Genomic DNA, 233,194 nt, shown 5'->3' on the forward strand with positions numbered 1-233,194 from the left:
TTTCCAGGAAGGATTCCAAACCGATTAATGTCCGCTGTATAAGAACCGGTTCTTGTCCATACTGAAAAATCATGTATTGTATTATAGAATTCATTCAATAATAATAAAATCAATACTAATTTAGCTGGCTAGGGCTTCGGCCCTTCGGGGCTATCTAAACGGAATTAATCTTACATTTTTTATATTATTATCCACAGAAAGCTGTCTATAATACGATATGATACTTAATTGCAACTAGAATTTTTCTGTCAGTTATATAAGACTATGTGTCACGATAAGTATAATCATAATTCAATAGGTTTGTTAGACACGATTTGAATGCATGTAAAGCTGATTATCGAAGTCAGTCCTTTTTTAATTGCTATTGCTTTTACCCTTCTAGGTAATTGTCCCCTCCCTTCCTGCCTTTCATGAGTGTTGTCATCTTTGCATTTGTTAATTTGTAGCACCATATTAATTTGAGATAAAAAAGGTTAAATAGAATCCTTGTACAAATTGTTTGATTTTTTCATTTCCCTCTTTCCATAGCCCAGATGTCTATGATAATATTAATATCTAATAATTTATTGATTTGAAATTAATAACAGAATAGGCTAAATTAGAAAATTCATTTGAATAATTTTTCCTTTTCAATTTCTTTCTATTTTTTCTTTTTCTTTTTAGTAGCGAAGCTACTCAATATTTTATTTTGTCTGTACGTTCGTATGTAACGCTAAGTGAAAAATATGTAAAGTACAATAAAGTTTGTAAAGTAAAGCTGCCGAGCATTGTATGGATAGTATAGCTGCTGAGCCCTGTATGCAAAGTATAACTGCCGAGCATTGTATATGTATAGTACAGCTGTATGTATAGCATATCTGCCAAGCTCTGTATGTATAGTATAGCTGCCGAGCCCTGTATGCATGGTATAGCTTCCGAGCCCTGTATGCAGAGTATAGCTGCCGAGCCCTGTTTGCAAAGTATAACTTCCGAGTCCTGTATGTAAAGTATAGCTGCCGAGCTCTGTATGTATAGTATATCTGCCAAGCTCTGTAAGCATAGTATATCTGACAAGCTCTGTATGTAAAGTATAGCTGCCGAGCTCTGTATGTATAGCATATCTGCCGAGCTCTGTTTATATAGTATGACTGCCGAGCAATGTATTTATTGTAAAGCTGCTGAGCACTGTATGTATAGTATGGTATAGATCAGGCCTGTATGTAAAGTATAGCTGCCGAGCCCCTAATGTATGTATAGAATACTTCCTTGAAAATTCGTGCTTTTCTTATCCTAATTGTTTTGTAATTAAATTTTACGACTTAATTTCTAGGTATCTTTTTCCTCTTTAGTCACGAATATCTATATATCTATCTATCTATCTACCTTACTATCTATCTACCTATCTATCTATCTATCTATCTATCTATCTATCTATCTATCTATCTATCTATCTATCTATCTATCTATCTATCTATCTATCTATCTATCTATCTATCTATCTATCTATCTATCTATCTATCTATCTATCTATCTATCTATCTATTTATCTATCTATCTATCTATCTATCTACCTATCCATTTATTTGTAATCTATCTATATTATCATATATTGGTTTATGGGTTAGACTTAATTTCCTCATACAATCCCAAACACAATTGAGGATCGCAAACATCTTTGGTTGTTTATAAGGTGGAAGAATTGTTAAGGATCAAAAAAAAAACCTCAAGACTTATGAATTTTGATACAATTGTTGTTGCAATTAATGGTTTTTCATAATGAGAGTAAAGAAAATGTGGCGGTAGTGTGGGATAGTAACAACATCGCGGTTCTGATGACTAGATAATGTGCGGAAGTGAAGATTCACTGGTTTATGATGCTCGGTGCATCGCACACCACAATTCAACACATATGTCATAAATGTTCACAGATAAAGTATTATAACTTAGATTTAGAACACTTAGACATATTTTAATGATAAAAAAACAATAAAAAATTCGCAATGAGATTCAAAGTTTCCATTTAATATTAAACTTAAAAATGTAATGAAATTATTGTAAATTATAGATACCATTTTTTTTGTTAGGGGGGGGGGGGCATTTTAGTATAGGATCCTACCTTAAAATATAGCTTCAAACCAGGACCAGAGCGTATATTCACTGAGAAGGTCAACGGTCAACCTTCTCGGTTCAGTGGTTACTAAAATCTTAAGATTCAGGCGGAAAGACTACGAATAAAGATGGACAGAAGCATTATACTACTTTGCATAATGCATAATGAAAAAAATAATGCCATTTTTAACATTAATGTTTCCTATAGCATCCATTAATATTTTTGTTGTAGTAGTACCACGGATCGGGCAAGATAAGACAATAGATGATAAAATAAATTACCCCTTTTTTAGTTGAATTGTTGGATAAACTTTTTTAACCAACAATCGATATATATTTACTTGGATGTTGCACTAGATTTTCATGTTCTCTGATAAAGTTACAAGGCATATGGTTAAAATAATGAAACCTTACATACACCCCCTTTAACCCATACCCTTCCCTCCCATTGGATGAACAAACTGACCAATAAATTATAAATATAAGTTGGCGACAAATTTTCGCCGGACAATATATCCACGTATATCCTATATCCATTGCCTTTCCATAGAAATCCTATGGTATATCCGCTCTATGCTACTAGTCTGTCTCTGCTCTGCTGTGTCCTTCAAAGTTGGACGCGCAAGTAAATTTTGTGGCCGAGGCAAATAATCCATTGACTTTGATCTTGAAATCCTTACACCGTCAGTTCAAAGTTGACGCTCAACCAACAAACACATAAAGGCACGGTGCAGCCGCCATTCAATTAATTCTATACCATTTTATATTTTAGCTGTAAAGATTAAATTTAGTAAAAAGGTTGATTTTATAAAACGTACTTTTTAAAATTTAGTAAATTAAATATTTTTTTCATATTAATTTTAATTAGTGATATTTGTCTGTTAATTGAATTTATTTGAAATTTTTGATATTCATTTAAATTCTAATGAAATCAATTATAAATGTTTACAAATAATTAAAATCTTGATTTTTAATCATTTTTAAGTCATCTTAAGAAAGCTTTCTAAATCTAAATAGTTTTAATAGGATATAATTGTATTGAGCTTAATAAATTATTATAGGTATACCTATCTAGCAAGGAAGGTAATAGTTATTTATCGCATCGTATCATAAACAGCTTTCTGCGGGCATTAGAAGTTTTAAGATTAAAAACTGGCTCTTTGGGTCTAACAAAACTAGTATTAATCTTATTATTTTTATATTCGTTGAAAATTGTCTGCAATACGATGATATACATGATTTTTCAGTATAGCTGAGATCCGTTTCTAATCCAGCGGATATTAATCGGATTCGAAGATATACTGAAAACATAAATTTTACACTTCCAGCTTTAAACAAAAATACAATTTAAAAATATATATATTTTCTTTCTAGCAATTAAGAGAATAATAAAAATTAATTAGTAATCAATTAATGTAAAAATGGGGGAAATTATTTTTTATTTCTGTTTGTTAATTAATAATGTGCATGTTAATTAAAAACTTTTTTACATTTTTTTTGGGAAAATAAGTTTCAAATTCATTAACTTTAGGACTTTTGTAGGCCAGAAATGAATCAACCTTTGATATCTAAACAACATGAAAAATTATTTGCTTGATTTATTAAAATTTAAAAACTTATAATTGAATGGCAAATATTAAAACTAGATGAAAACCTTCCCTGCAATTGTCGCCTTCGGCCTTGTATGCCTCTCCACTCAGGTATTTGTTGCCATTGGACTTTCCTATCCTGTTTTCCTTTATCATATCTCACTCTCTCTACCGATGTATTATCTTTAATGATAAAAAGATTTATCATCTATCCTATCCTATAAAGATGTAAGCTTATCTTTGAAGCTAAATATCTCAAAAATGGCTGGCTACATTCGTCGCAGCCGCTTGTAATACAAAGTTGCAAGTTATTGTAATTTTACATTTGAAGCTAAACATCTGATTTTTCTTGTATGATATACTTTCTGATTATGTTTGAATCATTTTGGGAAATATATTCTTATAGACTACTTTGTCCCTATGTTTCTCTGCAAGAGGTTAGGGGCTAAGCTGATGGTTTGTATGTTTGCAGTTAGCTGTCCATATGCCTTTAAATAAAAATTACAATGAATTATTTTATTTGTGAAGGTTATGTCTGGACCTCTGATGCCCGCCTACGTTGATGCCGAGACCGGCGAGGCCTTTATCCGTGTGCCCGGGCCAGTTGACCGCGTGCGTCGTCAGGTTGACCAGTACCCTGATGCCGACACCTCCTATGGAGCACCCGCACCTGTACCTGTAAGTATTGATTTGATTTTATTTTTCATGCCACTGTCTGTTTCTTTAAAAAAAATAAGAACTGGTAATTGAAACTCCCTGTTCCAAAAGAAAAATAAAGGAGGGGGGGAGGAAGGGGGGTAGTTACTATGCCTACATTCCTAAAGTTTTATACTTGCATTGCCGAGCCTAAACCTATCTAACCAAACGTAAAGTAGTAAATAAACAAAGAAAAAACTCTTCCTTACCCCTAAATTTTAATTTTCTTCAGCAGGGGAAGGGGTGTACTATCCTCGACTAGGCTCTTTGAGGGGAACTTTAAAACATTTTATTTATTATTTTTGCATTTTCAAAAATTGTGTATGTTTAAAAGGGTAATTTTGTTTGGTTAAATACGGAAATAAGGAAAAACCACAAAAAGATATGTGAAAAGATAAATAAAATATAATATTAAGTTTGTAAAACTAAGATCAAATAAGAAATAATAACAAATATTTTTTATTTAAAGTTGATTTGCTTTATGTAAAACACACTTAATTATAAAACTTATTTATTGGAACTTTTCGACTAATCTTTTGCTATAACACATCAGGCAATGGACGGTGAATTGATAAAAACACTCACAATTAAGATAAACTAAACTACCCCTCGTGTAAAATTAATTAATTGGTGTAAAACATTAGACACTGCCAGATTGTACAACCCAAACAAGATTTAGAAAAGTCCCCAAAAATTGTTAAAAGAATGAGTTAACATGTTTTAACAACTTTGGGAACTAGTAAAAATTGCAATGCAATGGCCCTTTCCCTGCTATACACACACACACACATACACACACACACACACACACACACACAAACATACAAACACACATCTCTAAATTATTGTTGTTTTGCCCTTGACTTTGAAAGGAAATGGTTACTAACTAAAATTACAATTTTAGGGTTTAGGTGTAAAACTATCATTATCTATCTATCTATATATTTGTTTGAGAATATCTATCATTAAATCTAATCAAAATAAAAAACACTTTAATAGATATATAATGCATCGTATTATAGACTGTTTTCCGCAGATAGGAAAATTATAAGATTGTTTCTAGTTCCAGGCCAACTAAACTGATATTGAATCTATGATTTTTTTTATTATTCGTAGAAAATTGTCATATCATACGTTACGATACATGATTTTTCAGTATGGCTCAAAACTATTTTTAATCAAGCAGGTATTAATTGGTTTCGAAGCCATACTGGAATAAACTTTAAATGATTGAAAACAATTAAAATATCAGATTTTATATCCCTACCCAAGTTCAGGGTCAAGTCAACCCCTCCTAATGATTCTTCCTAATAACCAAATCCTTATTGCTCAAACTCACGGATTTTTGGCATCAGGGGTTTCCCAAAAAAATGTTGCTATGCTGTTTTTTCACCCTGCTTCAAAAATCATTATCGAAAAGTTGTACAGAATATGAAAATTTGAAATTAAAACAAAATATTTTGTCTTATCCCTTGGTTTCCCTGAGAAAACCCTAATAACCAAACACTAATTGTTACCAGCCCACAAGGGGCCAAGGGCAAAAAGGCATTTGGTAAATTTTATAGGGCCTTTTTTGTGTTGCTTTTAAATGGAAAATTGTGGGCCATTAAATACACTAGATTTATTATTCGGAAGTTTTGAATTTCCCTCTGGGGTTTTTAAATTGTAGGAAGTTAGAATTGCCTTTATAGAATTTAAAAGGAAAGAAATGATATATAGTATCGTTTTTCTGAGTAAAATACTCTTTAAAGTAGTTTCTGAGTAAAATACCCTTTAAATTAGATTTCTTTTACATACAATTTGTTTGTATTCCATATGGATATTTAAACTTATTTTGAAATTCTGCATTTAAATTGAGCTTTTTTTATATTCTATTTATTTGAGACCCCTTTCTTTTTTTTGTATCCTTTCCTATTTTGCCAATAACTTTAATAACATAAACAATTCTATCACACATATATAATAGACTATAAAAGTTGGAAAGATTTTTAATCAATATAATAGATTTGAAATCTGCATAAAATTTTAAGGGTTTTTTATAAAATTCGTTTTTTATATGATTCTTTATTTAAAGGCGCAAATACGATTTAAGTTAATAAATTTTGACCAATAGGATAGCTGGATTGGAAACTACCTACGCTCTAATTGGTTGAATGATGTCCGTCACTTAAGCTTTTCCAATCAGAGCGCAGATAGTTTTCAATCCACCAATCACAGATCTCAAAATTATTTAACTTAATTTGTATTTGCGCCTTTAAATAAAGAATTATGTAAAAAACTAATTTTATAAAAAATCCTTAAAATTTTATGCAGATTTCAAATCTATTATATTGATTAAAAATCTTTCCAACTTTTATAGTCTAATATATAATTACAATAAATAGGACTTAAATTATGGCAATCAATTTGTTATCCTAATAATCTCCTTGCCTAGGTTGGTAGAGTAAAGATTCAGGCCTACCGTGGTCCCTCCAAGGGGGAATATGACTTTGCTCCTTGGGGCTACTACAACACCCAGCCCGAGGATGCTGGTGTCTACCATTAAGCCTTAATTTTCTCCCCTACTTTTATCTTCTTTCTTCCTTGTTTTAAGGTCTGGTTTTATTTTATAGCACCCCTAGAATGTAGAATTAGCACAATTACACTGTAATAAAATCACCCTCTATTAAAAGCACCCACAAAACACAATATCATTATAATCTAAATTCATACATCAATGCATCTATGACACAAAGTAGAATAATGTCTCCATGTTCAGATGAAGTTTAGAATCTTATAATGCACTGGGCCAATTGAGCTTTGCTATCCAGGGAATATTTTTACTTGTCATGCCAGGGTTTTTGGGGTTAAATTACCCCTTTTTATACATAAAACTAACCCTTCCCACTAAAAAACTGCCCATTTTTAAGAGCTATGCCCCTAAAGGCTAATGACCAAGCCACTAGAAGTGTTTCAAGTAAAGAATTATAGCATGAAATATTTTTTTTTCATTAACACTAAATAAAAACACTAAAAATTAATGTTTGGTTTACACAATAGCACAAATTGTTCAAGTTTCTTAAAAAATCTGTCAAATTACATTTCAAAATATTTTTTTCTCTCATAAACTATTCTACCTTCACTATTTATTAACAAAGCTTTTCTTGTTAGTAGTTTAGCTAATCTATAAGTTTAAATGAACCTCTGTTCCATAGATACTGAATGAAGGAAATTTATTTTCTCAACTATTTTTCAAGTTAGACAGTTGAAATTCTTATTCTCATATCCTTTGCTTCTGAAATTATTTCAATTGATTCATCTGATTCAATAGCAACCATACTTACTTTGGTTTTGTTTAGCATCTTTTATTATTTTTATGATTTGCTACTTATGGATGATCTCATCTTTGTTTTTGTTTGTATTTTTTGTTTTGCAAACACAATTTTGGTAAAAGTAAACAAAGTTAGACAAGGATTAGAAAAAATGGTCTAAATTAATCCTTTAGGAAAAGGAAAATATTACTTTTTTTTCAAGGAATATACATTATTATTGTTTCATTTAAAAAAGAGTTTTTAATGTTTATTAAGAACTAAATCCAAGGCTAATCTAGAAGTGAGGTTTTCATTAGCATTTGAATTTAAAATTAGGAATAAGTAAGACTCTTGGAATGGAAACTCTAACCCTAGGGCTAGCCTAAGAAAATTTAAAGATTTAGCCTAATGTCCCTTTTAGTTAATATGTATAAAAAATCTTTTGCTTCCAGGAAAAGAAGTAAAACTGATTCCTAATGATATCAATAATACACAATAATAAGATGTTTTACAGAATTTACTTTATCTAATATTCATGACATGTCAAACTTTCTTCTTGACTTCTTTCACATTATTTATTCACAAAATATTCTAAATATCTTTTTTTGTGTGTTCACACAATTTAGCTCAATGAATTGTAGCTAAAATGAAATTAATTTTTTTATCATTTTAAGAAAAAAAGAATAAAAGTATGCGTAAATTTTTTTAACTTGAGAGTATAATTTTTTATATTCCAATTCAAGCTAATTTTGATTAATGCAATTTATTTAGTTTTATTGTTTGAAGTTAATATTACCACGAATCCATTTAATCTTATTGGAAATTCTAAAGAATCAAAAATGGAAAACCATTTTGGATATTAACCAGATCAGTCTTGCCTTTCACAAAATTTAATAAAGATTTTTCAAATTTGAGTCTTATGAAAATTTAATGAATAATTAAAAACTCCAGAATTATTAAATTATTCATTTGTCGCGAATTAGAAATACATTATGATTTTTGAAAAATCTTTATGCTCTTTTGAACCTAACAATTTAATTGTATTTACATTTATAAAAGATTCAAAAACTTTTTTACTAATTACTTCTTTTATAACTAAACTTTTTTTCATTAAACCTATTTGGATACAGATCAAAGAGTACTTATCTTACAAACAAACAAATATGTATTAGGGTTCTAGATGTATATGATATACTGATTGTAATCATATATTTTTATTAAATTGATATTATTAGTACTAGATATTAGTAAATGTTATTGAATTTCATTATCGAGAAAAATTAATTTTTGCACCAAAATTCACCTGTATTTGGTCATTAGATCAAGCTAGTGATTGTACTCTTATGCTCTATCTTATTTCTGGCTCAAAATTTAAAAACATCTTTTTATTTCAGCTTGGAAGAGTGAAGATCCAGGTGTACAGAGGTCCCAGCAAGGTATTTATTTTTCATATTATTTTGACACATGAGAAAAATTAAGATTTACAGAACATACTTTGCAGGTTAAACAAATTCATACAATTAAAATTATGGTTTATAAGCTTTTTTTTGACAGTGTACATATTTTCTTAATATCGCAAGATATGGCTAAATATTGTATCAAAGTTAAAAAGTTATTTTCCTATTATATATCACAAATTTAAACTAAAATTATCTTAATAAAAAAACATAAAAAAGATATTTCATCCAAAGAAAAACTGTTTTTTCTTGCAGTCAAAATCTTTCTTTAAGCAAATAACTATATTAAACTAATATTTACTTTTTTTCAGGGAGAAGGTTATGACACTTTCGCCCCCTGGGGTTACTACAACACCCAGCCCGCTGATGCTGGCCATGGCTATGGCCACCATTAACCTAACCTAACCAAAAATTATTCCTCCTGAAAACATACTTTTTACTTTAATTTGTCCGATTTAAAACACCAAATACATGATGACTGAATTTTATAAAATCAAATCTTTAAAAATGAATGTCAATTAAAAGTATGTTTTACCACGTCAATAACAGCAATCTCATATGTTTCCTGTAATTATATTGTTATTTGTTATACCTTAATGGTATTTGTTATACCTTCATGGTATTGTTATATCCTTGTTATCTGTTATGCCTTTTGGTAATTGTTATATCCTTGTAAAAGTACAAAAATAAGAAAATTTATTTATTAATAAATTTATCTGTGATAAAGGTGTTATTTTACTTTTTGATGTTTTTTCCATGCTTTTAAACCATCCATTTGAGGGTGGGTCGATTTTGGAATTTCACATTAGTAGACATTGGCAAGGGTTACTGGGCCAATATAAAACCCTGTGAAACTTGAAAGAGGTTTTTTTAATCCAAAAACAACGGGCGCGCGGGGGGTATAATATTTGCCCGCCCCCTTATAAAACCAAAAATTGAAATTCCTTCAAACACAGCCATAAGAGCCAAGTCACTTTTGAAACTTGAATGGGGCTTATATACATATATGACGTCCGCAACTTATAATAACAGTAAAATCTAAAAAAAGGGTAAAATGGACCCACCCTAATCCATTTAAATTGGCTGACTTAATATCGATATTAACGCCGACGTTATGATTGAGTAAATTTTACATATATCGGCTGCTAGCGGAAACGCCTATAGCACCTAGGGGCTTTATATTCATAGGGACAGAAAGGGGCAAAAATATAGCTTAAAACCATCCCAAGGCTTAAATATAAAAATACTATAGCCTGAAACCATCTTAGGGTCTAAAGAAGCTGATACTTACTTACTTTTGAAAATACTATCTTGAAATTCACGACCAAGGCATTATTTAGATTTCTTCCCTATTTGCTCTTAATATACTCAGTTATTATACGGTCAAACATTCACCTTTTTTTTATATAATTGATGTCATCATTTTAACGTCTTTGGTATGACGCCAGTACCTTTTATGACACACATTTGTGTCACGAATATGTTTTTCAAGAAATTTTAGTTCATGTATTTTCTGTCTAAATAAATACTAAAGTAAATAAATAGAAATTGAAATATCCAGAGAGGGAGGGAGCGGACATTGGAATTGAAATTGTACCGGTACCCAATTATATCCTTTTTACTTTGTTGACTTTAAAACTTTGGAGACTCCTATTAAAAATTGAATGATTAATACAAACTAGCAGCGTCCAAATTTTTCAACCAATAATTTTAACGAATGGTTTATTTTATTTTCATTGTTGGGAATGAATATAATTTATCGTCCATTGTCTTATCCGTTAAGATCCCTAAAATATTGGTATTTCAAAGGATAAGATTTAGATCTATCTCTCTCTCTCCCTCTCCCTCTCTTTTTCTTTTTCCCTCTCCCCCCCCCCCTTTTCTCTCTCTCTCTCTCTCTCTCTCTCTCTCTCTCTCTCTCTCTCTCTCTCTCTCTCTCTCTCTCTCTCTCATTCTCTCTCTCTCTCTCAATTCAACTCTCTAATTTTCACTATATCTCTCTTTCTCTCTCTTCCTAGCTCTCTCTCTCTCCCTTTCTCTACTAAAAATATTCTCTGCACTGATATGGGACGTAATCGTTCTTGGTTAAAAGATTCATCTCTCTCTTTAAATATTGGAAATTCGTGCGAAGAGGAAATATAAAATAGAAAACAACAAGGACATTAACATTTTACCAGTTTGTAAGAAGCGAAGCTTATTATTTTTGTTTCTTTGGAATTTACAAGTGAAGTACGTTAATATGTTTAACACATTGATACTGAGAGATAAGACAATGGGAGTTTAACCCGATTTTAAGTCCCACAATAACCTTTGCACTTGGTTGACAAATTCTGTCGCAATATTTTTAGCATACAATCACACAACCTTTCCTGAGATACCCTTAGGTTGATGAGGGGAAGATTTATTGGAGAATTTTATAATAAAGCTTTCCCTCGTCCATGCTTGTCATTTAAATAAGAGCGCTGTTAGCCTAATTTAGTTGGGTCGCTTAATATGGAAAAACTTCCAAAATTCAATGCCTGGGTGATTTAAAAATTATGTAGCTTCCAGGAGAACTGCTGGTCAGCTGGTAATGTAACACATAATACACACAGCTAGTTGCGAAGCTTTGAAATCTAATAATAATATAAAATTTATTCTCGTATTCATTCGAATCCGGTGGATAGGAACCGGTTCTCATCCATACGAAAAAACTAGGTCTAGCATCGTATTATATCCAGCTTTCTAAACAAAATCGGAGAGGTAGTGCAGAAATGTGGTACACTTGGCAAATAATGCACCATTTTTATAAAAGTTAATGTACCTAAAATATAAAATTTTTATCTATAAAACAAAGTATCTTAATGTCTGTCTGTCCGTCCCTTAAAATCTCGGTAACCACTGAACCGGTCGGATTTTACTCTTCAGAGAATATACCTTCTAGTCCTGTGGTGGTTTTAAGCTATTTTCTTGGGGGGTGGGACACCCCCAACCCACCCAAAAATATAAAATCCCTCTCCCCAATTTATTTTTCAATTACCTATAAAAAGTACTCAAAAAGCATAAAATGATTTAAAATATATATTCTATTTACTTATTTTGACAATATTACAAGTAAAGTTGATACAAAATTTACGAGTTTTGAACAAACTTCATAAAAAATGCATTAAAAAGGTTGAAAATGAACATTTTTTAGTATTTTCCCGCGTTTACAAACTAAAGCACTCTTTTCACCTATTTTTTTTTAATTTTGCATTTTTTGCAGGGATCTAAAGTGATAAGTCAATGGCTTATAAATTCATGTACATCCCAAATGATGATACTAAAAATAACCCCATCTTAAGATTACAAATAGTGGTTGAAAAGTTTGAACTCTCAACTTTATGAACCAACCAATCAAAATTCAATAAAAGTCCCGTAAGTTGCAAAGCCAACGAATAAGAAACTACTGTCATAAAACATAAATGATATAAAAAAAACTTAGTATAAACAAAATCGCAGCTACGGCGCACAGCCGGACAAGGTGAGTTAATGCAGATGATGTGTGGTTTAAAACTAAAAACATTAAGAAAAATTGAGGTGCTTCACTTGCTAAAATAAGGATTTTCAACAAATGACATCAACTTTACATTTAAACTACTTACAAAAAATACTTAAGTTGGAAGTGGTGTAGAAAGAAAATTGTATCTAAAATATTTATAAAGAAGTTGTATCAACTTTTTTGCTTTTTATTTAAGATAGCTAGCCGGTTCTTTCAGTAAGTAGTAGATGTAAAATTTTTCATAGAATTCAGATATGCAATCGGTTTTTTTGTAGACCTCTTATTTTTTAAGTAATTTAAGTTTTTTAAAAAAATAATTAAGTCGGTTTTAAGGTATTAAAACGCAACAAAATAAAAGAAGAAAATAGCCAGTATGAACAAAAATAGTAAGATCTTTAATTTGACACCTTACTTTTAAAATTCTGTTGAGTAATTGTTGAAAAAATCTATTTTTTTTAACCCTGGTTTAATCAAAACATCAAACCTAAATATTTTCTCATACAGACATAAAAAATATGGGTTCATATATACCATTAGAATGAGAAAAATAATATGAATCCATTCTAAGCAAAATTGAAAAAGTTTTAAAAAATTGTAATAAAAAATAGAAAAAATAAAAAGTTTATTTTAAGAATTGTACCTACTAAACTAGCCAATCACAAATCGCAAAAATTGACGAATCGGGAAGCTTAATCTATAAAATTAACCTATAGAATTGCCAGAAAAAAAGGAGAACCTTCATACAATATATACAATAGATACTACAATAAATATAGTGATATTAAAGAACATGTAAAGAATGAAAAATTATGAACAAATATGCATCAGTCTGTTTATAAACTTCAAAACAATGCAGTTAAAAATACATTATTGTTTCTTGTGTTTAAAAAATATCTGCTACATTGCATTGTCTTTTGTTTAGGTTTAGTTCAGGTTTGGTTCAAGCTAACCCTTTAAAGCCGGAAATTATGATTCTTAAAATAAACTTATTTTTTGTAATAGTTTTATAAAACTTTTTCAATTTTGCTTAGAATAGATGCGTAATATTTTTCTGATTCTAAAGGTATATATGAACCCATGTTTTTTATGTCTGTTTGAGAAAATATTTAGGTCTAAAGTTTTCATTAAACCGAGGTTAAAAAAATAGATTTTTTCAACAATTACTCAACAGAATTTTAAAAGTAAGGTGTCAAATTAAAGATCTTACTATTTTTGTTCATACTGGCCATTTTCTTCTTTTATTTTGTTGCGTTTTAATACCTTAAAACCGACTTAATTATTTTTTTAAAAAACTTAAATTACTTTAAAAATAAGAGGTCTACAAAAAAACCGATTGCATATCTGAATTCTATGAAAAATTTTACATCTACTACTTACTGAAAGAACCGGCTAGCTATCTTAAATAAAAAGCAAAAAAGTTGATACAACTTCTTTTGGCTACTCAATATCTTGAGTATATCCGTAAGTTTGAGAGATGATCAATGCGCAAAAGTTATTTAAGTCAGGTTTACTTAATTGTGACCTTTTAATAGCGAAGCTTTTCTATAATTAGGGTCGGTCCGTCCGTCCGAGATAGTTAGCTTTTATTCGTTAATTTAGGCATGTAAGAATTGTCCTATCGATTTCAAACTTTGCACGGTGATTCCTGTAGTAGTTAGGTACGATTTAGAAAGCGTAGCAACTCTGTAATCGTTACCAAAATGTCCGTACGTCCATTTTAAACATGTTGATTTTTTTACTTTTTTAATACCAATTTTTTATGTGATAAAATCATTCGATTGATCTGATTTTTTGATTACTGATTCATATTACAATAAGGTACAATATTATGAGCAAAGCATCTCTATAATCAAGTATTAAAATGTCAGTATGTCCTTAAACAGAATTCTGTATTTAAGAAGTTTTGCAACAAATTTACGTATAATTTTGTCAATTCTTATATTTTCATATTTTGTATATTCAGTTCTGACACTCAACAAAAGTTAATGTTCGTCTGTCATATCGTTTCAGAGCTTCGCTTTTATGGATGTTGTCATCCTTTTTTCACTATATTTGATGTTTAGTTTATGTTCTTCAGCATAATTGTCCTTGTTTTAAATAGCTAACCTACTCTAATATTAAAAATGTCCGTTTGTTTGATGATTTTCTCGGCTCTTATTAGAGATAGACGGTGGTAATTTGGTGTAAAGATTCACTATGTACCAATCAGGGATAAGGGATGGGAAACGTAAGAAAATATTATTCCAGGCCTATTTTCCAACTAGGCCTAAAAAACTAGTTTCGGGATGACGCAGTAGTTAGATTTGAAAACTATGAACAATGATGAAATAGCTATTATATGAATGCAAAGAAAAAAAGTATAGAATAGAATTCAGGTAGTTGATTATACCTATCATAAAATATAATAAAAACTTTTCAAAGAACCAATATGTTAGTGGCTTTAAGTAGAATCCCGTTATTACTTCGCCAACCCCCCCCCCCCCCCCCATTTAAAAAAAAGTTTTTTTTGAGATGGTTAAATCTGATTTATTTTCAAACATTTTAAGGGAAGATCTACTTCACCCCAAAATTTGTATATAGAAATAAACACCGCTTTAGCTCCCCAGCTTTAATAAATAAATTAAGTAGAATTGAATAAGTACAGGGGTAACATTCTATCAACTAATTGTTCCATAGCAAACATATAAATTAAGAATTTAAAAAAAAAAAATTTATTTTACGTTAAATATTAAGAGAAAAGTACAATTAAGTGTGCAATAATTTTTACAAAAAATAATGAAATTTTTTTTTTAACAAAACACAGTACACTTTTATTTACATATTGAACTAGTTTTGTATTTGTGATCATTTAGATTGGTTATCAATTCCACATGAAATGTAACTTTTAAATTGTCTAAAGACATGAGTTTTTCACATTGTTCTAAAGTATAAAATGTTGAATCCTACTCAGTCTTCAAAAAACGATCTCTCAATTTATGTTTTGCTATATGGACATTTATTAATGTGTAAATTTAATAATAAGTTGATGTGATTGAACGTCATATATATTGTTGTCATTCTAATAGCAGAAAGTTTCCATTGTTGTCTTTCTAATAGCAGAAATTTATGTTTGCTTGAATTAATTTAGCCAATAATGAACTGGGGGACGCGTTTGTTATTAATTAATTGGTTAATGCTAAAAGCAAGTTTCAGGCTATTGGATATTGGCCTACAGCCAATGAGGAACTGGGGGAAATGAGTTGATTTTATAGGCAAAAAAGAAAAGTTGCCCCATCACTTTTAAAAGGAGGCTGAGACCTAATTTTCGGTCAGGTTTCCCATCCCTTATCCCTGTGTACCAATGAGCATCTTTTATATAATTTACTTGCTCCGTTGATCAGTCAGTCATAACATAAAAAAACAAAATATTTAAAAGGTTCGGGAATTTATATCTTTGTTTTTAAATAATTTATTTCAAGTTAAACATGAAACAAACTATAAATTATGTATTTTTAAATGTTTATAATAGACAAATTACGACGCGAATTAAGGAATATAAATCATGTACATTTAAAGTATGAGATATTATTTTTTTTGTGAATCTATATCTATTTTTAAAAGCGAAGCTTTTCTATAATTAGGGCCGGTCGGTCCGTCCGTACGTCCGTCCGAGATAGATAGCTTTTATTCGTTAATTTAGGCATATTAGAATTGTCCTATCAATTTCAAACTTTGCATGATGATTCATGTAGTAGTTGGGTACGATTTAATAAGCGTAGCAACTCTATAATAATAACCAGAATGTCCGTACGTCCATTTTAAACATGTTGATTTTTTACTTTTTTAACAACAAATTTTTATGTGATCTAATTATCCGTTTGATCTGATTTTTGGTATATTGATTCCTGGGACAACAAAGAACAACATTATAAGCGAAGCAACTCTATAATCCAGTCCTAAAAATGTAAGTATGTCCATAAACATTATCCTATATCAAGCAGTTTTTTCAACAAATTTACTTACAATTTTGCTTCGGCTCTTTATACTTTTATATTCTGATTATTCAGTTCTGACACTATACAAGTGTTCATGTCCGTTTGTCCTACCGTTTCAGTGCTTCGCTTTTATGGATGTTGTCATCCTTGTTTATTTATGAATACTGAGCATTTACTCATTAAATCACTATGTGCATATGCATATGTCCATCCATGATTTATTTGTGCTTCGTTACTTATGGATATTGACATCCTTGTTTAATTAAATAATTGTCAAATTGTTTAATAAGCTTTTTCCAAAGTTTTATCCAAGAACTTTCTTTTGGCAAAACACAGCCACCACTTACTCGGCTCTCCATTCTAAATACAATGGATATATTATTACTTGAATGTTAAATCAGATTTTCATGTACTCTAACAAGGTGATCGCATCTAGCTAGCTAAAATAAAGAAAGAGAGGGGGAAATGGGCTATTTATTGCACTAGTCCCCAAAGTTTTATAATAGCGCTAATTCTTATTCGGTGACTTAACAACTTTGGGGACTTTAATGAATTTTGATTGGTTGGCTCATTAAGTTGAGTATTACTATTTAAACGTTTCAAACACTAATTTTAATCTACAGAAGAGGTAAATTTGGGAATCATCATTTAGGATGTAATTCAATTTATCGGCCATTGTCTTTTCCCTTTAGATCCCTAGCTAAAATAACTATATCAGGTTCTATTTCAATCCTTAGAAAATAATAAATATATATGATTGTGTGTTTATATCTGTATGCCCATTAAGACCTCATAAACTGCTGGACTGACCATTCAACAGTTTTTTGTTAAAGCAGGTTTTAAGCAATTTATCGTAAAAAAGGTAAATTCAAGGATTTATTGGACAATGAAAAATTTGTGTGTGTGTGTGTGGGGGGGGGTGGGAGTGGAAACTTATGAAAAAGTTATTTTCAGGTCTTCAGGTGCTAGATCCCTACCAATGTTAAATTGCTACGGGGCGTTGGTTATTAGATATGTTGTAAGTTGTCCATAACGCAGCTTCTCTTTACCATCCCCAATGATGATAAACAAAATTACCTCTTCTAAGGGATGGATACTCAACTAAATGTACCAACCTATCAAAATTTAATAAAAGTCCCCAAGGTTGTTAGGCCAACGAATATAAAATGTTATTAACAGACTTTGGGGACTAGTGTAATAAACAGCCCAATGTCCACTCTCTCCATGCATAAACTGACAAATACAGATAAACATCTTGCCCATTTAAAATAAACAAATATCTTAAAACTCCAATCTATAATACAAAGTAGAATGATGTCTGTCTGTCTGTCTGTCTATCCGTCTGTCCCTTATAATCTCGGTAACCATTGAACCGATCGTATTCTACTCTTCAGGGTTTATACCTATTGGTCATGTGGTGGTTTTAAGCTATTTTCTTGAAGGGTGGGACACCCCCAAACCCCCCAAAAATAAAAATTATTTCCTCATAGGGCAGAGCCCCTAGAGGCTAGGGGCGAAGCTGCTAGTTACTTACAAATAACTAATTTTAAAAAGTGAAGTTTGAATTAGAGGAACATTTTATTTCATTTTGGATATGTAATTTTTAAGAATTATTAGTAAGATTTGGCATTAGGTACTTATGGAAATAATTATCCTTGGATGTATCATTAATAACTCAACAGGAAGTAGATATTAGTTTCGCTAATTCATTATTTATTTATACTATCTAAATGTTTGTCTGTTCATCTATCACAGGATTTTATTATCTATCTTTCTCTTTAATCTATCTATTATAAATATTTAGTAGCAAAGCTACTCTATAATTCGCTTTATATGTAGGTCGATTAGTCAGTTAGTACGCCGGTCTTTTTATCTGTAAGCCCGTAATGCTATGGGAAAAATCTGATTTTCTTGGTTGTTATTTAAGTTAGGTTGGTGATTTTTTGTGAAGATTTGCCTTTCCCTTGCCCAGCTAGTATATAACTCACTTGGTCTGTCAGTCTGTCATGTCTATCATTCTCTATTGGATTTCAATAGGGAAAATCTAATATACTAAACTGTTATCTGAGATATACGGCTGATAATTCTCTTAATCCTTCGGCCTATCTGTTATACTCTGAATTAATCTATCTATTTATCTTTCTATCAACCTATTTACTATCTATCTATCTTAATAGCTTTCTTTCTATCATTCTATCCACCTTTCTAAATATATATCTCTATATATCTATTTACTATATATCTGTATATCTAATTGTATTTGTAATGGCTGCTTGCTTGCACTAATTTATAAAATTGATCATCATATTAAGTTTTTACAAAACAGTAAAAAAAATACTTTATCCTAAAAACAAATACATATGTAAAACCAAAAATATGTTGAAATAAACATTTTTAAATTCAATTTTGATAATAGGCCGGTTTTTTTAACTAGTTTAAAAACAAGGATGACAACATCCATAAGTAGCGAAGGTCAAAAATTATGAATGGATATCGAGAAAAAAATTACTATAGAGCAATGTCATACAATAAACATTAAAGTTAATGAAATAGGAAAATCTTTAAAACTTTAAACTTTAAAATCAAGCAACCTTTAACATCACGAAAAAGTAAAAAATTTACGAATTGATCTAGCACCGCAATTAATAGCCAAATCTTAATGAAACTTAATGGAAATATGTAGAATATGAGCATATTGAATCCTTGATGATTTCAGTCGTTAATCCTGAATAGGAATAGAGAAAACCTAAAACTCTGCGAATCGATCTAGCACCCCAATTAATTTCAGCCCTCTATCTTTAAAAGGAGTTTAAAAAATTACGAAAACTTAAAAATTTAGGAATCGATCTAGCACACCAAATAACAGACAGATGGACAAAATAATGTATAGATTAGATGGACATATGTAATATGAATCTACACTAAAAATTTCTATCTTGAACAGGAGCTGAGAAAATCACGTTTCCTCTATAGCGTTACGGACGGACAGACAAAGTCAATTATAGAGTAGCTTCGCTACTAAAAGGGGGGGGGGGGTATTTAAAGTGCTATGTAGAAATTTGGAAGTATTGTGAAAACGATTTAAAATGATCATTTGAAATCGGTCATGTATTGCAAAGGTCTAGGACTAAGTGGTGGCTACAATAATCACCATCATTTGTCCTATCTATCTGGTTTTATATGTCTACTATTTATCTATAATTTACATTCATGTTTTTCTTGTAGTCTCATAATAAATATATAATACTAGCGACTTCGCCCTAAAATGCCTTTTGGGGGAAGGGTATTTGGTTAATTTCTACCTCAACGTTCAATTTTAGATATATAATGAAAAAAGTAAAAAAAAATGGGAGAGAAGGGCATTATTTCTTTATTTCTTTACACTTTCCCCGAATAGTTAAAAATTTCTTTGGCCTACAAAAAGCTTCTTTGTAAAGAAAAACCATATCTGCACGTTAACTAGTAAGATCTTAAGCTTAAGCTACAGACAGAAAGACTTTCTGTTAATATTAGGGATATAGATGGAAAAATAAATTTTACCTTTGCTATTTTTGAATCATAAACTCTGTGCACGAGTCTCTCTCCAACTTCATGGCGAAGCTAAAAAAAGAATGACAACATCCATTTAAGCGAAACTTTAAAATCAGACGATAGAACAAACGAACATTAACACTTTTAGAGTATCGGGTTAATATCCTCTTAGAATTTTTTTTTCAATTTTGAAAATTTGAGCGTTTTAATAAGTAAGGGATTCCAGGGATCTAAAAGTATACGGCAATGACCGATAAATTGATGTACAACCAGAAGGATGATACACAAATAACCCCTTTTATAGATTACAATAGTGGTTAAAACGTTTGAATACTCAGCGTAATGAATCAACCAATCAAAATTCAAAATTTTCCCAAAGTTTATGAGCCAACAAATAAGGAAACATCATTATAAAACTTTTGGGACTAGCATAATTAACAGCCCTATGTCCCCTCCCTCTCTGAAAGTATTATCTTCTCTTGCAAGAAGTGCAGATCCTCTACAATTTATTACTTCTGACCTTCAGACTGACTGTTGACTCGACAACAATAAATTAAAGTGACTAGGTTTCGAGATTGTTTACAGCTTTACTTATTTCTACTATCTATCATGTTAGTTGTACTAGTTTCCATAAATGGCCTAAAACCTGCCCAGAACACTGCATAATAATAATCAATAAATCCAACCGTTTGCGAGATATTACTGAACATACGACCTCACTTTGCAGTTTAGGAGAATATCAAAGACATTTAAGTTTAATATAAGTTTTGCAGAAGCACTAACAAGCCATGCTTTCCGCGGATATTAAAATTTATGATTAAAACCAGTTTTGTTACCCAAGAGGGGCCGATGGCTTGGGGTAACCAAACTGGTATTAATACTCTGATTTTTGTTTTGATATTCGTGGAAAGTTGTCTGAAATACTATGCTATAAATTAATGAAAAAGAACCGGTTCTAATCCAGTGGATAGCAATCGGTTTAAGAAATCAGATAAGGCCATACTAGAAATTATTATAAAATTGGCATAATAGAAGCATCTCCTCGATTTTTCAAGAAATAGTTTATGTAAGTAAATATGCAAAATTAACATAACATTTTCTAACGAAATATTTATATTCTTTAATTCTTGATAAGACGTTTTACGTATTTACAATAATCACTTATTCTTAAAATCACAAATGTGTTTCATATTTTGATAATTTAACTTTAAAAATATTTAAGCACAGGCAATCAAAGAAAAAAATACCCTATTATAAAATGTATTTTTTGTGTCTGCAACTTTAGATTTTGATAACTAATAAACCAATTGATTTCTCTATTTTAGGAAAGCTTTACATAGGTCACCAGATGGTTTTAGTCCTTTTTCTTCTCCCTCCGTATATGAATACACACCTCTAGATGCAAGGTGCGCAACCGCTAGTGTTATGTATAGTAAGTAGCACCTTTCCTATTCAAGCAACATTTTCTGCTTTTTTAGTTTCACACATTTCTTTACTTTTACTTATCTTTTAATATTTAAGTTAAATTAATTCATAATTCTTACTGATAATAAGTACTAATTTTGAAACATCTCTCTTTCAAATCCAAATTATTTCAAAGTCCTCAGGTTTTATACAGCTAAATTTTAAAAATCTCTCTACCATATAAAAATTACATCAAAGATCTTACTGAGTATTAGATTTGAAAAATCTCTCTATCAAATCCAAATTATTCTGAAGTCCTAACTAATATTGAGTATTATTTGAAAATCTCTCTAGAGTATCAAAATTACTTCAAAGACCTTACTGATAATAAGTATTAAATTTTAAATATCTCTCTATAAAATCCAAATTTTAAAGTCCTTACTAATAATAAGTTGTAGATTTGAAAATCTCTCTATAATATCAAAATTACTTCAAAAACCTTACTAATAATAAGTTGTAAATTTGAAAAATCTCTCTATAATATCAAAATTACTTCAAAGACCTTACTGATAATAAGTATTAAATTTGAAACATCTCTTTATAGAATCAAAATTATTTCAAAGTCCACACTGATATACAGCTAGATTTTAAAAATCTCTCTATTATATTCAAATCATTTGATAATCCTTACTGATAATTAGTATTAGATTTGAAGAAAAAATCTCTTTATAATTTCCAAACTATTTCAAATTCCTTACCGATGATTAGTATTATATTTAAAAAATCTCTCTCAAGTTCCTCACTGATAATGAGTTAGGATTTGAATAATCTTATAAGTATGGCTTTGAAACCGATTATTAACCGCTGGTTTATAACTTATTCTAAGCCATACTAAGAAATCATGTATAGCATTGTATTACAGACAATTTTCTACGACTAATAAAATAATAATCATAAATAACTATTCTATTACATCCAAATTATTCCAAGTTCCTTTCTGATCCAGAGGATTAGAGTCGGAAAAACATATTTTTCATCTTGCTATATCAAGAAAAGGGAAAAATATTAACAAATATAAAAAAGATAAGAAGAAAGATTATGAAACTATTATAATTTAGGTAGATTTTTACAAATTGCCTGTTAAACACAACCCCCCCCCCCCTCAAGTACTTAATATAACCTAACCTAAGTCTAACCTCTTGCGAAGGGTCCTATACTTAGAGTGCACTGCAGGGCTAACCAGTACCCTATATAACCTAACCTAAGTCTAACCTCTTGCGAAGGGTCCTATACTTAGAGTGCACTGCAGGGCTACCCAGTACCCAATATAACCTAACCTAACCAGGCGGGCCTTAACAAATAAACAAACTTATTTTCAATCTTATTTTAAAAATAAGGGGGGGGGGAGGTTAACACTTACTCAACAAAGCACTTTGAGAGTTTACACTCTTTACATCCATGTTTCAATCATTAAACTGATTATCAATCCTCAACGATATAAAAAGTTGATGAAAGACAAAAGGTTAAATGTAGCATAGATACTACAAATATAGGTTAAATAATTAAATACATCACCCTATTTGTTTTTTTTAGAATAACTAGATAAATCTTTGCTCTATCTGGTAGATATAAGATTATTTAGTACATTTTTCATAGAGTAGTGGACTACATAGAACCTCTTTTCCCCTTCTTTTATTTTTCATAAAAAAAAGTAGGGCCCTTAAAATGTTGGACATTACAGAAATAGGTAAATAAATTGTGAATTTTTTACCCTAACAGCCCCTTTGGATGTAATAGGGGGGTGTAGACCCTTGTATAAGGGTGTTGTAGTAGGGAGGACATGTAGAGGGTTGTACCCCCCTAAACCCTACTTCTGCACGCCTCTGTTTGTGAACCAAACTTAAAATTAACTTAAAAAGCAGGCTCTAAGATTTGGTAATTGAAATCTTAAAGTCTGTATATTTTATTGGGATAAAAATAAGGGTAAACTAGGTTTTGGTATGTAGTCATAAGAAGAGAGGGTTTTTGATTGATAAAATTTTTATTTTAACGTTTTCTTATTTGTTTGCTTAACAAATTTGTGGACTTTTATTGAATTTTTATTGTTTGGTTCATTAAATTAAGTGTCCAATCGTTTCCATGAAATGTAATCTAAAGGGGTATTTTTGTGTATTATCTTTGGGGATATCCATCCTTTTTTTGGCCATTTTCTTATCCCTGTAGATCATCGGAATCCATTGTCCATTCAAACATGAAGATTTTTCTATGGGAAGTTGTGGTTTAACTATCAAATAAGGGATTTGACCAGATATTTTATAAGATGATAATAAAATAGAACAAAAATATGTCTTACAACAGTAGTACATTTATTCTCTAACTATCTCTCTCTCTCTCTCTCTCTCTCTTAAGGAAAAATTTATATAAAAAGATATCTTTAACACGAACGATTGCGTGCATTGTTGGTTAGATGAATTTGGATAGCGATCACTTTGGCTTGCTTAGGGGTGTTCAATTAAAGGATAGTAAGATATGAAATGTAAATATGTTATATTCTCAAAGAATGTTTGTCTGTTTGTCTATACTAAAGGATCCGCTGGACCGATATGGTTCTTCATTGAATTAAATCTTGATAAAGGTCCTAGAAAGGTTTAGCACTATTTTGGGGAAGGGTAACTAAACCCTCCGAAGAGAAATCGCAACTTTCCCTCTTAACACTGAAATTGAAAGTGGAGGGTCGACTCCCCCCCCCCCCCTACCCCTTTCCTCAAATGCCCCTAGAGAAAGGAAAAGGTGTTGTGGTAATTATTTGTTGATCTGCATCTGTGCGCATGCGACAAGCAACGTATCATAGTAAAATTCTCAGGGCTCGGCAACCGGGCGCCAGCCGCGACTAAAACTCAAGTTTAAACCCGTTTGGATGATAAAACTTTTTTTGAAGAGGATTTGACATATTTGAGCCAGGTTTAGACTTCCAGCTGATTTTTGAAACTGTAAAAGGTTGTATTCTTTGAGTCTTACAGACGGATGACGCGCGGCTGCCGAGCCACTTTATTCAGATAAAGAAAAATGTTAAAAAACATATTATAGTATACATAGATGTATAAACAGATAACTACCTGCCCAACTTTTTCAAGAACCTTTTTCGTCTGCTACTTGGCTGTGTCAATATTCCTGACACTATTGGTTGATTTTCAAAGACCTAATTGATAGTCGGTACAAGGTCCTTGGAATGGAGACATACAGTTATTTAAACCCTACCCCCTCTAGTGTTTTACGCTAGGGAAAATAGGGGAAAGGAAAGGGAAAATTATATTTAAGAGCAATTAAACAAAATAACGTTACGGTCCAACAGACTGACGGACAAAATATATTGTAGAGTAGCCATGTTACATAAAAAAATAATTACCAAAGTAATATAATTTCTCAAATCATCGATTTCATTCCTGTAAAAAATAAAATACATTAATTTTAATTTGATGAAAAACTTTCCAGCTATATTAGAACCTAATTACAGAAAAATATCCCTTTTTAAAAATGGCATAAATCCGCCAAAAATTATTTTTTTTAAACTTTATTTTCTAGCTGTCTACTTACAGCCATTATTAAGTCCCAGGATAGATAAAAGCCAATTTTAAATCTTTTGAATGTCCCGATTTTCGTCAAAAGATCCCACTGTGGGGGATATTAAAATCGATGTGCTGAAAATGGATTGCCTATTTCTTTAATAATTTCCAAATGTGTACAGCAGATAACCCAATTATTGCAAACGCCATTTTCAGCTACTCCGGTCAAAAGGAAAAGCAATATAATGTATAAACGATTTATACATAATACATTCAAAATTTAATAATTCAAATTTTGATTTTTTGGGGGGGAAGTTTGAAGCTTTTTTAGCTAGTAGCAAATATTGGGATAGGACGCGGATGCTAAGTACACTTTCGGAAACTAAAATTCAGTACATCTTAAAATCAACTCGTTTTGATATTCATTGACTCGAGACTTTGAGGGTTATGGTAATATTTTGATTGGCCCATACATAATAATAGTGTCTAAACTTTTTTTTTTAATTATTTCAATTTACATAAGGGGTAGAATTATGCTTATCATAAATTGAGTGTGAATGTTTGTTTATTTATTACCCATTAACATTATAAAATTATGAAAAACCATTGTGTAAAAAAGCTTTATAAAAGGAAATTTGATATAAAATATATATCCTAGTTAAATTTTGAAAACGGATATGATTTGAAATTTTAATTTTAATATTTTTTTATTGTATATTATGTTTTCAGTACTATATATTTGAGGTATATGTAGAAGGAAAATCCAGTTTAAGTTTTTTCTAGTATCGATCGAAACCGATAAATATCCACTAGATTATAACCGGTTCTAAGCCATAATGAAAAATCATGTATCATATCGTTTTATAGAAAATTTTATACGAATAACAAAATGAAAAATCATAATTTTAATACCAGTTTTGTTACACCTGGCATTCGTACACTTGAGGCTAAAACAACTTTTTAAAAATCTTATAATTTTTTATTTTAATATCCGCCATAAATAACTTTTATTGACTACCACGAAAAAAAAAATACTTACTTTTGAGGTTTAGGATAGAACACATTCAGTGGGAAACCAGCCTCTCCTAAATTAAAATAATTTGGGGATCATGTCTGTTAATACGTGCCTAGGAATTTGTCATGGGGATGTGATTCAACAAAGAAGAGGATAAAAAAGGGGAAAGACAAAGGGACCTAAAGGGATAATACAATAGCCGATAAATTGATGCACATCCCCAATTATGAAACACAAAATTACCCCTTCTGTTTATTACAATTAAGGGTTGAAACGTTTGTACATTCAGATTAATATACAAACCAATTTAAATCAAAAGAAGCCCCTAAAGTTCTTTAGCCAACAATAAGAAAACATTAATATAAAACTTTAGGAACTAGTGTAATAATGTCCCCTCCTTTCCTGGAAAAGAGAGGTTCTTCTTTTAATACTTTTGTAAATGAGGGTGTTGTTGCAAAAAAAATTTGGGTGGTTTTAAGCCTGTTTTTTGTTGAACTATTACAATGTTAAATTTAATAAAGAAAACAAACAAATTTTGAAAATGATATTTATTTTACAAGATTAAGAAAACATAGCAATATTAACTAATATTAAAATACTGTGGTGGAATAAATCAGTTGCGGTTTAGCTGCTCTCAAAACAAAAGGTTGAAAAACTTAATTGGGCTATCCCAACTAACTGAAAAAAAAGTGTCCAGAGAAAATAAAAATTGATGGCAAAGTTGCCATTCTGTCTGGATCTCTTCTATGAAATTTTATCTAAATTATCCAACAAAATTAGTGTTAAAATACTAAATCAATCAACAATTGATGATAAATTTAATATTTTGTATACAATTTCATTAAATTTAGATATACTCAAAACTATGCTCATAGTATAAGGTAAAGCAAAGAAATCGCCATTATATACTATGTTTTTTAAAGCAATATTAAGAGCATAAAGAAATTCAATTATCAACTAATATTTTTTATGAAACATCTCAATATTTCATAAAAATATCAGCCAATACCTAAAAATATTAATAAAACATTTATCAAATTTTCCACGGATTTTTATATGTGTTTTTTAACGATAAACGTTTCTTTTTTAACAGTAAACAGGTTTAATGCTTAACGGTTTTTAAACGATAAACGGGTTTACTACTTAACGGTTTTTTAAAACGATAAACGGGTTTACTGCTTAACGGTTTTTAAAACGATAAACAGTTTTTTGTTGATCAACGTTTTTTTTATCGATCAAAGGTTTTTTAAAAAGATAAACGGTTTTACGAACAGTTTAAACGAACGTTTTTTAACAAATGGTGTTAACGAACGGTTTTAGCGAACGGTTTTAACAAACGGTTTTATGAACGGTTTTAACAAACGATTTTAACAAACGGTTTTAACGATCAATGGTTTCAACAATCAAAAGTTACAGCGCTTTAACGAAATCACGATGTAACAATTAAAAGTATGAAATGAAATAAAAGGATTTAATGTTATAAGGACACACCGTTTAAAAATTATAGCGCTTTAACAAAATCACGATATAATGCTTAAAAGTATGAAGTTATAATGATTTAAGGTATAACAATTTAAGCTATAACGCTATAACATTTATAAGCTATAACGATATAACAAATATTAATTTATACACTCTTTTAAATTCACTTTTATGGTAGAAGAAATCTTTATACAAGGCCGAAATTTAGCTAACAATACGCTAAAAAAATATGACCTTTTGATTCCAAGGATTTCAATCGACTACAAATAATGTCCGATAATTAGACACCAATTTGACCCACTTTGTTGTGATAAAGAACCAGTTTTATAAAACTTTACTATATTTGTAAAAATTATTGAAAAAAATGAACAAAAAATAAAACAACGTAACTTACGCTATTTACCCTATTTTTTTTATATTTAAAAATAATACTTTTTTGTACTCATAAAGAAAAAAAATACCCTTTACAGACGACAGACATTTATCGTCAAATGGGTTATTAAAATTTCTCAACAAAATTTGCTCATGTCATTTTTTTTACACAACACTGGGCCACCACAAGATGAGCAAATTTTGTGTGGTTTTTTTACTGGTTGATTATGAACCAAAATAAAAACCTAGATATCTTGGCTAATTTCAAATAAGTTAGCTTTTTTTTTTGGATTTCTCAAAAATAAAAAAAATGAGTTAATTTTGTTTGTTTGTTTAAATACTACGAACATGAATTATGACTTTTTTTTTCAAAACCAACAATAAATTTTTGTTTAAAGTGAAACAATCCTTTTCAATGTTTAACTTAATTGCAAATTGATAAACATTAAATTTTTCAATCCATTTTATCTCTTATTAATGATCTCGGGTAATTTTGCAACATCTCAGAAATTGATCGGATTTTTCTCTCCTGTTCAAGTGTAAATGTTTTGAATCAAGATTCTTTTTTGATCGGGATTAGAAAAGTGCAGGGCTTTTTGAGACACATTAAAAATTAATTTAAATAGATCATATTTCCTTTTATCAATTCAATTTCATGATATGCTGAAATTGGTTTACAAATATAGTATGAAATTATTAACTATACAATCTTATTCATCAACAATATTATTGCCTTTTTTTTACTAGTTGCACAAATAACTAGTTTTTTTTCTCAATTTTTTCAATTATCCGATCATGAATAAAAACACAATAAGCATCATGATCAAACACAATTTTTTTTTTGCTGGATCATAACAAGCACAATAAGAACCATGATCAAACACAATTTTTTTTTCTCAAACATTCAGGTTTGATTTTTTTTAGGCTTTTTTTTCAAATTTTTTTTTTTTTTTTGTTGATGATTTTTTTTCATATACAATTTTACACAACAAGTGTGAAGACACAACAAGGGTGTGAATACTCAAATACAAATATGGTACAATTATATTACTTCAAAAGGGAATATGATTTATATTGAAGTGTTTTTTTTTCTGCACATTTAAAATTATATGCAATATAAACTCAGTAACTTAGAATCAGAATGAAAAGAACTTGATTTAAATAAAACATTTGAGTTATTTTTCTTTTTGATCAAAGAATGTGATCTGGGGTTAATAAAATTTAATTTCTCAAAAAATTTTTGAGATAAATTCAAATTAAAAAAAAATATTTGACTTTAAACAAATATTTTAAATTCAATATCATGCTCAAAGTAGCAATGATTATTTTGAAATAACAATTGACATAACTCAGATATTGTCAATTCGTAGGGAAATTTCAATTGGAGAGTAATTTAAACTTTGAATAAATAGAAATAAAAACAATTACTTATTGAACTGTTTTAATTTAAACAAATAATTATCAATTTTGAATCTTAATAAATGAGATTCATTGTTTTATTAACAAAATTAGATCTTTTAACCATGTTTAATCTGTCATGGTTTTTTTAAATATCAATAACTAGAATCAAAATAATGATACTTTTGATTCACACAAAATAATTTAAAAGCTAAATTGTAACTCATTTTTACAATCTCTTTTTGTAAACAATTTTATAGTCAACTATCATGACTAAAATAATAAATATTTGTTTAAGGAAAGTAATGGCTTCCTTTTTTAATTTTCTTTTGTTGTTACTCAACTAACAAAAAATAAGAAATTGCACAAAAAAAAAACTTCAAGCAATAATATAATAATAATTTTACTGTATCACAGTAAGAACTGTAAAATTTGATTCTTTAATAATTTGAATCTTACATCAAAACTAATATAATTTATTTCCATGTCCATTTGCATTAGCCAAATTTGATATCCACGTTTAAATCCAGTTTTTTTTTATGAGTAATCAAACTTTAAACTCAAATAGGAGGTGGGGTATCAGTGGGCTCTGGCCTAGACAACTTAACAATTTTAGAATCATCAGTTGATTCAAAATGTTTTGAAGACAAACTTTTAAAATCAGAATTGATAGAGTAGTCTTTACCATTTACCTGATAATAACTGAAGTAGTAACAGTACTCTTCTTCTGACATACCATCTGAGCTAACATCACTGGCACAATCTTGCGCAGGCTCTTGTTGCTCAGTATCATCATGAGCTTCATTTTCAACTTCAGAATCACTTGATGCCTTTTTATCAAGCAAGTCTGATTCAACTTTCTCAGTATCAATTTGAGAATCATTATTATTATTAGAATTACTTGATTCCTTGCAATCAGGTTCAATACTATCAAGTAATTCATTGTTTTCTACTTGAGAATCATCTATGTCAAAATTCTCATCATTTGATTCATTAGAATGATTTTCATAATCCTCTTCAGCGTTATAAAAAACACTATTCAAACTTTTAAGATCAAAATTTTCTTTTGAATTATTAAAAGAAATATCTTCATCAATGCTATGTTCATCTTTTTTGTCAGTTTCATTAGATTGACTTACATAATCAGGACTTTTATTTGATGAAATATCTTTTTTGCCTGAAAAATCATTACATTCTTGATTTTCAAAAGTATCAAGAAGATTCAAGTATAATTTTTTTAGACTGGAGAAACCCAAATCTAAATTGGAAACTGTTTGATCAATATGATCATCATATTCACCAAATATTTCATCTAAAACTTTTTGAAAATTTGAAATTTGATATAAAATTGAATAAATTTCTTGCTTATAACAATCAATAAGAATTTTAGATGTAATTTCTTTTGTATCATAATGATTCAATTTGTTATGATACTTTTTCTTTTGAAAATTTACAAACCTGAAAAATGTTTCAGTATTTGTTTTAAATTTTGCTCTTAAATCTTCAATTGAGAATTCATGAATGCTATTAAATTTGCATGGCTTATCATTTGCCATATTCAATTCATGTTAAAAACAAATTAGAATTGAATAAATTCAATTTGATTCTTTATTGTAATAACATCAAATAATTCAACAAACAGATTTTTGGGATCATTCTTTTAAGTTTTTCAATGTTGCAAAAAAAATTTGGGTGGTTTTAAGCCTGTTTTTTGTTGAACTATTACAATGTTAAATTTAATAAAGAAAACAAACAAATTTTGAAAATGATATTTATTTTACAAGATTAAGAAAACATAGCAATATTAACTAATATTAAAATACTGTGGTGGAATAAATCAGTTGCGGTTTAGCTGCTCTCAAAACAAAAGGTTGAAAAACTTAATTGGGCTATCCCAACTAACTGAAAAAAAAGTGTCCAGAGAAAATAAAAATTGATGGCAAAGTTGCCATTCTGTCTGGATCTCTTCTATGAAATTTTATCTAAATTATCCAACAAAATTAGTGTTAAAATACTAAATCAATCAACAATTGATGATAAATTTAATATTTTGTATACAATTTCATTAAATTTAGATATACTCAAAACTATGCTCATAGTATAAGGTAAAGCAAAGAAATCGCCATTATATACTATGTTTTTTAAAGCAATATTAAGAGCATAAAGAAATTCAATTATCAACTAATATTTTTTATGAAACATCTCAATATTTCATAAAAATATCAGCCAATACCTAAAAATATTAATAAAACATTTATCAAATTTTCCACGGATTTTTATATGTGTTTTTTAACGATAAACGTTTCTTTTTTAACAGTAAACAGGTTTAATGCTTAACGGTTTTTAAACGATAAACGGGTTTACTACTTAACGGTTTTTTAAAACGATAAACGGGTTTACTGCTTAACGGTTTTTAAAACGATAAACAGTTTTTTGTTGATCAACGTTTTTTTTATCGATCAAAGGTTTTTTAAAAAGATAAACGGTTTTACGAACAGTTTAAACGAACGTTTTTTAACAAATGGTGTTAACGAACGGTTTTAGCGAACGGTTTTAACAAACGGTTTTATGAACGGTTTTAACAAACGATTTTAACAAACGGTTTTAACGATCAATGGTTTCAACAATCAAAAGTTACAGCGCTTTAACGAAATCACGATGTAACAATTAAAAGTATGAAATGAAATAAAAGGATTTAATGTTATAAGGACACACCGTTTAAAAATTATAGCGCTTTAACAAAATCACGATATAATGCTTAAAAGTATGAAGTTATAATGATTTAAGGTATAACAATTTAAGCTATAACGCTATAACATTTATAAGCTATAACGATATAACAAATATTAATTTATACACTCTTTTAAATTCACTTTTATGGTAGAAGAAATCTTTATACAAGGCCGAAATTTAGCTAACAATACGCTAAAAAAATATGACCTTTTGATTCCAAGGATTTCAATCGACTACAAATAATGTCCGATAATTAGACACCAATTTGACCCACTTTGTTGTGATAAAGAACCAGTTTTATAAAACTTTACTATATTTGTAAAAATTATTGAAAAAAATGAACAAAAAATAAAACAACGTAACTTACGCTATTTACCCTATTTTTTTTATATTTAAAAATAATACTTTTTTGTACTCATAAAGAAAAAAAATACCCTTTACAGACGACAGACATTTATCATCAAATGGGTTATTAAAATTTCTCAACAAAATTTGCTCATGTCATTTTTTTTACACAACAGGTGTCCAGGAAGAATACCACCCTCCCTCCCAACACCCCCCCCCCCCCCACAAAAAAAAATATTTTTTAGGGTACTATGGCAAAGGTTTGTAAAAATCTTGTTTTTTTTGGGGGTGGGTTATCGCCCCTTTCCTCCACCTTTTTACATCCTTTTACAGATGTTGTCATCCTTGTTTCTATTTATTTCTTCACACGAAAAATATATATAAATAAAAATTTTATTAGGACATTTTATAACCATTTTGTATTCATTGTAAATTCTCTGACAAAAAATCTCAAGAATTTTGATAACATTATCAAATTTTAAAGAAATTTCTAAATTGTTCCAAAAATAATAAAAATTGTTGCGCATTTAAAGTTTTTTTTTAAAAAGTTATAAAGTACACAACTTTGATTTTTTTGAACTTTGATTCTTTTAAACCCCCATCCCTTCTACCCCTTCCCTTTACACCAAAACCAGCGGTTAAATTGCTCAGTTTCAAACAAACCTTTGAACAGTAAAGAACTATGATAAAGAAGGGATAATCAAATTCATTACAATACATTTAACTTTTTGTTTTTATTTTCGAGCACTTTTTCATTATTTTGTTGTTTCTTCACTTTTTAAAATAACCTATATTTGTTCAAAAATATTTATCTGATATTACTATAAATATATGAAATATGGTTAATTTTGTGCAGGTTGACAAGGATTAGATGTGATTTAATCGAAATATATTCCTACAAATTGAGCTGTGTGTTTTTCCATGGATAGTCTCTTTAAACAACGTTGCTGTGTATTATTCCATTTATAATCATACAATTGATAGGTACTATATACTATACTAGCGGCTACGCCCCTAGAGCTCTAGGGGCACTTAAGGTAGGAGGGGGAAAAGTGGACCTCATCCCATTTTAAATTTGAGTTTCAAAAGAGTAAACAAAAATATTTTTTTGGGGGGTGGGAGGGGGTGAAGACACGCTCCTCAAAAATAGTTTAAAACCTTCCCAGGACCTATAAGAAGCTTCACTGTAAAGGAGAACAATATCGGTTCAGCGGTTAGCGAGATCCTTCAGGACAGACAAACAGGACACTTGATGGAAGGGAATGGGGGGTGGAAGTCGACTCTAAGCTTTCAATTTTAGTTTCAATTTAATTTTGGTTGTCAAAAAAAACTTTCCTTGACGAGGAGCTTTACTGTAAAGGAGACCATTTCAGTGGTGATGCTCTATTTCAATGGGGGGCCCTTAAACTGTAACATTATGACCAAAACTAACCTAACTCTAAGTTAAAATACAAAGAAATAGAAATTACTTCCCGAATATTTGAATATATTTAAAAAAAAGGAGGGGGTGGGGGACGTGGGTGGTTAACACTGAACCCTGTTCTAACCTGGCAAAGAGAAGGGTCTCATGGCATAGGTTGTCAGCTCTGTTGATCCACTCTCCTGGAAAACAAGAACAATTTTATACATGACAAAAAATGAAAAAAAATTGCAACTGCACTAAAATACATAAGATCAAGTCAAGGAGGGGCTTCTCTACTGGTGGTTGTTTTCATTTTTCTTGTAGATAATTTCAAGATTTATTAACAAAATCTTAAACTTACCAATTTTCTATCAAATTTAAATAACAACACTGTGGGCTACAATTGAATCAAGACAAAAGTAAGTGCCGAGCCCTGGGACCTATGTAGGGTGAAAATATACATAAATACTTGATGATTCCAGGTGGAGACAAAATATTTTAGCGGGGTCTTTTGGTTTTTTTTCAATTTAAAGTTCTGAAAAAAAAATTGAAAAAAATATGAAAATCTTTAATAAAAAACAAACAAAAATAATTTTTAATATTTTTTTTTATTTAAAGGTACAAACAACTTATATAAATACTATAAGCTTTAAAAAAATCACAATTTTCAAATTTAGACTTTCAATATAAAGATTTGTAGAAAAAACCTAACAACAAATTCTACAATATTTCTGATCAACATAGCAATAAAACGTCTTTTGCAAAATCTTTATCATCAAAAATAAATAGCACTTACTAAAGACTTTTTTTCATTTAAACTTATACTTTTCACATTATTTAACCTTAAAGATTGATTTTTTTAAAAGAAAGGTTGCGTGATTTTTTTATTCATAATTAATTGCCTAATTTTGAGATTCAGATAAAAAACTTTACTACTTTATATTAATGGATAATCTTCTAGCAGCGGCTACGCCTCTAGAGGCATATGAGGCCCTTGGGTTGGGGGGGAAGTCGAACCCCCCCTTACAATTACAGTTTTTTTTAATGAATAAGTCAAAAATATTTATTTTGGAGAGTTAATTCTCTTGGGATAGTAGTGGCACCCTTTCCTAAAATGGTTACAAACCTTACCAGGACATATGGAAAGCTACCATGTAAAGGAGAACCATAGTTCACAAAGACTCACATAGAACCTGTTACTTTATTATAAAGATACATATATACACAGAAACTCTACAATTAGAGTATGTCTGTTTGTTCATCCGTCTGTATAAAAACAATACAGAAAATATTTATTTTGCTATATTCAATTCAACAACTATATTTTTATTTTAGGCTTAAAAAGAAAAAGTTTTTTTTGTGTGTTGTGGTCCTTTTTTAAGGGGTGATTTCTCTTCTCTTTCTCAAAAAAAGTTATAAACTTTCCAAGGACCAATGAGAAGCTACATAGTAAAGTAAAAAAAGAACCATATCAGTTCTTAAGCATCAGAAAGATGGACAAACAGACATCAATCTATTTTGTATCATAAATAGTGCTTTAAAGCAGGGAGAGAAATATCATCTGTAAAAAAAAAAAATTCCTATCGTTTAAAAGTTATATCCCTGTATAAAAAAGATAGGATGTCCGTGTGTTTTTTCTGTCTGTGCCTAAAGTTCTTGCTAACCGCTGGACCAATTTGGTTCTTCTTTATTGACCTATCTTTTAGACTGATAATAAGATCAACATATCAAGGAGTAGTTTAGTGTCTATTAATCCTTATATAAAAGTAACAGTTTCTGTGTCTGTCTGTTTGTGTGTGTGTGTGTGAGGGTGTCTGTCGGTACCGAAGATTCTTTGTAACCGCTTAACTGATATAGTTCTTCTTGGTTCAAGTTTTTCATGGTCCTGAGAAGTTTTGAGTTTAGAAAAAATTAGTTCCTACCCAACATTTAAAAAAAACTTTTTCTTTTACATACTAAAACTGAAAGTAGGGGAGGGGTCAACTTCCCCCCACTTATCAAGGGCCCCTAGATGCCTCTAGGGGCAAAACCGCTAGTGATAAAATAATTTTTATCTTGAATTATGATTAAATTGTTCTTTTTCCATTCAATAAAATATAATTGTAATTATCAACCTCAAAGAATATCCAGAATTAGGTAATTGGATTAAACAAGGGAAAAAGACAACATCCATAATTAGTGAAGCTCTTAAGTTTAAAAGAATACAAATAAAGAAAATAGCAAGTGTAACATACAGATACAAAAATATATTAATCAGAGCGAGATGGGACAATGGGCTAGTCCCCATAGTTTAATATAGGAATTTGTTATTCGTTGGCTTAACTACTTAGGAGACCTGTTGCGATTTTTGTTTGGTTGGATTAACATTTCAACCATTAACTGAAACATACAGAAGGGTTATCCATGTATCATATTTGGGAATGTAAATCAATTTAGCGGTCATTGTCTTATCCCTTTAGATCCCTGAATAGTAATTAACAATGATCAATGGTTCTTTTTTTTCTATGTAGCTTCTCATTGGTTCTTGGAAGGTTTATAACTTATTTTGGGAGGGTACCTCCACCATCCTAGGAGAAATCAACCCCTAAAAAAGGACCCCATTTCACACACAAAAATAAAATTTTCTTTTTAAGTCTAAACTAAAAATCTAGTTGTAGAATTCAACCACTACTTCCCCTCTCAAGTGCCCCTAAAGGCCTCTAGGGGCATAGCCGCTAGTATCAAATAAATATATTCTGTAATGTTTTTATACAGACGGATGAACAAACAGACATACTCTGATTGTAGAGTTTCTGTGTATATATGTATCTTTATAATAAAGTAACACGTTCTATGTGAGTCTTTGTGCACCAAGGGATCTCACTAACCACTGAACCAATATGGTTCTCCTTTACATGGTAGCTTCTTATATGTCCTGGTAAGGTTTATTACTATTTTGGGGAAGGTAACCATCACTATCCCAAGAGAATCAACTCTCCAAAATAAATGTTTTTAACTTTTCCATTAAAAAAAACTGTAATTGTAAGGGGGGGTTCGTCTTCCCTCCCAACCTAAGGGTCCCTATATGCCTCTAGAGGCGTAGCCGCTGCTAGTAGAGTATCCAATGATATAAAGCAGTAAGGTTTTTTATCTGAATCTCAAAATTAGGCAATTAATTATGAATAAAAAAATCACGCAACCTTTCTTTTTAAAAAAATCTATCTTTAAAGTTAATTAATGTGAAAAGTATAAGTTTAAATGAAAAAAAGTCTTTAGTAAGTTCTATTTATTTTTGATGATAAAGATTTTGCAAAAGACGTTTTATTGCTATGTTGATCAGAAATATGTTAGAATTTGTTGTTAGGTTTTTTCTACAAATCTTTATATTGAAAGTCTAAATATGAAAATTGTGATTTTTTTAAAGCTTATAGTATTTATATAGGTTGTTTGTATCTTTAAATAAAAAAAAATATTAAAAATTATTTTTTGTTTGTTTTTTATTAAAGATTTTCATATTTTTTTCAATTTTTTTTTCAGAACTTTAAATTGAAAAAAAACAAAAAGACCCCGCTAAAATATTTTGTCTCCACCTGGAATCATCAAGTATTTATGTATATTTTCACCCTACATAGGTCCCAGGGCTCGGCACTTACTTTTGTCTTGATTCAATTGTAGCCCACAGTGACAAGGAGCTCGATAAGCATATCAATAACTATTTATACCTAGGGAGGACGGGAGCATTAAGCTGTTAAGCATGCTAATTTTGATTGGTTGGTTAATTAAGTTGATTGTCAATGTTCAAACGTTTTAATCACTAATTGTAATCTTCAGAAGGAGAAATCAAAAGAATGTTTCATCTTTGGGGATGTGCATCAATTTATCGGCCATTGTCTTATCCCTTTAGATCCCTGATTTATATACCTGGGTTGGACATTTTTGAAGCTTTTTCAGACAATCCACAATATACAGAGTCAGATAGATTTGAACCCTGTCCTCATTGCTCTCGATCTCAAAACTTTTGAAGAAAATATTCGCCTGAAAAAAAACATCCTGTTATAAAAGTCACAGAGTGTCTGTCTGTAACAAAGGATTTCACTAACCGCTGAACCAATATGGCTCCCCTTTAATATTTTTATATATTGCTTCTTCCGGGATGGTTTACAACTGTTTGTAAAATATGTTTTTATTTCTTCGTTCTAAAATTAAAATTGAAAATGGACGGGGGTCGACTTCTCCTTCCGCTCCCCCCCCCCCCCGTATATAAGCAGTAAGGATTTTATTGTATTTTTTTAGATAAGCTTTCAGGATGAATTTGGGCTATTTTATTTGTAAATTTAAGTCTTAAGGTTACCAAATACCAATCTACATTAGATGCTAATAAAATCTATGATAATTCCATATTATCTTAATATTGAAATTTTCTATTTGCTGATTGTTTAGTATTTTAACCAAAACAATTCTATCAAATCATGTTAGGGAGGCAGGGGACATTGAGCTTTTTTTACCTAAGTTCCCAAAATTGTATAACATAGTTTTCTTATTTGTTAGTTTAAGACTATGCGCACTTTTATAAAATTATATTTGTAGATGCATTAAGTATGGTGTCCTAACGATTCAACTACTAATTGTAATCCACAAAAGTGGTGAGTTTTTTATCGGCCATTGTCTTATCCCTTTAGATCCGTGAATAAAATTGAAACAATTATGTTTAGAACTCCATTATTGTTAGGTTAACCAAAAATTCCTCTTTAGAAGATTTTCTAGTTTAAACTGGAAGCTATTTTTCTTTTGCAGGGAGGGGGAGGATAATAGACTATAGATTACACTGGAAACCAAAGTTTTATAACCACGTTATCTTATTCGTTAGCTTCAAAACTTCTATTTCATTTCTATTTGTTAGTATTGTCCAACATTTTCAACCAAAAATTTTAACCTACACAACAGGTCACATGTTTATCATCATTGGGAATGTTTATCAATTTATCGTCCATTGTCTTATCCCTTAAAGTCTCTCATCTTGTGGCAACTTGGAGGAGTAGATTAACCGTTCACTAAAAGGTAGATATGTGTAACATTTTTGTTACATATGGCAGTGTTTTACTATTGAGTTCATATATGTTCTAACTATTTAAAAGACATTTCGTAACGCCATCTATCTTTAATAGAGGCCGAGAAAATAATACAGTATGACCCTCGAAAAAGTATTTTTAAGCATCTGCAGCCCTTATTTCTCAATGAATTATTAAAAAATGCATATGTCCTTGTTCTCCATAGTATTCCACGTAAGTAGATATAAAAATATTTTTTTTACCTCCATTAACACCGGAGATTTTTAGTGCTAAAGTTTTGAAAAAGTGACTGAGGAAAAAGTAACTTTTAACATGAAACGACTTTTTTAGCAAAATTAAGCTAGAAATCCTTTTATTTTTGTTACTAGCAGAAACTTTATACAAAAATGAAATAAAAAATTTTGTTTTTGAGTAAAAAGCATTTTTTTACACATATTTTTTGAGTCTTTTTAGTTTAATGATATTTTGAAAAACTTACTTATTAGGCAAAATTGTTTAAGATTAAAAAACCAAATAAATCTCTATGAATATAGCAGGAAAATTGTTTTTGTTTCACAATCCTAACTTTAATAACAAAAAAGTTATAAAGAAAATAAATATAAAACATAATGATTTTTTAGTCTAAAAAGCTTAATTTACCCCCTATTAAATAATTGAGATGTCAGAAAAGTAGGCGGAGCAACTGTCATAATTAATCCTTTTCTATAAATAAGGGTTAATAAATAACCTAAAATTTGCAATTAATCAATTCATTCAGTAGTATTTTTTGCCATTAAAAATTTATATTTTTTGGTGGAATAAAAAAGAAATATTTAGTTAACTTGTTTTTCTTTGTGTCTCATTATTCAGTTGCCAGAAAAACATAATATAACAATCCAAAAAATAAGAGAAACAAAAAAAATTCTTTTTCTCAGTCACTTTTTCAAAACTTTAGCTCTAAAAATCTCCGGTGTTAATGGAGGTAAAAAAAATATTTTTATATCTACTTACGTGGAATACTATGGAGAACAAGGACATATGCATTTTTTAATAATTCATTGAGAAATAAGGGCTGCAGATGCTTAAAAATACTTTTTCGAGGGTCATACTGTAGAGTAAAACACTAGAGGGAGAAAGGGTTAGATAACTGTATCTCCCCATCGCAACCGCCTTGTGCAACCTTTCTATTGGGTCATTGAAAATCAACCAAAGGAGTAACTTATATTAACACACCCAAGTAGCAGAAAATAAATTAGAAGCAGACGAAAATGTTCATTGAAAAAGAGAGGGAGGTAGTTGTCTGCATATACATACATCTATATTATAGATCTGTTGTGTGTACTAAAGTTTTAATGAAAATATTAGGTTTCCGTACGTCATTTATTAGCAAGTAATTAGTTACAATATTGTAATTAAAACAAGGATAAAAACATTAATAAGTAGCGAAGCACTTTAAATTTTGAATCTGAGACTGAGTTATTGAGCAGTTATTAAGTGGCCATAACAAAGAAAAAGATAGAATATATGATTATTTAGCCATAGAAAATCATGTAACCTTTTAAACAAACGTCTTTTGCTGCATGACCGACAGACTGACGTACAAAGTAAGTTGTATGCTGGCTGACTCTTAAGTTAAATAGCAGTCTATCTAAATAGCAGCGCAGAAAATCATATTTCCTTATAAAAAAGACCGATAATATTAATTAAAAAGTAGCTTCGCTAACAATAAAGAAAACACACTGATATTTATTGAAAATGTAAGCCATTCATCAGCCACTCTACATATAATAAAGAATTATCTATCTAAACTGAAACGACAAATTTTCCAGGGAGTAAGGGATTAATGGGCAATTAATTCAATTAAAGAGTTTTCGCTAAAGGGCCATGAAATCCAGATCTTTCCAGAAAATTTGAAGAAAATTGTAAAGGGTGTGTTTATAAAATTTAGAAAACTATAAAATAAGAAAAAAGTTATAAGAAAAAAAACAACCATTTGAAAATTAGAGTACCAGTACATCAGACTGATGTAACCATTCTGTAATTAATTACTAGAAAAGTCGTCCTGGAACTCGTTCACCCCATATTCTTAATTTTAAAATGCCACTATATACAAGAATTAAATTTAGGGGTTCTTAGATTCTCTATTACACAAATTTCACAATAAAGATTTTATCCATGAAATGATATGTTTTGGAGAAAAAAAATTGTTAAACCAAGCCATCTCATAACAAATTTTTCCGTCTGCTATATTCAAAACTATCTCAGTGAGTTAGCTGCAATGATGCACTAGTACCCAAAGTCAGATAGAACCTGCTAAATTCTTGCACATTCCCTTTAAGCCAGTACCCAAAGTGTGAGACAACTAAAAATTGAATATTCAATCCATTTCCCCTTCCCTTAGTCCATGCAAAGTTTCTCCTGTCAATATATCCACATATTATATATCCATAAGCCTTTCAAACAGGGAGGGAGGAGACAATGAACTTTTTATTACACTAGTCCCCAAAGTTTTTATTAACGTTTTCTTATTTTTTGGCTTAACATTTTGAGGACTTTATTTTGATTGGTTAATTCATTAGATTTAGTATCCAAACGTTTCTACCACTAATTACAACTTACAGGTGGAGTAATTTTGTTTATCATTATCGGGGATTTACAATTGTCGTATCTCTTTAGATCCCTGCTAAAAACATAGTAATTAACCAATAAAACTATACCTTAAACAAATCAAGAGTTTCATCGACAATATCAACGTCAGTTGTGACCGGGGCCACAGAATTACCACCAAACTAGAACAAATGAAGAAGCTCTACAAAGTGTCAAAAAAATTAGCCGTGTGACGTCTTACAAAAGGGGGAATGAAAGAAGAAGTGGGAAAGGAAATCCCTTAAAAAGAGATGGATCTATTGACGTAACACGGCTTTTTTTGACACTTTGTAGAGCTTCCAAATAAATTATGATAATCCATTCCGTATTAGTTTTAGATTACAAACAATGATAATATTTGGGTTAAATATCTCAAAATCAAGAAGAAAAAAAATATCTTTACTTTTCGCAGCAAAGTCACTGTAAATGTTTGATCGGTCGGTTTATGTTCTCTTACTCTCTCTATTTCTTAAGAGACAAGACAATGGACGATAAATTACTGTTTGACCACTTTTTAGATTACAACTGTTGGTTGAATCTTTTGATACGACCAATCAAATTTTATTAGTTGTACCCAAAGTTTTACAAGAAAACATCTGGTACTAGTGTAATTAACAGTCTAAGGTTTAAAAACCTATTATTTTGAACAATTAGCCTACCCTATGAAATAATCTTCCTAATTTTTAAGATTAGAACTAATGGATCTATTAATATATGTACTTTAAAATTGTTTAAGGTGTATTGGGAAAGGTTTTCAATAATGCTTTTAGCTAAACTTTTTCTTATATATTTCAGAGAATTTTTCTTATATATAACTCTACATATAGCAGCTAAGTTGTTACACCTACAATTTTAGATTAAAAGTTATTACAAAACCAGAATTGTTCTTTTATTATGTCTGTAGTGGGCTGTAGTGGCACGTCAGCCGCGACATAGATTCAAATGTAAAACAGTTTGGATGCTTTGTAAATTTTTTTATAAGAGGAATTGCCATATTTGGGTAAGGTTTAGACTTCAAGCTGATTATTAAAATTTCTATTTTTATTCTCTAACTTGCCTTACAGCAGGGCTCGGCAGTCGTGCGTCAGCCGCCTGTAAGCCGCAGAGAAATAAACCGTTGCCAATCAAAATCAGCTGAAAGTTTAAACCTGACCATAATATGGCAAAACCCTTTTCAAAAAGTTTTAATGGGTTTTATTTAGAGGCTTTTTCGCGGCTGATGCGGGGCTGTTAAGCCGTCTTACAGAGAGGCGGACAATCTATATATTGCCTTTTAAAAATCTAGATATACTAACCTTTGAAGTTCTTCTCAATGGTTGTATTGCCCAGTTGGCAATACTCTTCTCGCTTGGCATTACTCTCGCTCTGGCAACTGGCATTTTAAAACTAATATATTAATCTAAAATGTCTACATTGAAGATAATATATAAGTTTTCTTGTCGGGTGCATTTCAGTGGTCGTAATTAGAGTAAAACACCAGAGTAGAAAGGGGTTAAATAACTGTATCTTCCCATCCCAATGGCTTTGTGCTGACTCTCAATTGGGTCTTTGAAAATCAACCAATGGTGTCGGAACATTAACAAAGCCAAGTAGCAGAAAACAATTTGCTAGCAGACGAAAAAGGTCATTTGAAAAGACCGGGATGTAGTTATCTGTATAAACATCTATTGTAAATATCTGTTGGTCGGTCTGTACGAGACAATAGTTTTTATCAGGGATCTCAGGGGATAAGACAATAGGGGATAAGATAAATTAAATACATCAAAATGATGATGAACAAAATTAATCTATTGTATATTAAAATAAAAGGTTGAAACGGTTGGGCACTACTAGTTTGTTTCCAACCAATCAAAATTCTAGCCCTGATCGTTATTATTATGCATGTTTAAATTGTTCTATAAATTTCAAACTTTGCATGAAAATTCCTGCAACAGTATGAAACTCTAGAATAATAATACCAACCTTAATTTTGGGATAAAATTTTGCGATGCTCTGTTCATTTTTACTTTTATGGATGTTGCCATCCTTGTTATTTCCAATATTTGTGTCATGGACACCCAGAGCTTTGTCTCAGGTGGGAGGGGACATTAAGTCCCCAAAGTTTTATAATAACGTTTTCTTATTCAATGGTCTAACAACTTTGGAGACTTTTATTGAATTTTTATGAAGTTGATAAGTTGAGTGTCCAAACGTTTCAACCACTAATTGTAATCTAATGAAGGAATAATTCTGTGTTTAATTATTAGGAATTTACATTGATTTATCGACCATTGTCTTATCCTTTTAGATCACTGACTTTGTCTGCTTTCAGAGGATTAAACTCTTTAAAAACTTTAGTATAAAAGAAAATACTCTTAATAGAAAAATGGAATCAACTGCAGTTCACGGTAAAATATTCCTGGAAACGAATATTTCTAAAAATCTATGAATTTTAAAGGCTGCTAGCTGCCAAACGGCTGAATGTACAGATCATAACCGCACACCATTTTAAGCGGCATAAGAATGCCTACAAATAATCTGGAATAGCCAAGATCCAATGATGCACAGGGAAAGCTTCACTGAAGAAAAAACGCGTAAAATAGATCTTTTTCGCGCATTTCTCTGCACTGCGATATATTTATGCATTATTGATTTATGGCTATTCCAGATGATTTGTAGTCGTTCTTATGCCGCTTAAAATGGTGTGCGGGCATGATCTGTATGTTCAGCCGTTTGGCAGCTAACAGCCTTTAAAATTCATTGATTTTTGGAAATATTCATTACCAGGAATATTTTACCGTGAACTGCAGTTCATCCGAAAAATGTAAAAGGATACAAATTTTCAGGGCTCGGCAGCTGCGCGTTTAAACCCGTTTAGATGCTATGAATTTTTTTTCTAAATGGGGTATTGTCATATTTGGGTCGGGTTTAGACCTACAGCTTATTTTTGTAAAAGGTTGATTTCCCTGAGGCTTACAGGCGGCTGCCAAGCCCTGCATATTTTTCAACAATAGAATTTAAAGAAAACTTTTGAATAAAATCCTGTTCTATTTATGCTATGACGCCTTTATATTCTATTATTGAAATCAAAGTATTTTTTAAACTAACCATTGGGATATCAAATTATCGTCCATTTTCATATCACTGAAAATCTGCTATCAAATATAGTAAATAAATTTAATATAAACACTTGAAATAGAAAAAATATAAAATTACTAACTATTTTATTTTATTTTGAAACCACAACAAAATTTATTTGATAAGAATAAAGTGTTTAAACAATACTAGTAATTTTAAAAGCGAAGCTTTTCTATAATTAGGGTCGGTCCGTTCATCGGTAATGATTAGTGCTTTTCGTTAATTTAGACATTTTAGAATTGTCCTATCGATTTCAAACTTTGCATGATGATTCTTAAAACAGTTAGATATGGTTGAGAAATCCCAGCAACTCTATAATCCTTACTAGAATGTAAAGTATGTCCTTAAACAGTGCCATGTATTGAAGCAGTTTTGCAACAAATTTACTTACAATTTAATTTGGACTTATACATTAATATTCTGCTTATTCAGTTCTGGCACTCTACAAGTGTTATTGTTCGTTTGTCCTACCATTTTAGAGCTTCGCTTTTATGGATGTTGACATCCTTATTCCTTTATATATTTAAGGCTATAGTTGGCAAAGAGAGTTTATTTGAAGTAATGTGTAATAAATAGTAAATGATGGGAAGAAACGAAAAATATGGGGAATAAAAGTAGAATTTAAAATAAGTGAAGTAATGGAGTGGAGGTAAGTGAAATGTGTACTGCTTAACATAAATATCCGTTACCCCCTAACGTAAGACGTATCTCTTTCCCTGTTTAATTACTTTGATGTATTAATATTGGCAAAATATTTTATAAAAATTAAAGATTGTCTTAAAATATTAGAAAAAAAACACATGCTGGTAAAGCGCAGCAACAAATGTTCTCAATAAAAAAGAACAGCTGACTGAAATACATAGATAACATATCATATTCCCGTTAATTAAATTGCATAGTTTTAGGCAGGTGTTGACAGCCGCGTATTTAGGGGCAGCTGAGAGTGTTTGATTTATTCTCCCAGCCGTTCAGCTGACTGGAAGCAAATTTTACAAAAAAAATGTCCTTTGTTCATAAAGTTTTGACATCTTTATAATCCTTCCTTAACTTCATCATACAATAAGCTATATAAGTTGGAATGAATTTTAATGTATATAATAGATTTGAAATCTGCAAAAAAAATTTATAAAATTCGTTTTTTGTATAATTCTTTATCTAAAAGCGCAAATACAATTTAAGTTAATTAATTTTGACATTTGTGATTGGTGGATTGAAAACTATCTGCATGCATCATTCAACCAATTAGAGCTCAGGTAGTTTCCAATCCACCTATCCTATTGGTCAAAATTAATTAACTTAAATTGTATTTGCGCTTTTAAATAAAGAATTATATAAAACGAATTTTATAAAAAAAAAATTATGCAGATTTCAAATCTATTATATACATTAAAATTCTTTCCAACTTATATAGCTTATTTTACAATACAGATCTACTTTTTGCAACAATTAGTGAGTAACTTTGCTACTAAAATTAATTTTCAATTTTCAGAACTGATCAATATCCGCTTAGAATCGTTTCTCAGTCATACTGAAAAATCATTCATAACATCGTATAACAGAAAATTTTTTGTGATTATTAAAAAAGAAATAATAAAGTAAATACAAGTTTTGTTAGCCCGGGCCCTTGTCCCCTGGGGTCTTATAAAACTGGTTATAATCTTATAATTTTAATATCCGCGGAAAGTTGTTTATAATACAATGCTAGAAATAACTATTATTGATTCGACAGAATAAACTTGTGAAATCACGAAAATGATAAAAGCTGAACTAGAATTGAAATTGAAGTCTTATCAAACAATTCAATAGGAAAAACTCCTTCTCAAAGTACTTTCAATCAAATAGTTTTTTTTCAGCATGGCTACGAATCTGCTGGATTAAAACCAGTTCTTCTTTCTGTTTTTCTCGATTCTTTTACTTGGGAATCTAAAGGGATAAGACAATAGACCCAAAGTTAAAAAGAATATCTTGGTTAAAAACTTTGGGTACCAATGTAATATTCCCTTCCTCCGTGATTTTACTTTAAAATATTTCACTATTTCACTTTTGAATGATATATTCCTCTTTCTAGTACAGCAAATATTTTTAAAATATATTTAAACATTTATTTTAATATTTATTGGAACAAGTAATAATGATATTAAATATGACAATTTTATTGAAAATTTTGAACAATTTCTCCCGGATTTTAGAAGGGACATTACACAATTATATTTAATACCTATATTAGCAGCAACTTTTTCTATATTTTTGAAAGTTTTTTTTAGTTAGGTATGTAATCTATAATACAAAGTAGAATGATGTCTGTCCGTCCGTCTGTTTGTCTGTCTGTCTGTCCGTCTGTCCGTCCCTCCCGATCGGATTCTACTCTTCAGGGAATATACCTACTGGTCCTGTGGTGGTTTTAGGCTATTTTCTTGGGGGTTCTTGGGGGGTGGGACACCCTCAACATCCCCAAAAATTAAAAAATCCCCCCTCAATTTTTGTTTTTTTAAATCATTAATATTTGTGGGGGCATCTCCAGAGGTAATTATTTTTTTTTCTTTAATTACTTCTTGGGGCAAAGCAAAAATAAGGATTTTAGATGTATGATTAGGATTATATTTTAAAAAAACTGCTTTTAATTTGAAGCTTATAATTTTTATACTGTATAAGCTTGTATTTCAGTTTGGCTTCGAAACCGATAATAATTGCTGGATTAGAGCCAGTTTTCCACGATAAATAGGATAAAAAAACAAATTTTATAACTTAGAATAAAAACTTTATTTAATAACAAATGAATATAGAATTTGTGTATATTGTTAGATATTTTTGCATACACTAATAAAATGATTTTCACAGCAAATCACTAATATATTTTTATTATATTTCAAATCATATTTCACTAAATATAATTTTACAAGATTTTGATTTGTTAGTATTATAATTACAAATTTTTTTTGGAAAATTTAAGGTTAATTTAACATAACATTTATGATATACTTGAAATTTTTCAACTTTGCAAGATTTCGAACAATGAACATCAAAGTACACTAATTAAAACTTGATTGTTGATATATGTTTAATTGCAAAATGGAAAATTACATCAGACATACTTTCTGTCAAGCCTAATTTGAGCAGCAAATTAAATTTAATTTATGATTAAGATGAAGACACAGCCTAAAAAAACAATACTTAAAAGCATAGACTTAGGACGCATAAATCAAGTACAATTATCCCTGCCCTCCCTGATAAAACAAGTAACCATCTCCAATCATCATTTTTTAAAGCAAAGCTTTTCTATAATTATTGTTGGTCCGAACGTCAGTTTGTAACGGAACGAATAGCTTTCTTCATTAATCTAGGCATGTTAGAATTGTTCTATCCATTTCAAACTTTGAATGTTGATTCCTGTAGTAGTTAGGAACGATTTAGAAAGCTGTCAACTCTAAAATCGTTACCAGAATGTCCGTACGTCGATTTTAAACATGTTTTTAAAATAAACTTTATTAACAACAAACTTTTATGTGATATAATTATCCGATTGATCTGATTTATGGAATACTAATTAAGAATTCAAAGTACAGATTTATAAGCAAAGCATCTCTATAATCAATTTGAAGCAGTTTTCCAACAAATTTACTTAAAATTTCAATTTCAACTTTTATACATTTATATTTTGATTATTCAGTTCTGACACTAAACAAAAGTTCATGAGCGTTTGTCCTTCAGTTTCAGAGCCTTTCTTATATGGATGTTCTTATCCTTGTTTTTATACGTTTTCTTCTTTACGTCCTTTCCATAGCTCCAGGATAGAAAGCAAGGTGTCAACTGAAATACGAAATAAACATTAAAATCTAATGCTAATACTATAATTGAAAAGTTAAATTTAGTAATTTTAAGATGATACCATAAAAATTTATCTTGTGGTTTACTGTATATTTTATTATACTAGCGGCTACGCCCCTACAGGCCTCTAGTGGCACTTTAAATGTTTTTTTTTTGTAAAAATAATAACATGTCTATGTTGCGTTCAAGTTTTCTCTTGGGAAGGTGGTGGTATCCTCCCCCAAAATAAAGATTAACCTTCTCGGGACCAATGAGAAGCTACCCTGTTAAGGAAACCCCGATTGGTTGAGCCGTTTGCGAGATCCTTTGGTACAGATTCTATTTGATTTGAATTTAATAGAAAGTGAACATTCTTGCTAACAAATCTCTTTAAAATATAAATCATATTAACTATTTAATATTTACCAAATAATATACAACCCTGGATGATAGCCAAACTGCCCATTGCTAGTCCTTGATGATAATTAATATTTTTCTATAAAAAAAAAAACAATGTTATATATCAAAGTAATTTGATTTCTGTCTGTCTATTCGTCCATCTGGATGAAGCTGAACAAATACCAAATAAGCTTTGCTTGTCATGAAGTATTCCTGCCTGTTAAACAATGGTTTATACTATTTATGTGGGCTGTTGAGTAAGTGCAGTCAATACATTTTATTAAAGATAGTTAGATAATAGTTCATAATTTAAAAGTTATTTTATTTTATTGAATTGATAGCATATACACTTTTTTCATCTTTTGTTCCCCAAATAAGAAAGCATAATACAACTTTTGAAGGAAAGCATTATCCTTTACGTCTGATATTTCTATAAACAATGAAATAAAATATAAAATAACCGGGAGTGTAGCAGATGTGTTGGACTGAATGGCATATGATCCACAAATGATGTAGCAAAATAATCCAACCAAGTTGAACAGTATCAACTAAAACAAAAGTTTATTTTATTCATGTTGCAATAGGAAACCAAATAAGTACTTAATGTGCCATTTAATTTATTAAAAGAAAAATTTAAATGGGGCCAACAAGGATTTAACTTAAAATAAAAAAAAAATACTTTTCTATTATCCTGAAATTTGCAGGTCATTTAATTGTTTATTATGTTAAACAAGGTTTATTATTGAACTTACTGAAATCTTTGCTTTGTCTCCCATGATCATACCAACCATCAGTATTGAAGTTATGAGCAAATAAGCTAAAAAAAGATAAGATAAGATAAGATAAGATAATCAAATATCATTAATAAAAAAAAACACATAAAAATATGTAGTTTTTACAGTTAAGGTAAATTTTTACATAAACAATTAAGGGTGAATTTACTAAATACTTTAAAGGAAATATAGTAATTTAAATGCTATAAAAGACTACCACAAGCAGAACCAATACCCAGACTTGATAACAAAATAAAAAAAAATTACACCAGCTAGAAGCAAAATTATAAGCTTATTTTAGGCACATAGTCAAAAATTAAATCTCTCAAACTAAAACAATTATCACATAAGTTAAACTATTTTTTTGAGAGATTCTTACTGTTAAAAGTGGTGTTTTTATTGAAACATGGATGACAACATCCATAAGGAGCGAAGCACAAAAAATCGTGGATGGGAATACGTACAAGTAGATTTGAAGTGTATTTTTTAAAATCAAGAATAAATTTATTGAAGGAAATAAACACAAAACCGAAAAATATAAAAAGATATGGGGAAATATGTAAAACATATAAAATAGCCAAAAACCTGCTACGGCAATATGACCGCCATTGCTTCTTTTCTTAAAACGCCAGGAAATTTAATTTTAATATTTACAACTGATTGTTTTTGAAAGTCGAACCATAAACACCAAAGATATAGGGAAAAAGGAGAAAAATATAAAAATAGCCTAAAACCTGCTAAAAAGCAGTCCGACCACCATTGATGTTTTATAATTAATTGTACTCTTTAATGATGGGAATATTGACAAGAAGTTTCAGCCTTCTGCTTTTTATAGGGGCCGAGATAATCACGTTTCCCCCAAAGCGTTTCAGACATACGAACAGACGGACATTTTTAATTATAGAGTAGCTTCTCTACTAAAATGTAATAAGTTACTGGCATTCTAACTTTGTGCCCAAATTAGGCTTATAATATAGCTTCTAGCTGGGTTAATTTAATATTATATTTTCTGATATGAAGGATGCGAAAATTTTTAGGATTTTCAACTCCATAAAATGCCACCTCAAGAGCCCCTACAGGCCTCTAGTGGAACGTTCAAGATAACACAAAAAATTTACCTATGCAAGTAAAGATGCCAAGGTCCATTTTATCAGTATTATTTCCCCAAACACCCACCAATTTTGTATGTACTATTCCATTTCCGATGTCCGGTGTTTGTTCATTTCCGATGTACTGATATGGACCACACGCATACAAACACACCACTATGATCGCCAACATCTTAACAAATGATTAAATTTCAAGTATGTTTTCTATGTTTTTTTGTGGGGGGGGGGTGGTAGTACCACATCCCAATGCCTAAAGCATCCGCAAGTTGAGGGTAAATTTGTGTACGTACGGGTTATAAATGTGAACGATGTCTGTCTGAAGCTTAAGATCTCAGTAACAACTGAACAGATTGGGATCTACTCTTTAGGGAATATACCTTCTGGTTCTGTGATGGTTTTAAGCTATTTTCTTGGGGTTGGGACACCCCAAACCTTCCCTCAAAAATGAAAAATCCCCCCCTCCAATTTTTTTTCTTTTTAAAACTAAAATTAAAAAAGGGTTGTCGACTAACCCCCCCCCCCCTCCTTTCTTTTGAAATCTAAATAACACAAAAATAGATTGACCAAACCTAATGGGGCAAAGCCCCTAGAGGCGGAGCGCTAGTAATTTATAAATTTCTAGCGGCTACGCCCCTAGAGGCCTCTAGTGGCACTTTAAATGTTTTTGTTTGTTAAAGTCTACGATAATTCTTTATGTTACGGATACCTCTTAATGTTACGTTGAAGTCTCCCAGATTTTAAGAAAATTTTAAATTTTTTTGTCATTTCTTTTGGGAGGGTGGTAGTACCCTTCCCCAAAATAGTTAAAAACCTTCCCAGGACATATGAGAATCTACCCTGTTAAGGAGAACCCTATCGGTTCAGCGGTTAGCGAGATCCTTCGGTACAGACACACAGACAGACAAACATCCTGTTACTTTAGTATAAGAACTAGCGGCTTCGCCCCTAGCCTCTAGGGGCTGTGCCCCAAGAGGTTTGATCAACCTTATTTTTCGTATTTTAGATTTAAAAAGAAAAAGTAAAAAAAAAAAATTTTTTTTTTTGGGGGGGGTATTTTTCATTTTTTTGGGGGGTTGGGGGTGTCCAACCCCCCAAGAAAATAGCTTAAAACCATCACAGGACCAGTAGGTATATTTCCTGAAGAGTAGGACCCAATCGGTTCAGTGGTTACTGAGATCTTAAGCTTCAGACGGACAGACAGACGGACAGACGGACAGACAGACAGACAGACATCGTTCTACTTTGTATTATAGATAATGCTTGTTTGTTTGTCTTGCTTTCTGATTTCTTATTCTTAACTTTGAAGGATGTTGTCATCCTTGTTACATTTAAATTCTATCATGGCGCATAAACAACTATGCATGAACAACTATGCATGAACAACTATGCATGAACAATTATGCAAGAATTACCGCTTCAAACACTTTTAGGATGAACAAGGGGCTCGCCAGGTTTTTTACTTTGAAGCCCATTTTAGATTCTTTTTGACTTTCTGAAAATATTTATTTGTTTATCAGATTGTTTAAATATGTGTAGTCTGAGACAAAGGAAAGACATAACTATAAGAATCTCTGTTAAGTAAGAAAAAGCCAAACCCAAATTTTGGCAGAATTTTCGAGATTCCTACTCATTACATAACACTGTATTACATAACAGCTTGTATTTTAACATTTTTGAGGCAAAAAAAGTTAATTTATTATATGTTTCTTTATCTAAATAACTTTTAACACTGGAATTGGTTGGAATTTTGCAAGAAAAATCATCTCAGGGATATAAATGGATAAGACAATGGCCGATCAATTGTTGTACATCCCGAATGATGATAAACCAAATTATCCTTCTGTAGATCCAAATTAGTGGTTGAAACGTTTCTTCACTAAACTTAATAAACCAACTAATTAAAATTCACTAAAGTCCCCAAAGTTGTTAAGCCAATGAATAAGAAAACGTTATCATAAAACTTTGGTGACTATTGTAATAAACAGCCCAATGTCCACTCCCTCCCTGGATTTACGCGCATAGTACAAACTTTATGATCTGAACCAGGGGTACAGGGACAATCCAAAACACGATTAAATAAACTTTAAATTGAATTTGCCAGCTTACTAGCTTCTTCGCCCCTAGCCTCAAGAGCGGAAAGTTAAGGAATATATTTTCTCGTATTCATTCGAATCCGGTGGATAGGAACCGGTTCTCATCCATACGAAAAAACTATGTCTAGCATCGTATTATATCCAGTTTTCTACGAATATAGAAATGTACAATCATAAGATTAAAACTAGTTTTTTAGCCGGTGCCTTCGGCACCACGGGGCTAAAAAAAAAACTAGTTTTAATCTTATAATTGTACATTCTATATCCGCGGAAAGCCGTTTATAATACGATATGAGAAATAACTATTCTCGTATTCATTCGAATCTGGTGGATAGGAACCGGTTCTCATCCATACGAAAAAACTATGTCTAGCATCGTATTATATCCAGCTTTCTACGAATATAAAAATGTACAATCATAACATTAAAACCAGTTTTTTTAGCCGGTGCCTTCGGCACCTCGGGGCTAAAAATAACTAGTTTTAATCTCATAATTGTACATTCTATATCCGCGGAAAGCCGATTATAATACGATGCGAGAAATAACTATTAAGATATTATACATATTCCCTGAAAAGTACAACCAGAAATTTCCGCAATTCTGTAGCTTCAGACTTATAAAGCTTTTTTTAGGGACAATTTATCCTAAAATAGTAACGTACCTTTCCATGACCTAAAGAAGCTACACTCTAAAGGAAAACCAGTCCGTCGGTTAGCGAGATCCTTCAGTGCAAACAGACAGATATACATCCTGTTACTTTTTTAATAAATAAAAAGATGGAGATAATAGAATGTATGGCAATTTACTTAAATATTTATAATTTTAGTCACTATCCCGCTCAATTACGTATTACTTAAGAATTGGGCCCACACAAAAATATTTGATTATATAATACTTTTTTGCAATGGTGCCTTTTTAAACGCGAAGCTTCTCTATAATTATGGTCGGTCCGTCCGTCCGTACGTCTGGAACGGATAGCTTTTTTCGTTAATTTAGGCATGTTAAAAATGTCCTAAAATGGTCATTCCTGTAGTAGTTAGGTACAATTTAGAAAGCGTAGCAACTTTATAACCAATACCAGAATGTCCGTACGTCCATTTTAAACTTGATGATTTAAACTTTTTTAACAACAAATTTTTATCAGATAAAATTATCCGACTGATCTGATTTTTTAACACTGATTACTAGGACAACAAAGTACAATGTTATACGAGAAGCATCTCTATAATCAAGTCCTAAAAACGTAAGTATGTCCTTAAACAGTATCCTGTTTTTAAGTAGTTTTTCAACTAATTTACTTACAATTTTGTATAAATATATGCATTAATATTCAGTTTATTCAGTTCTGACACTCTACATATGTTTGTACTTCCATTTCAGAGCTTTGCTTTTATGGATGTTGCCATCCTTGTTACTCAAAAATGGAGGCCATAAAAAAATTTGACTGCATACCTTTTATATCCTAGGGCCTTTTTAGCAGGAATAAGTGACATCGTCCCTAGTTATTAAGGGCTAAGGTTCACTTACAAGAGGTTTTGATGTAGCCTAAAACTGCCCTAACAATAAGTCCAGCCGTTTATAAGATCTTACTGGACATAAACAGACAGATAGACTCAAGACATCCTGTTACTTTTATATCTGGATAGGATTAGTTATTGGAGAGAAGAGAAAGTACATTAATTTTAAACAAAACAAGGATGACAACATCCATAAAAGCGAAGACTTGAAATGGTAGGAAAAACAAACATTAACACTTGTACAGTGTGAAAACTGCATATTTATATAAATGTATAAAAGTCGAAACAAAATAGTAAGTAAAGTTGTTGAAAACTGCTTTAATAATGTAAGGACATATTTACATTTTTAGGACTTGATTATAGAGATACTTCGCTTATAACATTGTACTCTGTTGTCTTAGGAATCAGCATTCCAAAAATCAGAACAATCAGAAAATTATATCACATAAAAATTTGTTGTTAAAAAGTTGAAGAACAACATGTTTAAAATGAAATTACGGATATTCTGGTAACGATTAAAGATTTCTAAATCGTACCTAACTACTGCAGGAATCACCATGCAAAGTTTGAAATCGATAGAACAATTCTAACATTTCTAAATCAACCAAATAATCTATCCGTTCCGGACAGACCGACCGACACTAATTATAGAAAAGCTTGGAATTTAAAGATAATTATGGTTCCTCTCATTACGCAATTTAAACTTATTATCCAAGAATGGGGCCCATACAAAAATATTTGATTAGATCACTTTGTACTATGGAACCGTTTGCTTGATTATAAGTGACTTCGTCCCTAGTCCTAAAAAGAGCTAACACATAGCTTAAAACAGGATTAACGATAGGTTTAGCCGTTTACGAGATCTTACAGAACTTACAATCAGAAAGAAAACACCCTGGTACTTTATTATATAGAAATAGCGGCTGTGCCCCTGAAGGCCTTTAAGGGCACTTTAAAAAGAGGGGGATAAGGTAAACCCACCAACCTAAGTTATGTTTTAAAACAATGCGTCTTACGTCATATTGGAAGGGTGACACAAATTTCAGACCCCAGCCTTCGCTATTTGATTTACTAATTTTCTCTATAAGATAAAAGCGATGCTTGCTAGATTATCTAATTTGCTATAATATAAAGATAAATTTGTCTCAAATCGCCAAATGTGGGGTCTGAAATTTGCGTCACCCTTCTAACCTGACGCACGACGGCGTGAGACCGGGAGATATTGCATTATTTTGTCCGCTATCGATATTGAGAGGAAGGGATGGCAACATATTTATAAAACTTTGGGGGTCAGTTAATATATTTACAATGTTTCTGGCTTTTCTGCAAACGGCTATGCTATCATACTATAAAACTCTCGACCTGGAGGAACAAGACAGACGGCCTACTATGCCATTTTGTAATTTAGAGCCGCCAAATTAGCGGCAGATAGCAGTCGGATTTTTTTACCAAAAATAAACTTTTTGTGCTAAAGTACACAATTGTTATTATTTTATTTATTTTGCGCTAATTATTTCAATTAAAACGAAGCGAAGCTTTTCTACATTTAAATCAGTTTTAGCGTCCGAAACTGATAGCTTTGATTTTAAATTTAGGGATGTTATAATCGTCCTGGCGATTTCAAACTTAGCATAATAAATCTCGCAACAATAGGATGTAGATTAAAAAGCTTAGCAACTGTATAATCATAAACAAAACTAAAAGTCTGTACTTCCATTTTAACATGTTGACACCAACTACTTGCATATAATTAATCAAATTTTAGAAATGGAGATTCATAGGACAATTAGTAAGAATATTATATTTGCAGCATCCCTATAATATCAATTATAAATATACTTGCGATGCTGCTACGACTCTAGATGACTCTGGAGGTCAATGGGTCGGGGGGTGGGGAAGTCCCCCTCCAACTTTCAATTCTAGTTTTAAAAAGAAAAGGTTTGTACGAAGGGAAGCCCAGGTAGTCATACAGTGGCGGCCTCTAGCAGTGCTTAAATTTTTTTGGTATTTCTTTTCAATGTACGATTTCTCTTGGGAGGGTGGTGGTCCCACAAAACAGTTGTAAACCTTCCCAGTACCTAAGAGAAGCTAAATTGTAAAGGAGAACCATAACGCTTCTAGTGGTTATCGAGATCATTCGGTACAAACAGACTCACACACAGATACTGTTACTTTTAAAGGTTATGAATATATTGTCCATAGTATGAGCATCCTGTATTTAAATTTATTTTTACTTGATATTTACATCAATTTTGTCCAAAGGTACTTATGGATGATTGATGAGACTATATTTGCTATTGTTCGTTTTTCCTACTATCTTATTTGCTGAGCTTCACTTTTATGGATGTTGTTACGTTATGTGTCGTGCACTAATTTGAAATTTTTAAAGCGAACTTTTTATTAGGGCCTGGACGTCCGTCCGTACGTCGGGGTTAGCTCTTTTCGTTAACTGAGGCATGCTATAGATGTCCTATCGATTTCAAACTTTGTATGATTTCTTCTGTAACAATATAAGTTACTCTATAATCGTTACTAAAAGTCCGTAGACCCATCTAAAATATGCCGATTTTAAAAATTTTTACAACATTTTTTTGTATGATGTACATAATACTCCTATTCATCTTATTTTGGGAACAGTAATTCCTGGGACAACAAAAAACAATATCTTAATCAAAGCATTTTTGCAACAAGTTTACATTAAATTTTTTGTTTATATCTTTAAATTAATATTCTGCTTATTAAGTTTTGGCATTATAAGGTGTTCATGTTAGTTGTTGTACCGTTTGGTTATAGAGGTTTGCTAATATAAATGTTGTCATCCTTGTTTCAGTTGAAAATATGTCGATATTAATGACGCAACAGTAATTAAGAATCATTTTTGCAGATAGAGGAGACAATTAAAAATACAATTCTATAATGTTTCATTATAGGTCTTCATTTATATTGTAATAATGAGCAGCTACCAATAGCAGAGTTTTCAAATAACAAGAATGACAACATCCACAAAAGCAAGCCTCTGAAATGGAAGAACAAACGAACATTAAAACTTTTAGAGGTTCAGAACTAAATAAGCAGAATATTAATGCATAAGTCTAAAGAAAATCGCAAGTAAATTTGTTGCAAAACTGGTTAAATACATGATACTGTTTAAAGAAATACTTACATTTTTACATATAAAAATTTGTTGTCAACAAGTAAAAAATTAGCATGTTTTAAATGAACGTACGTACTATCTGGTAACGATTATAGAGTTGCTGCGCTGTTTAAGTCGTTCCCAACTGTTATTGGAATCATCATGCAAAGTTTAAAATCGATAAGAGCTAACCATTACGGACGGACGGAAGGACTCTAGTTATAGAAAAGCTTCGCTTTTGAAACAGTGGTGAAAAGGAATATATTATCTTCCATTGATATATCCTACTATTTAATACCTATATTTGAGACAACTTTTATTTAATGAAATCTTCCAATTTTTAACATGTATAAAACGGCCTGCTTTATTGCATCAAGATCCATGACAGATCTATATAGGAAATAAACGTCTATAATCAAGCTCGAGTCTTCCAACCATTTAGTGTTAAAAACTCATAGTGCTTCAATAATCCCTATTAAACTCTCACTGACCAGAACGTTAATACCCATTATTCTACTTTTTGCATCATAAATTCAGTTTTTTTAATTCATGTTGCTATTCAAATAACATTAAAGTATTTGATTTCTATTCTTAAAGCAGAAAACTTAAATTTTAAAAATAGTATATCTTAGAAAACTTAGTTTTAAAATGAATTGATTCGTGCGACACTCCCGTAAATGTGTTCAGATATTGAACTAAATGTTTTAACCCTTTCCCGACGAAAATTTGAAATGAAAAATATTAGGATTTTAATCTTTAATAAATGATTTTAAAAAAGGAAGCAAAACGTTAAATCGTTTATTTTTAAATTGGGTGAAAATATAAACTAATTACTGAATACTCAGTTAAACAAATATTCTAACGTAAGACATTAAAAAGTCGTAGTAACGAGACAGAGAGAGGGGGGAGAGAAAGAGAACGGGGGGGGGGGAGAGAGAGATAAGGAGAGAGAGGGGGTAGAGAGAGAAATATAATGAGGGGGGGGGGGGAGAGAGAGAGAGAGAAAGATTAACGAGGGTGACAAAATCCGTAAAGAACTACTAAATACTAAAGAACATTAAGAAATATAGAGTAACTGCACTTAAAAGAGAAAATATTTATATTGCAGCAAAAATTTGAGTAAATATGTCATTTAATACCTTAAATACAAGTTATTTTATTTGGACATACTAACGTCATGGTGATGGGGAAACTATGTAAAGCAATGGTAAAAATTTACTTTGACTTCATTGCAGGACAGTTTCATGAATTTTATTGTCAAGTTTTAATTCAATAGAACAATACTAATATGCCTAAATTAACAATCAGAACTTTCTTTTAGGGACGTACGGATGGACAGAACAACTGTAGAAATAGATCATTAACATTATACAACCCTTCTACCCCATTTCCTTCCCTCTTACTGGATGAACGAACTGACCAATAAATGAGGTCCACACTGACAAGCTATGTAGGGAATATTTACACAATTTTTCAGGCATTGAATTGAAAAATTGAAGAGAGAAAATCACATTTCCCCCTAATCCTAGCCATCAGACGAACGGACGGACATTTTGAATTATAAATAAGCTTCGCTACTAAATAACAGCGGAATTTGCAAATGTTCCATTATAATCTTGATTAAAAATTTAAGCCATTTAATTTTGATAGCAGCTGAGAAAACAAATATTTTAGCTATTAAGATATGATGTCTCCAAAAGACTAATGGACCATATGAATTTAGAGGAAGAAGGATAGTTTCAATACCAAAATTTTTTTTCCTCAGGGAAGGAGGGAACATTTGACTGTAAATTACACTGTTAACCAAAGTTTAGTAACCACGTTGACTAAAAAAACTTAATCAGTGTTTCATCAGTTCTATACATACTAGAAGTGTCCAAACTTAAATCAACAGAAGGCTTACCTTTGTTTATCATCATTTGGGATGTAAAATAAATATAGAACATTATCTCCTAAGATCCCTAAGTTTAAAAATCATCAACAATGATGATAATATCCATAAGTAGCAAAGTTCCTAATAGTAAAAGTAAAAACACAAAAGTTAAAAGTTAAAAGAAGAAAACGCGGTATAAGCGACAGACAGACGAACGATCATCAGTGCAGTGGTCATACAAATCTTCACACAAATTAGTCTTTGATATCAGAAAATAAAATTATGTTTATGTGCAGTACTGATTGATCGAAGGATAGGCGGACAGAAGTACATTGGTCTAAAAAAAATTCAACCTTCTATATTAAATAGCAGAAGGGAAAATAAACATTTCCCTTACAGTAATTTTATTTATTTCGAAGCACTATAGACAGAATAACAGACTAAGTGAGGAATAAAATTATTTAACTTAATATAAATTGACTTTGCTACTAAAATTTAACAGGTAGATAAGGATGACAACATCCATAACCATAGAAGCTCTTGAATTTAAAAAAAAAATAAAAGGCAAAGCAAACGAAAGCAAAAAGGGTGCACAACAGACAGACATAGTAAGTACACAAAAAAATATCTTCGATAAAAGCTGGGAAATTATTTAAGAGCATTACCAATAGACCGACAGACAATATTATTCTTAGAGTAGACGTGCATTGGTCAGTAAACATAAAATAAGTCTTCTGTCTTAACCCTGAAAGATCGGGCCCTCTACAAATTCTTAACTGATCGGATTTTATACCTTAATAATTGCATTAGCCTTCTACCTTTCCAGTACGGATATTTAATATTCTCAAGAGCATTACAGACCAGCGAACAACGTGAGCTGTAGGCTAGTAGATTATATGAGCAGAACTATATAAGATAATTTAATTACCAACAAAAATAGGAATTTATATGAAAGGAAAAAATTAGGTTATACCATGTGTCTGTTAGCAAGTACAATATGGGATACATTAGTTCTTGTATAAGGGTGATAGGATGTGCGTGTGTGAATGTTTGTAGCGAAGGATCTCGCTAACAGCTAAACCGATATGATTCTGCTTTACAATAAAGCTCCAGGGAAGGATGATAAAGTTTTAGAAATTTTCGAACATGTTAATTTTTGTTGTTAAACAAGGATCAGAGATGGGTTCTTAAAAGATAATGCCGCGTTTTTTCGACATTTTTTACGCTATGAATAACAAGCTAGGCATTCGCGAAATCTAAACAGAGTATACAACTATTTAAATAATTATTTCGCTTTTGTTGGTACAGCCTTATAAAAGAAAAACAAATTATCTTAAATCCATTTTTGCTGCATATTAATTAATATATCTTTTTAGAGCTATACTAGACATTATACAAATAGCTAAAATAATAATTTTAAAATTATGAATTCTTAAGTTGTATACTCTGTTTAGATTTCGCGAATGCCGCGCTTATATAGCGTAAAAAATGTCGAAAAACGCGGCATTATCTTTTAAGAACCCATCTCAGGGTTAAGTTAGTTTAGAAAATTAAGGACTTTAAGATTTATCTGCCATTGGTCTATAATATCATCCCCGCGAATAGAAAGGAATCGCTTTACAATGGATGTAGAATATACGTGGATTTTGTGACAGGGGAAAAAACTGTCGTCAATTTGGGCTGCTAATTTGGTCCTCAATTATTGGTCAATTCGTCCCTCCAGTAGGAGGGGATGGGGTCAAAAGGGTTGATAGGGGGAGGTGTTTTTAAAATGGAAGTAGCATATTATCAGAGTATGCGAGAATCCCGCACACTATCTACGTATTCTACATCCATTTTTACAGAGAATAAAATCAAAATGTAAAATCAGCTTCTTTCTTCTTCAAATAACAAAATGTTAACATTTATTGATTAGGATTAATTTACATTTTTTTTACAATTTTATCAAAAGCAATAAAATTGTACAGAAAGAACAAAATAAATAAATAAGATAAAACTACGACTAGAAACACATAACTAAAATATATTTATATTTAACAATAAAAATTTAACAAATATTGAGATTCATTCACTATAATTCTATAAAAATGGATAATGAATTTTAAATTTCTAAAGACTAGAAAAATATCAGGGGTGTGTAAATTACCCTAACCCACCCAATAAGAATAACAAAAAATTCAAAAACCCTTAAAAATCCCCCATTGCCAAGCCAAAGCACACCCCTGATAGATATTGGCACAATTTTCAAAGAAAATCAAATTTAAATGAAAAGAATTATATTAAAAACGATTAAGTTTAATATTTAAATTAAATCTTTGGATTGGATTAAAAAGCTGCCATTTAATCAAAATATTATTAATTTATATTTTAATTTTTTTAAGTTAAAATTTTAAAATCATTGAAAATTGAATTAGATTTTTTAACTATGGTTTTAGACAAGAATTATTACGTAAATTATTAATAACTTTCTTGGCAGAACATAACAATAAAATTTTTGAAACTTAATTGTTACCATACCATATTTTTTATCATAATTGTTTAAATACTTTAGAAATAACATAACTAATGAAGATTGCAAATATTATCACTGAAATGAAACCTTTGTCTGAAGGTCCTTAATCCATTTTCACAAATTTATATTTTTTGTAAGCAAGCAAAGCAAATTGTCTTAATATTGAACTAAAATTGTCAAAAGTTTTTATGATTGTGTGGCCTGTATTTCCGACCATAATGACTTGACTAGAGAGTTTATTTTGCCTCCAGCTTTGCCGCCAGTCTGTTCCAGTATTTCCAGTTTTTGTGTGAGGCCAGTGTCCAGTGTTCTTAGCAGTCCCATGGGCTCATTTGGAGTTGCTGACATCTAAAATAAACAAGATAAATATCTTTTATCTATAATACAAAGTAGAACGATGTCTGTCTGTCTGTTTGTTTGTAGCGAAAGATCTCGCTAACCGCTGAACCGATCGGGTTCCCCTTTACAGGGTAGCTTCTCATAGATCCCCAGAAGGTTTATAACTATTTTTCTGGGAGGTGGGACACCCCCAACCCCCCCAAAAGATGAAAAATACCCCCCCAAGAATTTTTTTTTTCTTTTTAAAACTAAATTTGAAATATTTGGGTCGACTACCCCCTCCCCAAAAAAAAAAAAAAATTACCCCCTCCCAAAGAAATTTTTTTTAAAATCTAAAATACGAAAAATTGGTTTGATCAAACCTCTTGGGGCACAGCCCCTAGAGGCTAGGGGCGAAGCCGCTAGTACACATTAAAGACTTTGAAATTTTTCAAAAATTTCCATGAATACTAGAGGCGTGCAGAAGTGGGTGTATCTACCCCTGACAAAAAGAAGATGAAGGAAACGACGTCCTATATGTGGAACGGGTGGGTATCGTTATTTTAGCCAGCTGGAAGTTTTACTTTATTAAAGTACATGAAAATCTGGTGCCCCATCCAAGTATCTATTTGTATAGTTCAACATCAAATCGACCTGGATATAAAAAAAATTTCTTTGTACCTTCATATAAAAAAAAGTAAAAGTTCATAAAGTGCATTTTTAATCAAATTTTTGCACATCCTATTAAAAATATTTGTTTTCTTTTCCATCCTACTTAGTAAGGGATGGTTAATCCGAGAAAAATTTGATTCAAACTTTACTAATCACTAAACTTTATTGACTACATCATCGAAAAAAATGTCGAACAACAGTATTTTTAAAAGATAATTTTAGATTTAAGGCTTCATAAAGTTTAAGTATTCCATAAGTTGACGATAAAGATTAATTTCCTCCTCTTATAAAACTAATCTAAATACATTTTCATCAAGAATAGGACATCTAAAATTAAAAAAGGTGGCTGAGTTTCTGATGTTTAACCTAAACTAAGATGTTTCTGATTTACAAAAGAATGTACTAATAATATATTCTAGTCGAGAGCGAGCAGCTAGAAAAATCGCGCGTAAAATCAGACTTTATTTTAATTGCACACTCCATATGTTATTAGTAATAAATATCGATTTTAATTGTCCACAGATGGGAAAATAATAGATGAAAGGATAAACTTCAATATAATAAAAGAGGATTCTACTTGTAAAGAAAGTATAAATTGTCCTCACTTTTCAAGGATGTTCAAGTACAATTTAAAATTCTTAACGGTTTGCATAATGTTTAATCCAATTACTTGTTCTACTAATCTTTTAATGGTTCCTTTATTTTACTTGTCATAACCGTTTTGACGTCAAGTATTTAATTAGATTTAGACAAATTATTCAACTAAAAATCACTCTATTGTATAAATCTGTATTTAAATGTTCTATAATTTTGACTTTAGATATTTTTCGTTTTTCAGTCGCTATACAATTTATCGGCTGTGACATGGAAAGAGCATTTAGTTAGAGAATATTTAGACTTTAAAATGGAATAAAAACTAAGGTAACTAAACTACAAAACAAGATCGAATACTATTACTAAACTCAATTTTTTGTCTTGTGAGACATATGTCTGTAAAGAGTTTAAGACCAAAACGAATAAATTGGAGGAAAAAAGAGCGTTGGAAATAAATAGCAAAAGAGTAAGAAACATAATTTGATAATGCATAATTCGACGACGGACCAATAAATAATGTTTTAGAGTAGCAGCGCTAGTAAAATAAAATCAAACCTGTCCGTATACTACGTCGTCACTTCCTTTATCTAAAAATTATCATACTGTTATTCTTAATTTATAAAGTTTGAACAATTTAATGGATGAATAGATATTAGTATTAAGCAATTCATTTTAATCTAACTGCAACAAATTTTGCTCACAAGTCCCAGTGCTGAAATAATAAAAGAAATTATATTTTTACCTTTCTTTACATTATGTGATGGTTTATTATTTGCATTCTTAGGAGCCTCATTCTGAAATTTAGAAATTACATATATTTTAAAATCCTTTTAACCTAATTATTGATAAATTAGGAATATACTATCCATGATATTGATTACATGTACGATAAGGTAAATAAGTAAGAATAATGAACTAATAGTTGTAGCCATAGAAAGCTAAACGTTCACTTGTTTTATTTGATGAGGTTTGTTTTTAGTAGCAAAGCTTCTCTATAATTCACTTTGTCTATCCGTCTGTCAGTCAGTCAGGTAAATTGTAACGATAGGAAAATTGTTATTTTCTTAGCTTCTATTTCAGAAAGATAGCTGATATTTTCAGAAAATATTTCCATGACCTATGCGAATCTTATTTATACTTTATTTTGTTCTTCTGTCTGTGTTTCAAAATACGTATCAACCGGTTTTTTATAAAGGTTTTAATTTTTTGTATTTTCTCTTTAATTTATTTTATCAAAAACGAATTTCTGCTCGATAACTAACTTTGTCTTTTTGTCCAAACTAGGCTTTTTTGTGTGCTTCACTTCTTTTGAATGTTGTCATCCTTGTTATTTATGTCGCTGATAAGCATGCTTAAACTTGGAAACAAATATTCTTCAGCTGATGGTTAAACTTTTACCTGTTTGTTATGATCCTCTTGTTGCTGACTGCCTCCATAAGACAGAGAACTTCCAACACTTAAAGACATTTAGGTTAGGTTAAGTAGATAATTTAGTTAGGAGGTTGAAACAGTGTATATAGAATACGTGGATATTGTGATACATTCTCGCATACCCTGATAAAATGTTTCTCCCCGCTGGCTAATACAATGATTCTATATAGATATTTGAAACATATTTTATTGTTTGACTTTATCATAGCAGTTGATTGAAAAATGAATGTTTTGTGAGAAAAAATACCACGTGATTTTATCATCTTATGTGATGGGAAAATGGTTGTAAATTATTGGGGGTGGCATGGGGGAAGGAGGATTATTAATAATTCGCCAACAATTTTGACAAAATAAAATGATTTTCACTTAATGTGATTTAGATAATTTACAGAGTGTAAGCTTTAATCTGACCAAAAAATTTTTTTAATTCTGCTTTTCATAAAAACGTAAATTTTTGTATTATCTGACAATTGGCTATAACATATGATGAATATTTATTGGTGAAGATAGACTATAGTACACATACCTGAGTAGCAATGGTTCGTTGTCATTCATTCCCGCGGGAATCAGGATTTCTTGAACGTTCTTGATCTAAAATATAAAGAAAAAATTAAGATTCTTTCATCAAAGTGCCTGGCCAACACTGTAACCCTTCCCCCTTATTATGAAAAAATATATATTCTTGAAAGTAGGGAAGAATGATTTTTCTTGTGCCTAATCCCTGAAGGAAGACTTAACACCGAGTAACCTTAACCCTGCGGGGTTACCCTGTACCCAATATGACATCTATAATACAAAGTAGTACGATGTCTGTCTGTCTGAAGCTTAAGATCTCAGTAACTACTGAACCAATGGGCTCTACTTTTCATGGAATATACCTACTGGTCCTGTGATGGTTTTAAGCTATTTTCTGGGGAGGTGGGAAACCCCAAACCTCCACAAAAAATGAAACCCCCCCCGTTTTTTTCTTTTTAAAACTAAAACTAAAAAAGGGGGGTCGACTACCCCCCCCCCCCCTAACAAAAATTTCCAACCCACACAAAATTTTCTTTTATTTTTCTTTTTAAAAAATAACACAAAAATAGGTTGATCGAAGCCGCTAGTAACAAATAAAGTAATATACTCAAAAGACAAAATTACAAAGGAAACTTTAATAAAGGGTTAACATGTTATGTAGCCTCTGGACGGACGACTGAACGTATAAATGGTATTATAGAGTAACTTACCTCCTAAAATATATAATTTATAAATATATAGGTTACTTAGACTAATAGACATGTTACATAATTATAAATGTTATTCAACACGCTATTTCCAAGGAAATAAATAAAACAATTTATCTAAAAACATTCTGGTTTATCATGCAAAGTTGACCAAAAAAGTACAGAAAATTACCAGAGCAAGAAGTAATACAATAATGATTTTTCATTTATGACTCTAGAAAAGTATTTAAGAAAATCATTTTCCCTGACAACAACTTTAATAGTATATCGGGAAGACGAAGAAAGTCCCTCAAAAAATCACCCATGTGACGTCATAAAAAAGAGTGATTATCCATATCTTTTTAAAAAGTTTTCTTTCCCACTCCTCCTCTCCTAATCCCTCATTTTTATGACGTCAGAATTTTTTTAAAAAGACTTTCTTCGTATTTCGGACAGGCAGACTAATAAAAAAAATTTAGTGGATGCGGATAAGTCACAGAAATCGGTACACCGAAACCTCCTAAACCTAATAATGCGACAAACCTCCTAAACTTCATAATGCGACAAACGTCCTAATGCGGCATCTCTTTAGTAAAACGTCCTAAAATTTTTCAAAAATTATGAAATAAAAAAGATCTTCCAAATTTAAGGACAAAATCCTCTAATTGTAAAAATAAATTCAAAATGGCGATAAAACACAGGGAACAATTTTTAACTAAAATTTATTTATTGAATAACTTTAACCATAGGCTAAATTTGAAAAATCTGTCCGACAGTTTTCTTAAAGTCTGTGTTGGCTATCAAACGGAATGGTTTCGTCGAACCCGATACAACCGTGCATTTCAAAAATAGACCTTTAATTTTTTTAATTAATTTTTAATATAATTTATTTTTTAAATTTTAGAACAGTTTAAAATCAAATTTGGAAGATTTAATTTTTAAAAAAATTTTAGGAGGTTTTACTTAAGAAATGTCGCATTAGGACGTTTGTCGTTTAGGAGGTTGGTCGCATTAGGACCTTTGTCGCAGTAGGACGTTTGTCGGTGTACCACAGAAATCTTCACAAAAAATGAAGAGCATTATCACTTTACTTTATAGGAGATTTAAATAATATTTTATCATGCATAATCTTATTCAAATTCTTTTAAATTTGCGCAATTCAATTTGAATACTTCATCAAACTTTATATCATATCTATCTTAAGACAGAGATAGATTTTTTTGTTGGGGGGGAGGGGGGGGGGGGAGGAGGAGAAAATTTATAGTTTTTAATGTTAGTGTTACTTAAGATCTCAATAACGGATAAATAGACTGTAGTGTTTATCTTATTAATTACCCTCATGGAAAGTATGTTTTTGGGTGCTTTACCTATCCTATTATATAAAGTAGTAAGGTTTTTTTTGTATGTAGCTTAAGATTCAAATAATAACTAAACTGATTGAGTTCTTCTTTTATGGGAACCTTCAGAAAGGTTCTCAAATAGTTTTATAATTTCTTCCTTTTATATTTAAGCCTAGGATGGTTTTAGGCTTTGAATGCAAAATCCCTAGATGCCAGGGACGCTGCTGATAGTTAATATACAAGGACCACCAAAAATCCCTCCTAAATCATTAATTTTGAAGAAATAAAAAAAGCAAGTTCTAGATCTTGTGTGCAGAAAGGGGAGTAGACGCTTTGGGTATAGTCCCTTTCGTAACATCGCACCATATGGGGCGATTCTTCGTATTTTTCACAGTAGCTTTTCTCCTATTTCTAGCCCCATCGGGGGGCTTTAAGCCTGCAGGGCCAATTACCTAACCCCGTAGGGCAATCACCTAACGCAATATAACCTAACCAACCTAAAATAACCTATAAAAAGCAATTTTAAAAATAAGACGAATCGCCCCATATGGGGCGATGTTACGAAAGGGACTATACCCAAAGCGTCTACTCCCCTTTCTGCACTATTTTATTGAGTAAAGCCCTATGGGGCTCATCTACCCTTATTTAACCTAACCAGCATAATATAAGCATCAAAAAAAGAAATTAAATAGAGGTGGGGGATAATCCCCATTACTACACATAGATAGTTCATAGTACTTTTAATGTAATATTAAGAATTGAACAAATTATATTATTGCAAAAATTTCAATTCTAATATAATTATAATTTCAAATCATGAAGGTTTCTAATCTTTAAATTTTATTCATAATTTTGATTTATAGAATTTATAGGATTAATAACATTCCTAAACTCTCACGTGGATCATACTGCTTTTTTATTACGTAATCATAGTTTCGATAATGTGTCATATTTATTTTACCAAAGTCTCCATCAAATTGTCGTAATTGTTTCTCATCTATTCAAAATTACACTTTATTTTTTGTAATATTGCAAAGAAACATTTAATCGACCATTAAACTTAGTTCATCTCTAAAAAAAACTTAAAACAAGTTAAATTTTTTTCTGTAAATTCAAAATTGCCGCTGTGTTTAATATTTATCCTTATACTAAAGTAACAGGATGTTTGTCTGTTTGTGTGTCTGTGTGTACCGAAGGATCTCGCTAACCGCTGAACCGATCGGGTTCTCCTCAACAGGGTAGCTTCTCATAGGTCCCGGGAAGGTTTATAACTATTTTCTTGAGGGGTGGGACACCCCCAACCCCCCAAAAATGAAAAATCCCCCCCCCTAAATTTTTTTTAACTTTTTCTTTTAAAATCTAAAATAAGAAATTGGGTTATCAAATTCGACTCCCCCCTCTTCAAGTGCCCCTAGAGGCCTCTAGGGGGTGTAGCCACTAGTATTATAGATTTAACTTAATTTCTTCAATACGTGCGGCCAAGTCCCCGGGTGCAAAAAGGGACAAACCTTCCAAGGACTGTCATGAAAAGCTTCACTTTGCTTTGCTAAATACTTCGTTACACACAGAAAGACACACAGACATACATCCTGTAACTTTTATATAAGAAATAAGATATAAAAAGGTTTTGATATTTGTGTTTATTTTACTTCAAAAGAAATTTGAACACAAACAAACTTATGAAAATTAGGTTAGGTATTGTTTATAGACTAGCCCCACGAACTAAAGCAGAGGCTAGACAATCTATTTACTAAACAAACAGACAACGTAAAGTGTAGAATAAAACCGCTCTGCACATAAATTTAGGTTACATAAGTCTTCATTAGGAGTACAGATAAAAATGATATATAACTTTTCTTTTCCCGAATATAGGTATATTTAGTATCAAAGAAGAAAAACAAAATTATATTTTTCTATATCGTTCTCCTAACCAGGGAAACATGACATATTACCCAGCAAGATATTTCGCCATAGAGTCGCCTTCGAGCTCGTGCAATGTATGCTACCTCGAAACCCATTCGCCATGAATTAACACCTAATTTTTTGGCGATACAGGAAATAAGAGTTGAAAGGCTTTTTATACTTTAGAAAGAACCGAATAGAGAGCAGCATTATGCTACTCTGCTACGATATCGATGGCGAACTCGCATGCTACCTTTTGCTTTAAAGGCCGATTTTCCAACGTTTATCGCCAAAAAATTAGGTGGTAATTCATAAGCTACCATTTGAGATATCGAACAACGTAGCATGCTACCTTTTTTTTAAAGTTTCGCTCGGTACAAGCATTAACGGACAAACATACAACGGACAGACGGACCGCTCCTAGATATAGAATAGCTTGCTAATTAAAAAGACAGATAAGCTTTTTGGAGGTCCCAACAGGGCAAATAAATGACGAGAAAGCATTTTTTAAATTTAAATTGGCGAAAGAAGTGAATATGTGGTATCCGCCGAGGATAAATGGCAGACACCGGAGTTCAATTAGATTACGGCAGTGTAACAGACGTGGACACCTTACTATAGAGAAGCTACGCTTCTCTAGCTTTCACTAGATAATGATCAACATCTATTTTCAGTTGTCACTTTATTGAAGGTTTAAAAGATACTGAAGCTATATACAACAAACAATAATTACATGGATAGGAATAAATAATCATAACATAAAAGCATCAATAATACATATACAATGGTCAGTTTGGGCAATAATGATCCCCCATCCCTGAAAAGGGTGGGGGAGAATTAAGAATACAGTTAACCATAATAAACATGACAGATTCAATCATTAATTCTAAGCGTAGGGAGGGGGTCACTAGACCCCTTCCCCAGGACTCGGGGGAGGGCCATTGACCCTCCACCGAACCCCAGATCAGGGGTGCCATAGGCATGGCTCACGGTTGCCGAATACCACAAATACTATATGCCCCTTTGAAAAGGATTAAAAGGTTATTTCTGATCCCCTCTTAGTTTAGGGGAATTTATCCCAAATTTACCCCCCCCCCCCAAAAAAAAAAAGGATACCAGATGATATATTTTTTTGTGGTCTGACAGAGATCTTTTAAGACACCCCTCAAAAATCACAAATACTTCTTTTATCAAAATTTCCATGACAAGTTTAATGGAAAAAAATCATCTTAAAAATTACTTACATCTCATTTCACAACCATTTCATATTTTTACATTTTTGGAGGGAGAAGAGAAGACAATGGTAAATAAGTTTACATATTTCAGAATATATAATACCGAATATCCATCCATATATATAAAGTAGTAAGCTTTTTTGTCTGTAGCGAAGGATCTCGCTAACCGCTGAACCAATATGGTCCTCCTTTACAGTGAAGCTACTTATAGGTTTCGTGGTGGTTTTAGGCTATTTTATTTTTATGAATAGTCCGAGTAGGTATGGTTTTAGGCTATTTTTCTGCCCTTAAACATTTCTTCGAATAGTGAGCCCCTAGGTGCTAGGGGCGCAGCCGCTAGTTTAAAACAATAAAGCTGAATTATGACACACTTAAAAATTGAAAAAAGATAAAAATTTCTTCCCTTAATGCCTGAAAGTTGGTACAAAGAAAAATTCACCTTAATTTCCGCTTCTGGGTTGTAAACTGTTTCAAAAGAATCGAAATCAGCTGACGGCAGACTTTCCTAACAAAGAGAAGAAAAATTTATTATTAGTAGCAAATCTATGCTATAAGTGCTTGTGTTTGTCAGTCCTTCTTTCTATAGGTAATGCTAAGGCTTTCAGTTTTTATGAGAATTAAATATAATTCCTTTTCACTTTTCTTTGCTTCTCATATCCTTTTTTTTGTTTTTAAAAGCGAAGCTTTTCTATAATTAGTTTCGGTCTTTCCGTCCGTCCGTAATGGTTAGACTTTTATGTTCCTAAACATTATCCTGTATTAAAGCAGTTTTTCAACAAATTTACTTAAATTTTTTCTCGACTTTTATACATTTATATTATGACACTCTATAAGTGTTAATGTTCGTTTGTCCTACCTCTTCAGAGCTTCGCTTTATGGATGTTGTCATCCTTGTTTTAATACTTTTGCCAAAAAAAAAATTCATTATTCAATGAAGATCGACTAAAATATGGCAAAAGAGCAATGTACTTTTAAAGAAATCACACACACGCAAACTTTTAGGGAGCATTGTTTTTTTAGGTTCTTGGGGATGCAAATGACATTAAAAAAGGCATAAAAGTCAACTAAAAAATAAAATCTAATTGATATATTAAACACATTTTGATTAAAGCCTTATTCTTTTTTTAGATTTATTTCATTTTCCTTAAAATGTCAGAAAAAGTTATGTAAAAGCAAACATTGTAATAGTAATTCAATTTAAGAAGATTTAGTTTATATGGTGCTTCCCCTCAAAGTGCATATTGAGCACTTCCCCCACCAAGGACGTCCAATGAGTGGAGGGGAATGCCCCCCCCCAAAAAAAAAAAAATAATTGAAGTTTGAATTTTTTACTCCCCCAAAAGTTAAAAAGCTGCCTATTGCCTATATGTTATACATATTACCCCCCCCCCCAACATTTTTTTAATTCCCCCCCCCCCTCCAAATGATAAAGCTTGGACGCCCTTGTCCCCCACATTTATTTTTGAAATAATTATAGAAGATAGAAAGGGGGCGGTTATTCTATGCCTAATCCATGCATTGGTCCTAACCCTAAGGGGCCTATAACTACCAGTTCCTAATACAACATAACCTAACCTGACCCAAAGTAATAAAAACAAACTATTATTAGAATTGAACAATTTTGTTCTATTAATGATTTATCCATAATCTTGTGAATAATAGATTTGTTATTACTTGGATCTTACACCAGATCATCATGTACTCTAATAATGTGAAACTTATAGGTGGCTAAAATAACGATCCTCCAATCCACTCTCTTTACCCTATCCCCTACCCTTCCCTCCAACTGGATTAACGAACTGACCAATAAGTGATGTACATGTTAGCAACCTAAATTAACGACAAATTTTCCCCTAACAATATATCCACGTATAATCTATGTATATCTATTTATAAAACAAATCAACTAAGACTTGTAAAACACCAACAAACAATAAGTTTAGAGTATTTTTACCAAAAATAAAAAATACCTTTTCCTTTTCTTCTATCATTTTTTTTTCTATGTTGGAGAGATCTTTATCCATAAAAACATTGTCAACAGTAGTTATCTTATTCTCGGGTGCGTCAATCTAATAGAAATTATAGTCAGATTATAATAAACAAAATCCTCCTCTTTTAAAAGATGTATAGGAAATAAAGAAGTTCTTAATTATTTTATTAGTTTTGTAAAAGTAATAGTATATCTATCTGACTCTTTGTACGTGTGTGTGTGTCTCTACCAAAGGATCTTGCCGATATGGTTCTCCTTTACAATGTAGCTTCTCATAGGTCTCACAAGAGAAATTATATAGATCCTAAGTGTAATTCAAATAATAAAAAAAACATTGATATTTTATTTTACTTAGTGGAAAATATAAAAACCATATGACTTTTTATTACAAAAGCATTACCTGGAGGTTTCTGGCGTTGGATCCTGAAGAGAAAAGATCCTGGTAGGTGTCCTGTAGCTCTGGTCGTACAGCTGACTCGTATACCTGCTATCACCACCGAATATTCATCTATAGTCTCATTTTAGCGGTTTCCCTCAAACTACCCAGTAGAGCCAGGGAGTAAGGGAGGGGACAATGGATCGAATATTCAATTTTTAGGAGTCTCAGACTTTGGGGACTGGCTTAAAGGGAATGTGCAAGAATTTAGCAGTTTCTGACTGAGTTTGGGGACTTGCGCATGAATTGCCGCTACTCGTTATGTATGTTTTGAATATTGCAGACGGGGAGAAGGGATAAGGGAAGTGGGGGGAAGGGAAATAAACACTCATTGTGTTAGTTTGGAATGTAGCAGACGAGGAGAAGGGAGAAGGGAGGTGGGGGTAAGGGGCAAGGGAAATAAACAGAATAAAAAGGGGCAGTCATATTCTTGCTAGCAGCTGGCCGGAGAGGAGTTTTTAAATAGCTTAAAATGAGAATACACTGCCCCCCCAAAAAAAGAGTATGGGGCCCCCCATACTCTTTTTTACTCCCCTCAACCCCCCATCTCTTTTTAGAGGCAGAGAATAGGGGAACAGAGAAGGGAGGTGGAGACAAGGAGCAAGGGATTTGAACAGCGAGAAAAGGGATAGTCAAACGTGCCATCTCATATTCTTGCCAAGCAGGCAGGCGTGTCGGGCCAGTTTCTTGCCACAGGCAGGCAAGCGTGCTGGGACACATTATATGTTGATTGGGAAAGAGAGAAGGGAGATGAACGCAAGGAGCAAGCGATATACACAGGGAGAAAAGGGGAAGGTGCCATTAATACTAGTAATGGTTGCCAACTAAAAATGAAAATAAGATTTCTAATATTTTTTATAATCCATCTAGTTTTCTTTTACTATTATATCTTATGAGTAATATTTTAATACCACATCCTTTTACATTATTAGAAAAATGTAATTTCTAGTTGGCAACTGTTGAATGCTTTTCTCCTTATTCATATCCCTTGCTCCTTGCTCACACCTCCCTCTTCGATTTCCCTATCGTCTGCCTTTAAAAGAGAGGTGGGGGAGTGGGCAGTAAAAAAGAGTACGGGGGGTTTCCCCATACTCTTTTTTGAGGGAGGCCTCGTATTCTCATTTTAAGCTATTTAAAAACTCAACTCGGGTCCAATAATCTTGTAATATAAAAATCTCACCAAAAAACCTCAATATATTTCATCAAAAACAAGTTGTGATTTCACTTTACATGACGCTATGAAAATCTATTATTCAATTAACAATCCCATTATAATTTCCTACAAATTTATTGGATTAAACTGGATTTCATGCCCTTTCTTTGATAACTCTTATATTGAATTAATTGCCCATTGTCCCCTCCCTTACTCCCTGCAGTAGAGCACAGAACTCTCCTCCCATCCCTTATCTCTCTCTCTCTCTCTCTCTCTCTCTCTCTCTCTCTCTCTCTCTCTCTCTCTCTCTCTCTCTCTCTCTCTCTCTCTCTCTCTCTCTCTCACTCTCTCTCTCTCTCTCCTCTTCTCTCTCTCCCTCTCTCTCTCTCTCTCTCCTCTCTCTCTCTCTCTCTCTCTTTCTCTTTCTCTTTCTCTTTCTCTTCTCTCTCTCTCCTCTCTCTCTCTCTCTCTCTCTCTCTCTCACCTCTCTCTCTCTCTCTCTCTCTCTCTCTCTCTCTCTCTCTCTCTCTCTCTCTCTCTCTCTCTCTCTCCCAGATATTATAATAGAGATCTTAAGTTATATATAAAACTGGTTGATTTCAACAATAACAAAAAACAGGGGTGATAACATCCAAAGCTTTACCAATCAGATAGGCAAACTTGTACCTAACTGTTACAGGAATTACCATGCTAAGTAATAAATTACCAGAACAAACATCAGGGAGTAAGGGAGGGGACAATGGATTGAATATTCAATATTTAAGAGTCTCAGACTTTGGGTACTGGCTTAAAGGGAATGTGCAAGAATTCAGCAGGTTCTGGCTGACTTTGGGTACAAGCGCATCAATGCCCTGTTAACTAGCTGAGTTAGTTTTGAATATAGCAGACAGAAAAATTTGTTATTAGATGACTGGTTTTAACAAATATTTTTTCCAAGAAAATGTCATTTCATGTATAGAAACTCTACTGTGATATTTATGTATTAAACAATCTAAAAACCCCTTGAATTTAGGTAGCAGTTAAAACTATATGAGAAGGGTTTACGAAGTTCTAAGGGTGATTTTTCTAGGGATTAATTACAGAATATTTACTACATTGTGATGTACTGGTAATTTAATTTTCAAGTAAATGTTTTTTTTCTTAGAACTAATTTGGTTCTAATTATATTACCATGATCCCTTTACAATTTTGGTCAAGTTTTCTGGATAAATCTGGTTTTCATTGCTTTTCAGCGAAAACTCTTAATTTATTAATTAATTGCCCATTGTCCCCTCCCTTACTCCCTGACAAACATGCTTAAATTTATTATAAAAATAACCATTATTGAAGGTTGGACCGACCATTTAACAATCAGACAGACAAATTGTTTAAATTGTATCTAACAGCAATTACCATGCTTAGTAATAAATTATCAGAAAAAAAACATGCCTTAATTTACTATAAAAATATCCTTTATTAACGGTTGGACCGACAATAATTGTAGAAAAGCTTCGCCTCAAAAAGACAACCGTGTCATTGTTCCCAAAGAGATAATAGAGATAATTTAACAATACCTTTAATTACGAAGTAGATATATATAACTTTCAGGATCAGAAAGGTCAACATCCTTTTTAAAGACACTAGAGCAATTGAAGTGTCACTTTTTTTTACACCAAGTTAGGTTAGGTTAAGGTTAATAAAGCTAAGAAAGGGGGGGGGGGAATTCTAAGGGAAATGGCCCATCCAAACAGATTTTAAAGAATAGATCTATTACCCTAGATGCTAATCAGACATAGAAATTCGTCCAAATTAAAAACAAAAATCTAGCAGATGAAGGATTTTTGTTTCATATTCAGTCACATAAGATTCAATCTCATTATATAGAGCTAAGAAATGGTATAATATGGATCAATAAAATGTAAGAAATAATTTCCATTTTTTACCGAAAATTTCTTTTTCTGTATTATATATTAATCGATTTATTATAACTTGGATGTTTCACCAGATTTTCATGTACTCTAAATTTCATGGACCCACAGCTGGCTAAATAACGATACCCCAATCCACCCCCTTTACCCCAACCACTCTTACTGGATAAACGAATTGACCAATAAATGAGGTGATGTCTATATTAGCAACCTTAATTGACTACAAATTTTCCTTTGTAAATATATCCACGTATTCTATATCAATTTATGTATCAACTTTTAAAAGATAAAAATAAGTGGGGGTGGGGAGGAGTTGTGTCGCCCACTAAGCAATTCCAGTGAACTGAAAAGAAACAATTAGTCGTCTATATCCTATTAGTGGTTTCACCCCTAACATATAGGAGAAAAATAGACTTAAACCATCCTAATACTTCGAGGTTTTTTTTTATTTACTATATGCAATCTAATAAACAAAATTATGAATGAAAATTTACTAAAGCGTGCATAGGGTGCATTATTGTGGAGTTGAAAAAAAGTGGAGGGGAGTCCTATCAATTTTTCGTTTTAGGGGGTGTAAACACTCATTTACTGCGTAAAAAAAAACTTTTCTAAAACCTTTCAATTCATTTTTTTATTGTTGAAACAATATCAATTCCGTTTAATAAATGAATTAAAAATTATTTTAACAATTAACCTTTTGTTTTAAAAATAACAAAAAACACATTTTAAAAGAATTTTTAAAGAAGAGAAATGTAGGGAAATTTAAATAAACCCGATAATAGTCATTTATCGCACCTAATTATAAGCAGCTTTCCGCGGATATAAAACAATTATATTATCAAAACTAGTTTTTTTAGCCTCAAGATGCCGAAGGCATGGGCTGATAAAACTGGATTTTATTTTATGATTGTACATTTTTACATTCGTATAAAAATGGATATAATTATACGATATAATACATGGTTTTCAGTATGGCTGAGAACCGTTTCTAATCCAGCGGATATTAATCGGTTTCGAAGCTATACTGGAAAAATCTTTTTCTGTTATTATACGTAAAACGACTGTTGTAATAATGTTACAATGTCAAGTCAAAAACATGTCAGCCATTACCATCTATTCATAAAAATAGTCGACAATTATAAAGTTTCCAGAAAAATTGGACATGTCTGTAGACTGTAATAGTTATTTATCGCATCGTATTATAAACAGCTTTTTGCGAACATTAAAATGAAAAATTAAAAACCGGTTTTGTTCGCCATGAGGTAATAAATCTTTTACGGGTCTTAATTTTATGATATTTATTTTAATATTCGTAGAAAATTGTTTGAACACGTTGCTTTACATTGCCATATTACAAAGCCATATTGGAATATATGCGTCAGAATAACTAACGTTATTTCATTCCACTTTGCTAAATCTACTGTAAAAATTATATTTCTTCCATATAAGTAATTTAATAAAATTTTTAGGACAGCTTAACTTACTTTAATACTTACCTATCAATCAATGAGTAAAATTTATTGAACTTTTCTGGAGAAAAAAATCTAGTTATTTCCAAACTAATTTACGAGTAAATGTTAACAAAGCAGGTTCATTTTTAGTAATTTCTTACTTAAAACAATTATCTTTTCTTTCATAAACTTTTTAAAAAAGAAATTATAAAAATTCCTTTTCTCGTATTTATTCGAAGTCGATTAATATCCGGTGGATTAAAATCTATTCTCATCCATACGAAAAAATTATGTCTAGCATCGTCTTATATCCAGCTTTCTACGAATATAAAAATGTACAATCATAAGATACAATCATAAGATTAAAAAGATTTTAGCCCGTGCCTTCGGCATCTCGGGACTAAAAAACACTGGTTTTAATCTTATAATTGTACATTTTATATCCGCGGAAAGCCGTTTATAATACGATGCGAGAAATAACTATTCTCGTATTTATTCGAAGTCGATTAATATCCGGTGGATTAGAATCTATTCTCATCCATACGAAAAGATTATGTCGTCTAGCATCGTATTATATCCGGTTTTCTACGAATATAAAAATGTAAATCATAAGGGTAAAACCAGTTTTTACCACGTGCCTTCAGCATCTCGGGGCTAAAACTCCTTTACACCCCCCCCCCCCCATCCTTGGACGTCCCTAGCATTTTTTCGTCAAGTACTTTAAATGAATATCCACTTTCCTGATCTCCCGTGGCATAAGAATAATTGTCCTGATATCCATCCAGGCGGCCTTGTGTGTCATCCTTGCGGCCTTCTGGGCCATCCAGGTAATCATCATCCAGCTCATAGTCATAGTCATATTCATATTCACCATAGTACTCATCATAATTCTCTTCATCTAGATAGAAATAGGGTAAAAAGGATGACAAGGTCTAAAAGTAGCAAAGAACCAAAAAAGAGGAGATACAAAAACCAGATGGTCAATGGTCATAAATTAAGAATAAATTTATATGAATAACGAAACCTTTTACATTTTTTCTTTGACAAAAATTCATCCATCTATCTTAAATAGCAGCCGTGAAAATCACAAGTTCCTATTAGCATTATGGACTGACAGATGGAAAGAGATAAGATATGAATTATAGAGAGGCCTCGCTACAAAAATTATACACAATGATAGAAAGCTTATAGAAGTCTTTAAAACTCTGATAATTTTTGTGCTATGAATGGTTTATGAACTGCATTGTAATTGATATTAAGATTGCTATAATCCTTATATAAAAGTAACAGGATCTCTATCTGTCTGTGATGATTATGGAGGATATATATTGTTAGATAATAAAAAGTGTAAATGGATGAGGAAAAAAAAAATAGAATATAAAATTTCAACTGCAATATAAAACCAGTATAAAATTCCAAATTTAAAAAGAAAAACTATTCCCTTGAAAATAATTCACAAATGTGCAAAATATAATACTAAAAAAAATAAAACAATTTTATAGGAAAACTTTAAAATAATTTTTGGATCATGGAAAGAAAACGAAGCAGCGGGCTTCGTCGTATTTTAACAATAGCTTGTGATAGATTATTTTAGGTTAGATTAGGTAAATGTTAATGATTGCCCAGCAGGCTTAGGGCCCCCCGCAGGGGCTAGAAGTAGGAGAAAAGCTACTGTGAAAATATGACGAAACCTACTACTTCATTTTCTTTCCATGATACTATTTTATTTTTAAATTCTATAAGTACAATCAAGAATACATTTAGAAATAAGGTCCTTACTTAAACCTATTCCATTTAAAGCAATCAGATAAAATTTTGGAAAATAAATTGAGCCCTTTGAATTAAATTTAGTCCCCGAACTATTATATTTAAAACTTAGGAACAAATGATTCGGTCATTTGAAGAAATATTCTGACTTACCTTTCTCTGTATAAAGTTTAGGAACATATGGTAAGACAGCATCTGGAATGTCTACAACTAAGTTCCCTCTGTCTCCTACTTCAAGCTCTTCCTCCTGTAAAACGAAGAAATATCTGTTATTCTACCATTAAAAAAAAAAATCTTTCCTTTGCATAAACCTAGTCCCTTTTCCCTGCACTTTTGTATGAGATTTTATACTAGCGACCACGCCCATTGAGGCATCTAGGGGCATATGAGAAAAGAAGGGGAGGATAGAAATAGACAGTCCCTCAACTTTTAATTTTAATTTTAAAAGAAAGCAACAAGAATTAAAAATATTTTGGGGAGGAGTAATTTGTACTAGGGAGGGTGGAGCTCCTTTACCAAATATTTATAATCCCTTCCTTAGCCTAAGAGAAGCTGAAATATATAGGAAATCCTTATAGTTAGTCGAGACACACAAACATCCTGTTACTTTTATAAACAAATATCAACATTAAAAGATAAAACTTACATCAATATCGATTCTGTCAATACTCTCTCTTCCTTCTATTGTTCCATGAGTTCCATGGTATGGCTGAAACAAGGTCATTTTCAAAATAAGGAATTACTTCTTAGATTCTAAAAATTTATACCAGAAAAATGAATCTGATGATTAGTCCTAAAAATGACGTCATAGCGGTCTACAATTGGTAAATTTAAATGTTTACTGCCTGCCATTGGTCAATTTAAATGTATACTAACTATCATTGGTCATTTGTATTGTATTACGTAATTTTTTTTTAAATGGATGAAATTCCATCAATTGCAAAAACATGTATATAAAATCAAATCAAATCATGCAAATTATCAATGTCTTCCTTTCTGTCCATCCCGAGTTATTCTACAAAGTAATACCTTGAATTACAAGACTTAAGACAAGTTTTACCTTTATAAATTTTGCTATTATGTGCCTGACATTGCAGTTATTTTGCCATTGTTAAGCAGATTGGTGTAAACAAAACCTACAGTTAAAAACCCTCCTAATTTTTAAATTCATTTTGAAAAGGTACATAGATAGAAACCAGCTCATACCAATAACGAAGTTAATTCGGAAGAAAATCACGAAACCAATACGTGTTTTTCAGCTGTCGTTGGGGGGCAACACATCGTAAAATTGACGACCTCTCCATTTGCCCCCCAAATATTATTTTAGATTTATTTTGCTTGTTGGTTATACCTTATTCCTGTATAGAAACTGATAAAAGTGTGCTTTAATAAAGAAAATATATATTACAAACTTGTCCCAACTATTCCGATTGACGTCATATTAGAAGGAAATATGAAGTCAATCAGGATACTTCGGCACAAAAAAATTTATTTGTCCCCTATTTAGAAGTCACTTTTGCCAGCTTCACTTAGAGGGAAAGTAGCATAAAACCTAACCTGATATTCATGTATGCTGAAGGCCAGGGTGGGGGCTGAATGTTCATGTGGCACAATGGGTCTAAATCCAGATTCTGATACCAGTCCTATGTCATGGAATCCTACAGAGCTACTCGAATCATCTAAATTTAGATTAATTCTAAACTGAGGCGTGTAGAAGAGGTGTGTATCCACCCCTTATGTTGTCTGTGTTACACCCCCTAAACACCCCTCGATTTGGGCATAAGAGGGGTGTCCAAAAAATTCTTTTAAATTTACCCACTTTCCCAATTACAAATTTATCACTAATTTCTCAATTTTTGATTGGCTGTTCTTTTATATTAACTTTTCAAAGATCATCTAAGAAATAAGTTTTAGGTCATATTTTTTTAAAATCCTCAAAATATTTTAAAGCCAAATTATTCTTCTCTCTATGTGTCCATTAATATCAGAGCTGGATCTTTAAATTGTTTAGTGGTGTGCTAAATCAGGGCGATCCAGTTCGGCGCACCTAGATATTATTAGATTTCAATCTTTACATCAAAATGGAATGGGCGAACCAGGCGCCCAGTGGCGCGGTACTGGCGCGGCAATGGCACTCGATGAGTGCTATTGCCGCGCCAAACCGGGGTGAACTGGATTGCCCCGATTTAGCGCACCACTGAACGATTTAAAGATCCAGCTCAGGTATCCAAAGGGATAACACAATAGATTTAAATGAATAAACATTCTCAATGATATTTAACAAAATTGCCCAATCTGTAGATTTACTTTATTAGTTAGACTTTGGACACTACCACTAAAACACAACTAAAGTACCTAAAGTTTGTTGGCTAAAATAGGATAATTCTTTGTGTACCAGCCAAATTTACAGTCAAATGGTCCCCGTCCTTACTGATTAATATACAAATTTAATCACCTAGATAAGCTGAAATACCAGTTTTGCTGGAATCCTGGATTTTCTCTGTGAAGGGTGGGGACACTTTTCCATCATTCAAGTTGAATCTCTTCATATTAACATCTACGGGTTCACCATCCTAAATAGAAAACAAACTGTACACTAAAGTTACAGGATGTGTGCCCGTCTGATTGATTTACATTCCCAATGATTATACACAAAATTACCCCTTCTGTAAATAAAAATAAGTGGTTGAAAAGTTTTAAAACTCAACCTAAAGAATAACCAATCAAAATTCACTAAACTCCCAAAAGTTGTTAGGAAAACTTTATTATAAATCTTTGGGAACTAGTGTAATAAACAGCACATTGTCCCCTCTCTCTCTGCTGTCTGACTGTATGTATCTGTTAAGATAATGCTAACAACTGGATTGGCAAGTTTCTCCTTTACAGTGAAACTTCTTTTAGTTAAAAGTAAAGATTCGAGTAGCTGAATTTGAAATATTGTGACTTAGGCTATGAATGGCTTATTCTTTTTTTTGTCGCTGATGCCGAGCCCTTGTTTTAATTCTTTGTTCAATTTAATTTTACTAATTCATAATCGGTTTTCTCGTATTTATTCGAATCCGGTGGATAGGAACCGGTTCTTATCCATACGAAAAAAACTATGTCTAGCATCGTATTATATCCAGCTTTCTACGAATATAAAAATGTACAATCATAAGATTAAAACCAGTTTTTTTAGCTTGTGCCTTCAGCACCTCAGGGCTAAAAAACTGGTTTTAATCTTATAATTGTACATTCTATATCCGCGGAAAGCCGTTTATAATATGATGAAAGAAATAACTATTATGTTGCTTTCTAGATAATCTGAATATAAAATTGTATTTGAATTATACATGAACTGGAGATACTATATACGTTGTGTGTAACATAATATGTTATTTTAGAAACATTAACAGCAATTTAATAATAGGACTGACACACACAAAAAAAAACTATTTTTTTTTGTCTATTTTTTAAAAGCCCAACTTATATAAATACTTCAACCGCATGGAAGGTAACTTCCCAAAATTAGACATTAATTCCAGGACATTTAAGAAACTATAATGATAAAGAGAGTCAAATCAATCCGGCAGTTATTGAGATCTTTTGGCCCAGACAGACAGTCATATATAATGCCTCTTTTATAAAAGGATTGAAAAATATGAATACAAAATACCAAAAGAATGTAAGAGACATTTTTTAAAGAATTTTAATGTTTAAAAGTTAAACTTCAAATTAATACCTTAACCCAACAGATCTATAGTATAGATGTATAAACAGACAACTACCTCCCTTTCTTTTTCAAAGACCTCTTTCGTCTGCTTATAAATTATTTTCTGTTACTTGGCTGTGTTTTGAAATGGAGATATAGCGATAGATTAAAATACAATAAACCAATCTACCTCCACTTGTTTTCACATTATCAAAATTGAATATTATTTCTGAACATTAATTCCAACTCTCACTCATACATACGCACTTTTAACATTAGGTAAACTCCCATATTTACCAGTGGACAAAATACCCACCTCCCTATTTCATTTTTAAAACAGTTTTATAGCCCCTAAAGAGAACTTTTGCCCTACGGATCCTGTTTTGCTGTCATTTTAAGAATTTAGCTATAGAAAAATAACAGGAGTGAGGGTTTTAGTTGCTCAACTGACCATTTGAGGGATATTATCTGACATTAAGATAAATGTTGACTAAATTATTGTAACACAACATTCTACTTACCAAAAAGCTTTTTTGTTTAAATACGTAAAATTCTTACTTATGTAAGTCTGTTTTTATATATTTCAGAAGCGTGGCTACTCTTAAATCAGACATATATAGTAGGGATTATACATGTAAAAAAAACTCATAATTTTTTTAGTTTCTATTCTTTAAATTAAACGTAACTTCTAATTAATATAATGATCTTTTAAATTGTAACCCTTAAAAAAGCACATGGCTTTTTTATCATACATAATATTGCCTGTTTAAATATAAAAATATCTTACTTTCTTAAACTTTGTAAATAGTTGTCCTTGCTTGTATACGAAACTGATTATTAATATTCCTGTTATTTAATTAAAGACAGTGCACGACAGCTGCAGCCATAGCCGCGCGACTTCTAGAATCATAAAAAATTGTTCAAATTTTGAATTCAACAACCAGAAGCCTTGCTTGTCCCAGTCACCCAAAGCCTCATTTAGCCACAGCCGCAGTCACCTGACCGAGCAGCCAAACGAATTTGTAAAAGCTTGGTAGAAAAAAATGCCGCCAACTGCCGCAGTCACTCGAAGCAACAATCTATGTCAGCAACTCTCAGCTTAATTAATATTTTTTGTTCATATCATAAGAAATCCCCGTACATTCAAATAGTGCATTACAGATGGACACACAGACAGACAAACACTTATAGATTAGCATTGCTACTAAAAAGGATTACAAAGTCTTGTATTTAATAAAAAATAAGCCCTTTTTTATACAAGCATACCAAATTAAAAACTTGGTGATCTGCGGTAAGCTGTCCATAATACGTTTCGTTAAATAGCTATTAAAAACTTGAAATGTGAATTTATAGAATGAAAAACTTGTAGTGTAGCTTTGATAAAAATATTTTTATCACTTAAAAGTCTAATAATATTACCATAGTTTTTAAAAGCGAGGCTTTTTAAAAATTGGGGTAGGTCCGTAAGTCCGTCTTGCCGTCTAAATTAACTAGGCATGTTAGAATTCTACTATCGATTTTAAACATGTTGATTTTTAAAGTTATTCAACAACAAATTTTTATGTGATATAATAATCCAATGGACCTGATTTTTAGAATACTGATTCCTAGAACAATAAAATACACTTTTATAAGCGAAGCATCTCTATAATCAATTCCCAAAGTGTAGGTATGTCCTTAATTATTGAAACAGTTTTTCAGCAAATTTAGTACAATTTTATATATTTATGTTCTGATTATTAAGTTCTGACACTCTACAAGTGTTAATGTTCGTTTGTCCTACTGTTTCAGAGCTTGGCTTTTATGGATGTTGACATCCTTGTTAAATTACAATTTCCAGGAAAAGCATTTGGAAAAATATTAAAAGGAAATGGAGTTGGGTTTCTAGTTACAAGGAATCTTTACACAAGATTTTAAACAACTAAATGTCTTTAAACATGGATGGTAACTGGACAAAGTGTCACTCTCAAAAATCAGCCATGTGACGTCATAAAAATCCATCTCTTTTTTTCTATGGTTTTTTTCCCACTTCTCCTCTTATCTCCCTCATTTTTATGACATCAAATGGGTGATTTTTTAGAAAACTTTGTCCAGTTACCATGGATGTCCAAGCTTTTTTTTCATGAGGGATAAAATGTCCGATTACAAAGGTTTGAGGGTGGTAATCTATTGTATTTTTATTCAAAATTTAGAGGGGGTTGGGAGACTATGGATTTTCAAATTTTGGTGGGTGTAAACACCCCCATAGACGTTTATTTCTTTCAAAAAAAATTGACCACATGTATGAAATTAAAAGGGTTTACATTATATCAATTACAACATAGAATAAAAACTCATAAAAGTGTTTCATAAAGCCTAAAAAAATCTAGGGACCTATGTTGAGCTTCCCTTAATATTAAAACTCAAACTTCCCAGTCAAGGACGTCCATGCTTTCTTAATTTGGGGGGGGGGGAGTTGTAAAAACTGAAAATTTTGGGGGTGCCTTTATATTATATGGGCAAGCTTATTTTTTCGGGGGGGGGGGGTATAATCACCCGTTTACCCTCCCCCTTGGACGTCACTGGGTCCATTGATATTAGACAGATCTTCTAAACATATCTGTAACTCCATTGTAATAATAGGATGGGCGGATTTGAACTATGATTGGATATATAAAAAAGGTGAAAATCATAATAATACATGTGTATTGCTTTGCCCACAATATAATGCATCATCGTTACAAGAATCCTATTTTAAACGCATAAAAATCAATAAAAAAGAACCTACCGACTGTAGGAAGAATTTAAGCCGCGATTGTTAAAATCGTTCTATATTTTATAAACTTGATGTAAATCAACATAGCGTGTATGTTATTTTAAATGTCTGGCCTTGACACTTTATATGATAAATTAGAATAGTTATTTCTCGCATAGTATTATAGACAGCTTTCCGTGGAAAGTAGAAAGTACGGATTGGCACTTATTATAGAAAAGCTTCGCTATCAAAATAAATATTACCTTTGAAACTTGGGTGACAAATTGATTGAGGGAGGATTCTTCTCGTTTTGAAGGGGATGGTGATTGGTCCCTATAAAAGTACCAATGTTAATGAGAGATAGAACAATAGCATAAAATATTATATTTCCTAAAATATAATATTTTACAACTGACAAAAGAGCTGAGTTTTAGTGGCCACTCGCACCAAGCAATGTGACTTACCTTAATTTTATATTAACCAATATACAGCGAGAATAGGATATAAGGGGATTTCTAGGGCTAATGAGAAGCTACACTGTACATGTATAATTTAATTTATATACATGAGAACCATATCGGTTTAGCGATTAGTACAAACGAAAGACTTTTCAGTAAAAACACAGAGACACAGAGAGAAAGACAGACTCACAGATAGACATACAGACAGTTAGACAGATAGACAGATAGATATACAGACAAACAGACACACAGACATCCTGTTACTATTATAAAAATGATTACCTGTAATATTGATCATAATTATTTCTGCTAATATATTTGCTTCCACCACTCTTCCTAAAAAATTGAAAAAGTAGTAAGATTTTTGTTTTTAACTTAAGAGTTTAATCTTTACTGAACCGATTGGGTTCCCCCCCCCTTTTCAGTGAAGCTTTATATAGGTTCCAGTATGTTTGTAAACTATTTCATTTTAAGCATTTAACTCATGGGATGGTTTTAAGTTATACAGTATAGAGCCTTTAAATGCCAAAGGCGCTGCCGCTAGTTATTATAAATGTAACATTCTGCTGCTATATCAGGCTTCTCATAATATGATTATAGAGAAACTTGAAGCTAGTGGACAATCGGATGTTTATATTACTAGTCCCCAAAGTTTTACGATAATGTTTTTTTATTCGTTGGCTTAACAACTTTGGGGACATTGAATTTTGATTGGTCGGTTCATTCAACCACTAATTGTTACAGGAGGGTAATTTTTTCAGCGGTTAGTAAGATGTTAAGCTTCATTAAGACAGAAAGACAGACGGACAGACATCGTTCTACTTTGCATTGTAGATTCATGAGATTATTATTCTCAAAATTCAGTTTTTTTTCTCTAAGAAAATGAATAAAAACTAAAGTTGGTGATTACAAAGCAAATTTTAATTTTCCCTAAAACTTTTTAGTAGCAAAGCTACTCTATAATTTGAAATGTCCGTCTGTATGTATGTCTGAAACGTTTTGGGGGAAACGTGATTTACGCGGCTTCTATAAAAGATAGACAGCTGAAATTTTAGGGATTAAATAAGTTATCATTCGTCATATTTTCATTAAGTTTCATTGAGATATGTCAATTAATTGGGGTGCTAGATCGATTCCTAGATTTTCAAGTTTTCATGATTTTCTCGATTCCTATTAAGGATAGAAGTCTAAAATTTTCAAGGATCAAATAAATTCAAATTCTGCACTCTTCTATAAAGTTTTGGTGAGATTTGCTTATTGGTTGGGGTGCTAGATCGATTCCTAGTTTTTTAAGTGTTCAAGCTTTTTTTCAACTCCTAGTCCAGATAGATGGCTGAAATTTTCAGGGATTGAATAAGTTTACATTTTACATAATTCCACAAAGTTTCATTAAGATTTACTTGGTTGTGGTGCTAGATCGATTCCTAGATTTGCACATTATTACATGAAAGGTTTCGTGATTTTATATAAATTTTTATTTTATATTTAAATACTCTATAGTTCATTCCGGATGTTCATGATTTTTTAGCTTTGCTACTTATGGAAGTTGCCATCCTTGTTTTTATTTGAGTCAACTTTTATGAAATTCTTTATGTCATAAATAAAAGAAAAATGTAACGCTGTCAAAAAAGAATGAGAAATTTTTTCCTTTATAACATATCTTAGTGCTATGGATAAGTGTTTTTTCTATGCACTAAAATGAACAAGTGACAAGTGCAATAACGGTAGAAATTACAATCATTGGACTTAAAAAATTACGTTAATTTCAAGGTATTACAAATAAATATTCAATATTAAACAGAACTGTAAAGCAGATATTATTCGCTTTTTTCTATCTTATTACGTAGTAAGTTTTTGTTGCTAACCAGTAACTCGATATAGTTATCCCTTTTAAGGTAAGTTTTAGATAGGTCCCAGCATGATTTAAAGCTATTTTTCCATTCCTAAATTTTCTTCTATGTAATTTTTAAATTTACCTTAGTAGTTAAAATATCTATTTAATAGCGGATACGCATAGTAAAGACTTCAAGAGAAACACCGTTCAATCAAAAATGCGTTGTTGAAATGAATAAAAATTACCTCTTTACAGCATCTACACGTCTTCTCTGTCCCTTCCTACGCCTCCTGGGACGCTTTCTAAAAATATAAAGGATCTTAAAAATAAAGGGCTTTATTTTGTTGGAGAAAAGAAAAAAAACTAACCCACTGTCACATTGCTTTCAATTCCAGATTTTAAAAAAGGATCTCAATAACCTCTGAACCGATATGGTTTTTTCTTTTAAGAGTAGCTTCTCATTGATCCTTGGAAGGTTCATAACTATTTGGGGAGGGGGGGGGGGAGCACTACCCACCCCAACCCAAAAAAAGCCACTAGTATCTTTTAAATCACCTGAAGTTTGGGAAATGGTTTGGAGGGGGCAGGGGCAGAGGAGAATTAAAGCCAGGAGTAGAAGATCTTGGCATCGCAAGGGGAGGTGGACCTCCGCTACCCCCTGATAAGCCAAGGGGACGCATACCTGAAAAATTAAATAATGATGAAATAAGACCAATACTTCTTTTAGTGTGAAAATGGAGACTCTACAAAGTGTCCGAAAAAATGAGCCTTGTGACGTCAATAGATCCATCTCTTTTTAAGGGGTTTCCATTCCCACTTCCGCACTCATCTCTCCCTTTTATGACGTCACACGGCTCATTTATTCGGACAATTATTTGTGGTTGCAGTAAAAAAATGAATTGATGTTTAGTAGATAAGGCTAAACTAAAATATGAAATTTCAGTAGTTTCTATCAAAACAACTAGCGATCATAAAATTATAAAAAGTTTGTTTTGTTTTTGTAAATGAAAGGACAAGAAATTTTTAAATTTTGTTTTACATATTTCTTCGGATTTATTGTGAATAATTACATCAAATTTAAATTTGAGCATCCAGTATGTAATTTACTTTGACTGTTTGCCTCTCAATCATTCTACAAAATATAAATATTAAATGTTTAAAAGAATAATTTTAAACATGTCTCCATGTTCTTTAAGTCTACTTTTCAGTTTTCTTATCATTTTTTATTGTGCTGCTCTACTTATGGATGTTGTCATCTTTGTTTTTTTATTTCAATTTCCACTTCACCTGTAAATCTCACGTCTCCATTACGATTATCCAATTTTGGTGGTAAGGGTCTGCCTGCAGAACCTGAAATAAAAATGAATAAATCATCCTATTAGTTTCAAACTTATCTATTCTGTATAAGTATTGCAAATCTATCTCCCCCTAGAAGTTTTTTTTTGTTGGGGAGTATTGTCCCCTAAAACTTCTGATTTTTACAAATCCACCTTAGGTATTTTTTTAATTTCTCACCCAATTGTTGCTTTTAACCCACCCCCTAAGAAAATAAGAAAATTTAAATGGTGTAATTTAAAACCCCTTTCAAAATGTAAATCCCACCCCCCCCCCCCCAAAAAAAAAGCTATAATATCCTTTATTATTTTTAATCAAAAGTGTCTGTCTAATAAACTTGTTATTACTTCACAATCAGAGAGAGAGAGAGAGAGCGGACAATGAGTTGCTTATTACACTAGTCCCCAATGTCTTACAGTAGCGTTTTCGGGTATAGTCCTTTCCACGACATCCCTCCATAAGGAGCGATTCTTCGTATTTTTAAAATGGCTTTTTATAGGTTATTTTAGGTTAGGTTAGGTTATATTGTGTTAGGTGATTGCCCCACAGGGTTAGGTAATTAGCCCCGCAGGGTTAGAGCCCCCCGCAGGGGCTAGAAATAGGAGAAAAGCTACTGTGAAAATCGCTCCTTATGGAGGGATGTCGTGGAAAGGACTATACCCGCGTTTTCTCTCAACCCCTTTGGGGACTTTTTAATAATTTTAGTAAGATGATTTATTAAGTTGAGTGTTCAAACGTTTCCACACCTAATTGTAATCTACGAAATGGAGGTAATTGTGAGTGTCATCATTGGGGATGTACATTGTAGATTTATCATTAATTGTCCTATCCCTTTATATTCCTGATTCGCAACGCATAAACTTATCTAATTTTGTCGTTTATATAATCTGTTAAAAAGTTGCAAAATGTTTTTAAAAGTTTAATCCTTTAATATCCTCTGTAAAAATATTGTGCCATCATGAATAATTTTATCAAAATGATAAAGTGCTAGCGGCTGTGCCTCAAGTTCATAGGGGCGTTGCATTCAAATGGGTAAGAAGAGGGCAAATAAAACCTTAGATTATATCTAGACTAAAATTAATCAATAAAATAGCCTTAATTCAGTTAATTTCCCCCGAATATTAAAATAAAATCATAAAATCCATACCAGTTTTGTTAGCTAGTGAGTAGTGATTCAGCCCGCCAAGGCTGGTTTTAATCTTATAATTTTCCATTCCCATATAAACAACCCCTTAAATAGTGGATGTAAATATTCATTTATTTCCCTGGTATCTCATTTATATCCCTGGTATGATTTTAGAAGATTTTTAATTTTTTTTGGAAGATTTTAGAATTTTTATTAATTACTAAAAGAAAGAAAAATTATACCAGGGAAATAAATGAAATTTAAAAACCAAAATTAAACCAAATTTTACTAGCATAAAAATGAGTTTTTGTTTAAATGAGAATGATATTCCTGTCCAGTATTTTGTTTAGGAATGAATATTTCTTACCCTCGTGAATAAATGATGACCTATCGGTCCATCATTTATTCCCTCGGGTAAGAAATATTCATTCCTAAACAAAAAACTGGACAGGAATACCCCATTTTAATGGCGATGGTACAAAAAGTATATTTTACAAAATATTTACTATTACAAAAGATTTACCCCTACAAAAGATCTACTCCTACAATAGGTTACAAATCTACTATATAAATTACCATTATATTTGAAGTGGTGATTTCTAGGACGATAGGGATCCAAATAAAAAGTGATACATCTCTACAACCAAGTTTAAATACAACTTTAGCATGTTCATACTGTATATCTTGTATATTATTTATCAAACGACAAAATAATTTTTTGCTGAGATTTCGAAACAAAATTCTTTTTCTTTAACGTTACATATGCAGTTATTTGATTTTTGAACTTTGTTTTGCGGGTATTGTCATCCTTGTTAAGGCTAAAAAAAGTTAAAAATCTTAGATTTTTTCCTAAAATGAGATTTTAAGATGTCTCTAACTTTTTTGTTATCAACAGACAGACAAAATGTCAAAAGGTCTATTATAGAGTAGCTGCGCTACCAAACAAAAACTTACCTTGCAAACAACATCCAACTAACAACCAACCATTGATTGCACGACCTTTGGCTGAGAATTCCTAACTGAGCATGGTAATAAGTTGCGCCTGTTTATGGACCAATGCATTACCCCTACTCTAACTATTTATTTCGCGCACCTGACATAGCAGTAGTATGATCCATTTTAACGTCAGGCCGAGATTCGAACCATGGTCGCGGATTTTTAAATAAAAACTTACCCTGACTAAAAACATACACCTCATCCTTATCCCTCGGTTTATTTGTCTGCTTGAAGCGGCCGTTGTCGACATACGGATACGAATCCGCTTCCCTGTCAGGCACAGGTCTGTAGTCCCGCGGCGGAGGATAGGTGTCCGGTGGTCCAGCCGGCCTAAGGAGCACGAGAGGATGATTTACTTATTGAATAATAAAAAACTAGAGACTACGCCCCTAGATGCCTCTGGTTGCACTTTAAATGTTTTTTTTTATTTATATTTCAAATATGTCTATGTTGCGTTGAACTCTCTACGTAAAATCGAGAAAAGTAAAAAAATCGATTTTTTTCTCTTGGGAAGGTGGTGGTACCCTCCCACAAAAACCTTCTCGGGACCTATGAGAAGCTACCCTGTTAAGGAGAACCCGATAGGTTCAGCGGTTGGCGAGATCCTTCGGTACAAACAAACATCCTGTTACTTTATAAGGACTAGCGGCTGGGTCCCTAATATCGAGGTATATTCGAATGGATATGAAAGGGCATAAAAATAGTTTAAAACCACACAACGACTTTTTTATATGAATGAAATAGCCTAAAACCATCCCAGGACATATAAGAAGCTTCAATCTAAATGAAAACCATATCGGTTCAGCGGTTAGTGAAATCCTTCGCTACAAACAAAAAAGCCTATCTATAATACAAAAACCTTTGCCTAACTTTTTTTACAGGGGTTGCATACACACCATTCATAATAAAATAACAATTCTCTTGTTGTATGTATTAATAATAAAACCTTCTAAATTTCACACCCCCCACGATTTTGGGGTGACATAATTTTCGTGTCCTCTTGTTAAAATCCTGTACATGCTATTGGTCTCACTGCTTTTTATTGTACCCTTTTTTCTAGTGTCTCGAGTTTTTAAAATATCTTTAAGCGGTTTATTTACCAAGATATAAATAATAAAGTGATTTAAAACCAAATATTATAATATATATTATTTCATAAGCATGGTTTTTGTGGTTATCTATCTTGCACGTTTTAAAATGTTTTTAGTAGCAAGGACGTCCATGATCGGAATAAAAGGGATGATTACCCCCCGAAATATTTTTTTTGGAAATAACATTGATTTAACCCTTCCCCTCCCATAAAATCTCCTCTCCCCGAACTCTGACATTTCCCCAAAAATTTTGTTGCATATTTTAAGCAGCGCAATTGACCCCCCCCCCCCCCAAAAAAAAATAAATAAATAAAAGCTGGACATCCTATGATCCTCGATTCATAAGCCATTTACCATAAATATCATAAACAGTTATCTAAGTAATAATAAAAAAAAATTCATTAAAACAGCAATCGATATAAAATTACTTAGATATATAGACAAAAGAAAATTTTTCATCTATTTTTTGTTGCTCATATGGACCTCAATTATTGATCAGTCCATTCCTCCAGTAGAAAAGGATGGAATGGGGTTATGTGGGTGGATGTGGGGTATCGTCATTTTAGCCACTTTATTAGAGTACATAGAAATCTGGTGCAATATCCAAGTAATTATACATCCATTAAAACAGCACAAGAAAAGTCAATTTTAAGTAAATCATGGTTTTTCCTTGAGTTAGGGGTGTAGGTTTCAGGGGGTGGGCGTTTGACAGTTTGATATGGCTCTGATATAGGTCTAACATTACAAAATAGATATTATTTCATTTATTTACGTAGAAAATAGAGTGGAAATTGGGCTGTTTATTTACTATTCCCCTAAGTTATATAATGACGTTTTCTTATGGGATGGCTTAACAACTTTAGGGACTTGGATTAGATTTTACTTGTTTGGTTCATTAAGTTTAGCATCCTAACGTTTAACCGTTAATTGAAAATACAGAATGGGTAATTTGGTACATAAATCTATCGGCCATTGTCTTATCCCTTAAAATCCTAGATGTTAAGAAAAATAGAACTCTATAAGTATGGTAACTAAGTAGAGCAAAATCGGTTTAGCGGTTACCTAGAACTTAAGCTTCAGACGGACGGACAGACATCGTCCTACTTTATATTAAAGATTCTCATATAATTTTAGCCATACAAATTTCTTTTTAAAAATATATCTATTCCTTTGATTCGTCGGATATTTTTCTGGCTTGACGGGTCTTAAATTTTGGGGGTTGAAGTACTCCTTTCTGATTCCCCCCGGGGGGCCTATAGCCCCAGGAACTCTTGTAGATTCAGGGCTTCTGGGGGGCAGCGGGGGTGGGGTGTAGACGGGAGGCTTGTAGACACTGTCGATACTACTTCCAGGTCTAGGTTTAACAGAGATATGCAAATATGGAATACTTATTTATCGGTCTTATTATAGACAGTCTTCCGCAGATATTAAAATGAAAAATTATAATATTTTACCCACTTTTGTTAGCTCCAAGGGGCCAAAGAACCCATCTAACCAAGCTGGTTTAAATGTTTTACTTTTCATTTTCATATTCGTAGAAAATTGTCTGTAACACGATGTTACTGATTTTTATTTTGACTGAGAACCAGTTCCCATCCAGCGGATATTAAACGGATTGGAAGCCATAATGGAAAAATGTTACTGCATATTATGTCAATTTCAACTAGTTTTTGTCTTACCTATACTGAAAAACTATAAAACACATTTTTTTTCTGGGACACCCTGCATAATCATATTTTTCTGGGACACCCTGCGTAATCATATTTTCTGGGACACCCTGCATAATCATATTTTCTGGGACACCCTACATAATTATATTTTCTGGGAGACCCTGCATAATCATATTTTTCTGGGACACCCTGCATAATCATATTTTCTGGAACACCCTGCATAATCATATTTTCTGGGACACCCTGCATAATCATATTTTCTGGGACACCCTGCATAATCATATTTTCTGGGACACCCTGCATAATCATATTTTCTGTCGCATATATTCCAATTGTTTTTTTGTCTGTCTGTAAGTCTAATGATACATATTGTTTCACTAATTTGATTTCTTTTTATCTTTTTTTTTTATAAATAAAAATGCTGTCTGTTTTTCAATACATATTGTTGAAATCAGTGTTGTAGGGGATTGTAGGGGAAGGGGGGAGTTCAACCCCATGCCAACCAAAGAGGTGGATAAACTTTCCTAGAATCTCAACCCCCCCCCCCCTTTGAATAGGTATATATCTCAACCCCATATAACAAACAAGTCACACACACACCCCTCCAAGGCACAATCCTGTGCATGCCGCTTGTTAAAGAACTTTATGATAGTTATTTATCCCATCGTATTATATACAGCTTTCAACGGATATCAAATCGAAAAATTATAGGATTTAAGTCAGTTTTGTTAACCCAAGGGGCCGAAGTCTTGGGATAACAAATCATGGTATTATTTTTATGATTTTGTTTTTAATATTCGTGGTAAATTGTCTGAAATACGATGCAATACATTTTTCAATATGGCTCAGAACTGATTCTTTTACATCGGATATTAAGTTATACTGAAATATACCTCAAATTATTTGAAGGTCTTGGATTTGCGGATTCTTGACTGGGATGGAAGAAATCTAAAACAAAATTAATTTACAAATACGTACTGGCAATTATTAATTTTAATATATAAGTACATTTGAAAAACTAAGGTTTTCATTCTTAAACGTCTTTTAAACTCTTTTGATATTTTAAACCAAATTATTCATAAGTTACAACCAGGGAAAAGTTAATGTGATTCTGACAAACAATTCTAAAGGAAAATTTCCCCACAACTCCCTTCCCCTTTTCCTCCCCTACTTACCCACCCCTCTTCAGTTACATAAAAACAAGATATACATAAACCTTACTTCCAACGGTTTCGTGATTTTTTGTAGAATCAAATGTTAAAATAGCTAGGCCTGGTTACAACAAAGTAATATAAAAATAACGCAAATTAGTTAATTAAATGGGTAGCACTAAGTTATCTTAACAAATTGTAATACTTAGGAGTAACAGGATGGCCATTACAGATATTACAGATAATTCTTAATTAACAGGACATGTGTCTGTCTATGTATGTGTAGCTAAGGATCTCGCTAACCAATAGATCGTTTTGGGTTTCCTTTACAGGGAAGCTTCCTATAAGTCCAGGAAAGGGTTTACAACTATTTTAGGGGATGATTGAATTTTTACTTTTTTAAAAACTAAGATTGATATTCAGGGTGTTTATTCCCCCCCCCCCCCCCCTCCTCCAAACCCCACAATCTTCTTGCTAGTACCCAAAGTCAGTCAGAACCTGCACATTCCCTTTAAGCTAGTACCCAAAGTGTGAAACCCCTAAAAATTGAATATTCGATCCATTGTCCCCTCCCTTACTCCCTGCAAAAAATCCCTAATTACAATATCCACATATTCTATATCCATTAAAATACAAGAACGACTGCGTGCATAAGTAGGGAAGGTTTCTTAGAACAATGCTATTATGAGACATCATATAATATTGTTAACAAGTTACTATCAGGGATAAAAGGGATAAGATAATGGACGATAAATTGATGTACATTCCCAATGATGATACACACATCTCTTCTGTAGATTTCAATTAGTGGTTGAAACTTAATGAACCGACCAATCTAAATTCAATAAAAGTCCTCAAAGTTACTGAGCCAACTAATAAGTAAACGTTATTATAAAACTTTGGGGACTAGTGTAATAAACAACCCAATATACCCTATATCCCTGTTATCTTTGAACTGATATTAAAGTTCCCTAAGTTGAACTAATGACTAAAAAAAACATATAAAAATGGACACACACTCAAAAGATAGTTGAAGATTATAGAGTAGGTTCGCTACTTATTATAAATTAGTAGGTAGACAGAATAAATGTGTTTTCTTGTAATACATTATAAAAGTACTCACATATGTCTATCTATCTACATATTTTTACCCCTTACGTAAAATGTATGGTGGTTTACCTTAAAGTGCCTAGCGAGCACATAACCCCCCCCCCCCCTCCCAATTTTTAAAGAAACTGAAAATAAAGTTGGCTATTTTTCTTTATACTTAACCTCTTCAGGGAACCCTTAGCCTGTACCCAATATAACCTAACCTAATCTGACCTAAAATAAAACACAAACATCCTTCTTTTAGTTTGAATTTAATAAAAAATAAGGAGGGAGGGGAGGGTTGGCTGTGCTCGACAAGACACTTTAAGGGACACAGTCAAATGTACTTAGATCACTAGATATTTATATAAAATATAATTTATAAATCTAGTTAACAATGTTACATTATGTTTTATCTGTCTATATTAATGTCTTCTCTTTTTAGTAACGAAGCTACTCTATAATTCAAACATCCGTCAGTCTGTCCGTAACGGTTAGCTCTTTTCGTAATTCTAGGCATGTTAGAACTGTCCTATCGATCTTAAACTTGCATGATGATTCCTGTGGTAGTTAGGTACGATATAGAAAGCGTAGCAACTGTATAATCTTTACCAGAATATCTAGGGACGTCCAAACGGGGGGAGGGGGGTAAAGGGTAAAGGCGACCCTAAATTTTTTATCTTGAATTTTACCCCCTTCCACCAAAATAAAAAAAGCTTAGACGTACTTGAGAATGTCCGTACGTCCATTTTAAACATGTTGATTTTTAACTTTTTTTAACAACAAATTTTTATGTGATATAATCATTCGATTGATCTGATTTTTGGAGTACTGATTCCTATTACAATAAGGTATAATATCATAAGCGAAGCATCTCTATAATCACGTCCTAAAATGTCAGTTTGTCCTTAAACAGTATTTTGTATTTAAAAAGCTTTGCAACAAAGTTACGTACAATTTTTTCAAAACTTATATATTTATATTTTACATATTCAGTTCTACAAGAGTTAATGTTCGTCTGTCTAGGTTTCAGAGCTCCGCTTTTATGGATGTTGTCATCCTTGTTATAATTAGGTTCTTAGTAAAAGGAAATTAGAACAGAAATCGCTGGAAGATTTGTTTAACTTTTTTATATAGTTTTTGCAACAAATATAATAGGGGTAATTTAATGTTTTATTCGTACTTTCTTGGTTTGTACTCTAAACAAACTTTTGAACTACATTTAAAAACTCTATCTAAATTACTAACTCCTATTCTAGCATTTAACTTGAAATATATTTCTTTACCTGGAAAGTCAACTGGCGGCGGGAGAGGTTCCGGCATCTGCGGCGATCCGGAGGCGGCCGTTTCATCAAAAGTAATTCGCCTGTTATCACCATCACCGCCAAAGTTACCGCCACCACCGCTGCCAAAGAAACCAAAATCGCTGCCGCCAAAACCAAATCCATCGCTGTCACTAGCTGGTCGACGATTTGAGGAGTAGCCGCCTTGCGGCTGCCTACTGCTGCTATCGCTGAATGGGGATGGGGATGAAGAGAAGGGGAAACCGCTGCCGTCATTTGACCAGGAATTTTCATTCTAGAAAAAAACTAAAAATAATTTAAATACGTAATCCACTTTGGTGCATTTTTGTTGGACCATTAGAATGAATGGTAAATCTTTTTCAAAATTTCTTAAAACAAACACTTAAATGAAGCTACTTATATTTAATCTTTCTACAAAATATGATTATTAAAATTACAAAATTATCTTTCTGTTCAATATTAATACATATAATTAATTTTGTCTGTAGCTTAAGACTGAATTGAATGAGTTCTGCTTTTTAGGAGAGCTTCACTTATGTTCCAGGATGGTTTTATGCTATTTTTCAATCCACTTTCTTTCCCATTTAAATGAAAAAATGTATATACCTGATTATAAGGCCTGTCATTGTATTGTCCTCCATAGGGTGACCCTGTTTCTCCTCTAAAATAAGTGAAAATAAAGGGAGGAGTTATTTTTTTTTCGTATTTTTGTTTATTACTTTAGGTGATGTAAATGTTAGTTTAGGTTCCAAAGGTAGCTCGGTTAGAAACCCCCTCGCAGAACATATCAGAAAAAAATACCCCTCACCACATAAAGAAGGTAAAAAGAGAGGAAACTAGAAAAATTCAGAATAACAAGGGAAGGTAGAAATAAGCATTTCATGCCTACAACTAGTGGACAGACTGACACAGTTAATGTGTAGAGTAACTATTCTATTATGAATACAAATTTTAACTTACCTAAGATTATTCTGAAAAGCTGAATCACTAGAAATTCTATCCTCTGAAATAATTTGTTAGAAAATATTTACAATAAAATATAAAATTTTATTATTAGGTATGTACTTTGAATATTTTTTTACAGGATGTGAAGTAAAAAAAAGACAAATTAATCATCTTAATTGTTTTTAAAGCTATGATAAAGGGGTAATTTCTTGTGTATTTTCCGTAGATTTATGTGTAACGTTTAGTCAAATGCACTTATTAAGTCAAACTGTTCTCAATTATGACCATTTCATTTATATACACTTGGTTATAATTAAGAACACGTTGACTTAATAAATACATTTGACTACAACTTCACTTTACGGAATTACGCGAAAATATTACCCTCTTTATTTCTTTTTGATGTAGAAAAAGCTATTTATTACCGGTGTTTGAATATTACAAAAACTTCTTAATTTGTCCCTCTCTGTTAGCAATTATCATGAAGGGTTAAAATTTGATTTTAAGGGTGATTCTAACAGGGCTAACGGACAACTACTTTGTATAGAAAAACTTTGCTGAAACAAAATGAACTTACCTCCTGTACTTCCCTTTTTGGTAAATGGGCTGAAAAAAAATTGAAATGATAAAATATGGTGTGTATACATTTAAGCACATGCATTCAATTTGTAAAGCATTATTACTGCAATAACACAAACATCCCCCCCCCCCATTGTTTCACTCTCATTGAGAATTGCTTTTTTATACTATTGTTCAAATGTAAAAAAATATTTTAACTTTTATAGTATATAATATACTAGAGGCCACGCCCCCTAGAGGCCTCTAGGGGCACTTGAGGAGGGGAGTGTCGAATATGATAACCCAATTTATTATTTTAGATTTTAAAAGAAAAAAAAAAGAAAATTTGGGGGAGGGGGGTATTTTTTTGGGGGGGGGGGGGAAGCACAATTATTTTCTATTTTTTTATTACTGTAACAACACAAATTTTCCATCTTCCCTCATTGTTTCACTACCATTGCGCAATCCTAGTTTAATTGCTTTCTTATACCTCTGAAACACTATGTTTATGTAAAATTAAAGGTTATTGAGTGCACACAAAATTATTTTTTTTACTTAGACTTATTTACCTTTCAAAAATTCAAACTTTTCAAGGAAAAAATAAATCTTTAATATTATTACTTTTATAGTCTGTAATACATAATAATTGTAAAATAAGACATGATGATTAAAGATTTTAGCACTCATTAATTTCAATTAATTTTGTCTCTTGTAAAGAAGTGACTTAAGCTAAATTATCTTGGTCGTTTTTTTTATTAAAAGGTCCGTCCGTCCGTCACAAAGGGATAGCTTTTTTCGTTAATTTAGGCATGTTAGAATAGTCCTATCGATTTCAAACTTTGCATGGTGATTCCTTTAGTAGTTAGGTACGATTTAGAAAGCGTAGCAACTCTATATGTCCATAAACATTATCCTGTATCAAGCAGTTTTTTAACAAATTTACTTACAATTTTGCTCCGATTCTTATACATTTATATTCTGATTATTCAGTACTGACACTATATAAGTGTTAATGTCCGTTTGTCCTACCGTTTCAGTGCTTCGCTTTTATGGATGTTGTCATCCTTGTTAAAATTACATTTCCTAGAAAAAGTAATTTAACAAATCTTCATAAAATAATAAAAAAAATGAAAACAAGAATGACAATGTCCTTAGGAGCAAAGCTTACTACTAGGCGTATAATTATTTAATTAAAAAGATTCCTCAAAAGTATTTTCATCAATTGGATTTTACACTTTTACCCAATGTTTTATATCCACCTTATTCTTTGGGTACTGTACATACATTTTATTAGTTGGTCCCAAACTAAATAGTTGAGTCTAAACTTTTCAACAAATAATTTTAATACAGAGAACTGGTAAATTTGTTTAACATCATTGGGAACAAATGTCTTGTCCATTGTCTTATCACTAAAGATTTCTTCTTTGCTAAGAGATCTGATCTTATAGTTAAATTAACTATTCTATCCCTTACTTAGAGACATACAGAATTAATACCCATATTGTAGAAAAATGCTGCTTTTAGAGTCTCCAATGAATTTGTACAAAATGAATGTTTTTCTCTTGATATTTAAAAAGGAAAGGTTATAAACTTATAAATAAAAGTAACACGCGTCTGTCTGTCTGTCTAACTAAATACTCGGCCAATACAAAATCTTTGTATTGGTCCCGGGAAGGTTATTATTTGAAGGTTTACATTTGCTTTCCCTGCTTTAAAAAATACTTCTTTTTGAAGCCAAGAGGGTAGATCTTCCCCCATTCTCCGAATTACCTTTTGAGTCCTTCAGGGTCGTAGCAACTAGTTTTTATATATTAAACTTCAGTCATATTAAAGTTGCTTAGCAGGTATAGTCAATAAATCTCACCTTGTAAAAACCAATGGAGCTCGTTCTGTGCTTGGTTTATTATTTTTCTCATAATCAAAATCTCTTCGATTATCCTGAATTAAAATTAATAAATATTTGTTAATCTTTTGAAAATATAAAAATTTGTTACAAAACATCTTCTTGAAACATGTCAAAATAGTGACTAAAGCATCAAAAAACACATATTAAATTTTTCTATTAAACGTGTAATAAACAATTTGCTGGAAAATCTGTACATACATTAAACATATTAAAACACACAAGGACGATTAAGTAATTTAGTAGCGTTTTACAAAAATGATAATTAAAAACTAAAACACCTTAAACCCCTTTTGACTTAATATTGTTATCTCCAATGGTTTCTGCTGCTGCTATGTCAGGTGGGCGATATAAATATTTAGACAAAAACAAGATCAGCAACTCATTAATATGCATAGGTAAGACCTCCAGACAAAGGTCGTGCAATCACAGGGTTTTTAGTCTGCCTTATTACGGTGTATTTAGTCCTCTAGATTTAAGGACTTACAGAGAAGTGGGGTAAAAGGGGTGATTACCCTCCCCTCCTTTCGGATATTTCTGAATTTAAATAATATTTTACCTCCCCCCATACACATTTTGCAGATGAAGGAAGATGTCTATCATAACTATTTTCGGTTCGATTCGCCCCATCTCTTTATGCATTCCCCTTTGAACTGGATTTTTCTGGATTATCTATTCCAAAACTTGATAGCGATAAGGTGTTTATACAAGTGCGCCAATGTATTTTTTATGAAATTTTTAAAAAATGACATCTGTTTGGTTTTCCTTTGCAATTAAGCTTTTTTTAGGTACAGGGAAGGTTTTTAACTATTTTGGGAGAGCGTATCTCTACCCTCCCAATTTAAAATCACACCCCCAAATTTTTTTCTGAATATTTCTTATTAAAACTCAGTTAAAAAGTAGAAGGGCGGTTGACTTATCCCCCTCCCACCTTAAGAACACCTAGAGGCTTCTTGGGGGCGTCCGTTGCCCCTAGTCTTTCTTAAAATAAAAGCTATGTCTTGCATTTTTTTCAATTAGGTGTTTGATCACGAATTTCATATGGTAAAAATATTTTTCTTTTTTAATTGTTATCCTAATAAGATAAAAGTTATGCTTGAAAATTGTTTTAATAGCTATTATTATATGTTGCATTTTTAGATAAACGTGAGAATTGTGTTCAGAATTGCGTCAGAATTTGCGTCATTTGCGTCATTTCAATTTTCAGATTTTTATTACCCGTCATCATTTTGCAACCCCCATCCTAAATAAAAATATATTACCCCCCTTTATAGAGATTTTTACCCACCCCCTTCCTTTATCCGGGTTAACCCTACTGATATATTGAAAAGAATTGATGAAAGTTATAGAGTAGCTTCGGTGCTTAATATTAACTTCTAGGAAAATCTTTTAATCTTTTCTTTACAATGAAAACATATTTTGGGTACATCAACAAAGATAATGTCCAAAGTAGTGTCCAAAAAGTACCATTTCTGTAGCATAAAGTTATTGATTGAATAGTTTAGGTACTGCTAAATTGAACCAACCAATCATGGTTTGAAAAGAATTCTAAAAGATATCAAAAAGAAAGAAAGACAGTGCTTGAAAACTTAAGGTACCTGTATAAAATACTCTCCCCCTAAAAACGTTCAAGAAGCTTTATCTATAATACAGAAGTAGAACGATGTCTGTCTGTCTGTCTGTCTGTCTGTTTGTTTGTCTTCTGTTTGTTTGTCTGTCTGTTTGTTTGTAGCGAAGGATCTCGCTAACCGGTGAACCGATCGGGTTCTCCTTTACAGGGTAGCTTCTCATAGGTCCCGGGAATGTTCATATTTATTTTTTTACCATCTTATTTTAAATCTAAAATACGAAAATTTGGTTTGATTAAACCTCTTGGGGCCCAAGCCCCTAGAGGCTTGGGGTGAAGCCGCTAGTAAACTATAAAATCTCAATATTGAGTGCAGGGGGGGTGTAAATTATAAGTTGGAGGAGTAAAATCGCCCTAAAGCGCGATTAGAATTCTATTAATCTCCCCTCCCACAAAAAAAAAAACTTAAGGAGCAAAATTAATAATATTTTATCTTTAAAACATCAAAATACGATTTCTTTAAATAAAAACACAACTAATTACCTACCGTAAGTTTTGAATATTTAAGGGACAAACAAAACTAGGTTAAATTGAGGATTAGCTTCTCTTTAACTAACTTACATAATCTTTGTTCCAAGAGTTGGGTTGGTCCTCTATACATTCTATATTCTGTGATCCTTCCTGGATAGATAGATAGATAGATAGATAGATAGATAGATAGATAGATAGATAGATAGATAGATAGATAGATAGATAGATAGATAGATAGATAGATAGATAGATAGATAGATAGATAGATAGATAGATAGATAGATAGATAGATAGATAGATAGATAGATAGATAGATAGATAGATAGATAGATAGATAGATAGATAGATAGATAGATAGATAGATAGATAGATAGATAGATAGATAGATAGATAGATAGATAGATAGATATATAGATAGATAGATAGATAGATAGATAGATAGATAGATAGATAGATAGATAGATAGATAGATAGATAGATAGATAGATAGATAGATAGATAGATAGATAGATAGATAGATAGATAGATAGATAGATAGATAGATAGATAGATAGATAGATAGATAGATAGATAGATAGATAGATAGATAGATAGATAGATAGATAGATAGATAGATAGATAGATAGATAGATAGATAGATAGATAGATAGATAGATAGATAGATAGATAGATAGATAGATAGATAGATAGATAGATAGATAGATAGATAGATAGATAGATAAACACACAGACAGTGAGACAGATAGAACGAACAGACAGACAGACGGATAGATTATTTGATAGAGAGATAGCCTTTACTTTCAAATTATTTTTGTGATTCTATGATCCTATCTCCGATTTTACAGTTATATATTTTTTCTAAGAACTGTTTACTAGAGTATATAAAATTTATAATTTCATATACCCATCAAGAGATAAAAAGTACATTAACATTTTATTAACAAAACACTTTTACACATAGAAGAACATGATTTAGGGAGGTTTGAACTTAGAATAAACTTTAAAATTACTAAATATGCCTAAAATAAAATTTACTGTTTTTTTATTAAAAGTTTTAATATGAGAATTCCTGTAAATCTTATATTTCTATCTTTTTGCGAAAAGAAGAAAGTTTTTTTTTTATCTGTAGCCTAAGATTTCGATAACTACTAAAACGATTCAGTTCTACCTTTAGGGGAAGCTTCACATGGGTCACGGGATGTTTTCTATTTTTAAATGTAAACCTTAGATGGTATTGAGCTTTTTTCTGCCATTCCCTACACCTTCAAATATAAAGCCTCTAGATGCTAGTGGTGCATCCGCTAGTGGTAAGGTTTTGATTGTTTGAAGCAAAGTATCTTTAAGGTTATTGGGTTATTTATTTCTTGTAGAAGCTTGTAATAGTTTAAAGCTAATAACAATGCATTCCTTTATCGAGAGACTAGGGGCGCAGTGGCTAGTTTTCTATGATTTACTATTTTAAATAAAAAATAATATTATCGTGTGATAATAATAAATATAAGTGTTTGATGTATAATTTCCTATTCTCTCTCATATCAAATTACAAGGAAAATATACAAATATCGGTGCTTTCACACAAATGTATGTTGAGCATTAATACCCCCCCCCCCTTATTTGATAGATAAAATTAAAATAAGGTGGTTTTTTTTCCTTGCAGGGCTACCCTGTACCCACTGCAACCTAAATTTACTTTCTTCTAATTTTAAAATTATAGGGGGGGGGGATGGGTATTACAGTACTTAACATGGTACTTTTAGTGAAAGCGCCATAATTTTGTACATTCAATCAGGAACAGGGGAGATGGTTTGTTAGATTTTAATCAAAATATTGATTGTCATAGTAAAAATACGTACTAATAAACAAACTAAAAGGTTGAAATAAGACAGTTAAACTACAAATAAACAAACATAAACATAGAGACTATGCCTAATGACGGACAAACAGACAGACAACCAGACAGACCGAAAAACGGATAGACATATAAAAAGACATAAGCAAAGAAATTGAAACAGACAGTCATACACATAGATATTTACATAGAAAGAAAAAGAGACACATAAGAAATAAGAGACAAACATACAGACAGACAGACTGAATTATAGACAGATTGATTGATAATTAGACAGAAATGCAGATAGACATACAGAAACATACATATATAGACAAACATACAGACAGACAGACTGAATCACAGCCAGATTGATATAAAATTTTACAGAACAGAGAGACAGATAAAAAACTGACATAAATACAGACACACAGACAAAAATACAAACATACAATAAGACATTCAGACAGAAATTCAGACATACAACAAACCACACATAAAAATATATAGACAGACATAATGACATACTGATAAATAGCTCACCTTCATTAAATCAACAGATGGAAAATGTTCAAATTCAGGCATGGCGTCACCTTAAAAATGATAACTTTAATGCAGAGCGAGATGGGGAATATAATTGATTGTAAAATTTATAAATTCGTTCTGCCATTGGTTGGTTAGCTCAAACGTTCTTGTTGTAGAGTGGGTTCCTGTTTTGTATAATGTACAGAATTTTATACCAATAATATTATTTTACAAACGGAGAAATTTTGTGGGACTGGACAAAGTATCTCAAAAATCAGCCATGTGACAAAATAAAAATTAGGGATCATCCATCTCTTTTTTAGGGGTTTTCTTTCCCACTTCTCCTCTCATCTCCCTCATTTTTATGACGTCACATGGCTGAGTTTTGAGCCACTTTGTCCTAATACAATAAAAGAATGTGAAAGTTACACGACTAGAATACAATACTAGTCAAAAACCTGATAGTTATCTAAAGTTTAACAAAAAAATTTATTATTATTTATGTAAGTTTTAGTACTAAATATTGTTTAGATTTGAAGGTAAAATTATTGTAGTTAGATAACAATAACATCATCTAAATATTATTTTATCAAATAATTTTTTGGATTTTGGTGTCTAAATAGAAAAGTGTATTATTGGAAAATAGCATATTTTGTCAAATAACATTGTACATTTATCTTCTATAATACAAAGTAGAATGATGTCTGTCCGTCCGTCCCTTAAGATCTCGGTAACCACTGAACCGATTGGATTCTACTCTTCAGGGAATATACCTACTGATCCTGTGGTGGTTTTAGGCTATTTTCTTGGAGGTTGGGACACCTTCAAACCCCCCAAAAACAATAAATCCTCCCTCATTTTTTTAATTTTACGAATTCGCCATTTATTTGGGAAAAATTGCGACCCATTCGCAATTTTGTCGGTTGGGTAGGTAATAGAAGATGTAATTATTTCGATACTCACATCATGTTTTCCAGGCACGTACCTAATGTTTTTTTATTACCTCTTGGGGCAAAGCCCCTAGAGGCTGGTGGCGAAGCCGCTAGTGTTTTTATATAAAAGAACTATAATGATTGGCTGAGAAAGGTTTTTTGTTCCCATCAGACCTCTCTCTGTTATTAGATAAATAATTACTTGGATTATGCACCAGATTTTCATGTACTCTAATAAAGGGATATTTTTAGCTGGCTTAGATAACGATACCCCTAATCCACCCACTTTTTTTCATCCCTCCCATCCTACTGGATGAACAAATTGACTAATAAACAAAGTCCATATTAGCAACCTAAATTGACGACAAATCTTTCCCTGTAAATATATCCATGTGTATTTTATATCCATTCTCGCTCCTTATTAATTATGCATTTATACTAATTAGGTAATTTCCTATATATATGGAAAAGTCGTAGCTATATAAAAACTAACTTTGTCCTTCTGTCTGTTGATCTATGGGGAGAAAGTAGGAAAGAAGGGGAGAGTCTCCACCCCCTGTGCACGCCACTGATTTGGAGGCTTTCATTCTTACGATTACGTATTTATATTCTTGTTTTCTGTTCTAGGCGCAATAACAAAATTTACTATGTATCAAAAAGGCAGCATGCCTTAAAAAAGCACAATTATACCTGAAGCAATTTTTCTACTTTGTTTACATTTTGAAGTTTGTCTTGTATATGATTGACTTGGTCTACTAATATCAGATCCTGTAAAAAAGATAGAGGGTTTAGACAGGGATCCAAAAGGATAAGTCAATTGACGTACAGCCCCAATGATGATACACAAAATTACCCTTTATGTAGATTACAATAAGTGGTTCAAATTTATGGACACTCAACTTAATGAACCAAGGGGAAGAACGTCCAAGGGGGGAAGGTAAAGGGGTGAGAACCCCCCAAACGAATTTTGAGATGCCTACGGCACCCCCAAAATATTTTTCATTTTACCCCCCCCCCCCCATTTAAAATTTAACCCCCAAAATAAAATATCCCTAACAAAAAATTTTTGCCAACAGATTTCAGGGGGGTAAAGAATTCGCGCGCCATTTTACCCTCCCCCCAAATGAAAAAGCTTGGACGCCCCTGGAACCAACCAATCAGAATTCAATAAAGTCCCCAAAGTCAACAAATAAGGAAACGTTATTATAAAACTTTGGGGACTAGTGTAGAAAATAGCCCAATGTCCCCTCCCTCCTCCCTGGGGTTTATACAATAGTTTTGCTTAAAACCCACGGCTGTCGGCAAGGTGCTAGGTTCCAGTTTGGACCACACCGCAAATTAGAGAAATTTACAATAGTATCTTCTGTCGCTAAGTCTGGCGCGTGTCACTTACAAGTGGGTAGAGGTAATGGCCATTTACACATCCAGCAAATTTACAGTGGATGTGTAAGTTAATTGTTGTTTACAGCTGATTTTTACCTGAATTAAAACTAGAACCAGAATTTGCATAGGAGGAAGGTCTTTCAGCCGCATAATTCGCAGGACGCGACGTTGGCTTTAAGGTCACTGGGATTCTAAAAAATAACATGTGATAATTTAATAATTTTTTCGTCAGTATTAAGAAAACATCGAAATAATATGTCAATATTGCTTATCGATGAAGTTTCCCCCATAGTTTATTTGGAACACAATTAAATAATTGGAAAGAAATAATTTGTGCTAATAGAGTTTATGTTGAGTAAAGGTTCCTGTAAGTGTCCAAGAAATTGGTTTAAGTGGAAGCACCTGATAATTCCTTAATTAACTAATAGCAAAGCTACCCTATAAGTGTATAGGTAATTATTAAACTCATATACATAGAAACAAAAATAAATAATAATCCTAAAATTCTATCTAATATAATTTACTTTCAATTTAGAATTATATTAGGATTAATTTGAAAATATATCAAAATAAACATATAAGATCAGTGGATATTTGATAAAAAACATCTAATTTCTTTGTCATAAACAACTTTTGATATAAAACAAAGATGACAACATCCATAAGTAGCGAAGCAGAAAAACTGACAGAAGTTGAGTGGTCATAAAAAAGGAAAGAAAAATAAAAAAAAATAATAGGATAATAGAAAATCACAAAAATGTATTTTGTCTCATGAATCGGTGACTGATAGATTAGTGTTGGGTAATGTAAGCTTTTTAAGAAGGACTTCTTAATGGAAATGAACGGTCTATTTTAAATAGCAACCAATTCCACACTTAGCACTAAGAAAGGACTGGCAGACGGACAGACAGACAATGTAAAATTTAGAATGGCTTCACTGCCCAAAAAAAGACAGCAACCTCAATAAATTGAAATTAAAACTAGATAAAAAAATGATTTCTTACTTTAGTATAATCAAACTACTTAATCATTTTTAATAGACAAAGCCCAAATTGTGTTAAAATTGTGTCAAAAATAATCCGTGTGACATAATAAAAGGAGGGAGATGAGAGGAGAAGTGGGAAAGCAAACCCCTAAAAAAGAGATGGATAATCCCTCATTTTTATTACGTCACACGGATAATTTTAGACACAATTTGGGCTTTGTCTTTTTAATATAATGACCGTTAATATAGGACAATATCTTTATAAACAGTGCAGGAGTAACAAGCTGACCTATTTTAGATTACATTAAAGAACATTAAATTAAAGTAACAGGATGTCTCTCTGTGAGGATTCTCTTTGTAGCGAAGGATGTTTCTAGTGTTGAACTGATATGGTTCTCCTTTACAATAAAGCTCCTAGAGGCAGGGATTCCCCAATGTTAATACACAAAATTACCCCTTGTGTAGATTACAATTTGTGATTGAAATGTTTGAACACTCAACTTAATAAACCAACAAATTAAAATCCATAAAAGTCTCCAAAGTTGTTAATCCAAGGAAAGAGAAAATGTTGTTAAAAACTTTGGGGACTAGTGTAATAAATAGCCCATTTCCCCTCTCTTTCAAGAGGCCTCTATTTGAACAATCACTCTGAAGAACGTAGTAGAAACACCTTTTATAGAGTAGCTGCGCTACTAAACTCTAATTATACCTTGGTTTGTAGGATTGTGCTTGGTCATTGGAATTTGAGCTCGGCTTTAGTATACCTAAAACAAAAACAGATTTTTTTTATTTAAGGATTTAACCTCATCTAGAAACTTTTTTCAAGGTAAGGGGGGTGTTCTATCCTCCCCTATACATACTATAAACTAATAATATACAAACATCCAAGCAAAACAAATCAATTGTCTAGTTTTAAAAAGGTAAAAAAAGGTCAATTATCTTTTTAAACTATAAAATTAACAATCGATCCTTATTGATTAATATTGTAAAAGCAATTAATTCAAATAAATATCAAATTGGTGTGTTAAATTAACTATTACAAAAATTACGTCAGACGGTCTGATCTCAATTTAGATACCTAGAAATAATCAAACATTAATAAACTTTACTTCTAGATTTTCATATTAGAGGGTTTAAGAAAAACATTTTTTTAAATAATGTTAATTTTGTTGTTTGTTTATTTGCTTATCTTTTATAATAATATTTCCCTTTTTATAGATGTTTTATATATCTGATTTTTGGGGCAGGTAAAGCAACTATTTGAGCATCGGTGAATAATAGGCTATAGCCAAATACATGATCAAAGATAAATCAAAAGAAGAACTTTATTGAATAAATCATTGGCGTTCAGAAGGGATGTTGGTATGGTGCCCTTTTACCTTCCAGTCATGTTTAGCTTAGGATTATACAAAGAAAAAGTAAATAAAAAAATCTTAAAAGTATATTAGATTACTCCCCTCCCCCTCCATAACCTTTTAATGTATGTCTGGTAAGCCGAGCGTTCTCGGCCCACGGGGTAACGAGTTCGGATTCAACGAGCCCTAGCCTTTAATTATTCTACCAAACAAACAAGCAGGAATCAATCATACAGAAATTATATATTTAAACTGAATAATATTTACAAGTTATGTTTACTATATATATACAACAGATTATAACAATGGTTAGGTTTGAAGGGGGTGTGGGACGCTAGGGCTTAGCTCCCGGCGGTAGACAGGCTGTGGGGGCAGCGGTGGTAAAAGGGGAGGCAACGCCTCCCGGTTATATAAGCGCGTGAGGGACGCGTGATAGTTGCATGTTTGAGTCCCCTCCCCACATTTAGGCAGGCCAGTTTGACCGCTGGGTTGCGGGGTCAACAGCGGTCATGAGATAGATGGTGATATAATAAGATTAGTGCAGGGGGTTTGTTATCATAAGTCACAGCGAAGCAACTCTGTAAACGGCCTGTCCGTCTGGGTGTCGTATTACCACAACCTCCCCTTCAAGGGTTGCGTGGCTCCTGAGCCACCAGGCCTTGAACCTGGGGATACAACAGCCTATGCCTGCGCAGGACAGGCAGTTCTTGGGGCACAGCTCGATGGAGGACAGCTCGGGCTACACAGGCTCCCTGGGACACTCGTTGCTCGGTCTGACTGTGGTTGGTTATCAGCATTGTCAGCTCCTGGTTGGCTTCTAAGCGTGGGTTGGCGACGGCCAAGCCCCGCCGCTGGAAATTTTGCCTCGTCTGCAGGATTAGCTCTGCCTCGGCTGGTAACTGGACACGGAGGCCTAGGCAGACTCTGGTGGTCCCTAAGGGGGGAATGACGATGGCAAAGGGCGCATAGAACTCCATGGGGGCGCCTGCTTGATTCAGGTTGCTTGGTCTCCTAGCTCCTACCCGGATGGGGATGGCTGTCATCAGCAGGGGGCACATGGCTTCAGCTTCATCTTCTGGGGCGGCCTCTTCCATCGCAGTGGCTGGTTCTTCTCCTACAGGCTCGCTGCTGGCTGGCAGGTTCTCCATGTCCGCGTCAGGATTCCAGATGGCATCCCTGGGTGGCTCTGGAGCGGGCGGCGGCGGCGGTGGTTCGTTGGGCTGCTCCTGCAGGTTCTCCTCTACTGGGTCACGGTCCTGGCCGCTAGGCTGTGGGGCGGCTGCGGCTGGCTGGTGCACTGGGAGCTGTCCTGGGTCGCTAGCTGCGGGCGCCGCCGCTCCAACTGGCAGCTCGGTGGCATCCTCGTCGCCGTCCATATCAACTTGGATGTCTGCTGGGATCTGGTGGGCAGTCACATCTCCAGTGTATTTGCGCAGTCGGCCTACATGCGCGGTAACTTCTGAGATCCTGGCTACTGGAGAGGCAGGTTTGATGACATAATGGACTTCTGTAGCTTTCCTCACTACTTTCCAGGGGCCAGTCCATCTCTTGGTAATCTTGGCTGCCTTCCCTGGCACCAGGCGGGGGGCCAGGTACCAGACCAAGTCTCCAACCTCATACTTGGCCGTGCCTTCGTAAGCTGCCGCGCTCCTCAGGATGGCTCCCTCCTCCTTCTGCTGGATGGCATCATACACTGCATAGTAGCGCTGCAAGAGAGCTTGGACGTTGGCTGGAACTGAAGCATACTCGGTCTCTGGCAGCCGTAGTACCATGTCCACCGGAAGTTTGGCCTCTCTCCCAAAGAAGGCCAGGAACGGGGTCACGCCAGTGGATCTGCAGGCCTTGGTGTTGTATGCGAAGGCGATGGCAGGCAGGTGGGGCTCCCAGTTGTTATCGTCTCTGTCAAGGAACAGGCGCATGCCTGTGTTGAGCGTCCTATGAAACCTCTCCACTCGGTTGGACTGCGGGTTGTAGGGTGGTGGATGTGTCAGGCCAATCTCAAGCCTGGAGGCCAGTTCCTGGAATACCTGGCCGGTAAATTCCATTCCATTGTCGGAATGGATCTTCAGGGGGCATCCGAACGTGGCCAGGTGGCGGTGCAACAGGGCTTCAGCCACCGTGAGGGTGCGCTTGTTGGGGATGGCGTAGAGGCTGACAAACCGGCTGAACCCATCTTGGCAGGTGAGGATGTAGCGGTTCCCAGCTGGGGTCTCTGGCAATGGCCCCACCAGGTCGATGAATAGGACTTGCTGTGGATACCCCTGGCGGGAGGGCACGTGGATCCCCTGCTTCAGTCTCTCCTTGGTAACTTTCTGGACACACTCAGGGCAAGTTTGTACCATCAGACGGATGTCACGGGCCAGGTTGGGCCACCAGAAGTGCATGGCAACGCGGGCGATAGTCGCGTCCATCCCAAAGTGCCCAGCCATGGGGGTCCCATGGGCTAGAAAGAACGCGTCCTGCTGGAGGGCCGAAGGCAGCAGGTATCTTGTCCTCTCCCCTGTCAGAGTCTGGTCGGTGGTGGTGAGGCAGCCATGCTCGTCAAGCCCCAGGGCTGGGAAGCGGCTGGCGTACTGCTGCTCGTCTCGTTCCTTGCCACGCAGCTCAGCCTTAGTTGGGGCTTTGCCATCAGCCACCCATTGGCGGACACGGAGCAGAAGGGGGTCCTGTGTCTGGGCCTCCAATACTCTAGCTGGATCCAGTCGGGCGGCAGGGGGCCGGCTAGCTGCGGACTCCCCTAGCTGGCAAAGGTTGTGGATATACTCAGCCTGCTCTGCTAATTCTTCGGCGCTAGCCGTTGGCATGTTGGCATCTTCCCGGCGGCTGAGGGCGTCGGCGTTGGTATTCTGGGTGCCAGGCCTGTGGCAGACGGTAAAGTCTAAGGCCGCTAGCTCCTCCTGCCAGCGGGCCACCATCCCTGTGGATGTGTTCAGTGATTTCATCTGTAGTAAGGCTGAGGAATCGGTGTTGATCTGGAAGCTGCGGTAGGACAAGATGCCGTGGAATTTTCGGATCCCATACATAATGGCGGCCATCTCTCCCTTCCAGGACGGGTAGCGCGTCTCAGGGTCGGTTGTCTTGCGCCCCACGGCGGCAATCAGCCTCTCCTTGCCATCCTGACATTGACTCAGTATGGCAGAGATGGCGCGGCTGCTGAAGTCTGTGGTGAGCTGGAACACCGCTGGCAAATCAAACCTGGGCGGCGCTCGGATGGGGGCCTTGCGGAACTTGTCCTTGAGTTGCAGCAGCTGGGCTTCCATCTCAGGCGTCCAGGTTAGGGTCTTGGCCGTCTTCTGCCGATTCATCTCGTAGGTGAGGTCTGCATACTCTGGGATGAACAGGCGGTAGTATCCAAAGAACCCCAGCAGCGCCAGCAAATCCTTGGGGGTGCTGGGGGCTCGCCAGTCCAGGATACGGTCAATATAGTCCTCCTGCATGGCTATCCCCTCACGGCTGAGGGTGTGGCCCAGATAATCCACCTTGGATCGGAACAGCTTGGTCTTGGCTGGCTTGAGGCGGATCCCTCCCCTGCGGTGGGCTTCCAAGACCTCTCGGAGCCTGGCCAGGTGGGCCCAGGTATCCTGGTGGAAGGTCAGGACGTTGTCAAGGTATGACTGGAGGTTGGCTGTGCCTAGTGGGTTTAGGACCCCTGCAATAAACCTGGAATAGACAGACGGTGCCGTAGCCAGGCCAAAGGGCATCCTTTTCCATTGATACAAGCCCCTGGGGGTGGTGAAGGCGGTGCAGGGCCGGCTGTCCTCGGACACACGGATGGTGTAGTATGCGGCCACCGCGTCTAAAGCACTGTAGACACGGTGCCCGCCAGCTCGTTCCACCAACTGCTGGATCCTAGGCAGGGGGTAGCTGTCCAGTTCCAGGCACTTGTTGAGGGCTCTGTAGTCGACGGCCCAGCGGGTGCTCCCGTCCTTCTTCTTGATGGGCACCAGGGGGCTGCTCCAGGCGGAGTCTGACGGCTCTATAACTCCCTCCTGTAGCCAGGTGTCCAGTTGTTTCTCCAGTTCAGCCTCTTGCCGCGGGTTCAGATCCCTAAATCTCTGGCGGATCGGCTGGGTCCCCGGCTTGAGGCGCAGCTGCAACTCAACCACATCTGTGCAGCCGGGGGTAGAATTGGAGAAGACGTGCCTGTATTCTGACAACATAGTCCAGACCTCCTTCTTGAGCAAGGGGTCCTTGCGTAGGAACTCATTGTCTTCCATCTCCAGGGCCTCCCACAACTCCTGCATTTCTGGAGGCTCAGCAGGTTCTTGGAACGAGTGGAGACGCGGGGGAGGCGTATCAGAGACCTCTAGAATGTCAGGTTTGACCAGCTCCCCAGCCACTGGGAGGCCAGCATCCAGCAAGAGGGGCATCTCCCCTTCATTGACCACCAGTACTCTAAACACAGTGGCGGAGCCAGGCCTGTGGGCATACAGGCCCTCTGGGATAACAAGATCCTCCCCAAACCTCTGTTCTGGGGCAGCTAGTTGGATGGCATCCTTGGTGCGATGGCCTACTAGCTCAACAGGGACCGCCATGACCCCGCGGCCAGGCAGGACCACCCGCTTGGCTGTGCGGAGCTGGGGTGGCTGGCCATCAGTTGGGGTGACAGCGCTTAGCCTATACGTGGCTGGTGCGGGGTCAGCTTTGGCTCCGGGACCCACCGGCCGCGACTTGACGGGCTCGGCTTCTGGAGGGGCTGACGTGTCGGAGCCAGGTGTGGCTCCGAGGGCGTCCGGCCACGATTTGACGGGCTCGGCGCTGGGAGAGGCCAAAGTGCTGGGTCCAGCTTTGGCTCCGTGGGCGTCCGGCCGCGACTTGACGGGCTCGGCGCTCGGAGAGGCTGAGGTAGCGGAGCCATGCATGGTTCCGGAGGCAGCCGGCCACGACTTGACGGGCACGGCGCCGGGAGAGGCTGAGGCCTGAGAGTTGAGTGTGGCTCCGGATACATCAGACCGCGACTTGACGGGTCTGGACTCGGGCTTGGCTGGTGGACTGGCTGGAGGTCCCAGGTAGAGGGGGCCAGGTGGACACGGCTGGCCGTTGATAAAGGTGTCGGCGGAGAAGATTGGTTCTGGAGGGCTGGCAATCTCAGGGAACGTTGTTGGCAGGCTCTCCCTCGGCACCTTGGGCACTGGGGGGCAACCCCATGGCTAGCAGGTTAGCTCCCTTGTGTGCGTTGAGCTCAGCGTCCACCCAGTGTGTGCCTTTCTCAACCACACGCGGCTGCTCAGGCAGGGGGCCTGGCAGAGGCCCCTCATAACTTAGCTCTCTCTCGGCTGTCTCCCGGTCAATGGGGACGCCACGGAGTGGGATAAACTCCCCACGCACCCACAAGCAAGGTGGTTGCATGTCGAAACAGAGCCTAGTTCCGAACTCCTTGAGAAAATACCCTCCTAGGTTCAGAGGGTGTGAGAGGTTCCGGACCACAGTCACGTGGTATAGATGGAGTATAAGGGTGTGTGAAACTGCCATATATAACTCTTTTAACTTTCCTATTACCTGGAGGGGCTGGCCTTCCTCATTAGCAGTCAGGATTTGGGTGTTGTCCGGAATCAACATGCGTTGCACGCCCATCGCGTGCATGAGGTGCTCAGAAATTACAGCAGACCCTGGTACAGGGTTGCCAGAATCAATCATGGCATCAACCTGTACATGCTGGGCAGGGTCAGGAGTAGGAAACCTCACCCTGACATGGCAGGGGAAGTGGAGGTCCTGCCCTTGAGACAAGGGGGCCTCTCGTTCGGCTGGGGTTGGCAGAAACTTCGGTGGTGGCCGAACCGCAGCTATGGTGGTATCGCTTACCATGGTGGCTTAGGCTGTAGCTTCGAATCACTAGAGCTTATTAATTATCACTGGGTCAACAATTTTATATTTATTTTTATCACTTGGTTGACATTTATACACACTTATGTGTTGTTATCACTAGGAGCTCTAGGTGTGATTCTGGAAGCACTGGCAGCAGGGAATGTCCGTCCTGCAAGGTTCAGAGGGGTGACGGCGGTAGGGAATGACCCGTCCTACAGCGCCGCTGGTTCGAATCCCGAAAATGGCGGCAGGGAATGGCCCGTCCTGCAGCGCCTCGGGTTCGAATCCTGGGAGGCAGCGGCAGGGAATGTCCCGTCCTGCCGTGCCTGTGGCTCAAAATCTGCTATCCGTCGCAGTGGTAGGGCTTACTTGTGTGCTGAAGCTTCGCAGCCACACATTGCCTTCTTAGGGAGACCAGCACCCAGCTGTCTGTCTCGTAGGTTTGGCCTGGGTGTCCTGGGGCTTGTCCCAGCTACACTTGCCAATTTAGTTCTGTAGCCGTCTGAGCTAAATTATCCGATTGCCGTGGCTGCGCACCTAGCGCTACTCCTACACGGCACGGAAAAAGCGTCTTAACTGGCGCTTTTAGCAGGCTAAATCTGCTTGCCGTAGGCCAGAGGCCCACATATTGCGTTCAAAATGATGGAAATTCGACCTAAAAAGGCCGTCTCACGGGTCAGTTGGCGGCTGATTGTCCCCTTACTTGCCAAAGGGTCCAATCAGAGGTAGAATAGGCTAGTTTCTGTAAGGCTCGATTGAAACACGCTGACACCAAGTTCTGGTAAGCCGAGCGTTCTCGGCCCACGGGGTAACGAGTTCGGATTCAACGAGCCCTAGCCTTTAATTATTCTACCAAACAAACAAGCAGGAATCAATCATACAGAAATTATATATTTAAACTGAATAATATTTACAAGTTATGTTTACTATATATATACAACAGATTATAACAATGGTTAGGTTTGAAGGGGGTGTGGGACGCTAGGGCTTAGCTCCCGGCGGTAGACAGGCTGTGGGGGCAGCGGTGGTAAAAGGGGAGGCAACGCCTCCCGGTTATATAAGCGCGTGAGGGACGCGTGATAGTTGCATGTTTGAGTCCCCTCCCCACATTTAGGCAGGCCAGTTTGACCGCTGGGTTGCGGGGTCAACAGCGGTCATGAGATAGATGGTGATATAATAAGATTAGTGCAGGGGGTTTGTTATCATAAGTCACAGCGAAGCAACTCTGTAAACGGCCTGTCCGTCTGGGTGTCGTATTACCACATATGCATTTTACAAAAACAAATTTATAAATGCCTAATATAAACTAATTTTCTCGTATTAATTCGAATCCGGTGGATAGGAACCGGTTCTCATCCATACGAAAAAAACTATGTCTAGCATCGTATTATATCCAGCTTTCTACGAATATAAAAATGTACAATCAAAAGATTAAAACCAGTTTTTTTAACCCGTGCCTTCGGCACCTGGGGGCTAAAAAACTGGTTTTATTCTTATAATTGTACATTCTATATCCGCGGAAAGCCGTTTATAATACGATGCGAGAAATAACTATTATTGATTATTATTTTTTCGATTGATAATTATCGGTATATAATTACTTGGATATATTGATAGGGGAAAATTTATCGCCAATTTAGGTTGGTAATATAGACCTCATTTTTTTGGTTAGTTCGTCCCTCCAGTATGAGGGGAGGGGGTGGGTGGGGGTTTATCGTTATTTTGGCCAACTAGAAGTATGACTTTATTAGACTACATGAAAATCCATTAATTATATATTGATTTAAATAATTATGGTCTGTTTTAATTCCAAGAACTGTAAATGTTCAAGTATGGTATTTTGAAAACCTCTTATACATGTTATCCTACTATATAAAGTAACAAGTTTTTTGTCTGAAGCTTAAGATCTCATTAAATACTGAGCTGATTAGTTATTCAATTTTAGGTAAACTTCACATAGATCCTCTGATGGTTTTAGGCTATTTCATTTTTATATTTAAGTCTTTGGATTGCTTTAAGCTATTTTTACAACACCTTTCCTTTTAATACAGATCCCCCTAGATGCTATGGGTGCAACCGCTAGTATTGTACATAGATAAAAAAAAAAAGTTGTATGTTCAATGTTCATCAGAATATGGATTTGTAATACCAGGAATTAATTAAACAATCATTATTTATTCATAAATCATTTTCAGAAAAATAGTTATATAAAACAATATTAAAGTAACTGGATGTTAGTATTTGTGTGTGTGTTGCAAAGGATCACGCTAACCGCTGATTTGATATATTTCTTCTTTACAGTCCTAATTTATAAATAATTTATGGAAGGGTACCACCAACTTCAAGAGAAATCACCCCAAGAAAATAATTAACCACACTGCTAAAATTTCTCTAATTAAAACTAAAATTAATTTGACCATCATTTTAAACTCTCGACGGTGCTTAAAAGAATTGCACTCTGCTATATGTCGGTTTAGTGGTGGGTTTTAATCCCATCATAAATTAATATCTTGTGTATCGGTTTCATTCAATTTTTATGTCCCTTTGTATCAATGCAGGAATAAGGTATAACCTACAAGCGAAATAAATTTCAAATAATTATTGGGGGGCAGATGGAAAGGTCGTCCGTTTTACTATGCGTTGCCCCCCCCCCCCCCCCCAACGACAGCTGAAAAACACGTATATGTTTCGTGATTTTATTCCGAATTGATTTTGTTGATAGTATAAGCTGATAGCAATGGTATTTCTTTTCGTCATTATGTACATTGTACAATATGTAAATATTAGAGAATATATAATTTGTTCATTGTTTGTTAATAAGATTTAAGGCAAATTATGTATTATTATGTATTAGTATTTCCGTAGAATAAGTAATGCTATGACATAAACATATGAAATTAACATAAACAAGGACAATTATGTTATGGAGAAGACGACCTTTTCTTAATTCGCTATTACTGAGACTTTTTACTTCAAAGATATTTCATAGATAAATATCTAACTTTTTCAAGTGCTTGATATTTTTAGTAGCGAAGCTACACTATAATATTAAATGCCCGTCCGTCTGCTCGTCAGACACGGAAAGGGGGAAAAGTGATTTTCTCGGCTCTTATTCAAGATAGACAGCTAAAATTTTTATGAAGATTCCTATGACATATACCCATCTAATATATACATTGTTTTGTCCATCTGTTTATTTGGGATGCTAGATCGATAACAATTTTTTTTAGTTTTAATGATTTTAAAGGTTGCGTGATTTCTTTATTTTATCAAGTTTAATGTTTATTGTATGACATGGCTCTATAGTAAATTTTTTCTCGATTTCAATCATAATTTTTGAGCTTCGCTACTTATGGATGTTGTCATCCTTGTTTATAAAAAATCCGAATTTAATATATTAACACAATTATTTAGTCATAACTGCATTGGGATGTCATTACGTCGATGTTAAACCAGCATTGAACACTTTCATGCAAAGTCGACAAAGAAATGTAGAATAATTTCGATAAAAATAATGGCATTTTTAATCTAATTCCTTTTATTCGTTGAATGTCAACAAAAGTTTCCATTTTTGAAGTGGGACCTTTTGTAAAATACATGATAACCGGTTCAGGACCAATATAAAACTTTACCTGTATAATATGAATCATTAGGTATATTCTGGCTTCCAGGAGTCCTGTCTCCAGATCCATCCAACTAAAATAGAATAAAAGTTAGCTAAGTCATTTCAAAAGCGAAGCTTTTTTTATAAATTGGTCGGTCCGTCCGTAAATCGACCCCTCCCCCAATTTAAATTTTAGTTTTATAATGAAACAGAAATATTAAAAAATCAGTGGGATTAAATTTTTTTCTGGGGACGATTTTTAAGAGGGTGGTGGTACCATCTCTCTAAAAAAGTTATAAACCTTCCCAGAACCTAGGAGAAGCTGCAATGTAAAGGGTAACCATAACGGTTCAGAGATTAGTTATATTCTTCGGTACAGACAGACATACTAAGAAAAAGACTGACATCCTGTTGCTTTTAAATAAGGAATACCTTTTGAATTTCATGGCACTGTTCAAGAAGATGTATTTTTCCTCCCATATACTTCTCAGCAAAACTCTAAACAAAAACATTAAATGTTAAAATCTTCAAATCAATAATAGTTATTTCTGGGTTAAGATGGATCAATAGCTTTTAAAACAATAGTTATTTCTCGCATCGTATTATAAACAGCTTTCCACGGATATAAAATGTACAAATATAAGACTAAAACCAGTTGTTTTAGCCCCGAGATGCCGAAGGCATGGGCTAAAAATGATTGTATATTCTGAAATTCGTAGAAAACTGAATATTATACGATGCTAGGCATAATTTTTTAATATGGCTGAGAACCGGCTCTAATCCACCGGATATTAATCATTATTTATTTTATGCTAAATTTTAATAATCCCAAACCCACGCTTTTATATTAAACTATTTACCTATTTTTAAATTAGTCATAGGTCACGTTTTTGCTTTCAAAATTGACCAATAAAAAACGGTTAACACAATGGATATATAATATACGTGGATATTAGGACAAGGGGAAAATTGTTGTTTGGGTTGCTAACATGGACAACATTTATTAGTCATTTCGCTCATCCATGGTAGGGTAGGATGGGATAAAGGGTGTGGGTCGTTATTTGAGCAAGATCAGGTTTGCCTCTATTAGAGAACATGATAATCTGGTATAAGATCCAGGTAATAATAAATCCATTGTAAACACGCATTTTTTAAAATGAATGTTTAACCTTTACACTAATTTTCCAATGTTTTAGAAAAAATTAAAAGATAAAATTGATAATTCACTAGCTATAAGCTAGCATATTAATACAATGTAATAATCTTAGTTTTTGAAAAATGATATATCATTTTCTTTATTTAGCAACATTTTATAGTTCTACAAATTTCTTTATTTTTACTTATCTTTTAATATGTAAATTAAATTAATATGATTTATGTCATTTAGACTGAAGAGGGTGCAATGTCCACCAAAATATATTTCAATAAACAATAACTAAGAAGTATCAAAGACTTTTTCACTCAGTGAATTTATGATATATTTTAATTTAATATATTATACAGTTTGACTTAAAAATAGCATTTGATCATCATTTTACAAAATGAGCCATGTGACGTCATAAAGGGGAGAGATTAAAGGAAAAGTGGGAAAGGAAACCCCTTTTTAAAAAAGATGAATATATTGACGTCACACGGCTCATTTTGTCGAGTCTCTCTGAACTGGCAGGCCTTATCCCTAATATTCACTTTTCTGAGGGGCTCTTATAAATTCACTAAACCTAAATTATCAGAAATATTTTTTTTCTCTAAGCTTATTTTGTCCATGTGAAGGAAAATTCAATTCCCCAAAAAAACAAATTATTGATCCTCCCCCCCCCCCCACCCCCCCTTAATTTTACCTGATAATATATTGAAGGTGGTGAATCAAATTCCGGGGTAAACCTAAAGCAAAAATAATAATTAAACAAAGACTTATAGAGTAGCTGCTCTAAGGTAAAAAAGTAGTAGTACGTCGTTTCTCTGTCTGTACTAAAAGATGTAATCATTGGACTAAAAGGGAAGGTTTTTCACTATATTGGGTTAGGATATCTTCTTCATCCCAAGAGAAATCACCCGTAGAATATAAAAATTATCCCCCCCCCCCCTAAGGACGAAACCGCCTGTAGTTTATTAAGCAAACCCCTCATAAAGAACATGTATGTTTTGTCTTTCTTTATTAAAAAAAATCTTGGAGTGTGAGGGAAACGTTAGTCTTTGGCGAAAAAAAAAGAAAATCATTGACAGAAGGACTTAAAGAGTAGCTGCGCTACCAAAAAATACCTCAAAACGCTGGGTGATCCGTTTGATTGACAAGCCAGCTCTAATTGGGATTGAAAATCCTAACAATTCAAATCAGATTTTATCAGGGAGGGGGGAGGGAGGGAGAAGACAGTGGACTATAAATTATGATGACCACGTTTGCTTAATCTTGATTGGGTTGTGCTATAAAAATGGGGTATTCCTATCCATTTTTTTGTTTAGGAATATCATTCTCATTTAAACAAAAGCTCATTTTTATGCTAAAATGTGGTTTAATTTTGGTTTTTAACTTTAATTTTTTTCTCCGAGGTAGTTATGCTTTCTTTTAGTAATTAATAAAAATTTAAAAATCTTCCAAAAAAATTTCAAATCTTCAAAAAAAATTCAAAAATCTTCAAAAAAAAATTCAAAAATCTTCTAAAACTTTTTTCTTAGATTTTCATATAAATATGACTGTATAGACATGGGAACTTCAGTTGTGCGAGGCTTGTGGTGCAGAACTAAGATTCTGTTCACTGGTTGCCATGCTCGGGGAAGAAAATGACTACCTCGGGGAGAAAAAAAGAATATTTACATCCACTATTTAAGGGGTCGTTTAAGTGAGAATGTAAATTCTCATAAATAGATGTGTAGTTCATTAATTTATATCTAATGTCTTATCCCTTAGGATCCCTGCATTTTTACGCAGGAAAAAGTAATTTTACTGTGTTTTGGACTAGAAGCTGTAGTTATCTGCTAAAACTATGTAATAACTACCGAAAAAATGTACCTATTGCTACTAAGTCAGTCAAATGAAATAAATACAATTTAAATTATTAATAAAACTCAAATTTATATACTTAGGACTTTTCCATTTTTCCAATTTGATTTTTAATTGGATTAGGAATTTAAAAGTTTCAATTGACAAAGCAGTATAAAAAATATAAATAAATTTAAAATTTTTGACCTATCTATTCATGAAATTTAACAAATATTTAAGTTTAGAAGAAAAAAAAATTGTAATAGATATTATTGCATCGTATGATAGACAGCTTTCCGCGGGTAGTAAAATGAAACAATGACTTACAGACATAATTAAACATAGTAATGCTTTGTGTTTTAAAGCGAAGCTTTTCTATAATTAGGGTCGGTCCGTACGTCCGTCCGTTAGATTTAGCTCTTTTCGTTAATTTAAACAGGTTAGAATTGTCCTATCGATTTCAATTGCATGCTGATTCCTATAACAGTTAGGTAAGACTTAGAAAGTGCAGCAACTCTATAATCGTCGCTAGAAAGTCCGTACGTCCATTTAAAACAAGCTGATTTTTTACTTTTTTGGCAACAAATTTTTGAATGTTTAAATCATCCTATTCATCTGATTTTTTGAAGACTGATTCCTATTACTACAAGTGTTAATGTTCGTTTGTCCTTTCATTTCAGATCTTCGCTTTTATGAGTGTTGTCATCCTTGTTTTATATTAAATAACACTTTTATCTAAATTCCACAATTCTATAAAAACAATAAATATATTGATAGGTATTTCAAACTTTAAAATATTAATATTGGTTTTGAACTTTTGAAAATATTTTGCCTATTTTAAACAAACTTTTTTTGAATATAATCCTTTAAGTTTAGCTCTTAGACACAGTGGCGTGCACAGTGATTCACCAGGGGGATGTGAAACCATTAGGGGGTAAAAAAAAAGAAAAAAAAGAATTCCTTCCTAAATTAAAGTTGAGTGTTGACACCCCTCTACAATTCCTACTACACCTCTCTGGTAAGATATGTTTGCGGATTTCTAATTAAGATCTTATGGCTAAACCTGCATGTTCTTGTCAAAAAAAATCTGGTATTATCCTCTTAGGAAATTTTTCTCAAAATTTGACAATTTTTATACCCCCCCCCCCCCCCAGAAAACGGCCCCCTGGCCTGCCTAGCCGCGGGCGCTCGGCCCCCTAGCCTGCCTAGCCGCGGGCGCTCGGCCCCCCTAGCCATATAACCTAACCTAGCCTAATAAAAATGTCGGGGGGGGTATAAAAATTGAAAAAATTGAAGATAAAAATTCCTAAGAGGATAACGCCAAAAATCCTTTATTTCATTTACGGATTATTAAATGCTACTCTGAAGTCAAGCTGTATGATTTGATGAAATATATAAATTAAATTGTGTTATTTTCTGATGGAGATACGGAAAGTGTCATGTGTGACGTCATAAAAATACGTCCAAATGGAAGGATGAGAGGAGAACTGGGAAAGGATCTCCCCAAAAAAGTGATTGATTTAGAGGTATTTTTATGACGTCACGCATGACACTTTTCGTATCTCCTTTTCTAATACCCTATAAAAAGTTGACAGCTATTATTGTATTACACAACTGAAACAGGTATTTTTACTCTAATCTATTTTTGACCATTGAAATCATTGCAACCCCCCCCCCCCTTCCTCAATTTACCCGTATTTTGTTACTTTACTCCGTCCAATTCTGGGGCAATGCAATCAACCTAGGGTGAAAATATAAAAATAGATTATCTTCTGTCCCATTATGATTGCCTATTAAATAGTAAACAAAAGTTATAGAGTCCTTGATTTCATTTTTATTGCAATAAAAATCTGATTTAGTTCCTTATAGTCAGCAAAGGTCTGTGGTGCTCTAAAAAAAACAAGAATTAAACAAATAAAAATATTAGTTTTCTAACTTAGTATAACCTAAACCACTGTTATTTAAAATAAGAAGGAATTAATCTTTAAATAATAGTAAAAGTATCTCTGTGTGTCTGTACCAAAGTATCTCGCTAACCGCTGAACCAATATGGTTTTCTTTTACATTGTAGCATTTTTTTTTGGGGGGGGGGGCAGTTACTTTTATTTTTAAAACTAGAATAAAAACGGGGGGTTTAAATTCAATCCACCATCTCAAGGTACCTCTGTGTCGTAGCCACAAGTCAAAAATATTCTATCAAATTTAAATAAACAAGCTATTACCTTTTAGACTTCCAGATACAAAGTCTGCCCATAATACTAGGGACAGGTAGACCTTCTCTATCATGACGTAGTCCCCCATACACTTCCTCTAACTAGGATAGATAGATAGATAAATAGATAGATACATAGTCTGCCCATTATACTAGGGACAGGTAGACCTTCTCTATCATGACGTAGTCCCCCATACACTTCCTCTAACTAGGATAGATAGATAGATAGATAGATAGATAGATAGATAGATAGATCATAAACAGTTCAGTATACTGTAACACAGCAAAAGTATAGAATTTAGACTTTGTAGATCAAGAATTATTAGCAATCCATTAGTGATGAACGAGCCGTCATTTTTAAAGACAGTTAGACGGATTACGGACAATTCCTAATTATGGATTAGTTGCGATGCTAGTAAAATACTTACGTTAGCTTCATAATCTGATTTTGTTGCATAGCCGCCCTCACTGTCTGAGGTCAGGTAGAATGGGTGGAAGGTGCCATCCAAATCTGTCCCCAGGCCTCCCTAAATAGAGAAATACATCTTTTGATATAAAAAATAAGTAAATAGATCAATATAGATAATATATAGATAGATCATTTGATAGATAACAGATAGATTTGATGGAATAAATAAACAAATAAATAGATAGATAAATAGATAGATGCTAATCATAAATTTTTAGAAACCGGTTCTAATCCAGCGGATATTATTCGGTTGTGAAGTTATACATTAAAAATTATTTATAGGTTGATAGTTAAATAGGTAAGTAAATATCACATAAATCAATTAATAATATTAATTGATTGATAATACTTTCAGTGAAACTTAGTATTGGTTTCATGCTGTGATCTTCAGCCGCGCGTCAGTCGTCTGTAAGCCTCAAGTAAATCAACCTTTTTACAATTTAAAAATTTTGCTTGAAGTCTAAACCTGCGCAACTTCCGAGCACTGGTTTTATGCAAGCAACTTCCACGGAAGTCAATTCTATTCAGGGTTTAAGAGAATCAGATCATTCATTTCTAGATAAGTTAAAAATAAATATTTAATTTACGATTTGTTTGAATATTATTTTGCTAATTTATATTTTAATGCAAATATAAAACAAGAATGGTTACGACCATTATTAAATAAAAATTAAAAAGAAAATCTTTTGCATTTTTTGTTTAGCGAGTCTATTTTTAGTAGCGAAGCTACTCTATAATTCACTTTGTCCGTCAGTCAGTCCGTCCGTCCGTCCGTAACGCTATTGGGGAAATGGGATTTTCTCAGCTCCTATAAAAGATAGAATGCTGAAATTTTTTGACAACATTCCCATTATAAAGGAGCACAATTGACTATAAAACATCATTGGCGGTCGTACCGCTTTCTAGCAGGTTTTAGGATTCAAAACTACGTTTTAAGCTAACAAATAAGAAAATTTGTTTCAAACATTTATAAGTTTATATAACTTACAGTCACATATAGGGCTATAATGTAGAGGAAGAGGGGACAATGGGCTGTTTATTACACTAGTCCCCAAAGTTTTACAATAGTGTTTTCTTACATAGGCGTCCAAGGGGGGGGGGGGGGGTAATGGGGCGATTACCCCCCCCCCCCATTCAAAATTTACCCCTACCCTGGGGGTGCCGTAGGCAACCCCCAACCATTTAGGAGGGGGTATTTACCCCCCCAAACAATTTTGGGGGGGTAAATTACTAAATACCCCCCCCAAACAATTTTGGGGGGGTAAATTACTAAATACCCCCCCCCAAACAATTTTGGGGGGGTAAATACCCCCCCCAAAATAAAAAATCTCTAATAAAAAAAAATTTTGCGCGCTTCGCGCACATTTTAATAATATATATTTAATAAAATTTAAATTACCCCCCCCATAAATTTTACCCCAGGGGTAAATTTTGGGGGGGGGTAAACTAAATTTACCCCTGCCAACAGATTTCAGGGGGGGGTAATTACCCCCCCCCCCCCCCCAGCAAATTTTACCCCCGGGGTAAAAATTTTGGGGGGGGTAAAAAAAATTTGCGGCGCGCTTCGCGCGCCATTTAACCCCCCCCCAAACACCAATTACCCCCCCCCTAAAAAAATTTTACCACCCCCAAAATAAAAAGCTTGGACGCCCCTGTTATCTTATTCGTTCGCTGAACAACTTCGGGAACTTTCACTAAATTTTGATTGGTTGGTTTATCAGGTTGGGTGTTCAAATGTTTTAACCAATTATTTTAATCTTCAAAAGGGGTAATTTTGGATATCCCCATTGGGAATGTACAGCAATTTATCGGCCATTGTCTTATCCATTTAAAACCCTTGCTATAATGAGAAGAAGAAAATAGTGTACAATAAATTTATGAACAAAATCACGAAACCTTTCTCACATTTGTTTTAAATTCTTAAATATTTATATTTTGACTGACAGACCGACGGACAAAGTGAAGTAAATACTGGATATTCAATTGGATAATGCAAATAAATAGTTTGCTCCAGACAGCCAGGGAAACGAAGCACTATATAAAAATGAATGATAAATTATGAAATATGCTGATGACAATAATATGTAGACATACAAATGTATTAGATACAAAAATGTGATGTTTTATAAGCTAAATAAGAGATAGTTATAAAATTGTATTTAGAATTTAAAAGGATTCATTTCCTCTTAATAGAAACTGTTAATCCTATTTTCCAGTATAGCTTCAAAACCGATTATATCCGCTGGATTAGAATTGGTTCTCAGCAATACTGGAAAATCATATATACAATTTTCCACGAAAATTAAAAATAAAATAATCAAATTAAAACTAGTTTTGTCGGCTAAGGTCTTCGGCCTCCTTTGGGCTAACAAAACTAATTTGAATATTATAATTTTTCATTTTAATTTCTGCGGAAAGCTGTCTATAATACGATGCGATAAATAACAATTCTCCTTTCAAGTAATTTTAACAATTAAATAGTATTCTATAAAACTTTGTTTCTCTTATTTCGTGTGTACTCTGTAAGTTTCACTCTTAATATGAAACTCTTCTTGATAAAAGAATTATTACGTTAGTCAGAAGGTCGATAACACCATTCAGGACATTTAGTTTACTTTTATTATATCATATAATTCTTTTTAGTGTTTCAACTTTTGAATTACATACTTTTTTATCTTAATTTTTCTTCTTACTTGTTTTAAAGCAATTTTCTTACATAAAAGCTAGATTTACTATCAAGTATATGCGTTGTAAAACCCAAATGTCTGTCTGTCTGAATTCTTACCAACTATTAGTATAATGTACATTACTGTTTGTCTGTCTGTCAGATTTTAGGTGTGTCTGTTAAGCTGTCGGTCTGTCTTTTTTTTTTGTATTCATGTCGAACTTTATTTCTGTCTTTAGGTTTGTATATATGTCTATTTATTTCGGTCCTACCCCAAACGTAGGAGTCCCAAACGTCGGAGTGGACAAACGCAGGAGTCCCAAACGTCAGAGTGGACAAACATAGAAGTGGGAAAAACGTTGGAGTGGACAAACGTCGGAGTGGACATTGCTTAAGTAAAACGCAGGAGTCTCCGCTATTTTAATAATATGACAATTTTGAAATTTTTTTATATCCCTCTGTCTACAAAAAAAATGGTTATGGCCGCAGCGCTCGGCCCCCTAGCCTGCCTAGCCGCAGCGATCGGTCACCTGGCCTATAACCTAACCTAACCTAACTAAGAAAAATAAGGGGACCGAGGGAAGGGGGGGGGGTGTATAAAAAATTTCAAAATTGAAAAAAAATTTAAAAATAAAAAAAGATTCAAAATTGAAAGAAAAATTAAAAATTAAAAAAAAAAAAAATTTTAAATTCAAAATTGAAAAAAAAATTTTGATACTCCTGCGTTTGTCCACTCCGACGTTTGTCCCAAAAATCCTGCGTTTGTCCACTCCGACGTTTGTCCCACTCCTGCGTTTGTCCCACTCCGACGTTTGGGACTCCTGCGTTTGTCCACTCCGATGTTTTTCCACTCCTACGTTTGTCGTGGAACCTTTATTTCATGTTATTTGAAATATATTATTATAATAATAGTATTATTCTTCGTCGTCGGAAAGGTGCTAGATTCAAATCTAAGCCTAACACAGCGTCATAACAAAAGACGTTAAAAATAGTCTCTTCTGCTGCTATGTCAGGCGCATGTAATTACTATTTACAGTAGAGGTAAAGCCTTTGCCCGTAAACAGGAGCAACGCATTACCATACAAAGTTAGGACTTTAAGACAAAATTCCTGCATCAAAGGGTTCATTGTCTGTAGGACGTAAGGCTGTATAATACACTTCATGAACAATATTTGGTTTAGAGTAGAGATACACTAAAGAATATTTATTTTTACCAAGATCTGTAGGTCTGTACAGCTTCCTGTATGCATGTAACGCTTTAAAATGTTACCTCTACAAGGAAGGTATATTCCAAACCTTTGACAAGGTACAGATCTGGTGCCAGGTGACCGTTCACGTACCAGGCCTGTCCATACTTTCCAAGTCCTAATGAAGAAAAAGTAAGATATTACAAGGAAATATTAACAAAATTCTTTTTTTCAATAGTTTAAGTTTAAGTAAAAAAGATAAGACAATTGGATGGTTTTTAAGTAACAAAGATTTTAGTTTTAATGGGAAAAAAAGTACCTTGATTTCCTTTTTTAGAGGTGGCTGGACCGATTTGCATCTTGAAAACTCTGTCCGTTGTTGAATTACAGCCTAAAATTAGATAAAAAGATAGATAGATAGATATACAAATAGATAAATAGATTTGCATCTTGAAAACTCTTTCCGTTGTTGAATTACAGCCTAAAATTAGATAAAAAGATAGATAGATAGATATACAAATAGATAAATAGATTTGCATCTTGAAAACTCTGTCCGTTAATGAATTACAGCCTAAAATTAGATAAAAAAAAAGATAGATAGATAGATATACAAATACATAAATAGATAGATTTGCATATTAAAAACTCTGTCCGTTAATGAATTACAGCCTAAAATTAGATAAAAAAGATAGATAGATAGATATACAAATACATAAATAGATAGATTTGCATCTTAAAAACTCTGTCCGTTAATGAATTACAGCCTAAAATTAGATAAAAAGATAGATAGATAGATATACAAATAAAATAGATAGATATATTTGCATCTTAAAAACTCTGTCCGTTGTAGAATTACAGCCTAAAATTAGATAAAAAGATAGATAGATAGATAGATAGATAGATATATAAATAGATAGATAGATTTGCATCTTAAAAACTCTGTCCGTTGTTGAATTACAGCCTAAAATTAGATAAAAAAGATAGATAGATAGATATACAAATACATAAATAGATAGATTTGCATCTTAAAAACTCTGTCCGTTAATGAATTACAGCCTAAAATTAGATAAAAAGATAGATAGATAGATATACAAATAAAATAGATAGATATATTTGCATCTTAAAAACTCTGTCCGTTGTAGAATTACAGCCTAAAATTAGATAAAAAGATAGATAGATAGATAGATAGATAGATATATAAATAGATAGATAGATTTGCATCTTAAAAACTCTGTCCGTTGTTGAATTACAGCCTAAAATTAGATAAAAAAAAAGATATATAAATAGCCTAAAATTAGTTAGATAGATAATTATATAAATATGTAGATAATCTTAATCTTAATCTGTTGTTGCAGCTTAAAGTAAGAGGATAATCAATTTTGGAGGAAGGAAACTCGATCCTCAAAAGAAGATTTTAAAGATTAATTTTATACTAAATTTACCCAAGTTTAAACTTTTAGCAAATTTTAAATATATTTTACCAATTGACGGAATAATCCAGTTCTCATCCGCAGCGGGGGGAGCATGGGTTGCTGGCATGGGAGGTCCCCCTGCCCCGGGTGGTGGGGGTCCCCGCGGGGGTGGTCCTCCAGGGGCGCCGGGCGGTGGTCCTAAATAATAGTGGTTATTATTCCTATATTTAAACAATGGTTTGAAATTTTTTAGAACAATGGATATCGAATACGTGGATAAAGGAACGAACTGGCCACTAAAAGAGGACCAATGTAACAACCTAAATTGGCGTCATAATTTCCCCAGTCATATTAGCCACATATTCATTATCCATTATTTAATAAAATTTCTTGTCAAAATTTGAATTTAGAATAGAGGTAATATATCTAGATATACGTTATACGTTATAAGAGTGAAGAAATTTTTATATTAATTAATTTACCTAAAAAAAGCTTTATCCTAAAATATGCTACGGTTTATAGCTGACTCATATTGTGAATTAAATGAAAAAATCTGCAGTTACGTACCAAAATCAGTAAAATGTTTCAACCAATGAGATGTATTGAATGTATCTTTAGTATTCTCCTATTGGCTGATTTAGACAGTCTCTAGAGAATCTATATTTATTTGGAATATCTCTATTGTATTCGGTAAAATGAGTCAAGGTTAACTTATTTTAATTAATTCTAATTGTTCTTTCTTAATTAGATTTTCAGAAATTTTTAGGGTTAGAACATTTAAAGATAAATTCATTACACTTATTAGTAATATACAGGGATCTAAAGGGATAAGATAATGATTATACACAAAATTACCCCTACTGTAGACTAAAGTTATTAGAGGAAAATTAGGGGAATAGTTATTTACTCCACCCAGGGATAAGGGATAGGAAACCTGGCCATAAATTAGGTCTCGGCCTGGTTTTGAAAAAGATCATGCAACTTTTACCATTTGTGTAATTTAATGACCTTACTGGCGGACGGCTCATATTGGCTACCGCTCTAAACCAATAGTGTTCTGGGTGGATTTGGGCTTGTTTTGTATCAACCAATCACCAATTGGCGGAAATTTTAGAAGCAGACAATTCTAGAAAAAATAATGATTTCGTCTGCTACGAAAAAATAAATATAAATGGTGTTAGATCACATTAGTTTAATTATTAAATCTGCTTAGAGTTAAACATTAAAAAAGGGCCATATAGAAAAAAACAAAAATAACGGGATTATTTTTTTTGGAAAGAAGGTAGCTACGAATTTTCATTTGGTAGTTTATAAATTAGATGTTGTATTTTGAATTTTAAAAATTTAGTACGGAATTGATACAACACCTTAACCCTAATTTTTGTACAATACAACACAGTACAGATATATCATTACATTATAGTATCCAAAGAACTTGATGGAATGTTACCCAAGTGCATATTTATTTATCTATTTTAAATTTTAATTAGCAATGAAATTTTCAAATTAAATTTTTACTCATTAATAAAAATGCAAATAATACAAACTAAAATCTGTCTGAGAGAAACCCAACGATAGCTTTCTGACAGTTCAAATTACCAAAGTAAAAGATAAAAAAATTTTGGGAGAGAAAAAACTTCATTTTAACAAAAGCCATTAATATATAGGTTTATAAAAAGTTATGTTTTTTACTTTAAACTAGCTACCTGAATTTGATTCTATACTTTATCTACACACACACACACAGCTTTTTTATTAGCGTTTAGGACGAACCACTGCGTCATCCCAAAACTGGTTTATTAGGCCTAGGCTTGAAATAGGCCTGAAATAATATTTTCCTACATTTCCCATCCCTTATCCCTGACTCTATCACATTAAATAAAAGAGTTTAAAAACATAAAGGAACATATGTGAAGCTTCTCTTAAATGAATAACTTAATGGTTCAGAAGTCTTTATGAAAAGAAAGAAAAAATCCATTCTACTCTAAATCATAAAAAAATTATCTTATTTTCATCTATTCTTGTAGTTCTATTATTAAATAAAATTGTATATATTTACACAAAATTAAGTAATTACAAGAAAAGTAAATCTAGATTTTAACACAAATTTAACTAGAGGCGTGCACTGGGTGCAGAAGGGTGTAGGGAGATGTGTCTTTTAGGGGGTGTAACAGTTATACAGACATGAAGACATCTTGTTTTAAATTAAAACATCCCTTGCAGGCTGTTTATTACACCAGTCCCCAAAGTATTATGTATGAGAAACATTTCTTATTAGTTGAATCGACAGCTTTGGGGGGTGCAGACTCCTGTCATGGGTCATGGGGGTGTAGAGGAGGGTGAGCACATTCTCCCTTTTTTTTCAATAAGGACGAAAAAATACGGTCGACAAGAAGTTATACTGATAAAAAGTAAAGTTATATACGTATATTTTATCTTTTTTATAATGATGATAATATAGATTTTAACGAGATTTACATATGCTGTCAGTGCATTTGAAAAAAAATTCATTAAAGTTTAAATAGTCTCTTTTTAACCCCCCCCCCCCCTCTACAGAAACAATTTTTGGCGAGTGATTATGATATGAAAAGGCATTTACCATCTAGATCTACTATATATCTTTCAGATAAGACAAAGGTGGGGCTGATTAAACCAAACGGACATTTAAACTATTTCTTACTAAATAGGAAGATCATATAAAGTTACAAATTACCTACATTAAAAAAATAAATATAAAATAGAATTATCGGGAATAGTCCCTTTTGTAACATCGACCCATAAGGGGCGATTCGTCTTATTTTAAAATCGCTTTTTATAGGTTATTTTAGGTTAGGTTAGGTTATATTGGGTTAGGTGATTGCCCCACAGGGTTAGGTAATTGGCCCCGCAGGGTTAGAGCCCCCCGCAGGGGCTAGAAATAGAAGAAAAGCTACTGTGAAAAATACGAAGAATCGCCCCATAAGGTGCGATGTTACGAAAGGGACTATACCCGAATTATCCTATTCTATAAAGTAGTAAGTGGTATTTGTGTAAAATAAGTTTATGTCAGTTAAGATCTCGCTAACCTCTATTTCCCATAAACTCTATAAAATATCTTGGTGGTTTTCATCTAATGATAATGAACTAATGTACTTTTTACACCGCCAATTATGAAAGTTATAAAAATACATTAATCATAAAAAGTGTATCTTTTGATATTTACAAATAGAAAATAATATTTTATAACAAATTTTATGTAAGATAAATAACACAATTAATTGCGATTCTTTCAAAGCATTAAATATTTTTAAAAGCGAATCTTTTCCATAATTAGGGTCAGTCCGTCCGTCCGTCACAAACGGATAGCTTTTTCGTCAATTAAGGCATGTAAAAATTGTCCTATCGATTTAAAACTTTGCATGATGATTCCTGTAGTTCTTAGGTACAACTTGGAAAGCGTAGTAACTCTATAATCTCTACCAGAATGTCCGTACGTTTACTTTAAACATGTTGATTTTTAACTTTTTTAACAACAAATTTTTATGTGATACAATAATCCGATTGATCTGATTTTGGAGTACTGATTCCTATTAAAACAAGGTACAATATTATAAGCAAAGAATCTCTATAATCAAGTCCTAAAAATGTAAGTATGCCCTTAAAAAGTATTCTGTATTTGAGGAGTTTTTTTGGAGAAGTTATTTTTTGCATATTGAGTTTTGACACTCTACAAGAATTATTGTTTGTCTGTCCTACCGTTTCAGAGCTTCGCTTTTATGGATGTTGTCATCCTTGTTTTTGTACGTTTTATTTTCATATAGGCTCTATTATTTAAAAAGTGAAGCTTTTCTTCATTTATAATGTGTCTGTTCGTCCATTCAATACATCTTTGCTCTGTTTAGTCTACTAGCAGCTACGCCCCTAGAGACCTCTAGGGGCACTTGATGGAAAAAAAGAGGGGGGGGGAGTGGGGTTTGAATTTGACAATCTATTTCTTTATTAAGATTAAAAGAAAAAATATTTTTGACGGGTAGGATGGATATTTTTCAAGGGGTGATTTTATTTGGGTGGTGATAACATCCCCCAAAATAGCTGTAAACTTTCCAGGACCTATTAGAAGCTACCCTGTAAAGGGGAACCATATTAGTTCAGCGGTACACACAGGCAGGCAGACAGAGAGAGATCCTGCGTCTGTTACTTTTATATAAGGATTTAAATATAGCTATAGAATTATTAGACCTATTCTTAGATACCTGGTTCAAAATAAGTTTATTTTTAAAATATTTGAAATCCATGAAGTGCGGTAGGGAGGTGACATCAAATTCTATTATATTATTATTCTATTATACTAGAAATTATGCAAAATATGCAAATTTTACGAACTTTGTTCTTTTGAATTAATTTTTTATACATCTGTGACATGTTAAGTTTTCATGGATAATATCGCCCTTTTTCATATATTTTATAGAAACAATTATGAAAAATATTTTATAATTGTTTTGCGTTTCAGAAATATATTTCATAATACGTACTAACAACACAATTAAAACACTTCTTAAACTATTGTTAATATTAATCTTGACCATTACAGTAGCAGGATGTCCATCAGTAAGTCTGTTTGTGTGTGTTTAGGATTTTGTTAACCACTGCACCGGATCCATTTCAGTGAAGCTTCATTTAGGTTCTAATAAGGTTTATACAAAATTTGGGAACCTCCACCTTCCATAATATCCCCTCAAGAAAAAAATTAGTTTTTTTCCTTCTTCTTTAAAAAAATAAAAGGTAAAGGGTAGAATTCCGCCCCAACCTTTCTTCCCATAAAAGCATCAAGAAGCCTCTAGAAACGTAACCGCTAGTTAAGATAATATTAAATTTAACCTTCATTAAACCTAAGACAATTTAACCTCCTCACTAATTGCTCCTGTAGCTGTGTTTAGTGCCCTGGGAAAATGGGGATAGATGTCACAGCTTTTGGCGTACCTATTCTATTTACGTCATAGTAGAGGTAAAGAGAAAGAGAAGGGGGAAAGAAACCCTCTAGAAAAGATATGGGGTATAGGGTATTTCCTGACGTCAATATAATAGGTAGGCCAAAAGCAGTGACATCTATCCCAATTTTGCCAGGGCACTATAGAAAGCTACATTGTACCTACCTTTAGGAAAGAAAGGCTCCACAAACTTGCCAAGTTCTGGGATTAATTCCAGCGTGGTTTTCTGTCCATCTGACCTCTGTAACAAAGGGATAAATTATGAGGTGCTTTCACATAAAGTTCTTTGTTGAGCACTAATAATAACACAAACCAACCCCCCTTTTTGTGGGGTGGGTTTTTTTCGTGTATTTATTTATTACTTTTTTCTTATTTGTTTTAAAAATGAGGGGGAGGGGGAAGTATTCAACTCAACTATAAAAGATGAGTTGAGTACTACTAAATAGCTATCTTTTTAAAAAGTTCTTGAGGGAGGGAAGGGATATTGTACTGTAAATCATAGTTGAACCCAAATTTTTAGTTCTCTGATTTGTATGCTTATAATCTTGATTGGTTTGTACAAACTAAAGATTTCCAAGCTTTTCCACTAATAATTATAAACTACAGTGGAGGTTAAGGATATTAAGAAAATAATATTTCTATAGTTTGATTAAAAGTTTGATTATATATGTGTTTAGTTGTGCTACTATTTGTAATAAATATCCTTACAAAAAAATTCCCTTACGTAAATGATATTATGAAAATACGTCAAATTAAAAGTTCTCTTTAAATAATATGATCTTCTTTTTAACTTAAAACTTTATTTTTAACTTTAAAAAAATAACTTTTTTAGATCTTAAAGTTTAATTTAGAGAAATCGGGTATAGTCCTTTCCACGACATCCCTCCATAAGGAGCGATTCTTCGTATTTTTCACAGTATCTTTTCTCATATTTCTAGCCCCTGCGGGGGGCTCTAACCCTGCGGGGCCAATTACGTAACCCTGTGGGGCAATCACCTAACACAATATAACCTAACCTAACCTAAAATAACCAATAAAAAGCCATTTTAAAAATACGAAGAATCGCTCCTTATGGAGGGATGTCGTGGAAAGGACTATACCCGAGAAATCTTATAATATTCCACCAATGTGTTGTCCCAGCCCTCACCATCCCCTGAATAACAGACAGACAAACTGACATGTAGACAAACAAACAGACAGATTATCAGGCTGATAAACTGACTAACAAACATACAGATAGACAAACAGACAAACAAACAGACAGACAAACAGACAGACAAACAGACAGACAAACAGACAGACAAACAGACAGACAAACAGACAGACAAACAGACAGACAAACAGACAGACAAACAGACAGACAAACAGACAGACAAACAGACAGACAAACAGACAGACAAACAGACAGACAAACAGACAGACAAACAGACAGACAAACAGACAGACAAACAGACAGACAAACAGACAGACAAACAGACAGACAAACAGACAGACAAACAGACAGACAAACAGACAGACAAACAGACAGACAAACAGACAGACAAACAGACAGACAAACAGACAGACAAACAGACAGACAAACAGACAGACAAATAGACAGACAAACAAACAGACAAACAGACAGACAAACAGATAGACAAACTGGCAGATAGACAAACTTACAGACAAACAGACAGACAAACAAAAAGACAAACAGACAAACAGACAGACAAACAGACAGAAAAACAAACAGAAAGACAAACAGACAGATAAACAGACAGACAAACAGACATACATACAGATATATAGACAGATAAACAGAAAGACAAAAAGCAAACAAACTGAAAATCTGGCAGACAAACAGACAGCCAAACATAAAGACATACATAGAATAGACCTCGTACTACTTCATAGTACAAAAAAAGTTTTTAAACGTACTTTTTCTAAAACTCTTAAGAAGAAAAAAGTTAGTAAAAGAAAAACTTTTAAGGCGAATATAAAATTGATGTACTAATTAATTCTATTTAAGAATAATACATCTTTTTTCTCTAGATAATCATAAACATAACAATAACATCAAAGAAATAAAAAAAAATAACTAATTATCGAATATTTTACATATTTTACAATTTTGAGTAAAGCTTATTATTAGGTTTATTGCCATTTTCTGTACTGAAATCTGTTTGTCCTAATAAAACCCAAAAAGCTAAAAATGTACATAAATATCAAATGCTATTCTTAAATCAAACTCACAAAAATTGAGAATTTTAAATATTGACTAATGAATATTTATTTCAGGTAAGTGGGTATAGGACATAGAGAAAATAATAAAAGAGAGAAATCGAGGTATTTGAAGGACTAAAATAGGCAGTGGGCCTAGAGGCCTATATTGAGCAATTGCCGCGCTGAATTTTTAATGTTATTCCACCACTTTTCAAAATGGGAATATCTTAAAATTAAATATAATTTCAAGACAATTATAGTTGCTGTTTGAAGCATAAATCTAATTTTTATAGGATGATATAGAAATATTTTGAATTATCATCCAATCTGATGAAACCTAATGAAAGAATATAAAATTATCATTATTATTTTTTCATGACTTTGCTACTGACTTTGATCATAACACTCATTATTAGCTTATAAGATTTATATTGCAATCTATCTAACTTATATTTTTTAATAAATAAACGTTTTTAAAATTTAATATGAACATTTGATTGTAAATTATAATAATCAGTTAATCAGTGCCATCTAGCTTTGGATATAGAACTAGAATATCAAAGCGTTCATCAATTTTTATTTTGCCTGTATTTTTCTTGTTTTGGATTTTTGTCACTAAAGGGCCAAACCCTGAGGGGTAAATAACATCACTTGAAAATGTTAAAAATATTGTAAAAACGAGTATTGTCTGAGAAGAACATAGATAGCATTACAGATTATTCACTTATTTAGATTATTCAGTTATGAAATTTTTTATTTAATATTTAGCCTTAGTTTTAATGTATGTCTTTGAAGTAGACAACTAGCGAACCTGGTGGCTGAGAGCTAAACTACTAATTTTTTATTAGTAAACATTTAAAAGTTTTATCATGTTAATTAGATTTAAATATTACATTTAGGCTAATTTGAAAAAAAATAAATTTTTGATCATAAAAGGTGAACCCTCCTATTTTTAAACTAGGCGAAACATACTTTTCTGCTGCACTAAGACCGTCCACGGCTGTTTGTTTTTTAAGATTCTAAATCAAATTGTATTTTAAATATTTTCTTTAATTTTTTTAAAAACATAATAAATTACAGAAAAATAATATAAATTAATAAGATAAAATTTTTTTTATTTTTTTTTACATATATAGAATAGGTTATGATTAAGATGCAAAAAGCCGCGGACGGTTTAGATAAATAGCAGACAAATTATTTTAGTAGGGGGGAAGTAATATTTTACAATGAAATTGGGGTGAGTATTCATCCTCTTATCCTTTTTCCTTATGGTATAGGAGAAAATCAAAGTAAATTAGTTTTATCAGTTGCGTGCAGAGGGTTTTTAAAGTAGGGTTTAAATCTTGAGGTGGTAAAAAAGAAAGAGAGGACTTGAAGGGTGATTCAATACCCACTTTGCACGCCTATGAGTTATGGTTATCCTATAATATAAAGCAGTATACTTGTTCTTGTCTCTAGCTAAACATTTTAATATCAATTATGAAAAGATTTACTTCTCCATTTTATGGATCTTCACATAGGTCCTGGGATAGTTTTCGGTAATTAAATTTTTATATTTAAGTATCATGGTGGTTTTAGGCTATTTTTCTCCTTTCTTATCCCTTCACAGATCTCCTAGATACTAGGGGTGCATTCGCTAGTTTCTTTAAATAGTACAACAAACTAAAATAAAATACACTCCATGAATTAACAATGTTAAAAAGGAGACTTTGCTATAGAACTTATAGGTTTTTTTAATGGTTTATATTTTTGACGGACCACCAACATACTTCTAACTAAATTAATATTGTTTATTCCAATCTTTGGTTAGGTTAGATTATGTAAAAATTATGAATGCCCGCAGAGATAGCACCCCTAAAAGATTGTGTAACACGCTGAGGTTAGGTTTAAATTTTTCTTTAATAAATGCGAGGAGTGGAGTGGCTCTTTATTTTAAGAAACATGTAATTTCTCACCTTGGGGAACTGTTTTTCTAGGGCCTCTAGCGCTGCTTTCATGGCCGGAGATTGGTTAGTCGGCTGTTTTGCAACATAACTGTCCTTGTTTATACTATTTATGCTGCTACTTCCATTATCTAAATAAAATGATTTAGTGTATATTTCAGCTTTTCAATTTTTTTCGAAGATTTTTTAACAATTTTATTTCTATAAAGTTTTCATATAACAGTCTTTTAATCAAGGGCTTGGTTAACAATAGGGAACACAGTAATAGTGTCTGACTGATTATGACGTAACAAAAAAAATAAGCCAATGAGAGGCCGTTATTGACCAATGGTAAAATTTATAGTGGCCTCTCATTGGCTAATTTTTTTGTTACGTCATAATCAGTCAGACACTATTACTGTGTTCACAATAGGTATTTCCAAAGTAAATAACCAAACATCTATAACACAGAGTACAAAGATGCCTGTCTGTGCGTCTGTTAATTCGTCCGTCTGTCTGGATTAAGCTTATGGATTAGCTAACCACTGAACCGATATTGCCATGGTTTTAGGATATTAAAGGGGCGAAGACAGTAGTACATACAAACAGACAAACCTTCATATATAACTCTAATTTTTTTTTATTTTTACCTTCGCTACTGCGTCTAGCACCGGTTGGATCAACAACCTTTGTTTTTCCTAAACACATAGAATTTTTAAATCAATAAAATTAAAATAAAATTTTTTGTCTGCAGCTAAAGATCTTCATAACTACTGCACTAATTTATATTGGGGAAGGTTACATAGATCATAGGATGGTTTTGGGCTATTTCAAGTCTAAATTCAGTTCTTTGTATGGTTTTATGTATGCTACTTTTTGCCTCTCACTGTCCCTTTGAATATAGAGCCTTTAGATGCTAGTGTAACAGCCGCTTTGTTATATGTAACTTGTGGAATTGTATATCCTATTCTAAATAGTTAGTTGTGTATCTGTGAATGTTTCAAAAGATCTTATACATGGCTGGTTCACAATCTTTGCACAAAATTTGAAAATTGTGAACTTTGGCATCGCTGGAAAAGAGATATTTCAAATAAATTCTAGTACCTGTCGTTGATGTTGGACAATTCCATTGAACAGGACGTCCAAAATCCAGGTAAACAGGACCTAAACAATCATAATTTATATTTCAGAATTGATCCGAATCCGATTCATTTCCGCCAGTTAAAAACCATTTTTGGCTTTTAAATCAATCGTTTCGCATTATATAGAATTTGTTCTTTCTAAAATACGAATCAATTTGTACTATTAGGTTATATAAAGAGTTTTGCATCGAATATTATGAACTCAAAAGGAAGCTTTAAAAAGATCTTTTTACGTATTTTAAGTATCCTAGCTTCTAAATAATTAGTTTCTGTTACGGGAGTATTTCTCTCTGTCGGACATAATCACGTTAAAAAAATCTTTATAGATTTACCAAAGTTAATTGTGTCCATTAGCGATATTACGAGGGAGGTGATTACACCTCTCCCACATCCCTCCCCATTCACTACTTAGTGTTATAAGGGGTGTATAGCTTGTAAATACCCCCAGAGATACACCCCTAAATAGCCAAGAGGGGTAGCTGTGTTTAATGCCATAGGAAAATGGGGATAATATCATCGCATTAGGCCTACCTTTTCTATTGACGTCATAGAAGAGGGAAAGAAAAAGGGAAGGGGAAAAGAAACTCCTTAGAAAAGAGATGGGGGATAGGATATTTTCTGACGTCAATAGATTAGGTAGGCCAAAAACAGTGACATTTATCCCTACTTTGCTAGGGCACTATAGACAGCTTTGTCGGAAAAAATACTAAGCTGTTAAATTACAACAAAAAATTAGTAAAATTTTTTTAAAAATGCAGAAATAAAAAGTTCAGTTCTTTCATATTTAGGGGCAGATAAACGTACTAGCATACCCTAATTATATATAGAATAGCTGCGCTTTTGAAGAATCTAATCATTCTAGTACCTTTATTTTTGATAGGCTTGTTTCTGAGTCGCATTTCAGCCTTCTTGTAACCAACCGACCAAAAAACTTCCTGAGAAAAAATTATGATTAAATAACATTTCTTGTTAGTGGATTAATATCACCGCCCCTCCCTCTACTCTCCTTAGATTAAAGAGATTAAATTAGAACCAAGATCCAAGCTATTTTCACCCCTTAAATTTTTGGAAATACATCAAATTACCCCTCCCCACATCAATTTGAAAACTAACACTTTAACCCCCCCCCCCTCCCTCCAAAAAAAGAATAAAATATAAGCTTTGGCGGTAAAGGGTTCCTCCTCTGCAAATTTAAAGCCCCACTGAGGCACAATTCCATTTATTAATTAAAAGTATTTTTTAAAGGGTGGGGGGATTTTGTTAGACAATTGTCGAAAAATGTTTATCAGATTTTTTGATATTTTTGTACTTTTAAAAAAATTCAAAAGCTTCTTTTTTAGATATGAAACTAAAATATAAATATATGAATTGTTAAGTGAAGGTTCAACTTTGTTTTAAGACAGTTTGCGGTCATAACCAAAAAGTTACATCGTTACAGACAAAGAAATTGGAGTACTGACTCAAACATTTTTACTATTACCATTATTATCTTGAGGAATAAGACAATATCCAATAAATTCCCTAATGATGATAGACAATATTACCACTTCTAAAGATTAAAATTGATAATTGAAAAATTTTTTGCCCAACGAAGTAAACTTTGGGAACCAGTGTGATTTACAGTCGAATGTCCCTTTCCTCCCAAATTTGACCCTTCGTTCACGCCTGAAAATTATGAAATACGTCTAAAACTTAATGTACTGAATTTTAGTTTCCGAAAGTGTACCTAGTTTCCGCATCCTATCTTAATATTTACTACTAGCTAAAACAAGGATGACAACATCCATAAAAGCGAAGCACTTAAACAGTAGGACAAACGGACATTAACACTTATATAGTGTCAGAACTGAATAATCATAATATAAATGTATAAGAGTCAAAGCAAAATTGTAAGTAAAATGTGTTGAAAAACTGCTTGATTCAGGATAATGTTTATGGACATACTTACATTTCTAGGACTTGATTATAGAGTTGCTTCGCTTATTACATTGTACTTTGTTGTCCCAGGAATCAGTATACCAAAAATCAGACCAATCAAATAATCAGGTCTGAGGTCACATACAAATTTGTTGTTAAAAATGTAAAAAAAATCAACATGTTTAAAATGGACGTACGGACATTTTGGTGATGATTATAGAGTTGCTACGCTTTCTAAATCGTACCTTACTATTAAAGGAATCACCATGCAAAATTTGAAATCGATAGGACAATTCTAACATGCCTAAATTAACGAAAAAAGCTATCCGTTACGGACGTACGGACGGACCGACCCTAATTATAGAAAAGCTTCGCTTTTAAAAACTTCAACTTCCAAAATAAATCAAAATTTGAAAAAATAAAATTTTGAATGTATAATGTATAAATCGTTATCCCTTTGACCGGAGAAGCTAAAAAAAAGTTAATTGGGTTATCTGCTGTATAACTTTGGAAATTAAGGAAGAAATAGACAATCCATTTTCAGCACATCTAAAAATTATATTAAAAAGGAAGCCATTTTAATTCTAAAGTACAAAATTAAAACTTTAAAGGCTAAAACAACGTACAAAGTTTTCTAGCCTTCGGCCCCTCGGTGCCAACAAATTAATCTTTTTTTTTTATTTAACTCTTCGTGGAAAACAGTCTATATTTAGCTATTAATTCGAGTAAACAATTTTAGGAAAATTACAATGAAAAATACTTTTAAAATTAAAAATTCCAAATAAAAAGGAAAAATATTTTTATATATTTCTTTGAAATAAACATTTGGAAACAAGGAAGAACAAGTACAAAAGGATTTTAAATTATTTATTAAGCTAACAGGTAAGGTTACGTTAGCCCTACATATGTAAACCCTGCATGGTTAGAGAATCGTGCTACTTTTAGCCTTCAACTTCCCAACGGTCAATTTTTTTTCTTCTCAAATACATTTAATTATTGTACATCAATATGGTGAAAAACAATACATTTTGTCCAAATAAATATTATATTTTTATGCTAAGGTCGCATGAAGTATATTTTTAGCTGGTTTTTGGCCGAGGGTAACAACAGTTATTCACTTGCTTTGTGGTGATTTTATTGTATACAAACAATTAAAAACCGTAACTGCAATATACTTTTTAATAAACAAAATTACCCCTTCTGTAGAAAAAAAATTTTTGTTAAAAAATTAAGACACTACTAATTTGGAACGAACTTACCTTTCAAAAAAAGTACCAAAAGTTTTAGATTCAATTAAAAAGATAACGTAGTTATAAAACTTTGGGTACTGAATGCCCCATCCTTAACTGACAATACGACAAAAGTCAAACTTTTATGAATGAATAACGTGGTACATTGTACATACAACCGACAGACAACAAAATATAGAGTAGCTTCGCCCCCCTGCAAATGTCGGAAAATGAACATGTCATGTCACAATAATTCTATCGTAATATATTTCTTTAGAAACAATAATCCTTATCTAATTTTACCGTTTGTTTGTCTATGACGTACGTACGTACAACTAGATCAACAGCAGAATAGTTATTTCTTTCATCGTATTATAAACGGCTTTCCGCGGATATAGAATGTACAATTATAAGATTAAAACTAGTTTTTTTAGCCCCGAGATGCCGAGATGTACATTTCTATATTTGTAGAAAGCTGGATATAATACGATGATAGACATAGTTTTTTCGTATGGATGAGAACCGGTTCCTATCCACCAGATTCGAATGAATACAAGAAAAATTATTCCCCAATGATGTTAAACCAAATGAACCCTTATCGGGGATCTAAAGGGATTTTATTGGATTTTATAAATTTTACCATTGGTCAATTTTAGTGTATACTGGCCTCTCATAGGTTAACATTACTTTACGCTGTCTCAAACTTTGGGTACCAGTATATTTTAAAGTCAATGTGTCCCCGCGTTTTAACGACGATGGTACAATAGAAAATAAATCAAACTTTCTTAAATCGGATTGGAGTTAGAAATGAAGGGGCAAGCCATACGAAGTTAAGTCGATTTATATCCCTAATGATAATAAACAAAATGACCAACAAAACAGTATTCAAAATTTTGGGCAAAAAAAACTTATATTCTTTCATTGGCCTATATCCAAGGAGGGAAGGGACAATAGGATGTAAATTATACTTGTACCCAAAGTTTCAAAAAAAACGTTCTCTAATTCGTAGTCTTTAATACTTTTATTAAATTTTCTATCCAGATTTTTACCCCCCCCCCCCCCCAAAAAAAAAAAAGCCATTGCACCTCTCCCTACCTAAAAAAAATTTACCTGTCTTCTATCTGTTAAAACGTCGACGTCATATGGATCAGAACTTAAAATTGGCCTTAAAAAAACATTATAAATTAATAAAAGCTTCACTGAATTGCAAAACTCGAGAAAGCCCAATCTGTCCCGATTTTGTATCACTTTTAAAAGTGCGATTCCAGTTACGTCATATACGTTTCGGGAAATAAAAAGGGAAGGGGGGAAGAAAATCTCTTCAAAAGAGATGGGAGAAAAGGGAAGAGATTTTCTTCCCCCCTTCCCTTTTTATATGACGTCACAGGAATCGCACTTTTCAAAAGTGATACAAAATCGGGACAGATTGGGCTTTCTCGCAAAACTCCATCAATATTTTTTGACACAAGGATAAAAACATCCATAAGTGACGAAGCGAACAACATTAGACTGTCTTCAGACAAACGAATTAAATAAGTTATTAGAGTAGCTGCTACGCTTTAGTTCTTTAGTGAAATTCTATCACAAATAGCAGTCAAGTAAGTAATAATTCTATTCACACAAAATAGCTGTATGTCCGTTCGTCTGAAACGTTTTGGGAAAACGTGATTTTCTATGCTTCTATTTAATTTAAGCGCCTGAAATTTCCTTTGGCCAATTGCGTCTTGTCTATCTTTTTTAGTTTTATGTCCGTCAGCCTGTCGTTACAGTATATTTACTTTAATACTGTCCGTCTATTAGTGTTTGTGCTTCGCTACTTATGGCCGTTGTCAGAGTTGTTATTCTTATTGAAATGAAAAATATTTTAATATTAATTCGGTACATTTCCTAAAAAAAACTTATTTTGTTTATTGACTTTTTTTGTATTCGTATTTTTCTAATCTACTTCACTTTAAGTAGATATTGTGAAAAATAATTAAACTAATTTCTTTTTTATACATCCATTAGAAGCATAGCATTTAGAACAAATATATAAATCTTGTAAGCTCGTTATTACTTCGCTATTTGTTCTTGTTAATTAGTAGCGGAGCTACTTTAAAAAATCAAATATCCGCCTGTTTGTCTGACCACCTGTCCTTTAATCGCCCCTAGCCTCTAGGTGCTTTGCCTAAAGAGGTTTCATCAACCTATTTTTCAACCCACAAGAAAATAGCTTGAAACCATCCCTGGACAAGAAGGTATATTCCCTGAAGAGTAAAGCCCAATCGGTGCAGTGGTTACTGAGATCTCAGACAGACGGACAGACAAACAGACATCATACTACTTTGTATTATAGATATTTAAACAATATCATTTTTAAAGATTCATTAACAGACAGACAGATAAGTATTTTGGAACAAGGATGACAACATCCATAAAAGCGAAGCTATGAAACGATATGACAGACGAACATTAACTATTGTTGAGTGTCAGAACTGAATATACAAAATATGAAAATATAAGGTTTGACAAAATTATACGTAAATTTGTTGCAAAACTTATTAAATGCAGAATTTTGTTTAAGGACATACTGACATTTTAATACTTGATCATAGAGATGCTTCGCTCATAATATTGTACCTTATTGTAATAGGAATCAGTAATCAAAAAATCAGATCAATAAAATGATTTTATCACATAAAAAATTGTTATTAAAAAAGTAAAAAAATCAACATGTTTAAAATGGACGTACGAACATTCTAACTACTACAGGAATCACCATGCAAAATTTGAAATCGATAGGACAATTCTAACATGTCTAAATTAACGAATAAAAGCTAACTATCTCGGACGGACGGACGTAAGGACGGACCGACCCTAATTATAGAAAAGCTTCGCTTTTAAAAATGTTAGCCAAAGATAAAATGTCAACTAATTTCCTTTTTGTTTTTCTTCTTAAGTAGAAAACAAATATTTTATCTTTTTAATAAAATCAGAGTATGGTGATCTATAAGAGATAGAGGGATAGATTTATGGAATAAAAAATAAATATGTTACCTTTTTAAAGTAATCATAGTGTAATTGTCTCTGGAGTGTGACAGATTAATGGAATATTAAGAAGATGATTAAAGTCCCTCCAAATACTATGACGTCATACGATAGAATAGTCAATGAGAGGCCAGAATACACTGTAAAATAAATAACCAATGGTAAAATTTATGCTGGCCTCTCATTGGTTATTCTATCGTATGACGTCATAATCTGTGGAGGGACTTTAATCATCTTCAATATTAAAATAATATTACCTTTAAACATAACCATTACCCTGTCCCGGATTTGAAAAATTTTGTTAAAATTTTTGCCCCCAGCCAAAATATGGTTGATTTATGCATAAAAATGACCCATGCAAAATATTTTTTCTGTAATGCAAAAATTGCGACGGTACAAGCACTGCAAAGTTTTTAAAATCTGCAAAAAAAAACCCTGTTTTTATGGCTTTTTTGGGGCTTTTGTACCATCCCAATTTCAAAGATTTTTACAAAATTTCAATTCAAGTGTGTTGATATATACCTGAAATTTACCAAAAAAAATGGGGGCAGTCTCAATTATAATATATGAAGGTGTAGCAAGTAATCTTCCAAATACAAAATTGTCAAATTGCATACATATATAATAGGGTTGGGCCAGATACTTTTTTCGACGGATATTGGATATCTGGCTGATTTATAATGCCGGATATTCGACATCTGGCCAGATATCTAGCAAATATCTGGTAATTTGGCCGGATATCTGGTTATTCGACCGGATATCCGGTAATTTGCCGGATACCAAATATGTTGCATTTTAAATCATCCGGATATCCGGTATCCGGCCAAAAAAGTATCCCGGCTACCTCTATTATATAAGTTTTATGCACAAAACTATCCCTTCTGTAGATTAAACTTAGCGGTTGAAACGTTTATACACTTAACTTAATAAACCAACCAATCAAAATTCAATAAAATTCTCAAAAGTTGTTAACCTAATGAATTAGAAAAACAATTATAAAACTTTGGGGACAAGTGAAATAAACAGTCCAATTTCCCCTCCCTCTCTGAATTATACCAGAGTGTACCAAAAGTCTAATAATAACTAGGGAGGCAGAGCACAATGGGCTGTTAATTACACTAGTCCCCGAAGTTTTAAAAACTTTTTCATTTGTTTGCTCAACAACTTTTTAGATTGTTTGAAATTTTAATTGGTTTAATAAGACGTTCCAACCAACTATTGTAATCAACAGAAAGGGTAAGTTTGCGTATAATCATGGGGTATACACGTCCATTTATCAGCCATTGTCTTCTCTATCTAGATCCCTGTACCCAAAGTCTAATAATAATTGAAACAATTTTATTTTTATTACATAACAAGAAATAACATGTTATTCAAGAATCTAAAGGGATAAGACAATGTCTAATAAATTGATGTACATCCCCAATAATGATACAAAAAATTATCCCTTTTGTAGATTAAGACTAGAAGTTAAAACTTTTAAACACTCAACTTAATAAATCAACCAAATAAAATTTACTGAATTTCCCCAATGTTTTAACCCAAATGTAAGAAAACACCATTATAACACTTTGGGGACTAATTTAATAAACAGCTCAATGTCCCCTAAGTCTAATAATAACTAGGGAGGGAGGTGACATTGGGCTGTTTACAGGGGCGTCCAAGCTTTTTATTTTGGGGGGGGTAAAAATTTTTTAAGGGGGGGGTAATTTGGTTTTGGGGGGGGTAAAATGGCGCGCGAAGCGCGCCGCAAATTTTTTTTACCCCCCCCAAAATTTTTACCCCGGGGGTAAAATTTGCTTGGGGGGGGTAATTACCCCCCCTGAAATCTGTTGGCAGGGGTAAAATTTGTTTACCCCCCCCAAAATTTACCCCCGGGGTAAAATTTTTGGGGGGGGTAATTTAAATTTTATAAAAAATTTAGTATTAAAAATGCGCGCGAAGCGCGCAAAAATTTTTTTTGTTAAAGATTTTCTATTTTGGGGGGAGTATTTACCCCCCCAAAATGGTTTGGGGGAGGTAAATACCCCCCCCAAAATCGTTGGGGGTGCCTACGGCACCCCCAAGGTAGGGGTAATTTTTTTTTGGGGGGGGTATTGTTCACAAAATTTTGGGGGTGCCTACGGCACCCCCAAAATCGTTTGGGGGTGCCAAATGGCCCATTACCCCCCCCCTTGGACGCCTATGGCTGTTTAATACACTAGTCCCGGAAGGTTTATAATAACATTTTTTTTATTTCTTGGCTCTACAACTTTGGAGACTTTTATTGAATTTTAATTGGTTGGTTCATTAGGTTTAGTGATCAAACGTTTCAACCACTATGTAATCAACAAAAAGGGTCAGTTTGTGTATCATCATGGGATATACAAATAAATTTATCAGCCATTGTCTTATCCCTCTAGATCCCTGTACCCAAAGTCTAATAATAACACTTTCATTTTTATTACATAACAAGAAATAACATGTTACTGAAGTATCTAAGGGATAAGACTATGGCTAATGAATTGATGTACATCCCCATTTATAATACACAAAATTAACTCTTCTGTAGATTAAAATTAGTGGTAGAAACGATTGAACACTAAAATTAATAAACCAATCCATCAAAATTTATTGAAAGTCCCCAAAGTTATTAAGTCAACGAATAAGAATTATTTTCAAACTTTTGGGACTAGTGTATTAAACGGCCTATTTTTTCCAATCTATTTCTGATACTTATTAAATGCAAATCTTTTCTATAATATGAGTCTGAACGAACTCCATAAAGGTTAGCTCTTTTATTTAATCTAAGCAAGTTGAAATTTTTTGATTGAAAACTTTGGTTGATGATTCCTGTAACAATAAGAGTTTAGAAAGTGTAGCAACTCTGCAATCGGTACTTCTGCTTTATAGCTTTAGTTTTTGATATATTGAAGACGTAAGTTTAATGCAAATTATTGCCAGTTTCCCAAGTGCCAAGTCGAGCACATCCCCCCCCCCCCCATCTCCCGAACTTGAAAAAAGGAAGGGATACTTTCTAATTTGTTTATTAATTATATAAGGTCAGGTTAAGATAGTTTATATTGGGTACCAGGGACCCTTGCAAGTTAATATAAGGAGGGAGGGGTTGTCAGTGATTAAAAGACACTTTGAGGGAAAGCACCGAACATCTTTTATAAGCTAAGAAATCTTTTTCCATTAAGTCAATACAAATTAACAGAGATAAACAATGGATAATGACACATAAAAAGATAATGTTAAAAATTATCTAATTTTCACAAGAAGAGCTTCTCCATAGTACTTTCTAGCGTTAACGCTCCTAAAGGACTCTTGGGCACCTGAGAGAAGGGTCGATCCTCTAATTTTATTTAAGTGGTAATAACTAAAACATTCCCTGGATCTATCAGAAACTTTACTGTAAAGAAGAAACAATTGCATACATATATAATAGGGTTGGGCCGATACTTTTTTGGCTGGATACCGGATATCCGGTTGATTTCTAATGACAAATAATCGTTATATGGCAAATTACCGGATATCTGGCCGAATAAAAGAACATCAGCCGAATAACCGGATATCCGGCCAAATAACCGGATATCCGGTCGAATAACTGGATATCAGGCCAAATAACATTTATTTGCCGGATATTTGGCATTATAAATCAGCCAGATATCCAGTATCCGTCCAAAAAAGTATCCGGCCCAATCCTATTATATATGTATTCAATTTGACAATTTTGAATTTGGAAGATTACTTGCTACACCTTCATATGTTATAATTGAGACTGCCCCCATTTTTTTTGGTAAATTTCAGGTATATATCAACACACTTGAATTGAAATTTTGTAAAAATCTTTAAAATTGGGATGGTACAAAAGCCCCAAAAAAGCCATAAAAACAGGGTTTTTTGCAGATTTTAAAAACTTTGCAGTGCTTGTACCATCGCAATTTTTGCATTACAGAAAAAATATTTTGCATGGGTCATTTTTATGCATAAATCAACCATATTTTGGCTGGGGGCAAACATTTTAACACAATTTTTCAAATCCGGGACGGGGTAATAACCATAGTATAATTGTCCTTTGCACCCCTGTCCTGGATAAAATGTTCATTTAAAAAAACATGCGCATTCAGTTTTTTTTCATTTCCTGATTTAGTTTTGTCCCCCGATTCCAAAAATGTCTTTCCTAAAATCCTGGCTGTTCTATAAGATCTCCAAAAATGCAAATTACTTTTGTCACTGATTTTTCAATATTTTTTTCAAATAACTAATATGAAATTTTGTCAAAACATGTTATAGTGAACAGTAAAAAGGGTCTTACACACCTTAGATTATACATTCCTTGAATGCCAACAAGACCTGACAGAATCAATAAAAAAATATATGCCGTTTTGACTGTTATTAACTGTTAAACATAGCCATTTTTGGTTTTAACCAGAAAAGACATTGAAGGAGCAGTTTTTCAGACTTGACTAAGAAAAACAAAGTTGTAGAACTTGCCAAGCCTAACAATAGTTGTAAGAAGGACATATGCCTAAGGCACACTGTTTCAGCAGTGGTAGTGATTATCTGCATTGCAAATAGATAAAACAGTGCTTAGCAACATTGTGACCATTTTAGACTCATAATAGGGGGAACTATACATAAGACACAAAAAAATCCAATGAAGATGAACAGAATATAAGCCAAAAATTTGAACATACCAATGACAGATTTGACCATATTCAACTGTTAAATGTCAGGACTTTCAGTGTTTCCCAAAAAAAACTTGAATAATTGTTTTTTTTTTGTGCTTTACCAATAAATACAAAGTTGTAGAATTTGCAAGGCCTAACAATAGTTGACATGTATGTATGTATATAGCCCTGATTCTCTGAAGTTAGGATTCAGATGCACACAGAGATGGGAGGTGAGAATCCTTTGACCAATCATAGATTGATAAGCTTTATGCACAGCTGAGTGTATTCTTTGTTACATTACAATCTGACCCACAAGCTACTCATTATCACATCACCCTAGCCTAGAGTTTTGACAGGTGTTTTATATTAAGCGAATACTTGATATTTGTATCCATCTAGGACAAACTTTTCTTGACTTTTTGAGAAGAACTGAAATTTGTGAAGTTTAACAGTGAATAACAGTCAAAACAGTGGTTGGTTGGTTAAAATTTTCATCTAATTCTGTTCTCATTGGTTTGTTCAGATCACAATAATATGAGTCCTTCCAGTAAAAAAATGGAGAGCATCATTTAAATGTTTAGTTTTATTTACTTTTGACTCAGATAATCTGTGCTGGCAGTGGTCTGGGAACATTTTTATATCCTGGATGGTCAGGTTGATGCTGATAAATAGGTATTGTTTTAATTTCAACAGACAATGTTCTTTGATTGGTAAAATTTTTGTTTCTTGATGTATATGTTAATTAGGTCACCAGTAGTGGGTTTGAGAGCTTGGTTCTGTGATCTTTGTATCTTTTTCTAGCTGTTCTCTGAAATGACTTGACTCCATATAGGACAAGCACATTCCAACAAACTTATTGCAATGGCCTTGTAGGTCGCTGTCATGGTCTCCTTGTCCTAACCCCAGTTGGAGCCACAGAGTGATTTCATGTTGTTTATTTTGGTGTGGTAGTAGAGATTGAAAGTAGGGTTGAAAGTAACTGAAACCACAAGTTTCAATGATGTTTTTCATCTTTTTAAAGGAAAGACTCATATTAGTGTGGTCTGGAACAACCCAACAAACAAATGAGAACAGAATTAGATGAAAATTTTAACCAACCAATCACTGTTATGACCATTATTCACTGTTAAACTTCACAATTTTTTAATTTGTCACAAAATGTCTAGAAAAGTTGGTCCTAAATGGATGCCAATAATGTCAATTATTTTTAAGCCTAGCAAGTTCTACAACTTTGTATTTATTGGTAAAGCACAAAAAAACACTTACTCAAGTTTTTTTGGGGGGAGGGGGGAATGAAAGTCCTGACATTTAACAGTTAATAATGGTTAAAACCATCATTAGCAGGTTCAAATTTTTGGCTTATATTCTTTTAGGTCTTCATTGGATTTTTTGTGTCTGATGTATAGGTCCCTCTATTATGAGTCCTTCCTGTCTAAAGACGGTCACAATGTTGCTAAGCGCTGTTTTATCTATTTGCAATGCAGATAATCACTGCCACTGCTACAACAGCGTGCCTTAGGCATTTGTCCTTCTTACAACTATTGTTAGGCTTGGCAAGTTCTACAATTTTGTTTTTCTTAGTCAAGTCTGAAAAACTGCTCCTTCAATGTCTTTTCAGGTTAAAACCAAAAATGGCTATGTTTAACAGTTAATAACAGTCAAAACGGCATATATTTTTTATTGATTCTGTCAGGTCTTGTTGGCATTCAAGGAATGTATAATCTAAGGTGTGTACGGCCCTTTTTACTGTTCACTATAACATGTTTTGACAAAATTTCATATGAATTATTTGAAAAAATATTGAAAAATCAGTGACAAAAGTAATTTGCAATTTTGGAGATCTTATAGAACAGCCAGGATTTCAGGAAAGACATTTTTGGAATCGGGGGACAAAACTAAATCAGGAAATGAAAAAAACTGAATGCGCATGTTTTTTTAAATAAACATTTTATCCAGGACAGGGGTGTTTGAGTGAGATAGAGGGATAGATTAATGAAAGATAAAAATAATAAATGTTACCTTTTAAAAGTAATCATAGTGTAGTTATCTCTCGAAAGTGATGTGACTAGCTTCACATTTCTTGCTCCATCCTGTTAAAAAAATAAATAAACAAGGCTGACTACATCCATAAATGCAAAGATCAGCTAAAATCAGAATGTAATACAATGGAATGTTAGAACTTGATAAGCACAATATAGATTAGACCTGTTTCTCAAAATACCCTTTTTTTGAATTTAATTTTTCTGCTGACCTAAGAAGTTACTTTAGGGGCCTATAAATAAATGTTTAAAATGTCATCTCTCTAAATCTACTGGCTACCTAGCGCCAGGCCCTTTTAGAGATCCCGTTATTTCATTAAAGAAATTGTATTTGAGTAACACGTCTAATATAGCATAGACGTCCAGGGGGGGGGGGTAAAGTGGCGATTACCCCCCCTAAACGAATTTTTTTCATTTTACCCCCCCCCCCATTTAAAATTTAGGGGTATTTACCCCCCCCCCCCAAAAAAAAAAAAAAAAAAATCTCTAGCAAAAAAAATGTTTTCAGCCATCCTTCTTTTTCCTTAAAAAGCACAGCAGCAGCCGGTAAAATATTTGCAGACAAATATTTAAACTGACAATCGTCAGACCAAGTAAATTATAAACTCTATCCTCATTAGTATGAGAATCTCCATAAAAAATAATTTAGGTTTTTATCTTGAATAACATCCAAGAAAATTGCATTTCCCGTATAGAGCAATGGACTGACTGATAGACATATATGGCTTTTTGGATAACCTCTAATTTATCATATAATTAAAGGTTTATAAGTGTTTATTGGATTTTTAAATATTGATATAATTGCTTTTTAGTATCGAAGCTACTCTGAAAGTGTTCGTGTTTGTATGTCCCCTTTAATTACTGCTCTCTTTTAAGTTCTTTCTTTTAACTGAAATTTCCCCCTCCGCTATTTTTTTTTAAATTAGGGAGGGAAAAGTTTTTATCCCTGTGCGGGGAACCACAACCCTGCGGGATTACCCAGTGGCCACTACCCAATATAGCCTAAACTTACCTGACATAGAGTAATAAACAAACAAGCAAAAACTATATACCCCCTGCCTCCTTTATTTTCAATTTATTCAAAATAAGAGGGGGGGGGTTGTGCTCGATAAGGCATTTTATAGGGAAATTACCGGCAATAATTGTTACTAAATTTATAAATTGGTTTCATTTATAAAACGGAACTATAAAATATTTTCCCGATTTATATATTTAAAATAAATTGAAAATATTAATATTTGAATATTGTATATTTGTCAAAGCAAAGATATTATATAAGACTTTAAGTGGGTCAAATTATCTGTTTGATAGGTACATGCAGCTTGACGAGGAGGAACAAAAGTGGGATGAGGGGTAAATAGGTGATTACAACCCCCAATGAATTTGAAAATGTTTTACAATCCCTTCCCTCCTATAAATTTTATTCCCTAGTTGTTGGTGCCAGGCACACTTCAAAAATTAGAGGATACCCCCCCCCCCCCACTGCAACCCCCTAAAAACAAAATCAATCTCCTTCCAAAAAGTTTTTTGGGCGCTCCATATTTTTAAATTATGTTATCATAAGGGGGAAAATGTGCTATATTTGTCATATTTTTAATCATGTTTCAAAGTTTTTAAATATGTAAAATTTAAATTCTTAAAAACTTTGTTATCGTGTATTGTTGTAAATATTTTTAAGTTGTATACAAACAATTTTAACCAATTTAAACTGGTATTTCTTTTTAGAAACATTTAAACTTCAAATTTCTTTATAGATAATTATGTTGGTACCATAAAAGTTAAAAAAAAATATAGGAGGCATGAGCTATATGTAACTTGTCCACATTGAGGGGGCCCTAATCTGATTTTGTATTGGGTCTTTAAAATCAGCTAATAGCGTCGGAAATATAAACACATCCGAGTACCTACAAAAGAACAGAAAGCAATTTACTAGCAGACGAAAAGGGTGCCCATCTGAATTTGTAATCTAAAGACAACTTGGGGCTTGATGCTTAACAAATAGTGTGTTATTTACAGCTGCCAAGTTCAGCGCTTGACATCTCTAGTTGTTTACGAGAATTAGTTTTCTAAATGCTATACACGATTTTTTTAGTATGACTGAGAACCGGTTCTAAACCTGCGGATATTAATCGGTTTAGAAGCCATACTGGAAACTTGTTTACTTACAGATTTCGTGCTGTCTGGACAGCTTTCAGCTCCATCAGAACAGGACACCTCGCCAGACAGAAAATAATCATCGACTCCACCTCTGCTGGTACCTGCGTTGATCCAACCAACAATCACGTCTCCCTAGATAATGAATATAGAAATCAGGGAGGGAGGGGACATTGCATTGGGCTGTTTATTGAAATGGTCCCCAAAGTTTTATAATAACGTTTTCTTATTCGTTAGCTTGACAACTTTTGGGACTTTTGTTGAATTTTGATTTGTTAATTCATTATGTTAACAGTCCAAACGTTTCAATCAATAATTGAGAAACATTTTATCATGATATGCCATATTTCTCACAATATATATTCTATATACAATCCCTATATATGTCGATTCTAAAAACGAAACTTTCAAATAATGAGTTCTGAACGTCCGTCCGTCTGTCCGTAACGGAATGATATAATTTTCCTGTCCTTTTAAATCTAAAAATATTTATTACACCAAAAATATAATTTGAAAAAGGATAATTACATTCATAAGTAGCTAAGCAAAGTGAGTTATAGAGCAGTAATCATTAATATGATTTAGACAATCATGAAACCTTTCAAATTTTTGTAGCATGACTGATAGACTAACGACCAAGTAAATTATATACTGGATACTCATTGGAATAGAAAATCTTCACAAAAAAAATCAGCTATCTTAAATATTAGCTGATAAAATCGCATTTCTCTTATAGCGTCACGGACGGTCGGACAAACAAAGTGAATTAAAGAATTTCAATATTAAAAACAAAGTTTTGCTTTTACCTTTGTTTTCGAAGTTGCCTGATCAGATTTGACTCCAAACGCCAGGTACATATCATTTCCTAAACATGAAATTGATTATTATAATATTTGTAGCGCAGATAATCTATAATTAGGACTTGTCTGTACGCTTAATCGTTACAGTAATTTAAACAGCTTAAAATTACACCTATATTATTTTTTTTATTTATATTAGTTTTTCAAAATAAATATGAAATAAGTGGGTTAGTTTTTGTCTATGACAAACTTCTTGCGGGGCGAATAACAAAATCTTGCTTAATGATTTTTTGGGCAAACAGCCATTCAGATAACCGACCCCTTGATTGCAGAAGCTTTGTCCATGGGCGTCCAAGCTTTTTTATTTGTGGGGGGGTAACATTTTTTAAAGGGGGGGGGGGTGTAATTACCCCCCTTGAAATCTGTTGCCAGGGGTCAATTTTTTGGGGGGGATAATTTAATAATGCAAAAAGGTACCTACCTAATGATAAAATAATATTAAATATTTAGTAGTAAAAATGCGCGCGAAGCATTCCAAAATTTTTTTTGATAGGGATTTTTTATTTAGCGATGGATATTTTTAAGCCCCCCCCCCTAAATTGTTTGTGGGGGGTAATTACCCCTTCCTAAAGGTTTGTGGGTGCCTACGGCACCCCAAATTCGATAGGGGAGGGGGGGGGGTAATCACCCAATAACCCCCCCCCCCCTTGGACGTCCTTGCCTTTGTCTGAAAGTCTTATCTTTGCATGGTATTTAGTTGTGCCTGTTTTGGGCCAAAGTATATAACTATTTATATCGTTCATCTGAAATAGCAGCAGTAGGAACCATTTTTAACATCTTTGGTTACGCAGTGTAACCGAGATTCGAAACTATCACCTTCCCGATAACTGAGTGGATGCACTACGTGTTGCGGGTATTTAAAATGTACTTAGGCCATGGATAGTTAAATAAATCACTCCTGTACCCAATTACCACTTAAATCTATATTTTCAAATTTTATAAACAAGGACAATAAATTCCATAGGCAGTTAATGCTTTAATATAAAGTATAAGCTGAAAAAAATCTGTACTAAATGTCTGTACATAATGTATGTCTGTCTATTTGAGTGTTTCTTTCTGTCTGTATCGAAGGATTTTGCTAACCGCTGAACCGATATGGGTATTCTTTACAATGTAGCTTTTCATAGTTACTTGGAAGATTCATAACTATTTTCGGGGATAGTACCACCACCCTCCTACAGGAAATCGTTTTTTAAATAAGATACGGGTTTTTTTTCTTTTTAAAACTTAAATTGAAAATGGGGTTAAGTCGAATCTCTCTCCCCTTTCCCCCATAATCAAGTACCCCTTAGAAGCCTCTAAGACAAGACATTTATAAAACGTCCCTGAAAAGAACAACCCAGTGGGCTAATTTTTAAGATCATTAGCTTTAGACAAACAGACCTTACTGCCTTATATTGTAGGATACATTTGTGAATTGGTCATGGAGTTGCTTGGCTACCTAACTCTGCATTTGACAGGATGTCAAAAATTTCCATTAAATTTCAATTTTAACATTTTATATTAACCTTTATATCACGCCAAATAACTCTTAAACTTTAATAACATTATTGACAAAATTATGAATTCTATTTTTAAAAGTGAAGCTTTTCTATAATTAGGGTAGGTCCTTACGTCCCTAACGGAGAACTCTTTTCGTTAATTTAAACAGGTTGAAATTGTCCTATCGATTTCAAACTTTGCATAACAGTTAGGTACGACATAGAAAGCGCAACAACTCTATAATCGTTACCAGAAAGTCCGTACGTCCAGTTAGAAGATCATGAGTTTTTTATTTTTGTTTACTAAAATTATACAATTCATCTGATTTTTGGAATATTGATTACTATTACAACAAGGTACAATTTTATAAGCTAAGCATCTCTAAAATCAAGTCCTAAATATGTAAGAATGTCCTTTAAAAAGTATACTCTATTTCAGCAGTTTAACAACAAATATACTTACAATTCTGTTTATACTTATTATACATTCATATTCTGCTTATTCAGTTCTGACACTCTACAAGTGAATGTTGGTTTGTCCTTCCATTTCAGAGCTACGTTTTTATGGATGTTGACATCCTTTTTGATGTTATAAAACAGTAAAACAAAACTGCTGTTCAACAAATACTATTTTAATTAAAGAAAAATATATATTTTTAAAAACAAAGTCTCAATTCTATTTTAAAATTTTATCTTCTTATGAAAAGTACTAAGAAAAAACTAGCATTATTCTTATTTTAATTTTACTAACCGCGGAAAGCTGTCTATAATAAAGCTTTTGATGGATGGCAGGTTTACCCTTCCAAGACAAATATTTCTTCAGTTTTTTTCTTTTTAACAAAACAAATCTGGTGCAGTTCTTGGCAAAGTATTGCTGGAATCTGATGCAGTTCTTGGTAAAGTATTGATGGAATCTGGTGCAGTTCTTGGTAAAGTATTGCTGGAATCTGGTGCAGTTCTTGGTGTAAAGTATTGCTGGAATCTGGTGCAGTTCTTGGTAAAGTGTTGCTGGAATCTGGTGCAGTTCTTGGTAAAGTATTGCTGGAATCTGGTGCAGTTCTTGGTGTAAAGTATTGCTGGAATTGATTATTTCCAAATCATTTAAATATTGAACATGTATGTTATGTATAAAAGGCCTCATATTATGCCTCATCTGGTTAAAGAAAAAAATGAAAAAAAGTCTTTTTTGCGCATATATGTTCGCTGAGAGGTAACTGTCATAATTTTTTTTTTAAATATTGGGGATTTATTCTATCACCGTCATAGCTAGTTTAAAATAGAAATTCTATTCTAGCAATTACAAAATTTTCTATTTTTAAAAGGAATCTTTCAATTTGTTATTTTGTTTTTGTTTTTCTTAAGCAGATTTTTAGTTCTTATAAAATATTAAAATAAGCTGGAATATTCCATTTTTACGTGTTTTTTTTTAATTCTTAAAATATGATATCTAAAATTTATGATAAAATATATTCAAAAAAGGTATTTACAAAATTTGATAATGTCAGTAATTTAAGAAGGAAGGAATAGAACAAATGACTGTACAAATGGTACCCAAAGTTTTATAACCATGTTGTCCTAATCGTTGGCCAAAAACATTTGGGTATTTCTATAAAATTTTTGGTTGGTTCGAAACTTTTCTACCAATAATTTTAATCTATACAAGGGTTAATTTAGTTTATCATTACTTTAGAAAAACATCAATTTATTGTCCATTGTCTTATCCATTAAGATCCCTGACTTTCCTTAAAATTGCATGGCTTAAATTTTAATAGTGCATAATTATTGCATCAAAATGTACTAATGTTTTTTGTATTCTTGTATTTTATGCAAACAATGCATTTTAAAATTTTATTATTTTAGTATCACAAATAAGAAAAAAATTTATTTTTTGAAGTTAAAAAGTATTTTTTTTTCTTATAGAAACACAATAAAAAGGATCATAGCCATAAGCCATCATTACTCTTCAAACAAAAATCATGACTACTGTCTTTTAGACTAGCGGTTGAGGGAAGGGGAGGGTTAAGTAAGTAAACACTCTACCGTCAATTATAGTTTAACAAAAAAAAATAAAAGGTTGGGGGTGGAAGAGGTGTCCATCGGGGTACTCTCCCCCACAATAGTTATAAGCCTTCCTTTGACCTATAAAAAGCTTCTAGTTTAAGGATGACCAAATCCGTCCTGCGGTTAGTACATTTTAGGTCAGTGCTTTCACTTATACGTATTATTGAAATGGACAACCGAAAACACTGTAAAGCATATCCTACTCAACCCAGAAGGATTGACAGACAGACAGACATTGTTCTACTTTGTATTCATACGTATCTTTAAATTGTTTGTTCCAGTTTCGAAATATTTCAATTTTATTCAGGTTTTAATTTTGATTTTGTGTTTCTTCATTCTTAGGCAGATTAAACGTCAATCGATGACCTATTTCTTTACATTGTTTATTCTAAAAACTAACTTTAAAGGAAAAAACCAGCAGTTTCCACAAACCTCATTTGGACCACAAAGAAAATATTTGAAGAAGAAACATGTTTATTGTCAGGGATCTAAAGGGGTAAGACAATGGCCGATAAATTGATGTTCATCCCCAAAATTACCCCTTCTCTAGATTTAAATAACGGGTTGAAACGTTTGAGCACTCAATTTAATGAACCAATCCATCAAAAATTAATAAAAGTCCCCAAATTTTTTTAGCCAACGAATGAGAAAACTCTATTATAAAACTTTGGGGAATAGTATAAAAAAAAACAGCTGAATGTCCCATCCCTGGATGGATTATTGAAGATATAATTTGGCTAAGTTAAGGTTAAAAAATCGGGAGTTAAAACTCTTACAAAAAAAATATAAATTAGGAGGAGGGGTTTTCTATGGTCAAGAACAAGTTTAAGTGAATGTCAAAATAAAATCTTACATGCATCAAAGACCTGTTCTAGATTTTTTGGAAAGAATAATGTATCTTTTTAGTCCATATCATGTTATTAAAATTGTAAAATTCCATAAATATTTAATACAAGAAAATACTAGAAGTAGGTTCTGATGGACAAGGAACCAAAGTTATAACAAAATATTCCATATGGAAACTTTTTTCAACCAGAGAGAGAGAGAGGGGGGACAATGGACTGAATATTACACTAGTCCACAAAGTCGTTGTCTTAATCGTTGGGTTAAAGGGACTGTGAACGTAAATTTTTCTCATCTTAATATCAAATCTTAACATTATCTCATTCATAATATCTCACAGATAGAGCAAAACGCGCTTTTGTTTGCTTAAAAAACGGCTTTTTCCGACGATTTTTATAAGGTAAAGGGAAAGGAAGAAATTTTCCGTATTATATAAAATGTGCATTAAATTGCTTTTTTCTCCCATTATAGCTAAAATTAAACTTTTTCACATAGTTCTTGACTTTTCCTAACGGTTAAGCTGGCTTTTAACATAATCCTTGCTTTAAACCAATGTATAGTTACTTAGAAATTGATAAAATAAGCAATATTTTTTATTGAAAACCAAATACAATAACAAAGCTAGAACAGGTTATTTTATTAGTATCCAATTAACTTTAGATGGCCCATCTCTCGCCCACCTTTAATTACAAATTTGTGAATAATAAAGACGCAATATTTCTTTATAAACAGTCTGATAAAAGTGTAAACTAATTATTGAAAGTGGGTTATTTAATGTCCAACACAATAAAAAAGGATATTATTATTTTAAATAACCTATGAGATTCAACCCTTTGTAGACAGTGAGGTATTTTTTTTGTCAATAATACGAATTTAAAATAGGTCTTTATTACCTAATTACTACGTTATAAAAAATCTAATTGGCAATTTTATATCATAAAATAAATCTTTAACAGTAAGTAAATTGTTTAAACTATATATGACAAGTTAAATATCCCTACAAACATTATAAGAAACAAAAACATTCAGATTTTCCCTGTTTTTTTCCTTTTCCCTCCCAAAATACCATAAAATCAAGGCATTATTCCTGGATATTTTTGTTAATAGGACGTTTTTGGTTAATCAGTGTAGTGAAATGTGATTAGAAAATGTTAAGATTTGATAATCAGATAAGAAATATTTACGTTCACACTCCCTTTAACAACTTTGGGAACTTTTACTGAATTTTGATTGGTTGGTTTATTAAGTTAGGTTTTCAAACGTTTCAACCAATAAATTTAACTACAAAAAAGGTAATTTTGTGTTTCATCCTTGGGATGTACATCAATTTATCGGCCATTGTCTTATTCCTTTAGATCCCTGTTTTTCAACCCACTTCACTTATTTCTCCCCCTCATATCCACTTTCCTTTGGTTACATTTCTTCTGATATTAGCGAAAGGGGTGACGCAATTTATAGATCTAAATTTTCGTGTTTTATGACATAGAACATTCAGGGAATCCTACATTTTCTATGCCACTCTCATATTTTTAACCAGAAAATGGTTCAATGTTCGTCACAAAAAGTTGTATGAATTTTTCATGTGTGACACTTTTATAATAAGAACAAAGTTTCATGAGCTAGTCATTGTTTGAAACTTTATTCTGTATCTTGGTCATTAAAATTATTTCAAACCAATTTTACCCAGAAAAACAGTCAAATTTTACGAATTTTTATCTTATAATATAATGATTCTATCTTTCTATCGGCAGTTAGAATATAACAGTTTGCTTTTTATTTTCAATCAAAAACTATTTGTCTTTTTTGAACATAATTGTTGAATCATTCAAGCGTTGCTTCTCATTCACTCTCACCCCATGTTTGTTTATTTATAACGTATAGCTAAATAATTCCAACTTACCAACATCGCCAGAAATTTGAAGTGTTATATCTTCTCTTCCCAAGCTCCATCTAAAAATACAAAAGATTTAAAATAGCATTTTCAAACCTTTCTCACATTTTCAACAAAGTTCCTAAACTACAAACAGCACATAAATTGTGCTTATATTTCCAAAAACAAGAGCTTATGACAATTCCAATTATAAACATAGCATTTTTCTACTATTAACACAAGCCGCCTAATTTAAATTATAAAGGTACACATTTTTTGCACATCCTTTATTTAATAAGGCTTGTAATTTTGCACATATTAGCGGATTTTTATAACATTCACATTTTTTTTCGCTAATAGCATTAGTAAATAATTTTGTATGTTCTATGCAGTACTTGTATGTCTATCTGCCAAAAAGTAGACTGTAAATTGTATATGTGTCTTTCAATATTATAATTTAGCTTATCATGGCCACTTTTGCATGGTAGAATTTTTAAATTGTAGAATATGATTTCCTAAATGTAAGATCAGTAGTCTTTTTAAAAGCGAAGCTTTTCTATATTTCTATATCTATATTGTCCTATCGATTTGAAACTTTGCATGATTATTTCTATAGGAGTTAGGTACGAGTTAGAAAGCAAAGCAAATCTATAATCGTTACCAGAAAGTCCGTACGTCCATTTTAAACATGTTGATTTTTAACTTTTTTAGCATCAAATTTTTATGTGATCTAATTGTCCGATTGATCTGATTTTTGATATGTTGATTTCTGGGACAACAAAGCATAACGTTATACGCGAAGCAACTTTATAATCAAGTCCTAAAAATGTAAGTATGTCCATGAACATTATCCCGTAACAAGCAGTTTTTAAACAAATTTACTCACAATTTTGCTTTGATTTATATTCTGATTATTCAGTTCTGACACTATACAAGTGTTAATGTTCGTTTGTCTTACCGTTTCAGAGCTTCGCTTTTATAGATGTTGTCATCCTTGTTTTATTTAAAAAGGCTCAAAATTTAATAAAAAATAATTTTATGTTAATTAAATTCAGACAAAAAAAAACGAAAACATATTGGTCTAAACGATTTAATGTATTCTTTGTCCTACGTTTCTATTTCTTGATAAATTTCCATTCCATTTCCCTTTTATAAAAGCAATTTCATAGAAAACCTTTTTATTTAAAAAAATAATCATCAAATGCTATATTCTTTTAATTGTTTTTACAAAAAAGAAAAAAAAGGAACTTTCCTTCAAAGCTCTACTGGGCCAGATTAGATTGCTTTTATTCGTTAATTTAGGCATGTTAGAATTATCCTATCGATTTCAAACTTTGCATGATGATTCCTGTAGTAGTTAGGTACGATTTAGAAAGCTGAACTGAGCTTTTATGGATGTTGTCATCCTTGTTTTTTTTTAATAGTTAGTACATCCTTCCCTATTATTATTTTTTTTTGTTTTTTTAGATCAACTATAGATACATGGACTTTTATATTCTTTTATTAAAGATACATGATATCTATGTGAGTGTCCGTCTGTCCATCCAGATAGAGCTTAAGATATTGCTAGCTTCTAAATTGATTGGGCTCGGCTTGTCTTACTATGGTGCCAAGCTATTGTATGAGATATGTGACACCCTCCTCGTGAAAAATAACCCTCATCTTGTTTTTTTTCAAATAGAAAACAGCCAGGGGTAAAGTACACCCTACCACCAAATTAGGCGAATTGTCTAAACCAAAACATCCAAGCGCGCAGCTAAAAGTAAAGCTAAAATATGATACATCTAGCACACAAAATATTTAAGCCTTGGGGGAAATAAACGTTAAGGACAGATCTTCCAAGAAACCTTCTCTGGGGGTGAATGTTTACATTCAACCATTGAATGTCATTGTCCTTGTCTTTTCATAAAACTACCTTATGAACAATATTGTATGATTATCAAACCTTTGCTAAAGTTAACAGCTTAAAATTACTAATATCCATTTACAACTGCTATTTTATAAGTAGATTAGTTCTAATATTTAAATCTGATATTTAAGATTGAAATAATATGCAATTAATCTAATCTAAGTCTGATCTTTTCTAATCTTACCTAATTTGAAGGCCCAACGAACTGGCCAAAACCTCGCAGTTCATTTTATCCTCGGAAACGCTGTTAATTTCAGGGGCGGCTACGGTGTTCAGCGAGGGCGGCAGGTTCAGTAGCCGCGGTATTTCAACCTGAAATTTAACAAGATCAGTTTTCATAAAAACTAATGCCATTAAGAAAATGAAAAAAGAAAACTGTCCTTTTGTATACGGACATACAACCCCCATAGAAAGTATAGAATGTTATTTATCGCATCATATTATAGACAGCTTTTCGGGGATAAAATAAATTAAGATTAATTCCTATTGACTTAGCGACGAGGGGCCGAATACAATTGTCTTTAATACGAAATGTTTCATGAGTTTTCAGTATGGATTAGAAGAACATTTGAACTTTGTCCTTATTCAATTCAATTATTAACTTTTGTTAAATTTTACTCGATTTTTGCATATTTACGTAAAAGAACGTTGGGACGAACAAACCCTAATTAGGAGCGTAGCTGCACTACATTTTACCTTGGCTAAAGTCCGTGCTTCAGAGTCTGAATAGACCGCAAACCAATCCAGTTTTGACAGCTCTAGGCCAGGAATAGGGGGAAGCTTCAATGAAAAAGACTTCTTCCAATATCTACACAAAAAAAACATTATAAAATGTTACTAAAATCATATAAACAAGTCATTATTATACTCTAATTTAATTAAATATTTAAATACAAAGGGACGTCCAAGCCTTTTTTAAGGGGGGATAAAATAAGAGTATTTTTGGAGGGGGTGGGAGGTAATCTAATATATTTATTTTAAATAAGGGGTTTCAAACATTGAGAGGGGGGGGGGGGTAAACCAGGAATAAGGAATAGTCAACAATCATAATAAATAAATAAAAAATAATATTTTGGGGGCAGAGGGAAAGTTCGTCAATTCTACTATGTATTGCCCCCGTATAGGTTTCGTGATTTTTTTCAAATTAATTTCGTTGTGGGGAATAGACTGGCCCAAAAAAACATGAATTTTTAAATCTTTACCATATCAATTTGCGGATACCTTGAAGTTGTTACCGGCTCAAATGTAGACCTTTTAGTGAAAACTAGACCTCTCTACAATGAAAATTGATCTCGAAATTTCAATCTTAAGCTTTTTATCAAAAACTTCATATTTTCATGATTTTAACAAGAAATAATTAAAGACCTGCCAACCTAAAATAATGTAACTAGAGTTCAAATATGAAGCAATCATAAAAAGTAGGCAGAACCGCCATTCCTGCCGAATAATTCCGAAAAACGTCTAAAAACATTGTTTTATTTAAATTGATAATTTGTGTAAGAAATTGAACTAAAACAGTAGCTATTAGTCTTATGAGAAGAGAAATGATGAAAAACTCTAAAAAATATACATTTTAAAGACATAAAATAGGAAAAAGTGTTTTTAATAAATTTCATGGCTCAACAGACATTATCGCCAATAAAGAGACAATTTACTTAAATAAAAAATTAAATGAAGGTAAAAAAATATGTAATATACTTATTCTCATATTCAACTTTAAAAAAAAACAGCATACTAATAAAAAAATTAATATTGCAAAAAATAATTTGATTGTTTTTTATTAAACCAGGAAGAAAGAGTAAGGCTTATCTTTAATTATTTTTCTTTAATAATTTTGCAGTATGAATTAGCTTTCCCAAATTATTGTAATTGTACATAAATAAATTTTTATACTTTCTTTCTTCATATGTTTATTCCTGGTGATTTTAATATCTTATTTCAATGTTTGTAAACAAACAGACAGAAAATTTGATGTTTTGCTTTATATCTGGTGTAAGGCTTTCATAATTTGGGAATTAAAGGTGAAAATAAATATGCATTTGACGAGATAGCGATAGATTTTTTCTTAAAATCAATTATAGTGCTAAAATCTACAAACAATACATAACCTATTTTTACATAACGCACATTGAAAAGCGATTTAGACCTTCATTTGGGCCAAACTAGTGGGGAAACACCACTTTATCCCAAACCTTGGACGTCTATAGAGGAAAAGTTTAATGAAATTTTGTGAAAAAGAAAACCAACACAATATCTATTTAATCCTACTGAAGCAAACTTTTGATATTAACAAAGTTTCAAGAAAATAGATTTAATTGTATTATGAAACATTATGAGGTAACAGAATTATTGGTATTTAAATTGCTTTATTCAAGAACGATCACATCTATGCTTCTTTTATTTTGGACTAGCGGCTACGCTCCTAGAAGCCTCTAGGGGCCCTTAAAGAGAAGTCATCCCCCCACTTTCAATTGTAGCTTTAAAAAGAAAAAGTAAAAAAAAATCCTTTTTGTTGGGATGATTTCAGTAGTAAGCGAGATCCTATGGTACACACATACACATACACACATAGATTTCTTTTACCAAGGATTATAAGACGAAATTTTTTCAGAATTAATTAAACAGATTAAAAGGACAGCTCTTGTGGCCGCCATGATTTTTTTAAAAAATTAAAAACATATCAAAAAGTGAGGAAAAGGAAAATAGGTAAATCTTTATTTATCAAACAAAAAACACAAAATATTCCTAATATAAAAGTAACAGGATGTCTATCTATTTGTCGTCTGTGTAAGTGTCTGTCTGTACTGAATGATCTTGTTGAAGTTGATATGGTTCTCCTTTACATGTAGCTTCTCATAGGTCCTGTTCATGTTTACAACTACTTTGGGAGAGGGTACCCTCAACCTGCCTAAAAAAAATCTTTTTTTTCTTTTTCTTTCTAAAAATAATAATGAAATTTGGGGGTGGTTCTCTTCCCTCCAACCCATCTAAAGCACTCAAGAGGCCACTAGGGCCGTAGCCGCTAGGATACAATCATGTTAAGAAAAGATAAGATTTATAAATAATGCCCTGGTATTTGAAATCTCTTAGCAACTATCTAAACAAGGATGGCAACACACTTAGAAGTCAACCATAATTTCGAAACAGAAGGTCATACTATAAAACTAACTAACTAGATTTTGCAGTTTGCTAACCCTTGCGGGTGGATGCCTATTAAAGAAAACCGCTTGTAGATTTGCTTGCATTAAAGAAAAAGATACCAAAAATAAAAGTTAGATTTTAAATTATAAATCCTTCAAACTTCAAAATTAGCTTCCACGTCTATTCGCATTTAGCATACTGACATACAAAAACTATAGAAAAGTTTTGCTTCAGGAATTGTTGAGAGTAGTTCTAGAAAATGTCAGATTAAAACATAACACGAAGAAAAAATTTAGTATTTTTTCCTCTCTCGTACCTTCTCTTTTAAAGCGAAGCTTGCTTCTCTACATTTAGGAGAAGTTGGTCCGTATAGTATAACAAATAGCAAGGGACCAAGGGTCGCCAAAAATGATGATAAAATATCCATATGAATTTCAAACATCTTAAGAAAACTAAATTACATGATCTAGAATACGTAAAAACTCATTTTCCTATAATAAAACTATCCTAATTTTAAAAAAAGGATTCCTAGGACTATAAGAGTAGCGTCATGATATTCGTCATCAATATTTTGCTTTTATGGATGCTGCCATCCTTGTTTTTTTTATTTTATATTAGTGATAAGTACTTTTTAAAATATTAAAGAGAAACTCTGAGCGTTATCTTTTTAGTGTATTTTTTCCAATTTCAAATATTTGTAAAACTACATACACCATAAGAAAACCTAAAAATAAAATGGAATAGTAAAAATCCAATGAAGAACAGGGAATGCTTTACTGAAGAAAAAACGCGTAAAATAAGTCTTTTCGTGCATTTATGTGATCTGCGAGATTACAGTGCAGCATTATTCATTAATGACTATTAGTCGGTTGAAATATAGTGTGAGCATAATCTATACGTTCCACCGTTTGGCTGTTCATGGATTTAATAAAATTACAAATACAACAAATGTTAAGCTTTAATATGTTACTCCCTACTGTTACAGGAATCACCATTAAAACATTTCAAAAATCATAGAGACTACATTTACTTGAATTTGAAATAATAATCAATTTTCCTATTCAATCCTTATACTATAGTAACAGGATGTTTGTGTGTCTGTATCGAAGGATCTCGCTAACCGCTGAACCGATTGGGTTTCCTTAACAGGGTAGATTCTCATGGGTCCCGGGAAAGTTTATAACTATTTTGGGGGAGGGTACCACCACCCTTCCAAGAGAAATGACAAAAAATCGATTTTTTAATATGTGGGAGACTTCAACGTAACATAAAGAAGTATCGTAAAATAAAAAAAATAATCGTAGAGACTTTAACAAACAAAAACATTTAAAGTCCTCTAGGGGCGTAGCCGCTAGTTAAATATATAGAGAAACTTTTTTTTAGGAAAATAAGTTCCAAATTGGAAACTATTGATAAAATAATCCTCTTACATTAAGTAGTAAGGTGTATAGGGGTGTAGAAGGAGGGGAGGGGGTGGTTACCCAAATTTTGGCAGAAGGTAGTTACACCCCCTTAAAAAAAACATTTAAGACAATACGGGCCAGCAGAAAATGTATATGTGTGACGTCATAAAAATACGTATAAAAGGAAGGGATGAGAGGAGAAGTGGGAAAGAAAACACCCAAAACAGAGATGGATAATAGACTTATTTGTATGACGTCACACATAACACTTTTTGCTGTCCCAGACAATACCTGCCAAGTGGAGCATTGGAACCGGTTTCATCCTGCAGCTTGATGGCAGTCACTGAGGATGTTGGGTCGGGCCCAGTTCCAACCATGAAGAATACATCTGAAAAACGTAATAACATCAGAGATCTAAAGGGATACGACAATTACCGATAAATTGATGTGCCTCCCCAATGATAATGCACAAATTTACATTTTACACCTTATGTTGATTTCGATTAGTGGTTGAAACGTTTGGACACTCAACTATTTGAACAAACCAATACAAATTCACAAAAGTTCCCATATTTATTGAGCCAACCAATAAGAAAATGTTATTATAAACCTTTGGGGAATAATAGTGTAATAAACAGTCCAATGTCCCCTCCCTCCCTGTAAAAACATACTTATTATTATGGAAAATGATAACAATCATAAAAGCAAGATATGAAAGGGAGCATGGGAATGTAAATAATCCTTCTCAAATGTTTATGACATTCGCTAGCTCAAACACTGTAGCTGTGTTTAGTGCTCTAGGAAAATGGGGATAGAAGTCACAGCTTTTGGCCTACCCAATCTATTGACGTCATAGTAGAGGGAAAGAGAACGGAAAGGGTGACATGAACCCTCTAGAAAATAGGTTATAAGGCATTTCCTGACGCCAAAAGAATAGGTAGGCTAAAAGCAGTGACAACTATCCCCATTTTGCTACGGCACTATAGAAAGTTACTGAAGCACTTTAAGTTCAGTTTAAATAAAAATTATTACTATTACTTGTTTAATTGTAAATTAACCATATGCTTATATGTTTTAAGGAGTCTGCACTATGCTACATGTATAACTAAATATAGACTGACCAACCCACATACCATTACTTGTAGAGTAGCTACTATAAATGGATATAGAATACGTGGATATTGTGACAGTGGAAATTTGTTCTTCAATTTAGGTTGATAATATAGACCTCAGATATTGGCAAATACGTTCCTTCATAGTTAGTTCAGAGGATGGGGAGGGGGGGATTTCGTAATAGTAGCCAGCTGGAAGAAACATTTTATCAGGGTATGCGATAATGTCTCAAAATATCCACGTATTCTATATTCATTGTACAATATTAGAACATCCTACCTGCCGCTCTTGTGTTCAGAGAAAAATCTTTCAGGTAAATAGTTTGTGTGTCCAGCAGGACAACCTCGGTAGCTGCACCCTCTCCTTCTCCCTAGCATAGATAGATAGATAGATAGATAGATAGATAGATAGATAGATAGATAGATAGATAGATAGATAGATAGATATATAGATAGATAGATAGATAGATAGATAGATAGATAGATAGATAGATAGATAGATAGATAGATAGATAGATAGATAGATAGATAGATAGATAGATAGATAGATAGATAGATAGATAGATAGATAGATAGATAGATAGATAGATAGATAGATAGATAGATAGATAGATAGATAGATAGATAGATAGATAGATAGATAGATAGATAGATAGATAGATAGATAGATAGATAGATAGATAGATAGATAGATAGATAGATAGATAGATAGATAGATAGATAGATAGATAGATAGATAGATAGATAGATAGATAGATAGATAGATAGATAGATAGATAGATAGATAGATAGATAGATAATGGTTAAAAAGATAATAGTACTATTTTGTAATAGTTTACATAAACAGATACTGTAGTTCTTGTTGCATTTAAAAGGATGGCCGGATATGAATATAAAAATGAATAAATTATGAATAAACCGTTGAATAAAAGTTTAATGTTTAAAAAAAAACAGGATGTATGTAGTATCTAGAAAACTCAAAAAATTAATAGTTTTTATACCGAAAATAAATGAATATATTTGCCATAATATTTTCTCTTTAATTTTCAATTTTCAATAATATTAATTGCAATAGTTTTGAATGCTCGTTCAATGTTAAACGACGTATGGATCTAAAGGGATTAGACAATGGCCAATAAATTGTTCTACATCCCGAATAATGATAAACAAAATAACCCCTTTATGTAGATTATAATTTGTGGTTGAAACACTTCGACAATCTATTTAATGAACCAACCAATCAAAATTCAATAAAACTCCCCAAAGTTATAATAATACTTTGGGGACTAGTCCAATAAACAGCTCATTGTCCCCTTCCTTCCTGTAAACGACGTAGTATTATGAAATTATTTTCTTTATAAAATTATCAAATAGGTAATTGAAAATCAAGGATGACATTTGACAGTTTTTTTAGCTAACAAATTATTTATTAGTCGCGGCTACGCCCCTAGAGGCCTCTAGTAGCGCTTGAGGGAGGAGTGAAGCTGACAACCACTTGTAATTTTATTTTTAAAAAGAAGACAAAAAATATTTTTGGGGTTGTAGGGTGTGGATTTAACCTTCCCAAAAATAAGTTTTCATGGAAGTTTCACTGTAAAGGGAAATCATGTCAGACATCAAAACTCACAGAGACATCCTATTATTTATTAATATTGATTAATTTTGAGAAAAATGTGTTGTTTAAAGTAAGTCGCCTGCTCCGGGTTTTGACACCCCCCTTAAAACCCAATTTCGAGAGGGGTGTGAGCTGCAAGGGGGTGTAAGAATGGTGTTTAACCTTTTTACCTTGACACACCCCCCTTGGCTGTTTGAAAGATGTGGATACTTTTGCCATGGGGTGTAGGGGCATAGATAGGGAGTGTTTCCACCCCCTTAATTTTGCCAAGGAAGGTTGATACACCCCTCTTATGCACGCAACTAGTTAAAATGCTTACTTTTATCTATCTATTCCTTCTTAACTTATCAAAAGTCTTTTAAATGCTCTTTTAAATTCAATTACAAAAGAATTTAATATCAGACATATGTCTACTAGAAATTTATTCAATAGATCTTAGACGATGGAAATTTGAAACTGTCGGGTCAATATTTCTTTAATATTCCCCCTAGTTTCTAACTGTCCAAAGACGTTTAAAACAATTAGGGAAAGGGTTGAATTTGGACAGGAAACCTAAATATTAAAATCTTTTCTAAATTTATACGATCCTGAAAGTTAATATTTACTGATATTTTCCAATAAATTTTTTCGTTTCGTCAAAATTTGGAAAAATAGCCAATATGGCTGTCTAGAAAAAACACGAAACCTCTACACCTAATATTTTCTCAGTGTTTTTTTTACTTTTTATACAATTTTTTTTAAAAATTAAATACTGATGAGTTTTTTATTTTTATAGAATGAATTATAAAAAAAATAATATTGGTTGATTGGTTTTTGCGATATCAGAACTCAGAACCATATCAGTTTTACTTTTAAACAATTCAATAAATATGAAAACTTTAAAAATTAAATATTGATGAGTTTTTTTTATTTTTTTAGAATGAATTATAAAAAAATAATATTGGTTGATTGGTTTTTGCGATATCAGAACCATATCAGTTTTACTTGTAAACAATTCAATAAATATGAAAACTTAGATATAAAATTTGTATAATAGATAAGACTTTTAAATAATTTATTCTCCCCTTTCTTTATTCCAAAAATCTCGATTTTTCTTTCATTGTCATATCCTAGTATTTATTATGTGTATTTGTATTGTCGTGTGAGTATGTGAGAGGGTTGTAAAGGATAGATAAATTACCACCCCCCCCCCTCACATAGCTGTTAAGACTTAAGATTTTTTGTTTCAGGCTTTCAGCGTATCTACTCTATAATAATCCACCTTCCAAAGATCCAACACCCTACATTATCCAACCCTCCACCCTGCTTACTGTCTTCTACATTTCAACTCAACCATATATCAAACTTGCTAATATCATAAAGTGAAAGAAAAGTTAAAAAATAAACCACCAATAACCATTAAATAATGTATTAATCATTCTAACTCAAGTAATATGTACTAATTTATTATTTAACCTAACATACTAACAAAACAATAATCATAACTTTTTTTACTTTAATGAAATAAATAATCTAAATAAATAAATAAACTATGTTGACTTAAATAAAATGAAAATAAATATTTTTATTTTATTTGGATTGGAGTTAGTTTTGTAAATTGTAACGATTTGTCCTTGTTCTCTAAGGTCTCATATTTCCTGTATCATGAGTTGACCCTTAGCTTTATGCGGTCATAAATGTTCCCCCCCCCCCCCCAAAAAAAAACGCTTTTATCAATATACCTTGTATATTGGGGAATATTAACAAGGATTAAAACATCCATAAAAACTAGTACTGAAACTTTATGACAAACGGATACAGGAAGCAAATGCCTACATTACCAGAAATGAAAAAAGCTATCCGCTTTCTTACGGAGATTGACCAGCCCTAATTATAAAAAAGCTATTGTTCTGTAAGATTAAAACGATTTCTGAAACTGTATAACAAACGGATAATAACACAAACACTTAAATAGTTCAGAATAGTCGACAAATAGTCGACGGACAAACTGACCCTAATTATAGAAAATTATTGTTCTGTATGAACTTGAAGATCTCATATTTCTCATGTGAGTTCAGTTAAGTTGACCCTTCCAGTTTCCCTTCCTTAATCAGGTGACATAAATTTTTCCTCCCCGCCCCCCCCCCCAAAAATAAATATTGTACAGCGATTAAGGCGCGAAGATATGTTAATTTTATTTACCATAAAAACGAGTACTTTTATTATCAAACTGACATTATTCTTTTATTTTAGTAATTATGGGAAAATTGAAACAAATTTAAAATGCACGGAAAAATGTCTATAAAAATTTTAAAAAACTTAATTATGAAATAGCTTCGCTCCAAAAAAAATAAAATACTGAAGGGAAACAAACTAATCTCAAATCTTAAATATATATGAACATAGCTTTGTAAGTATGTCTGTCCAGGCGATAAATTTAATTCAAAAAATAGATATTTATCAAATTATCACATCGTATTATAAGCGTATGACCGGAAAGTAAAAACGATTTCTTTCAACTGAAGTCCAAAAAAACCGTATATAGTTATTCCGAATTTTACGATTTGTATTTAATAAAAGATAGACAGACAAAAAGAAAGAACTAAAATTATTAAAGTGATTATCTAAATTTGGTTACTATCATCATATCTTTGTAGTTTGTATAATTGATCAAAAAGCCTTCATAAAACTCCTAGGAAAGTTTTTTATCCGTGGAGATTAACAGACATCCTATTATTTTATTCTTTGGTTTTCAATGATAACTATGATATATAGACAGAACAGAAATGTACAATCGTTTGATTATTAAAACCAGTTTTTTTAGCCCCGAGGAGCCGTTTAACTATGAAAGAAATAGCTATCTGTCTTAAAGAACGAACGAATTAAAAAGTAAAAACTTTGTATATTTGTTTTATTCAAAAAGAGTAGGTTTTATTGCAATTAGAGTCTTCCAACTAATTCACTTACAATTTTGCTTCATATCCGTGTCATGTTATTTAGTTGACCCTTTTTAAAAAAATTTAAATTTCCCTTCCTTGCGAAAGAATGTTTTTAAAACTTAAAACATATGAAATGATATTATCACAGATATTATCATCAATCTATAATATAATTGGCCAAAAAGCCTTCATAAAGTGTTATAAAGCATATAGAGAAGTTTTCTATATTCCAACTTTCAATATGTAACTTTGAAGCAATTTTGTTTGTTTTCTACATTACCGAATACTTTGTGAAATCAATTCGTCTTAAATGTAACTTTTCTTAAAAATAGGTTTCTAAAACTTGAAATATAATTTTTAACTTTTCTCACCAATGAATGATGAAAGTATAAATTTAAGAACAATTTGAAATATTTACCCTCTAACGGCTAATTTATTTACTATAATTTCATCGTATTAAATCCAAATTTAATCTTGTTTCTCCCCCCCCCCCCACCCCAATTATTACCATACCATTACCAGGTTGGTTACGATATTATATATTTGTTTTTTATCCGTGGACCGTGTGACATGAAAGATTAAGCATCAAATCCTCCCCCCCTCCTCAAAGGGGAAATTAGCATAATTCTTACATGTCTACCTAATAATTATAAAACATACATAAGTAGCGAAGCTCTAAAATTATGAATAATAAATAGACCATTTGGAACAATGTATGGTTGTCTTTTGAAGCATTAAGCTAATAGAAAAACGTTAAAACTTAAACAATTGAATTTACAATTACATAATCCTAAATTTGCCTAAACTTAAAATTGTTTATTAATTATTTCTTATCAGTTCAGCATTTTGATTTTTGATTATTATTTATTATTGTCAACTGTCCTATCCCCTCCTAATATTTATGTTTTTCCCCCTTTTTTTTGGGGGGGGGGGGGAGCTAAACAGATATCCTATTACCTCCTAATATTTATTACATACAACACCAACCCCAATTTTAGGGGGTTACATGGGGGGGGGGGGGGGGCGCGCATTACCACTCCGCCCATATTATTATTCATAATGAGCGGTGAAAATGGACAAAAAAATTGTAAAATATGGAAAATAGGAATTAGCGAAGCTTTTCTATAATTTGTGTTGGTTATAAACGTCAGTTAGTATTACTATTTTATATAATTTATAGACAGAATACTTATTTTATAATTATACTTATGCATTTATGTTAATGTTCCCCCCCCCCCCCAAGAAACAAAACAAAACAAAACATATGGAAAATTCAAAATACTAGGAATTAGCGAAGCTTTTCTATAATTAGTGTTGGTTATAGACGTCAGTATGTTAGTATTTATATAATTTATACTTATAGACAGAATACTTACTTATAATTTTGATTATACTAATGCATTTATGTTAATGTTTTGCTTTAATGGATATTGTCATCCTTGTTAAAAATATTTCACACATCCGATCCCATTGAAGATATCTAGAATATTATAAATCTTAATAATTTCTTGGAAACCAACAACAAAGAAAAATTTGTAGGGGGTAATTAATGATTCCTTGAAATTTCATTTGCTTACAGACCTTTGAAGTGACAACATTTGAACATTTGTTTTATTTTTATTTCTTGCTATCGTTATTATGGCGGAACAAGGACAGAGAGTCAGAGTTGGGCGCAGGCGCAAGCCGGTAGCGATGGATGCCCGTACACTTACCTGTACAGATCCAGAACCAAGTTTATACCCCGACCTGATGCCTGGATGGTACGCCCATTATCAGGTCCTTCACAGATCTTTTAAAGATATATCTTCGCTGCTTTACAGGTCGGGGTTCCAGAGTGTTCGGAATATGCAGGCGATCAGACTATTTAGTGAAGGAATTGGTATATACCAATTCCTTCACCAAGCCCTTCCATCTTCGCAGCGTACACGCGAACAAAACCAACTTGTTCTGCAGCAAATGGAAGCAAAATGCAACGGTTACCGTGACGACGTTATCCAGGCGTTAGCTGTCTATGACCGTGCGATAGGATTAGATGGCACAGTAGATCTATCAGATGAAGACGAATATCCCGATATCTCCGGCGATGTAAATCCATCTTCCGATGATGGAGATATTGACGCCATCCTGGAAGTTCTGGAACACGAAGGTGGCGCGAGCGAAGGTGACGAATATCCCGATATCTCCGGCGATGTAAATCCATCTTCCGATGATGGAGATATTGACGCCATCCTGGAAGTTCTGGAACACGAAGGTGGCGCGAGCGAAGGTGAAGGTGATGACTCTGATGAGTCAGTGATCATTATCGATTGAGTTGAGAATGAGATCGCATTCCTGTGAATATTTAGTTAGATTCCACATAAATAACATAACTTGACATATATATGCTATAATAATAAAACTATGAAAAATAATTTTCTTATTTTTATTTAATTTAATTTGTAATTGCGATGCTGCTCTATAATTTGAATTATAATTGAAGAAGTAAGCTCTGTTTGTCTGTAGCTAAGGATCTCGCTAACCACTGAACCTATATGGTTCTCCTTTACAGTACAGCTTCGTATAGGTCCTTAGATGGTTTTATTTGTGTACTTATTTTAACTTTGAATTGAAGACATAAATTTAAAATTATCAATAGCTATAGTATTAACTTTAACAAACAAAAACATTTAAAGTGCCACTAGAGGCCTCTAGGGGCGTAGCCGCTAGTAAACTTATAAAGAAGTAAGCTCTGTTTGTCTGTAGCTAAGGATCTCGCTAACCACTGAACCTATATGGTTCTCCTTTACAGTACAGCTTCGTATAGGTCCTTAGATGGTTTTATTTGTGTACTTATTTTAACTTTGAATTGAAGACATAAATTTAAAATTATCAATAGCTATAGTATTAACTTTAACAAACAAAAACATTTAAAGTGCCACTAGAGGCCTCTAGGGGCGTAGCCGCTAGGAAACTTATAATGAAGTAAGCTCTGTTTGTCTGTAGCTAAGGATCTCGCTAACCACTGAACCTATATGGTTCTCCTTTACAGTACAGCTTCGTATAGGTCCTTAGATGGTTTTAGGCTATTTTTCTGCCCTTTCATATCCCTTCGAATATAGAGCCTCTAAATGCTAGGGGCGCAGCCGTTTGTATCCAAGGAAGATACTCGAGAGACGTTTGATATAATATAGTTATTTGATATACTTAGGTAGGTAGGTAGGTAGGTTCGAATATAGAGCCTCTAAATGCTAGGGGCGCAGCCGTTTGTATCCAAGGAAGGAAGAGAGACGTTTGATATAGTTATTTGATAAAACTTAGGTAGGTTAGGTAAGCGTTCCACGTATTTAAAATTATCAATAGATAGCTATTTCTTGCATCGTTAACGAATAAAAGCTAACTATCTCGGACGAAAAATCAACATGTTTAAAATGGACGTACGGACATTCTGGTAATGATTATAGAGTTGCTACGCTTTCTAAATCGGACGGACCGACCATAAGAATGAATAAAATAAAAAAAGTGTATTATTTCGAGTTTCTTATCACATTTATTTGTATCACGAATATGAATATGAAATGAAATGAATGAATTTATGAAATACAAAATGAAAATGAAACAATGAAATTGAAAAACGAAAAAAAAACAGACAGACAGACAGACATATTTACATTTAGAAATATAAAGTAGATTTGCTACTAAAAAATGAAACAATGAAATTGAAAAAAAAATTAAATGAAAATATTAAAACTAAAGAAAAGGGGTAGTTTCACGAAATGCATTTGAACTTAATTTAGTGAACCGCATATTTTATCCTGGTTAAATGGGTAAACTACATTTATATGGCATATATTTGAAATGAATTCAATTTTCTACCACGTAGTTTTTAAAATATCAAGACCTTAAAATTGTCTTTTTTGTGATATATGCAATTTAAAAAGACGATTTTCAAGTCTTGACATTTTAAAAACTATGTGGTAGAAAATTGAAATTTTTTCAAATATATGCCATATAAATGTAGTTTAACCATTTAACCAGGATAAAATATGCGGTTCACTAAATTAAGTTTAAATGCATTTCGTGAAACTACCCCTTTAAAAAATCTGCAAATTTAGTAAATAAAGTATTATAAATATATCAAAAATAGTATATACAAAATTTGAAAATATCCCCCCCACCAATAAAAATAACCGCGGGCGCTCGGCCCCCTAGCCATATAACCTAACCTAGCCTAACCTAATCCAGTCATTTAGTCGGGGGGGGGGGGGGGGGGGGATAATTGGAATTCTAGTAAATAAAGTAAATATATCAAAAATAGTATATACAAAATACAAAATAGATTTATTTTTACAATTTTTATCCCCCCCCCCCCCCCACCAATAAAAATAACCGCGGGCGCTCGGCCCCCTAGCCATATAACCTAACCTAGCCTAACCTAATTCAGTCATTTAGTCGGGGGGGGGGGGGGGGGGGATAACAACACAAAATAACAATAAATTAACAGTAAATATCAACAATAATCAATAGAATTGAAATGTATTATTGTTGATATTTACTGTGGCGTGCGCACCTATTGTCAAATTGAAAATAGGTTGCACACGTTGAGGTTGACGTTCTTGCTGTGGCGGGGGCTGTTGGGGGGGCTCTTGGGGGGGCTCTTGGGGGGGCTCTTGGGGGGGCTCTTGGGGGGGGTTTGGAATGGCGTCTGGTTGTTGTGGGGGGTCCGGCTGTTGTTGCGGGGGCTGTGGTGCTTGATGGGGAGCCGGGCCCGGAGCAACACCAACATTATTATGGTTCCCCATCTGTTGGATAACCTGTTGACCTTAATAAATTAAATCAAAATTAAAATTAAAATCTCTCAGGAGGGTGGTCGATAGATCGATGTACATCCCCAGTGATTTTCCCTTCTGTAGATTACAATTAGTTCCATAAAAGCCAAAAAAAATACATTTTAATTAAAGATCCAGCTTAGATTTTTTGACGCATTTTTTGGAGCTTCTCTTTTATGGATGTTTTCATCCTTGTTTTATAATAATCATGTAAGCAATTCTGTATGATATTTACTATTAATTTAAAATAAATGGTTATTTTTTCCAAACCATAAAATATCTCAACGCAATTAATTAATTAAATTAATTCCAAAAGGTGAATTTATTATTTTAGAGTAAGGTTACTGGACAAACGTATTATATATAATACCTACCTAATTGTCTTGCAGCATTACGGCGTCGTTGTCGTCGAACTCGACGCTGGTCATCAGGCTGGGGTGCAATAGCAGCCACAACCGGATCATCTCGGAGGGGGGCCTCAACAGGAACAGGAAGAGGAACAGCGACACCTTAATAAATTATAAATGTATAGAGTCGAAGCAAAATTTTAAGTAAATTTGTTGGAAAACTGCTTCATACAGGATAATGTTTATGGTCATACTTACATTTCTAGGACTTAATTATAGAGTTGCTTCGCTTATAATATTATTCTTTGTTGTCCAAGGAATCAATATACCAAAAACCAGATCAAACGGATAATTAGATCACATAAAATTTTGTTGTTATAAAAGTAGAAAAATCAACATGTTTAAAAGGGACGTACGGACATTCTGGTAATGCTTATAGAGTTGCTTCGCTTTCTAAATCGTACGTAACTACATCATGCAAAGTTTGAAATCGATAGGACAATTCTAACATGCCTAAATTAACGAATAAAAGCTAACTATCTCGGACGAAAAATCAACATGTTTAAAATGAACGTACGGACATTCTGGTAATGATTATAGAGTTGCTACGCTTTCTAAATCGGACGGACCGACCATAATTATAGAAAAGCTTCGCTTTTAAAAAGGTAAAAAGGAGAACCCGATCGGTTCATCGGTTAGCGAGATCCTTTAGTATAAGGATTATTTATTCATTATATTACACTTTGTGGAATAAGTTATAACTATAAAAACAAGGATGACAACATCCATAAAAGCGAAGCTCTGAAAAGGTAGGACAAACGGACATTAACACTTGTATAATGTCATGTTTATAATTGTTTATGGTTATGGTTATGCATTTACGGACATTCTGGTAATGATTATAGAGTTGCTTCGCTTTCTAAATCGTACGTAACTACATCCTAATAAATAAATAACTAAAAATAAATAGAATTCAATATATATTATACCTTGACGTCGTTCAAGTATTCGCTGGCTCCTTCGTTTCGTGCTGCTGGGTACTCTAGATTTCATTATTCGTTGATCGTTCGGATATTTATACTGAAATAATAATTTAATAATTAGTATTTTATTTTTCATAATGCAAATGCAGATATAATTAATTTCAATTTCAATTCAATTTCACCAAAACGTTCACAATATACGTATAAAAACACTGCAAAATCAAATATTAAAAAATAATTAAGTTTATAAGTTTATTTTATGCGTATATAAAAACTAATTACGCATTAAAACAAAGAGAAAGGCGGTCAAAAGGTAGAGAAAGCCATTAAAATAAAGGGGTTGTATGCAAAAATGTAATTTCCTCATTACCTTCCGATAAGCCGCTGAAATTTATTTTGCCTTTTCTCGGCAGTTTTCGGCGGTTGCGCCGCCGTTTCTTCTCCCCTTAGTATCCAAGTAACTTGAAGTTGGCTGGCCCATGTCTCGTTCGTCGCCAACCTACTATTTAACTTTAAATTACAAATTTGTAAAATGTAAATTATCTTTATAAACCAACCTAATGCCGTAAAATCAATCTTCGAATAAACCAACCTAATGCCGTAAAATCAATCTTCGATATTTATTATTTAGAAAATGTTAAGATTTTTAATTTGTTAATACTAATAGTCTAATAGTCTAATATGAAAAAATTTTATCTTTACATACCCTTTAAAATAAGTGGCATCCGAGAGGTCAATATCCAAACATATATGGGTGGGGGAAAAGGGTTTTACATGTAAGTAACAGTTAACACCTTTATAGTCCCCCCCCCCCAAAATAAAGGGAAGGGCAATGGGCTGTTTATTTTACTCTAGTCTCCCCCCCCTCCCCTTTTAAGGAGGGTTGCTATATGAAAAGAAAGGGTTGAACTTGATTTTGAATATAACCCCCCCCCCCCAAAAAAAAATACAAAGAATAATCCCTTTATTTATTTAAATTTTCCTTTATAAAAATTTTCCATAATATATATATGACGACACCTTTATTTATTATACATAGAATATATGAAAAGAAAGGGTTGAACTTGATTTTGAATATAACCCCCCCCCCCCCAAAAAAAAATACAAAGAATAATCCCTTTATTTATTTAAATTTTCCTTTATAAAAATTTTCCATAATATATATATGACGACACCTTTATTATAACCCCCCTTTATTTATTTAAATTTTCCTTTATAAAAATTTTCCACTAATGCTGGGTGACGGGAGAGAGTTTTTTTTTAACTTTTAAGAAAGGTTTATATATATGACACCTTTATAAATTATAACCTTATATTATAATGGCCGATAAATTGATGTACACTCCCAATGATGATGCACAAAATTACCCCTTTTGTAAATAACAATTCATAGTTGAAACGTTTTTACACTCAACTTAATGAAGCAACCAAGTCCCAAAATTCCCCAAAATTGTTGAGCAAACCAAAAAGAAAACGTTGGTATAAAACTTTGTTTTTAAAAGATATGAAATGATACAGATATTCATCATATCATTATCATCCATCTATTCTATAATTGGCCAAAAAGCCTTCATAAAGTGACCTCAAAGCTGACAATGTCAATGGTAATCCTTGAATGTTATGTAACTTCCAATATGTAACTATGAAGCAATTTTGTTTGTCTACATTACCGAATACTTTTTTAATTCTATTCATCTCAAATGTAACTTTTCTTAAAAATAGGTTTCTAAAACTTGAAATATAATTTTTAACTTTTCTTACCAATGAATGGTGAAACTTAAGTATAAATTGAAAAACAATTTGAAATATCCAGCCTCTAACGGCTAATTTATTTACTAAAATTTCATCGTATTAAATCCAAATTAAATCTTGTTGGTTCCCCCCCCCCCCCTCCTCCTAACCATTACGTTATGATGGGTGGAGAAAAAAAGATTACATATAATTATATTCAAATAAGAAGTGTTGAAAAAGGGGGGTGGGGCAGGTTTCAAATAATCTTTAATCTTTTAATCTTTAATCTTTTACGGAGGGTAAATTAAGTGTTAAATTACCCCTTCTGCAGATTAAGCATCAAATCCTCCCCCCTCCTCAAGGGGAAATTAGGAGAATTCTTAGTCTTACATGTCATATAAATATTTTCCAACACATCCCATGATTTCCCTCGTACTTCGTAGTAATTGGATTAGTTATACCCCCCCCCCCCCACACTTTCTTTTATGTGTGTTTATTTTATCCCTTACTATTCCAAAAAATAAAATTATGGGCGGAGTTACTGTTAAGTTGTTAACCCTTTTCTTCCCCCAATCATCCAATGTAAGCGGTAACCTGGCCATTCTTTCTCACCACCTTAGGCTTAAAGTCATAAAGTCATAATTAATATTAATCTTTTTTTTTAGTTTTAGTTCAGTTACAACATCGTTAGAGAATGGCTGAGCCTGACTCTAATAAAGTTATAGTAGGTGACGATGATGACAGTGAGGTTGTCCAAGCTATGCCTGACTCTTCAGTTACGCGTACTCGTAGTTTGCGTGAACGTAAGACGATCCCCGATGCAAGCATACCCGATGTTTTGGATGAGGTTGACCTTGATATGTTGGAGGAAAAGGAGGGTTTGGGGTCCCCCCCCAAAAAAATAACCCCCAGTGATAACATTAGGTAATAATAATATTTTCATTTTATATTTAATAATGTTATAAAAAAACTAAAAGGGGTAGTTTCACGAAGTTTATTTATTAAGCTCAAATGCATTTCGTGAAACTACCCCTTATAAAATTAGTGGGTTTCGTCGTATTTTTACTTTTTATTTACTATTAAGCTCAAATGCATACCCCTAATAAAATTATAATAAATGGGATTATGAAAAGTAGTAACTTTTTATCTTAGGGTAGGTAAATGTTATTTATTTATTTAATTTTCAGTTGCACTCCAGGGTCGGTAATGTTGGAGGAGAAGGAGGGGTTGGGGACCCCCACAAAAAAAATAACCCCCAGTGATAACATTAGGTAATAATAATATTTTCATTTTATATTTAATAATGTTATAAAAAAACTAAAAGGGGTAGTTTCACGAAGTGCATCTACCCATGCTAAAAAAAGTATAGAAATGGGATTTTTACAGTAACTTTTTATTTATTAAGCTCAAATGCATTTCGTGAAACTACCCCTTATAAAATTAGTGGGTTTCGTCGTATTTTTACTTTTTATTTACTATTAAGCTCAAATGCATACCCCTAATAAAATTATAATAAATGGGATTATGAAAAGTATTGTATTTTTACAGTAACTTTTTATCTTAGGGTAGGTAAATGTTAAAAAAATATCCTTACTTACTTTTGGTCAGGTTAGGTTGGGTCCTCCATCCATCCTCCGGGGCGCATTCCTTCCATGTTCAGCAACTCTCGGTGCTCTACACACCAAGAGAGGCCATTTTTTTTTAGAATATAATCCCAAATTTGGTAAATTTGGTTGGTTCTAAAAAGAACCAGAGAAATTGAAAATTTATTTATTTATTTAATTTCAGTTGCACTCCAGTCACTTCAAAAATAGCTGATCCACAACGTGAACGGAAGCGAATAATAACAAAGTTGTGTTCACCTCCAAGGGTCAAGAAAAGAAGAACAGAGTCTTCTCCACAATCGAGGTAAAAAAAACAAGTAGCCAAATAATTTTTTTTTATTTTGTCCAGAGGGCAAGGGAAAAATAATATTAATTAATAATTAAAATAATAGGCTATTTTTTTAAGGTCAAAACCTGACAGCCCAGAACCTGAAAATCCAACTTCACCCCCCAAACCTTCTCCCCAATCGAGGTAAAAAAAACAAGTAGCCAAATAATTTTTATATTTTGTCCAGAGGGCAAGGGAAAAATAATATTAATTAATAATTAAAATAATAGGCTATTTTTTTAAGGTCAAAACCTGACAGCCCAGAACCTGAAAATCCAACTTCACCCCCCAAACCTTCTCCCCAATCGAGGTAAAAAAAACAAGTAGCCAAATAATTTTTATATTTTGTCCAGAGGGCAAGGGAAAAATAATATTAATTAATTATTTTAAGGTCAAAACCAGCAAGCCCACAACCAGCTTCACAAACAACACCAGATACATCACCAATGCGCCCACTCAACGTAACGCCGCCGCCGTCTCCATCACCTACAAGTACAACAGCCACACCTAAAGCCGCAGCTGGAGACACACCTTCTTCAGCACAGTCATCCCCAGCTGGAGAAAAGCCAAAAGGGAGAGGTGGCCGTACAAGTACAACAGCCACACCTAAAGCCGCAGCCAAACCTAAAGCCGCAGCCACACCTACAACACCAGCTGGAGACACACCTTCTTCAGCACAGTCATCCCCAGCTGGAGAAAAGCCAAAAGGGAGAGGTGGCCGTAAAGCAGGATCCAAGAATAAACCCAAGATGAACAGTGACAGTACGGAACGTATGTTCATCAGAGGTAAGCTTAAATTAGTATAATTAATATCAATAACATAGGTAGTAACATTAAAAATTTAATTGACAGGATGTCTATTTGTCTGTACTTAAATAAAATACATTATATTATATTTATAATTAATAACCATACAATCTCAACCGTAAATACATAAATTTCTAGAATACTAGTTTGTCTTACTTTACCTATAATATATTAAATTAACTGTTCTATTGATTACCTAGACTGCGTGGGTACAGTACAAGGGGACACACACTCACTCTATGACCGCCTTGATGGGAAGAGGATAACATATAGTAATGGTGATAAGGTACAAACATAAATACTAAAAATAATAATAAAATGTAGAGGGGGGGGGGGGGGGCAAAAGTGACACTTTTTGAAAGCAAAACTAAAAGTCAAGAAAGGAACACAACTAAAAAAAGAGTTACAGGTGTGAGATTATTAAATAAAATGTTTAATAAAATTAAAATTACTTCAGGTTTATGTCTACTTGGTTAAAGTGCTTGAAGATCATGCTTACATGATCCCCAACTACCCTGGAAAGGGTCAGAATAAGACCCCGTGGGGGCGGGGGTGCAAATACTGTAACTTCCATACCTGGGATGGCACATACCACGTGAAAGAATGCCCCACAGATCCAGATGGAAGGAAAGATTTTATAAATCAAGAAACTAACCTTCTTAGGTAATAATATTAAGTTGACATAAAATAACACGATGTATTAAGTATTCATAAACATTGATTAAAAATATATACTGACGGACAAGGTGAATTATAGAGTAGCTTTGCTAAAAAAAAATAATATTAATTGCTTACCTGTTTAGGAGGTTTCGCCATCACTGGATCAATGACCACAGAGATGTTTACCGAGAGTATAGGAAGGGAGTGAACCTGGCCAGCTTTCAGAGGAAGTTTCAACAGGCCCAGGCAGATGCTGAAGTTATCCATGAAGTCAAAATATACGTCACTGCCCTAGAAACGCTGCGCCACATAACAGGAAAACTGGTTAATAATGAAAGTTTCCTTCGCTTTAAGGTAAATGTATGTTTAATATTTTTGATCATATTTGCTGTTATCTAATGTCTCATACCTATATTTTTTTAAACAAAATTAATTGAAAATGATTGCTAAAATCGAAATATATCTTCATGTCAGTTAGAATAGTGTATTTTTTAAAAATAGGTTGAAAAACATACTAACTTTAAAAAATTCGCTTTAAGGATATGGATGCCAATGCCTTTGACCATATCGTCGCCAAGCAGGTCGGTTTACTTGAGAAAGGCAAGAAGCAGGATGCACCCACCAGCAAACAGCTTCATAACTGGCTGCAGGGGCAGCACAAGTATTACATGGAATCCTTCAAGAAGATTTTAGAAAATAAAGGTATTAATAACTATTAACTATTAAGTATTATAATTTATAAACTAAAACATTACTAAATAATTTCAAAATCTGAAAGAAATAACAAATAATTAATTTAAATTATCTTCACTTCCGCGGGTGTGTACATTGCCGAAATCGAAGGAAAGGTGCACACCTGCGGAAAAAATGTTAATATTTAATTATTTTAAATAATCAATATTATCTTTGTTTCCGCAGGTGTGCACCTTTCCTTCGACTTCGGCAATGTTCACCACACCGACTTCATTGCAGGTAACCTAAATAAAATAAATAAACTATTATTATTTATTAATGCAATTACAACTGCAGCAGCTACATAACCTGAATTAAATAAAGTAAAGTAAACTATTATGAATGAATAATATAAAAGAATTACTAATTTTTCAGTAACTGCAAACTATACCGATGCAGACGGTCCCAAAGAATTGTTGCTCGCCTGTGAACAGGTATAAGTTTAAAATTAATTCTTAGAAATTTAGAATGACCACAAATACCTAAATGATAATTTGATTAATTACTTATGTTTAGATGCCTAAACCCGATGCTTCCGGCCGCAGCATCTACGAATATTTCGAAGAACTGTTGAAAACGTTTGGGCTTGAGCATTATCAACTTCTCAGCTCCACATCCGACTCGGCTGCCAACTGTGTAAAGGTAATGAAAAATTATAAATTATAATTATAAAATCATAACTATTTAATAGTTTTTTCTCGCATCGTATTTTAAATGGCTTTCCGCGGATGTAAAATGTACAATTGTAAGATAAAACAAGTTTTTTTAGATGAATATTTGAATGAATACGAGAATTAATATTATAAAACAATACCATTAGAAAGTAAATCATTAATTTATTTTTCATTCTTTAGTCCGTCAAGATACTCAATGAAGAGCACGGGAAAACCCCCACAGAGTATACAAGTTTCATGAACCATGAGGGAGTCAGTGATGATGATAGTGATAAGGAAGACACACCTGAGGCTGATAGTGAAGATGAAATCCCGTTGGATTTGTTTATAGAAGAGTTAGATGAGGTTGAGGATGGTGTTGTAGAAGCCGAAGGTGAGGGTCAGGATGGAGATGAAGAAACCCTGGCAGGAACAAGACAAGGCGATGGCGGCGATGGCGGCATATCAAGTGCGATTTTCTACAGGTCCATCGCCATCAAAGATCCACAACAAAGAGAGGGTAAGTAAAGTTAAATTAAATTCATTCCCAAAAAATTCAATGAATTACATTTAATGATTTACAGGGGTAGTTTCACGAAATGCATTTAACTAAATTATATTAATTTATTAAATTATTTCTTTTCAGCAATCACAAATTTCGGGAAACTAATAGAAGAGAACATCCAAAGAACAATGAAATGTGATGAGCAGAAATGTGGACTTATAGTGGGAGGTGTTTGCCTCAACCACCAAGTGGAGTTGGCGTTGAAGCAGGCTGCCAAACTTGTAAGTAAATTAATTAAATGATTAATAGAACCAACTAAATAACTTATACAGTAACTTAAAAAGTTAAATAATAAATTATACAAAAACGTGAAAATTAACAAATATTATATTTTTTTAGAAAGGGAAGGGGTACAACAGAACCATAATTAACCTGGCAAAGCTGGTCAGTAAAATTATGAATAACAAGAAGCTGCGTCGCATTTTGGTAGAGAGTGGACAACGTATGCTTACCAGATACGTGGAGACGAGATGGAGCTCCAGAATGAACATGATAAAGCGGTTCTTAGAGTTGTTTGACAACAAACCACTACTTCAGAAGGTGAAAAAATCCGTGCAGGATCAGAAAGGTAAACCCAAAAAAGTTAATTATAATTTTAACAACAATTTAAAACTAACAAAATTACCAATTTAAATTTCTCTCTGTCCCTTAATTAAACAAAAGAGAAAGGTAACAAATAGAAGTTTATTAAAATTTAAACTAAATAAATTATTTCTTCTCTCGTTCCCTTAATTAAAAATTAGAACTGTATATATCAATAGAATTAATTTTTAATTTTTAATTTTTATTTTAGTCAACAAGAAGTTTGACAATCTGTGGCCAACACCTGACCAGGTTCTTGCCCTCAGAGAAGTCCTGGAAGTGTTGGAGTGTGTGGATACCATGCTGACAATTCCTGCACAAGCCCATGAGGCCACAATCGTCCAGATGTTCACCATGCTGGATACGGTGTTCTTTACCCTACGGACAAGTATGCCTGGCAACTTATTCGCTAGACGTGTATTCAAGTTCCTTCACCTGAGAGTTAACAAGATTGTCCGTACTAATGCAGGATGGCAAGTCTGTCTCTACCTACACCCCCTGTCACGCAGTCATTTGGAAATGATTGCGAGTGGCACACAAAGCTATACGGTGACACAGGATGAAGCAAAAACAATTTTACAACAAGCACCCAAAAATTGTAGGTTGTTGGGTGAACGGCTACACCGAATCTCACTGAGAGCCAACCTAAGTCCTGAAGAAAAGGCAGATGAAGAGGCCGACCTGCGTAGAGCTAATGCGGATGCCGACAATGAGGATTCCGAAGGTGACGAGTACGAATCTCCAGAAACTGCACCTCCCACAGGTAAAGATATACAATATTAATTAAAATAGATAATAATAATAACATTAGTTAAATAATTCAATTATCATTTTTATTAATTATATTTATGTATTACAGGCATGATGACACCCATCCAAAAGATGTTTTGGAACAAACAACAAGAGTTCAAAGAAATTCAGGCTCAAGCAGCAGCCAAGAAGAAAAAGAAAGAACAACGTGACAAACAGAAGGATCCCCTGGACGTCATGAAGAAACACCTGAAAGCTGGGCTGAAGGATTGGAGTAACATAGAAGAATCCAAGTTGCATGCCTTGACATACGGTTACCAACGTGAAGTCGCTAAGATAAAGGAGGAAATTGCGAAAGTCAAAAAATCTAAGTCCAAGGATTTCGATGTTGAAGAACGCCAGAAACTGTACAAACAAGGAGCAATGACCGCAACCCACAGGATGCTTACTGCCAGGTATGAACATGTTGCAGAGAAGATATGTTATCCACCTGGACTTGTCAGTTTGATGACCAACTTCAACAACTTACCTGTTTCTAATGCGAGGTGTGAGAGAATTTTCTCACACCTCAAATTAGTTTACTCATCGAGGCGGTATAACCTAGAGAAAGAAACCATCCACGCCATCATGTTCTTGAAGATGAACAAGCTAGTCCCCAAGAAGTCCCAAGCATTTTGGGATAGGCAGGTAAAAGTTACCAAGAAGACAGCAACCAAGGAACTGGAAAAGTGAAATAATTCTTGTAAATATGTTTATCATATTAATTATGTTGGAAAGAAATAAAGTAGAAGTAAAGTAAAACAAATAATTTAATGAAATAATTTTGTGTTTTTTAAATATCTGTATCATTACCATTATAAAATAAATGTTGTAATAAAACCCAAAAAACTGTTTATTGATATATTTTTTTTTTGGCAGTATTGTTATTTAATTTAACAAGGATGAATAATCAATAAGTAGCGAAGCCAAAAACATTACTCAAATCATACTTGTCTTGTGTCTTTATGCGTGGATGGTCTCTTGCTCGAGGTTCTAGAGTAAATAAGTTGGACATCAAATGAAAGTAAATACTAAATATCCAAAAATAAATTTGAATTTCAATTAAAGGGTGATGGAAAAAAATAAAAAATGCGTACTTGCCGCTTCGCTTATATTATTGTACATTCAAACATCAGTAAACCAAAAATCAGACCAATCGGATAATTAGGTCACATAAAAATTTGTTGTTAAAATGTAAAAAAAATACGGACATTAATGTCAGAACTGAATTATCAGAATGCGAATATATAAGAGTCTAAGCAAAATTGTAAGTAAATTTGTTTAAAAACAGCTTGATAATCAGGTTTAATATGAGCGTACATTTAAAACCGAGTTTCAACGCAAAAAAAACGCGGAGCCGAATCTAGAAATACGGCTGCGGATGTGTGTATATTTGGTAACATATGGTTTTTAAGTTTAATTTAAGGAAATAGACCGTTAAATCATATTATTACTGTAAAAACTCACTTTAACCTAATGTGGAGCCGAGCCGTTCTGAACGACGTAAAAAAATGCACGGAAATTCTTTTCGAACACAGGGATTCAATATTTTTAGGTAAGACTTATCGATAAAACACACCCGATACTTTGTAATTTTGGAACGATATAAAAAATAAAAAATAAACATAATTAAAAACAAAGTATGGAGCTTGCCGAATTATTCACAGTATAAAATCTGTGCGTTTAAAATTGAAATTACCAAAAGGCAAAATAAGAATAATTAAGTTATAACGAACAGACTTATCACTTTATATTTACAAATTATTACAAAATCCTTACCTTAATATACAGTAAATGATTATGTGTACTGCCTTCCGAAATAGAAAACATAGCCTATTATTTTGACGTGTAAGTACTCTTATGACATTCACTCAAAACAATAGACTACAATAATTTTTTTCGGACGACAGTACAGAATTAGATCTTCTTGTGTTGACACTTGACTAAGACTTTGTTTCTTTCTTCTTTTTTTTTATAACTATGCAAATAATATTTATCACTTTATTTTATTGTATTAATATAATTCCATTTGAAGTTTTCACATTGAATATTAATTTTTTATTATTTTTCACTTTTCTTTGTATCTAACTAACGCGTAGTATGACGTGTCAATACACTCTGAAATTCAAATAAGGACTGAAGAACTGTGTGTGTGTGCACGAGGTGCACGAGGTAGAAATGTACATGGGTAATTAGAAACTTCAATATAATTTATTTCGTTATATTTACATTTTTTAAAATAAGATTTTTTAATATGTTTTGACCACGGTAAATAATAAAAATTTGTTGGAGGAATTTTTGTGTATATATTTATCCCTGATATAACAGCATACACCGGAAACGGATGATATCAAATAACAGGGAATCTATAAATATATTGTTACAAATACAATTACAAACTATTATAAGTTAACTTTAATATATTTCATTATCGTTATATACTTTTTTTACGTAATGCAAAATTATCCTTTTTTAATATTAGGAAGAATTTTTATTTTACCCTGTAAAAAAAGCAATGAAAAAAGTAAGACGTCTAAAATGTCGTATTCTTAACAGGTAGACTTTTTGGAGTAAGGAAATTATGTCATCACATTAATTTCATAGAAAGAACCTAAAAGTCTAATATATCTAGTAAATTTTATTTCGGAATTGTTTAACGAACATACTTAATTTAAGATTGCGTGATTTATTTCGAAATAGAAATATAAAACGTAAAAATTTATTATTTTTCAAAATCTTCTATTTATTTACCAAGTACTTCGTATATAAATATTAAGAAATTTGAATATTTAGAAAAATAGAAATAGGGATGTATTTTTGAACGAAGTGAGAGGGGAATTAATATCCTATTTTTGAAATAGAATTCCTGCACACGTATATAAATATTCCCCAATTTCAATATTTTCATATGTCTAAATTCCCTTTCAAATTTACTCGAAATACGATACGTTTAGGGTTTAGAATAGTTAATATTTAAAATATCTAGTAGACACATCATTGTTTAATATTATTTCGATTTCATTTAAAAGTTAAAATAAGAGAATGAGACAAAAATACTGCAAATAAGTTGACTATCAAGTTTTTTTTGAAATAGAGAAATTGCTCTATATTCACTTTTGTCCGTACGGCGTCCGCATGTGAGCCAGTTCTGAACACTACTTGGAAAGGTGATTTTCACGGCTGCTTTTGCTAGACAGCTGTTTTTTTTTGTTGCAAATTCCAGAGTATTATTTACTTGTTCCGTCAGTCTGTAGGTCATGCTTTGTAAACATCTATTTACTCTAAAGTGTTCAAAATATTTACAAACATTTGTTCAGAATAATTCTCAATTTCTTCAAAATACAATTTGAATAATCTGCATAAAATCATAAAAAAAATGACTAAAATAGCGAAGTAACAACGAAATTACACATTTTTTACAGTATGGCTTCGAAGCTGATTAATATGTCTCGTATCGTATTATAGGCAAATTTCTACAAAAGGGTAAATAAAAATCATAATATTAATACCATATCTTCCCCCTCCCCCTCAATATTTAATAGCAAAGATAAAAATTTAAAATAAAAGGTTTGGATACTTTATCAAATCACTAGAGGATACGCCTCTAGAGGCCTCTAATGGCACTTTAAATGTTTTGTTTTTTAAATAATACGATACCTATCTATGTTGCTTTCAAGACTCTACGATACATTGGAATGTTGCGTTCAAGTCTCTATAGGTAAAATAGTTATAAACCTTCCCGGGACCTATGAGAAGCTACCCTGTAAAGGAGAATCCTATCGGTTCAGCCGTTAGTGGGATCCTTCATACAAACAAACATACAAACACACAAACAGACATCCTGTTACTTTATGTGACCGATCCAATAAAGAAAGAAAGTTATTATCTGAGCCCAAAGCTTTATAGAACACGCTTTTCGTATGAAAAACAGAGTATTGTACTTTTCTAAATAGGATGAATACTTACAATTAAAGGTCCCACTTTTCTAGGTCTTGGCATATTCATTTTTACTTGATCTGACACCAACACTCTCCCCAACATTTTCTAAAAATATAAAAAATAAATATTTCTCGTATCGTATTATAAACGGCTTTCCGCGGATATAGAATGTACAATTAAAGATTAAAACAAGTTTTTTTAGCCCCGAAGGCACCGGCTAAAACACTGATTTTAATCATATAATTGTACATTTCTATATTCGTAGAAAACTGGATATAATACGATGCTAGACATAGTTTTTTCGTATGGATGAGAACCGGTTCCTATCCACCGGATTCGAATGAATACGAGAAAAATAAATGATATGTGGTTAGAAAAGAGAAATAAAGTATCAGCAACTCTACAACAGGTTATTTGTCTGTTAGTCTGTCTCTCGTCTGCATATCTGTCTGTAAATAGTACATCTTTCTGTGACTTTGTGTTTGTCTGCCTTTCTGTCTTTCTGGCAGTATGTCTGTATGTTTGTCTATCTGTCCGTCTCTAGTTCGGATTCTCTGTCTGTATGTATGTCTGTCCGTATGCCTGTTCATCTGTCTATCAATATGTCTTTCTGTCTGTGTGTCTGTCCATCTGTTTAACTGTCAAATTGTCTGTCTGTTAGCCTGTCAAACAGACTGTTTTAGAGGTCCTTAAAAACAAAACAAATGACTAAAAAGCAAAGCTGGATCTTTAAATCATTTTAGTGTTGAGCCAGATCGGGGTGAGCCGGAGGGGTGAGCCAGATCGGCTCGGCTCACCTCGATCTGGCTCACCACTAAATGATTTAAAGATCCAGCTCAGGGCTCGGCAGCCAAGCGTCAGCCACCTGAAAGCCTAAGGAAAAATAACCTTGATTAATCAGCTGGAAGTCTAAAACTGACCCAAATAAAACAATCCCTCAGTCTTTTGTTTTTTATTCAAAGTACCCAAACGGGTTTGAATTTAAGGTTTAGCTTTGTGGCTGCCGAGCCCTGCATGAAAGCATAATTAGATTTCTTGCCAAAGATATTATCGAGAGAAAAAAATATAAACAACAGTCGATCATAGAGAAAAAAATAAAAGAGAGGAATCGAAGCAACTAGAAGCCGAAAATAGGCAGTGGGCCCAGAGGCCTAATCAGTGCAGTTTCCGCGCTAAATTTTATTGCTATAACACCTCTTTTCAAATGGGAGGATTACAAAATTTATAAGTAAAGTTTTAATAATTAGAATATAATATTTGAATTAAAAATACAATTTTTCTATTAAATATAAATATATAATGTTTTATTAAAAATTACATATAATTTATTTTTATTTTAAAAGATTTGTGCATGAAAGATGAATCCTTCCATTTCTAAAAAGGGGGAACTTTTTCATAATAAATATTCAGCTGATTCTTACCGCTCCCGGCTGTTTGCTGAATATCGCTTTTCTTTTTATTCACATTATTATTTATGATTGACATACAAAAAGCCCTCTGTGGTTTTTGCTTTTTGTCTGCTAAATTTTCTTTAAAAATTTAGGGATCGGGAAGTAGTATTTTACCACGAAAAGGGGGTGAGTATTCATCCTCTTATCCTTTTTCCTTATGAGTCGAACATATCCTATTCATAGAGAAAATGCGCCACAAAATAATTAATTGAGTTAAGGCAAAACTGAGTTAAATAACATAAAATTCCAAGAAACGCATAAGGTAACTTGTAATTAATTATCAGAGATATTAATAATCTTTACTAATTGATAAGAAGATAATTGTGGTAATAAAAATGATTTCATGTTTTTCAATAACTTTATAATTGGTTATTTTTAAATGGAAATAAATTTAGTTACATAAATATTGTTTGGGTTCGAATCCGGATTAAATTATAAATCTATTATAAATCTATAAGGCTTAATTAGTTATCTCTTTTACAGAAATTATTCAAGATTAAAAATTAAAGTTTTAATAACAATTTAATATATATATTTGGGTTAGGTTAATATACCAACTTATCTTTAAAAGTGTTCAAGATTGATTTTCCTGAGGCGCGTCTGCCGAGCCATGAAAGAAAGGAATAATCATAAAATAATCCCGTTTTGGTACAAAGCTCGGCCTGTGGCCATTAAAATAGAAAAAAAAATAAAAACTAATATTATTTAATTTTCCTGTCTATATTTAGTAATGTAATGCTTAGACTTTTCAATTCTGTAAGATTTATTATAAAAGTTATTTCTAGCATCGTATTATAAACAGCTTTCCGCGGATATAAAATATACAATTATAAGAATAGAACCAATTTTTTTAGCCCTGAGATGTTTGTACATTCTTATATTCATAGAAAACTGGCTATAATATGATGCTATACATAGTTTTTTTTGTATTGATGAGAACCGGTTCTAATCCACCGGATATTAATCGGTTTCGAATGAATACGAGAAAATATTCATGCGAATTAGCCCGTGCCTTTGGCATCTCGTTGCTAAAAAAATGGTTTTAATCTTGTAATTCTACATTCTTATATCTGCGGAAAGCTGTTTATAATACGATGCGAGAAAAAACTATTGTAACATTTATTAAAATCTACATCCAACAAAACCAATTGTGGTAATTGTTTCGATTTGCGCGGATTTTTAATTTTTCTGCATAATCATTTCCAAAATAACCACAGCAAATAATAATGTGGTAGTCGGACAGACGGATAGACCTTTCCTAGAGTATGCTATGCTCCGTGTCTACCGCTAAAACCAAGACGTTAATCCCCGGCTTATCACAATTCTAGCCAGCCCATTTTGCCATTGTTTGATCATCAGAGAAAGCGGTCAACTTATCCACCGCTGATAAAGGGAGGGAGTTGCCCCTCCCCTCTACATGTTCCAGTAACCTACCCTTTTTCTGGGGACGTCTACCTTACCCCCCTACCGGAGCCTACCCCTCTACTATTCACCTGGCTGGGGCTCCCCCATCTCCTCTACACCCCTTCTCTACCTAACCCATTTGAAATCTATTTTGTATATAAGCTATTAACTTGTTGTATGTGTATTCAGTTCAAATATATCTTTCAAACAGTAACTACTTGTAGTACTTTATTGATAGAATCCTTAAGGCTAGGGGCTCTTTTGAATCGAACTTGCGTTGTAGGGTTGAAACGCTTCACCCTACCACAATAACATTACTAACATTAAATAAAAGTAACAGGATGTCTTTATGTAGCTTAGAATCTCGCTAACCACTGGACCGTTATGTTGAAGCTTCTTGCACGTCCTGGGAAAGTTAATAAACCAATTTGGGGAAGGGTACCGCCACCCTCCCCGTCCAAATCATCTCTTGAAAAAAATGCCTCTCCCACCTCCTCCTATTTAATTTACTTTTTTTGCTAAACTTAATTTGAAAGTGGACAAAGTAGTCGGTAGTTCTATACCATATTACAAAGAAATAAGATGTCTGTATGTTTGTTTGCTGTTGACTGGTCCGTACGGCGAACGTACGGACACACCACAATTAGCGGCGATAAAAATGTGTATCCTTAAAATGACCTTGAATTGGCCTTATATAAAGAATATATATATATATTTGTGTTAACGTATATTTTGTATTTTACAAATTTCCCAATATAATATTTAACAAAAATAAGCGCCATATTGCAACTCTAAAAATAATAAGAAAAATAATATTAAAATTCTGATTATTTTCTAATGATATTAGGCTGTTTATGATATAATAAGGATGACAACATCCATGAGTAGCGAAACACAAAATCTATTATGAAATAGACAAAAGGGACAAAATGAGCAGATTATGTTTTCATAAAAAAGAAAGAGAGAGAGAGAATATGCAAAAACTTTAAATCACGAAACCTTAGAAAAATAATGTTATGTCTTATAAAAAGAAAAGCAGCTAAAAAGCTGCTTAATAGCAGTCAGACTACCATAGATATTTTATGTCTAATTATTGTGCATAATGAAGGAAAAAGTTTCAGCAGTGTAACTTTTGTAGGATCAGAGAAAATCTGTTGTAAAAAGTAAAAGCGGTTAAGAATTGCTTAAAATCAGTCCGACCGGTATTGATGTTTTAATTATGCTCCATATTGATTCATAGGGTGGGTTCATATCGGAATTAGACAAAGCGGGGATATGCAACAGATAAAATTAACCTTAAAAACATTTCTGACCGAAAAAGAATTTTACAAATTGAGTTTTAGAACACGACCACTTAAAAATATAATTCATTACTTATTAGTATGCAAAGACGACATTCAAAAAAAATTTTGAATCAGAACTATGGCTTCATGGTGCTCCCTGGAAAGGCCTTGAGGAGCTGAATCAGGAACTTTTGTCCGTTTCAAAATATCTCGTTCCTAGCCTTAGAAATCACTAAAAAACCAAATTTTTTAAAGGTTTATTGAGAATTGTCCAATTTGTAATTTGAAGAGATTTTTTAGATTTTCTCAGGCTAGGAACGAGATTTTTGAAACGGACAAAAGTTCCTGACTCAGCTCCTCAAGGCATTTCCAGGGAGCACCATGAAGCCATAGTTCTGATTCAATAAATTTTTGACTCCCATTTACAAATAGCTATACAATTGAATGTCTGGTCGTCAGCGGTTTTAAGACTTAGGATAAATTTTAAATCATCCAGAGGTGTATTATATCTATATAAATTGAGTGCAGATCCCCGCTTTAGCCTCAGAAAAAAATGTCCAAAATCGACCCACCCTAATATTGAAGGACTGATGTCAAAAAGTTTCAACCAACTATCTTGTATAGGAGACGAGAAAAATCAGTTGTAAAAAATAAAAGCGGCTAAAAAGCTGCCCAAAAGCAGTCAGACCGCTACGGATGTTCTTAACTTATTTATGCTCCGTATTAATGGGAATGTTGACAAGAAGTTTCAGCTTCTTATCTTGTATAGGAGACGAGAAAATCACGTTTTCCCCTTTTTGTCTCTTATAGAAGCACGGACATTTCGAATTATAAATATTTTAAGGGAGGGTACCTCCAACCTACTTTCAGAAAAACACAAACCCCAAATATAATTCTTTTTAGTTCTTTTTAAAACTAGTGCCGGGTCGACTCTCCCCCCGTCCTCCCATACTTCAAGTGGCTCTAAAGGCCCCTAGAGGTGTAGCCTCTAGTATATCAAATAAGGTAAGTCAGCCTGGATGCTATGAGCGAAGCCATTCGCTAGAATAATTATTACCTTCTCTTTCTTGTTCAGTACACCTATCCAGTCAATGCTAAATATCGAAGCATCCTATTTACAATTTTTGTCAACAAAAGTATCTTGGAAGGATGGGATTGAACTGTAAATTATAGTGGTACCCAAAGTTTTGGTAACCTTATCAAATCTTGATTGTTGCCTACAAACTACTAGCGTTCAAACTTTTCAACCTTTAATTTTAATTCCCAATGCACCCAAATTGGTCTATTTTTTCAGAATTTTTAAATGGCTCAGAAATTGAATATTACACTCAACACACCTTTGCTTTTTGCAAAGGGGAATTTCAACACATTAAGACAAATGAAGAATTTATTTGATTATGTTGACAAAAAATCCTTTGGGAATTTGGCTACAGCCGTTTGAAATCTTGAATCTAACTCTTCAATTCTAAAAAAATATCAATAGAAATTAAAAAAGAACATACTTTACAAATTATAGAAAAAAATTACAATAAACAATTATATAGTAAAATTATATTAAAGCTAAGACGTTTGTTTAGCTATATCAGAATAGATCATTTTTTGTAACACCTAACCGTTGTAACCAACAACTTACTTTATATTAGTTTGTTGGTTATACTATCTTCCCGGAATCGATAACTGACTTGGATATGGAAAATTTTACTTATAGAGTGGCTGTTCTTTTGATGATAAAACAGGGAAAAATTTGCCATCAATTTAGGCTGCTAATATGAACCTCATTTACTGGTCAGTTCGTTCATCCAGAAGGAGGTGAGGTAATGGAGGTAATGGAGGAAATGGGTTGTATATGGAGATATAGTTATTTTAGCCAGCTGCGAGGAGCACTATATCCGAATGCATAAAAATCTAGTGCAACATTCAAGTAATAATAATAATATATCGAATGATAAAACTTACTGAAGACAAAGAAAGTCCCTTAAAAAATCTGCGTGTTACGTCATCAAAGCGAGGGATTATCCATCTCTTTTTTAGGGGTTTTCTTTTCCACTCCTCCTCTCCTTATCCCTGATTTTTATTACGTCATTGAGGGACTTTCTTCGTCTTCAAACTTACTCGTTATTGGCATTCGCCAAAGGGTACCCAACTGCGGTATAGTCCCCATTCTCATCCAGGGTACCAGCATATACATATACACCTAGATAGATAGATAGATAGATAGATAGATAGATAGATTTATAGATAGATAGATAGATAGATAGATAGATATATAGATTCGCCAACGGGTAACCAACTGCTGTATAGTCCCCATTCTCATCCAGGGTACTAGCATACACGTATACACCTAGATAGATAGATAGATAGATATATGAATAGATAGATAGACAAGTAGATAAAAAATAGATAACTACAAAGATAGATGAATATATGGAATATATGAATGTTGTAGATAAACAAGTAGAAAGAAAGATAGATAGATACGAATAGATAGAAGTTAAATTAGAGATGTATGCTATTTTCATCTATTAATCAGTCTGTGTTTGTTTGCTTGTCTTTTTGTCTATCTATTCTTTATTTCTGATTATCTATATGCCTATCTATCTATTCATCTGTATAACTAACTATCTATCTATCTATCTGTCACTCTGTGTATCTATTGGTTTGCCTGATAATTTTCAATAATTGTTTAATCCTATCAAATAAAATAGTATGCTTTTTTTGTCTGTAGCGAAGGATCTTGCTAACCGCTAAAACGATCTGGTTCTTCTTTATAGTGTAGCTTCTCATAGGTCCCACGAGCAGAAATATAGTTTAGTAAAAGTTTATTATCAGTCTATCTGTATTCCTTTCGGAAATTTTCTCAAGATGGGAAATGGAATATTTTATTATCTACTAGCGGCTACGCCCCTAGAGGCCTCTCTTTTTTTAATTTAATTTCTTTTTTAAGTAAAAAATCATTTAAAAGGGGAGGGGGGTGCAACTCCTTTCCAACCCATTTTTTATTTTAGTTTTAGACACTATTACTAGGTTTTTTTTTATCTTTGGGACGTAACAAAAATGGAAGGATGAGAGGGGAGGTGGGAAAGGAAACCCATAAAAAAGAGATGGATTTTTGTTACGTCACAAAGATAAAAAGTTAGACACTATTACTAGGTTCAAAAAAATAATTAATTTTTTTTCTAGAGGCGATTTCTCTTGGGAGGGTGGTTGTACCCTCCTCCAAAATAGTTATAAACCTTCCTGGGACCTATGAGAAGCTACCCTGTAAAGGAGAACCTGATCGGTTCAGAGGTTAGCGAGATCCTTCGGTACAAACACACAGACAAACACACATCGTGTTACTATATTATAAGGATTTATCTATATATCTATCTGTCTGAATATCTATTTGTCTATCAATCCATCTATTTATTTATTTACCATCTTCTAATCCTCTAAGATTGTTTAATAGAATTGTGTTTTTGTCTACTGCGAAAACATCTCCTGAAGACGAAAATCAACAAATATTTATTTTTCATTCTTTTTGTAGCAGCAAAGCTACTCTGTAAGTTTGCCATGGCTATTGACACTTTACCATGTCTTTAATTGTCTTGAATTGTTGATGTTTATGGGCCAAGTCATTCCCCCCTAACTTACTATTCATTACGAACCACTTTTAGCAACTTTTGTAGGACCATATTAAGGGTACTTTTGTTTTTAATGATTGGGAATCGTCCAAAATCGGGAGCTAAAAATTTTATGGGAAGTTGGATATATTCCTCTATATTTATTAACAGTATGACCTCGAAACCGATTAATATGGATTAGAACCGTTTCTCTGACATACTGAAAAATCATGTATTGTTTCGCATTATAGCCAGTTTTCTACGAATATTGAAATGAAAATTGTAATAATACTACCATTTTGATATTTGCAAAAAGCTGTTTATAATACGATAAGACAAAAAAAACTATTATTTCACTTAAGAAGATTGAAACCTGCTTCAATGTATTGAACAGTTTTTGCTCCTTTGAACAATACAAAATTGGATCTAGTGCAGTTCACGGTATAAAGTTCCTGGTATCGATTAACTCAAAATACCTATTAACTCTAAAGGCTGCTAGCTGCCAAACAGCTTAACATACATGTCATGCCCGCACACCATGTTAAGCGGCATAAGAAGTCCTCTAAAAAAAATCTGGAATATCAAAGATCCAATGATGTACAGGAAAATCTTCTCTGAACAAAAAACACTTGAAATATATTTGTTACTATGAACATTTTACCGTGAATTTCACCTGTACCAAAAAAAATGTTTTCCTATCTATAATACAAAGTAGAACGATGTCTGTCTGTTTGTTTGTTTGTCTGTCTGTTTGTTTGTCTGTCTGTTTGTTTGTTTGTTTGTAGCGAAGGTTCTCGCTAACCGCTGAACCGATCGGGTTCTCCTTAACAGGGTATATTCCCATATGTCCCGGGAAGGTTTATAACTATTTTGGGGGAGGGTACCACCACCCTCCCTAGAGAAATTAAATTTTTTTTTTAAATTTATCGATTTTAGAAAGAGAGTTCAACGAAAAATAAACGTCAAGCGTTAAATAGCTATATTTTGAATATAAATAAAAACAATTAAAGTGCCACTAGAGGCCTCTAGGGGCGTAGCCGCTAGTTGTTTATATTGTACAAAAGATTTCTACGTAATCCAAATTTTGTATCTTTTAATCTGTTTTCAACGTTTTCCATTAATTTTGACGTTTAATTATAAAAACTCAAAATCGAATCTCCAAGTTTAATAAGGTTGTGGATTTATTTACCATTATAAATCGACTATAAAGTACTTGTGGTTGCGACCCTGGCATCAAGGTACAGTACTTAAATGGAGTAGGATTGGCTTTAAAATATCCTAAAACCAAACCATAAAGGACTTGAATCTAAAAATAAAATAGCCTGTACCATATCAGGATATATGTAAACATTCTCTAAATAATAGAACTAAATCGGTTCAATAGTAATGGATATCAAAATGCATTGACTTTTTTACGGGCCAATGCATTTTCTACCCTTACTAACAGTGTCAGACTAATAACTTTATTAAGCAAACCTATGTTGATATAAGAAAACATGAAAATTTAAACATAATTGTCTATAAGTAGAACTTAGAAAATTATATATATTGAAAACACTTATACTTAAGACTTAATCTTTTAATGTAAAACACTTATTCGTTTGTAAAATTTAAAATAAAAACAAAATTCGGGTATAGTCCCTTTCGTAACATCGCACCATATGGGGCGATTCTTCATATTTTTCACAGTAGCTTTTCTCCTATTTCTAGCACCTGTGGGGGGCTCTAACTCTGCGGGGCCAATTACCTAACCCTGTGGGGCAATCACTTAACCCAATATAACCTAGCCTAACCTAAAATAACCTATTAAAAGCCATTTTAAAAATACGACGAATCGCCCCATTTTTTGGGGCGATGTTACGAAAGGGACTATTTCCCAAAATTCAAATTTTCTTTTGTTCTATCCCTTATAGTATTTATCGAGCATTGAACCACTCTCCCGTTTTTTTAAATAAATAAAAAATAAGTTTTGCCAGCTTAACCCCGTTGAGGAGCTCTTATCCAGAGGGTTTAGTAAGTCCAGTGCCATAACCCTGCGGGACTACCCAGTACCCAATATAACCTAACTAAACCAAAAGAAATATAAAAGATACTAATTGAAATTAATTTAGTAATAAGGAAGGGGTGATTTTAAGTCTACACTTTGATATCTTTTTCTCTCTTTATCTATCTTCATTTCTACCCCCCCCCCCCCCCCCCCAACGTTTTTTTCTTTCTTATTCAATGTTAATTGAACTTTTTAGTCCATATGACAAATTTGAATTTTTACTGGCATTGAAAAGTAATTTTGTGGTTATCCAAGTTATTTATATTCATTCTTTTAATATGGTTAAATTCTCATTTCATTCTCATTAATTAATTCCAAATGTTGTTGAAGTCTCATATTTCCAGGGGGTCAAAAGGGATAAGACAATGGCCGATTAATTGATGTAAAGATATACAAAATTACCCCGTCTTGTAGATTACAATTAGTGGTTGAAACCAACCAACCAATCTATATTCAATAAAGGTCCCCAAAGTTGATAGGCCAAAAAAATAAGATAACATTATCATTAAACTTTTGGGACTATTGTAATAAACAACCCAATGTCCCCTTCTTCCCTGCTTATTTCTCCCCCCCCCCCCACTCCAAAGATCGTTTGATAACTTGTGATAACTGATAACTTAATTATTTGTTGAATTTCTGCCTGATAATAGTTGTCCAGGCTCCCTTATGGATCCAATGTAAACTCCAAGAGTATCACCTTCACCACAATCACCTCCACCTGCAATAAGAAACGATTACGTCAGTGGCGTGCGGTAGGGGGGTGTCGACACTCCCCTTAATTTTGACATTTAGGCCACCTTACCAGGGATAAGACAATGACCGATAAATTGATGTACATTCCCAATAATGTAAAACAAAATTTCCCCTTTTGTAGATTATCATACCCGTGGTGAATTGCTGTGCACGCCACTAGAGTATATTATAAATTTATGGTCTGTCCGTCAGTACCGGATAGATCAGATTATTAATTTAGGCATAATAGATTTCAAACTTGGCATGAAGATTCCTGTAATAGTTGGGTACTATTCAGATAGGTCCATTTTACACATGGTTATTTTTTCAGGGCTCGTCAGCCGTGCTTCGAAAAAAAATTAAGAGGAGTTGCCTCATTTGGATTAGGTTTATCCAGCTATTTTTTTTAATTGTAACAGGTTGTTTTTTATCTAAGACTTAAAGGCGGCTGAGACATGGCTGCTGAGTTCTGATTTTTTATGATATTCTAACACTTACCTATTAATAAAGCTAGGACGTTTAAACACGTTGATATTCCTATAGAATTCATTTTTAATATAAATTCATATACTGGTAATATAATATGTCATTTTATCTGAAAAAAACAATTATATCTTTGTTAAATAAAAATTGAGAAACAGAAATAGATGCAGAATATACGTAGATATTATGACAGTGGAAATATTGTCGTCAATTAAGGTTGCAGTTTCCCCTGTTATTTATTGGTCAGTTCGTTTATCCAGTAGGAGGGAGGGGATGGGGTAAATGGGTTTGAAGGAGGTATCGTTATCAGAGAACATAATATTCTGGTGTAAGTGCCCCTCCCCCTCGCCATTATTTTTAAATAAATTGCAATAAAAGGAGAGAGTTGGATTTTTTTTCTTTTCTGGAAGGCATTAACCCTGCAAGCCACCTTGTACCCAAGTTAACCTAACCAAACATTTTCTAAAAGTAAAAACAGACATTATTTTAAATTTATTTCAAAATAAGGGGGTCTTTGGTCGACTGGGCAATTTGAGGGAAACCGCTGATGCTAGATAAATGCCTTATATTGCAAATCATAAAATCATACAAATATAATAATAGTTATTTCTTTCATCGTATTATAAACCGCTTTCCGCGGATATAGAATGTACAATTATTAGATTAAAACCAGTTTTTTTTAGCCCCGAGGTGCCGAAGGCACGGGCTAAAAAAACTAGTTTTAATTTTATGATTGTACATTTATATATTCGTAGAAAGCGGTTTATAATACGATGCTAGACATAGTTTATTCGTATGGATGAGAACCGGTTCCTATCCACCGGATTCGATTGAATGCGAGAAAACCACTTAACGACCTGGCTCATAATCAGGCGCAGAAATACAGGGCTTATTTGTCTGATATACATTTGATCCAAATCTTAATGGAATGACGTCAAAGCAAATATAAACATAACAACAAAATCTACTTAGAAACAAACTTTTCTAAACATATGAATATTAATATTTGGAGAAAAAAGAATATCTTTAATATAATTTTACATTACATTATATTTCTTAGATCTTCTTAGTACAACTTTTAATACTTTGTTGCAGTGATGTTCCGATGAGGCTCGTCGTCAGGGAGGTGATAGATTCGAATCTCGGCCCAACACCGCGTCATAACTAAAGAAGTTAAATATGGTACCTTCTGCTACAATGTCAGGTGCGCGCCATTAATAGTTAGAGTTGGGGGAATGTCTTAGCAAAAAAACAGGCGCAACCCATTACCATGCACAGTTAGGACTTCTCAGACAAACGTGCAATCAAACAGTTCGAGTAACAGCGCATTTTGAAAAATAAGCTATAAATTCTTCCCAATTTAGAATTGATTATTTTATTAATATAATATTCTGCTTCCTTTCACAAAATAAAAATTCTATTAGGGTTTCTCTTTCATGGTTTATATAAGCATAGTTTCTTTATAATTGGAGTAATGCCGTAGCTTTCTTGTTTATTTGAAGATTTTAAAATAAAATACATCAAACATTTAAAATTTGATCAACAAAATTAATGTATTTTGTGTTTTATTAATAATGCTTTACTGTACTCTACAAAATAGGTAATTTTGTGTATCATCATTGGAAAGTTAGATCAATTTATCGGCCCTTGTCTTATTCCTTCATCACCCTGAGTTCAAATAGAAGAACAATTATCGTTGAACCATAAACTATACAAACATTCAACTTGACATATTTTCTCAAAACATAATCTTTTTGACCTTAATAATTTCTTCTCTGTTTTTAGTTAATTATGTTAGAAGCGAAGCTGCTCTATGATTAGGTTATATCCTGGAATACGTCCATCAACAGATGTAAAGTATAGATGTATATACAGATAACTTCCTCCCACCTTTTCCAATGAATTTTTTCGTCTGCTTGCAAATTGTTTTCTTCTACTTGGCTGTGTTAATATTCCCGACACCATTGGCTGATTTTCAAAGGCCCAATTGAGAGTCGGTACAAGGTTATTGTGATGAGGAAATACAGTTATTTAACCCCTTCCCACTCTAGTGTTTTACTCTAATGGTCCATCCGGTATTATGTCGGTATTGATAAAATTCAATATTGATTAAAGTCCAATGTCCACTTCCTCCCTTGTTAATCTACCCGCAGGTGGTATGGGTGGACGTGTGTCAAGAAAATGGTTGCTTGCCATTTCAATGCATATTCATATGATTTGATATAATTTCAAAAGACTTTATTGGATATAATATTCTTTGTTATAAGCTACTGGACATAGCAGTCCTTGTTAAAATAATTATGACATGACTAAACATCTTGATGGTTATGACTTATGACTTATGGACGCAAAATTGCATGAAATTATATAATAACAATCTTCAAGAATTATACAGTTTGTAGAAGCTAATAAAAGGGGCAGCACAGATTATGACGTCAAAAAAATTAACCAATGAGAGGCCAGTATACACTGTAATTGACCAATGGTAAAATTTATTTAATTGGTTAATTTTTTTGACGTCATAATCTGTGCCGCCAATTTTACTAGCAACATATAAAACTTATTACTGTTATGTCCCATAATATAAAGTAGTAATGTCTTTTTGTCTGTAGCGAAGGATCTCTCTAACTGCTTAACAGATATGGTTTTCCTTTCCAGAAGTCTGCTCAACCCCTGCCCCACCCCCCATATATTTTTTACATTTTTTAAAATCAAGGGTACACTTACCTTTCTCCTTTCCCTAAAGTGCGCATAGAAATCTCTAGGGGCGTAGCCGATAGTAGAAATAAACTATTAAAGAAGGTGTCCTAACTTTTGTTATTTTTTTAACCCATTCGTGATGAGCTCCCAAAGCTCAAAGTTTTGATTAAACGGGGTTCAACAAAATATATTTTTAAAATAATTACTCTACAGAAATAAAAAAAAAAGTAAGGTATCAAATTAAAGATCTTGCTATTTTTGTTCATAATGGCAATTTTCTTTTTTTCTTGCGTTTTACTACCTTAAAACCAACTTATTTTTTTTAAAACTTAAATTACTTCAAAAAAAGAGGTCTACAAAAAACCGATTGCATATCTAAATGCTATGGATCATTTTACATCTACTACTTACTAAAAACACCGACTAGCTATTTAAAAGAATTTTAAAAGTTAGGACACCTTCTTTTTTAGGTTTGACATTGCGTTTTTTGTACATCGTACAATGTACAATGTTTGATAAGTACAAATATTGAAAATTAGTATTTTATATCGCAATATCTAATGTCTTACTACGCTTTTACGCACACATAAGCATATTTAATATCTAACATGGCTTAGTGGATAGTTAATATCAGCTGATCGCTTCATGAAAACACATGTATCGTATTCTGTATAGTGCAACACGTGTCCTTTCGTTATTGAGTAAGTTTATGAGTTCGAAACTAGCCCAAACCGCGTCATAATGCGTCAGATACGCGACATGGCCCAAAACAGGCGCAACAGTTAGGACTTCCAGTCAAAGGTCGTGCAATCAAAGGGTTGATTTATTCCTATTATTTATTTATTGCATCGTATTAAAGCCAGCTGGAAAATTGTCCATAAAACGATACTATAAGTGTTACTGAGAACCGGTTCCAATCCAGCGGATATATATAGATTTCGAAATCATACTAGAAAATTATTCTATCATCCATTGACCATTCCTTGCAACCCTGATTAATATGAAGTGAAATCTTAACATTTTTCAAGGCTTAAAAAGAAATTGTATTTACATGAAATATATATATGTATAAAATAAATACAGGGCTCCTAACAAAAACAAGGATGACAACATCCATAAAAGCGAAACGGTAGGACAAACGGACATTAACACGTGTATAGTGTCAGAACAACTGAATAATCATAATATATGTATATGTATAAGAGTCAAAGCAAAATTGTAAGTAAATTGGTTGAAAAACTGCTTTATTCAGGATAATGTTCATGGACATACTTACATTTTTAGGACTTGAATATAGAGTTGCTTCGCTTATTAAATTATACTTTGTTGTCCCAGAAATCAATACACCAAAAATCAGATCAATCGGATGATTAGATCACATAAAAATTTGTTGTTAAAAAAGTAAAAAAATCAACATGTTTAAAATGGACGTACGGGCATTTTGGTGATGATTATAGAGTTGCTACGCTTTCTAAGTCGTACCTAACTATTAAAGGAATCACCATGCAAAATTTGAAATCGATAGGACATTTCTAACATGCCTAAATTAACGAAAAAAGCTATCCGTTACGGACGGACGGACGGACGGACGGACGGACGGACGTACGGACGGACGTACGGACGGACCGACCCTAATTATAGAAAAGCTTCGCTTTTAAAAATCTTTGAAGTGTTTTGGAATTGGCATTTTCGCGATAAAATTGCTTTTTTTAATACAATAAGGCATTTTTCGCTGAGGACTTTTTAAATTTTCTATCCAGTATGACTTCGAAATCGATTAAAATCCGCCAGATTGGAGCCGGTTCAAAGCCATACTGAAAATCATGTATCGTAACGCACTATAGATAATTTTCTACGTATAATAAAATAAAAACCATAATATTAGTTTAGTCCTATAACTTTTAATTTTACTATGGCCGCGAAAAGCGAAATATCACTATTTAGCGAAGCAAAAATAAAAAAAAATATATAGAAAATCTTTTTTTAATATCATGACCGACGTACCACACACACGTACCAAGTAAATTATAAAGCGGGTGCTCATCGGCATAGAGAATCTATATTATAAATTATTCCATCGTCTATCTTGAATAGTAGCGGAGAAAATTCCGTTTCGTACAAACTAACTGACGAACACTTTGCTACTAATGAAAAAGTGTTGTATATTTTTTGTGATCACCCTGTAGATAAAATATGTTTGTAAACCACAAAAAAAGATATTTCTTTCACTTGCATATTTATTACTTAAAAGTACTTTTTAGATAATCATCCTTAAATAAAAGTAAAAGAAACAGTGTGTGTGTCTGTCTGTCTGTACCGAAGGATCTCGCTAACCGCTGAACTGACATGGTCCCCTTCACATTGCAGTTGTAGGGAAAAAAAATTTTTTTTAAATATTTTTAAGTTTCGCTAAACAGTGCCAACATATGAAGGTTGTCGAAACTTTTACTTTTTAAAACTACAAAGGGCCCCTAGAGGCCTTTGGGGGTATAGCCGGTATTATATGACAAAGTATATGTATTATGTATTAATTTAGATCTCTAAAACGATTGAACCAGAAATTTACAAATTGTCAAAATATTATTTATTTTTTCTGTAAGATTTTAAGTCCCTTGTGTCATTTTTCCAATTGTATCCAATTTTCGTTTAGATGGCAGAAAAATCAGCAACATTTCTGAATAATTAATATTTATTTTAATTTGATACTTTAGAAAATGTTTTATAGTGATATAGAAATTGGAAAATTGAGACTTTAGAAATTGTGATATATTTGTAATGTTTGACAGTAGTGAGAGAAACATTAATTTAATGAGGTAACCCTCCCAAAAAAATACTAAAGTAATTGATTACAAAAGACCTAATCCTACAAAGGGCCTTGGTTAAGTCTTTTTTATAATTAGGTCTTTTCATTTTAGGTCTTTTGTAGCAACTCCCATTTCATATTTATTGTGGTAAATTAAAATAAAATTTTGCAATATCATAATCATTTATTTTAAATCATTCAATAAGTTTTTCAAATGTAATCATTTTTTTCGTTTAACTCGATAAATTCATTTTAAATATTAAACAAAAATCTAATATTTTGATAAAATTTCTAAATACTACTTCTTAAATGTTAATATAACTTTTAATTTAAAGATGTTTTATGATGTTTAAACTGTTTTATGCTACACAAAGAAACTAATTAATTATTTTGTCAATAAAATTTCCTTTTTAATAAATCGTAAGAAGAAATATTAAATCTGAAGAATAACTATTTTACAATGGAAAAACAATAATATATCCAAACTAGAGGGGGGGGCTCTTGGAGCCCCCCCCCCCCCACCCCGATCTGTAAGAGTTAACTGATTGGGTTCTCTATTTTATATAAACTTAACATCGGTCCCGTGATGGTTTTAGGCTATTTAATTTTTAGATTTAAGTCTTGGGATGGGTTAAAGCTTTTTTTCTAGTCCGTAGATAATAAAGGGGCAAACGCTAATAATATATATAGTTTTTTTGTCTGAAGGTTAAAATCTCAATAACTACTAAAGCGATTGGGTTCTCAATTTTAGGTAAGCTTCAAATAGGTCCCATGAGGGCATTAGGCTATTTCATTTTCAGATGGTTTAAAGCTATTTTTTCTAGCCTGTTTCTGCCCCTTTAATTACAGAGCCCCTGGATGCTAGGTACGCATCCGCTAGGTATGCATTTTTTTATTCAGAATTAGAAATATGGATTTTGTTAATTAATAGAAATATTAGAAAATAAATATAAATATATTAACTTGCACATAAAGATTACTTCAAGTTCAACTACTTACGTTAGAATTTCTGTCCGGCTGATTTTAGTTATTTATTTTATAATAAAAGCCTTTGATACTATGAACGTAATAACATTCTGCCTTAGCGTTTTCTTGTTTTTTTTAAACCTCTCTCTCACATTTGTTTTTTTTTCCATTTGTCTTTTGATTTCTTTATTTGATCTTCAGATACGTATTTATGATAATGTTTTTTTTCATTCTTTCAAAAATGTAATTTGAATTATGGAATTTATTTTCCAATATATATTTTTTTATATAACCGTCACGAAAGGGTTAAAATGTTTTTAACTTTTGTTTGTAAATCTGAACACATTAAAAGTGGCGCTAGAATCAATTTATTTTAAAACTAATTTTTCTTAAATTTACTATATTATGAATTTAAATTTTCTGTTTTAAGAATAGTAATTAAATACTTCAACATTGTGTAAATAGCAACATGAAATAAAAAAAAATTAATTTATTCTTAATAAAGTAAAATATTGGGTCTTATCGTCCTGGGCAATGAGAGTTTATTATGGATTATTGGAGCACTATGAGTTTTGAACATTTATCCTTTGGAAGACTTGAGCTCATTTATAGACATTTATTTCCTATATAGATCTGACATGGATCTTGAAGCAATAAATCAGGCTGTTTTGTAAATGTTAAAAATTGGAAGAATCTATTGAATAAAAGTTATCGCAAATATACTTAGTAAATAATGATACTTTATGAGAGAAAAAAGGTTTTCTTGAGATAAAAGAATAGAAACGGTATACCTAGATGGTCCAACTGGCCCCATAATACGTTAAACTTAAAAATGACATTATATTTTGTTATTTAAAATCCATTTAAGCAATAAGTGCACATTACAACCAATAACATGGTCAGATTGTTATTCCACTATTACCCCATTGGCTGATTTGGAGAGTGTGTCTATAGATTATCTCTATTGATAGTTAGTTATAGGTATAAGTTAGGTAATCAAAGGAGAAATTTTTAATCTTTTCTAAAAATCGCCACTCATCTTAAATTGTTAATGTGCAGCAACCCACTTTCATTTTTAGTAGCGAAGCTACTCTATAATTAATTTTGTCCGTCAGTCCGCCAGTCTGTCAGTCAGACCGTAACGCTAGGGGAGAAACGTGATTTTCTCGGCTCCTATTCAAGATAGACAGCTGAAATTTTTAGTGAAGATTCCTATGACATTTGCCCATCTAATCTATATAATGCTTTTTCCATCTGTCTGTTACTTGGGGTGCTAGATCGATTCCTAGATTTACAGGTTTTTGTGATTTTCTGAATTAATTTATTTTACATTCAAAATATTTTCACCAAGTTTTATTAAGATTTGTTTATTGATTGGGGTGCTAGATCGATTCCTAGATTTTTAGGTTTTTGTGATTTTCTCAATTCATATTCAGGTTTGACAACTGAAACTATTAGGGATTGAATATGCTTATATTCTACATATTTCCACCAAGTTTAATTAAGATTGGTCTATCTATTGAAGTGCTAGATCGATTCCTAATTTTTAGTAATTCAAAGGTTGCATGATTTTAAAGGCTTCGTGATTTCCCTATTTTATTAAGTTTAATGATAATTGTATGACACTGCTCTACAGTAAATTTTCCCCCAATATCCATTCAAAAGGTTTTGAGCTTCGCTACTTATGAATGTTGTCATCCTTGTTTAAGGGGTCACTAAGAGATCAAAAAAGATACGACAATGGCTGATAAATAGATGTACAACATCCCCAAATGATGATGTAAAAATTACTTCTACTGTAGATTACAATTAGTAGTTGAAAAGTCCCCAAAGTTATTAAGCCAAGGAATAAGAAAACGATATTATAAAGCTTTGAGGACTTTTGTAATAAAAAGTCCGATGGCAACTCCCTCCCCGGGGGTCGCTTCTTAAACAAGGACAATTATGATAGTAAGTAATCTTTTCTATAGTTATGGTCGGTTTGTCCGTCCGGCCGTAACAGATAGCTCTCTTTTATCATTAATCTATGGGTGTTATAAACCCTATTAGTTTCAAACTTTGCATGAAAATTCCTGGACACCATGGAAACTGTCCCAATTTTGTATAACTTTTGCGGAACATGTTCCAGTTACGTCATATTTTTCTTTCCCGAAAAAGGGATGGGAGAAAAGGGGGTTTTCCCCATCTCTTTTGAAGAGATTTTCTTCCCCCCTTCCCTTTTTCGGGAAAGAAAAATATGACGTAACTGGAACATGTTTCGCAAAAGTTATACAAAATTGGGACAGTTTCCATGGTGTCAAATTCCTGTAACAATTAGGTACGACGTAGAAAGCGTAGCAACTCAATAAGTATTATCAGAAATATCATTCGGCAATTTTAAATATGCTATATCCTAGCTATACATGCTAAGTTTTTGACAGCAATTTATTGTATGATAATAATATCCTATTCATCTGATTTTTTGGAATAATAGATCCTAGAACAACAAGATACATTATTATAAGCGAAGCATCTCTATAATCAAGTCCTAAAGATGTAAGTATGTCCTGTTGCACTCCCCTAAAATAGCCAAGGGAGGAGTAGAGCTAAAAAAGCATTAATTTTCCAGTCAAAAGACCTTTTTTGTACCTTGCAGAATTTTGATTATTCAGGGGGTTGACACCTATTACACGCCCCCCCCCCCCCCCAACTCGATTTGGGTTTAAAGAGGGTGTTAAAAACCAAAGGGGAATGAAAAAAAATTTTGGGTGTGCTTCTTTCAATCCCCTGACAAAACTCTGTGCACGCTACTAGATACTTTAGGGATATATCCAGCTTAAATCATAATTATACATATAGTTAACCAATTAAGCATGTCAATCATTTGAATGGTTTCTACTTGTCAATCAACTATATTTATGTTATATAATAACACTTCTGTGAAATTTTAATAATCCTAACATAAAAGTTACAGGATGTCTATCCGTCTGTCTGTCTGTATCTTAAGATCTCGATAACCGCTGGACATTTTTAGAAAATACCAGGATCTACTGCAGTTGACGGTAAAATATTGCTGGTAACGCAATTTTCCAAAAATCTTTGAATTTTAAAGGCTGCTAGCTGCCAAACGGCTGAACGTAAAGATCATGCCCGCACACTGTTTTAAGCGGCATAAGAAGGCCTACAAATAATCTGGAATAGCCATAAATCAATAATGCATAATTATCTCGCAGTGCAAAGAAATGCGCGAAAAAGACCTATTTTACGCGTTTTTTCTTCAATGAAGCTTTTCTTTGGATCTTGGCTATTCCAGATTATTTGTAGGCCTTCTTATGCCGCCTAAAATGGTTTGCGGGTATGATCTGTACGTTCAGCCGTTTGACAGCTAGCAGCCTTTTAAATTCATAGATTTTTGGAAAATTGCGTTACCAGCAATATTTTACCGTGAACTGCAGTAGATCCAAATACCAAAATGAGATGTAGACAGACTTACACAAGTTAATGATAGAGTAGATTCAATATTTAATTCAAAATACAAACAGTTTTTTTAAGTATTCATTTATATTGGATTAAATGCAGTTTTTGGGTAAATAAGATTAAATATGTATACTTTATTTAGAAATGGTTAAATATATTAGAATGATTTAAAACTACTGATTAATTAAGCTGGAAAGTTCTGAAGTAGCGGGATGTCTATTTGTGTATGAAAACACCAAAGTAGCAGGATGACTGTCTGTCAATACAAAGGTATTAATTAGCTGTATAACTCTGAAGTAGCAGGATGACTGTCTGTCTAATTAATACAAAGGTATTAATTAGCTGTATAACTCTGAAGTAGCAGGATGGCTGTCTGTCTAATTAATACAAAGGTATTAATTAGCTGTATAACTCTGAAGTAGCAGGATAACTGTCTGTCTAATTAATACAAAGGTATTAATTAGCTATATAACTCTGAAGTAGCAGGATGGCTGTCTGTCTAATTAATACAAAGGTATTAATTAGCTATATAACTCTGAAGTAGCAGGATGACTGTCTGTCTAATTAATACAAAGGTATTAATTAGCTATATAACTCTGAAATAGCAGGATGGCTGTCTGTCTAATTAATACAAAAGTATTAATTAGCTGTATAACTCTGAAGTAGCAGGATGGTTGTCTGTCTAATTAATACAAAGGTATTAATTAGCTATATAACTCTGAAGTAGCAGGATGGCTGTCTGTCTAATTAATACAAAGGTATTAATTAGCTGTATAACTCTGAAGCAGCAGGATGTCTGTGTGTAGCTGAATTGGCCTAAAGAAGGCTCAACCCCAAATCAGAAGTGCTCTGTTTATGGACTCTCAATATCAACTGACTAACTAAATAAATGTTCTCTTAAATGTTCTCTTAACTTTTACAGAGCAATTGAGAGTAAATGATGTTTCTCCTTTTAAGCCAAAAACTTAAAACTAAATTATACTACATTTTCCCCCTCCTGACGCCGTCAAGGCTTCACTAATCTGAATCTACATCAGCAGCCATTACCGCATTATCTACAGCAGCAGCCACAGAACCCTCTTCAGCAGGCACTGAAGCCTGAACCTCCAACTCAGCACCAATATCTGAAACGTCTCCCTGAACCACCATCACCTCACCGGAAGCCACCGCCCCACTGGTACCCCTAGCCTGTTGCAGCTGCCAAGGTACAGCAGGTAGATCTTTACTTATTTTGCGCCTGATCTCGCTGAATATATTTGTCAAATGTCTCTGAACTTCTGCCTCTTTCTGTGACATATCTAAATTAGCCCCCTTCACACTGGCCCCATGACTTGTCAAAGCATTTTCCACCTGTTGAACCACTGCTTCCACCTCTACAATACATGTCACCTCTACTCTCAAATTTTATTTTTAGAACCCAAATTATATGACCCAACAGCAGGACGCTTGGCCACACCTCTTCTTGACCCTCCTTCACCCTCCTCCAGACCACTTTGACCGCTCGGCCACCTGTCCCATGCATCAAGATTCACCTCCAAACTGTCGTTGCCAATATCATCATTATTCTTCAGAAACTTCAGAAACTCATCATTAAATTCATACCTGGGCCGCCCATCCTTATGCTGTCTTCTACTGGGACCAGCCCTATCATCCTTTCTGTACACCACCTGCCGCCCATCCTTATGCTGTCTTCTACTGGGACCAGCCCTATCATCCTTTCTGTACACCACCTGCCGCCTGTTGGTCCTACCATCCTCCAACCTCTCTAAGGACCTCTCGTGCTCCTCTCGCAACTGACCAGGAACCAGCCGATGTCTCTCTCTATCATCCATCTTTCCTGATAATTACAATTTCAATATTTTTCTATATTTAAGACGACATTTAAGACAGATTACATTATACGAATCATCATATCCATTTTATGTCAGGGATGCCAAGTTACAAATCGAAAGATACCAAGAAAATTTCACACTCCAGCCGCGCCAATCACCACCACGACAAAATGCTGCCAGCTATAAGTCAACCATAATAGATGTACAAACCAATCCTTTCCACTTGATGATATATAGAAGTCAGCTGCAACAATAAAACACTATTCTCCTCCACTTTATGCATGCAGGACAAATTTCAGCTTGGCTGATGTAACCCACAAAAACACATCAGGAATATTTATTATTTTATTCAGGAATAAAATAATACAAATCCGTCAAAAAATCTGAAAATGCCAATTTTTCCTTCAACTCCAATCCTAATGAAAAATGTGGAGAAATCGCCAACCAATTTTGGCCACCATGACTTCAGACGCCATATTTAAAATTAAAAATAATAAACAAGGTGATATTTGCAATTTCTACAACCCAAAAATTACTGAAATGACACCTATCCTCTTGTGATCTGTTGTGAACCAGCCCAAAAAACCGAACAATCACACAATCAGAATCTCACAGTTCTGCCATTCCACTCTGTCATTAATACAGGTACATCTTCAGCATCACATAAAAATGTAAAAGACAATTCCCCAAAACCAGACAAAGTGAAAATGTTTACCTGATTTTGATGGTTTACCACTTTAACTTGACATTATGATTTAACTGCTCACAATCTCAGTTCCAACTATCAACTGGACTTAACTTTTATTGTAGATCAACTTTCCAACCTACTAGCTTAATAAGCACATATTTGTTATTAAAATAATTAAACAATAATTTAATGAATTTCCATTATATAAACATATACAGTATGACCCTCGAAAAAGTATTTTTAAGCATCTGCAGCCCTTATTTCTCAATGAATTATTAAAAAATGCATATGTCCTTGTTCTCCATAGTATTCCACGTAAGTAGATATAAAAATATTTTTTTTACTTCCATTAACACCGGAGATTTTTAGTGCTAAAGTTTTGAAAAAGTGACTGAGGAAAAAGTAACTTTTAACATGAATTGACTTTTTTAGCAAAATCAAGCTAGAAATCCTTTTATTTTTGTTACTAGCAGAAATTTTATACAAAAATGAAATAAAAAATTTAGTTTTTGAGTAAAAAGCATTTTTTTACACATATTTTTTGAGTCTTTTTAGTTTAATGATATTTTGAAAAACTTACTTATTAGGCAAAATTGTTTAAGATTAAAAAACCAAATAAATCTCTATGAATATAGCAGGAAAATTGTTTTTGTTTCACAATCCTAACTTTAATAACAAAAATGTTATAAAGAAAATAAAAATAAAACATAATGATTTTTTAGTCTAAAAAGCCTAATTTACCCCCTATTAAATAATTGAGATGTCAGAAAAGTAGGCGGAGCAACTGTCATAATTAATCCTTTTCTATAAATAAGGGTTAATAAATAACCTAAAATTTGCAAATAATCAAGTCATTCAGTAGTATTTTTTGCCATTAAAAATTTATATTTTTTGGTGGAATAAAAAAGAAATATTTAGTTAACTTGTTTTTCTTTGTGTCTCATTATTCAGTTGCCAGAAAAACATAATATAACCATCCAAAAAAAAGAGAAACAAAAAAAAATTCTTTTTCTCAGTCACTTTTTTAAAACTTTAGCTCTAAAAATCTCCGGTGTTAATGGAGGTAAAAAAAATATTTTTATATCTACTTACGTGGAATACTATGGAGAACAAGGACATATGCATTTTTTAATAATTTATTGAGAAATAAGGGCTGCAGATGCTTAAAAATACTTTTTCGAGGGTCATACTGTATATAAAACTTTTATATTTATTAATCTACACATGTACCACAGGACCTCCTACTTGAGATTTAACCTCCTCTTTGTATCCCATTTAGCTACTGACCCACTCATCTCAAAGCCCGAAATAAATTATAGGTAGGTACAAAATTCTCCAAAATAAACCATAGGTAGGTACAAAATTCTCCAAAATAAACCATAGGTAGGTACAAAATTCTCCAAAATAAACCATAGGTAGGTACAAAATTCTCCAAAATAAACCATAGGTAGGTACAAAATTCTCCAAAATAGCCTTCACTGTTATTTCAAATAAACCATAGGTAGGTACAAAATTCTCTAAAATAGCCTTTACTGTTGTCTCAGTCTTAGCATCAACTAACGGACATGTAAATATATACCTGAAAAATAAGCAGATTATGATCAAAACAAACTTAACCGTTTGTAATAATTAGTGAATCCCAAAAATTTCTGTAACTCCTTTCCTGTCTTAGGCTTGCCCCAATCCTTAATCTGTTCCAAATATGAAGGATTCATCTTCAATCTGGCGGCACTAATAATATGCTCCAGATAGTGGCATTCTCTAGTCAGTGAATCACACTTATCCAGATTCAATTCCAGGTTGCCCTGTCTGAGAACCGGAAACAACGCCTGCAAATGTTCTACATGCTCCTCTGGACTAACCAAAAACACAATCAAATCATCCAGGTAACTGATACAGAAACCATACATCCCTAGTAAAATGGATAACACCTTGTCCATCAAAGCACAAAACCAGGATGGCGCGTTGCAAATTTTAATAATCTTCGGTTTCAATTCTGAATTTTCCTTAATCATCTGATTTTCCTCTAACTTCAATTGTTGAATAATAAACTGTACTCGTTCATGCATTTTCTGTCCTGACAACTTTTCTGGTTTATTTAACTCATTAAATGTTTTCTTACAGGTGGAATCCAGACTGTCCATGACAAAACAGTGCCCCATCTTCACATCTTTAAGCAAGTTAATAGGCCTTATCGACGCATTAACCACGTTAACCCCTCCTTTATCCCTGACAGAGTAGGTTTTAGAAAGAATCTCAGAATATCTATGACCGGACAAAATGGGAATTTTCTACATTTCCGCCACTACCTGTTTTTGTAAACAAGAATTAATAGGAACAGATTCCCCATGAAATTCAAATTTATCCACTTCCAAACAAATATTAATTTTATGTTTCTTTAGGAAATCAGAACCGAGATTCACCAACTTGCCTGTTACCTCAGGTACATAAAATATTTCTGTAAACACAGCTTGGTCCCCACAAATCTAAATTTTAACTCAACATATCCAATAATATTAACTTTCTTTTAATCTACCGAATAGGCTGATAACTTAGCAGGACAGAAACCAATTTCATGTTTATCAAAAATTTCTCTAAATATTAAAGAATTAAAATTCCTAACTCCTCCACTGTAATATCAGCTCCTGGTACGAAAACTCTAAATCCGCACAAATAGGCATTTTTCTTTCTTTATCTTCAAGACTTCACGATCCCTTTAAAGCCCTAGTAACTTCTGCCACCATTCCGTCGGATTAAAATTTCAGTGTCGTGTTATAAATAATTAATGTATATATTTAATTAATTAAATTCAAATTTCAGATATAAAGCCATCAATCTACAACACAGCAGCCAGCCCTCCGCCATCCACCAGCCGCCAGCATACTGATCAACATATTATGTCATGCACAGCCTGCAGAACACCAGCCCCTCGTGACTAGACACCAAACTCCTTGCAACACAAGTAAGTACCCCTCAAAGGTTTAATATTCATTAAAACTGTATTTAGATACCTACCAAAATTTATACACAATTATACTAAATGTATTATATAATATATTGTTCCCATTAACAGTTACTAGCACCTCCACACATTGACTAAAAAAACAAAAACAGAAACTTCTTCACAACATTGAGAGCCATTATCCGAATACAAAACAGCAAAAATTTTCAAATTTTACATAGCTTAAAAACTCAATTACACTAATATAACCTATATATATAATATATGTGGATAAAGAAACGATATATAAAATAAGGTTTATACATCGAATCAATCATCACACTACTACATAGGTTATTATTGATAATTGAACCTAGCCATTTCAGCAATCATAGCCTCGTATTGTTTTTCATCTCTGCTTTTTTCAGAATCCACAGCCGGCCCCCTCTGATTGACTGACTTCTTCAGAAACTGCTCAGGTATCACCCGATTATTAGGCACTCCAGGCCCCTCTCCCTTTTCATTATTGACCGGAAAGAACTTAGCCTTGGTCTTACCTATGCGAGAATCAGGGGCAGGCGGCTTACCATCCCTCTTCTGCCAACAATCAGCCACTATATGTCCTTCTTTCCCGCAATACCAACAAATCATATTCTTAGCCTTCGAATTCAAAGCCCCAATCACATTCTCAACTTGATCCCAAGGGATATCATCCTTCCCCTCAATCCAAGCATTATTATCGCCAGTCCCAGTTCTGTCATCCAAATCGGATACATGCACCTCACTAATCACAGGCCTAGATTTCACCTCCCTAGATTCTTCCAATTTCAACCCTTCCATAGCCTGGGAATAACATGACGTCACATTTTCAGGTGAAATGTGTCCAGAACGAGCCCAGCTGATGTAATGTTGACCTCTACGAATCAAATAAGGCAAGAATGAGCTATAATCCTCCAGGTAATGCATAGATTCAACAAAGTTGGCCATATCTCTAGCTTAATCTGTAAACATTAAATTCTTTGCCACATTGTTATAAAAATCACGCCAAGATTGTTTAGAAATATGACCAGGATGCATAAGTCTAAACAACCGTAATTTCTCATTAAAGAACACATCCACATTCTGACCACTCTTTTGTTTCAGGGCGTAGAAGAATTCAGTAGCTGACTCTGTATCTGCAAACGGTATCACCAACCTCCTTATCAACAGGTAATAACCTAAAGCACTTAGGGAGGCATTAGCCTCCGGAGTAATAAGCCTCCCCATTTTCTTTCCCTTGCACTCAAAAATCCTATTGTACAACACATCCTTGAAAAGCATGGGATCCTCCAATTTTGCGAACCGAGCAACCCTCCACAAGGACAAAAAATAATCCTCAAAATCAATATTTCCATCCCAAAATGGAGCGTCCCGCACAAAATCACTGTCCCACTTGACACCCCTTACCAGACAAAACTCCTTAAACTGTCCCTCTACAGTCTGCTGACTGACACTGCCACCAGCCACCTTTTTGTAAGCCTTAAGCACTTCAGCCCTTTCCTCGATTAAAGGAAATATATCCAATAACTGATTCTCATACTTGGTCAAACAACTCTCACGTACATTCATCCAATTACCATTACCAGCTGGACCCAAAAAATCTATCTGCGAAAACTTCAAATGTCCAGGAGCACTCTTTACCCTCTTAGCCTCGAAACTAGTAGAATCCAATTTAGCCTCCACACTCAATCGATTAATAAAAGATGCATTAAATGAATAATCCCCCATTGATTTAGCTGTAGCCACACTAGCCCCCAAACTTGTCTCATACAAGAATCCACCAATGTCGCCATCTGGTGGCAATTGAGCCACCTTTTTCTTGATAGTAGCCAAATCAACATCATAACCTAATTTCTTATGCTCATCTGAACTTTTGAACTCTTTCACCTTATTCTCCAGCCGTTTATTCGCCGCCGTTAGCTTATCCACTTGACTCTTGACAGACGTATGCTCCTTTAACATTGCCCTAACATATTTCTTTATACTTTCAGGCACAACATCATTTTCCACGTCGCCCAACGCCGACTCCACATTTGCATTAACACCTGCACCTCCACCAACATCATCAACAGCATCGTCATCCTCCTCCCAATTGTCGGGAGTTCCATCATCATCCTGACTTTCAGCCTCCCGAGGCCGCTTAGGCCGCCGTCCACGCTTGCCTTCACCTTTGCCCCGCTCTCCTTTTTCATCAGCCATATCCGAGCACTAGAACTAGATTCGCCGTGAAATTTAGATCAGAAAAGTTAAAGAGTGAAATTCCACAGAAACCTAAAATATAAATCAAGTTATAAATATAAAAGATATAACAAAACTGTGAAAAATCCGAGATAAACAATCTCAAAAAGTGATCGAATTCAAATTAAACACCACTTCCCCCACCTTTAACTCTGCAGCAGGTCTAAATAACACGTAGCACAATAAGACTGCGCCAAATGAGATGTAGACAGACTTACACAAGTTAATGATAGAGTAGATTCAATATTTAATTCAAAATACAAACAGTTTTTTTAAGTATTCATTTATATTGGATTAAATGCAGTTTTTGGGTAAATAAGATTAAATATGTATACTTTATTTAGAAATGGTTAAATATATTAGAATGATTTAAAACTACTGATTAATTAAGCTGGAAAGTTCTGAAGTAGCAGGATGTCTATTTGTGTATGAAAACACCAAAGTAGCAGGATGACTGTCTGTCAATACAAAGGTATTAATTAGCTGTATAACTCTGAAGTAGCAGGATGACTGTCTGTCTAATTAATACAAAGGTATTAATTAGCTGTATAACTCTGAAGTAGCAGGATGGCTGTCTGTCTAATTAATACAAAGGTATTAATTAGCTGTATAACTCTGAAGTAGCAGGATAACTGTCTGTCTAATTAATACAAAGGTATTAATTAGCTATATAACTCTGAAGTAGCAGGATGGCTGTCTGTCTAATTAATACAAAGGTATTAATTAGCTATATAACTCTGAAGTAGCAGGATGACTGTCTGTCTAATTAATACAAAGGTATTAATTAGCTATATAACTCTGAAATAGCAGGATGGCTGTCTGTCTAATTAATACAAAAGTATTAATTAGCTGTATAACTCTGAAGTAGCAGGATGGTTGTCTGTCTAATTAATACAAAGGTATTAATTAGCTATATAACTCTGAAGTAGCAGGATGGCTGTCTGTCTAATTAATACAAAGGTATTAATTAGCTGTATAACTCTGAAGCAGCAGGATGTCTGTGTGTAGCTGAATTGGCCTAAAGAAGGCTCGACCCCAAATCAGAAGTGCTCTGTTTATGGACTCTCAATATCAACTGACTAACTAAATAAATGTTCTCTTAAATGTTCTCTTAACTTTTACAGAGCAATTGAGAGTAAATGATGTTTCTCCTTTTAAGCCAAAAACTTAAAACTAAATTATACTACAATATTCTTGTTTCAAATTTAGTTGATAAAGTAGTAAGGATTTTTAGTTTGAAGCTTTAGATTTTGATAACATCTGAACCAATTGAGTTCTTCATTCTATGGAAGCTTCACATAGGTCTCTGCATGGTTTTAGGCTATTTTTTTAGATAAGTCCTGGGTTGGTTTCAGGCTATCGTCTGTTTTTCCAACAGATCTATAGTATAGATGTATTATATACAGATAACTAACTGTTCCCCTTTTCCAAGGACCTTTTTCGTCAGCTAGCAATTTGTTTTCTGCTACTTGGCTGTGTAAATATTCCCAACACTATTGGTTGATTTTCTGACCCAATTGAGAGTCGGCACAAGGTCCCTGGGATGGGGACATATAGATATTCAACCCCTTACTCTACTAGTGTTTACTTTAATGTTTTTCCTATCACTACGAATACATAGCTCCTAGATGCTAAGGGAGCAGCCTCTAGTGAATAACATGCAAGTACTTAAAGTCTTAAAACTTGGTCAAGATAAGACGACCAAAAAAACGAGTTTCAGATCCATTGTCCCATCCCCTTATCCCTGGGTATAGCACATGGTGGGATATTGAAACTAATGAATGTAAAAAATATGTTTAAGTGGAAAATTAGGTAATATTACCACAGAGCAATATATATAAGAGTATAAAAAAGCAGAGGAATAGCTATTTATCGCATCGTATTATAGATTTTTATATTAATATTCGACGAAAAATTTTCTGTAATGCTATATCTGATTTGTTTTAGTGTTACTGAGAACCAGTTTTAATCCACCGAATATTGATCGGTTTCGAAGCATTACTGGAAAATAATTTCTTTCAATTTCAGCTAGCGACAAGTATTATATAAGCGAAAAAAAGTAGTTTAAACAAGGATAACAACAACCATAAGTAGCACCAAGAAATCATGGATGGACTAACGAACTATGTGAGCTATAAAGAGCAGCTGTTAAGTAGTCATCAAAAATATACGGAAAAAACCTTTACATTCTCATAGGTAAATTTGAGTTTTTAAATTATAGGCCTCTAGGGGCGTAGACGCTAGTATAGTTATAAAGAAGAAAACTTATTAATATTACTATAAAAATTAATATTGTGCAGTTTAAAACCATTCTTGTCTTTTTTAATAAAATTTCCTCTTATATTATACTCTGTGACAATAGGATAATTTTCACCGTGTTCAAATTGCATTTTTCAATTGTTATAATTTAAAGAAGATTTTGTTAAAATCTTTTTTTTTTGAAAGTAGTGCTGTCCCACCCTTTCTTATTTTATACCAGGTAGGGAGGGGACATTAGGCTGTAAATTGTAGAGCATGAAGTTTTATGATAATCATTGACTTAATAACTTTGTATGCCATTATCAAATCTTGATTGTTTCGTTCAAACTAGCGACTTGATTGGTCTAAAATTTTCAACTCTTAATCTTAATCCTTTTAGGTTTTGATTGAGCAATAATAGTATATTAATGGCATAAGATCGAGAAACTCATTAGAGAATGTCAGGGAAAAGACAATGTCCGATAAATTGATGCACATCCCCAATAATGATACACAAAATTATCCCTTCTGTAGATTAAAATTAGCGGTTGAAACGTTTGAACACTCAACTTCATTAACCAACCAATCAAAATTTACTGTAGTCCCTACAGTTGTTAAGCCAACAAATATGAAAACATTATTATAAAATTTTGGTGGCTAGTGTAATAAACAGCTCATTGTCCCCTATCTCTCTCTCTCTCTCTCTCTCTCTCTCTCTCTCTCTCTGGAGAATGTACAATAGTACTCCTCCCCCCTTATTCTCCTATACCACTCAAACTATTTTAAACATATGTTTTTCGTGTTAAAAACAAACACACATTTATTCAAAGTGAAGCATTTCTATAATTAGGGTCGGTCCATCTGTTCGTGCGTAGCGGTTGGAATGGTAGAATTGTCCTTTTAATTACAAACTTTGTATGATAATTCCAAAAACAGTTAGATACGATTTAGAAAGTGCTGCAATTTGTTTAGACTTATAAATTTATGTTCTCCCAATTAAGTTCTGACACTCTACAAGGGTTATTGTTTGTTTGTCCTTCCTTCTGATATTAGAGCTTCACTTTTATGGATGCTGTCATCCTTGTTTTATTTAACATGATATAATTAAACTAACTACACTTATTGTTATAAACAAGTACAGAAAAGTCACACATCAACGAAAATTTTTAGAGTATCAAAGAACTATAGTTTATTCTTAAATTTCATTCTTTTTAAAGTGTGCTCAAATTTATGTTTTCACCTGAATTTCAATGGTTTAAGTCGAATAAAGAATAACAAATAAAAGTTGTCGTTGCTGAAATATTATTTCATTGCCGTTAAAAGTTTAGATTGCCCTAATATTTGAAAACAGTAAAAGTGTCTAACTATGACGTCAGAAAAAATTAACAATTAACCAATGAGATGCCGCTATATATTTTACCATTGTGAATACTGGCTTCTCATTGGTTAATTGTTAATTTTTTCTGACGTCATAGTCAGACACTTTTACTGTTTTCCTAATATTTACGTAAACATGTGGACCAACATTAAGCTTTACAACTATAATATTATACCTACTACAAAACGTTTTCTAAGTCGGTCCGTACATCCGTAACGGATAGCTCTTGTCGACATTCGTTTTGATAGTAAAATAGCTTGATACCCTATTATATATATTATAAGTAGAAAGGTTTTTTGTCTATTGCTGATGATCTCAGTCTCAATATCCAACCTATTGAGTTCTTCATTTTAGGGAAAATATACATAGGTCCCGGGATGGTGTTAGGCTATTTATTTGATCTTCTAATACACAGACCCTAGATTCCAGAATATAAAATCACAACAAACAGTCAAAGAATAATTGCTAGAGTAGCTATGCTATTAATTAAAACCAATTCCACTTTCACTCTCTATGTGTAAATTAATATAAAAAGTCTGGATCAACAATTCATTATTTGGTCCAATAGAGACACAGTGTATGAACAATCCGGTCACATGATTGGTTAGGGAGTGTACGCATTTAGGTATTAGATTTCAGTCAGTTTTTCATTGAATTCATGTTATAGGTCATAACTTCAATTTCTTAGGATTAACTTTTGAAGCTTTACCAAGTGTTTAAAAAAAATCAGCCATGTGACGTCATTTAAATGAGGGATAAGTGGGAAAGAAAACCCCTAAAAAAGAGATGGATAAACCCTCATTTTTATGACATCACACGGCAAATTTTTGAGATACTTTGTAAAGTTTCTAACTTTTGCTTGGGGAAGTAAATCGTAGAAAAAATCGTCGCTCAAATTATTGGATTCAATACTATAAAACCCAATTTTTTTTAAAAGCTTCGTCTGCTATAAATTCCTATTAAAGATGGACTGATTATTTTGTCTGATAGACCATCTATGGGTATAAATCTATTCTGTGTAAATAAATAAATTGTTATATATAGCTTACACGACTTCAAACCATATGAAAAAATGTCCAATCGCAACTGCCAAAAAACAGGTTTTTTTTTACTTTTTTAAAATTTAGTTTTGGATGGTTTTCAGCTTTTTTTATGCTCTTCTCATACCCTTAGAATACATGTTATTGGCACAGTCGCTAGTATTTTTAGAAAAGAAAGAGCTTAACAAGATGTCTGTCTGCAGCTTAAGATATCGCTACCCGCAGGACCGATATTGTTCAAACGTCACAATAACTTATTAAAATAAACAGGAGGGGTAATTTTAAAATCATCATTGGGGATGTACATCAATTTATCAGCCATTGTCTTGTCTCTTTAGTTCCCTAAGATAAAGTGAGTAGGAAAATCTTCACAAGAAATTTGATAATCTTATTATATAAAGAATTCAATTAATTAATATAAAACAATAATACACTAATTAGCTAGAAAAACAAGAAGTGAAAATAAAATTCAAATGGCCAATGAAAATCTACATATGCAATATAATACAAAAAATCTGTTAAAATGAATTCACACGTTAACAGTAAATTTAGATTTAGGATAAATATTGTGTAAACTACAGTTAAGCTCAAAAACACCTAAAAATAAAATTTGAATTTCTCTGAAACATTTTTTAAAAGCGAGGCTTTTCTATAATTAGGGTAGGTCTGTTCATCAATTACGGATAGATCTTGTCATTCATTTAGGCATGTTAGAATTGTCCTATAGATTTAACAGAGGATTTCTGTAACAGTTAGGTATAATTTAGAAAGCGTAGCAACTGTAAAGCATTACAAGAAAGTCTAAGTCTAAGACTATTAATTTTGTTGGGGAAGCTTCAATTATGTCCCGCTATCATCATATTTATGTAATATTTGAATATTTAAATGCATAATATTACATATTAAGGACACAGGGTAAAGTGCCTCCAAAAATGACGCCATACACTAAAAATTACCAATGAGAGGCCTTAATAAATTTTACCATTGGTTTATTAGTGTGTACTGGCCTCTCATTGGTCAATTTAAATGTATGATGTCATTTTTTTGGTGGCACATTACGCTGTCTCCTTATAAAGCCTCCTTTCTGTATTTAAGTAATTTTGAGATATATTTATACAGAACTTTTGTTCAAAATTCTAAATACAGCTAAAGATTAAATGCTATGTTACTCTATATCTTTAAATATTTGTTTGTCTGTCTTTTTTATTTGTCTTTTCAGGATGTTGTCATCCTTGTTTAATTATTTTTTCTTTAGTTGAATTGAACATTTATGTTTAATTTTTCATTTAAAATCATTATAATTCTTATTTTGAAGCACTATAATTCAATTATTAAGAAAATGGTACTTAATTAGAAATAATTTCATGCTATATTAGTAGAAATTACAAGAATCACTTATGAACACATTTTTCACCATCATAAAATCAAATTTTCACTAAATCATGATTTCTCCTAAAGACGGGTTCTAGTACAATAATATCTTTGAAATCACAGCTCAATTGAAGTTGACCCTCCCCCCTTGGCAAAGATTATTACTACAGTGACTTAAACGCGCCAACGAAAGGGAAATTACATTGGGAACATGGGGTGGGGGTGGGGGGGATTAGTTAAGAGAAAACGTAAGTCTAGGATGGTCAAATCGTAACTGTGCGTTTACGGTTGTGTGTGTGTGTGTGTGATTGTGTGTGTTTGTGTGTATGTGTCAAGCGCGCGGCGTCTTAAAGAATTTTTATTTGTAATATATGTAAGTGTGACGTTTCAATAATTAAGTTAATTTTGAAATTAGATTCAAAAATTTTTTTTGGTTTAAGCCCTTACATGCCATTGAGGAATTTTCACAACAAAATTTTAGGAACCTATATGACTTGCATATAATAGAAATTAACGTCTATCCTAGACGTTTCTTGTGAACAGAAAAACAAACAGAACTACTATGAGTAGCTTTGCTTCTTTAATAAACACTAGTGGCTACGCCCCTAGCATCTAGGGGCTCTATATTCGAAGTTAAATGGAAGGGCAGAAAAAAAGCCTAAAACAATACCAGGACTTATTTATTAAAGATAAAATAGCTTAAAACCACCTTAGAAACTATAAGAAGATTCACTGTAAATGAGAACCATATCGGTGCGAGATACTACGCAACAGACAAAAAACCTTAGTATTTTATATAATACTAGCGTCTACGCCCCCTAGAGGCCTCTAGGGGCACTTGAGGAGGGGAGAGTCAAATTTGATACCTAACCTAATTTATTATTTTAGATTTGACAAGAAAATTTTTTTTTAAATTTGGGGAGGCGGGAATTTTTTTTTTTTGGGGGGGTGCGCCCCCCCCCCCTCTATTTTTATCTTTACTTAAAAAATTTGAAAGATAAAATTTTTTTTGTGGGGGAATTTTTTACTAGGGGCGATTTCTCTTGGGAGGGTGGTGGTACCCTCCCCCAAAATAGTTATAAACCTTCCCGGGATCTATGAGAAGCTACCCTGTTAAGGAGAACCCGATCGGTTCAGCGGTTAGCGAGATCCTTCGGTACAAACACACAGACAAAGAGACATCCTGTTACTTTAGTATAAGGATGACTTTATAGTAGCAAAAGTAAAGTAACTTTGAATAAACTCTTTTAAATGTAATATATATGACCCCTCCCCCCCCCCCCTCCCCTCTATCTCTTTGTATATTTACTAAATTTCTCTAAGAAGGATTTATATAGGATTGAATTAGTCAATTTGTCCGTACGCATTTATACGCAAATATTTTTGTTACTCCTAACATTAGAGTAAAAAAATAGAGGTAGAAAGGGTTAAACTACTGTATCTCCCCATTCGAAGTGTCCTTGTGCCAACTCTCAATTGAGTCATTGAAAATCAACAAATGGTGTCGCTTGTATTAACACAGCCAAGTAGTAGAAAATAATTTGAAAGCAGACAAAAAAGGTCATTGAAAAAGGAAGGGAGGTAGTTATCTGTATATCCTTATACTAAAGTAACAGGATGTATGTTTGTCTGTTTGTGTGTCTGTGTGTTTGTACCAAAGGATCTCGCTAACTGCTGAACCGATCGGGTCCCCCTTAACAGGGTAGCTTCCCATAGGTCCCGGGAAGGTTTATAACTATTTTTGGGGAAGGTACCACCACCCTCCAAAGAGAAATCGCCCCTAGAAAAAAAAATTTTAAAATCATTTTTGTAAAAAATTTTAACTAAAAATAAAAATACGGGGGGGGCACTCCGCCCCCCCAAAAAATAGTCTTTTTTCTTTTAAAATCTTAAATAATAAACTGGGTTATCAAATTCGACTCTCCCCTCCTCATTTGCCCCTAGAGGCCTCTGTCTCCTAACTTAAGCGTACATTATAGAATGTTTTATATAAGAAAGCTAATGGGTATGAATTACAAGACCACGTCATATTAAAGATGTTTAAAATGCTACTATATTTAAGCTTTTAGTATCAGAAAAAAATTAGTATAACCCATAGTTGCCATTTTCCGATCGGGAGACCATTTGTTACCAGGGAGGTCTTAGGGGATGGGACAATAGACAATAAAATAATATGACCTCCAATTATGTAAATTATTGACGAATCCCAAACTGTCCCAGTTTTGAGCAAGACGATTCCTGTGACGTCATAATAAGGGAAGGGGGGAAGAAAATCTCTTCCCTTTTCTCCCATCTCTTTTGAAGAGATTTTCTTCCCCCCTTCCCTTTTTCTTTCCCGAAACGTATATGACGTAACTGGAATCGTCTTGCTCAAAACTGGGACAGTTTGGGGTTTGTCAAATTATTGATAGAAAAAATGGAAAAATTTGTACAACTTATTAAAGATTTAACATGTCTGCTAATATTTCCTGTGCTTGATACAAGTAGTTAGAATGGGGGGTTCCTTGGCCTAAAACAGGCGCAACTCATTACCATGCACAGTTAGGACTTCTAAGACAAAGATCATGCAATCAAAGGGTTGGTTGTCTAGAGGACGTATAGACATAAAATCATTCACAGCAAGTATACACTAAAACCGATTTTTCAACCTCAACCACCCCCCCCCCCCCCTAAAAAAAGGCTTGGAATACGCTACAACACAGGAAAATCCTGTGTTTTATGTTCCATCCTTCTTAGTAGACGTAATCAATTAATATTAGGACTAATCACGAACAAGGATAGATAAATTGGAAGAAAAATCAATTTTGTAGAATATAATAATGGTTATTTTATCTGTCCCTGTTATATATCTTTTTCTTTTATCACTCTTTATCTATCTATCTCTATCTATCGATCTCACTTTATCTATCTATCGATCTCTCTTTATCTATCTATCTATCAAACTATCTGTCTGTTTATCTGTTTTTTTGTGATTCTCTATTATATATCTTACCAAAATCCTCCTCTCTCTTTCTTTCTCCATCTCTTTTTAAAGACCACTGAACATCTGTTCCATTTGCAAATCCATATGGTTTTATTTTGCGCTTAGCTACAAATGGATGTTATCATCCTAGTTTGCGGCTGCGGCTGACGTAATAATATCATCTTTTGTAATGCTAAACTTCTTATGGATCTTGTATTTTAAAGCTTAGAAATAAAGAAGACCTGCTATGCTTCATTACTGCTTTTTACTGTAACTGATATAAATTTTCTTGCTACCAAAGTTAGAGATCTTTTAAGAATTTTAACTGTTTTTTATAGTTTTTATTATCCCTATATTTTTATTTAAGACGATGACAATTGAATGAGAATTTATGACCATGAAAAAAAATCATCTATTTTCTTCTATGGAAAGTACGTTCCAAAAATGGCTGGCTGTTATTTGTAAAAATTTGTGAACCCTTCAGAGATGGGGTTTTATAAAAAAAAAATGCCGCGTTTTTTCGACATTTTTTTAGACATGTAGAACAAGCGTGGCATACGCGAAATCTAAACAGAGTATACAACTATTTATTTAATTATTTCGCTTTTGTTGGTACAGCCTTCATAAAAGAAAATCAAATTTTCTTAAATCCATTGTTGCTGCATATTTATTAATACATCTTTTTAGAGCTGTATTAGACATTATACAAATGGCTAAAATAATAATTTTAAAATTTTGAATTCTTAAGTTGTATACTTTTTTGAAATCCTATCTTCGTTTAATCAATCAATGTATAAAAATGTCAAAAAAAAACGCGGCATTTTTTATAAAACCCCATCTCAGAGGTTAAGGGGCAATTTCGTGTGCACAGGGATTAGCAATATGGTATGAGCGATATAGGATTGTAAAATCAAAGTGTTGATCAAGGACATTCAAGCTTTTTATTTTTGTGAGGGTAAAATGAGGGTTTTCAAAGGTTCTATGAAGAGGGGGGGGGGGGTGATAATGAAATAAATTTTTTAAAATTATTTTGGGATGTGATATCCATTACCCTGCTCTAGCACGTTACAGTGAAGCAGACCTTGCAGAGATAAACCTCTCCCGCAGCGGTCAAAATAGTTTTATTTTAAGTAAAAATAGTGGGGGGGGGGGGGGGGTTGACGTTTATTTCACGCCAGCTGTAGGGTAAAAAGGGAAAGAGGGTAAAAAATGGCTTTAAAGTTTTTGAAGCATTTATGGCAATATTTAGTTTATTAGCATAAACTTCATCAGGGTATGGTTAATGTTATTAATGTACATTCTTTAACAAACAATGATGAAAACATCCATAAAAGCGAAGCACTGAAACGGTAGAACATTAACACTTTTATAGTGTCAGAACTGAAAAATCAGAATATAAATGTATAAGAGTCGAAGCAAAATTGTGAGTAAATTTGTTGAAACACTACTTGATACAGGATAATGTTTATGGACATACTTACATTTTTAGGACTTGATTATAGAGTTGCTTCGCTTATAACATTATACTTTGTTGTCCCAGGAATCAACATATCAAAAATCAGATCAATCGGATGATTAGATCACATACAAATTTGTTGTTAAAAAAGTAAAAAAAATCAACATGTTTAAAATGGACGTACGGACATTCTTGTAATGATTATAGAGTTGCTACGCTTTCTAAATTGTACCTAACTACTACAGGAATCATCATGCAAAGTTTGGAATCGATAGGACAATTCTAACATGTTTAAGTTAACGAAAAAAGCTATCCGTTTGTGACGGACGGACGGACGGACGGACCCTAATTATAGAAAAGCTTCGCTTTTAAAAAATAATAGTGTCTCCATGCATTGTCAAACATGGGTCAAATGAATGAACTTTTGTTATAAAAAAAAACCTTTCTCTTATACATGCATTATAAGCATCCTGAATTTAAAGCAATTTTATGACAGAAAAATAA

General features: G+C 33.0%; 8 protein-coding genes across 10 annotated transcripts; 4 read left to right on the top strand and 4 right to left on the bottom strand.

The window, feature by feature from the left end:
• Positions 1 to 2,756: 2,756 nt before the first annotated feature.
• Positions 2,757 to 9,846, top strand: LOC145334967 (uncharacterized). 2 transcript variants are annotated; one of them, XR_013885066.1, is made up of 6 exons: positions 2,757 to 2,811; positions 3,735 to 3,788; positions 4,206 to 4,355; positions 6,808 to 6,966; positions 9,058 to 9,099; positions 9,432 to 9,846. XR_013885066.1 is itself a non-coding variant. In XM_080180610.1 (5 exons), exons 2-5 carry the CDS (start codon positions 3,735 to 3,737, stop codon positions 9,513 to 9,515), a joined length of 330 nt encoding a protein of 109 aa, XP_080036736.1. In that variant the 5' UTR covers positions 2,757 to 2,811; the 3' UTR covers positions 9,516 to 9,846. The 2 variants fall into 2 exon arrangements, 1 of the variants encoding a protein (XP_080036736.1); XM_080180610.1 differs by lacking the exon at positions 6,808 to 6,966.
• A 6,226-nt stretch (positions 9,847 to 16,072) lies between these two features.
• LOC145334968 (actin-related protein 2/3 complex subunit 3-like) lies at positions 16,073 to 42,942 on the bottom strand. Its single transcript, XM_080180612.1, has 8 exons — positions 42,828 to 42,942; positions 41,604 to 41,675; positions 37,760 to 37,873; positions 34,005 to 34,059; positions 26,152 to 26,197; positions 24,956 to 24,992; positions 20,155 to 20,214; positions 16,073 to 16,974 (listed from the first exon to the last, which is right to left on the bottom strand). The coding sequence occupies exons 1-8, from the start codon at positions 42,909 to 42,911 to the stop codon at positions 16,897 to 16,899; spliced, it is 546 nt and encodes a 181-aa protein (XP_080036738.1). The 5' UTR covers positions 42,912 to 42,942; the 3' UTR covers positions 16,073 to 16,896.
• A 4,443-nt stretch (positions 42,943 to 47,385) lies between these two features.
• On the bottom strand, positions 47,386 to 52,302 carry LOC145334969 (protein snakeskin-like). Its single transcript, XM_080180613.1, has 6 exons — positions 52,147 to 52,302; positions 50,744 to 50,906; positions 49,605 to 49,669; positions 49,314 to 49,400; positions 48,880 to 48,949; positions 47,386 to 48,456 (listed from the first exon to the last, which is right to left on the bottom strand). The coding sequence occupies exons 1-6, from the start codon at positions 52,204 to 52,206 to the stop codon at positions 48,398 to 48,400; spliced, it is 504 nt and encodes a 167-aa protein (XP_080036739.1). The 5' UTR covers positions 52,207 to 52,302; the 3' UTR covers positions 47,386 to 48,397.
• Positions 52,303 to 61,240: 8,938 nt separating this feature from the next.
• LOC145335232 (uncharacterized) lies at positions 61,241 to 92,336 on the bottom strand. Its single transcript, XM_080180966.1, has 20 exons — positions 92,317 to 92,336; positions 91,616 to 91,767; positions 89,268 to 89,330; positions 88,536 to 88,662; positions 88,226 to 88,282; positions 86,429 to 86,482; positions 85,949 to 86,018; positions 81,716 to 81,833; positions 80,818 to 80,939; positions 79,907 to 79,969; positions 79,414 to 79,507; positions 78,213 to 78,391; positions 72,947 to 73,033; positions 72,527 to 72,625; positions 70,996 to 71,061; positions 65,404 to 65,468; positions 64,845 to 64,902; positions 64,189 to 64,240; positions 64,002 to 64,033; positions 61,241 to 62,210 (listed from the first exon to the last, which is right to left on the bottom strand). The coding sequence occupies exons 1-20, from the start codon at positions 92,334 to 92,336 to the stop codon at positions 62,049 to 62,051; spliced, it is 1,740 nt and encodes a 579-aa protein (XP_080037092.1). The 3' UTR covers positions 61,241 to 62,048.
• An 803-nt stretch (positions 92,337 to 93,139) lies between these two features.
• LOC145335233 (protein Skeletor, isoforms B/C-like) lies at positions 93,140 to 204,696 on the bottom strand. The gene is made up of 44 exons (XM_080180967.1): positions 204,598 to 204,696; positions 204,008 to 204,085; positions 201,136 to 201,198; positions 199,831 to 199,912; positions 199,129 to 199,183; positions 198,776 to 198,826; positions 193,608 to 193,685; positions 170,803 to 170,893; positions 169,702 to 169,798; positions 165,563 to 165,674; positions 165,051 to 165,178; positions 162,988 to 163,037; positions 156,649 to 156,707; positions 155,855 to 155,977; positions 153,669 to 153,739; positions 145,075 to 145,129; positions 141,684 to 141,753; positions 140,781 to 140,840; positions 140,327 to 140,374; positions 139,710 to 139,828; positions 135,718 to 135,793; positions 130,655 to 130,783; positions 129,493 to 129,564; positions 129,257 to 129,351; positions 125,281 to 125,379; positions 124,863 to 124,954; positions 124,501 to 124,530; positions 121,923 to 121,979; positions 121,502 to 121,544; positions 120,096 to 120,161; positions 119,692 to 119,755; positions 109,609 to 109,663; positions 108,011 to 108,105; positions 107,222 to 107,299; positions 105,618 to 105,667; positions 103,337 to 103,396; positions 101,110 to 101,183; positions 99,265 to 99,293; positions 98,703 to 98,745; positions 98,349 to 98,403; positions 97,725 to 98,016; positions 95,092 to 95,146; positions 93,697 to 93,882; positions 93,140 to 93,263 (listed from the first exon to the last, which is right to left on the bottom strand). The coding sequence occupies exons 1-44, from the start codon at positions 204,647 to 204,649 to the stop codon at positions 93,140 to 93,142; spliced, it is 3,561 nt and encodes a 1,186-aa protein (XP_080037093.1). The 5' UTR covers positions 204,650 to 204,696.
• LOC145304044 (uncharacterized) lies at positions 182,294 to 185,289 on the top strand. 2 transcript variants are annotated; one of them, XR_013873959.1, is made up of 5 exons: positions 182,294 to 183,845; positions 184,109 to 184,192; positions 184,710 to 184,829; positions 184,932 to 185,163; positions 185,245 to 185,289. XR_013873959.1 is itself a non-coding variant. In XM_080145804.1 (4 exons), the coding sequence occupies exons 1-4, from the start codon at positions 183,616 to 183,618 to the stop codon at positions 184,999 to 185,001; spliced, it is 504 nt and encodes a 167-aa protein (XP_080001930.1). In that variant the 5' UTR covers positions 182,294 to 183,615; the 3' UTR covers positions 185,002 to 185,289. The 2 variants fall into 2 exon arrangements, 1 of the variants encoding a protein (XP_080001930.1); XM_080145804.1 differs by having other exon boundaries at positions 184,932 to 185,289.
• On the top strand, positions 186,160 to 186,719 carry LOC145335447 (uncharacterized). Its single transcript, XM_080181194.1, has 2 exons — positions 186,160 to 186,323; positions 186,464 to 186,719. The coding sequence occupies exons 1-2, from the start codon at positions 186,160 to 186,162 to the stop codon at positions 186,717 to 186,719; spliced, it is 420 nt and encodes a 139-aa protein (XP_080037320.1).
• On the top strand, positions 187,830 to 190,731 carry LOC145335446 (uncharacterized). The gene is made up of 5 exons (XM_080181192.1): positions 187,830 to 188,225; positions 188,352 to 188,491; positions 188,610 to 188,838; positions 189,064 to 189,615; positions 189,712 to 190,731. Exons 1-5 carry the CDS (start codon positions 187,964 to 187,966, stop codon positions 190,332 to 190,334), a joined length of 1,806 nt encoding a protein of 601 aa, XP_080037318.1. The 5' UTR covers positions 187,830 to 187,963; the 3' UTR covers positions 190,335 to 190,731.
• Positions 204,697 to 233,194: the final 28,498 nt, after the last annotated feature.

Source organism: Acartia tonsa, chromosome 13, assembly GCF_053477335.1.
Source record: "Acartia tonsa isolate MP-2025a chromosome 13, ASM5347733v1, whole genome shotgun sequence".
Lineage (NCBI taxonomy): Eukaryota > Metazoa > Arthropoda > Copepoda > Calanoida > Acartiidae > Acartia > Acartia tonsa.

Bases quoted from the DNA above. Each gene is read 5' to 3' on its own strand.
- LOC145334967 (XM_080180610.1), top strand. From the start codon at position 3,735: ATGAAAACCTTCCCTGCAATTGTCGCCTTCGGCCTTGTATGCCTCTCC. The intron at 3,789-4,205 runs GTATTTGTTGCC...TTATTTGTGAAG, and splicing joins TTGTATGCCTCTCCACTCAG to GTTATGTCTGGACCTCTGAT. The intron at 9,100-9,431 runs GTATTTATTTTT...ACTTTTTTTCAG, and splicing joins TGTACAGAGGTCCCAGCAAG to GGAGAAGGTTATGACACTTT.
- LOC145334968 (XM_080180612.1), bottom strand. From the start codon at position 42,911: ATGCCAGTTGCCAGAGCGAGAGTAATGCCAAGCGAGAAGAGTATTGCC. The intron at 20,215-24,955 runs GTAATTATTTTT...TTCTTTTTTTAG, and splicing joins TGAGAAATTATATTACTTTG to CTTCGCCATGAAGTTGGAGA. The intron at 16,975-20,154 runs GTAAAATTTATT...CATTGTATTTAG, and splicing joins ATGATTCAAAAATAGCAAAG to AATGGAGAGCCGAGTAAGTG.
- LOC145334969 (XM_080180613.1), bottom strand. From the start codon at position 52,206: ATGGGCTTCAAAGTAAAAAACCTGGCGAGCCCCTTGTTCATCCTAAAA. The intron at 48,950-49,313 runs GTTATTTTATAT...TTTTTTTTATAG, and splicing joins ACACATCTGCTACACTCCCG to AAAAATATTAATTATCATCA. The intron at 48,457-48,879 runs GTAAATATTAAA...TTCGTATTTCAG, and splicing joins CCAGGGTTGTATATTATTTG to TTGACACCTTGCTTTCTATC.
- LOC145335232 (XM_080180966.1), bottom strand. From the start codon at position 92,336: ATGGTGTGTATGCAACCCCT. The intron at 71,062-72,526 runs GTATTTTTTATT...TCTCTTTGTTAG, and splicing joins TGATAGAAGAAAAGGAAAAG to GAAAGTCTGCCGTCAGCTGA. The intron at 64,241-64,844 runs GTAAAAGTTTAA...TCTAAATTTCAG, and splicing joins AAGAGGATCATAACAAACAG to AATGAGGCTCCTAAGAATGC.
- LOC145304044 (XM_080145804.1), top strand. From the start codon at position 183,616: ATGGCTGAGCCTGACTCTAATAAAGTTATAGTAGGTGACGATGATGAC. The intron at 184,193-184,709 runs GTAATAATAATA...ATTTAATTTCAG, and splicing joins ACCCCCAGTGATAACATTAG to TTGCACTCCAGTCACTTCAA. The intron at 184,830-184,931 runs GTAAAAAAAACA...TATTTTTTTAAG, and splicing joins GAGTCTTCTCCACAATCGAG to GTCAAAACCTGACAGCCCAG.
- LOC145335447 (XM_080181194.1), top strand. From the start codon at position 186,160: ATGATCCCCAACTACCCTGGAAAGGGTCAGAATAAGACCCCGTGGGGG. The intron at 186,324-186,463 runs GTAATAATATTA...TTACCTGTTTAG, and splicing joins CAAGAAACTAACCTTCTTAG to GAGGTTTCGCCATCACTGGA.
- LOC145335446 (XM_080181192.1), top strand. From the start codon at position 187,964: ATGAACCATGAGGGAGTCAGTGATGATGATAGTGATAAGGAAGACACA. The intron at 188,492-188,609 runs GTAAGTAAATTA...ATATTTTTTTAG, and splicing joins TGAAGCAGGCTGCCAAACTT to AAAGGGAAGGGGTACAACAG. The intron at 189,616-189,711 runs GTAAAGATATAC...TATGTATTACAG, and splicing joins AGAAACTGCACCTCCCACAG to GCATGATGACACCCATCCAA.
- LOC145335233 (XM_080180967.1), bottom strand. From the start codon at position 204,649: ATGAATTCTATAGGAATATCAACGTGTTTAAACGTCCTAGCTTTATTA. The intron at 125,380-129,256 runs GTAACATTTTAA...TTCTCTATTTAG, and splicing joins AATATACCTTCCTTGTAGAG to GGAGGCCTGGGGACAGATTT. The intron at 103,397-105,617 runs GTGAGCTATTTA...CTATCTATCCAG, and splicing joins CATCTGTTGATTTAATGAAG to GAAGGATCACAGAATATAGA.